Genomic DNA, 247,108 nt, shown 5'->3' on the forward strand with positions numbered 1-247,108 from the left:
ATCTTTGAACCCTGTGGGAGAACGGAGGTGTGCTATTCATCAAAGGTAAGAACTTTTTATCGTGTTTTACTACAGCAAAAGTCAATTTTACACCGGAGTTCTCCTCTACTTCACAACAGAATGACTATCAGTGTTTTTTTGCAGTGTGTTGTACTTAAGCGCATTTCACCAACAGATGGCGGTGGAGCTCTATCTTCAGTGTATGGGTGTTTCCATTGGTTTCGAAGGAAGGTTTTGAATTCAAGGCAGGTGATCAATACGAACCATTTTAACCACCAGTCCAGACGATTAGATGAGTAGACGACACTGTTACAGTCGCCCGTGGTATTTCAGAAACCTCCTATTTTAATCGTAGTTGTTTACTGTGTTATATATATATATGTATATTTTTGCATGCCTCACTTTGGGAGCATTATGTCTCTTTATAAGCTCCACAAACACGCTGGGGGGCTTATTTTATAATTATCTTATTTTCTTTTATTTCATCGGTAAACGTTCTTCAATTTATGTGCAAATGCAGTTAATTGTATGCGTAAATTATCATGTATTTACCGCTCCGGGCTGCGTGCGAACAACCCTCCATATTTTGGCAGCCTTGCCTGTTGTTTAATTTGTTGTGACTAAACGCAGCTAATGACGCCAATTAACCAATCAACGCGTAATTGGTAACCGCGTGCCAATCGGCGCGCTATTCTCAAGCACCGCTCGCACGTGACTTTGCCGGTGGACTGATAGGGTGGCTGTCAATTCTGCCCGGTTACCACAGACCACGCCCACGTGTTGGGCACGCCCATCTCCATTGAGCGTGGTAGAGGGAGGCTGTGGCGTGAGGGAGCCGGGCTGGGAGGCGTGGACGGACGGTGGTCGTTCCGCGGGCGCACACACCCACTTACCTACCCACCTACCTACCTACTCACCAACCTACCGTGCCTACGGTGTGGTGTGTTGTGTTGTGTTGTGGGAGCGCGTGCCACACACATACACAGGGCTTGCTTGTCTCGTGCCTCGTGCGTGGAGACAGTTGTAGCGAGTTGTGTGTGTTTGTGTGTGGATTTTTTTCTTGTTTTCACAACATTCCTCATTTCTCCTCAGAACGGATACTAACGGCACTTTTTAAGTTGCGTTTTTTTAAACGCAAGTTGAGATTAATTGATTAATAGGTGCGGTTAATTGTTTTTTAATGCCAATTAACACCCGCGCGGACCCGAGTTCTCCGTTGTCGCCGGTGGAGGCTAGCCTGAGGGGGGCTATGCCAGCTCGGTCTCTGTAAGCGAGCGGGCAGGTAGGCAGGGAGGGCGGGAGGGAGGCAGGCAGACAGACAGACAGGTCTGTAGGACGGTCTGCTCGGCGGTGGAGCAGCTCGAGCCCTGGGGTTCTACCAGAGAATTGGAAGAGAACCAGAAGCAGGAGGAGAACCAGCATGGCCAACCCAGCCAAGTTCAAAAAGGAGAAGGAGATCCTCACGGAGTATGAGAGCCAAGTGAAAGGTGAGGCTGTAGTGGTCTTCGTTAGCTCTACACACACACACACAGATACATACGCAAGCTATAACGTTACACCTCTGGCCACTACATGTGGTCATACTATGTAATATGCTGTGTATATATATATATGCTTTAGTGTTTTATGCACTGTTAACGTTACACTACAATCAGTAATCAGTGCAAGTGTTCCTAATGTTTTGAGAGCTTCCTCCATACAAGCCTCCATACAAGATACAAGACAAGAGTCTATGGCATGCATAGCAACCCCATTTAACCTCTTAAGCTCTGGCTGTAGTAGGCAGGTGTGTGAAAAGCGTGTGGACGTGAATAGGTGAATCCCAAATGATTTGCCACTCCCTGCTACTTCCTATACGATTTATTAGTTATAGATATGATATATAATCTAGCTATTTATGGAGCTATGTGCAAAGTGAATGGAAAAAATATTTAAGTGTATTAAATGGGGAATGTTGGTTGTAGATTATATATGAATTTGAATATAAGGCAATAATGTAAACAGTAGGTATATGGATGTAGAAAGCTTTGTTTAATTACTTATGTTACTTACTAACAGTGCAGCACATCTATTGGGGATACTGAGCCTACTGAGATTGCCAGTAGTCAGTGTGTGCTCATCCAACTGTGTCTGTCTGTCTGTCTGTCTGTGTTTCAGTCTGTCTGTCTGTCCAATTGAGTGTGTCTTTGGGGAAAAATGTCAAAGCAACATCTCTATGCTGCTTAAGTGTGTATCTGTGCTAGTGTGCCATTTTATGGTTTGTTTTTTTAGTATTTTTAAAATGTGTGCATGTGTGTATCTGTGCCTGGGTTGGAGTGAGTGAGTGTGTGTTTGTGTGTGTGTGTGTGTGTGTGTGTGTGTGTGTGTGTGCTGGTGTGTGTGTGCAGGTTGCTGCAGTAGCCAGCATTCACCATTCTGTCCTACACTGAAAAAATGCTGGTGCACTCATATTGGTGCACACACACATTCACATATACACACATGCACACACTGCTTTGCCATTGTAAGCATATTCATTTCTCTTTTTCACTGCAGTAACAGCGTGAAGTTTTGCATGTGTACAGAGGCGCGCATCTTTATTGATGCAGAGTGAATATGGAGACTCATACCTGCTGTGTCAGCAGCTATTCGTCTGTTCGGCTGTGTCGCCTGAGCAGCGTGTGAGGGTGGGCAGGGTGGTTAGCTCTGGCAGCTATGGATCACCAGCGCTTGGATCCTTTAGATTGCCAATTTTCTTAGTGCATCCTCCCTCAGGTTTGGGTGAGGTTGTAAATTGAGCTCACCTGTAAAATGGTACATATGTGCATGCATGCATTGGTGGAGATGCAGTGCTGCTCTTTACACCTGTGTGTGTGTGTAAGTGTGTGTTTCTGTGTGTAGGGTTGGTGGGCGTGTGGTGCACTGTGGTGATCCTTCCTCTTACTAAACGCTGGCAACAGGCATTTGATGCACTGTATCAGTATCCATGGATACCTGGCCACCAGCCAGACTGTGTGTGTCTGTCTGTCTATAGGGAATGGAAATGGACAGTGGATGTGTGGCTGTGTGTGTTTTATAAATGATAAAAATGTGTGTGTGTGTGTGTGTATGTCTGTGAATGTGTGTATATGTGTGTGTGTGTGTGTGTGTGTGTGTATGTCAGGGTGTACAGAAGGACAGAGGGGCAGGTTCAGGGAATCCTCCTCCTGCTGCAGCAGTGGTAGCACACTGTTTAGTATGGAGCGCACGTAGTGTAGTGGAGTGTGTGTGTATGTATGTATGTGTGTGGGTGTGTGCATGGGCGTGTATGTATGTATGTGTGTGTGTGTGTGTGTGTGTGTGCACCCCTGTTTGAGGCAGCAGTTTAAGTGCGAGCAGGTCTAAGAGATGAGTGATTTATGGTCATAAGGGCACGCTGCGCTATTTTCAGAAACCTCACACACTCTTACTCACACACTCTAAGCACTTACTCAGTGAGCATTACACCACTGCCCCTGGCCCCGCGCTGTACACTCATTTACGGTGTGCTTGTCTGTGGGTAGTACGTGTGTTCATTCGGTGCTTTCGGAGTGGAAGTGGGCTGCTGTGCTGGTGACCTTTTCTTTTGTGTGTTTGCCTCCCACTGTCTGAAAGCGGATTTGTGTGTGTGTGTGTGTGTGTGTGTGTGTGCGCGTGTGTATGATTGTGGGGGGGGGGGGTGAATCCTGCTGGGAGCCCTGAGGTGTCTCCTTAAAGGGAGCTGCTGTCTGTACGTGGATTGCCCAAAAGCTTCCCAGCTCGAAACGCATCAGAACACACACACACACACACTCTGCCATTTGCACACAGTTTTTAAGCCTGTCAGTTCCTGTACAGGAAATAGGTTTAATACAGGGAGGAGGTGGTGGAGAGGAAAGTAAGGAGTGTGACCTCAACACCACCTCCATTCTCTCACACACACACACAGACATTTGCACATTGTCACTGTCCTATCAAAAGCTTTAAATGCCAGTTAAATGAGGGGTGCGGTGATCCACCCAATTGAACATTCGAATTTCAGGATTTTTACAGTATTTTAAGTAGAATTTAAAGGAGAACTCTGATGTAAAATGGACTTTTGGTGTAGTAAAACACAATAAAAAAAGAGGTACATATCTTTAAGGAATAGCACACCTCTGTTTTCCTGCAGCTTTCCGAGATCCAGAAATTTTAACAGTTCATCCGAACACCCTTCAGACTGGGTGAAACGGGGCATAATTTGCCAGATAAAGCTCTTTTTACACCGTTATCCAGCTCAAAGTAGCTACGAGCGCCACCATTACTGAACTGAAAATAATACAGACATATATATATATATACATAGAGTCCGCATAGCAGCCAGAGCCAGGAGGCAGGCTACACATACGTCTATTACTTTCAGTTCAGTGATGGCAGCGCTCGGAGCTGAAGCTCGCAACATTTTATTATTGAGGCAATTTCTGCTGAAAGGGAATCCACCTCAACATGTTATAACATTCACTTACTTTTTCTAGCCTGCTCTTTGGATTAATGTTTAATCACAGTGATCCATAAAGGACATGGAGAGTACACCTGTGTGTTATTGGGTAGGTTAGATGTGGTTAGGTGGGTGTATGTCAATAATTGTGACTTCATTGTGACTTCATTGTGAGTTCATATTTAAGACTAAATCATTTTAGGTCTGTTGCATTTTATATAGTTGTGGCCAACAAATAGCCAAATATTCAGTTAAATAATACTCATAATAGTAAAAAATAGAGCCAATCCATAGTCTTGAATTGAAATTGTATCCTTTATCACATTTATTTTTGGAACAATTAGGCCTGTCACGATAAATACATTATTGACTTACTGTACAATATATTTGCTCAACCTCAAGATTTTTTTTTTTATCGAGGAATGCCCATAAATGGAATGATCAGGAATGTCAACAATAAAACACTGATTTTGTTCGGTTTGATCCTATTTATATAAGATAGAGGCATATCACAATAATTACATTATTAACGTAGTGTTTAATATACAGATTTGTATTCAGTCATTTTTGCTGACTTCAATATCAAATTATATTATGCTTTTCTTAGTGAGAAGAGCACATTAATGTGAATGGCTAGAATGTTCACTTTAAAAACTGATTCATATGTTTCATGTTGGTTTGAATGTGTGAATACTATTAAGAATTAAACGTTTATTACTGTTAAAAATGATGTAATTTATGTTATAGTTATCATGACAGGCCTAGGGACAACGTATCATACAAACAAAATAGTTATTTGCACTGGCTTTATTTGTATTAGTATTATTAGAAGTAATAGTACTTGCTTTTCCTGTTGTAGTAGTAGTAGAAGAGGTGCTAGGGCCAGTGATGCTGATGCTGCCCATAATTTGCATATAAAACTTTTTTTTATATGTGTGAAATTGAGTCAAAGGTTTGAAATTAACTGTGCTCTTTTAGATGCTTTGAATCTCAGTATAGACTCACACTTTTATTCATTAGCATGGTGGTGTTTATGCAAGAAGAAGCCTGGTACACACGGTTTATCAACTCGTAAAACGACTCACTGCTACATTCAGAGGAAATGCGACCTCAAGTGTTTAAGAAATGACTACAGACAATTCCTCATAGAGCTGACTCAAAACTGAGTATCAACTCTAAACTGAGAATTAACTGTGTAAACCAGTGTTACTGAAACCAAAAACCAAGTTTTTACATTAGTTTTGTTCCAAAATTCAACCTAATCTACACCCAATCCCAAAATAACCTTCATTTACATCTTAATCTACCCTTAAACTTAACGTTGACTATGGAAGTGCCATATCGTATCGAACACAATAATATTGCCAACATTTTTGAGTATCATGATGGATACTATTCTCATTTTCCATTATATATTTACTAGAGACAAATTATATCTGTCCAGTATCATTTATTTTACTTTAATCCTGGATATATGGAGATATTTGGAGTTCATTATTAGTAGTATCATGACATTCTGGATCCTTGACTTCTGTTACAAATCTGACCGAATATTGTATTTAATGGTACCAGTGTGCTGGAACGGCCATCCCTGCTAAGCCTAATACTGTATATTCATTCTAAAAACTGGGGTGTCATGTTGCTTTTTGCGTGAGTTCTACTGGCCATGTCACGTGTCTTTATGTACTTACGTCACACGTACAGCTTCGAAAAGAGGATCCGGCTCAGTTTTACTGAACGCGAGCAGCTGGTGGAGCAATGGAGACTGCAGAAGGGGAAACTCACTCATTCATTAATTTGCTCTGAAAGGAGACCGCATCACACCCGCCCAGTTTAAAATGATTCCTCTGCATGCTCGGTGCAATTACCCATTCTCACCAGAGAGGGCTCTAAATCCCCCAAATCCCAAAACTTTAGTTTAATTTAAACCTAACCTTAGTCTACACCTACAGTAAACCTACATCTCCTAATTTGTTTAACAAACCTTAACCATAGTAGAAAGAGAAGTTCTTATTATTTCTCCATTCTGTGTGTTTTTTTTTTTAAATGACCAAATAGTTTGTATTTTTGGACTGTTAACCTTTATGGAAGTTTCTGTTAGTGACAGATTTATTGTACACACACCTAAATAAATAAATACTTTGTGTTCATCCAGTCACACTCGTCTAATCCAATTGCAAATCGTATAACCAGCGTCTTCCTGTTTGGCTGCATTGGAATAATTGAATGAAGCTTATTTTTCTGTCTGCTCTGCTTGATTTTGGCCTGATCCGTGAACCATGTGGATTAGTCAGTCTCTGCTTTAAGCTACACATCAGACGAAAGCATGAAAACAAGAAAACTCCATGTCTCCCTGCTGATGTAACCCAGTCCTGTAAGCCCACCCATAGCGGGGCCTTTCAGTAGCAGACCTATCGCTTGCTGTTAGACGTCTAATCAGTGATGCTCCTTGAAGCAAAATAGATGCCTCTTCAGTTCTCACTGAGAAAATAACTTTTTAGCACTTTTTCCAACACTAGTTTTCAGGTGATTCTCAGCTCTGAAGCAGCTGCAGGAACAGACGCAGCAATCATGCTGGAGCTTCGTCACTCTCAACCAAATGTTTCGGTGTCAAGAAGCTGTCATCACATGGGGTGCGCTGTTAAAAAAAGAAAGAAACTGAAACAGGGTAAAAATTCAGTGTGGAAGTCAGTGAAACAGTCTTATCTCTTTTATACCTGTGACTTGCTGGCTAGCTGCAATATATCGTGTAACTCCTCCCATCTTTTCTAATGTTTCAATCACAAAACAACACATTTTCCCGTTTTATTTTCCTCCTAAACTGTTTTCCATCTTCAGTGTTATTTTTCCCTCCACTGATGTTGGCCCATTTTTTTATTTTATTATACCCTGAGAATATGGTGCCATATCACCCACCCCTAATTATCACATCAGGGTACTACTTTTTTACTGTTTTTAGCAAAAGAAAAATTCACACTGTTCTCATTTCCCATTTTATATATCTACTAGAGACTACTAGATTATATCTGTCCAGTATCATTTACTTTACTTTAATCCTGGATATAAGGAGACATTTGTAGTGCATTATTATTAGTATCATGATATTAGGGGTGTGCCATATCGTATCGTACATGACAATATCGGCAACTTTTTTGAATATCGTGAACGATATTACACCCTAAAATATGGTGCCATATCACACACCCCTAATTATCACATTAGGTTACTACTTTTTTACTGTTTTTAGCAAAAGAAAAATTCACACTGTTCTCATTTCCCATTATATATCTACTAGAGACAGATTATATCTGTCCAGTATCATTTATTTTACTTTAGTTCTGGATATATATAGAGATATTTGGAGTGCATTATTAGTATAACGACATTCTGGATCATTGACTTCTGTTACAAATCTGATAAAATTGTTGTTTTCTCAGTTAGGGGTGTGCCATATCATATTGGATACAATATTAAAATTTAATTTGAATTCTGTTGCAGGAGGGTATTCTTGAAATATTTATGTTTTAATTGAATTTTTGTCATATCGCCAAGAATATCCGTATCGCAAAAACCCCATAAAATATTGTGATATTATTTTAGTGCCATATCGCCCACCCCTACATGATATTCTGGTTCATTGACTTCTGTTACAAATCTGATTGAATTTTTGTATTTTTTAATATCTCAGTTAGGGGTGTGCCATATCATATTGTATTGTATGCATTAATACAATTTAATTTTCATTTTGTTGCTGTAGTGTATACTTAAAATATATATATTTAATTCAGTGTTTTGTCATATCGACACGAAAATACCATGAAATGTTGTGATATTATTGAAAATAATATCGCCCATCCCTATTCCCAACATAATCAGTTTTAAACATGTAATCTGCTAAATTGTAAGAAGGCGGGGTTATGTTTAGGAATGCAGTGACTGACAGTCTTGGCTGGGACAGACAGCGTCTGCACTGCAGGGCTCAGCTGAGTTGTAGTCAAGCTGTCAGACTCTGTACAAAGTTCTTTGCAGATTTTCGAGTATGTCATAACATTAAATGGTTGATGTGATCTAATTAGGAATTAGCCAGCCAGCTAAAATCTTTGACAGTGCTTTCACCAAATGTATTCTTTTATTCTGTTATTTATCACCAGTGTGTGCTGACTCTTGCAGCAGCTTGAAGTTTAACCCATAAGAGCACAGAGCCATTCCTGAATGATATCAAATTTGTGAGAAACTCTTTCATGTTTGTTTCTTATCGTGGACACATGACTTTACATATTTTAAGGTTAAAATCATGATGTAACATAAATGACAGCAACAATTTCCTAACTATTGCTTACATTTTTTCTAGAAATCAGATCAAAAGTAGTTCTATGGAACATAAAGCATTAATTTACACATTTAAAATGTGATAAAAAGTATTTACCTTTGTTGAATAGCCCTCCTGTGCTCTCCTGCAGCTTTCTGAGATCCCGTATTTTGTGCACTTTGCCCAAACATGCTTTAGAATGAGTCAGACGGGGCATATTTTGCCCCTGCAGTTAAATAGATTTTACGTTATTTAGTTATTCATCCGTTTAATCAGTTGTTTAGTCTCAAAGTAGCTTCACACTTCATTGATAGAATTTGGAGAACTGACTCCACCCTCAGCTCAAATTTGAAAAAGGCTAAAAAAATGGGAGGGGTGGTATGGGAAGGTGCACTGAGTCATGTATGGGTTTAGGGGTGGGGCAGGAGGGAGAGCTGATTGGCTGATTGGCTGAGCTGTAGCAGCAGCAGTGTGCCTTTGATAGCGATGAGATGCAGATGGTTGGACATCAGTCAGCAGGGGGGGCGGTATTATTGACTGGTTGATTGACTGATTGATCTGCATATTGTGATGTTGTGTGGATGGTACCAAAGTACACAGACACACATCATCCACACCTTTAGCACAGTTGAACCTGAGAGGGCGCTGCAGAGGCGGAAATGACCATGATAAAAGCTTCTTTTAAAGGTTACAGTATATTTGTAATTTTTTTAAGCAGCACTGGTATGTTTTAGTACTTTAAAAAAGGAACACATTTTAGCTATTAATGGAAAAAAATATATGGTTTAGGGTTTGGTAGCTCTTTTAACTAAAGAGCTAGATCAGTGACTGTTTAAAACATGGACATCTCATTAGGCCGGTCACAATAATTGCAATGTATCGATTTTTCGTACAATAAAAAAACCTGACCTCAATCATTTTTGATAATCATGATATCGAAATATCTTGATTTTATTTGTATGTATGTATGTTTGTTAAAACATATGACAGTGAACAGTATTTTAGCCAGTCATGCTTCAATAACTGTGACTTCATAACATACACACAGTATGAACTAAAGTAGGTGAAGAGTATATAGAATAAATATATAATTCCCAAACTAATTAGAATAAATAATTATTTAAAAAATTGTTGTCTTTAAAAAGTGTATATTTACTTGTTTATGCTATTCTGGTATCATTATGTCAGTGGCATTTAATAAAAAAAAATAAAAAATAAAAAATTACAAAGAATATTGTGTATCGCAATCATTTCTGGGGCAATATATCATCCACAAAAAATCTTATCGTGACAGGCCTACGTCTCATGCTGTCTGTCTGGTGTGCATGTAAACTATTGTAGCTGTTGTAGTGTGAGTATTTCGTGATAAATTGACTAGAAGGTGGATCAGTGGATATTAAATTAGATTTTGATGTAACGATTTTTCTTCCTCTATTCCTCTATTTCAGGGAGGTTCTGTTTTGACGGCGACAAATCTATACATGCTCACAACTGCAAAAAGATGCTGATTCAGGAAGGGTCTGGATTAGGTGCCACAAAAATGCACACCAGCCTTGTGTGTGTGCACAACTGTGTGTGTGTGTGTGTGTGTGTGTGTGTGTCAGTGCAGCTCTGGGTATTAATTATAAAGACACATTTTTGCCCTATCAGCTAGAAGCAGTACAACAGTGTGAAGTGTATTCAGTAAAAGCGAGGACACATGGGAGTTACTTCCACCCCTATTCTGTCCAAGGAAAGTGAGAGAGAGAGAGTCTGTGGGAGTGTGTGTGTGTGTGTGTGTGTGTGTGTGTGTGTGTTTGTGTGTGTGTGTGTGTGTGTGTGTGTGTGTGTGTGTGTGTGTGTGTGTGTGTGTGTGTGTGTGTTTGGTGGGCTTTTTGCCCGAGAGTGGGCATGAGAATCAGACAGACAGAAAGCAGTGCGACAGTGCCTCAGTGCCTCAGTGCTGTTGAAGAGCGTTTGGTTGTAATGAGATTTGATGTTGGGTTGCAGTGTTGGCTGCTGGCCAGCCTGAAAGCCTGTGTTCTGGGGCGACATGCGCAGTTACCCAAGTCCACATATAACACACATGATCACTCCTAGTATTATAGGAGAGGCTTGCAGAGATTTACAGAAAATCGAGACTTTTCCCGTTCAATATTACAAGATTACACACTCTAATATTAGGTTGAACCACCTTTAGATTTGATTGCTGCACACTGCATTCACTGTGGCATTGTTTCAATAAGCTTCTACAATGCCACAAGATTTATTTATTTCAATTCAGTGCTGCTGGATTAATTTTTCACCAAGATCTTGCAGCAGCATTGATGATGGTAGAGTCTGACCACTGCACAAAGCAGCTCTTCTCCATCCAGCACATCCCAAAGATTCTCAATGAGGTTAAGATCTGGACTCTGTGGTGAACTCTCTCTCAATCCATGTGTGAAAATGATGATCTCATGCTCCCTGAACCCTGAACTCTTTCACTATTCCAGCTCCATGAATCCTGACATTGTCATCTTGGAATATGGTCGTGTTCATCAGGGAAGAAAAAATCTATTGATAGAATAATCTGCTCTATATTCAGTATATTTTTGATAGTCCATCACATGAAGCTGCAATATTTTTACTTTTTTTTCCAGTAGGTGTGGAATGTGGACATTTCTTGTTGCACCAGAAAGAGTATAACAGATTACTTTTACATTTATTGTATCTCTGTTTCTATTTAGGGATGCACAATGATATTGGAATTATATCTGTATTGGCTGATTTTCTTTTTTCTTTTTTAAGAATCATCAGAATTTGCTAATATGGCCAATATTTTAAACCAGTACTTGCTTATGTATTTTTTGCAGGCTGGAAAATGTCCAAGCAACACTGGCCTCACTACTACAGTTGGACAATACTGGCCACTCTTTAACGGCTATTTTCTATTTAATTTCAAGGTTTTAAAGTGTAATATTGGCATTAGCAAATATGTGCATAAAATGCATGTCTAGTATCAGCATCAGTGAGAATTAATCTACAGTTACAGTAGATACAGAAATCATCAGCATAACCTGTCGCATCCATACTGCTGCATGGTTGCTGACTTGGTCTGATCAAAAGTAGTGTTTTGTGGCAGCTTTCACACGAGCTGTTTTAATCCAGACTGAACTGAAAAATCTGAAAATCTGGGTAGTCAGCATTTCTACTCCTTCCTGCAGACTTTAGATCCATCCCTGATTTTTCCATACTTGCTGTACTATTTAAGATGGCACAAACATTACTAATAAGAAGCCAGTCTTAGCTCTGTAATTCATTCCACCTGATCTATCTAATTACTAGGGCTGCAACGATTAGTCGATATAATCGACAATGTCGAATATTTAAATTTATCGACTACAAATTTCATTGTATTCAGTGTCTCCAAAAGTGCCCAAACACAACAGATTACATATTAATTCACTAAATATCAGTACTCTCCACGTTTAAACAACATATAGACATTTAAATGCCTTTTAAATCTCATGTTTACATTTTTTTCTGTTGTTTTTAGAGATTTAGAGATATTTGTTGACTAATCGACTAATCGAAAAAATGATCATCCGATTAGTCGACTACCAAAATAATCATTAGTTGCAGCTCTACTAATTGCTGCACTAAGAAGTGCTAGATAGATTAAAAAAGAGGTGTTAGATCTGTGTTTGGCAGTGAGGTGTATTCTGTACTATGGATGTATTCCAGTTAAGAGGGCAGTGTGCACTGAGTTTTATTTCAAGAAACAACAGCCTTCCAAGAACACCCAAAGAGGAGTCCACAAGAGACAAGAAGACACAACAGCAGTAAAACCTGAGAGGAAGTGGATCTCCAATATAAAAGTTGGTGTTCTAAAGAGTACAATACAATCACGCAAGGAATGTTTGTCAGGGAATGTGTTTTTGAAGATTCTGTCCATAACAGCAGCTTATTTTAGACACAGCCTACCACTCAGCGGGGTGGTGGTGCACTGATAAAACAGACATTCATTTACTGGGAGAACCACACGACTAGCCATGTTAGATAACTGAGCTCTGAGAGGCGGACAAGGAACAGACGTGCCAGGCAAATCAGTGTGTGTGTGTGTGTGTGTGTGTGTGTGTTTGTGTCTGGTGAGAGAGAAAGCCACCTAGTATTTATTCTCAGGAAATCACTGTGATCTTCATCTTGTCTGCCAATACGTTTTGTCAGTGATTTGTGTCCTTTATTTCTCTGCTTGTGAGTAAACACTTGATTAATTATGCATTAGAATCAGTAAAAGTTAATTACGATATAAAAATCCTGTAATCCAGATCCAGCTCATCTAAAGAAGCACCCAGAAACTTCCCCACTTCTCTGTTAAGTTTAAGGTATTTCTCTCAATGGGAGTATTTAGGAATATAAAGTTTTTAAAAAAAGTCCACAACTAGTTATTTCAGATGTCTTTAGCTAAAATTCAGAAATCTTTTTTTTTTTTTACCTTTGACCTTGATTTTGGCTGAATGTCATTTATAAATTACTTTGACCCATTAGGGATAAAGATTTTCCAATCATAATTCCATTCAGAAATAATGTTATTTTATTAAGGATAACAAAATAACACCTTAAACATATCATTAAACAATATATTTTTAGATTAAAAGATGAATCAGATTTTTTTGGCAATTTAAAAATGTAGATTAAAAGAATAATAGTTGGATCCACACTTGGATGTAAGAAAAATATTGTAATCTGAACTACTCCTATATTTTCCATCATAGAATCTTTGTCCATGAGATGAAAGAAGATGCACAATACCACTTTCGAAATCTTATCTTTGTGCGGTAGAGGGCAATTAATGAATCAATCAAGTCCATATTACCCCAGACCTACTTGCATCTGACCCTGTAAAAGCTGAAATTGTACCACAATTGTTGTCAAATTTTATCTTCTAATGGTTCATGTTTTTTTTGGTTGAAAATAGTATTTCATTTGATTAAATTATTGTTACAATTAGTAAATACTTTAGTAAACATACTGAACTAAAAGCACAATTTTTTTAAAGGGACCTAATTACAATATTTACCTCAAAATGAACTTACCATTGCATTTATCTACCATGTGGCCCAATACATGGCACTGTCTCACTTACAGGGGTTGAACAATGAAACTGAAACACCTGGTTTTAGACCACAATAATTGATTGTGGTGAGGAACAGTTCTGGTGGAAACAGGAGAGTTAAGGTGCACATTGAATTCTGCCGTGATTTGGGCAGCCGTGGTTTTATGTCTTTTAGATACAATCCGGGTTAGCACCCGAACCTCCCTTTCAGACAGCTTCCTCTTACAGCGTCCACAGTTAATCCTGTTGGATGTGGTTGGTCCTTCTTGGTGGTATGCTGACAATACCCTGGATACCGTGGCTCTTGATGCATCACAAAGACTTGCTGTCTTGGTCACAGATGCTCCAGCAAGATGTGCACCAAAAATTTGTCCTCTATATGTCACCCATAATGTTTTGTGCATTGCAATATTTTGAGCAGAACTGTGCTCTTACCCTGCTAATTGAACCTTCACACTCTGCTCTTACTGGTGCAATAATGTGCATTTAATGAAAACTGGCCACCAGGCTGCTCCAATTTAGCCATGAAACCTCCCACACTAAAATGACAGGTGTTTCAGTTTCATTGTCCAACCCCTGTACTTCCCCTGGATACTAAAAAGTTGGGTCACATGATGAAACTCTTCAACTTTATTGGCTAAAGTAAAAGTCATGTGATAGATTTAAGCAAAATATGGTTGGTTGCAGGTCTATAAATATTTTAAAAATGTTTGAGGGTTAAAGCAATAAGACTACAGCGTATATTTTAAGTATTTTTTACAAGAAGAGGTTTTTCCATCCGTTTTCTAATCAGCTGGACTCATCTCAGGTGGTGAGAGATTTCCAGGTCATGCTTTTACCTGCAAATCAAGGCTGATCCATAAAACTGCACTCACTTTACCAGTGTGAATCCTCCCAACAGTCTCACAGCACAGCTAACAATCAAGAGCTTTTAAAAGCAGGTATAACGAGTACACCAGAGTGAGGATTGGCTCATAAAGGCAGGGTTTTCCTGCAGTTCAGTTTAAGCTAAACAGGCTTAGGGTCTGTTCATCCCACAGTCATTCCAAGAACAGTGGTTATACGCAGCCCAATCCCCTGCAGGCCACACTGCCATAAATAGATTAGCGGATCAATATTTATACTTGATTAATGGATCTATGCAGGGCTCACTTAATACATGCAGACCAATCCAAAGAGCATCTTGTCTGGACTCTGGAGGAGACTAATGCTTTGAGATCTTTGGAAATACTGGTTAAACTAGACATTTATCATCAAACAAATAAAGGTTTTTACTTTATTGTTAATATCTCTGCTTGGTTGTGAAGATTTCTGAATTAGAACTTAATTTGCTTAAATTGTATAAAAGGCCGTTTTCACGCCTGTAGTTGTAAAATAGTTTCTATGGTCCGGATCAGTAGATGAGTTTGTTTACTTGGAATGTTTCTCCCTCTGTTTGGTTTGGTTTCACACAGGCATAAAAATACCTAAATGCACTAAAATGAGCACCAATAAATCAGGCGAGCAGTGTGAAGCTGCTTTTACAAAGAACGCTGAAAATTTGCACTGCGCTTTCAAACGCAGTGTTTTTAACAGGACGTGCAGCACAGATGGGAGCAGTGAACACAGCACATACCGCACTCAGTGTGTAAACAGCATGGAGCAGCAGAGACAGCGTTTGTTCATAGTAGTATATTATCTAGCAGCTATTATATCAGATTAAACTGCACCTTATCAGCAGTTTAACTCAATTAAAAAGGAGTATATTTGATAGCAGGGTCAGCTAGAGACCAAATCACGTTCTCACCACAAGTGAACCACTTAAGAAAAAAATTTGTGTGTTGGTTGGGGGCAGGGTTATGGTGGAAGTTGGGGTAAAACTTGGTGTGTAAGACACTATATTATATTACTAAGTTATATTTCATAACTTAATATTTATTTTTCTTCTAGAATTTAGGTCAGAACTAGTTATGGAATGTGGAATTAAAGCATTTTAATGGTTAAATGGTTGTATTATCTGCTTCTTCAGCTCTGTTCCACTGTTAAAATCAGCTAGTTTTATCTTCAGCACTAACCCAACACTCCTACATTTTGTAAATTAGATAAAATGAACGAACACAGATTCACCCACTATCCTGTATTGATGCTTTCAATATGTTCAGTATGTGTGGTTTAGGAACTTCATGAGTTAAAAGTAAAGTACAGAGTGCTGTATGGAACTTCACACAGATCTTAAAGGGTATATAACACATGAATATGTCACTATGGGTTCTTTTGCGTTTTAAAACTTCTTTTAAAAGTTATTTGGTTTACTTTGCTGTTACAGCTCATGGTAGCCACATAGCAAAGCACACCATTGCTTTCCATAGCATAGCATTGCTTTTAGTGCTGTAACAAGAACATTTAAATTGTGTTTAAATTATTTTACAGGATACTGATGTTGTTCTTATTTAAAAGGTTCTTCATGGGGGCAGCTGTGGTTTTTAAGGCATCACTCCAAGCAACCTTGGTTTGGTGTCTTTATTTTTAAGTGTGTATGAGAATAACGTGATCAGAGGTTTATATTTTTATTACAGAACACGAGGCACAGTTGCACTGGAGCAAGTTCCTGAGAGAGAGAGAGAGAGAGAGAGAGAGACATAAAGAAAGAGAGAGAGACAGATTTTGAAACAGTTGCTGATTAGAAACTGTTACCCAGAGCTTTGTGGTGTGAAACAGAGCTGGAAGCAAGACTAACAACTGAGCCAAACCCACAGAATATAAAGAGGATCCTCTCTCTCTTCCATTCTTCCTTCCTTTCTGTCGTTTTGTGTCTCTCTGTCTAACTTAATGAGCTGAATGTGATTTCCTGCAGTTAACAGCATTTGTGTGATGAGCAGCGGTCTGTATTGTACGCACACACACACACCCACCCACACCCACCCACACCCACACACACTGTAAATGAGTGCATTGAGCAGAACCTCTTTGACGTATGATAATGATTCTCGAGACACGGGCAGAGATGCCAGAACTCCAGTGAGGATTTCAGATGGCAAGTGAAAGAGAGACAGAGGGAAGATTGGGGAGTGTCAGATATAGTGAGAGATTGAGAGGATAAAGGGACGAAAGCTTATGAAGAATGGAAAGGGGGAAACAGAGGGAAGGGCAAATAAAAAGAAAATGGAATGATGATAAATTGATAAGGAGAAAGAATAGAACGTGTGTTTACTGGGTCAGGGTGGAGGGCGGTGCACCATTGCATTAGAGGGAACCTTTGCCTATTTATATGCTGATGATTAGTGTGTGTGTGTGTGTGTGTGTGTGTGTGTGTCTTGAGGTTCCATGCACTTGTAGCTTATTGTCCTGTTAAGTGTGTGTGTGTGTGTATATGTGTGTATTTAAGGTTCCATGCAGTTGCAGTTGTAGCTTGTAGTCCCATTATTAAGCGTGTGTGTGAGTGTGTGTGTTTTGAGGTTCTATGCGGTTGTAGCTTGTAGTCGAGTTATTAAGTGTGTGTGTGTGTGTATGTGTGTTAGAGATGCCGTACAGCATGCCTACACTCCCTCACTCTCAGGTTGAGGAGCGGATGCCTTGTTGCCATGGCGACAGTCTGGGTCGGGCTCATGCTCGAGCTTCGGGGAAACAGACAAGCTTACACGGGTCACAAGTTCAAAGGTCAAATATGAGCAACTTGACAGTGACTCTGAAAAAAGATGAGCATGTTTGATCTGTGTCAGAAAAAAAAATACCATCAGAAATAAGATTTTTTCACAGACAGATTTTTTGGTGTAAAATGGCTTGCATTTACCAGCCTTTCAATATGTAATTTCATTTCTTTTATAACTATTATATTTCTCTTTTAAATTGGGGTCTGGATATACTGTACATACTGAATTGATCTTGTTCGTTTTTTTAGTGTTAATGGGGGATGAGGTGATTTCCAATTGAGTGATGTAGATTTATTTAGTTACATGATTATTATTTCATACAAAAGTAGACTGTGTAATTAAACTGTTTTATAAGTAGTAACGTACAGAGTATTTTTATTTCTACTCAATGTTTGGTATATTTTACTAACTAACACTTTGTTAATATAATTAATAAATATAATTATAGAAAAAAGTGCCTTTACATATTGTGATTTTGTGCCAGGGCCATATCATCCAATTCTCTAAGTAAATGGTAGATAAAATTATTTCTTGTGGACTCCTAGATTAATGTTTTTGCACTTTTTTGTTGCAAGTTGGGTTGGAGAATAGTGCATAGGGCATAGTGGCATAGTGGCCCTCTGGGGGCCTGGGGTTGTGTGTTCAAGCCTTAATCCTCAGGAGATACTATGGTCTATATAAGACCTTTGGTGTATTTTCTCTTTGTCTCTGTGGGTTCCCCAGGTACTCCAGTTTTCCCCAACCATTACGTTGTTGGTGCTTTGCTTTGCTAAGTTGACCTCTAGGTGTGATTGTGTCTAAGTGGATGGGAGTGTGTGTGGTACTCTGGGATGGAATGGCATCCTGTTTTGTAGGTGTTCCTTCCTTGTTCCCTGTGTTTCTGGTTCAGTTTTAGACCACTTGTGACCATAACCAGACTAGAGCAGGTACTGAAGGAAGGTTAATGAATAGAAAGCTAGAGAATGGTTTATGTCTGTAATGTTTAAATCTCATTCTGATTCTGGAACTAGTTTACTCCTTAATGAGCCAAACTTTTTGACATTTTAAACTCCTAAATGAGCGATGAAATATGATGAAACATGAAATAAAGTGCTACATTAAAAGGAAGAGGGAACCGCAACGTGGCTTTCTGCCAAAATCAAACCATTAAATTTGATTCCATTAGTTCTATAAATAGCTGCTTGTGTAAATGTGCTGTGTGAGTGTAAAGAACCTCTAGTTGTACAGGGTTTTAAAACTATATGTCCCAGTCCCAGCACTCAGGGTTCCTCAGTGTAGCGCTGTCGAGTTAGCCGCTAATGCTAATTCTGGAATCTAAAGCTTACTGTAGCTGAACAGAAGCGCTTTACTCACCTAAATAAACAGTTTTCAGGACAGAAATCTGTGTAGATTAACATCCAGTGGTCGTTTAATTGACTTTAAAAGAAAGTCTTTTTTATTATACAGTTTTGTTTACTTAGCTTAGCTTTGCTTAACTTTGTTAGCTAACCCCCACCACCTCATAGCAGTAAGACCTGCTGAATTAGAAAATGCGCCTTATGTATGAAAATAGACCAGAAAATAGACGTTTATTGATTTGTGCACCTTATTGTGTGAAAAAATAAAAAAAATCTCGTTGTGGAAATGAGTAAATGAATAGACTACTGCAGTATGTGGATCAGTAGTTCAGTATTACAGAGCCTCCAGTTCTGAAGTGTGGTTGTATTTGGTGTGTTTTATTTTTAAGTGAGGGGAAGAAGTGTTCCTCTCATTCATCATCACTCGTTTTTAATTCTCATTTCTGTCATTCACTTCATTTATCTGTTCTGCTTTGCTGAAGAGTCACCTTGGTCACAATCCAATTCTCCTCTGAGAACTGCAGACGACCACCATCACAATGCGGAGCGTGAGCACACACACGCATGCGCACACACACTAGGGCTGGGGCGGTATTGATTTTTTATAACCGCGGTAAAAAACTAACGCATCACCGCGATATTGCGGTTAACCGCGAGACCCCAAACCACACCCCCCCCCCCCCCCCCAAAAAAAAAAAAAACACCACAAATTTATTGGTAACAAATCTTTATTCTTCAAACCATACAGCCTACATACAACCTCTACATAAACCATAAATACAGCATAACAAGTGAACATATGCTGCCTGTATAATTCGTCATTGTACAGCTAACCTGTCTTTTTCCGAGCAGACTTTTTGAAGGAGGAGCTTGTCCGCCTCCCCCTTCTCCATCCATAGATCTATTTTAGGGCTGGCCCGAATAGCGGTTTTGAGCTCAGGATATTCGGCAGTAATTGGTAGCGAATATTCTAATATTCGTTTAAAAAAAAAGACGAATTAATCCACAGCAAAATTTTCCACTGACCCCCGGCCCCGAAAAAAATATATTTCTCACCCCTTTCCTCGGGCCGTTCGGGCTCAAGGCTCAAGAAGTCTGTGTTAGGCGTCTGTTTTTTTTTATTCACACTCTTCTTATTTCTCATTAAATATCTACTAGATACAGATTATATCTGTACAGTATCATTTATTTCACTTCCCTCCTGAATATTTGGAGTGCATTATGTCTCCTTATGTTGTGTAGCTATGTAGTTTTCACCCCAGAATTTCTGCTGCCTCACACCAGGCTTCGGCTGCATCGCAGGGCAGGAGCGCAGCTGCGTTACGGCTATTTCGTTTGAATTGTGCAGTGCAGAGTATTACAGATTTTGTATTTTTGCACTTGGGCTATTAGCTCAATATTAAATATTTCGTTTGTTTATAAATTATTTTATATTCTTAAACCATGTTAAATTATATTCGATTGGAGGAAATTAATTCAGACATCATTTCTTTTTTGTCCCGTTACCGTTCCGCAAAAAAATCCTTCTTTTAATCCCGCATCAGCCCGCCACATACACAGTTTTGCCGCACCTGCCCCGCGGTCCTAAATAAATTTAATAAATTACATTTAGTGCTTAAAATAAAATAAAAAATTATTAAAACCGCGCTGAATAGTGCGGTCACGTTTCTTACCACATTACAAAAAAAAAATCGGTGTGTGTGTGCGCGTGTCGGTCCATTCTCCGCTCCTTTTTTGTGCTTAGGGTTTTTTTGTTGCGTGCATGAGAATCACTGCGTGATTATTACAATTTTCTTAACTATTTATTAATGTGCTCCCACATCCTCTGGATTGATTAAACTCCTGTTCCCGCCAATAACAATTCAGTTCTGTCTGTGCCGCAAGATATCCTGACGGGACCCGCGTCATATAATATGTTGATTAAAATGTCGTGACGTTAAGAAATCGGCTCGCAAGAGACAACCGACCAAAAAAAAGACATTAGTTCCATTTTAAAATAATAGAAACCTGTCCTTTATGTTTGACAATTTTTGTTTCACTTTACGTGTCCTTACTCATCTGAAGTTTATTTATCTGAACTGAGTTTTATATGGTTATATTTGTAGCGGTTCTGAACTCAGTTCCGCGTGCTGTGAAAGAGACAAGGCGCAGCGCATTTTACCTCAGACTTGGTCAGATAACAACATTTCAGTAAAGATGGTGGTTATAGTTTTATATCATTGCTTTGCTGTTTGAACTACACTTCAACCAACCTTACTATTTTTACCAAGACTGAGGCGCAATGCCGCGCGTTCTCCGCGGTGCTCACGCAGAACAGCCAGCAGCCAGACAATGAATTAATATATTTTACTTTCTCAAAATGTGACCACGGAACACCTTACATGGCTCTATGGTTTACCTTGAGGTGGGTGAATTAGTTTGATGTGTTGGCGAGAGGTGCAGACACCACTTTCCGGCAAATCTTGCAGATGATTCTCTTCTGTTCTGAGTCTTTTTCTTCCTTTTTTCTCAACTTACTGAGCCTGCCCTGTAGCTTCCATTTCCGAGCCAATATTAGTGCTGCTAATCTTCACTCTCTTCAGCAGCATCAATGGAGACGAAGTGAGCAGGAGACTCCAGAGCTGTTCTGACCTCAATGAGTACCACGCACCGCGTTTTGCTTAACCGATTCGCTGCCACGCCAGTGCAGCGGCAGCACAGATAAATGACAAAAATTTTTATATTCGATATTATGAATTTTGAGATCGTTTGACACCAATATCTATCGCGATCAAAATATATTTGATATATTGCACAGCCCTATAGTGTAGGACTTACACTTGACATATTAATACTGAATTCACCACAGTTGTGCTTATATGGAGCATTTTACTACCGCTCAAAACGCAGTCAATCAGATTTGACAGCCATAAAAAAATGCGGTAATGACGGTAATGAGCTCATCACCGCGGTGACGTCCCATAACCGCGGTATTGCGGTAATAAAATTATCGTCACAGCCCTAACACACACACACACACATTCCGATTAACATGATCACTCTTCAATACTCGCACTCTTACCCACCAACCCACACACACACACTCTCTCTCTCTCTCTCTCTCTCACACACACACTCTCTCACAGAGCATGCAGGCTGCCAGCCATCTCATCTGAGATTCAGCACTGATGGAGACGGGAAGACAGTGTGACATTAAGCAGGTGGTCTGTTGGAGAGAGAGAGAGCGAGAAAGAGAGAGAGATGGGAAATAGATGGAGATGGAGAAAATCAAGATTATAGAAAAGAAAAGGAGTGCAGAAAAAGAGGAGGAGAGGAAGAATCCTGCATGCACGCATGCTCACACACACGCAGACAGACAGACACACACTCTAATCCCCACGGGATACTCCACTACCTGTTGTCTTGGCAACGGCAGCGAGTTGTGATGGCGGTGTGTTGTGGAGGATGAATGTCGGCTGGGCTGGGAGAGGCAGAATCTGTTGATCTGTTGATCTGTTCACTAAGCACAAGACCGCCTCCTTTCACCATTGCTGTGCTGCACTGTACTGTTTGATTGAATACGTCACTGGAGTGTCAGGTATATAAGTCGTTTGGGTGTCACTGTAGCATTGGCTATTATAATGTTCTAATAAAAAAAGTGTGTGCTGCTGCTAACGGTGATGAATTTATGGTTACTATGGGTGGTACATGACTTAGATATGTATTTACAGCTGTGGAAAAAAATAAGAGACCACTTAAAAATTATCGAAAACCTCTGGAATATAATCAGAAGGAAGATGGATGATCACAAGTCATCAAACCAAACTGAACTGCTTGAATTTTTGCACCAGGAGTAAAGCAGCATAAAGTTATCCAAAAGCAGTGTGTAAGACTGGTGGAGGAGAACATGATGCCAGGTGGAGGAGAACATGATGCCAGATGCAGGAATACTGTGATTAAAAACCATGGTTATTCTACCAAATATTGATTTTTGAACTCTTAAAAAAACATATTTTTTGTAGTTTCAGACGTTTTTCATAAGTATATTTGTCAGCTTATCCATGGAGTCAGATGTGACATGGCACTAAAATATTAAAAAATAAATACGTCAATCAGATAAGTAAGGAGGAGATTGGGCAGAAGAAGAGGTTCGGTCTGCTTGTAGTTTTACACTTGTAGTTTTATTTGCTGCCACAGGTTTTACCAGAATGTATTTCTAGTTATGCCTTGTCCTGATATTTCAGCAGCAGACTATTAAATAAACAATACTTTTTTTTACGAATAAGCAAATGTGTTCACATGAGCTTGTGCTCTGAATAACGTGTGAAATATAGCCCTTAATTACAAAAATCTGCAGACATCTTCTCATCCAATGTTGTTAATGAAATCAGATAAGAAAAGATAAGAAGAAAACGAGCTATTAATCAAGCTTATTAATAGGCACTCTGTGCCCCCAGTGCTGCAGCAAGACCATTTGCTGTTTAGGACAGTTATGTGGATTGGTAAAAGAGTAAAAGATCCCAGTAATTCCCTGTAAAAGTGTTTATTTGATGTTTCACACCGTGCATCTAATGCTCTACATCTAATTAGACAGGATTAGGCATGTTGATGATAAAAGGTATATTGTTAAATATTTTCATATTGGCCACCACTACACTACAGCATTAGATTTTGTGGTCAGGTATTGATGCTGGATAATTTGTTCTGGATTAAAACCCAAAATTATAAGTATTATTGGTTGAAGCTCTAATGACAATGACAATGTGCCTTAACAGCAAGATTGGAATTCATGCTAATTTTACATAAAGGAGAAGGAAAAAAGGGGTGTAAGGAGAAGAGAACATAGACAACAGCAGTTTTAGTGGTTTAAGTGGTGGGATAATGAAGCAACTGCTTTATGTTCCTAATAAAATGGTCGAACGTGACCGTAGCAGGTGGCTGCAGCATCATATATATAAAAAAAAAAAAATTTCACACTGATACTCAGTGATAAAACTCTTGCATCCGTAGTGCAATTTAAAAAAAAAACAGGAGGACCTGTGAGTTTTTAGGCTTTCTCGGTCACGTGACATCGTGTTCAGTAGCTCCTCTATTTTCACTCGCTGTTGTGTTTTTTTGGATCTCAGAGGAAATGTGCGCCCAAAATGTAACTACGGTGTGTGGCAGTGGACAAATAACTGTTTTATTAAACGCGAGGAGACAAAACTCAGAGATGTGCGTCCGGACGGGACGAAAATTACCGGAGGACCAGATCATTCAACCTGTGATTTTCTCGGAGGACATCTGAGAAAAACACATACATGATCAGTCTGGACGGGAATTAAATCACAGGGGACCCCCCATAAAAGAGAAAATTACCCCAGGACCCCCTGACAAACTAATCCCGTCCAGATAAGGTTTTCCTTCTTCTGATTCTGGCAAAGCGACGAAACCGATTGCTCTTTTGCACATGTGCATCATTCGCACAATGCAAACAATTGATATTGGTCTCATTGAAATCAGGTTTGTTATGAAAATGTTAAGATTTGGGTCACTTTCTCCTGCTCTGTGGATGTAGCCTAACTCTAGGCATTAGGCGTGGTGACCTGAGGGTGACAAGATGATGTGCATCTCCTCCAGAGCTTCCCATTATACTAGCCGAGATTTTAAACCTGCTGTGCGCTATGGGAGCCTTAGCTGAATTCACTAATTAGCAGAGGTGTCTGGACATTGAGACAGATTTAGGGCAGTTCTATAGAGAGCTTCTAAACAACAGCTAGTGTATGAACTGTATGAATGATAAAGGAGAGAGGAGCTTTTATATATTGTTCAAGATATTCCAAAATGTTAATGATGATATTGCGTATAATACGATATGATATGGCACACCCCTAGTATGCAACCAATCAACTGTCTAGGCTGTGGAACATGCATATGGCCCCAATGATGCGGATGAGACTGTGCATTTTTTATTTTCTTTATTAGTGAATAAAAAAAACTATAATTTGATTGTTAGCATAAAATATTGTCAATAGCCTTAATATTGGATCTAAAATCATCAAAATCTTTTTTTTTTTTCTTGTTCTAATTCCTGATATGTATATTTATATGTGTGTCTGTGCAGAGATCCGCTCTCAGCTGGTGGAGCAGCAGAAATGTCTGGAGCAGCAGACGGAAATGCGGGTGCAGCTGCTGCAGGACCTGCAGGATTTCTTCCGCAAGAAATCAGAGATTGAGAGCGAGTACTCACGAAACCTGGAGAAGCTGGCAGAGCGCTTCATGGCCAAAACACGCAGCACCAAGGACCACCAGCAGTACAAGTGAGCGGGGGGCTGGGATTTGAGTCGAGAGGGGTTATGAGCAGAACGGTGTATGTGAATAAATGAGGGAAGTTACACTTATACTGTGTATTGCCTTTATAGAAACCAAGGCACTTTACAATTGACACGTTTTTTACACACAACCATTTATACTCAGCACTCATCCAAACACTGGTGAGAAACAGCAGCCAATAGCGCACAGCGTACTCTCAACCGGAAACCACCGTCCACCTGGAGGACTGCATCGGGCCCTGCAGCATTTACCCAGGACAGAGTGCCAATCCATATCTGGGCACAGTCATTACATATATTTTTTATACACACAATCATGTACAATACACATACCTATATATATATATATATATATATATATATATATATATATATATATATATATATATATATATATATATATATATATATATATATATATATATTATTTTTTTTTTTTTTTTTTTTTTTTTTTTTTTTATATTTAATAAATATTATATATTTAATATTCTTAAGAGTATCCAATTTACCAGATCTCCTTGTTTTTGGACTGTGAGAGGAAACTGAAGTCCCTGGAGGAAAACCCACACAGACACAGGAAAAAACATGGAAACTTCACCCAGATAGGGACTTGAACCCAAGACCCCAGTGCTGGGATTCGAATGTGCTAACCACTAAGCCACCGTGCCTCCCACATATGCTTAGCGTATTGATGCACTAAACCCCCTGATTTTTATTGATTCCACCCTCAGCTCAAACTTCAAAAAGGCTAAAAATGGGAGGGGTAGTTTTGGAGGGGCACTTGGTTGGTGATGTATGGGTTTAGGGGCAGCTCAAGAGGGAAAGCTGATTGGCTGAGCTGCAGCAGCAGCACTAGTATGCCTCTGATAGGGGTGAGACCCAGATGATTGGACGTCAGTCAGCAGGTGGGGTGGTATTATTGATTGACTGATCTGCATATTGTGATATTGTGTCTGTGTAGCAAAAAACACAGACATATCATCCTCACCTATAGCACAGTTGAACCTGCAGAGGCGCTGCAGAGGCTAAAATTACCACAAAAAAGTGTTTTTTAAAGGTTAGGAAATTTTTATTATTTTAAAGCAACACATTTATGCTATTAATGTAAAAATATGGTTTAGGGTTTAGTGGCTCTTTAAAGTGTTCATCTATTGTTGTACAGGGAGAAAGCTGAATCTCTCTCTCTCTCTCTTTCTCTCTTTTTCTCTCTCTCTTTTTCCCTATCTCTCTCCTCCCGCAATTGGTCATGGTTTGCAGTGAAGGCAAGGGCAACACTGAGAATGTTACACATGATGCCCCTCCCTCTGCGCTTAATGCCTGAAAAAGCAGAATTGGCAGAGAGACACTGGGAGATAACTGCTGCTGCTTTCTTGATGTATTCTGTTCATCATCTCTGTGTAAATGTTTGTGTGTGTGTGTGTTTGCAGTCACTATCTCATTAATGCTGATGGCTTTTCTACAGAAAAGAAGAAAAAGAACAGAGAGAGAGAGAGAAAAGGAAGAGTAAAAGAGACTAGATGACTATTCATTTTCTCTCTCTCTCTCTTTCTTGGTCTTTCTCTCCGTACAGCACAGCTGTTGGCTGCTGCCGTTGTGCAGGTCCTCACAGGGGCTGTCCTGCTGCATGCCTGCTGAGAGCTATGCTATTAGTCAATGACTGCTGTGCATTTCTGCTCCAAAATGGCCTCCCATTGTCTTTCTGCCAGTTTTTCCTAATGTACAAGTCTCCTATCGTTGAAACAAAATGGCATCCAGACATATAACTCTGCAGGTGGTCATATTTGATCAATATTCTCAAAGGAAAAGTCAACCAATCTGGAGAAGAAAGAGAGAAAGTCAATTAGTCATTGTCTTGTTCTCGGTTCTCAGTGAATGAGGAAAAGTGGAATTTTCTTTTAAATGTACCTTTCAGAATTTCATAATTAACAATTTTAGCTTACACATCAGATTTAAGTGAAGAGAAGAACAGAGCTGCATGATATCGGGAACAGAATGACCTAGCAGGATAAATTTATATTTTTTATGTATTCACCAGAATTTAGTAATCCACGATTATGATATGAATTATGCACTCTATGGGCCCTTTATTACACCCTGCGCAAGGCACATTACAATGCACATTGTTGTCTTACACCCTGTCAATAATCTATTTTCATGCCTACTTTCATGCCTGAATTTCTGGTGTATTGCTATCTTGCCAACAGAAAGCACAGGTGCGCCACTGACTCATTAAAACCCTGACAACAGTCAGACGTACATTGCTATCTTGGCAACGCATGCGCTGTACTCGCTCAATACACATATACCTTTGACACGCAGCAGTGCACAAACCCAACTTTTACATTAACAATAAACAGAAAACAAAACAAAAAATAACATTGTGGTTCCCATAAATGAGCTGCTTGCACAATTTCACAGCGTGAATGAGCAGGTCTGGTTCCTCCGCTAAGAAGCACAGAAGCACAGAAGCACTGCGCCTTAAAAATACCAATCTGCCAAAGTCAGAGTGCACCTGGCTCTCAAAAAGAATGGCAAGCGGCACGCTGATTGGTTTGTTTCACGTTATGCCCAAAAACACACCAATGATATGAATTAATAAGAGAATTGGTACATAATAATAAGAGTATTAGTAATTTGTGTACTTTTCCCATCATTACGATAGCAAAGACACACTGACACGTCCTAAATCAAACTGCACAAGTTGAAAGCTTGTCTATAGATTGATAAATAGGTCCCATGTATACAATATTGAAGTGAAATAAACACTATTGGGCAGATATTTGCAAATATTTTGCAACCAAAATGTTATTATAGTTTTGATATTTGGCACATTTTGGCCACAGCAGGAAAGTCCTTTGTTTTATGTTTTGTATGTGTGTTTGAGTGTGTCTAGTGAGGTCACACACATGGTTCCTCTGGGCTGAGATACATTTCCTCAGCTTCCTGCGGTGGCTGTGGAGTTAGTGAGGTTTTCAGGAATGGATATTAGCTTTCTTTTACCCAGAAATAACCCCTCTTTCCTGTTATACGTCATGAGTCAGCGTCATGAAGTCAGAAGCCAGTTAAATGCTGCAAATTTCCTGTGGATATGCAAGAAAATGGGTTCATTAGCTTTTTTTTTTTTTTTTTTTAAAGACTTGCGAGGCAAAACCACAAAACAGCGTCAGAAAATAGCAGACATAAGGGGCCACCCAGCAAGTGTTAAAGCACTGTTTGTGTGGTTACTGAAGAAAATGTTATTATCAAGTTCTTGTAATGCTAACTGCTCAAAGACTCTTTAAAACTAGAGAAAATCTAGCTTATAGGTGAATTTGGAGGGTGGATTTTATACATTCCCTTGTCAAATGTAGTTACACCCTAACTAAATTAGATTTAACAATTAAGAAATTTAAGTATGAGGTCATATTAATGTTCTTGGCTTAATATTTTAGATAAAGAAAACAGCTTGTATCTTATCTGTATCTCAGCTGGTTGTACAGACCCTCTTCCTCCAGGGCTCATATATAATCTGCTGTGTTTTCCACAGGAAGGACCAAAACCTGCTATCTCCTGTAAACTGCTGGTACCTGCTACTGAACCAGGTGAGGAGAGAGAGCAAGGACCACGCCACGCTCAGTGACCTCTACCTCAACAATGTCATCACCCGCATCTCACACGTCAGCGAGGACAACACACGCCTGCTGAAGAAGGTAAGGTCAACCTGGTTAGAAGTTCCTGTAAACGCACTGCTCTACCAGTATGAACAGTGTACAGTATGACGTATAGTGCTGGGAGGTATGCCAGTTCATCCTAACTAATACATAACTAAAGCTAGCCAGTTAGCATAACAAGCTAACATACTGGAGTAATAGTAGCTCAGCTCTGTGGAGTCAAATACTCGTCTCTCTCTGTCCTACTTGGAGAGAAATAAGAAAAGAACTTTATTTGAGGAGCTCCTGTTGCTGTTCCTCACAGTATGAGTGTTTTTATCCAAGTAAAATAGAAAAACAACAGCTAACAGCAATTATGCAATTATTCACTCAGAGAAAAAAAAAGAGGAATGGAATTGTGCAATCAATCCACAGTTTAGAGAAAACTTCTTCTCTCAGAATCAAAATCAATCCTGAGTAGGGAATCATTTATACAGGACATGTGATAAAACTCTGGATACGAGGTGCAAAAAAGCTTCAAGAGCAGTAACTAAAGCCCTGTTTAAATATATAAGTACTGTAGCTTGAAGGATAATATTAATGCACACTTAATATTTATATATTTAAATACTAAAAATATTTAAAAATATTTATTTAAATTTTAAAATATTTAAATACTAAAACATTGAGTGTTTTACGTCCATTTATAGCGTTCATGGAACTATTTTTAAAATGATTAATTTTGAAAAGAATTCCGTTAAAGTTTTTGGTGTATCTATTTTTTTAATATATTGTGTAATTTTGGGGGACAAAGTAAGCCCAATAAGAATCAAAGTTTTAATTTAAAGCCTTACTGTTTATATTATATGTACTCTGTTTTATATTATATGTAATCTTAAGCTCAAAGTAAGTCACAAACCTATATTAAAGCCCAGTCATGCAAAAAATAAAATACAATAAATTAATAAAATTAAAATACAGTGAAATATCACAAAGCCATCAGAATATTGAAAAATACTGTGATATACATTTTTGTTCATTCTGCCCTGCACCAAGAATATGCACAGTAGAGCTTTCTAATACTAAAATACTAATTTGCTATTATTTTTATTAATCTGTGAATGTGTTCCTTGTGATTCTTTGTTATGGTCTGACCTTGATTGTCATATTTTCTTGTTGCAATTTTATTTAATTTACTTAATTTGGATAATTTGTGTCCCAAATAAGATTGCACACCATATATTTCTTACACTCAGTACTTTGTACATATTAATTTAATGCATTCATATAAAACTGAAGATAAATAATAATTTAACACTTTAAATAATAATAACACTTTCACTGCTTTAGAGTTTGGTTTCCACTTGTTTATTCGTCCATAAGTCTGCTGTATAGTCTGCTGCCTGTTATTTTCCTCCAGAAGTAAATACACTGTTTTTCCTTTAACGGTGAGCCTGTGATTTGATGAGCTCTGCTATGATTGGCTGGTTTACAGCACTGCAGGGGCTCACACAGAGTGTTTAACATAGCATAGTGTGTGATAGAACAGCTCCCTGATTCATTGCCTTATAGGAGAGGTTGTGAGCACCGCCACACACCCCCTGCTTTCCTGTGTCTCATTTTTAGTAAACTTATATTTACAGTATATATTTATACTGTAGTTTTAGTGAAACATGTTTCAATAATATATTTAAAGCCTGTTTCGAGGTCTTTTTTTCTGACTGTGTTGCATGGAAGTGTTTGAGGATTAAAGCCAAGTGTATATTTACATTACATACATTGCTGTGGTGTTATTAAATTATGATAATAATAATATTAATGTAAATCTAAGGTTAATTATTTGTGTGAACACTAATATTTTTACTAATATTTAAAAATATATTTAATAAATATAGTTTTAATAAATTTGTGTTCCTTATACAATTACAACATTAGTTCTCTAAAATAGTTTATCTGTACAATAACTGGTCAAAGGTTTTATATATATTTCAAATGAATTGCATTAATAAATATATTTTCTTTTTATCAAATTAATCGATTATTAAAATATTTGTTAGTTGCAGCCCTAGTTAACAGTGTTTAGTATAAAAGTAATGGGATAGCGGTACGTAAATTGATTATAAAGTTTTATCTCAGGGGACAGCTTTGTATTGCCCACACCTGTGTTAGTTGTGAGGTGTTATCTTGTGAATGATGGGTTGAACACTATCCAGTGAATCATACAAACGTGACTGAGGGCTGATGGTGGGTGCCAGATTATTAACATATTAATTTTAATTTAATATTAATTTAGTATTCCACAGTAGTGCTGGGCAATATGGGAAAAATCATATATCATGATATGGAATTTTTTAATATCACGATAACGATATATATCATGATATACCACATTTAAGTATGTTTTCAGTTATTTTTCGAAAATAATATCATTGCTTACTTTTTTCCAACTTTATTTCAAAGTGACATTAAACCAAACTTTTACAAATGAGAATTACTACCTTTTAATGTAGCAAATATATATATATATATATATGTATTACATAAAAATAGATGAGGTAGATGCAGTAGTTTTTTTTTTCAAAAGAACAAATCGTCTCCATTGTTCAGCTCTTATGAGTTTAATAACGTAAAGCAGCATCATGTCGCTAAACCACGTTATAATTTTTTTTTTGCGAAGATTACTTTATTACCACTTATAAACCCAGTTTATGCAAAGTGATCACGCCAATACATTTCATCATAGCCTACTTTATATATTTGCGTGAATAATTGATTAAATTACCGTAGAAACGTTAGGGACGATAGAAGGTAAGTAGCACAATAGACACTTTTTCTATCGTCCCCACGATATTTATCATCATATCGCACAGCACTATTCCACAGTGTCACAAGTGTACTGGAAATACATTACAGAAGGCATTCTCACCCACAGTGGACAGTGCAGTGGGTGGTAATGATTGTGACCGGCAGCATCTGGCTAGAATTGTCCGTGCAAACAAACAAGCGACTCTGACAGAAATCACTTTCACAATTAGTGTAGAAGGCTCCAGATGCATATGCCACATGGGATATGGCAAAATTCATGGGACACAATGCTAGTTTTTGTTTATGATAATTGGCATGTCGCCAGTTTCACTGATATGATAATAATCGTATCTGTAAGTAATAAAAAAAAAGATTATTCTGAATAAAAAATACATGTTGACTGAATGGCAGCAATTTAGCTTTTGTAAAAATGACATTTTATTAGTGATGACGATGAATTTTACTATAAAATGTAATTACTTTCCATTGGCAGGGTTTTACCTGAATATAAATTTCTGTAAAAGTCCTTTTTCACTTTTACTAGACTCTTTTAATATACACAGAAGCAGAGTATGTGTATAAAACTTTCTGCTTCAGTTAAGCAAAAGTGCCCATGAAGCAGATATATTGTTCTTTTGTTTTTTTATAGGTTCTTAGTTTATTATTAATGGGTTCTGCCTGTCTTTGTGCAGAACTTTGCACACTGTTGGTTTATTCATGGAGGGTGAAGGTTCTCTCCTATACTCTGACACTTCAGTTCTCCGTTTGTCGCTAGTAAGGCAGTACCTCATGATGCAGAGCACATGCTATTAATTACAATAAAGCCGTACCAGCCAGAATGAGAATCAGGAGTTTATTAAAAATAGTGAGAGATTCTCCTGATCTGGTAGTGGAAGGTAGTTAGTTAGAGGTGTTAGGAGAGTAAGTGCTCTTTGAAGAGCTCTGTCTTCAGGAGTTTATTAAAGATAGTGAGAGATTCTCCTGATCTGGTAGTAGAAGGTAGTTAGTTAGAGGTGTTAGGAGAGTAAGTGCTCTTTGAAGAGCTCTGTCTTCAGGAGTTTATTAAAGATAGTGAGAGATTCTCCTGATCTGGTAGTAGAAGGTAGTTAGTTAGAGGTGTTAGGAGAGTAATTGCTCTTTGAAGAGCTCTGTCTTCAGGAGTTTATTATTAAAGATAGTGAGAGATTCTCCTGATCTGGTAGTAGAAGGTAGTTAGTTAGAGGTGTTAGGAGAGTAAGTGCTCTTTGAAGAGCTCTGTCTTCAGGAGTTTATTAAAAATAGTGAGAGATTCTCCTGATCTGGTAGTGGAAGGTAGTTTGTTCCACCATTGGGGAACTCTGTATGAGAACAGTCTGGATTGCTTTGTGTGAATGTTTGTTTGGTAAAGCGAGGCGACATTCATTGGAGGAGCGCAGCGGCCGGGAGGTAGCGTAAGCCTTCAGGAGTGATCAGTGCAGGTAGGAAGGAGCTGTTCTGTTCTCACCTTGTAGGCGATGTTAAAAGTTGCTATAAAAGTAGATGTGGATAGATGAGGTTTATAAACGAGACATAAGGCCTTATTTAAGTGATCTATAGAGCACTGGTCAATTGTGAATCACACAGCTGTATTTAGGGCTTATTGGTGTCTGTTTGGTATTGTGAGGGTCGCAAAAAATACACCTTGCGCAGCTCAAAACACGTAAAAGCCATGTGCTAATTCTCTTAATTAATCATGGGTGTGTTTTTTTCTATTGGGGCATAATGTGAAATAAATCAATCAGTGTGTCAGTTGCCTCACATTCTGCCTCACACAACATGTGTTTTAACATGATATTGTTGGCTGATAATGTGTGTAATAATGCATTATATTGAATCACTTGGCTTATTTATTGATTTGTGGGACCTTGTCTTTGCCTGTGTTGCCTATTTGAGACATGGCGTTTCTGCACTGTGTTTATGGGATCCAGCGGCTCCCAGTGGTGTGTAATGACATCGCATTTGGTTTGTATTTGGCTTGTAAGCGCTGCATTGTTGCTAGGTTACCTGTATGTGGTGGAGTAATACATGGAGAGCTTTGGTTACCGGCTGATAATGTCACTCATAAAACACCTCTCAGCCAATCACATTGCAGGGTCGGAATTCACTGTGGTATAATGGTATAATTATTTCTAGACTCGAACGCTATTTTAATGGCGCAGGCTCAAGGGGTGTAAGGTAGCAAAGAGCATTGATGCATGCCTTCTGCAGGGTGTACGATAGGGCCCTATGTATGCATTTTTTTCTGCCTCAGTTTGCTTTAAATACAGAGAAAAAAATTCTTGCTGTTGCTCAGCCATGTTGTGTCTTGCTGCAATCGCTCAGTTGATATCACAGTATTAGATTTCCTGAAGATGTTTTATTTGAATCATTTTTTCCATTCCAATTGAGTTATAGCTAATTCCCAGGGCAGCAGCTCTCCGAGTGGGAAGGTTGCAAACACTACACTGCTGTAAAACATGTTGGTCCCAAATAAATTCCTGAATTTGAGATCATTTAAAACACTGAATGATAACCAAATAATACAAAAAAGGGACACTGATGGAACAAAAACAGAACAATGTGATAGGAATGCCGTATATTTATCAAGAAAGTGTTTAACACCCAGCCCCCTCTTGTGTGAAAAACTGATGGTCCCACACTGTTAATAGCTGCTTGCACACTCTTTAGCAGCAATAAATAAAGTCAACGCTTTTCTGCGATTTTGAATTAAAGTGTGAAAATGCCGTGGAGGACTTTTGACCCACTTCTTTTCACAGAACTGCATCAGTGTCATCTGAGACACCTGAGGCCTTCAAGAATGAGCTGCATGTTTCAGGATATTCCTCAGTGTTTAAATATGGTTTCAGGGATAAACCATTTTAACAGTTGCTTGACTGCTTTAGGTCATTGTCTTGTTGCAAGACCCAACTCCACAGAAGTGGAGGGGGTGTAACTAGCTGATTAAATTTGTTACTATTGGCAGTCACACCTGGTAATTGAGTGTATTTTTTTCCGTAGCACATCAAAAACTTTATAGTTACTTATTATTGTTTTCCACAATAAATCACAGATCCTCACCAGAGAGCGATGATGCTGCAGTTTTTAGAAGCGGTAGGATGTATTTCTAGCTAAATAAATGAGAATATGCACTCGTTAGTCTATGGGAGGTGCCAGTGACCAAGGTAAGATAGATAAACACTTAAGAAATAAGTAGCGCTTTTAGATATTTTGAATAATGTAGATAAATATGTAATAAATGTAAAATGTAAAATCACGATTAGTTCATTACATTTTAAAATCGCATTAAAACTGTAATTCGAATGTGAAAATTGCTCAGCATTAAAATGACTACATAAAAACATTATTAAAATGTAATCTGTGCATGTTTAGTAGTATTCGATAGGGGTGTGACAAGACACTAATAGCACAAGACGAGATAAGACACAATACTGGGTTCACGAGAATGAGACGAGACGAGATTTAAAAATAAGATTTTAAAGAAAATATCAAAAATGAAAAAAAAAAAAATAGAGATTTATTTGACAAAATCATAATGCAAACTTAGCAGACTGGTTTCTATCACACATTTATTTTATAAAAAATAAAAATAAGAATAAAAAAAATAAAATGAAACTTGTCTAGGTCTTATATAGTGCAAACAATAAGTGCAAACCACAGCCAGTCATATTAAGCCTAGGGTTTGTGTTTTTTTCTCCTAAATCTCTTGTAAATTAACTATGCAGAACCATAACCAGTCATATTAAGACTATGCTTGAAGTGAAACAGAGACAGAACATGTTTTTTAATACAGTACAGAGCTAAGGGATTAGTACAACTGCCTATGAAACAGTCACGTGTAGGATTTACTTATAGTATTTATAAATGGTCTGTGTCTTGTTGGTCACTCTGTTACCGTTTATTGTTTCCACTGGAGCCAAAATGCAGCCAGATATACAACTTAAAAGTAGCAGAAACATCTTCTATACAAATACCTGAATTTTCCTCTTCTGCTGAGCGCTGCTCTCACTGCTCAGCCACCACACTCGCTGTTATCGCTACTGTGTTGCCAGATCCCTCTTAAAAAGTCCACGCTACACTGTTTTTTTTCCCCGCGAGACAGGTTTAAGCTTGACGAGAAATCTCGTCACATCCCTAGTATTCGATAAAGGTCAAACTATTAAAAATATGAGGATGTTTCTATTACTGTGTCACTGTGTATAATATATAATATAGTGAAACAATGCCTGTTCACTTGAGGTTACACTTCACATTTAATTTTCAATCTGCTGTCACATGACTTTTGGTGTTTCAATATATAATTTGCATTATTCGTATATATACAGTTTTAATTAAGAACAGTTAATGTGGTGGCTCGGTTAAAAATAGTGTTTTCTGTGGAGGGGGACATTTCTCTTATACAACTTTTGTGATGACACTAGAGGCTATGTTGTGTTTGGATAAGCTGTGTGATCAGTCTTGTGATGACCAATGAATCAGTAATGGTGAGCCTGCATCGCTGATTTGCTGAATTGCCTTGTTTTAAAGTGGCTGCGTGACTGTTCATGACTTCCTACTCACAAATAGCTTCCTCTGCTTCTGTGCTGTTTTTACTCCACGCCTCTATAAATTTGGCTGATGGAAGCAATAGAACTGCATTTAGGAGGGTCGCTCTCTAAATGGCTTTAGATCCATCCGTTCAGTTCAGCTCAGGTGTCACACAGGCCGGCGTTTTATAGTCCATAGCTTTAGATATGAGTTTGACCCGAGTCATGCCCTCTGTATTCTCTTCATTAATGCTCTCTGTTTTTTCCCCTCTCTTTTTCTGTGTAGAGTAAAGAGATCACTTTCCAGCTGCAGGAGGACCTGATGAAGATTCTTAACGAACTCTACACGGTGAGAACATCTCTTGGTCTTATTTGCTCACTTTCTCTCTCTCTCTTCTTCTTCTCTCACCTGAAGAGTTCTTCTCATCATCCTTTCATTGTCTCCTTCGCCTCTTTAAATTACGATTTCATTCCAGCTCTCCTTCTCTCGCTCAGTCTACCTCTCTCATTTTATCATTTCACTTGGTTCTTCGATCACTCTATAACTCGACTCCATCAGCCTCTTCGTTTTTTTTGTTTTTTTTTTCATCTTCTTCATCTTCTCGTTTTGTCAGCCCATGCTTCTGTCATGCTGTCACTCTGCCAGTCCTTGCAAACTTTCATTTGTTTCATTTCAGGGCTTCACATTCATATGTTTAGTCTTACCCTGAGGTTTGAAAGCCTCAGAGAGACATTATATCAGTCCAGGTTTTCATTTCTTATATTCTTGATATTATGGTGCTCCAGTAATTATTACCTCAAGTTAACAGCAAGCCTGTCGAAGAACACTGTCTAAACTTTCTTGTCTCTCTGCAGTTGTATGACAGGATATCATTAAATAAAATTTAAGAGACAAAATTAGGACTAGTTTCATTATAACAAGTGGCAAAAAGCACATAATGCTGTTGTTAAGTATTAGTTTAGTCAGTGTTAACCTATTAATGCACACTACACCAAACCATCCTTACAAAATGTAGAATCGGACACTCCATGTTGACGCACCAACATCTACTAGAGAAGATGCTCCAACCTGTCATCTTTGTGAAGACAGACTTACTATAAAACACATTTTAATGGACTGCAAACCACTGCACTCAGATAGACTGAGGTTTTTTTTTAATGAAAGTGAGATGCCAAATGTGCTTAAAACTGCAGCACCTGGAAAAATGATACATTTTTTGACTTTTTTAAATATAAAACATCTTTTTATAAGGGTTTTGGTATATATATATTTTTTAATGACGCAGTTTGAAGAACTGACTTAAGTACCGCCGTAAAAATGACCCTAGTGTGTCGGCACGGCGTTAAAAACCTACTCATTCATTCATTAATGCACACAATTAATCTGAAAACTTCAATGCAATAACTATTTTTAATATTCTAATAAATTTGAATAAAAATGAACAATTTTAGAAAGTTTGCCCCAACTTTCTTCCTTAACCCCCTTAGAATAACCAGAAATATTGTGATATTATTTTAGGGGAGTCATCAAGGTACAACTTTTTTTTGTAACAAAAGTAATATTCACACTGTTTTTATTTCACATTAAATAATATCTACTAGAGACAGATTATAGCTGCTCAGAATAATTTATTTTACGTCAGTCCTGGAGATATATGGAGAGCATTGATATATTATATTATATTATATATATATTGATATATATATATTTTATTCAAAGTATTGTCATTTTATCAAGAATATATCCTATATATCAAAATATTGTTATATTTATGATTGTAACATTGCTGGTTCGAATCCTGGTCATGCAGCTTGCCCTCAGCTACCGGAGCCCAGAGAGAGCAAGTCCAATTGGGTAGATGGTGCTCTCTCTCCTCATCCAGGAGCCCTAATGAGTGGGTTGGGTAATTGGCCTTGTAAATTAGGGTTCCAATGTGATAAAAGAAAAAAATATATATAGTGATATTGTTTTAGCAGCATGTTGCCCACCCCTAGTAGTTTGTGGCAATTGTGAGAACTTTGGGAGGAGGATTTAAAACATTTTAAGACAAATTTTAAAATATATAATACATAATTGTATATATTTAATTTAGATATACAGATATAAGACTTTGTAAGGATCTGCAGATACACTGCATGAACACTGGGCCTGATTTTGAAGTCATCTGACTGGATGTGAGGCTTTAAAAGCCAGTGGCTCTTAAATAAATAAACCCTATTAAACAGAGACATGCGGTACAGATTAGCTACGGCAGGCGGGCAGGCAGGAAGAGTGTTGTACATTTAAAGAAGAAAACTATTTGTGGTTTGGAAGCAAAGCCCAGACAAAGCCTCACTGCTTTCAACCGCTGACTGATTGTACAGTACTGTCTTTACTTCAGCAGATGGACAGACAAGCTAGCGCACATGCTAACATGCTAACACACATAGACACAGATAACACACTCTGTTATCTGTGAGGAGCTGCATATTTCGAAAGCATTTGCTCTGTTAAATGGGAGGGGGGGTGTTGGACTATGTGTGTGTGTGCTTGTGTGTGTTGGGTTAACATTCTTTATACTCAGCTTACTACAGTGATGTAAGTTTATTGTTAACCCTTTGTTAACCATAGCATTTTCTAGTTTTAGCTACTAGTAATTAAAGCTTTTTGTTTGTACTTGTGCAGTTTCTACTTCTCAGAGATGTACAGCTTTGAAAAAAAGATTTAAAAATGATGAGCTTCTTTGATTTTACCAAATTAAAAACCTTACAGTTTTTACACTATTCAATTTATATTACTACAGTCTGTAATGATATAACACCACCAGTTATCTCACAGTATGTGTTTTGGGTCTATGTTTAATATTAATTATTGTACATAGAGCTCTGGAAAAAAAAAATAAGAGACCACTCAAAAATGATGAGTTTTTGATTTTACCAAATAAAAAAAAAACTCTGAAATATAGTCAAGAAGAAGATGGATGATCACAAGCCATCAAACCAAACTGAACTGCTTGAATTTTTGCACCAGGAGTAAAGCAGCATAAAGTGATCCAAAAGCAGCGTGTAAGACTGGTGGAGGAAAACATACCAAGATGCATAAAAAGTTCTCATTTTCTACAAATAAATGCTGCAAATTACCAATTTTATTTAAGATTTGGTAGAAATGTTGTCCGAGGTTTATAGAATAAGGCAACAATGTTTTTTTTACTCATGTATATAACTATAAATAGCATTTGTTTCCCAGAACTGTATATTCACACAGAGAGAGAGAATAAAAAATAATTAAATTATTTTTTCCATATTTTTATATTTATTCCATACAATTTTGAGCATCCCAAATGTGAGCTATGGTTTATTAAAGGTTGAACATATAACAGTGGAACAACGTTGCCATATCAATGCTAAATTTACTTTTCAGAATCTACACCAAATCCAGCGTTGATTTAACCATAACATCAACATTAATTCAGCGTTAAAATGCCAGCTGCAGCCTAAGGCCAAGTCTGTGCAGGAGTTATTTGCATATGGTATATACTACTGTAATTATCTTCATTTATACATGCTACATGTGTGCACACAATCACACATACACACATGCATAAGTGTGTACCCCTCCTATGCACACATGACAGCCATTAAACACACAGATGGCCTGTGCACGATGGATGTGTCTTAACTGTGTGATTATCTTACTGTGGGCACATGAAAACACTACGGATGTGGGGACGTCTCGCTTCCTTTTGAAATATTCTTCCTCTAGTCAATCACAGATGTGAAAGAAAGAAAGAAAGAAAGAAAGAAAGGAGTTGAAGTAAAGCAGACAGTTGCCCTTGAAGGGATCTTTAACATTGACAGTATGTTAAAGAGCTTAAAATGACTACATTTCCATTGCTTCCAGATCTTCCTATAAAGAGTTATGAGTTATAGGAGTCATCATCAGAAAATAGCTGCATCCAGAAGGAAGTATTGGATTGTAATGCTATACAGATAGAAAATAAAAGTTACCTGGAGTGATTAATTATTAAACATGTCCACTAATATGAGCCAAATGTATTGATATACACAGCTATACAGAAGTGTTGGGCAACAGATATTGTTGGTAATCATCTTAATGCCAGTTCACATGTTCTTATACTACTTGATTGTATGGTCTTTCTTCTGCAGGTAATGAAGACCTACCACATGTACCACACTGAGACCCTGAGTGCAGAGACCAAGCTGAAAGAGGCAGAGCGGCAGGGGGAGAGACAGGGCCGTGGAGGTGAGGTCTTCGGCCTGCGGAACGAGGAGCGCCATCAGCGCCGCAACGCTGCACGCAAAATCCAGAAAATGAAGGAAAAGGTACAAAACAACACTCACCACCTTCTCTTTTCATTTTAGTTGCGTGAAAATCAAGTATACGGCTGCTAGATGCGACTTTATACAGCCACTAGCAATAGATTTTAGTCGTATGGAAAAGCTCAGTGACTTTTAACATGGCATTTTCATAGAATAATAGTTTGGTTTTTTTTTTTGTTGTTTTTTTTCATTGAGCTTGGTTGAATTATTTAAACTCTAAATAACTAGCCATCTTATAGAGTAGTTAAACCTGCTGAAAAAACTAAACATTTTATGTACATTTAAATATGATTAAATATGAAACTAATTAGTAAAACTTTAATAACTAATCATTATTTAAATGTACAGAAAATGTTTAGGTTTTTCAGCAGGTTTAATTTCATACTATTTTATAAGTTTGGCGAGTAAATAATTCAGCAAAGCTCAATGACCAAAAAAAAAAAAAATTTAGTAAAGAATAGGGGTAGGCAATATTATACCGTATACAATATATTGTGACACAGAAATATCATGATAATAAAAATCCATATTGTGATCATCATCATCATCATCATCATCATCATCATCATCATCACATGTTCTGTCTTAAAATTAGTCTATTATTTACTGTGAAGCTTTAAGTGTATTTATTGTATAATTGTTTTAGTTTGCAGTTCATATGCATGCACTAAATATTCTGCTATTTTTTTTGCTGCATTATATTATTTTATGCTATATTATTTATTTTGCCACATTATGATTATTCTGTTATACTATTATACTATATTCCTGAAATTAATGAATTATTTTAGTTTTCCTATATCGCAAGGTATATCGTTATCACAAAAATCTCCTGAAATATCGTTATATTATTTTAGAGCCATATCGCCCACCCCTAGTAAAGAAGCATTTCCAGAAGAGTGGAAACGTATTAATGTATCTGGTTTAAAAATTATGTTCAACAAGCGCAAATTGAACTGATTTTAATTGTACTTTTAAACTGTGGAGGAAAAGAAGGAAAGCAACAGACAACATGAAAATATGACAGAAATAAAAAAGAAAATAAATTAAAGACAAGATTAAACTCATAGAAAAGCTCAGTAGGAAAGTCTAGGGTTTGGTTTTAGGACATCTGGGATATTTCATATTTGTTTTAAATAGTTTGATGGTGATGTTTTTTGTAATTTGTATCTCCCAATTGCCAACTTTACAGGAGAGTTATTATAAGACCTTCGTAATATTTAATATAGAAATATCGTTTTAAGTCATTTTGGAGCATTTCTTTTGGACTGTTCTAATTCAGATCCTGAAAACATTAGAACAATTCAAATTATGTCAATGTCAAAACTGGCAAAAATAAAGATACTATTTTCTTTCAAGACAGTGACAGTACGTAGTATGTATGCGGTGTGTTTTTTTTTTTTTTTGTTTGTTTTTTGTATATGATTTGTTTGTGGGTTAATGTAGTCGTGCTGTTGATTTGAAGGCTTTACTAAATCGCCAGGAGCTGTGACGGGTCCCCAGCTCTTATTTTCTTTTCCCTTTTTTCCATTAGTGGCTATGGCTCCAGCTGAATGGCCTTAATGAAAGCAGCAATTACAAATTGAGCCGAACGTTTTAGCTCAACCAGGCTAAGGCTTGTGCTAATATACTGTACAGCCATTATTCCACCAGCACTGAGAACCAACACACATCTGTGGTTATTATACTGTCATTAGCATTTATCGATATGTTTATCGATAAATGCAATTCATATTTGGTAATAAAGCTGCAGAAGCACTCACTTTACAATTTCCTGTCATTTTCCTTCCTCCTCTCTCTCTCTCTCTCTCTCTCTCTCTCTCTCTCTCTCGCTCTTTCCTCCCCACCCTGTGTTTCTCTCACCTCGTTTTTTTTTACTCTTTTTCTCCACAGCGCCAGGCCAAGTACTCGGAGAACAAGCTGAAGGTTATGAAGGCTCGAAACGAGTATCTGTTGACTCTGGAAGCTGCAAACGCAGCTCTGTTTAAGTACTACATCCAGGACCTGTCTCACTTGATTGACGTGAGTTCCAAACCACCAGCATGGTGCACAATCTGCGCATGTGCCTCTTCCCTCAGCTGCTTCCACCTCACTAAGCAATGGTGAACCGTAGTCCTAATTAATGCTCAGTAATAAGGGTGGTCTCCAATGCTCCCAATTAGAGGCAAATTCTCCGAATAACAGAGAGGAAGGGATGGAGATTAAGACTTTAATTACACACACAGACACACAAATGTAATTACACACACAGACACACAAATGTATGCACATGCGCATCAGTGTGGTTCACACAGGCTGCTGTGTGAAGCGGTGGAGAGCACAGTAGGAGCTGAGGCTGCAGAGAAAGCAAACACACAGTTTGCTCCCTGCCTCCAACACAGCAAACATTTATTATTTTGTGCAGAGCTGTGCTGTATTATCACAGTCATAAAAGAGCCCTAGTATCTCAAAAATGAAATGAAACCATAGGTTACAAATGTAGGAAAAGTTTCACGCTGGCCAGACGCACTTTATTACCATACACACAGTTTATTAATAAAGGGATTAAACATACAGGGGTAGTCAGAGACGGGCAGGGTCAGGATCAGAATAGCAGAAATAGATAACAACATACAAGAACAAGAGCAGGCGAAAAGTGTCATACATGGGATATGCAAACAGGTAGGTAAAAGAGTAGTCAAAAATTACAAAAATGAGGCGATACCAAAGAGCAATATATTTCCCTTAGTAAACACTTTCAAAGGAATCAATAAAGGTCTATTTATCTGTCTATCTAAACAAAAGAAATGCTTGGTAGAAGACCTAGAAACTAAATTCAGTACCTGGCAATGAGAAACAGAAACAGGGGGGAATTTATACAAACAGGATGGGTGTGGGTAATCAGAAGCTCGGCGAGTTAGAATTAGAAGTTGAAGTCTTTAGTCGGTGTATCAGAGTTCATGGCAGGCAGACAACATCAGGACTGACAGATAGACATTCAGAGTCAGTGAAAAATCTATTATTTCTAAGTCATTTTAGAGCATTTCTATTAGTTCATTTATTAGTTAATTTTCCTGAAAGTTAATGTAAAGAACTGCCACATTAAAATTTAATAAAGATTTAATAATAATAAAGAAGAAGAAAAGAAACAGACAACAAAAAATGACAGCAATAAAAGAAGAAAAATTGGGGGTGATTTTAAAAACTTGTATTTCCCAATTGCCAACTTTACAGGAAAATGATAATTTGCCGAAAGATCTAAGTGCCAAAAACTGAGATGCAAGTTTTTCGCAAGACTGTTGTGATTTTATTTATTTGACAAAGACAGTACAGCAACATTGGAACAGCAACATCCAATTCTGCACAAAACCGGATGCACTGTATGTGCTGTTCATAGGAAGTAATAAAAAGTAAAATAAATGAATATATAAACATTAACACTATTGCTGAAGCTCGATGGGTAAACAATTCTAAAATGTTACAATGCAACTGTTAGCATTCATTGAGACTGTGTAACTCTAGTTACTCTTATACAGCACTGTTGAGCCAAACAGGAGCTTGAACATGTATTTAAAACTGAGATTAAAGTTAGAATTAAAGCCTAGATCAGGCCCAACTCTACCCGAGCCTGTTCACATTCTGTCTAAACCCGGCCCATCTCGACCCACTCCTTACACTGCTGTTATAAGCCAGAGCCATATTTAAACCCACATTTTTTTGTAAGTAGAGCGTTAAAAGTTGTGAAGTGGTGATTAGAACATTCTAACTTTTTTATATTCACAATGTGATTTGTTACTTTGCTGTATTGTGATTATTACACCGTATCTTTATACAAAATAAACAATAGACATTTTTCTTGAGCTCAACGGGTCTCTCGGGCAGATATTCTAAACTCCAGTTGGAATAGCTTATATGTTCAGCTTGAAGCAAAACATATCATTCCATGTTTAATGGTAACTAGTTGTCCACTCAACAATTTCTATTCATTTACATTAGCTGCTCTGTTTTTCTCCATATAAAAGACAAGGCTAAAGCTATTTGCTGAAATAGACACTCCTATACCCACACACACAAACACAACCTATGAACAAGCACATGCTCCCGCGCAGTGAGCCGTGTCTCCAGTGTGAGCGGTGTGCTGTGTGCAGTGTTTTCTTCATTAGAGCTAGCAGCAGGCTGAATGTGGTCAGCAGAATTCAGCTGATAGGAGCACAGCGTCTTTCTGACCTTCACAGAGGTCATCCGCGCTCACTCCTGAACTGAAGATAAAGACAGCAGGAGGACGAGTGTGAGCATGTGTGTGCGTGGGTGTATGTGCTTATATATGAGAGAAAGAAAGAGAGAGAGAAACATACTGAGCGAGAGAGAGAGAGGGAGAGATAGATGGGGAGAGAGAGGGAGAGCTTGTGGAAAGCCTTGATGAGAAAAAGCTTTGAATTAACCTTAAAGAGCTTGAGTCGTGAAGGACAGTTTGGAGATAAAGGCTTTAATTTAACCACTTGGCTGATCCCCTATGGAGATAATCAACCTCTTCAATGACAGTCTTGTAGCATATAGCAAACCATTTATCTACACCAGAAATGAGGAAATTCCCTTTGTGAATGTGGAAGCCCTGTCCAGCATTCTTCATACTAACAGTTTTAGATTTACCATATTTTTTGAACTATCAGATGCACTTTAAATCCTTTAATTATCCCAAAAATCAACAGTGTGCTTTTTAATCCAGTGCACATTATATATAAATTCTACCAGTCAGGTATTAAGGAGCAGTAAAAGCCACTCTACTGAATTACAGTGTTATACAGGGAGAGTTTGCAGTGAAGTTTCTCCAGCACTAAGGCTGTGTGCAGCAGCATTAGCTTTAGCCGCTAACCACAACGCTAGCTCTTTCGCCGTTCAGAAGAGAGTATATCAGACTGCATGTTTACCGTGTTAAAACAAGCTACGTGGGACAAACCGCTAGCTAATATTGCCCTGGGTTACAGGAACACTCATGGTTCCTCAGTGTAGCTCTGTCAGGCAGCATTTCTTCCCACTAATGCTGCGGTTAGCGGCTAATCCTAATGATGCTGGATTTAGCCTTAGTGCTGGTGAAACTTCACTGCGAAGTATTCTCATTCATTACTCTGTAGGTAGAAGTATAGATACTAGTGTTTAATAAAATACTTCTGTTGAAATTGAAGTATCACCTCAAGCTTTTTATTCTTTTAGTAAAAGTGTTAACAAAATTCTGCTTTCAAAACTATTTAAAGTATAAAAGTAAAAGTAATGTAAGGGGAAAAATAAAGCCATTAAGAACAAAAGCTTAGGCTGAACCACAGAGTCCTATAGTGCACTGCCTCCATACCCCCTCCCAAAACACATTTTCTAAAAGCCATAATGAATATAATGTTATATTAAAGTGTTAATGATAAATTTAGGCTCCCTGTTTTCTCCCTAAAACAATAATTACTCCAGTAAAGTAAAAAATCCTACTTAAGTAAGGTAACAAAGTATTTGTACTGCGTGATTGACACCTCTGCAAATTACTAATTACTTATTAAATGTTGTTTTTTTTGTTGTTGTCATAAACTAGTGAACTTTTTATTTGAATAACTAGTTGGCTGTATATTGATGTAAACTGTTTGTTTTGTGTGTGTTTTCACCAGTGCTGTGATCTGGGCTATCATGCCAGCCTGAGCCGGGCGTTGCGTACGTACTTGTCAGCAGAATACAGTCTGGAAACGTCTCGGCACGAGGGTCTGGACATCCTGGAGGGGGCGGTAGAAAGCCTGGACCCCCGTAGTGACAGGCAGCGCTTTATGGAGACCCACCCCACTGCTTTCACCCCTCCAGCACGCTTTACCTTCCAGTCACATATGGGGGACCAGGTACGCTGCCACCTGGTGGCCAAAAGACTTAGAACTGCATAGGAATTGTCTCATATTGTCTTGTATTGTATTGCATTTTTTGGGAGGTGTTTTTTTTTGGCATAGGTCATTACTGATGCTAATGTAAGTTGCTGCCCTAAATGTGTGTGTGTGTGTGCGTTTGCATGTGTGTTGGCAGGTGAGTCAGCTCACAGCAGTGCCGCAGGTGCAGGCTGAGCTTCTGCTCCGCTACCAGCAGCTCCAGTCACGTCTCTCCACACTGAAGATAGAAAACGAGGAGGTGAGACACACTCTCACTCTCTCTCTCTCTCTCTCTCTCTCTCTCTCTCTCTCTCTCTCTCTCTCTCTCTCTCTCTCTCTCTTTCTCTTTCTCTCTCTCTCTCACACACACACACACACACACACAGGCACCTGAGCAGCTGCAGGTCCCCCACTGAGAATAAGGAATGAGATGACACACACGCTCTCTCTCCTAATTTCTCCAATCCTCCATACACTCCACCTACACAGACATACACACATAATCTACATTCCATTCTCTCTCTCTCTCTCTCTCTCTCTCTCTCTCTCGCTTTCTCACACTTTCTATCAAAAAGCAATAGTAAATTAGTTTCTTCTCTATTAAATGTAATATTTTTTTACCTGACCAAAGTCACTGCCTGGCCAGACCCATGAATCCTGATACTGTCATATTCTTGGAATATGGCCGTGTTCATCAGGAAAGAATAACCTGGTCTATATTCAGTATATTCAGGAAGTCAGCTGACCTCATTCTTTCAGCACATACTGTTGCTGAACCTAAACCTGCAGACCTACTGCAGCATCAACCAACCAACCCCACATCATTTACTTACTTATATCCAGGTGGAGACTCTGTTAAACCTTTTTAAATAGCTTATTTGACCTATTGACATTGACAAGCTGGTGTCTGTTCTGCGTCAATGCATTGATCACAAAGAAAACAATAAAGATGTACACACCCATGCTTACACGTACAATCTCTTCCTTTCTGTATATCCCTCTCTCTCCCTCTCTCACTTTCTGTCTTTCTCACACGTACACACACACACACCTTTCCTCTACCATATTGGAGTGGAGGATTGTTGTTGCTGGTTGGTGGCGGCCCAGCTGTTTCCTACAGCTCTCCCTCTCTCTCTCTCTCTCTCTCTCTCACACACACACACTTCCCTCTCTCTCTCTCTCTCTCTTGCTGCTAGAAAGCAGTTCTGTTGTTGCTGCTTGGTGGCAGGCCAGCTGTTTCCTATAGCTCTCACCGTATGAAGGGCAGAGCTGAAGTGCTGATGAAGGTTTTATCCCTGCATTGAGTTCCTCACTCCGCCTCACTCACACACTCCCTCCCAGCCTCTTGTCTCCGGGTAGATTCCACAGCATTACAAATTCATTTTCAGCACTCTACATAGAACGTGGTCACGTGAATGTGTATGCGCATATATACACTGACTTATCAGTTAGTTATATCAGTTGGATATAAAAAAAGATCTTATTAAATAAAATAAACAGTAATATATGCTTAAGAACAGCTTATCTTTTTTTTGTTACATGTGCTGTTTAACCCAGCCACAGCACATTTATGTCGTTGGGTCATAAGCACATACAGCTCAAGTCAAACGTTTAGAGAAATTCAATTTTTTTTCATTAGATTAAAATATTAAATTATTTAGTAAACCAAAAAGGTGTTAAACTAGAATATGTTTTATATTTTAGATTCCTCAAAGTAGCAGTTTTTCCACTCTGCTGGATTTTCTCAGTCAGCTTTATGAGGTAGAGTCACCTGGAATTCAGGCTTTCAGTTAACAGCTGTGCTAAACTCAAGAGTTAATTACTTGAATTTCTTGTCTTTTAAAAAAGTGTTTGAGAGCATCAGTAGTGAAGAGGTAGAGTTACAGGTATACAGTGAATAGTGAATATTTGAATAATGTTCTAATCCAAATTATGAGAAGCAAGAACTGCTCAACTAAATAAAGAAAATAAATACTTGAAGAACTTTAAAAGTATCCTCAAGTGCAGTTACCGCAAAGATCATCAAAGGCTTTATAATGATGGAACTGGCTCTTAAAAGGACTGCCCCAGGAAAGGAAGTGCAAGAGTTACGTAAGTAGTTAAGTAAAATATAAAAATAGAAAAAATGTTTTCTGGACAGTAGAGAAAAGTTAATTCTTTAAAAACAGGACAAACTTATTTAGTGTCCTTAAATGCAAAAGAAACAATGAATGAGCAGATGTCCTAATACTTTTGGGTGTATTGTTAAATGTCACAGCTAGTCAAAAAGGTGTGTACTGTGTCTTTTTATAGCTGGATTGTGCAGCCCAGTCTAAAAGAACTGATTGATTTGTTCCTTCTCCATGACTGAAGCCCTGCCCCCACCTATCTCATATTAGATAATGTGTGGAAACATCAGCCTATGCTCTTTTTAAAAGGATAAACAGCTGGGTCTATTAATCTGACCTATTGACATTAACATGCTTTTTTGTGCATCAATGCATTGTTCACATTGAAAACAATGGCAAATCATGTGTATTTATTACTCATAAAAAAATGCCCTGCACGCAGAGTGGCAGCGTTTAGACCACTGGCCCACTATGAACAGGAGGTCGTAGGTTAGAACCCCTGCTCTTGCAGCTTTGCCGTCAAGCTCCTTTTAGGTGGGTAGATGGCACTCTCTGCCCACATCACTAAAGGGTGATGCCGATCAGCACAAGGCTGCGTCTGTGAGCTGAAGTATAGGAACCGAGTCTCTTTGCTTTCCTTCAAGTACGCTGTGATGCTACTCGTCAATGCTACATCAGTAGTTCATGCAGCAGTTTAAAAAGAGGCGGTGGCTGACTTCACATGTATCGGAGGAGGCATGTGCTAGTCTTCACCCTCCTGGTGTGTTGGAGCATCACTAGTGATGGGGGGAGGCCTAGTAAGTGGGTTGGGTTATACACTGTACAAAATTGGGGAGAAAATTGGAAATATTTGAAATAAAATAATATAAAAAACATAAAGCTTCTTTTTTCTCTTCGTCTGTAGGTAAAGAAGACGTCAGAGGCCACTCTGAGCACCATCCAGGACATGCTGAACATGGAGGACTATGACGTGTCTGAGAGCTTCCAGCACAGCCGCTCCACCGAGTCCGTCAAATCCAGCGTGTCCGACACCTACCTCAGCAAACCCAGCCTGGCCAAGCGCAGGGCCAACCAGCAGGAAACCGAGCTCTTCTACTTCACTGTGAGGATCCCTCCCTCTCGCCCTCCCACACGCCAGCTTACCGAATATACCGAATTCACGTTATCTACTTAATAAAGTGTCTAATCTAATGTGTAATTTGTTCCACCCTGGCAGTGGTATCAGCACTATAGGCTTTCCAGTGTCTCACTAAGGGTATAGATCAGAGGCTTAATGTCCACTGCCAAGCTTTCTGCCTGCTCATAGTTTCCAGCAGTAGCAGTATTTACCCAATAACGGACCTGTGAGTGCTAGCCAGGAGTAATTAGATCATTTAATTATTGCTGTGATTACATTAAAATTGACTTTGTGTGTTGCACAGAAACTGCGAGAGTATCTGGAAGGCAGTAACCTCATCTCCAAACTGCAGGCCAAGCACGATCTACTGAAGAGGAGCATAGCTGAAGGTGTGATAATTAATGTACCAACTGTTTAATGATTTAATGTCATTATAAATTTGTTGCATTATCTGTACAAATATCTGTACATGCATTTCAGTTTTTGTAGCTGGTTTAGATTAATGTACTATGCTTTAAAGCAGTGGTTTCCTTTACCCTGGTCTTGGAGGACACCCCCTACCCTGCACCTTTTAGTGTTTTACCTGGTCTTAACACACCTGATCCAGCTAATCAGCTCATTAACATGTCTAAGGTAAAAGATAAAGGGTCAGGGCTGAGAACTATTTAAAAAAAAGATCATTAATAGATAGGTAGAAAAATTAGGAAAACAAAGTACACTACGGGTCAGTGGTCCCTCATTTTTTCTTCTTTATTTTTCCCATTTAATCTCTTCAGATTCAGTTAGGGTCTTTAAGAAAGACACAAACTGGGAAAATGTAGTATTGTAAGCAATGAAAACAAACTAAGATTTGGAAATGATTAAAAAAAATTAAATTCTCAATTTTCAAAGCCTTTGTCTGTAGTAAAGCAGTGCTGAAACAGATGGTGTTAATGCTGTTACTCTCTACTGCAGCATTTACACACTTACACTGATTTACACACTTACACACTGCACATTCACACTTTCATCATAATAACTAGAAAAATATACAGATAAACCACTGAGAACCCTGTAAGCATGGCCATACATTTCTAGAATTTTTTTAAATAATTTTTATTTCTAATTTTTTCCCTTTTTCTCCCCAATTTACACGGCCAATAACCCAACCTGCTCATTAGGACTCCACCTATCACTAGTAATGCCCCAACACACCAGGAGAGTGAAGAGTAGCACATGCCTCCTCCGATACATGTGAAGCCAGCCACCGCTTCTTTTCGAGCTGCTGCTGATGCAGAGAAAAGCGCAGCGACTCGGTTCCGATACATCAGCTCACAGACACCCTGTGTTGTGGACATCACCGTAGGAGTCATGTGGGGAGAGAGCGCCATCTACCCACCCGGAGGGAGCAGAGCCAATTGTGCACCCTCTGAGCGCCAGCAGCTTGATGGCTGCATGAGCTGGGGTTCCAACCTACCTCCCGCTCATAGTGGCAGCGCTTTAGACTGCTGGTCCACTCGGCACCAATTCTAGAAATAATTTTGAGTGTTTTCTTTTAGTGTTTGTTAGCAACATTAGCTTTAGCCTTGTAGCTAAAGTTAAAAAAAAATCTGTGGACACTGTTTACATTTTGTCTGATCCACTGCATTGTTGTGCATATGAACATGAAGAAAAGTTAAATTTTTACCTAATCATTCATCAAATTTCATTCTAATTCTACTATTTTTGAATTTTCATGTGCTCAATGTGTTCTTTTCTGCAATTTTCTTAACTTTTTGTTGGTTTTCTCTGTCTTAAAAGAAAACAAATTTAATTTTTTACATTTTACATTTAACATAGCATTAAGACCTTTAACAAGAATACTTTTCTCCACAGGATATAGAGCAGACATAATGACCACAAGGTAAGCCTCTCTGTCTGTCTACCTTTTTGTTGTGTCTCAGTCTAAACGTTGACCTTGTGCTGTTGTTGTGATGCCTGTGCTGAGCAGAGCAGAGCAGAGTTCGATGTGTTGATTTTTGTCTCTCTCCCGCAGTCGACGCCGGAACTCCCACAGCAGACACCAGGTAGCATCTCTGTGCTTCTATTTGCTGCAGTACTTTTCCTTTACCCTTGACCTGTTGTGAAAGATGAGTGTCTCGTTTGTGTTCAGGATGCTGCCAAGGCCATTCCTTTGATTGTAGAGAGCTGCATCCGCTACATTAACCTTTACGGTGAGCTACGGTTATGAGATTGTGACACACAGCTGATTATGCACAGATTTTGCATTGCAAGAGAATGATCACTGTTACTCAGAGTAACGTGTGTCACTGTGATTGCCTCCTTAGGTTTGCAACACCAGGGTATTTTCAGGGTGTCTGGATCTCAGGTGGAGGTCAACGACATCAAGAACTCTTTTGAGAGAGGTATGTTTATATACACTGCCTGCCCAAAAAAAGTCATCATCATCATCATCAAAAAAAAAAGGTCACACACTCATATTTCATAATTTCTAAGGTCTTGCAGCAGCATTGATGATGGTAGAAAACATACTCCAGCACATCCCAAAGATTCTTAATGAGGTTAAGATCTGGACTTGTATAGACCTACTGAACAGCATGCATCATTATTACACATCAATCATATAAGTCTATTGAAAAGTTACAACTGCATAGTAATAAGCAGTACAAGACCCTTCCACTACCGTGTTTTATAGCAATTTATACAACAGTTAGTTCCGACCTCACAATCTGATTGGTTGAGAAGTGATCTAGCCGTGATGATATATGTGATAACATCACGGCCTTCTCACACTAAACCTGTATCACTCGGCCGACACGTTGCCGAGTAACGGCGTATACACACAGGACAGCTCAGAATCATCAACGGCATCAGCGGCAGTGTTAGCTTAGCACAGGCTAGCGCTCAGCCACGGCATGCTCGCCTGCAGAAAAAAGGGAAAGAAAATCGCTCGGTTAATGCCGTCTGACAACCAGAACGCTAACCAGCCAGGCCAGGCTAAGTTAATGCTGAGCTAAAGCAAGCTACGCTAACCTAACCACAGTCCAGCCAGCTAGCTAAAACAAACACCACCCAGTAAAACAAGCAGAAATGCTCAAAAATGCTGTCATGTTATTCATGATAACACACTGCCTCTCGTGTTCTATTGCTTAAGTATAGGAAAAAATAGGTGATCACTTAAAAATTAGTTTCTTTGATTTTACCAAATTGAAAACATCTGTAATATAATCAAAAGGAAGATGGATGATCACAAGCCGTCATCAAACCAAACTGAACTGCTTGAATTTTTGCACCAGGAGTAAAGCAGCATAAAGTGATCCAAAAGCAGTGTGTAAGACTGGTGGAGGAGAACATGATGCCAAGATGCATGAAAACTGTGATTAAAAAAACAGGGTTAGGTAGCTATAATTGATTGAAGTGTAATAATGATGCTTATAATGGTGTTGTTCAGTAGCCCTTTAATAAATATGATTTAAAAAAATGTTTCTTACATGACCAAAACATGAAACACAAAATGCACCAGCAAAAGAGTATAGCTACATTTAAAGCAGTGTAATGTGAGAATTTGTATTATTTTTTGTTCCTTTGCTTCTCGTACAGTCAGGTAGTGTAATATTGCACTGTGAGACACCGCTGTGTGCTCTACACATGCATTTTGAGACCAGATCAATTTTAAGACGCAGAATTGTCATCTGAAGTGAAAGAAGCATGTAGACTGAGGTGGTAAATTAATATTAAAGGACTTAAATATGTGTAGTTAACACTATGCCAAAGTTACATTTTGTAGTTTGCAGTGTTAGAGATGTTAGTGGAGCATCAAAATGAATTTTGAAGCTCATATTTCAAGGGTAAATGCTACATAATGATGCTTTAAAACAAGACAGTGGTAAAAATAGCATGGAAAATCATTGTTTGTGTCTATTTGATGCATATGCAGTTCAGTAGGCCTATGATCAAATTAGAAATGATGGTCATTAATTACTCGCTCAGAAAATGTTGTGCGTGTTGGGTTAAAATGTATCACAATGACCCAAACATGCCGTTACACGTCTGAAACGCAGTGTCTGGGTTTTTGGGATGCAGTTGCATGCCCACAGAACAGAAGGCAGGATAAAGACGCACGCAGAAAGCATCTGTTGTGCCGGTGTAGCGCTGACGGCTGAAAGCAAATTCACCCTGACCGCAGCACGCCCGGTTTTCTTTAACATGCCTAGTTGCTTTTGGCAGCAGCGCGAGAAACGCCGATTTGTGCAATTACGAGGTTCCTAGCTGTCGTCCTGTCTGTTTCCAAGGCAACGACCCTCTGACGGACGAGGAGAACAACCACGACATCAACTCGGTGGCGGGTGTGTTGAAGATGTACTTCCGTAACCTGGACAACTCGCTCTTCCCCAAAGAGAAGTTCAACGACCTCATCGCCTGTGTCCGTGAGTGTGGCCTCCCCGCAGTGTGTGTGTGTGTGTGTGTTTCTGTGTGTGTCTAGAGGAAGGAAAAGAGAGGTGTATGAAAGAAACAGAGAGGGGGAAAGAAAGGAAAAGCATTCAGGATATGATGGTGCTAAATTCCTATGGAGGATGGACAGCTGGTGAGTGGGTGGGTGAGTGTGTAGAAGATCTAGCTTATATGTGTCCTTGTTTGTTTGTTTATTTATTTATTTATATCACTAAAAAGACAAAGACTATAATACACACTTGTTACAAATAATGCTGCATTCTGTGAATATCTATATACTCAAATGCTCTTCATAAGTACCCAGACCAAGGCCCATTTTCATTTCTAATTTGTACCCCTAATCCTTGTTTTAAAGTGTAACACTTTCCCATTGAACAGGTAGAATAGTTAGAAGAGGAAGGGATAAAATCCTCACCCTAAGAATTGAGACAATAGGAGACCCTTCCAGACTGATGTGAGAGCAGTGGAGCTCTAAAGTTCAGCAGCCTAGCTGCTGCTGGTTAACTTGCTAACTTTAGGGCAGACGTGTCCAAACTACGGCCCGTTTCCTTTTTTGGAGCGGCCCGCGAGGTATTTTAGAAATAGAATGAAAGTTGGCCCGCTGTTAAGCAGGTTTTTACAATGTGAGATTCAAAGTTTGAACGCTAGGTGTCAGAAACGGGTCAAAGAGTCTAAAAGCGGAGAGGGTGCGCATTTCTAGTGCAGAAAAACGGGGTAAAAGAGTCTAAAAGCGGAGAGGGTGCGCATTTCTAGCGCAGAAAAACGGGCCAAAGAGTCTAAAAGCAGAGAGAGTGCGCATTTCTAGCGCAGAAAAACAGGCCAAAGAGTCTAAAAGCAGAGAGAGTGCGCATTTCTAGCGCAGAAAAACGGGGCAAAAGAGTCTAAAAGTGGAGAGGGTACGCATTTCTAGCGCAGAAAAACGGGGTAAAAGAGTCTAAAAGCGGAGAGGGTGCTCATTTCTAGCGCAGAAAAACGGGACAAAGAGTCTAAAAGTGGAGAGAGTGCGCATTTCTAGTGCAGAAAAACGGGGCAAAGAGTCTAAAAGCGGAGAGGGTGCGCATTTCTAGCTAAGATAAACGGGGCAAAGAGTCTAAAAGCGGAGAGAGTGCGCAGTTCTAGCGCAGAAAAACGGGGCAAAAGAGTCTAAAAGCGGAGAGAGTGCGCAGTTCTAGCGCAGAAAAACGGGGCAAAAGAGTCTAAAAGCGGAGAGAGTGCGCAGTTCTAGCGCAGAAAAACGGGGCAAAAGAGTCTAAAAGCGGAGAGAGTGCGCATTTCTAGCGCAGAAAAACGGGCCAAAGAGTCTAAATGCGGAGAGAGTGCGCAGTTCTAGCGCAGAAAAACGGGGCAAAAGAGTCTAAAAGCGGAGAGGGTGTGCATTTCTAGCGCAGAAAAACTGGCAAAAGAGTCTAAAAGTGGAGAGGGTGTGCATTTCTAGCGCAGTAAAATGGGCCAAAGAGTCTAAAAGTTGCCGTAATTAAGGAGTTTAATATTAAGAGACATCATGAAATGAAACATCAATTTGAAAAATCTTAGTTTAAACAACACTGTCAAAGATAAAGATAGTAAAGTAAAATGGTGTGTAAATGAAATAATCAGGAAAATGTATTATTTAAAGTGGTATATTTCATTATTTGTTTTATTACAGAGTCTGTGGCCCGTGACTTCAAATATATTTCTCCTTCTGGCCCCCAACAAAAAAGTTTGGATACCCCTGCTTTAGGGCATCGTATGTCACACTTAAAGGAGAACTCTGGTGTAAAATGGACTTTTGTTGTAGTAAAACATGATAAAGATAACTAAACTTTGTTGTATAGCCCACCTCCGTTCTCCCACAGCTTTCTGACATCCAGTAATTTTGTGGTTTTTGCCCAGCACTCTGTATAACGGCCGTTTCGTGGGAAAATATTTTGTCCTGATAAATCGCTTTTTACATCATTATCCAGCCTCAAAGTAGCTCCACACCTCATTGGTAGAATCTGAAGTGCCCTGACTTTTGAAATGAGGCATTAATAATTTAAAAATGCACAAGAAGCTTATTAAAAAACACAATTTGCAACTCATAGCGCACCCTAATCTCAGGGTGCCATGCATCTTGTGCACTTTTTAAGTTATTAATGCCACATTTTAAATGCCAGATTGTACCAATAAGTGGTGGAGCTACTTTGAGCTGGATAACGGTGGAAAAAGTGATTTATTTGCAGGGGCAAATGGATGCCCTGGGCAAAAAGCACAAAATTACTAGATCTCGGAAAGCTACGGGAGAAAGGAGGTGGCCTATTCAACAAATGTTAGTTTAGACCTTTCCAAATATATTTTTTACACCCTCTCCTCTCCTATAATCATCTCTACACATGGTTTTTATGGAGTCACCCTTTTTAAAGAGTGTGTTTTGTGTAGTGTTTATGCATCAGTTGCCCTTGTAATAAAAAGTGCCTCACAGACGTGTGTCTGTTCTGAAATCTGCACAGGAACTGAGAATCTGTACGAGCGATCGCTGTCTATCCGGAAGATACTGATGTCATCACCGCGGCCCACCCTCGTGATCATGAGATACCTTTTTGCATTCCTCAATCAGTAAGTGCAAAATTACGCTTTATAAATGTTGAATTTAGAAATGTTGTCTGTAGATTATAGAATAACAAAACAATGTGAATTTTACATAAACATCCAGTGTTGTGCCAGTTCACAGCTTTTCTGAACTAGTTCAAGTTCAGTTCATACATGCTCAAAGTGAACAGTTCATGTTCAAAGTTCACAATTTTAATTCTGAACTAGTTCAAAGTTCAGTTCATTTAACTTTTTTCGTGAGTTATATAAATAAATACGTTTTTCACACTACAAGCTAGAAATCACTATACGTTCTTTAAACTGCTCATTGTAGACATTTACTCATGACACTGAAATTGTGATTTTCTTACCAGGTGATGAAAATGTTCATAAGGAGAATCGATGTCTGTCTCCGTGCATCACTTCCACTGGACATTTTTTTTAAATTACAGCGCTTTCTCTCACTCCCGTCATTGGTCTCTCTCTCTCTCTCTCTCTCTCTCTCTCTCTGTATCTCTCTCTCACGCTTTGCGCTCTCCACGTTGTGGCTCCTCTCTCACTCTCTCGCCCTTGCGCTCTCCTCGTTTTTGTTCCGCGCTCTCTGCATCATTGCTCCTCTCTCTCTCTCTCGCCCTCGCGCTCTCTGCGTCATTGCTCCTCTCTCTCTCTCTCGCGCCCTCGTGCTCCGCGCTCTCCGCGTCGTTGCTCCTCTCTCTCTCTCTCGCCCTCGCGCTCTCTGCGTCATTGCTCCTCTCTCTCTCTCTCGCGCCCTCGTGCTCCGCGCTCTCCGCGTCGTTGCTCCTCTCTCTCTCTCTCGCCCTCGCGCTCCGTGCTCTCCGCGTCGTTGCTCCTCTCTCTCTCTTTCTCTCTCTCTCTCGCCCTCGTGCTCCGCGCTCTCCGCGTCGTTGCTCCTCTCTCTCTCTCTCGCCCTCGCGCTCCGTGCTCTCCGCGTCGTTGCTCCTCTCTCTCTCTTTCTCTCTCTCTCGCCCTCGTGCTCCGCGCTCTCTGCGTCATTGCTCCTCTCTCTCTCTCTCTCGCCCTCGCGCTCCGTGCTCTCCGTGTCGTTGCTCCTCTCTCTCTCTTTCTCTTTCTCTCTCTCGCCCTCGTGCTCCGCGCTCTCCGTGTCGTTGCTCCTCTCTCTCTCTATCTCGCCCTCGCGCTGTATGCGTTTTTGCTCTGCGCTCTCTGCATCGTTATTTCTCTCTCTCTCACTCGCCCTCACGCTCCATGCTCTCCACGTTTTTGCTCCACGTTCCGCGCTCTCCTCATCGTTGCTCCTCTCTCTCTCTCTCTCTCTCTCTCTCTTTCTCTCTCACCCTCGCGCTTCGCACTCTCCGCGTCGTTACTCCGCTCTCCGCATCGTTGCCAGTATGTTATTAACCAGCCAACGTTCATTTACAGTGATGTCTGCCGTTCATGACACTGTGAACTAATTCATGTTCAAGTTCTTTATTAAAAAATGTGTTGCGTTCAGTTCAACGTTCATGAAAAAATGAGCGTGTTCAATGAACATGTTTTTCACGCACAACACTGCAAACATATACCTATAAATAGCAAAATCAGAGAAACTGATTCAGAAACTAAAGTGGTCTCTTAATTATTTCCAGAGCTGTAGGTTAAGTGAATTTTATAAATATTGCATAACATAACTGCTGGCTGACTGTTCAGTCCAGAACTGGGTGTTTAAAAACTCCAGCAGCACTGCTGTGTCTGATCCACTCGTACCAGCACAACACACACTAACACCTCATACACCACCAGCACCATGCTAATCAGTGCTAATCACATTGAAGAACAAAGTAAAAAAAAGGATAGTAATAAATTATGCAGAGAAACAGATATTAAAGACTGCAGTCTGTAATTATAAAAGTACAAAGTGCTCCTATACAATCAGTGTGTCTCGCATTGGTTCTTTACATTGTGTCCAGTTTTCATGTTAAACTGACCAATAGAAACACTCCAAAATTATGCACAGCCCTTATCACCACCATCATCATCATCATCATCCTCCTCATCATCATTGGTAGAGGCAACGTCTCTTGAGCAGAGCGATGCAGCTAAAGTAAGTGCCAGCTTTCACACCGGAAATTAAATCCACTGCCTGCTCTGTGCCAAGAGAGACATAGAAACAGAGAGAGAGAATAGAGGCAGTGTGGAAGACAGAGGGAGGGAGCGAGGGGGCGTGTGTGAAAGGATGAGTAGAGGTGAAAAGAGAGAAGGTGCAATTTGCTGCACTGTGATCTCACCATCATCCTGCTTTTCTCTTTTGGAAAATGCACAGGTCTGCTCATTCTGCTCAGCCAGTTCAAACCAGTAACACACTCATGTTTTCATTAATATTTTACTGGATATTTATTGGAAATAAAGTGTGAATATTTTAGTTTATTTGCATATAGAGTACCAGTCAAAAGTTTGGACTCACCTCATCTCATTCTCATTGTGAATTCTATGATGCTTTGCTTGGGAGAGCAGTAAAACATAATGGCTGGGCATGCTGAAAGACATATTTAAAAGACATTTTTAAAGCCAGAGCTAATGATACTGGCTAAATAAAAATATGAAGTAGAAAAATAAAAATGTTGCATGTGTCTTCAACAGAAAACGATGCATTAAAGGGTTTCCTACAGTATATATTTATTGAATTCATAAAATCATTCACAAAATTCATAAAATCTGAGGTGTAAAGTAATGAATTACATTTACTTAAGTTACTGTAATTAAGTAGATTTTATGAGTAATTTGTAATTTTTAAAGTAGTTTTAAAAATAGGTTATTTTACTTTTACTCAAGTACATTTTGACACAAGTAATTTACTTTGCTACATTGGAAAACTCCCAATTACTGAGTAAAAAAAATGCTGGGGGGAAAAAAACTATTGTCTGAATTTAAAAAAAAGGGCACGGATGCTCGCCGCGTGGACAGCTCTGTCCGGCGGGGCACATTTTGTAATACTTCCACATCAAACCTGTGAAAGCATGTGGTGGTAAGTATTTTTATCATTAAACAATCTGCTTAAATGTTAAAAAGAAACATGTAAATAGCAGATAAAGCACAGCAATGGCACGTTAAAAATAATAATAAACTGTAAAACTATAAAATTACAGTTTATAGTCACATATATAAACATAACTTTTTAAAAGTAAAGAAAAAATGGATCATAGAAATCTATGCCACTGGTTTTATGGGCTGGTCTGAACAAACACTGCCTGAAAGGTCCAAATTATTATGTGGAGTAATAGTTCATTAAAAACAATTTATACAATTTAATTTATGTTTTTTTTTTTTACTTTTTTACATCAAATAATTAAAAGTAACTATGTAACTTTTACTCAAAGTACATTTTAAATTGAGTACTTTTTACTTTTACTCGAGTAGATTTTTAGATGGGTACTTTTACTTTTACTTGAGTAGAATTTTAGTAAAGTAAAGGTACTTTTACTTAATTACAAATTTTCAGTACTTTTTCCACCTCTGCATAAAATACATGCAGAGGGGTATTAAGTAAAATCCATGTTAAGCGAGATGAACTGCTACTAACCAAGTTAAGAAACAGAAGGGTTACAAGAAAGAAACACAGTTTTGCAAATGTTATCTTGTGGAAACTAGAAGAAGTGTTTAGTTTGCCCTTATATATCCCTGCCTCTCATATTCACACTGACAGGACCTGTCGTAATGAACCAGACCGTCTCTGAATGAACTTCTTCAAACAGTCGGTCACTTTAATATGACTTAAAGAGCCAATCAGAAATAAGCAAAATGGGTTTTCCTGCTTTGTATTATTTTTTTTACCTTATAAATGTATTACTGATAATTATATTAAAGCTATACAGGAACACATACAGAATTATTCTATAAACAAACAGTGATAAACTAGAATATGTTTTATACTTTAGATTCTTCTAAATAAAGATCACATTTATCTTTGAGGACAGATCTGCAGACTCTTGGTATTTTAATCTCAGTGTCTTCATGAGGGAGAGTCACCTGTGTGTCCCTTAATTGTTTTCATGTCTTTATGATTGATTAACAATGTAATAAATTAATTAAATAAAGAAATAAAGGAAAGTTTATCTGTAGTTTAAGTTGTACTGTAACCTCTCTCTCTCTCTCTCTCTCTCTCTCTCTCTCCAGTTTGTCTCAGTACAGCGACGAGAACATGATGGATCCTGGAAACCTGGCCATCTGTTTTGGGCCGACCCTGATGCCCACACCCGACCTGCTGGACCAGGTCTCCTGCCAGGCCCACGTCAACGAGGTCGTCAAGACCATCATCATCCACCACGAGACCATCTTCCCTGATGCCAAAGAGCTGGAGGGGCCTGTCTATGAGAAGTGCATGAGCAGCACAGAGTACTGGTGAGAGAGAGAGTGTGTGTGTTTGAGATGGGTTGTTAAGCAGCCGTTAATGTTGAGTAGCCATTAATGTCAATTATGTTAAATGATTTGTCTCGTTAAAAATAAAAGCACTCTATATTGTAATCATCATGCAAAACACAGATGTAATTAAATCTACTACAGGAAGCACTGTTGCTGTAAATAATTTATATAAATAGAACTTATTTTTTCGCACAATAAGACGCACTTAAAATCATTTAAATTTCCCAAAAATCATCAATGCATCTTAAAATCTGGGAGAAGTTCTCCAGTAGTGAGGCTGGAGTAGTATTAGCATTAGCTGCTAAGCGCTAGCACTTTTGTCGTTCAGAGGTGAGTATTATCAGCCTGTAGCCTGCTGCTAACCCCGGCTAGCACTGCTGGAGCAGCATTAGCGTTACCCGCTAACAGTGTTAAGTGCTAGCTCTTTCATTGTTCAGAGGTGAGTATTATCCCGCTTACAGTGCTAAGTGCTAGCTCTTTCATTGTTCAGAGGTGAGAATTATCGGCCTGTAGCCTGCTGCTTACCCCGGCTAACACTGCGGGAGCAGCATTAGCATTACCCACTAACAGTGCTAAGTGCTAGCTCTTTCCCCGTTCAGAGGTGAGTATATCGGCCTGTAGCCTGCACGTTTACCATGTTAAAACAAGCTACGTGGGACAAACCACTTACTTACTCAAATTAACAGATTCGTTTTGAGGAGACGAATCTGTTTGAATTTACATCCAGTGCTCAATTGACTTTAAAAGAAAATGTTTAGGTTTTTTGTACTTAACTGCTGAATTAGAAGGAAACATGGCGACACCCCTGTTACTTGCTAGTGTCGCATAATGCGCCTTATAATCATGTGAACCTTGTGTATGAAAATAGACAAAAAAATAGACATTTATTGATAGTGCGCATTATAATCTGTTTGATTAGTCTTTTATTTCAAGAACTGTTACCTGTGGACAAAGTGTGAGTAGGAATGTTTCTGTATATTTAATAGACCATTTTGTAATAGTGTTGCAAAAACATTTCACCTTTTTTTTTTAATTTCACCCTTTTTTGACTTTTTTTCTTTAACAATATCATATCAAATCTCTTTCTCTCTCTCTCTCTCTCTCTCTCTCTCTCTCTCTCTCTTTATCTCTCTCTCTCTTTCCAGTGAGAGTCCCTATAGTGAGCCAGGAGCGTTTGAGGAGGGTGAGCAGGATGGCGGCACAGAGACACAGACCAGTGAAGAGGGTGAATCACATTCAAAGAGTATTTTATTTAAAACCTTAACTCACTCTTTTGTTATGAAATTGCATGTTTGATTAATTCAGCAGTTACTTATTTGGGATTCACTAATGCTGTAGAAAAGTGCTGGCCCAGGAAATGCTAAATCATATCTTTGCATGTTTTCTTCTTGTTCAAATTGTTCATTGTTTTACACATTTGTAAATTAGATCCCTATTGATCTATTGGTCATCTGAAAAAAAATAATTTTGCTCACACAACGACACAACAGAGTGATGTTGCTCATGTTTAACATCACTGATCAGCTTATAGGATCAGTTTAGTTAGAGAAACATCTGATACCAGTGCTTAAATCCTTCGTTTTCTAGTCATATGGCTTGGATGTAACTATATACTCTGTATATTTCCACTGTAACTTATTACATTAAGAATTAGCAGCTGCACAATTAAGCAGTATCCTGTGTTATTTTGGTTAAACTTTGGCAATTTGTGTTTTTATCGCTTCAGGAATTAAGGAGACCAATGTTTTTTTTTGGTTCTTTTTGTTAATTACTGACAGATTTTGTCTGAGAACTTCTTTGTCAATGCCAAAGCCCGTTATTAAGTAAATAAAAAAAAAACATTAAATCTATACACAAAAAAATGCAATTTCTAATATCTTAACAAGCTGCTAACAAATATTAATGTTCTACCAATTTAAAATCTTTTCAGCCAAAATTCTCTTTTGGTTTCAATGACTCCTGAAATCAATTATATACACTAAAATGATATGATTAAAAAAGTGTATCTGCACGTGAAACCATTCTTCTACCCCGTTGCCTGAACTAGCCGATAAAAGAAAATAGACAGTAAAACGAGCGAATCAGGAAAAGCCTCCGGACTGATGTCAACCTGTAAATTAGGATTCATGGTCACGCCCACCTCGGCTTGATACTGCTCACAGCAGAGCCACGAAGGGAAAGTCAAAGTGCTAGTAGCCAGGATATTTGCGTGTCATGAATATTCATAAGTTAGAATTAAAATCCTGTCATTCTTGCACTTACTCTCCTAACACCTCTAACACACTAACTACTTCTAACCTCTTTTCCTTCTCTTTTTGCTAGTCTACATCATAAAAGTCTCCGCTAAATGCTATATAATATAACGTAATGTAATGTAATACTAGTTGGTTTAAACATACTTTTTTGACTTTTTGACAAATTATTACCAACAATAAATTATTTTTATGCCTTTAATTTAATGTAGTCAATGTCATTTTAAAATTTCTTTTTGTTTTGTTTTTGTACAGAGGGTGAGCCGGTGGAAGCCCTTGCTAAGTTTGACTATGTGGGGCGCTCAGGCCGTGAACTGACGTTTAAGAAGGGGGCGACTCTGCTGCTCTTCCAGAGAGCCTCGGAGGACTGGTGGGAGGGACGACATAATGGCACTGACGGACTCATTCCACACCAGTACATCACACTGCAGGAGTAAGTCAATGTCTTAACATCTTAATACACACTAGATTAAAAAGACTAGATAAGAAAAGTATCGTATTTTTTCGCAATATAAGGCACAATTAAACCTTATACACCTTACATACACCTCATGTATGCATTCTACCAGTCAGGTATTAAGGAGCAGTAAAGCCACTCAGCTGAAGTACAGAGTTATAAGTGTGAGTTTTCAGTGAAGTTTCTCCAGCACCAAGGCTGGAGCAGTATTAGCGTTAGCCGCTAACTGCAGCTCTAGCTCTTTCACAGTTCAGAGATCATATCAGACTGCAGTGTGCATGTTTACAGTGTTTAAGGTTTCAGGGTTCCTAGGTGTCACATTGTCAGGCGGAATTTACTAGCGCTAAGCACTGCTAACCTTGGCCAGCACTGCTGCTAACCATGCAGTTGAAACTATTGGAAATCTAAGCTTAGTAAACAAATAAACAAACAAGAGATATCTGTGTAGATTAGCATCTAGCACTCGTTTGACTTAAGAGATATATATATATATATATATATATATATATATATATATATATATATATATATATATATATATATATTATTTTTATTTTTATTTTTTTTTTTTTTTTAAAGAATTATAGTTTTCTTTACTTAGGTGCTTTCCTCAGATTCACCATTAGAAGGGAAATATGGCAACACCCTTGTTTTTCTTACTATTGTTGCTCAAAATGCGCCTTAAGATCTTATAATGCACCTTATGTATAAAAATAGACCAGAAAATAGACGTCCATTGATTAAAGTGTGCCTTATACTGCAAAAATTATGATTATTAATTTGTAGAAAAAAAATATTTTGTTTTATAAGATACAGAAACTGCATTGACTTATTCCCAATAAGAAAAAGGAAACATATCAATTGGCTTTTTTTTTGCTAGAGTATGTTCACTTGATTGCTATGATTTTGTTGATTTTATTGATTATTCTATGGAAGGTTAATTTCTGTTCAGTCAGTAATATCTGGTGAGGGTTCTAATTACAGGAGCGGTTTAGAAATTGATTGAATTGATCTGCTAACTGATTGATTGGCTAGTTAGCTGATGAGTTAATGATGGATGGATGACGGACATGTGGAGAAGTGGTGTAATGGATAGATAAGCTAATGGGGAGGTTGTGCTCTCTCTCAGTGAGGAGGCCATGTCAGACACTCTGAGTCAGAAGGCAGACAGTGAGATCAGCAGCACTCCCTCAGATGAAGTAAGCTCCAGGAGGTCCCTGACCTCCCCCACTGAACCCAGACTGCCAGAAACCTTCATCAGCCGGTGAGTATTCCCACACACTGATGCTCCAGACATTCTTCAGTTGTTTCAATAGAATAAAATGTGCACAAGCGTACACACACACACACGCACAATTGCCTAATTCAGAATGAAGATCAGGAAGAACGTTTTTTTCTGAATAGGGAGAGGGAGTGGACGTCAACACATGTACAATGATTATATCCACTACATGAGTCAAAATCATGAAACACAATGCAAGACATGATTGTGTCAGCCCTTTATTTTCTGTAGATCTTTTTTCAGGAGCATTTTCATGCTGTGAGACTGAATTTTTCTGCTGGATTCAGTTTTGGTGCCTGGGAGGACTACTAAAGAGCACTGAAATAATCATCTTTTTTTTAAAGCCAGTTCCAGAGGAGTTTTTCTTTGTGCAGTTTGTTTAGTGACATGGTGCATTCCATTCTGAAGTAGCTGTTAGAGGATGGATAATCATGGTTAGACATGAAGGGATGCACATGGTCACCAGTGATACTAAAATGCCATTTGATCAATGATGGGTCTAAACAGGCCCAAAGTGCATAAAAAAGTGCATCAAGATTTATCCACACCTTTACTCCACTTCTATCAGTCTGGACTGGTGAACCAAGGCAGGTTGGGTCCATGGATTCATGCTGTTGGTACTCAGCTTTGTCTTTTGTCTAGAGAATACAGAAGAGTAGTCAGAACAAGCAGGGTTAATACCAACAAACAGAGGTCAGGACACAGACAAAGAGGCAAAATAGAGCAGGCCAAAAATCTGAGAAACTTTTTAGGGCAGAAATAATGAGGTTTAAGTGCCTACAACTCAGAATTGTAGTTAAAAAACTCTTTAAAAAAAAGTTTAAAAACTCTAAAAAGGTTTTTACACTGTTTTTTACTTACAAAATAAACGGGGTTTAAATCTGGCTCGGGCTCATAATGACTGTTTATGGAGCAGGCTGGGTTGGGCTCGGATAGAAAGTGTTTAGGTCGAGTCGGGCTGGATTTTTTGGGCCTGATCTAAGCTCTAGTTTAAGTTTTTTTTTTTTTTTCAGACTTCTGCTGTGCTGTTTGGCTTGTAAGCGCTGCATTGTTGCTAGGTTACCTGTATGTGGAGAGCTTCGGTTGCAGTGCATTACTGGCTGATAATGGCACTGAGAATGCCTCTCAGCCAATTCCATTGCAGGGTGGTATAATATAGGTCAACTCCAAACAACCAATTTCAGAAGGAACAGGCTAAAAACAGCTTTCAGACTTGACCGAATCTATAGAAGTTTAAAAACACCAAGTTACTTTAGTCTTGTTAGCTTAAACAGTCTGGTTATTTTCCATCTGCAAAATTGTAGCTAACTGGATGTTTTTCTTTACTAAATGACAGTCACAGAAAGAGGACGGAAGCTCTGCTGCGCCGCGTACCCGGACGCCTCAGCGATGGCCACTGCCACGGTAATGGGCTGGAGCGCAGCTCTCCTCCAGTAACAGTGACAGTGACCGGTCACTTCAGCCCGCGGGAGCTGCTGCGGGGCCACACCGGGCCCCAGGACAGCCCTGAACAGATGCGCCGGCGTGGGGTCCACCCCACCACCACCACACCCACCAACACCACCAACGGCACTCTGACCTCCAGCATCAGCCGCCACGAGTCTCTGCGCAGAGAGAGAGACCGGGAGAGCCCCCCCATCCGCCAGTCCCCATCCGCCCTGCACTGCACCCTGCCCGAGCAGAGGACACGCACCCTCAACCCACTCACCATGGCACAGGTCAGTCACCCGCAGGAGCGGGGTGTGTGTGTGTGTTCACATTTATAGTACATGTGGTTTATACTTCTTTATATCCAGCACCAATCAGATTCACTCTGTCTGGATGAAGAGATTTTTATGGATAGGGTTTTTAGGAACAAAAACAAGGTGGTTTTTAAGGAGTAGAATTTTTTGATAATTGTGTGAAAATGTAAGGAGTAGAAGTAAAAAATCAGCTGAAATATAAATATAGATAACCAGTATTTCTACATGTTCTTCATTACTTGACACCTCTGGTGGCACATACTTTAAATTTATATAATTACATTACATTAGATTACATTAGGCAGATGCTTTTACCCAAATCAACTTACAATATTGATGTATATAATAATAGAATTCAAGGTAAAAAAAAAAAAAAACATTTTTAGACAGGGCCTAAAGGAGGTCAAAGGAAAAGTAAGTAGGTTTAAGGTTTTAGGTTTAAGATTAAGTAGGTAGTGTGTTAGAGGTGTTAGGAGAGTGAGCTCAGTCTTCAGGAGTTTATTATTAAAGATAGTGAGAGATTCTCCTGATCTGGTAGTAGAAGGTAGTTAGTTAGAGGTGTTAGGAGAGTAAGTGCTCTTTGAAGAGCTCTGTCTTCAGGAGTTTATTAAAGATAGTGAGGGACGCTCCTGATCTGGTTGTAGAAGGAAGTTATATGTTATACAGCGCAAAGCAACAGGGTCTAGCATCTGAGGCCACATGGTGTGTGAAGGAGAGCTGGTCATCAACCAGAACACCCAGGTTCCTAGCAACTTTGTTGTGTTGGATATATGATTTCGCTGGTATAACCAGAAGTTCAGTCTTGTAGAGGTTTAGCTGAAGATGATGCTCCTTCATCCATGCGGATATATCATGTCATACCATATGTGTGTTTTGCATTAACAGGACATTGAAGAGACCATGAGCCTGGCCCTGAACGAGCTGCGTGAGCTGGAGCGGCAGAGCGGGAAGCCGGCTGCTCCGGACCTGGTGCTGGACACCCTGGAGCAGGTGAAGAGCAGCCCCTCGCTGCCCTCAGGCTCCACCCCTTCCAGCCTGTCCAGCCCGAGTGACTCCCCGAGCCCCCTGAGCCCTCACAGCCCCCTCCCTCCTCTACCACCACTGCCCGGGCCCTCCTCACGCCGCTGCCCCAACGACGGCCCAGCCTCCTTCCTGCCATCCGCCTCGCCCCGCATGGGCGTGACGCTGCGCCCCCCGGCCCTGCGCCCCAAGCCCCCGGTGCTCCCCAAAGCCAACCCTCCTCCCTCACAGCAGCAGCGGCAGCAGCAGTCCCCCTCCCCACCCCAGAACTATCCCGCCGACAAGTCCGGCACCATGTGAGCCTGGCCCTGCAGCGGCCGAACCCGGAGGAAACAGGGTCCAGACTGAGGAAGGAGGAAAAGCCTGAGGAATGATTTAGTACAGGAGAGGCGTGAGACAGGGTGATTCTGTTAATAAGCGAATACACGGTATGGCCGACAGCTAGCTTAAACGCAAGAGCGGTCAGATAGAGTTAGTCTATGATATATTAATCATTTAATGTGTCGTCAGGGTGACGTGTGCGTGTGTGCATATTCTCTAAAGTGACTAGGACTTCAATTGTGTCTGTGTGTAGATACGTTTATGAGGAACACATTCAGAGACGGCGGAGAGAAAAAGAGAGAAAGAAAGAAAGAAAGAGAGTGAAGGAGTGAGACTGCTTGAGATTTCATGTACAGGAAGTTATGTACTGTGAACCGTTTTTTTGGGAGTCCGTCAATGGGAAACGCAGTTTTTTTGAGTCCTCCTTCGGTGCAATGTAATTTTTTCAGTGCTTTGATTTGTTAGGCCTTATTATCACAGAGGGATGTGTTTTTTTCCTGCCAAAAACAGGGCCATTCTTTTAAAAGAGAAGTTGCTGCTGCTTTTTTTTTGATGTTTTTTAAGTCCTGAAATTACCTGAGTTGTAGGACGTGACACAGGTGCCTCATGGGAAAAGGGTTCTTCACGTTAGGTGTCTTTGATGGTGAATGTAGTTTTTAATGCCACACAGTGCACCTATAGCCTCCCAAGAGAGGGCCAAGGCGATTTAAAGAACACCGAATGTATTAAAGGAGCAGTAAGTAGAAGCGTCTGCTTAAGCATAATGATGTAATAATATAGTGTTTTTTGGTGTGCAATCTTATGTCAGTGACCCAACCATAGGGAAATATGCCTTTCGTTTGTGGAGAGTGGACAGTCCGAATCTGCGGGAAGCTTCATATTCCGATGTCGCTACGAACAGAATAAATATATATATATGAAAAAAAGAAACTACTTATTGCTCCTTTAACTGAATGTTCCACTATGTTTTTTCACTCTGAAACCACACCGAGCCTTTATCACCGGATAAACCTCCCCCTTTACCGTGGTAAACAACCCGAGGCCTGATTGGATGCTGCAGAAACAGGCCAGAGACCAGACATTCTGAGGGCACTTATAGCTTTAATGAGATGTTACGGAAACGGGAGCGCATCCGCCGGATCCCCACCACCCCCCCTCCCCCCTCCGACAAAGAAGAAGGTGACGGCTGAGGAACGGGACAGGCACTTCGGACCCTGGGACAGCATGACCTCAGCCATCAGGCCACGCCCTCCCTCAGGTTGTCAGGTTACGCTTCCATTCTGCCCACTGCTGCTCTGTTAGGGCCCAGTAGTGATGATCGCCATTCTGAGTTTTCAGCCTGTACTTCCAGTATGTATGTATGTGTGTGTATGTATGTGTGTGTGTGTGTGTGTATGTGTGGGAGGCACTCTCTTTTGGAACACACTTTAATACTTCATGTTTGACAGGCTCTCGCGTGTGTTAGCATGCTCTCGCGCTCCGTTTCTCCACCTTGAAGTCGATGCAGTCGGCTGTGCTGGGTTTTAGGGCCCGGTGCTGAGTGCTGAAGAAGCAATGGATAATTCATGCCATGCCAGCGATGAGAGCGAGAAGAGCAGCGAACTGAGCACGTGCAGAATCGCACAGGCTGAATTTCTGTGTGTGAGAAAGAGAGAGTGTGAGAGAGTGTGGAGAATGTGTGTGTGAGTGAACAAAATTGTATTAATAAACAAGACAGACTGACTGTCTGTAAGTATGTTTGTATGTAAATGTAAATGTGTGTGGTTGAGACGTGTTGGAAGGTGAGGAGCGTTCTAAGACAGCGTGAGGCCATGCGTCTACCAAACAGCCATCACTTTTTTATGCACAAGTAGGAAACGCTGATCACTTTCCAGATTGTTCCTCTCTTGAACTTTTCTTTTCTACCTGCAATATTTTATACTTATTTATTGATTCTGTTTTTTACGTGCTGTAGATGTTGTTTTCTTTGTTTTATTTAAAGTTCCTCGTTTCTACTGGTGCTCTCTCGCGTGACGGCGTGTGTATGTGTGTGTGTGTGTGTGTGTGTGTCCGTGTGTGTGTGTCCCTGCCTTCGCTGCCATTCCAAACTTCCTTCCTTTATTCTCTTCCTCATCCTCCTCCTCCTCCTCCTCATTTTCGTTCTTCCCCCGACCACCGACACCCCCCCACCCCCCCCCAACCCCCCAACCCCTCCTCCCACCCACATGCACGCTGTGTGTTCACGCGAAAGTGCCTTTTCGGGACGTGTGTTGAGCGGAGGAGCCTGTTCTGTTAGGGATGCGTGCTCCTGTCTTTCTCTGAAGCGTCGTTCCAAGAATGAAACACTACGACTAGAAGAAGAGCTCTTTCCAAACCGTTAAACCACCTTTGAATGAATCCTAAATGATGTACATTTGAACCCATCGTGATGTTGCACTTTCCACGTATAGGACTGTATTTGGCATGTAGCATTATATCATGTTCCAGTGCATTTTAAAAAGGTGTCAAGAACTGAATGTCTTTGAAATAAAGTAAGTTCATATGTCTCACTGTACCGGGTCCAGTGCTCCTTTCCCATCCGTACCAGTGCGCCCAGTGCTTCACATCCACTTAGTATTCAGCCCTAGTGTCTGTCCTCCCTCCCCTCCCTCCAGTTCAACATTTTCCCTGCATCAACACACCTGTTCCAACTCCACTCAGATAATTACACAAGCCTTAATCATTAGAATCCGGAGCAGGGAAAACAAATATCATCCACAGGGGTGAGTCTTCAATTAGCTTTTATGTACCCAGGTTATAAATTCATGATGAGCTTCCTTTTGAAAAAACATTGATTTGGTTTTAAATATATATTTTATTGACTGGTTTCCATTTATTACGTGTTAGACATCAATAATTTATATATGTTACTTTGGCCCAAACCAGGCCAAACATCTCTGCTCCAAAATATAACAAAATATAATAAGATAAAAAATATATTTGTTGGCCAAGGACAATTTAAGAGAATATTTAACAGAACACTGCACTGAGTTTGGACTTAATAATAAAACACAGTGGATCAACACCAGCAGATGACATGTCTCTCCATTAAACCATCACTGATCATCAGTAAATTTTACATTTCATTTGTAAATCAAGGGATCAGAGTCTGGAGGAAGAGTGGAGAGACACACAGTCCAAACTGCTCGAGGTCTAGTGTGAAGTTTCCACCAATCAGTGATGGTTTGGAGAGACATGTCATCTGCTGGTGTTGATCCACTGTGTTTTATTACAAAGTCTAAAGTCAGTGCAGTTTAGTTTTCCCACAAAATCTTGCTGACAATTTTTATGGAGATGCGGATTTCATTTTTCAGCAGGACTTGGCACACTGCCAAAAGTATCAATTGGTCTTATATAATATAAAAAACATTCTGAGACACTGTTTTTTGGGTTTTCATTGGCTGTAAGCCATTATCATCAACAATAAAATAAAAAAACACTTAAAATAGATCACTCTGTGTTTAACACATCTGTATAATATATGAGTTTCACATTTTGAAATAAATCACTGAAATAAAGTAACATTTTTTATGATATTCTATTTTATTTAAATGCAGTAGTATGGCAAATGTTTCTTTTCTTTGATTTATTTAAAGTGTGTCTTGTACTAGTTGTAGTTTTAGGAAATATGTAACTTTTATTATTATTATTTTTCATCCTGAAGAAAGTGAAATTGTTATTGCAGCAACACATCAGTACCAACACATACTAACCGGTTGGGATGGAAATTACAAAAGTCAAAGATTTACCATGAATATTCATTTAGAAATTAAAAGTTGCTTTTGTCAGTATGGCTTTAAAACATCAATATTATCAATACAGCTCTTAAGAAGTCAGAAAAAAAGGTATAAAAAGGATTATCTGGATAAACTTTGGATTATATCTGTGGGTTTCTGCACTATGGAGTTCGGAAGATAAATATAAAATATTTAAATTCAATATAAGGTCAGTCTTAAGACATGTGAACATTGTCCTGACATAATTAAATCATGAGTTGGTAAAAAAAAAAGTTCCACTCAGAGTCAAAGCTCTGAATTCTCACAGTGTGCAGATCCACTGATAGTGTAAGGCATGTTGTTCCTGCAGAGCCTGTGTTAAAAATGCAAGAAGGCTGAAGATGTATTTAGACCTCACATGGGGTCTACAGCCAGCCGGCACGTGAGTGGAGGGAGCACATGTATAGAACACACAATGCAGGACACAGAACTCGACTCCTGTCTAAATACACTCTGAATTCACCTCCATGAATATCTTGGATGGATAAGACTATGTAAAGGTCTGGTGCATCTTCTCCTAAATATACAGTGTTCAGTTTAATGTACAAAACTTTTTAAAATATAATAATTGCCAAGAGGTACAAGCAGGGTGTTCAATTCCTGTGAGGACAGTGAGTGAACACAGTGTTTAAGAACTCCAGCAGCACTGCTGTCTGCTGTGCCAAAGAGTGAAAACTATTCACAGAGAAACCAAGTCTCCCTGAAGCTGCGGGAGTCTCCCGCATTTCGGTAGCGGCTCCCTGATGCCCGCGAGTCACATATAATCTCCCGGAATTCAGAACGAGCGCCCCAAACCCGCACACAGGCCACAGACTTCTTTTCTCTAGTCGCGTGTGGGAAGGAGAGAGACAAAACAGAGAGGGTTTTTAGTGTGGACGGGATTTGTTCAGTGAGTGAGAGAAAGCAGATCATGGCGGAGGCAATATTAATAATTATTGTAATATGATATGAAATGTTTTTGATGTTGTGCAATTTTTTGTGATATTGTACCTGTCAATTTTTGTCAAATAAAAATGGATTTTTTTTCCCCAAAAAATAAAAAAAGGGAAATCAGAGGCTGGGCTTTCCAAAAAGAAAAAAGACAAAACTCATTTCACCTCTGAAGACTCTAAATTTAATTAGAAAAAAAGTAAAATTAATTAATATAAAAGTAAAGTTTCGTTATCCTTTGGTGTGTGCAACCTCCCTGAAATGAACTTTTGCAACTTGGGATGTCTGTATTCATCACCTTTTTTACTCTGTAGGTAGAAGTATAGATACTAGTGTTTAATAAAATACTTCTGTAGAAGTATCAACTCAAACCTTTTTCTACTTAAGTAAAAGTTAAAAAAAAAAGTACTGGTTTCAAAACTACTTAAAGTATAAAAGTAAAAGTAATTTAAGGAGAAAAAATGCCTATAGTGCACTATCCCCAAACCCCTCCCCAAAACACATTTCTTTAAAAGCCATAATGACTATAATGTTAAAACATGAAAATGATAATGTTGATAATATAATTTGGGATGCACTAGGCTCTCTGTCTGTTTCAGCTGCATATTTGTTCCCATATATGAAAATTAATGTATTTCAGTAGCTACAATGTAAATACATTGAAGTTGAAGCTTAGTTGGACTGGGGTGATGTGTGCAGGTGGGATGTATCACAGTATGAACCAATAGGGAGTCGGAATGGTATATGTTTATACTTCTCTACATTAAATCAGAATCAGATTCACTCTATCTGGATGGAGAGATTTATCTGGATAGGGGTTTTATTTATTGAACGATGAGAAGCCGGAATGAAAACGAGATGAAATAAAAAAAAAATAGGAGTAACAAGTCTGTTTTTAAAAATGTAAGGAGTAGAAAGTTCAGATAATTGTTTAGAAATGTAAGAAATAATAGCTGCTCTGTGGTGGTGAAAGCAGGATTAAAACATATGCAGAGAATCAGATTAGATAGGATGATATTTTGAGAAAAAAGAAAAAGAAGATGATCATAAGTTTTTTATATGTCTGAATATGTATATTTGCTCGGATCTGTGGATTTTCATGTTGTATTAATTTAGTTGGTGTGATTTTTGAAATGCCGCTTCAGTGACTAAAATGCTCGGCATTTTCTATTCAGATCCCAGCAGCAGATGGCTGCGGCACGAAACTGTAAATTTTGCAGTGTCTGCATATGTAGATCTAGAACTGACATGAACGTTGACAGTTAACCTCATTAGTATTCTATTATAATGTGCAGTTCATGTACAGCAGCTCTGGAAAAAATCAACCAGTTTCTCTGATTTTGCTATTTATAGGTTTATGTTTGAGTAAAATGAACTTTGTTGTTTTATTCTATAAACTACAGACAACATTTCTCCCAAATTCCAAATAAAAATATTGTCATTTAGAGCATTTATTTGCAGAAAATGAGAAATGGCTGAAATAACAAAAAAGATGCAGAGCTTTCAGACCTCAAATAATACAAAGAAAACAAGTTCATATTCATAAAGTTTTAAGAGTTCAGAAATCAATATTTGGTTGTATAACCCTGCTTTTTAATCACAGTTTTCATGCATCTTGGCATCATGTTCTCCTCCACCAGTCTTACACACTGCTTTTGGATAACTTTATGCTGCTTTACTACTGGTGCAACAATTCAAGTAGTTCAGCTTGGTGGTTTGATGGTTTGTGATCATCCATCTTCCTCTTGATTATATTCCAGAGGTTTTCTTTTTTTTATCAAAGTGGTCTCTTTTTTATTTCCAGAGCTGTATACATGGTTCTTTTATTCTACAAACTCCGGACAACATTTCTGCAAAATTCCAACTACAAATATTGCCTTTTTAAACATTTATTTGCAGAAAATGAGAAATGGTGAAAATAATGAAAAAAGATGCAGAGCTTTCAGACCTCAAATAATGCCAAGAAACCCAGTTCATATTCATTTACAATTAACAATACTAATGTTTTAACTCAGAAAGAATTCAGAAATCAATATTTGGTGCAATAATCCTGGTTTTCACTGTTTTAATGCATCTTGGCATGTTTCCGTCTCCACCAGTCTTACACACTGCTTTTGAATAACTTTATGCCATTGTAACTTTATATGCAAAAATGTAAGCAGTTCTGCTTGGTTTAATAGGTTTAATGTGGTCATTCATCTTATAATCTTGATTATATTCCAGAGCTGTATTCCGACCAGCACAAGCCTATTGTACAATATAAGCAAATATATAATTGTATTACAGGAGCCTGGGCAGCTCTGATTTGCTGAAATGCTTGATCTTTCTGAAATCACTCATATTATCATCGGCAGTTTTATGCTGATCTACTTACTCAAACCATAACCTGTGATTTTCTGACTCGTTTCCTGAAGTCAGACAAATGAACAGCAATAATCATCAGCTCAGACTCTCAGACACCCTCATGTTCATTAGCAGAGTCATTTTTAGCTATTTTTGGAATCAATGCGTCTTATCGCTGGCAGCAGTTTTAAATATGTATTACCTAGAACTGGAAATAGGGTCATTCTCCACTGCTCCAGACTCAAGCTGTGGAGAAACTGCTGGAGCTCAGTTTTGCAGGGGATGATTTTTTGCTGAGTAAAGTTCAGACCGAGGGAAAAGAATATAAACAAAAATATATATATATTTTTTTTTTTGCTAGAAGGGGCACCCTATTGTGTGCACTTGATTACACAAAAAAAGGCAATGCTTTTAACCATTGGGTCCCCTAATGAAAAAAAATGGATTAAAGTATCCTGAGCATTATTATGCTATAGTGCACTAAATAATAATATATTTTTAAAACATTTTACCAATGTAGTAATTTAATTTACTTTCTTAAAAGTTACGATACATTGTACTTTAAGTAAACTATAGTAACAGTTGTTTTTAACACACTTAAAAATGTACAAAAGCTACAAATGTACAAAAGTATATTTGGAAATAAATATTTTAGGAGTTTATTAAATTACATTAAACAAAAAATGGACTTCATAGTAGTCTATTTTTTTAAATACACTATATTGTACTTTTTAAAAAGTATGTTTACTTTCAAACATTTGATGAAAGTATAATATGAATGCCTCTTAATATATTTTAAGTAAGTACATAAATCTGTTAGTATATTTACAGCATAATTAGTCATTTCTTACTATGTTTTAAATACAATTATGTATATATTTTTTTCACCAGGTTCACTGGGGGTCTCATGCACTACAGCTGCTTACGTACAAAAATATTGCACAGGCAACATTTAATACATATGTTTCTGGTGTGTTTTAGAGACACTAAAAGGCGATGCACTGAGATTGCAAGTGAGAATTCAACTCAAAAAATGTAAATATCATTGAAAAGCGACTTTGTTTCAGTAATTCAGTTTAAAATGTGAAAGTGTGAGTGATCTATTTTAAGCGTTTTAAGTCTTTTATTGTTGATGATTATGGCTTACAGCCAATAAAAACCCAAAACTCAGGAACATTAGTACTTTTGGCAGTGTGGGCAGTGTGCCAAGTCCTGCTGGAAAATGAAATCCACATCTCCATAAAAGTTGTCAGCAGCAGAGGGAAGCATGAAGTGCTGCAAGATTTTGTGGGAAAACAAAACTGCCCTGACTTTAGACTTGATAATAAAACACAGTGGATCAACACCAGCAGATGACACGTCTCTCCAAACCATCACTGATCATCAGTAAATTTTACATTTAATTTGTAAATGAAGGGATCAGAGTCTGGAGGAAGAGTGGAGAGACACACAGTCCAAACTGCTTGAGGTCTAGAGTGAAGTTTCCACCAATCAGTGATGGTTTGGAGAGACATGTTTTCTGATGGTGTTGGTAGGGGTGTCAACCTCCATTTTTTTCCAACCATCACCACTGGAAGTGAGGCATATCTGATGAGACAAACCTAAGCTTCTCTATAAAAGCCGGTCTGGTGCAGTGTTGGTGAAAAAATAAACACCTCGAGTGCTTCAGAGCTTGAGGGAGGAGTTAGAGAGAGATGCACACTGCTGCACGTCTCTACCGCACAGCTAGAGGACTATCAGGCGTATCTGAAAGGGTCAGCTGTGGAGCATCTCCAGCATGATAACCTCCACTGCAGCCCTGAAGCTGTAATAAGTTTGCATGCAGCTAGCTCCTCTACCATGTTTAGCTTGAGGCAGTAAATGAAGAGTATGGTTGTTGTAGCATAGTTCAGGGGAAGGAGCACCACTGACCAAGAGTCTAGGCTCATGAACTGTGCAGTCTGTGATGAGAACAACCAATCAAACCAATCAAACTTTTTTCCCAGTCAAGACCATGCATAGTCCAACAACTTGCTTCTGATCCTGAGCGCCTGTTCTCTGGAGGGAGTATTTAGAATGCGATTGATTAAATATATATTTTATCATCAGGGGACAATGCATGCATCAGGTCAAATTCCCTTGGTTTAAGAGTTTGAAGGCATTCCAATCAACAATTGCCAAACCAGCTGTCTCCTGCATCAAAAGGGGGAGGGGGAGTTGGCGTGTTTGGTGGAGGGGTGTGAGTGTGTGGAGGGTGGTCCTCTAACTGTGATTGTTGACGGGGGTGGGCGGTCTGCACTCTAACTGTAAGTGGACTCAGGGATTATGTCACACGCAGTGCCATGCGCAGTGCCCTAGTGCCTTTTTATGTAATGGTCCAATGAAGATTTAAAAACCAGAACATTTCCTCACTTTTTGAAAAAAAACCCGGGACGCCCGGGACAGGACGTGAAATACGGACATGTCCCGGGAAATACGAACGTTTGGTCACCCTACCATTGCCACCTAATGCGGCACGAGCAGGGATGTCAGATAAGAAGCATGTGGAGGGGGGAAGACACTTGTGGAGGGGATGAAGGATTGCTTGGTATGGGGGTGCCATTAGATGCCATTTACTGCATTTTAACAGATTGCTAAACACCTAAAATTCCCTACAAATATGACCTAATTCAATGACTCTTTTATAGTCAGACACAGCTCCCTTATCAGCAGCTCTAACTCTATGTAACTCACTGAGCTCTCCAGAAACACTGTCCATGTGTTTATGCATTTACACTTATCTAAGCAAACTTTTAACCATATTTTATCTCACTCACCACATCTCCTAGCCCCGCCCACAATCTAGTGCTGGGCGAATATGGCTTAAAAAATAATCTTTGATATTTTCACAAAAAAATGATTTTCAATTATAATCAATTACTTTCCCCCCTACTAAAACTCTAACAACAGATGGCATAGAAATGGTTTAAAACTAGGTTTACCTGTAAAAAACAAACAAAAAAATTGGTGTTTAGATGCTTTGGGTGAATCAATGATTGAAAACATTGTTTCCAAGCCTATGCGTTCATATCACGTGCTGACCTCGTATACACACAGCCGCAGAGAAACTCACACAGTGAGCTCAGGCCCGGGACTGAATGTTTAGAAAATGAGAAGTGTTGTTTTCAGATGTTTTAGATTAAAAAGATAAAAATTTCTGTATGTAAAATTGCAATTACTTCATTTTGAAAATCAAATTAAAACTGTCATTCGAATTAACCGAATTAATCATGAAAATTGTGCAGCACTAAGTCAATCCATTCTAATCAATCAATACTAGTCCTGAGTCCAAGTCCTGATATTTAAAATTACCTGTTGAGGAACTACCAAATCAGGAAGAAACACGATATCACACTTTGAAAATGACAATTTATTTAAACCATTAAAATACATAACTAACAGCAGTACAGAATGAATTGTAAATAAAATCAAACATTGAGCTGTTAAAATGGTTTGTGCATTGCACATTAAAAAAAAAAAAGTATAAGGCAACATGTAATAGACTTCATAGCAGCAGGACAGATCAGTCCAGTCACAGCAAGACTATTAGGAGAAAAGGCAAACTTCATGTGCGAAAGTCCAGTTTAAAAAAAAAAAAGAAAAAAACTTAGTGGAGGAGAGGGCGTTTTTGGTCTGGTTTTAATTGGTCACATCATTTCACAGTATGAGAAAATTATCTGCATGGGTGCTGGACCCCTGGTGTTTAAGAGTTTTAAAAATGATATAAAAAAGTTTCAGCATTAGGCAGAGCGTGACAGAAATTCTATTTTAGGTGGGACAATCCATAAGGGGGTTATTCATTTCTTCAGATCAGTTTAGTTCAGTTTCCAGCTAAATATGGTCATCTTTCTGCTCAAACACACTTTTAAAACCACTATTTTAACTGTGAATAAGAATGAATAAGGGCTAAATCAGGTGTGTGTGATTTACACCAACATAACTTTGGGTTGGTTCCTTGAAAATAGATTAAGCCTACACTGAAAAAAATGTTAATTTAGAGTAAAATTTACTTAAAAAAAAAAGTTTCGCAACGTTTTGCATTTGTTTTTTTTTTAAGTAAATTTAATTTTAACTTTTAATTTAATTTTTAGATTTAACTTCAACTCGGTTTCAAGACTTAAATGTTACATAGAGTAAATAAGTGAACTGAACTTCAGTCAATCCTTTCTTCTACTAAACTTTACTTCATTTATTTTTGCTAAATCAATCCTTTCTTTTAATAAACTTGACATAATTTCTGCATCCAATATTATTTTTAGTATACTAAAAGACTGAATTATATGCCATCCATGTGTGAGACAGTGTAATGTGTGTTTTAACTAAAAATATTTACATTTTAGAAATTATAATTTATTATGTATCATAAATTATTTGAGTAATATTGTATAAATTAAGTAATTAAGTAAAGGGTAATAAAATAAAGGATTTATTCAAAACAAAAATAAATTCAGTAAAGTTTACTAAAAGAAAGGATTGACTGAAGTTCAGTTCACTTATTTACTCTATGTAACATTTAAGTCTTGAAACCGAGTTGAAGTTACTAAAATTGATCTAAAATTAAATTTACTTAAAAAAAGCAAATGCAGAAAATTGTGAAACTTTTTTTCAAGTAAATTTTACTCATCATTTTTTTCAGTGTAGTCCTTGTCCACAAAGCAGTTCTAAGATGCAGTTTTAGTTAGGCATGTTTCCAGGTTTCCAGGCAATTGGGCCACTTCAGGTTTTGGCCATTAGGACCCTTCTGCAGGTGCTGCTACCACCACAGGTAGCACAGTTTTGGGACTGTCTGTTGAACATGCTCTGCTCGACATGGTCAGTTCAGCCTTTAGAACCTGGTTTGAGTGTGCTGAAAGGTTTGTTGTTCCTGAGTGACGTGGAAATCTCCTGCAGGAAAGCCACCACATTAGAGTCCTTCTCCGACTTCCTCCCATCAAAGATCACCACTATAGTAAAGTGGGGTTCTGGTCTGGCCAGGAAATAGGTGCTCTGGACCTTGTCGTCGTAGAAGTGCATGACCTTGTCCAGTGAATTCAGTTCGGCGGCGCGATCGCTCATGATCATGATGACGTTGGGCCAGTGCGTGAGAGGCCTCTCCCCTCCAGGAAGCGACACAACAGCCGGGAACTGGTCCACTCCTTTGGGTGCCTCGCGGTACGAGTGTGGGTGGTGGTAGCCGTGGCCCTGGAAGCTCTCGGAGCCGCGGTTGTCAAAGACCAAAGACACGCTGGAGGCGTCATGCTTGCGGATGAAGGCCGACACTTTGCCGAAGTAGTCTGGCGAGGTGCGGGCGGTCAGGGCCTTCATCTCGGCCGATGGCGCCTGCCGGCTCAGCGCCTCGTGGAAGTAGAAGGTGAATTTAGCCAGAAGTGCTCCTTGCAGACGCTGCAACCACAGGTACAGGTGTGGAGGTTGTGCAGCCCGCTGTGATTGGCCACCGAACAAGTGCTTGCGGGTCTCACGCTGCCGCTCAAAGGCCTGGCCCCATGCTTGCAGCTTGGAGTGAGCACCGTGCAGGTTAAGGAGTGAGGGCAGGAAGTGCCACTCTGAGATCTGGGCCTGGCAACGCAGGAGCTGCGTCAGAACATCCACCTCCACCTGGAAACTACCCTCTAGTCGGCTCAGGATTGGGTGGTGGAACCTGTGGCATAGAGACATAGAGAAATAAAAATTACAGTTACCATTAAAGCAGCATCTCAAGCTTGGAATATGATGATTTTACCTTGTTACTGATGTCGTGGTATGTTTTTCTAAACATAAATTGCTAAAAACAAATACTGCCGTGAAAAGGTTACTACCAGACCGGACGAGATTAGTTTCTGTGAAAAATATTTCACACTTCTATTCAGTGATAAAACTCTTGCATACAGACTGCAAATGAAAAAAGCTTTTTGGCTTTCTCGGTCACATGAGATCACATTCAGTAGCTCCTCCATTTCCACTCGCTGTTGTGTTTACATGGATCTCCGTGGGAACGAGCACCCAAGGTGTAATTCCAAATAGCTATTTTATTAAACGCGAGGTGACAAAACTGATGTGAGATGCGAGTCTAGACGGGTCTAAAATTACTTTTCATGACCACAAAGTTTAGAGAAAAACAGTAGATAATTCAGCCTGTAATTTTCACAGAGGATGTCTGTGGGGGAGAGAGAGAGAAAAAAAAAAAAAAAAAAAAAAGCATACATGGTTGTTCCAGACGGGAATAAAATCACAGAGGACCTCCCATAAAAGAGAAAATTCCCAGGACCCCCTTAGAAACTAATCCAAACCGTACTTGGGTTCTGCAGCAGGATAATGATCTGAATCACACCAGTCCAGAATGGCTTAAAAAAAATAAATGAAGGTTTTGGAGTGGCTATAGTTTGATTATAGTTTGTGTTATAGAACATAAAAAAAATGGCCATTGGTCTAATGTCTACTAAATATAATTAAAGGCATACACACAAAATGCATTTCATATTGCCCATCCCTCCCCAGCAGCAACTAACATCATTCCACATTCATTCCATCAACAAACCAAACTCTGCGCTTCTGTGGTTCCTCTCACTGAGCTCCTGTCAGGGTTCTTTCACTGTGACAAAGCAATTTCCTCTTCTGTTGTGCAATGAAACATGCAACACGGTCCTGCATTAATAGTTATGGGAAACATCTCATCCTAAATTCAGCGTGCTCACTTGCCCTCTTCTCTCTCCTCCCACTGAAAATGTGTGTAACAAAAATAATTCATTTACATCAATGAGTCATTAGCTTCTTCACATGCAACTGGATTGATGATGGTAGAGTCTGACCACTGCACAAAGCAGCTCTTCTCCATCCAGCACATCCCAAAGATTCTCAATGAGGTTAAGATCTGGACTCTGTGGTGAACTCTCTCAATCCATGTGTGAAAATGATGATCTCATGCTTCCTGAACCCTGAACTCTTTCACACTTCCAGCACCATGAATCCTGACATTGTTCATCTTAGAATATGGTCGTGGTCATCAGGGAAGAAAAAATTAATTAATTGATGGCATAACCTGGTCTATATTCAGTATATTTAGGTAGTCAGCTGACCATATTCTTTCTGCACATACTGTTGCTGAACCTAAACCTGCAGACCAACTGCATCAACCAACCAACCCCACATCATTTACTTACTTAAATCCAGCAAATCAACAACAAGTCAACAAGTCTCTACAGCCCCCCCATTATCTATTGTTAAATCAGAAGCAGTTCCCAAAGTACCTGAAATTCACTAAAACTCAATGAGCGAATCTCTCAACCAAAATGAACAGATCTGCTGCACCCAGACATTTTGGATTTCAGCTATCCAACCATGCAGAGTAAACCGCACTGGGCACGGTTTCATTTTCACAGCGTTCCAGACTGGATCCAACTGGGTCCAGACAGGAACGGCCCTGGAACAGTCACTGCTAAGCCCTGCAGTAGAATCGTGGTTAAAATGGCCGTCAAATATCAGCACAAAATGGACGTCGAGAACCATGACTGAGGTGATTTTGGGGGTTCTAACCCAGGAAACGCCATTCCAGCAGATGGCGTGGACAAAATGGCATGTAAATCTAGTCAGCAGCCCCTCGTTCTGCCTAAAATGCATGTGTGAGGTTGAGGTTGTAGTGCCAGCATGCTTCTCTGGGTTCATTAGTGCTGGAGACTGGAGTCATGAATACAGCACTCTTATAGCTCATTACATCACCTCTGTATTCAGCAGCAGCGTGTGAATTTTTCACCCCTGACTGAACATTAATTACACGTCTTAGCGAGAGGGAGAAAGTGAGCGAGGGGGCGCGAGAGCGAGGCGGCAAAGGAGAGAAAAGAAGAAGAAACTAGAATTGGAGAGAATCACGAGAGACACTGAGAGAGAGAGAGAGAGAGAGAGAAACTAATAGCTGTTTTAACCGCACAAGCAGAGCCGGCTTTGTTGTGTCTGCAGGTCAGTGGGGGTTTGATGGAGAAGTCCACTCTCTCCACATTTCAAGGTCACGCTTCTCCAAACAGCCTTCAAACGCCGTCAAACAGCAGAGCTCCCCGCTACCTGATTAACTGATCAGATAACGCGGCAAAGATCAGGTCCCGCTCCCTCCGTCTTCCTCCAGTGATTACTCACGGCTTGGCATCTTTCCTCGCCATCTCTCCCTCCATCATTCTTCCTTTCCTTCCTCTCTCTCTCTCTCTCTCTCTCTCTCTCTCTATCTATCTATCTATCTATCTATCTGGCTCTATCCATTGCTGCCTCCCTTCAGCAGGAGTGCAGAGTTCACCTTGAGCTGGCAGTGGGAGAGCTCAAAGCTGCACAAGCCATTTGTCAGGTAGTGAACTCGTACAGCTGTACCGCAACACACTGTAATGCTGCACACTACAGTGCAGACAGGCTTACGGCCTTCACGCTTTTTCAAGTGCAGGTAATGTGTCCTGTGTCCTGTAGATGAGGTCAGGAAAGCAACAAATAGGTGGTTAAATTGATAAAAGCTCATTGTGATGCTTTACTGACTTGTCCTAAGAAAAAGTGCTCTTTTATTATTGACACAGGACCATGCTCAAATAATCTGTGTAGCACTGCATAGCCATGTTCAGTTATAATCGAGTGAAATCCTATAATATACAGCTCTGAAAAAAACTAAAAGACCACATAAGATTCTGAATCAGTTTATCTGATTTTGTTATAGTAAAATGATCATTGTTGTTTTATTCTATAAACTACAGACAACATTTCTCCCAAATTCCAAATAAAAATATTGTCATTTAGAGCATCTTTCCTTTTCAGAAAATGAAAAATAGCTGAAATAACAAAAAAGATGCTTTTAAGAGCTTTAAAGACCTCAAATAGTGCAAGAAAAAGAGTTCAGAAATCAATATTTGGTGGAATAACCCTGGTTTTTAATCACAGTTTTCATGCATCTTGGCATCATTTTCTCCTCCACCAGTCTTACACACTGCTTTTGGATAACTTGGATAACAAATGCTGCTTTACTCCTGGTGAAAAATTAAAGCAGTTCAGTTTGGTTTGATGGCTTGTGATCATCCATCTTCCTCTTAATTATTTTCCAGAGTTTTTTTTATTTATTTGGTAAAATCAAAGAAACTCATAATTTTAAGTGGTCTCTTATTTTTTCATCAGAGTTGTAGCTTTACTGTAACTCTCCACAAGCTTCAATTACTTCCAATTAGGGCTGGGCAATATTGATCAAAAACTATATCTCGATATCTTTTTCTGAATTGCGATATACAGTATATATCTCAATATTTTTTCATCCTATAAGGTAATATCAAAAAGATACTTTTGAGACAAAGCTACATGTTCCAAATTTTATATTGGTACTTTTATAATTCAGTGCCGTATCCTGTATATTAGAGTAGCCTAGCAGTTCAACAATTCCTCAAATTAAATCTGTTTTTAGCCTAAAGTAGCCTAAAAACAAGGGATATATAAAAAATGACATGGTGTCAGGTCTATTCTCATACAAATGTGAAGGAGCTGATTGGTCAGTTCCCACCTCCAATGACTGTTCTATATCTCTCAGCTTGTCCAGAAATGCAGGTATGCCTGTTGTTATTGAAGGAAGGCTAAAGGCACAGAGATTTCCCAGATAGTAGATGAAGCCCAAGAGCTTGAAATTTCAATTCTCCTGTTATGCAGCAGACTGGACAACAGCAGTTACGAAGTGAAAGCAAAAATATGGCTGGGTGCTCCTATACAACTTTTAACCTTGCCCAATCCTATGTAAGTAAGCTGAGCAAAAACGATAATAGGCATCCATTCACAATTTACAATTTATTTTCTGGGAATTATTTAATACTAGACTACATGAGAGCAAGCCCTCCTTTATTACAGCTTGTTTGTGTTTTTTCAGTGAGAGCTCAGCTGTGTAAAGTAAAGCACCAGTAGACCCAGCAGTGAGCTCCTGTGTTAATTAGTGTGACTGGCAACAACGGCACCCATGCGCAGATTTCTGTGCCTCTTGACTCCAGGCGTGTGTAGAAAATACTCTCTCACAACTCGTGACTGGTGTAAAAAAGCCAGAGCAGAGAGCTCTGCTTCACTGCTGTGCTGTGTGTTTTTTTTTTTTTTAAAGAGACTGATATCACGCAGTAGCTACACCAATGTTTCATTTAATTCTCCCAATGTAAAGATAAAGGCCTGCTCCCTTCAAACTCTTGGTAATATTGTTCAAAAATATTTGTATAAAGTACAGAAACATCAATGCCAATACCATATTTTAATCATATCTTTTTACTTTAAAACAAAAGTCACATTTTAATATTTAAAAAAGCACTCAGAACCATCTCAAGGTCCACACTGAGCCTGAGCCACACTGAGTTAAATGTCTGTGTGCTTTATGACTGAAGAGCCGGGTAACGTACAGAAATTACACATCATATCAAACAGAACTTTGATTACACTATCTGATCAGCACAGTGGCATTAACAGTAACAATCAGCACATATTGCCATTTAGCATCCAGATGTTAGCATTTTGGCTAATGTGCTATTGCAGGCTTCATAATAATACTAACATCTATTAGCCGTGGTACTCAAGCTGAGAATGTGCATCTACACCCTCCTAGTGTTGGGGCATACTAGTATAATGAGAGTTCCTATAAACGGAGATTGGGTTATTAGCCATCCAAATTGATAACTTGAGCAAAAATAGAAATACATTTTTACAAAAAAAAAAAAAAACAGAAATCTATATGATTTAAAGCTGAAGTCTATAAGTTTTGGGATTTGGGGGATTTAGGTCCCTCTCTGGTGAGAATGGGTAATTGCACCGAGCATGCGGAAGAATAATTTTAAACTGGGTGGGTGTGATGCGGTCTCCTCTTCTGAAGTCTCCATTGCTCCACCAGCTGCTCACATTCAGTAAAACTGAGCTGGATCCTCTTTTAAAAGCTGTATGTGTGACATAAGTATGTAAAGAGGCGTGACGTGGCCAGAAGAAGGCCCACAAAAAAAACAACCTAACACCCCAGTTTTTAGAATAAAATATTTGGCTTAGCAGGGATGGTCGTTCCAGCACACTGATACAATTAAACACAATATTTTATCCATATTCTTCTCCACTCAGAAATGCTCCTGTTTTCAGTTTAGAAACAGAATAATATGGACTGCCACTTTCAAATAAGTGAAACTTGCTTACTTGTTACTATTCAGGTACTGCAGGTAAAACACTGGATGTTAATTGAAGGATCTCTATAAATATTTTTTAATTACTAGATATGCAGCTCAGTAGTTTAGAAGTAGTGAAAGAACATTATTATTAAAAAGGCACAGCTTAGTATAATTTCAAACTGTCCAAAAAGGCCACAAGGAAAGATTATTTGATGCTACTTAATTTGTTACAGTTATAGACAAACCATAGAACACCACTTGCCTTAACTTTTTCAAGGAAATTATTAAAATATATAAGTATATTTGCACTGAATCACCATTTAAAATGTATCTACTCACCAATTAACATGAATTAAAACAAATATACTGTTACAGTTTTTTCTAAACAACACATTAATGTTTAATGCTTTCTGAGCCAGGTTATCATCTACAGCACATGATCAAATAGCACAGAAAGCTCAACACTAAAGTCAGAGGAAAGCCTGTGCACCATGACCGCAAGTAGAGAGAGAGGAGAGAAACTCCTCCCATGGGAGGAAGTGATGGATACTGCCAGTGAAAATACAGACCGTCTGCATATCTCTCTGAAACTGCTTTTACTCTCTGTCTTTTTAAGGCTATCTATAACTACAGAGAATTATAATCTTACCATAAGATCACATGCATTCAGACTCTTAAAACAGCTTATATTGTGTGCAATACTGTTCCCTTATTCAATACTGTAAGATACCACAAACAAAGTTCATTAGACATTGGGCACTGACCTTAGTAAGAAGGGATGCACCAAAATGGTCTACTCACATACATCCAATGAAATAAAGCATTTAGTTTTATTTATCATGCTCTGTATCTGAATACAATCTCTTCATAAACAGGCTGATTTCCAGCTGAACGATACAAGCTGCACAGGGCTATGATATTAGTAATGTCCGTTGAGCTAAACTGGCTCTACATTTGTTTGTTTATAAAACAGCAGTGTTGAGGTAAATGAATGACTAAAATAGCACTGCAACGGTAAATTCATAATTACAATAAAACTGTTCAAATAGAATTTATCAAGCAGTCTTTGTTTAATTTAAAAACAGAAGGCAATTTTTATATAGTATTTTTTCATGTCTAGAGATATTCATGTCCTCATAAAAATTACAGCTGTTCAGTATGAGAGACATACACTCAAGGGCCTGAGTTTGAGTTTGAGTGTGATGTAAACAGTGTGCAGAGAGCAGTGTAGGATACCAGATGGAGAGGTAAAGCTCTGTTAGTAAACCCTGAAGTCTTAATTTAGTTGTAAACAGTAAAATATCCTCATCCAAAGAACAGTTTCAAAAAATTACAAAAAGTGATACAGAGTGATTAGGTGAGCTTCATACACACGCACAACAGCCTAGGGTCACTCTTTCCCCAAAGAACACTGTTGTGTACAACATGCATACAGGGCATTTAAAAAATAGTTAATGTTTACCCAGTTGTTCCTTAATAAATTAGGGGAAAAAACACTATATATGAAGCAAAAAATTATAATAATCATTTATTTAAAGACAAGATAAACATTGAATAGATAATAGGAGGGTTAACCAATTCTGACTACTAGTACAGTCACTGATACTAGCCATCTATCTGCTTTCTTTGACAATCAGTAACAGAAGGAAATGGTTAAGAGCCCAGCCTAAGTTAATCTCAACTTTAATCTATTATAAATAAATTAACAGAAGTATATATTCCTAGTTTTTATTTTTAAAAATCCTGAATTTCGTAAGCATACGCCTTTATACATTCAAAAATGACAAGATTTACAACCAAAATAATGGTTACTGTATTTTTAGCACTATAAGGCGTGCCATATTAAAAGGCACATTATTAATAAATTAATATTTCCTGGTCTATTTTCATGCATAAGAAGCACTGGATTAAAAGGCGTATTATGTGACACTAGTAAGGAACAGGGGTCTCGCCATATTTTCCTTCTATTTCTGATTCTATTTCAAATATAATTTAAGTAAACTAAACTGTAATACTTTAAAAGAAAAAAAAGCCAATGAGTGCTCAATGTTAATCTACACAGATTTCTCTCCTAAAAAATGTTTATTTGAGTGAGTAAAGCGCTTTCCTTTATTTACAGTAAGCTTAGATTTCCAATATTTTGTCAAAGGATGAGGGCTGGCCACAGTTAACAAGCACTTAGCCAGCCCCCGGTTAGCAGCTAATGCTACTCAACAGCGCTACACTGAGGAACCCTATGATTCATCCTATGTAGCTTGTTTTAACACAGCAAACACGCAGACAACAATATCTTTACCTCTGAACGGCAAAAGAGTTAGCGAATAATGCTAATGCTGCTCCAGCAGTGCAAGCTGGGGTTCGCAGCAGGCTACATGCCAATAATACTCACCTCTGAACAGCGAAAAAAAGCTAGTGCTTAGCGTGTTTAGCGGCTAATGCTAATACTGCTCTAGTCTTGATGCATCAAGCTAAACTGAAACTCCTGTATAACTCTGTACTTCAGCAGAGTGGCTTTACTGCTCCTTAATACCTAACTGGTAAAATTCATACACAAGGTGCACCGGATTATAAGGCGGACAGAAGGTTTTATGGGAGAATTAAAGGATTTTAAGTGCACCTTATAGTGCAAAAAATACAGTACATAATCCCTTTAACACACACACACAACTACTGACCTGGAACTGTACTTCTGCATGATGCTCTCCAGCGTGCTCACCAGCTCCTCAGAGTTGACAGTTTTCTGGCTGCCGAGAGTGTGCATCTTCTCATAGAGGTCGGCCACCTCCATCCTGGCCTGCGTGAAGTGGCACAGCTGCTCAGACAGATGGGACAGCAGCTCTTCCAGGTACGGACTGGAGCCTCCAGGGGGATGACGACCCATGGATACTACCTTCTTCAGCTCATTGTGTAAAGACGTGTAAATGGTCCTGATGGAATCCTTCCTACTAAAGAATGACTGACCACCTTAAAAAACAATGAGAAAAGAACATGGATAAAGCAATCGGAAGCCTTCCACCTTAAGACTCACAATAGTAATTCAATGAATAAAACACAAGGGATGCTGATAAAGTGATGTTCCGGTGCGTTTTGATCACAGCTCTCTGGCGCCATCTGCTGTACAAAATCACAAAAAAAGCTGTGACTCTCAACAGCTTGAGTTTTCTAAATTTCCTTGTGTCTACTTATGATATTTGTAAATGGTCAAAGAGCTTACTTTTTACTCCACTAGCTACTTTAGCTACATGACATCAGTCATTACTTTTGGCTGTCACTATAATAATAATAATAATAATAATAATAATAATAATAAACTCTAATGTAGGTATAAAGGAAAAATGTCAAGCCTTATTTACTGAAAAAATAAGATATTTTACCTTGTCTATCTGTACTTTAATTTAACTTAAATTAAAAACAAAATTAAATTGTTTTGTGTGCTTCATCCACCCAATGTTATTTGTCACTTTGTAACTATTTAACTCAAATCTGAGTTCAGTGTTGTTACTAAGAAAGGCCTGTTTTGGTCAATCAAAAGAAAAGAAAGTGACATTGGATATTTTGTTTTATTATGATACTGTTGTTGATACTGAGAACATGTACTAGTGTATCTAAAAAAACTAATATCTTTGAAAAGTTATTTTATTTCAGTAATTCAGTTCAAAATGTGGAACTCCTATTATATAGATGTATTACACACAGAGTGATGTATTTTAAGCGTTTGTTTATTTTATTGTTGATTATTATGTCTAAAGAAAACCCAAAAATCAGTGTCTCAAAAAAAGAAAAAAAAAAAAAACAGAACATAATATAAGACCAATTTGTACTTTTGGCACTTTGGCACCAAGTCTCTCTAAAACATCACAGATGGTGGAAACTTCACACTAGACCTCAAGCAGTTTGGACTGTGTCTATCTCTCCACTCTTTCTCCAGACTCTCTGCTCCCTTGATTTACGGATTTTATTTTCCAGCAGCACTTGGCACACTGCACAAACTACCAAAGGTACCAATTGCCTCTACGTCATAATCATAATCATTGTACTGAATTACTGAAATACAGTAACTTGAAAAAAACATACATTCATATGTGGTGGATCTCAGGTTAAATCTTACCCAGTTTCTGCCCGAGGAAGGTCATGTTATGGTAGGCTTTCTCCGCCGCGGCCAGGTGGGCCAGGGCGGCCAGCAGCGAGGCCCAGATCGCCCCGGCGCTCTTGCTGCTGTCCTTCTCCTTCTCTACGTAATCTTTAGCCCTGTCGAAGGAGAACATGCCGAGCTGCGTGAAGAAGCTCTCCAGGATGGCCCTCTCCTTCGGCACGGGCCGAAGCTCCTCGTCGCGCAGGGCCTCGGTCATGCTGTCTGCAGCCTGCGGGCCGCAGTGAGAGATCAGCGGGGCGGCATCAGCCTCCACCGCGGCCTCAGCTCCAGTAAACCCAGCCAGTCAGCTAACCTAGCTAACTAACCCGCTAACATTCAGCATTAACCCTCCGACAGGTTACAGCGCTACTCCAGGACTAGCTAACTAACATGCTTACAGCGAAGCGTTACACAATGATTAAATAAGAGTAATATAAGACATATAAATCAACATTAGCTTCAATTCTGTGATTCCTCCACCATCATTACACTCTCCCATGACAACAGTACGGCGAGAGAAAAGGGACAACGCCAGTCAAACACGTTACGCTTCAACTCCTCAATCGTGCGTGTCTATCGTTTTTTTCTCATTGTTTCAAGACATATTTCAGACAAAAAGTGCAAAAACGCTATCCTTTTTTGCCCAAATTTGATTCTAAAACCGAGCATTTTGAAAGCTCACTCGTTTTATAAGTTTTATAGGCTAGCTAGAGGTGGGTAACCCAGGTCCAGAGAGTAAAAATACATCCCAGGGTTTTGGACTAAAACCCTGGGATGGACTTTTACTTTCTGGACCTGGGTTACCCACCTTCCCTAAAAACTCCAGTTACAGGCATCGGATTTTTTTTTTTTCAGGTCCACAAAATAGTACACATTCTACATCTCTATATGTGTATTTTGGATATATGCGATTTTTTTTACTAGTATTTTAGACAAAAAGTTATTGTAAAAGTGAGCATTTTAAAAGCTCACACTTTAAGTTTTATCGTCTAGTAAAAAGTCCAGTTATGGACATCAGATTTTTTTACATGTGGAAATAGCTATTTCAGAAATAGTTAAAAGTTTTTATGAGTATTTCAAACAAAAAGTGAAAAAGCTATATATTTTGTTTATTCAAATTACATTCTAAAAGCGAACATTTTGTAAACTTACACCTCAACAATATCTCTATTATAATTTTTGGTCTGTAATATTAATCTCACTGCTTTTACGCATTTACTTGTTCATGGTCTAGCTAACTGGTTTATGAGATAATAAAGATGAGTTATTCATACATTTTTGCAAGACACCTCTTTCACAAAACTGTCCAGGCTCATAGAATTCCCACCGATTACCATCTTGATTCTTTGAGGAAGCCACTGAAACAAAGAAAGTTGTCTACAGCCTGACAAGTGTACACTGAAGAAACATTTTAAAGCGCTTGATTAATAATTAAGTGCCACGCCCCGTTATGGCAGATTGAACAGCGCCATCTGTGGTTGCAGAAGTGTATGGAAGCCCATTTCCGCCACCTGAAGAAAAAAAAACGTCCTCAACTAAGTCATAATTATGAGATAGAAAAGTCATAATTATGAGATAGTAAGTCATAATTATGAGATAAAAAGTCATCTCATAATTATGACTTTCTATCTCATAATAATGACTTTCTGTCTCATAATTATGACTTAGTATCTCATAATTATGACTTTCTATCTCATAATTATGACTTAGTATCTCATAATTATGACTTTTTATCTCATAAATATGACTTACTATCTCATAATTATGACTTTTTTATCTCATAATTATGACTTACTATCTCATAATTATGACTTAGTATCTCATAATTATGACTTACTATCTCATAATTATGACTTACTATCCCATAATTATGACTTTTCTATCTCATAATTATGACTTAGTTGAGGACGTTTTTTTTTCTTCAGGTGGCGGAAATGGGCTTCCATACAGAAGTCATATCTTAATGATCTTTTTTTATTATTATTAAAAAAGCAAATAAACAAAATGGCACAATACACATGTTGACATAATAATAGTGGCACCAAGCACAGACAAGTAAATATAATTAACCAAGCATATATTCAACCAATATATATTTCCTTTAAAGAGAGGACATATAAGGACCATTCCTTTTTAGCAGCTCTCGTATATTTACAGAATGTTGGCTACAGCCTGTTAAGTGGACTTTTTTTATTAATGAATCTCAAGCAAATTAACAAAATGGCACAATACACATGTTGACATAATAATAGTGGCACCAAGCACAGACAAGTGGTAAGTGGACATAAAACACCTAATTAGCATTTAATTAAGTGCCACGACCAGTTAAGGCAGAATAAACAGCGCCATCTAAGATGGCAGAAGAAATATTTTATTCAGTGATTTAGACAAAAATATGTACTAGAAAAAAAAATACTTTTAAACTCCGATTAAGGAGAAAAGCATTTGCTAATAATTGGGAAAAAAATATTTTTTCAATATTCTCTGATCTGGTAATCAAGTGCAGCTCCGCTCTACTACAGACTGCAGTGAATGCTTGATTTACAGATCAGATAATATCACATCCGGGAGTTTGGCGTAGGCTCTGCCGACTTCAGCTCTGTTCTGATTGGCCTGTTGTTTCCATGCAACGACAGAGCTGTCGTGAATGAAGCGTTGGTGTTTACCAGCGTTTGCGGCCGTGGGCCGTCTCTTGCCGGTGTTATGTCGATTTGTGCTACCTTGTTATACCGTGCTACCCTAGTGTATACTTAAAGGTGAAAATACCAAAAAATAAATCGCTGTATCAGGGTATAGTTACATAAAGTAATATAGGTTTTTCTTAGATTTTTCTTATATTAATATAGTTTTACACGGCTCGAAGACTCATGCAAACAGTGACAGTGAGCTCTGATTTTATAATAATATAATATATAATCCACAGGACAAAAAAACATTATTATTAAAATTATCAGGAAAAACTGTAAAACATGAAAACTTCAAAAATGAGAGGTTACGCATGCGCAGATTCTCTAAGTAGCACATATCGACGGGTAGCACAACTGAACAGAACACCGGTAAACGGGTGGAATCGTGTGGAAGTGGCCCAGCGGCCGTTGTGCTGTCCGCTGTTGCCCGGCCAGTTCAGCCGCAGCTCCCGGTTACTGCCAGCCCGCTCCCCCCGGCCGCCATGGATCCGAACCGCATCATACAGGCCTTAAAAGGCACCATAGACCCGAACCTGCGGATAGCGGCGGAGAATGAGCTCAACCAGGTGGGGGAACTTCTTTAGCTCGTGTTTCTGTTTCCCATCGAGCAGCTCGGGGTCTTAATTCACTGCCTTTATACCGGTTAACGCTTTTAAACCGAATCAGAAATCAGATAAACACTTCTCTCTGTGTCTAATATTAATATTATTACAGGTTGATAGATTATATAGGTTATTAGTTGCTGCTGTTTTGTCCTGCTTGTGTAATTTGAACGTTGTAGTGTAGCTATCTTCTCAAATTAGCTACATAAACTGATCAATAAGCTAATTTACCTAACCTAGCTACAATAGTGAAGACACAAAATGATAATGTGAAAGTAACGTTTTACATTCAGATTTCCTGAATCTGCTGTTTACTATTGCAGGTTTTAACCTTAAACTGCATCACTGATAGTTAGGTAGATATAGGTTATAAGTTCTGACTAAGGTTTTAACTACTGACCACTCAGAATGCCACCAAATAAAAAAAGGGACGCCCATAAAAATGTGTGTACAGCTCTGAAAAAATTGAGACCACTTCAGTTTTTGAATCAGTTTAGATTTTGCTATTTATAGGTATATGTTTGAGTAAAATAAACATTGTTGTTTTATTCTATAAACTACAAACAACATTTCTCCCAAATTCCAAGTAAAATATAGTCATTTAGAGCATTTATTTGCAGAATATGTGAAATGGCTGAAATGACAAAAAGAGTTTTCAGACCTCAAATAATGCAAGGAAAACAAGTTTACACTCATAAAGTTTTAGGAGTTCAGAAATTAATATTATGTGAAATAACCCTGGTTTTAAATCACAGTTTTAATGCATCTTGGCATGTTCTCCTCCACCAATTCTACACACTGCTTTTGATAACTTTATGCCACTCCTGGTGCAAAAAAAATCAAGCAGTTCAGCTTGGTTTGATGGAGGTTTTCAATTTGTTAAAATAAAAGAAACTCATCATTTTTAAGTGGTGTTATCTGTTCCCAGAATTGTATGTATGTATAAATATGCATGTATTGGTAGTGATTTTGTTAGTTAGCTAATAGCAAATGTGTTGTAGCAACAGTTTAGCAAAGTTTTTAGTGTTTACTGTAGGAGCAGTATCCATACCAGCAGCCACTATGACCTCTTGTTACTGACGCCCACAACTGCAAAACTCAGGGCTTATCTAAAATCCCAGTTTCCCACTGGTAAACACAAGTTTGTGGTGGCGAGTTTGTGCTCTCATCTCGTGAATACGATATTTCCGACACAACTTGAAGGCAGCATGTATTAGATGAATCTCATGAATTTGGACTGGTAAAACTTGAGTTTATTTAGACTGATGAAATTGTTTATTGTCTTCCATAGGTTATGCTTTCTGTTTACACTCAGATATACATGGGCTGTATAATAGAACATAAAAAAACAGTTAAAAAAAAAACATTAAAGTCAGCTGTCTGCTGTTTACAGTCATGTTCCTCTGTCCTTCATAACCAGCTAACCTTAAATTCATGTTGTGCCTGCTATTATTATTTTTTCACTGCCCCCAGTTAAAATAGCATAGACCCTGGCCAAAAATCATTTTACTTGATACATCTCCTCTAAGCATCCTGCTTCCTTTAACAGTGTGTTCAGTAAACTGTGTAAAACCATGAGGATGTGGCAGGTGAACCAGTGTGAGACCACAAGAACTGTTAAGTACAGGTCTCGTCCTTTAAACCATTAACCACAGGGTTGTAGTCTGTTACTCCCAATATGCGTGGCTGGACTCTGTAGGGCTGACAGACCAACATTGACCAACATTGCAGGAAATATTTTTATTTAAAAAATAAAGAAAAATAAATTATGTTCAAGTTGAACTTGCAAGAACAATGATCTTATATCACCATAAAAACCACCTGTTTTTATTGTATTTCTTTTTTTCTTTAAGGTGATGTTTGGGTTAGTTCAGGGGGTTATTCCACAAAGCAAGCTAACTCAGTGTGCTGGCTTTTTATTTTCATTGTGGGAGATTATATTGTCCTCAAAATCATGCTCTAATTCCTCTTTGAGTCAGATGGCCAGATACCTACACACATACAGGGTATGTTCAGAACCCCACAACATGCAAGAACTGCACTGTTATTCTGGTAATAAAACCACCATGGGTTTTTTTTAATTCTACTCTTTAATTAATAATTAATATTACCCACCAGTAAAAAGGCATCAAAAATGAATATGATCCGTCCAGTTCCTCTGTGTGATAAACTTTTCTCCTAATCTGAATCCATCCAAAAGCAGGTGGTGTGTTGTAATGATCAGGCTATATTTAAAAAGATAATCTAGGTCTATGGCAAAATGTGGTTCAGGTCAGTAAGGTAGATGAGTCTTTCTGTTGGATTAGATGCATTTGACATTAAATTAATCATCAATTAATAAATTAATCATGTGTAATACAATGCCTGCATTGTATTGACATATGTGATTGTGTAAAATCAGTCACAGATGCATGCACTGAACAAGTTATGCATAAAATGTTTTATAAGAGGACAAGAGAATTGACGAGATAATCTTTCAACCTAAAAACACTCACACATCTCAATCACCCTCACTCTGCACTTCTTTGAGAACACATTGAGGACACTGTATGCCTACTTAGTCATGCAGTTATCTATTAAGTCAATCCTGTGGCTAGTGGTGTGCTGTATTGTAGTGTACACAATAATATCACCAACATTTTTAAATATCGTAAACGATATTGTACCCTGAAATATTGTGTCATATCACCCACCCCTAATTATCACATCATTGTTCTACTTTTTTTTTTGTGCTTTAGCAAAATAAAAATGTACACTGTTCTCATTTCCCATTATTTATCTACTAGAGACAGTCCAGTATCATTTATTTTACTTTAATCCTGGATATCAATCCTGGATTTCAGTTAGGGGTGTGCCATATCATATGGTGCAATGCAATAATAAAATGTAATTTTTAATTTTGTTGCAGTAATGTATCCTTTAAATGTTTTTTAATTCAATGTTTTGTCATATTGCCAAGAGTATCATTATCTTGAAAATACCATGAAAAATATTGTGATATTATTTTAGGGCCAAATGTGTAACCTGTGTAATCTATGTACACTTGTGTTTTTCAGTCCTACAAGATCATCAACTTCGCTCCAACTCTGCTGCAGATCATCGTGTCGGAGCAGGTGGAGTTTCCTGTGCGGCAGGCAGGTGGGAAATTTAAATTAATTGTATTTAAATTAACTTTAAATTAATGTAGTTTGCAAAGCTACTTTTTTTTTCATTACCAAAGTAAATGCTTCTACGGGATATCTTTAATGGCATCTTTATGCCCACTAGCTGCCATTTACCTGAAGAACATGGTGAGTCAGTACTGGCAGGACAGGGAGCCCACTCTGGGGGAGGTGGTGTTCCCCTTCAACATCCATGAGAACGATCGAGGCCAGATCCGGGAGAACATGGTGGAGGCCATTATTCAGTGTCCGGAGTCCATACGGTCAGTCAGTAATATGCACACGTTTTTTTTTAGTGTACGTATTATTCACATCATATGCTGTGCTATGCAGAATTCTTGAGTTCTGTTTTTTTATGTTCTGTTTATTTATTTGTGATAATAAAGCCCTGAGTGTTTTATCTGGCAGGGCTCAGCTGACTGTCTGCTTGCGTGCCATCATTAAGCACGATTTCCCGGGCCGCTGGACTGGCATTGTGGATAAGATCAGCTTATACCTGCAGTCCCAGAACAGTGGGAGCTGGTATGGAAGTCTGCTCGCACTCTATCAGCTGGTTAAGACCTATGAGTAAGTACCTTGTGAGATTTTATATCAATTAACGCTCTCATAATACCTACACAGTATGTTGCCAAACAACTCAGCAGCATCCATCCATCCATCCATCCATCCATCCATCCATCCATCCATCCATCCATCCATCCATCCATCCATCCATCCATCCATCCATCCATCCATCCATCCATCCATCCATCCATCCATCCATCCATCCATCCATCCATCCATCCATCCATCCATCCATCCATAATACTTAAACTATTCCTGTCTGATTATTCCTGTTAGTTGATTAATTGGTGTGTTCCAAGCTTCTTTTGCTTGTAATCTATATTAGCCTCGGCTGCAGTACAAAATAAAATGTATTTTCTTTGAATATATTGCCATCTCTTTACTGATTAAATATATTACAGTAGAAGCTGTTTCTGTCCACAGTTGACCTGCATGCATTAATGACAGTGTGTAGAATTCTAGTGGCAGTTTCAGTGTAGTGATGCTTTTTTCTTTTTTTAAACAGGTTCAGGAAGGCGGAGGAGAGAGCTCCACTGCTGGCTGCCATGCAGCTGTTTCTGCCCCGTATCCAGCAGCTCATCACCCAGCTCATGCTCGACGCCACAGTCTTCTCTGTGCTCATCCAGAAACAGATCCTCAAGATATTCTATGCCCTTGTGCAGGTCTGCATAAAGCACTTTCATGTACTGCTCATAGGAAATCCTTCCACTAATAGTTTTAGAGTATTGTACCGTGTTTTACAGACTATAAGGCGCACTGAACGTCAATGAACGTCTAGCGCACCGGATTATAAGGTGCGTTATGCGACACTAGTAAGGAACTGGGGTGTCACCATGTTTTCCTTCTAATTCAGCAAGTCTTACTGCTGGGTGACCGACGTGTAAAGCTAAGCTAACTTAAGTAAACAAAACTGAAATTCTTAAAAAAACGTTCTTTTAAAGTCTAATAAGCACTGGATGTTAATCTACACAGATTTCTTTCCTAAAAACCATTTGTTTGCGTGAGTCAAGTGCTTTAGTTTATTTACAGTAAGCTTAGATTTCCAGATTTCCACTAAGGCTGGATGCAGCTAATGCTAATGCTGCTCCAGCAGTGCTAGCCGGGATTTGCAGCAGGCTACAGGCCAATAATACTCACCTCTGAATGGCAAAAGAGCTGGTGCTTAGCACGGTTAGCAGGTAATGCTAATAATGCTCCATTAGTGCTAGCCGGGGTTAGAGATATTGAAACTCTAGTATAACGCTGTACTTCAGCAGGAAAAATGCAAGGATTTTAAGTGTGTGTTCTGTGGTTGTGTTCTCAGTAGTTATGGCTTTGTGTTTGTGTTGTGTGTAGTATTCCCTGCCTCTTCAGCTGCTCAGTAACACAGTTATGACCCAGTGGATGGAGATCCTGAGAGCAGTCGTGGATCGAGATGTTCCTCCAGTAAGTTTTTTTTTTTGTTTGTTTGCATAGCTTTCGGTACAGATTGATGATACAGTTTTATTTATTTTTTCCTGTAAACACTCAAGATCGATTTAGAAAACAAAAGAGGTTTCTTTCTTTGGCTTATAGGAGACTCTGGAGGTGGATGAAGACGATCGGCCGGAGTTGGTTTGGTGGAAGTGCAAGAAGTGGGCTCTACACATCATCACCAGACTGTTTGAGAGGTGACCTCAGAGCCACAGCCTGAAACAAAACCATGCTTGTTTCTCAACATCAGTTCATTCTACTGTGTCGAGTCGACATAATATAGTCTGTAGCTCAACCTGTGCGAGAGCCCTACGCTGCTGTGCATGTTTATACTTCTGCGTTCATGTGTCTACGAACCAGTAGGGGTTAATGTATGGGTGGGAACACAAGGCTCAGCAGACTAATACCAACTGCTGCTGTCTGTGATGCTCGATGCGTGGTTATATTTCTGGGGAGGTGTGTGTCAGGCTATGGCATAGGGTACGGCATAGGAAGTGTAAAATGTCCATATATATATATAAATAAACATTTTCTTTTTTTTAACCAGGTATGGAAGCCCTGGCAATGTGACGAAGGAATACTTTGAGTTTGCTGATTTCTTTCTGAAGACATACGCAGTTGGAATTCAGCAGGTAAGCAATGATTGTGTTTTCAGAATTTCAAAATTTTGCGTATCTTACATATTAAATAAAACTGCAGAGAAATTAAAATAGTTTTTTTCTTCATGATTCAATTATTGAGATATAAATGCAAGTCCCACAGGAACTGGAGATCCCAATACAAATGTCACTACAGATGTCTGCATGTTTTAATAAATAGAAATTGCAGTTAAATCCGGAGCCCCTGCTCTGTAACTTGTGTGGTCTGTCACTTTATTGTTAAGTTGCTGTGGTTACAACCTGTCCTTTAAGAAATTAAAAACACACAAATTCAAATATAAGCTTATATACCCAATAGTGGCAAAAAAATCTATCTACTGTATCTATATGAGGGATATACAGCTGAGTAGCAGCTGAATGGGTTCCTCTTTCCATGTCCTGATCAATTATCACACTGTGTTCCTGCAGGTGCTGTTAAAGGTGGTCGATCAGCACAGGCAGAAGCAGTATGTAAGTCCACGTGTGCTGCAGCAAACTCTGAACTACCTGACGCAGGCCATCTCTCACTCTATCACGTGGAAACAGATGAAGCCTCACATGCAGGTCTGCACAATGCCAGGGAATTAAGGGCTGAATATACACTGTTTTAATGAAGTATGTTTCCTTTTGACTTACCTGTATACCTTCCTCTCTCCCTTTCCCAGACAATAACTCAGGAGGTGGTGTTCCCTCTCATGTGTTATAAGGATGAGGATGAGAAGCTGTGGCAGGAAGATCCATACGAGTACATTCGCATGAAGTTTAGTAAGTGTTCTCTCTTTTTCTCTCACTCTTGTGACTCTTTTTGACAGTGGGATAGTTTGCACAGTGTTACTGGGTGTACATCAGAGTTGCCAGGTTTGCAGTTTTCAAATTGGGCTTGTTTGAAAATCCAGTTGCGGGTTTTTATTTTTTTGGGCTACTTTAAAAAATACTGTGGCCAGTAAAAAAATTTTATTAAAAATTAAATAAGTGTTTTGCCTTGGATGTTGAACATGTAGAAGTCGACACTAAAATCAGTTTTACTTGGAAGATTAATTACAACAATAAGAACCAGGAGAACATAACGACATACGGGAGGACAGAGTGAAAAGGAGAGCAAGAGATGGACAGAGAGAAATCACAAAGTAACCAGAAATCACAAGATGCTAAAAAAATATATATAATAATAATAATAATAATAATAATAATAATAATAATAATAATTTGTTAAAAAGGAGAGAAGAAAGTTTAGGAGGGGCAAAAAAAAAATGTAAGTAAAAGTCTTTTTTTTTTTTTTTAAATAAATTGCTATAAAATGTTCTTGACTGGAATATAAAACTGTTATAAAAGAACTAATAAAACACTAATGTTACAATATTATTAATGACTTTAAGATAAATAGCAATACTGATAATAAATTACTTATAAACCTAATACTAAGTGCCATTTGCTTCAAATGTGTGACAGACATATTTTGGGCTAGTTTAAGCTGGATATTTTTCTTGGACCTGGCAACCCTGGTGTACCTAGATTAGTGTTAGGTACTGTATTCTATATAGTTTGGACACATCTCTTCAATTTATTTTTTTACATTGTAAATTTAATATTGAAGAATATATTAAAGCTTTTTAAATACAGGAACTTTCTACACAAAAAGTGTTAAATAAACCAGAATATGTTTAATACTTTAGATTATTTTAAGCAGCATGTTTATCTTTGAGGACAGATGAGGGAGAGTCACCTGAAATAGTTTTCTCATCGTCTTGAAGGAAGGAGTTCCTGGAGGTGCTGAACAATATAGTTGCTGCTTTTCCTTCATGCTGTGAAGCTCCAGCTCATCCCAATTAAATCCTCTCAAATCACCATCTCAGTTCATCAGGTTAAGATCAGGGGATTCATGTGCAGGACAAACACTTTTATTTACTGTTTACTACATAATTATTAATTATTTTCATGTCTTTAATATTTATCTACAATGTAGAAATTACATTACTTTTGACTGGTACTGTAAGCCTCATAACCCCAGTGCAAAACTAAAAAAGCAACCTTTTAGACACCAAATATGATTTAGCTATATAAATATAATGCTGTTGTTTTGTTGTTGTAGATATGTTTGATGACCATGTGTTCCCCGCTACTGCTGCCCAGACTTTACTGTGCAAAGCTTCCAGGTTGAGGAAAGAAGTGCGTAACACAGCTTTACATTCTTATGTGTATAATAATGTGTATTTATTGAGCTGAGTGGATTACTTTTAAATACATTATATTTTATATTTAAGCGTTGACCTCTTGTCATTTCTACATCAGGTCCTTCCTCAGATGATGGAATTCTGCCATCAGATTTTAATGGACCCCAATGCTGACCCTCGCAGGAAGGATGGAGCACTGCACGTGATTGGTGCCTTAGCTGACCCGTTATTAAAGGTATAGAGACTGGGCTTCAGTCATAGAGCATAATCATATACAGCTCTGGAAAAATAAAGAGAGCACTTCAGTTTCTGAATCAGTTTCTCTGATTTTGCTATTTATAGATTTATGTTTACATAAAATGAACATTGTTGTTTTATTCTATAAACTACGGACAACATTTCTACCAAATTCTAAATAAAAATATTGTCATTTAGAGCATTTATTTGCAGAAAATGAGAAATGGCTGAAATAATAAAAAAGATAATAATCAAATAATACAAAGAAAACAAGTTCATATTCATAAAGTTTAAGAGCTCAGAAATCAATATTTGGTGGAATAACCCTGGTTTTTAATCACAGTTTTCATGCATCTTGGCATCATGTTCTCCTCCACATCATGTTCTCTTACACACTGCTTTTGGATAACTTTATGCCACTCCTTGTGAGAGGTTTTCAGTTTGGTAAATTTAAAGAAACTCATCGTTTTAAAGTGCTCTCTTATTTTTTTTTCCAGAGCTGTTTCTAAACATAATGCTTCTATTTTATTTTTAAATACATAATTAATCTCCTTTTGTCTCTTCATCTCTGTAGAAGCGAATATACAGAGATCAGATGGAACTCATGCTACAGAATTATGTATTTCCTCTGCTCAACTCGAACCTGGGCTACCTGCGGGCCAGGGTGCGTATGAACATGTGTGTGTGATGTATTGATTGCTGATGCTTGTAAGCCTTAAAATTCCATATTAGTAGCCGCTAACCGCAGCGCTAGCAGAATATAAATGCGGCCCGTTAGAGCTAGTGTTTTGGTAACGCAGGGGCTATCAGCCAGCAGTTCGTCCCACATAGCTTGTTTTAACATGGCAAAAACGCAGACCACAGTCCAATATACTCGCCTCTAAACGATGAAAGAGCTAGCGCTGCGGTTAGCGGCTAATGCTAATGCTGCTGCACCCAGTTTTAGTGCTGGAAAAACTTCAGTGAAAACTCTTTATTATAATGCTGTACTTCAGTGGAGTGGCTTTAACTGCTCCTAAATACCTGACTGGTAGAATTCATACATAAGACGCACCATTATATAAGGCTCACTGACTGTTTCTACATGCTTGCTCTGGTTCTAAGACAGTGTTTCTCTGTTTATTTTGTGCGCAGTCTTGCTGGGTTCTGCACTGTTTCAGCCCTCTGAAGTTCCATAATGAGCTGGTCCTAAGAAATGCTGTAGAGTTGGTCAAACAAGATCTCATCGCTGACCAGGAGATGCCTGTAAAAGTGGAGGCAGCCATCGCCCTGCAGACTCTAGTCAGCAACCAGGAGCAAGGTCAGTCCTCCACACTCGCAGCGACATGTTTTAAAATGAGGTCATCATCATTCCTAGCAATTCCTAACATTCCTTCACTGCTGGAACTTTCTTTACTTGGATTTTTTTCTTAGTTCTCTGCATTAAGAGACCTTTTTCCTGTTTTGTGTGTGTGTGTGTGTGTGTGTTTGTTTGTGCAGCAAAGATCTATATCAGACCGTTCATCAGGCCAGTGATGCAGGAGCTGCTGCATGTTATCAAAGAAACAGAGAACGATGATCTCACAAGTGTCATTCAGAAGATGATCTGCGAATATAATCAAGAAGTGGCAGTGATTGCAGTGGACATGACTCAGAACCTGGTACAGAGACTGTCTAAATAATATAAAATATTGACGCTGTCCAATGAAAAATAAGTGTCTCCAAAACAGTGAGGAGAAAAAAAACTTCAAAACTTTCAGTAAAAGAGTTTTTTCAAAGGTCATTTTGAAGTATTTCTATTGGTCCGTTCATCAAGAAACGTAAAGGACAGTGTAAAGGACAGTGTAAAGGACAGTGTAAAGGACAGTTTGTCTGTTCAAATTATGGATTAAACTTAAAATCTACACAAATGGAGATACATGTTTTTCATTGGAGGGTGTTGATATTTTTTTTAATGGTTCTTTTCTTAATATAATTTTAGCATTTTATTTTGAGGTGATTTTGAGCTTTAAACTTATATCTCAGTCTTGATCTCTTAGTGCCACTATGCTGTATATTATATTACCATTTGAATTTTTTCTGCAATGGGATTAATTATCAAATTTTTTAAAACCCTTTTTATGATAAACTGGGAGTGCTGGAGCAGAAAAAGGGAATGGATCACAATATGTACAAAATATAGGAACACAAATCTAGAAATATAACATTACAATGATATTTATAATTTTAATAATATTTATTTATCATCTATAATAAAAAGAATACACAAGAAAAAAACTAAGGTTTGTTTTCAGCATTTCATACACTGCACTGCAGAAAACAATCTGTTCGAACTGCGCAATTGTGATGTTTGTAATGAAACCTGCAGCTTGTCAGATGTCTTAAAGGAGAACTCCAGTGTGAAATTGACTTTTGGTGTAGTTAAACATAATAAAGAGTAGTAATCTTTGTTGAGTAGCCCACCTCCGGTCTCCAACAGCTTTCTGAGATCCAACAATTTTGTGCAGTTTGTCCAAACAGGCTAAAATGAGTTTAAATGGGGCATATTTTGCACCTGCAGATAAATCCCTTTTTACACTGTTATCCAGGTTCAAAGTAGCTCCACATCTTATTGGTAGAATCCAGAGAGCCCTGACATTTAAAGCAAGGCATTTAGAACTTTAATCCTGCAAAAGAAGCTTATTAAAAACCACTGTTTACAACCTAATCGCCATCTTAAAGTAAAGTCATGATAAGCACGTACTAAGCACGTAATGTTATGTCTCCTCTGTTATGTCAGCTGAATCTGTGCACTTTTAAAGTGATCCACGAAAAGCGATTTATCTGCAGGGGCAAAATATGCCCCATTAAAACCCATTCTAGCCTGTTTGGACAAATGTTATAAAATTGCTGGATCTCTAAAAGCTGCAGGAGAATGGATGTGTGCTATTCAACAAAGGTTAGTACTCTTTTTCACACCGGAGTTTTCCTTTAAAACCTAGTTATAGAAAAGTCTGTACACTTGACAGCAGTCATTTTAATACTGCCGGGCGGTTATTTCCTTTCCAGTAACACAAGATCGGGTTCTGATCTCAATGAATACGGACACACCAAAATATATTTAAACCTGTAGATCTAATGACAGTTTCCATTCAAAAAGTATAATGTGATATAATTAATCAAATAAATAACTGTAACCAATTCATTTCACTACATTCCCCAGCCCTTCTCATACTCTCCATTTTAATACAGAGTAATGAGCCCTTGTTGACTTGGCCTCACCATTTTCCATTTAAGAGAATCCTCAGTGCCAACTTAAGAGTCATTTCATTAAGTGAAGTTTATTAGATCAGCCCGTGGAGAGAAAAGGGATCAAGTGAACTTAATATTACAGAATAAATACATCAGTTCAGACTAGTGTTGCAGAATAATAATAATAAAGAATAAAGCGTAGTAGTAGTAGTAGTAGTAGTAGTAGTAGTAATAATATATTGATATAGATTTTTTTTTACAAACATACAGCAAGAAAATGCAACTTTTAAATGAAGTGGACTAAAAATAAAACAAAATATAAAATAGAACATTAAACAGTTTAAATGCACCTAAGTGCAGCTGATTTAAGTAAAATCAGCTCAATTAAACTGGACTTAAAATGGACTATAACTGGAATTAAACTGGACTTAAAATTCAGATTATATATATTAAGATTGTATTGTTTGGACCATAGACTGTATATAAAGATGGTTTGGACTTAAAATATAAAAAAAAATATGGAAGTTGTAAATATACATAGTGGCCAGTGTGTAAACCTATTGGAATTTCATGGTTTTCTGCAATAATTTGTCTAAAATGTGATTTGGTCTTTAAGGGTGAAATCAGTGGTGGTGACGAATATAATGTACCTAAAAAATAACACTTATTTATTTATTTATTTATTTTACCTTTAATTACTCATTCAACACTCAGAGTACTTCATTCCTGGATATATTGAGATATTTAGAGTGCATTATTAATATAATGACATTCTGGATCATTGACTTCTGTTACAACTCAAAAAAATATATATATTTAAAAATACAAAAAATCTCAATAATATCATGTCATACAATAATAACATTTTATTTTTATTTTGTTGCAGTAGCGTATTCTTAAAAAAATAAATTAAAGTGAGTATCGTTATTGCAAAAATACCATAAAATATTGTGATATTAATTTAGGTCCATATCGCCCACCCCTAGTTAAAATTAAGATTGGATTTAGTGTTGAAGAATTATCAAACAGCTTCACACACTGTTTTAATACTTTACTGAGTTAGTTAACGTGTTTAAAATAATGTTTTTTGTTTTTTATTCTATTTTATTGTAAAGGCTACAGAGTCATCATCCACAAAATAGAAATGCAGCACACCTCTGTTCTAAAGCCAGACTTAGGTCCAAACAAACAATAAAACATTATCTTCAGCCTTCCTGAAAATAATCTGCATTACAAAATTGGCTCACTGTGACTGACCTTGCTGGAGGCTAGTGAATTTAAATTAGAAAACAGCGCTCTGTGCGTAGGTGTGCTGCACTTCCGAATCCGAATGCTGAGCTGCTTTTGGCATGTTTATCACATTATTAATTCAATTCAATTCAATTCAATTTTATTTATATAGCGCTTTTTACAACAAGGTGCACTGGATTGGCTGGTGAGCGGAGCAGTGATTTAATTGCAGGATCTTCTCTGTGCAGGCAGAGATCTTCAGCAAGGTTCTGCAGAGTGAGGAGTACGAGGAGAGTGAAGATAAGACCGTGATGGCCCTGGGTATCCTCAGCACCATAGACACCATTCTCACCGTCATGGAGGACCACAAAGAGGTCTACACATGCACACACATGCAGACATGAGTACACTCAAATACAAATACAACGTATATCTGCGTATCTGTAGATATGCAGTCAGATGGTCACAAGAATGCAATATCTCTCTTATATCATAGATCACTCAGCAGCTGGAGGGAATCTGCCTGCAGGTGATTGGTCTTGTGCTCCAGAAGCCCATCATAGGTATGGCAGGTGTGTCTGTGAAGTTGCTTTTGTATATAGCATTGAAAAACCTTTATTCTGCTTATTTTTTTCCTTAAAACATGATAATGAGCACAAATGCCCCTCCAGCATTTAAAACACAACGCTTTTAGCCGATGCTCTAAAAAGGTGTACAATGCTAGAGATAGGGCTGTAGTGTTGCTCATGAACAGAAATGACAAATTTTACACTATTAACTTGCTCAAATTAGCTCCACACTTTATTAGTAGAATTTTAAGGGCCCTGACGAGCATGAATGAATAGATAGGATAGGTGAACGGATTTCAACAAATTGAATTGCGTGGAAATGCATGCATTCCAGCCGTTGCTGAAAATATTTCTAGAATATTTGTGCATTTCAACCAAATTAATTAGTTTGGCATCAGGAATCGTATGTTTCTATGAGCTGCTTGGATGGCTCCCTTGCTGTGACGTCACAATAATCCATAGCATAGAACCCCCCTTGCCCCACCCACTAGAAGAAACGGCCATTAAAGAAAACGCCATTTGGTTATTTTGGTTGAGAACCTCAGACAGTACACAGCGAGTTTAGCCAGCAGAGACTTTGTCTGAGGGAGGGATCTGTACCTACTGTCCGTGGCAAGTCAACAAATTAGGGAGATGTAAGTACTTTCAAATGATGAGTTTTGTGCTTGTATCACAGTTTAGCATGAACTGATTTTTTTTTTTTTTCCTCCATTTAGCACAAGCTAACATTTAAAGACACATTTAAGGTACACGCTCAGCAATAGGCCAACAAAAGCTTATTTGCATAAAAGTAATTCTGAAAGGGACTGAAACTGATCAGTATAAAGCTATATAGTGTTTTGTAGGTTACCATATAAACATTTGGAGGCCCCTGATTGGATGTTTTGTATTATAAAGAAATAAAGAAATAAGAGGCTAAGGAATTTCTTTGATTGCATATGGCTAAACATCTATAAAATCTATAAAACATACAGGAAAAGATCATTACTCATTATTTTCTCAAACATTTCTTTATTTAGACAGACTTTTTATAAACAGGCCACATGATTTTATCTATGTAGTGGCTTGTAACATTGGTATAGCGTGCTAATCAGTGAAGTCCAGCAGTCCACTTTTTTTTCTCACTCTCTGAGGCATAACTCCATACAGCTAATTATAGCAGCTCTACACAGGGTTCAGTACCTTGACCTGAGCTCCCCAAGTGAAGGTCAGCTGAGAGGCGTCTGACCCTGCCAACACAGTTGGAAGCTGGATCTCCAGATGGTACATAAATGAACTTGTGAAACTGCAGAACACCATCTCTTTACACTGTACGTTTTATATTAGGCTGAAGAACATAACAATCTGCTAAATAGAATAGTGGAAGATGTCCTCAGTGTCCTGCATGGTGTGATGACAGGTTAATTTAGAGTGGTTTAGAATTCTGGAAAACATTTTAAATGGTTTTTCATAAAGCATGCACAGAGAGTGCATCAATAGCATAGCAGTGCCGCATATAATAGTGTATCTATATAGTAGTGTCTTCTATCTTCTGTAAAAAAAAAAAAAACCTAGACACTGTGAGTAGGTGTATCTACATGATTGACTGGTACTGTCAGCTTCTATTCTTATACAGCTTAAAAAGAAGTAATGGAAACTGTAGCTTACATATAAAAATATATCATTTTTGAGTGTGAATTTAGACATCATCCTCTCGCTGTGTCCCTGTCCCACCCCCCCTCTCTCAGAGTTTTACGAGGAGATTCTGTCACTGGCGTTTGGACTCACCTGCCAGACCATCTCCCCTCAGATGTGGCAGCTGCTGGGTGTTCTTTATGATGTCTTCCAGCATGACTGTTTCGACTACTTCACGGGTAATACCTCTGTACACTTCAGCCCTACATAAAAACAGCATGACTGACTGTCTTTCCAGGCCAGGAAGTGTCCATCTTCCCCAGGTGCCCTTGGTTCAGAGGACACAGGACACAGGACACAGGTCTTACTGTCAAAATTGGGAGATAAATGTTTTATGTAATATTTTATGTGACCCAGTCTGGTAAACTACTCAAACCTTGTTCTAAGGACTGTAAGATGTAAAACACATACTTGAATAATTTTACCATATACACATTTTATGATGTGGAATGCACATGTTAAACATGGCTTTTAACAAAGCATTGCTGTTAACATGGTATAAAAAATGGTACAACAAATATCTTAATAAATGTAGAAAAATGCATACATAATCGTTAAGCCCTACTCTCATCCAGTACTGAATTTGGAAGAAGGTTAGCAAAGTTAGGCTCTAAATATCTCAAAGTGGCGGATTTGAAAATAGCGAAACAGGTCAGATCGGTGAAGATTAAATTTTACTGATAGCTCATCAAAGCTTAGAAATATAGAATCTATATATGCGTCCCTAAAGCGAGAAATGCCTTGTCTGCACCAGGTACAAGGTTATTTCTATTTCAAAGGTGGGTCAGTGTAGTGTTAGGAGTCTTGCCCAAGGACTCTTATTGGTGTAGCACAGCATTCAGTCACCCAGACTAGGAATTGAACCATAGTCTCCCACATGATGTGGTAGCTCACTTACAGGGGGTGGTGTTCTCCACTGTTCCACACCATCCATGATGATGATGATGAAGATGATGATGCTCATGATGCATTTGCTGTGTGTTTGCCTGCAGATATGATGCCTCTCCTGCACAACTATGTAACTGTGGACACAGACACACTCCTTACCAATCCCAAACACCTGGAGGTCATTTACACCATGTGCAAAAAGGTAAGCTTACACCAGGGGTGTCCAAACTTTTTTTGTTGGGGGCCAGAAGATGAAATATATTTGAAGTCACGGGCCACACTCTGTAATAAAACAAATAGTGAAATATACCACTTTAAATAATACTTTTTCCTGATTATTTCATTTACACACCATTTTACTTGACTTACTATCTTTATCTTTGAAAGTGTTGTGTAAACTAAGATTTTTCAAATTAATGTTTCATTTCATGATGTCTCTTAATATTAAACTCCTTAATTACGGCAACTTTTAGACTCTTTTGCCCGTTTTTCTGCACTAGAACTGCGCCCCCTTTCCGCTTTTAGACCCGTTTCTTTGACCCGTTTCTGACACCCAGTGTTCAAACTTTGAATCTCACATTATAAAAACCTGCTTAACAGCGGGCCAACTTTCATTCTATTTCTAAAATACCTCACAGGCCGCTCCAAAAAAGGAAACGGGCCACAAATGGCCCGCGAGCCGTAGTTTGGACACCCCTGGCTTACACAGTGCGACATTATCTTTTTCTTTGTAAAGAATTCTAAAGCTTGAACTGTTGTGTGACCCAGTTGTTTTCAGTCGTTCTTGACCTTTCTTGTTCACTGACCCTCAGGTCTTAACAAGTGATGCAGGGGAGGATGCAGAGTGCCATGCTGCCAAGCTGCTGGAGGTCATCATCTTGCAGTGCCGGGGCCGGGGCATTGACCAGGTCAGACAGGTGGAGAGTTCTGTGGTGTGGCAGATTGTGGTTTTGGATCTGCTAAGTAGACATAAGTGTCCATTTGTTACCATGAAAGAGTCAATTAAAATGAAAAACGTGTGAAAATTGTGCTTGTGTGTGTGTGTGTGTGTGTGTCCATCTGTCTCTCTCAGTGTATCCCACTGTTTGTGGAAGCGGTGCTGGAGCGTCTGACGCGGGGTGTGAAGTCCACAGAGCTGCGCACCATGTGTCTGCAGGTGGCCATCGCCGCGCTGTACTACAGCCCCTCACTGCTGATGCACACGCTGGAGAACATCCGCTTCCCCCACAGCCCCGAGCCAATCACCGCCCAGTTCATCAACCAGTGGATGAACGACACGGAGTTCTTCCTCGGGTACGCCCACTAACCCTCAGTATACCATCTAATTAACAGCACACATACATCATCTAAACACAGCTGGGACAAATTATAATATACAGCTCTGGAAAAATTAAGAGACTACAGACAACATTTCTCCCAAATTCCAAATAGAAATATTGACATTTAGAGCGTTTATTTGCAGAAAATGAGTAATGGCTCAAATAACAAAAAAAGATGCAGAGCTTTCAGACCTCAGATAATGCAAAAAAAAAAAAAACAAGTTCATATTCATAAAGTTTTAAGAGTTCAGAAATCAATATTTGGTGGAATAACCCTGGTTTTAAATCACAGTTTTCATGCATCTTGGCATCATGTTCTCCTCCACCAGTCTCACACACTGCTTTTGGATAACTTTATGCTGCTTTTACTCCTGGTGCAAAAATTCAAGCAGTTCAGTTTGGTTTGATGGTTTGTGATCATCCATCTTCCTCTTGATTATATTCCAGAGGTTTTTGTATCATTTGAGGTCTGAAAGCTCTACATCTTTTTTGTTATTTCAGCCATTTCTCATTTTTTGCAAATAAATGCTCTAAATGACAATATTTTTATTTGGAATTTGTGAGAAATGTTGTTCGTAGTTTATAGAACAAAACATTACTGTTCATTTCATATTACTTGAATCTGGAAAGTGCTATAGGGAAAAACGGATGAGCTTGTCTAGGAAAAGTGCCAGTGTGCCAGTTTGTTAATATCCATTGATTTGTCTTGTAACTACAATCAATTACAGGGATTATTCGAGCTGTAGGCTATAGCTCTATCACTGTTCAGTTTATTATGGCAGTTCTGCAAATTATAATCATGATTCTAACCTTCAGGGAAATCCTTCTTTTGTCTTGAGAAAGATTTCTTGTAGGTTTTGAAGCATTGCTGCGAGGACTTGCTGTATTCAATGACCAACGTTAGTAAGGTCAGGATATCAGATGGATGGATGATAACTTGCCCAACTCTTCCCAAAAGCAGCATGATTCCAAAAAGCACAGTCCCACTACTTTAATGCTTCATGGCTTTTCCCAAAAATCTTCTGTGCGTCTTATAATCCAGTGTCCAGTATTAAGGAGCAGTAAAGCCACTGTGCTGAAGTAGAGAGTTATACAGGAGTTTCCGTTTAGTTCTCCAACACTAAGACTGGAGCAGTATTAGCATTAGCTAAGCTCTTTTGACGTTCAGGGTTGAGTATTATCTGCGTGTAGCCTGCTGCTAACCCCATCTAGCACTGCTGGAGCAGCATTAGCAACTAAGCCTTAGCTTTTCCACCGTTCATTGGTGAGTATATCGGACTGTAGCCTTCATGTTTACCGTGTTCAAACAAGGTAAGGATTAACCGCAAGCTAATATAGCCCTGGGTTACTGGAACACTCAGGGTTCCCCCGTGTAGCGCTGTCAGGCTGCTGATCATCACTAGCTGCTAACCATAGCTAGCACTGTTAGTGCTATTGCTGCTGCACTCAGCTGTATAGTGGAAATCTGGAAATCTAAGCTTACTGTAAATAAACGGAAGTGCTTTACTCACCCAAATGAAAAGTTTTCAGGAGAGAAATCTTTATAGATTAACATCCAGCACTTGTTTGATTTTTTTTTTTAAGAATTACAGTTTTGTTTACTTAACTTAGTTTTAGCTTTACAAGTCTCACCATCCAGCAGGAAGACCTTCTAAATTAGAAAGGAAAATAGGCCAACACCCTTTTTCCTTACTAGTGTCACATAATGTGCTCTATAATCCGGTGCGCTCTATGTATGAAAATAGACCAGAAAATAGACATTTATTGATTGTGTTCCTTATCATCTGGTGTGCCTTATAGTGCAAAAAATACAGTATAAGTGTTTTGTATCTGGTAAAGTTAGGCCTGGCTGATTCTTTCAGCAGCTCTTGGTTTTACAGTGATCTAGCATATTTTGAGCAGTTATCATAGCCCAGAAATTCACTGTTTTCACTGTTTAACTTTATGTTTGTCGTTATGTTCTGAATAAATCATCTGAATGTGTAAAGTTAGATCACTGTGGTGTGTGTGTGTGTGTGTCTGTATGCAGGCTGCACGACCGCAAGATGTGCATCATAGGCCTTAGTCTGCTCATGGAGCTCTCCAGCAGGCCGGCGGTTCTGGAAGGAGTGGTGGGTCAGATCATCCCATCCATCCTGCTTCTTTTCTTGGGCCTCAAGCACATCTACGCCTCTCGGGTCCTTAACAAACCTGAGGAGCTATCCAGGGCGCAGGGCGCTGAGGAGGACGAGAATGGTAAGAGTTCAGCGTTTTCTTGCTTTGCTGTGCTTTCTATCTTTAGTATAGAGGACTGTGCTGCTCTAGTCCTGCAGGGAAAGTAGTTCTATAGGGCTTTATGATTTCTCAACTGTGCCACACCTGATTCAGCTGAGTTAGGGTCCAGTAAGCTGAAGTGTGGATTGGAAAGCGCTGAACCGTGCCTTGTTTTGACCCTCCAGGGCTAAAACTGAGTGTACAGTAGTGCAGTGCAGGGGTTTTTATATGTTGTTGAGGTTTTTATTTCTGAAATTGCCAATTACTAATTACTCTATCTCCACCGTTTCCAAAGATAGTGCAGTGCTGCTTATTTCCTTTCTCTTTCCAGTCTCAGCCACACAACGTCTGTTGATTTATCATTACCACATGGAAAACCGGAGGCATCAGGCAGCTGACTGAAATAAATTGGAATTAATTACCCTGCGTTTTCCTGCAGCCCCCTCAAGCTCTCTAATGTTCTTGTGTAGTCAAGTGCACAGACTTACATTTAAGGTAGCCACAGATGCATGAATGAGATTTTCCTAGCCAGAATTCTCTTGTTTTTCATCTCATTTATCTGTCCTCCACTACCCCCAGTTCAAATTTCAGCTTCATTGAGTTGCTGTGCACCACTTTTTTTCATGCATGCATTAGTGTTTCAATGTGAATGCTGTAAAAAAAAAAAACACAAATTAGGAAAGAAACAACAGCTCTTTTTTACATCATTTGCACTGATAATACAAACATAGTCAGGAAAAGGAAAAAGAACTACAATTTTACATAAAGAAGTGAGCAGTAATCAGACTAATGCTTCAATCCACAGAAGCAACTGGAATCCAGGCTCAGAAACGTGTAGCTTTCAGGCTCTGCTTAATGCAGAGCTTCTCAATCGTGGTCCTGGAGCTCAACAGCCTCACAGGTTTTAGAGTTTATACTAATTACAGCTCACCGCTGAGTGTACTACAGCAGGAAAACACCAAGGGTGATCAAATCCCATTTGTTCTTGACTAGAAATATGGGCTAAAATAGAGTAGTGTGATCAAGGCATTACCTGCAGTGTTGAATTTATAGTCTTTTTCAAAACTAGGTAAATGGGTTTTAAGAAGTTTTTTTTTCTTTAGAGTGTTGAATAAGAGATGAAGAAGTGTGCCAAATCAAGTATGGCTTCACTTTTTACTTTTTTTTGTTTTTTTATATATATATAAATTTATTTTAGATTTTTCTCATTTTTCCTCTCAATTTGGCCATCCAATTGTCCCACCCCTTTATGCATTCCTGTCATCAGTGGCGCCTGCGACCCTAGAAGGGTGTGGACTAGGGCTGCAACTAATGATTATTTTGGTAGTCGACTTATCTGGTGATCATTTTTTGGATTAGCCAACAATTATTTCTGCCATGTCCTCCATCTCTAAAAACAACAGAAAAACAGCTAAACATGAGATTTTAAAGGCATTTAAATGTCCACATGTTGTTTAAACGTGGAGAGTATTGATATTTTATTAAAAAAAATTGTCACTGTCCAATGAAAAACACTTATCTCCATTTTTGGTTTACTACATAATTTGAACAGACAAACTGTCTCTTACACTGTACCAAAATTTCTTGATGAATAGACCAATGGGAACTCTTCAAAACTCTCTTCAGGAACTCTCCCTTCCCAGAGGGAGAAGACCAGAGCTACATAAACGGGATTCGAACCCATTAACCTCCCATTTATAGTGGCAGCGTATTAGACCGCTGGACCACTATGCGCCCCATATAGCTTTACATATCTACTCAGTTCTTTTGAAATCAGCTATTGATCCGGTGGGCTTTTACGTTGTGTTCAGTGTATAATATTATTACTAAATATGTTTTAAGTATTTATTAGAAGTTTTTTTTTCTTCTTTTCAGAGGAAATTCCAAGTGATGAAGACGAGGTGAGAGAGAAGAGTTCCAGCATGCAGTCAGCGATTGCCTGCACTGGCAACGGCAACGAAGATGACGAAGATGATGACGACGACGACGATGATTACTGGGGGGATGAAGGTCTGGAGGGCACTGCCTTGGAGGAATACAGCACACCGCTGGACTACGACAACGGAGAAGACGAGTATCAGTTCTTTTCTGCCTCTCTTCTTCGTAAGTACCATTCTAATAACATTTTCTACGAATTACAAACCTTACTCCTGTACCAAGCGAAACAGAGAGACGGCTCCTGCTAATTATAAAAGTGATAGTATTGATAGTTTTAGATTTAGACATTTACAGTATTTAGCTGACGCTCTTATCCAGAGTGACTTACAGGACTCATATTAATGGCATATTAGAAGCACAGTCTCCCTCACAATATGCTAGCTCAATGGCAGATAGTGGTGTTATCCACTTCGCCACACCAAACATAGTATTAAATGAATACAATGTTCCTCTTACCACAAAAGAGGTCCACCAGACTGATTATGTTTAGCATTTGAAGTTTGTATCTTGGGTTTTGCACTTAAGCTGTAAGATTAACATTGCGTAAAAAGTGGGGGTGTATGAAAATTATAATATATTAACATATTAGAATATTAGTTTTTGCAATACTGTATTTATTGTTAAAATTTAGCATCAATTTTGGATCATTAAAATGTACAAAAAGAAAAATAGGCATTGGAAAACACCAGGTGCATATATGACTGATATTTTGATTTTTAAAAAATCTGCATTCAAAATGTTCTGTAATTCCAAGACTATGATTTATCCATATATATATATAATTTTTTTTTTTTTTTCAAAGAGAGTTTGAGGTTTACCATAGTTGATTTCCATCTACTGAGGTCTCATTTTTAAACTGTCACATGGTAAATACCATAGTAAAACGTTTTCTAGTCTAGACTAAGAGCATGTTGGTTTAGATATGCAGTTCTCATAATGCTTAGTATTTGAGTATTGCAGCTTCAGTTCAAAACTTTAAAAACAACACCCCAGAAACCAGACTAATGTACTGCATTTATGGAAAATAAAATATTACCCCTGGCTAGATTGTTGTAAATGTAATAATGTGCGGTTAGAAGCTGTGCTACTGTCAGTAACTGTGTGTAAACTGTGTGGAACTGCAGGAGTGCAGAGCTCAGATGCGAGCTGGTACCAGTCTCTGACACAGTCTCTGAGCGATGATCAGAAGAAACAGCTGCAGGAGATCTACAGCCTGGCCCAGCAGAGGAGGAGTGCAGCAGGGAAAGGCCTGTGGTGAGAAGCCCAATCTTTCTGTTCAAGCCTTCAAGGCCACAGCAATAGAAAAAAGAAAATAAAATAAAAAGAGGCTGTTTTAGCTGCTCGTCAGTGCTGTTGTTGCATCTGAAGAATCTGTAATATATTAGATTATGAACATGTACATGTCTTAGTAGAGAAACTTTGGGAATTGATGAATAGTCTAAATGAAATGAGTCACTTCTTAATTAACATGTACTTTTATTATTTAAGTATAATTATTATTTTAGAACAGAGTTACCAGAGGAAAAGATTAAATCCTCCCCCTAAGAATTGGGACAACCCTTCAAGCACCCGATATATCATCAGGCGCGCTAAAGTTCACTAACCTATCTGCTTTTGCTGCTGCTAGTTAACTAGTTAACTTTAGGGTGTATTTTACTGTATGTGTTCAGAAAGGGGGGAAATGGTGCAAAAATGTATTATTTTTTTTTTTTTGTTAATTCCTTAATTCCTCTGTGGTGGGAAGCTGAAATTAGCTTTGATTAGCTTTTATTTCATTTTATTTTTGTTCCACCTTAAATGCTGCAGGCTCTGCAGTCTGTTGCACCATTTAAGGTGGAACGGGAAAGTTAGCTCGCTACTGAGACAAACTACTAGCTATTTGTATATAAAATATTGAAATTACACATTAAACTATGGTCATATAAAAAAAAGTGATAATCGTCACTTTTTACAAGGAAAATACTTTTAATACATTTGTGGGATTCTTTGGTCGCTAGTTCCGCCATCTTATCAGTGATTCTCATACCCCCTCAGTTTGAGGTGCGCACCTGAAAAATCTCGGTATGAAGGACTAACAAACCCTATCCCTTCCCCCTAATCTACCCCTCCAGCCTCACAAGAATTGGGATAAGGGTAAGGGGAAGGGGCAAAGTGTGAAATGGGATTAGGCCTGTATCTTTCCAATACTTCAGCATATTAAAAATAGCCTATTGCAATGTTAATAAAATCATTAGTAATTAATAATAATTAAGTAATTACTGCAGGATGTGAAGAAAAAAGTATATATTTCCCAAACTATGATTTAATAAACATGCCTTGTCATGCTATTCAATTATTAAAATGATTTCTGTGGCATTAAAATGGTCTTGAAATGACAATAATATTGTTTATCGCAATGATTTCTTCAGCGATAAATTGGCAACAAAAACATTTTATCATGATAGTCTTATGTGCTGACGAGGAATCATATCATCTGTAACTTTACATTTAGGTATACAGTTTTCTATATCTAGTATGATATATTTAAATATTCTATGCATGAGCTGCTGCTTTTTATTTTTTTTGACATATGGAAATTCCAACTGCAGAGAGTTATGTAAATGTTCCTCCTCCTGCTGAGTGTAAAGGTTAGCTCTGTTTTAGCTGATTTTATTTTCTCCTCTTTTCTTTAAGAGATCTGCTGGGCTCTGTGTGGGAGGCGCCACAGTGGTTGGATGGAGAAAAGACTGTAAAGACTGTAGGTTTGGATCTGTGATTTGTTTTAACCCTGGAACCAGCCACCATTTTACACAGATGCACCTGAATAAAGAATTGCCACCGGAGAGAGCCATTTCACCCAGGACAAGAGGGGGGTTTCGGGGAGGCAGGGAGAACGAGCCATGACCCAAAGCAGGCTCTCCGGATCCAGAATGGTAGAAGGACCACTGAGACACTTCACTGATTGGACAGAGAGGCCTTGTGTTCCAGTGAGGCTGAAGAGGCTGCTCTGGGTCTACCACAGCCTGACTCTAGAAACACCAGTTATGAATTGGGGTGCGTGAACGAGTGAGCGAGTGAGTGATGGATTGAGCGAGCGAGCAAGAGAGAGAGAAGTGTGTGTGTGTGGGTGTGTGTTTGTGTGACAGTATCAGCTGTGTGTGTGTGTGTGCAGCTAAACCATTTCCTTATTGTTTGCTGATACTCCTCACCTCTTCCTCCTATCCTGAACCAGAGTCCAGAGTGTAATAAGAGCTGCGTAAAGCCCATAGAGACACACACACACACACACAACAGACAACCTGTCTCACAGGCTCAGAGAGTCCTAGATGGACAGACAGACAGATGCAGATAAAGAAGATCTCTGCTGGTTTTGCTGGAAATGTTCTGGGCCTTCAGTGTTTTGTAGGTGTGTTCCTGTCTAGCTCGTGATCTACACACTGGGATGACTGTGCTCTATATTTGTTACATGTTTGTATGTTTGATTTTGTTTTTTTGTAACAGTACATTTTGAGAATTAACTTAAGTCATAAAAATTAGTCCAACACTATTTCCTCTATCGACTCCCTCAGTTTTTCGTGTGCATGCGTGTTTGTGTGTGAGAGAAAAGTTGTTTAATACACTCTGATATTCACTGTGGCATTGTTTCTATAAGCTTCTGCACTGTCACAATATTTATTTCATTCCAGTGTTGCATTAATTCATTAATTTTTCACCAAGATTTTGCAGCAGCATTGATGATGGTAGAGTCTGACCACTGCACAAAGCAGCTCTTCTCCATCCAGCACATCCCAAAGATTCCCAATGAGGTTAAGATCTGGACTCTGTGGTGAACTCTCTCTCAATCCATGTGTAAAAAAATGATGATCTCATGCTTCCTGAACCCTGAACTCTTTCACAATTCCAGCTCCATGAATCCTGACATTGTTCATCTTTAAATATGTCTGTGTTCATCAGGGAAGAAAAAAATCCATTGATTCAGGAATAACCTGGTCTATATTCAGTATATTCAGGTAGTCAGCTGACCTCATTCTTTCAGCACATACTGTTGCTGAACCTAAACCTGCAGACCAACTGCAGCATCAACCAACCCCACATCATTTACTTACTTAAATCCAGGTGGAGATTTTTTTTTCTTGCCAGGCAGTGTATTATGTGTTACTGGTAACATATTACACTCACATGCAAGATATTATAGAACAGGAACAAGTATTGTGTCCCATGACTTTTGCCCTTACTTTTGTCCTATGAAGGCTAAAGGTTGCACTGACCTGTAGGACATGCACGTGGGGCATCCAGCATTACATGTAAACAATCCCACTGTAAGTGGTAATGCTTTTGTAGCTTTCTGTGAATAAGCAAGGCAAGCAAAACATTACCTGATTTAAAAAGAGCTTAGAGATAAATATAAGCGTTAAAAGCATTTCTTTAATAATTTTTGTTTAGCTTTAAGTAATATTTAAGATTAATTTTACCTCCATCCATCCATCTGTTTTAGACTAACAAAAAAATGGATGAGCCTGGATCTAAATTTGGGTTAGTAACACCTCCTTTGCAATGTATTACAGTGTAAAAGCAAATGCTTGCTTCAGCCAGCAAAGATATTTTTTTTCTTGCATGCATTGCTCCTTGTGTACCTGAAAACTTCCAATGTCTCTTGTTGCAAAACAAGCCCAAGGTATCCCTTATCCTTTTATCTGCTAAATTTCCTTGAGTCACTATTTCACTGAAGAACTTTTAAACTTCTTTTTGTTGGTTGGAACTCTGCAAATGGTGCAATTCACACATTCATCCACAGAGGGCCACCAGATGTTTTACCATAAATTGGAGACTTCCAGAAATAAATCCTTTTTAACAAATGAGGATCACCAATTTCAGTAGTGACTAGTTTAGATTAGAAACAGAATCATATGATGAGTGTTTGTTTTCCCTCAACAGAAAAGACAGTGTTTATGGCTGACAATCATCATTTGACAGAGGTCACACTGGAGGCGTTACAATTATTGTGTAAAATATCCTGCTGCTCTTTATTGATTTTATGTCCTAAACAGTGCTGAGGAATCATCACCCCTCTCTCTCTCTCTCTCCATCCTTCCCTATCTGTTCTTAATTTATCTACCTTTTTCTCTTTTCTCTACCTCTCTTTCTCACTCTAAACTTCATTTTCTTCAGTAGTCCCTATAAAGCTTTCTTACATGCCTTTCCTCTCTCATGCCTTCTCTCTTTACTGTTCACCCCTCTGTAACACTTTCGAGCTCCCTGCCTACGTCTCCTTTTCCACCTCTTTTTCTCTATCTCTCTCTGACTCCTATCTTTCTCACTCTATCCCTCCATATCTTTCATCCAAGTTCCTATACACCTTTCTCTCTCACTTTACTCTTCTATCAATCTTTAGCATTCGCTTATACTCTTCCTATTGCTGTAATTCCTTCTCTCCCTCCCTATTTCCCTCTCACACTACCTCTCTTTCTCCCACTCCTTTACTCTCCCTACTTCTCATCACTTTTAAGTCCATCCTCTCTTTACCTTTTTCTCTTTTTCTCCATCTGTCTCAATTATCTCTTACTTTACCTCTCTCCTTCTCCCACACTTCTTCTTTTTCTCCCCTACTTCCTTTTCTCTCCCTACTTCTCCTATCCATTTTCAGACCATCCTGTCTCTTTTCTCTTTCCCTACACCTATTTCTCTTCATCTCTGTTCACATTCTCTCTCTCTCTCTCTCTTTCTTCTGTGAATTTACTCTGACCTTCTATTCCTTGCTTTTCTCATCGACTCTCTCCTCACTTGCTCTTTCTTTTCATTTCTTTCCCAATCCTGAATCAGTTCTCTCTCTCTCTCACACACACACACACACTAACCTTTCCTATTTTTTTCTCTCCCTCCATCTTATTCTTTCACACTACCTCTCTTATCCATTTTCAGTCCATCCTCTCTCTGCCTATTTCTTTTTCTCTCTTTTACCTACTCATCTCTCTCTTTCTCTCTCTCTCTACATCTCAGTCCCTATACAGCATTCTCAATTTCTTCCCTTCTCACTCTTTCTATCTCTCTTTACCCCTATCTCACACTATTTTCTATTGCTGTCATTCCCTCTCTCACACTTCCTCTTTTTTCTCAATCCTTTACTCTCCTCACTTCTCATCCCCTTTCAGACCATCATGTCTCTCTACATTTTTCCATTTTTCTTTGTCTCTTTTCCCTACACCTCTTTCTCTTCATCTCTGTTCACTTTCTCTTTCTTTTATGTGGATTCACCCTGTCCTGCTATTTCTTGCTCTTCTCATTGACTCTCTCCACGCTTGCTCTTTCTTTTTATTTCTCTCTCATTCCTGAATAATTCTCTCTCTCTTTATACACATTTTTCACTTTCTCTCACACTTCCTATTTCTGTCATTCTCTCTCTCTTTTCTTACACTAACTCTTTCTCCCATTTACTATTTTTCATCCATTTTCAGTCCATCCCTTTCTCTCTACATTTTTCGTTTCCCAAACTCATCTCTCTCATCACTCTGCTCTCTCTCTCTCACTCTGTTTTCCCTCTCTCTTTCTCTCTCTCTGTTCTCTCTCTCTCTACATCACTCTGCTCTCTCTCTCTCTATCTGTGTGCGCATGCGCGGGGAGGCGGTTTCTGGTCTTTATCTGCTGTGCTGTAGCTCCGCTGCTCTCAGTGTTCAGAGCTCCTCTCCGCGGCGCTCCTCCTCTGTGTCGACCCCGGACAGAACCGCCATGGCAGAGGCTGCAGGTCCGCTGTCCGCTCGCCTCAGGCCCCGCGCCCGGAGGGTGACATGACCTCCAGCGGCAGGGGGCCGAGGGCGGCGCGGCCGCGCCTCTCAGCGCTGCCCAGGCCGGGCGCCAGGCTGCTGGGGTACGGCGCGCTGCTGGCGGCGTGCGCGCTCTGCTACCGCAACTCCCTGCGCGGAGAGTTCGTGCACGACGACGTGTGGGCCATAGTGAACAACCCGGACGCGCGAGCTGGGTCCAGCCTGTGGAGCATCTTCACCGACGACTTCTGGGGAAAGAGGATGTCCGACAACACGAGCCACAAGTCCTACCGACCGCTCTGCATCCTCACCTTCAAGTAAGTTCACTTCAGACCCTCCAAACACTCCTCACTGACTCAGTATCCCGCCCACTTTCACTTTCTCACACTCACTTATACACACTTACACACACTCATACACTCTCTCACACACTCCCACCTCAGCTCAGAACAGCGTTTAATAAGAGTGTACCTGCCAGGCTGGACCATAAGTGTCCGTTTACATTGTATTAATAATTAACAGAAGTAACGTTATATAGAAATAAATACTAGTGTTTAAAATACTTCTGCAGAAGTTGAAGTAACAACTCAAGCTGTTTACACTTTAAATAAAAGTGTAAAAGTAGTGATTTTTAATCTATTTAACTCAATTTGGCACAGTGTAAAAAAACAAATGTTTCCTTATTACACCATACCATACCTGGCCTTATGTTTTATATGTTTTATATGTTTATTTCTTTTTAATACATTGTTACAAAGTATATATATGCCAATTACAGTGATACATACAAGTAGGACATGCAAAGACATATATTTGGCTGTATATATTCTTACTATATATTTTTTTTGTTTTCTTAATTTCTTAAATTTGGGTAACATTATGCTGGTAGAGACACTCCTGCATGTTTGGAGTGCTTTCTTTCCTCTAAAACATCTGGTTCAAATGATCAGTTTGTTATGCAAAGTCAAAACTAAAAATTATATTTGATATATCCACAGGAACTAAAATATACCAAAAATGATATTTTCTTCCCTAGAAATATAATTGCTGCCATACAGGGTTTAAGAACAAAAGTAAAAGTAATATAAGGAGAGAAAATGCCATTAAGAACAAAAGCTTATGCCAATAGCTGTTGTGCACTACACACCCTCCCAAAAACACATTTATTCTAAAAGTGCGATAATGACTATAATGTAATATTAACATGTTAATGTTAATTAATTTAAGATGCACTAGGCTTCCTGTCTGTTTCAGCTGCATATATGCTTTATATATGAAAATGAATGTGTTTTAGTAAAATGTAAATATATTAAAGAAGCTTAGTTGGAGGTTTGTCTGGAGTTCTCTTGAGTCTCTGCACGGATCATCAGTATATATGGCTGTTTATATTCTTAATATACTTGTACATTCTTGCTGTAAGCTCAATAAAACATGGGCAACAGTATGTAGATCACTTTTGTAAGAGCCATCATGATAAAGCAGGGTTGTTCGATTAATCAGATTGATAATAAAATAAAATAAAAAAATGCTTAAAAATATAATTTATGCCTTTAGAGCAGGGGTCACCAACATGGTGCCCGCGGGCACCAGGTAGCCCGCAAGGACCTTATGAGTAGCCCGCAGGCCTGGTCTAAAAATAGCATTTTTGTTGCTATTCTTTTTTTTTTTAAATCACAGTTGCATTGATGTAATTTTAGATTATATTACATTAATATTAGCTTAGAGATAGCCTATAGTTTATATATTATTATACAATATAATGTAATATAATATGTAATATTATATTAAAATATAATATAAAATGTAAACACTTGCAGAGATTTATAATAATAGTGTTGCCTATTGATATCTGTGTCTTCACATAGATGAATGTCATTAATTATTAATAATAACATATAATTAAAGGTAAATTGAGAAAATTTGTAATTTCACGAGTGTGTATCAAACTGGTAGCCCTTCGCATTAATTGGTACCCAAGAAGTAGCTCTCAGGTTCAAAAAGGTTGGTGACCCCTGCTTTAGAGGGTTAAGTAAGGTGACAAAGTATATGTATTTCATTACGTGACGCCTCTGAACAGCATTAGCAACTGCTAAACTAATAATAACACTGCTAAACTAAAATATCAGTGTGTGCCTGTTATACTCAGGCTGTATTTAGCTTGACTATGCTGCACGTTTGAGCGCACTTGTTTAGTGCAGTAATGAACTGCAGGCTGTGGGAAGTTTGTTAAGGGCTCTTCCCCACTATAGTGGTGCTGTCCGGTTAGTGTTTCCTGTGTGTCCTGAGCTGGAGACTGCGGCTGCGTTTGTGTCTGTTAGCTTCACACTGCTTATGAAAGCTCCACTGGGACTGTGAGCGTCAGTGCAGGGCGTCTCTCTCCTTCCAGCTAAACACTTTCCCTTCCTTCACAACCAGTCCTGCTTTCCAACCGACTCATCAGTCTGAGTAATTAAACTATTTAAATTACTTATTAAAGTCCAAGTTATTAAATTCCAACAATAATGCAGTTATAACACAACATTCCTACATGTAACATTTAGAATTAAAGGCACTTCACTTTACTTTAAGCTCGTTCCAGTGGTAAATAGGACCTTTAATGTTCGAAAACTGTGAATTGAACTTCACATTACTAATAGAGATAAAGTAATATTTATAGCCTAAAGGCTGTTTGATTTAACCTGTTTGACAAAATGACACATTGATCACTGTTTTTTTTACAGTTTATTGAAATGGCCAAAATATATATATTTTTAATGCATTTAAATGTGTTCTCAAACTTATAGTTTAATTATGTGGCCAGTTGGTTGGTTAATATATTTTTAGTTCAACTACATCTTTACAGTGCATGTGTACCTCTAAAATGTTTTATGCCACATTAATGTATACTTGCTAATATTTGTATATAATTGTAGAATATGGTATACTGTACTCTTAAGCCCTATCTGCATTGGATTAGTTTCTCAGGGGGTCCTGGGGTAATTTTCTCTTTTATTGGGGTCCTCTGTGATTTTATTCCCATCCGGAACGACCATGTATGTGTTCTTCCCAGGCGTCCTCTAAGAAAATTACAGGCTGAATTATCTACTGTTCTTCGCTGAACTCCGTGGTCCTCCGGTAATTTTAGTCCTTTATGGGAACAACATCTCTGAGTTTCGTCTCCTCATGTTTAATAAAATAGCTATTTTTCCACTGCCACGCACTGTAATTACACTTTGGGCAGTGAGTGGAAATGGAGGAGCTACTGAACTAAAAACGCACTGGTCTTCCTTCAATTGTTCAATTGTAGTCCAGATGCAAGAGTTTTGTCACTGAATTTTTAACAGATGTCCCCCTGAGAAACTAATCCCATCCAAATAGGGATTTAGACATTTAAAAATGCATACTTTAAAGTATATTTAGATTATAAGCAAAATACATATATAAATATATTTTAATGTGCCAAATACTTAAAAGTAAATGTCCATCATTCTTTTCTAATGAGTTAAAATATGCAATATAGAGGCAGAGTAGTAAAAACCCTGGGGGCTATATTCTTGACTTTGGGATCTTATAATATCCTTTTTAAAAATAAGTTTCTTATACTTACTCATATTACTTTACAGAATAGAGATTATTACTCCATCATTTTTAAGGAGGAATGAAAATGTTAACCACTGAATCAATGTTTTGTGTGTTGCAAAATATACTCTGTACTGTGTTTCACATGGAGGATTTACAGAAATAAAATATAAAAAAAGTATAATGAAGGAAAAATGTTTGCTGACAGACAGCTGCTGACCTTTAGTAGCAGCAGTGGCAGCAGCAGCTCACTGTTTCAGTTCTGTCTTCTTACATTTCATGTAAAGGTTCCTGCAAATAAACGCAGGTTTGTTGCAGCTTTGCAAAACCTATTAATACATTGCTATAAACTGTCACGTGGCACGTGTTAAAATACATTCCCAGAGAAGACAGTTATCTTGAGCCGGTTATGTCAGCGAAAGTTAAACCTGAATCATCCAGGACGGTAAAGCAGATTTCAGGGGTATCTAGCACCACTCTCTGGCCACCCCTCTGGCTGTGCTACTGGCAGTGTGAGCTAATGTGTTAGCCCTGAGCTAATACACACTTATGAGAGTGTAACTCTGTAATATATCTTTTCTCTTGTACTCAGGTCAGATGGAATAGGTGGTCTAAGCTGGTCAACCAGCCTTAGTGTTTTTCAGCAGGGAATCCAGAGCATGGAACTGAACAATAAGAGAGAAGAGCATAAATAAGTGTGATTGCTACATAAGGTAGCTATAGGCTAATGTTAGCTAACAAAACATTTATATTTGCTCAACATTAATGTGGCTTTTAGCTGTAAATTAACAAATGTCATAGAAATGGCTACAGTTACCAAATCCTTCTCCAGTTCAATAGTGCAGCAAACAAACATAGCAGTCTTTATACCAGGCTAACATAATTCCATCCATCACATATTAAAGGCTATAATACAGTTGTATACTCGTAAATTAAACACACATTAATTACTTATAAATAACTTTTATTTAATTAGATTAATTAGAAATAAAACACGCAGAAAACACACTGCTGTTTCTAATTTCTACAGCAGTGAACACTAGGGTTGCATGTAGGGCTGTTGACAACATCCGTTACAAAAATAATTATTACAACAATATTACCTTTTTAACTACACTGCGCTACACAAAGTGTTTGGGATAGAAACACAATGGAGGAGGGTTAAGTGTTGTTCCCTCACTCCGTTCACTTAGCTTGGTCACCAAAAGTGCCCAAACACATCATGTTTTCTCACTAAATATCAGGAAGTGTAATATCTTACCTTTTAATCTCTTTTTGATTATGTAAGGGCATTTAAAATTCACAATTAGTTTCGGTTGCTTTGAAGTGATTGAGAAAGCCAGGAGCAGGAGCTTTACCCAAAAGAAGCAAAGATGGACAGCATGGTGTAAAAAAAGAAAAAAAAGAAAATTGCGTTATATTTTGCAAAAAAGCTTTGTTGTCCCAAGCAGGTTGTGGCATGACATTAATATGATTTAATTTGTCTTATGTGGGTTGACACCTATTTATTTCACAAGTGTGGTGACTAGGCTCAATCTATATATTGTGCAGCCCTAGTAAACATGCACCCACACTCACAAGAGAATGGGGCCAAACCTAGAGTGATGTTTAACCACATTAAAGCCTGTAGAATAACTGGGGGTTACATTCCTTGCACCTCAGCTGGTGACCTTTCGGTCCCACATCCACTTCTCTAAGAGTCTAAAATATTAATTTCAATCCACTGTTGCTGGATTCATTTTTCACCAAGATCTTGCAGCAGCATTGATGATGGAAGAGTCTGACCACTGCACAAAGCAGCTCTTCTCCATCCAGCACATCCCAAAGATTCTCAATGAGGTTAAGATCTGGACTCTGTGGAGAACTCTCTCTCAATCCATGTGTGAAAATGATGATCTCATGCTCTCTGAACTCTGAACTCTTTCACAATTCCAGCCCCATGAATCCTGACATTGTTGGAATATGGTTGTATCATCAGATAAGAAAAAATCAATCCATTGATGGAATAACCTGATCTATATTCAGTATATTCAGGTAGTCAGCTGACCTCATTCTTTCAGCACATACTGTTGCTGAACCTAAACCTGCAGACACCAACTGCAGCATCAACCAACCCCACATCATTTACTTACATTTACTCTATATTAGTGCTGGGCGATAAAACGATATCGATAGTTATCGAGGAAACTATATATCGCGATAAGTCGGGGCGAGAAATTCGATAAACTAAATTTTCTATTTCCCGTTTAAGTAGCGTTGTGAAAAGGCGCAGCACGAGATCAGGCAGCACGCTGAACTGCTGCTCAGCCCAGTACAACCCCTCCCCTCCCCTCTCCACCATCCCCCTCCGCCCCACCCCCCGAGCCCCTCCACTCTGAACTCCTCACATAGCGGCTCCTTCTCTCCCATTTACTGGATAAACTTCATTTATACTATTCAGCGGCGCTACACTGGAAAACTCACCTTTTAAATATGAGGCATGCGTCTCCAAGATATTTAGAGAGGTGAGCTTGTTCAGATTTCTGAAGGCAGGTAAACGCTGCTCTGTTTGCTGCTAGTTAGATTAGCTTGTCTCCAGTTTAAAGTTAGCGATGTTTAGGTGTAAAAGGGATCTGTGCAATCTGTCATCATTAGCTAAGATGCTTTCACTGCTTTTTACATTCTAATAAACTAATGGGTAACGCACGTTAGCCGTGTTAATCCACGTTTCGTGTAAATTGAGGTTAACTTCAGCACGAGTGAGGGGTTAGTATATAAACACACAGAAAGGAAGCACTTTCCATCTTTTTTCCTAACTCTCACTGTTTCTGTTAGAAAACCCTGAGGGCAGCATTCTCCTCTGTCTTTGTGTTTTATAGTTTTTAACAGATAGAGAGTCTGTTATGCTGGATATTTTACTAAATACAGAAGATTATATAATCTGTCTAGCTGTATTTGAACTGAGCTAAACATTGCTGTTACTGAACTGGAGTTTTAAATACACTTAAGTAATGTAAGTCTAGTCTACTGAAAGCCAGTAATGTTAGTATAAATCTGTACTGCAGTAGAAGTGGATCATTTCAGAAACTTGACTTTATTCCTCCCACCTCCATTATAGGCCACTTTTTTTTTTAAATATTTAAATGTTAGCTTAATTTAAATGAAAAAAAAACTAAAGGCTCTTATTTAAAAAAAAACATAAGCAGTAAATTATCTAAAATTACAACAAATAGAAAATAGAAAAACAGTAAAACATATGTAATACATACTTTTTATATGACCAAAATTAAACTAGACTGAAATGTGACTAAAACTAATAATATCCGATAGACTAAAATGTAACTAAAACTATTATACATTTTAGTGAAAAGACTAAGACTGTATCAAAATCACCTGTCAAAATGAACACTGTGATATACTCTTGTATTTTGCTTTATGTAGTTGCCTGCATTCAGGGAGGGGAATGATCTTTTGATTAAATATAATTTTATAAAAATAAATAAAGTGTTATTGCAATTTAAATTAAACAGACATATAATGTAAAGGGTCTTACATATTTTTTAGTTTATATATTTGTCCCCTTTTTAAAATTAATTTAAAAGCTGTACCCACCTGGCAAGATGTTAACATCCTAGTGTCTGTCCACAAGGCTCTGAGCCTGCTAGTGATTTTGTCCATAACTCCCTTATTCTGTCACTTCTGAGTAAAAATAGAAACCTTTAAGTGTAACAGAAAGTGATTTGATTTATATCGTGATACATATCGATATCGGCTGATATGAAAAACTATATCGTAATAAGATTTTTTTCCATATCGCCCAGCCCTACTCTATATATATATATACATATATATATATACACGAAAAGCACTCTGAAGTAACACACTCTGGCTGCACGGTGGTTTGCTTGATCATTAAATGTGCAATTCACAGCTTTATAATAGTCTAATACATATTGTTCACTGTGATAAATTTGTTTGGCTTTGCTCAGTGTAGCGTACATTAGTTATTATGACAGTACCGGTCTCTGCAGTATGATAAAGCAAAACCCAGCCGGGCGTTTAGAACCTGTTTATAATCAGAGGTTTCTGGTTCCGTGAGAGGATACAGGGCACAGCACTCTAAAAGTCTAAAACCTGCCATTTCTATTGCGTGCCATGTGGGAACGCTAAGCCAAGCCAACCTCAGTGCTGCCTCTGATTGTGCTCTGACCTTCTGACAAGTGACAGGTATTCACGCATGCAGCTTGACAGGATGCGCTCAGTTTTTTTTTCCCCTTTTTTTTGTCAGCATGAAGCAGCTCTGTCCTTCAACCGTGTCATGGGGAAAACATCACCTGGTTGCCCTTGAGTTTTCTCGTGTTGCAGTCACGGCATGTGCTCGGATCATAGAAGGCCCTTTTGTCTGCATTGTGCTGCTGCTGTTATTACTTTAGGGAGCATCTTTGTTTTCTAAAATAGAAAAGTAAGAAGATTATCTCGTACTGCGAAATCTGTGTGGGTTTTCTTATCTAACTTTCAGAGAGCATGCAGCACAGCTTTGTGAGCCTGGACTAATATAATCTCTTATTTGAGAGACTTATTGTAATACTCTTTGCTCTTAAAAAAAGCAATAAAGTATTGAACACAATAGGGAAGGGTGATATGACCCTAAACTAATATCAAAATCTTTCAAGGTGCTTCTGCATTATTGGTATTTTAGGCTATGTGACTAACTAAAATAAAAAAAAAAATACATAAAAAAAATAAATGCTAGTTGTAAGTAGTATAGATAAAAAAAAATAGGTTACTAACATGAAGTTGAAACAAAGTAAAAAAAAAAAAAAAAACTGTAAACTTGTAAACTTTTATTAGATAAAAAGTAACTTAAAAATCGATTTCTTTATAAAATAATAATACTGTAATATATAAAATATTTTCTATAAAATTGCATATTGAAGTTTTAGGACATATATACAGACATACATAAACTGCAAACACCTGGGTTTACCCCCTTTTATTTTTTTTTTTAGATTTATTTCTAATTTTCTTCCATTTTTCTCCCCGATTTATCTTGGCCGATTGTCCCACACATTCAGCTGCTACTTCATTGTATATCCCCTATCACTAGTTATGCCACAACACAAGGAGGATGAAGACTAGCACATGCCTCCTCCGATACATATAAAGTCAGACTCCGCCTCTTTTCGAACTGCTGCTGATCCAATATTGCCGAGTAGCATCACAGCGCATTTGGAGAAAAGCGCAGCGACTCGGTTCTGATACATCAGCTCACGGACGCAGCCTGCTGATCGACATCACCCTTTGGAATGATGTGTAGAGAGAGAGAGACCGCCATCTACTGTACCCACCCAGAGAGAGCAAGGCCTATTGTGTGCTCTCAGGGCTCTGGCAGCTGATGGCAAGATGCATGACTGGGATTCGAACCGGCGATAAGCCTATAATCTCCTGATCATAGTGGCATTGCTTAGCCTGTCTGATTACCACTGTTATTGTAATGTAATAGTGCATAAATATAATACAAAAGTGTACTAATATCAGTGTGAAGAATACAGTATGGCACACTCCTAGCACTTCTGGCACATAATAGAATAAAAGAAGTCAGAGAAGGTCCAGTAGGTTCTGTGCATCAGCTGTTCTCCTTATGGCGGTGTGTCTGTGACAGTGTGTGTTTTGTCCTGTCTTCAAGTCTTCCTGCCCTGAAGCGTATCGGTTAATGGCCCGTGTATGTTAGCGTGAGCCAGAGACAAAGAAGTGCCCTTGTAAGTATATAGCAAAGAATGTGTGTGTGTGTGTGTGTGTATATTTTCATGAGTGACTGAAGCCTAAGCTTTGTAGAGAAGAGTGTGTGTGTGTGTGTGTGTGTGTGTGCCTGAGAGAGTCGTGTGTCTCAGATCCTCAGTCTGGCTCTGCTCCTCTGGTCTTTTATCTGGGCTTTGAGACAGGTCTGACTCAGGGCTTGGGGAGGGTTCTCTCTTGTTCCGCACCGTTACTCTGAGAAGGTGAAATCGCAGCTCAACCCGAATTTAAAGGAGCAGGTAGAAACTCCCAACCACTGGCAGTCACGCTCGTCTGCTTGTCCAGGTCAAGTTGGAAACTGGTCCTCACATTCTTTTCAAAAGCGAAATAAAAGATTTGTTATAGCTGGGAATGTTTTACAGGAATAATCCAACATTTTACAGTGCAACAATTTGCACAGAAAACCTGTTGACTTAAAAGAAGTACACTGCCTGTCCAAAAAAAAAGTCTCCACCTGCATTTAAGTAAGTAAATGATGTGGGGTTGGTTGGTTGATGCTGCAGTTGGTCTGCAGGTTTAGGTTCAGCAACAGTATGTGCTGAAAGAATCAAAAGAGGTCAGCTGACTACCTGAATATACTGAATATAGACCAGGTTATTCCATCAATGGATTTATTATTTCTTCCCTGATGATACACACAGACATATTCCAAGATGACAATGTCAGGATTCCTGGGACTGGAGTCCAGATCTTAACCTCATTGAGAATCTTTGGGATGTGCTGGATGGAGAAGAGCTGCTTTGTGCAGAGGTCAGACTCTACCATCATCAATGCTGCTGCAAGATCTTGGTGAAAAATTAATCCAGCAACACTGGACTGAAATAAATCTTGTGACATTGCTGAAGCTTATTAAAACAATGCCACAGGGAATGCGTGCTCCAACCAAATATTAGTGTGTGTGACCATTATTTTGGGCCAGACAGTGTAATGTTTGTAATTGTACGATGCTGTATCATGCTGGGCTCATGGTATTCTGTTATACAGTCTGAGGTTTGCAGTTGATATTTCAGCATGGTGGCTTATGACTGACTGTGTCCTGTAAGCAAAGTTCCAGTGGCCCCCTCGGGATGCAAATTGGGTGCAATACAGTTGCAGGTTTTCATGAGTTCAGCACAACACACCTGTTATAAGATCGAGCCACAAGAGCCTGACTGATTACACAAGTGGAGTCAGGTGTGCTCCAGCTTGAAGGAAGTGAAAACCTCAGGCGCACCAGCCTTTTTAAAATAAGATTAGATGCCTCTGATGTAAACTGAAGAAACATTCTCAATCTTTTAGATGTGAAAGACTTGGTAATAAAGATGATGTAATCTGAAGCACCTCTCATAAAATTCTCTTCTATTCATTTGTATAAGTTATTTTTATTTTGACAAAGACTGTGTCAAATATAGTGCCGCTCAGTGCATTATGGGTCCAACATGTCAAGTCTGGGGGAAGTGATGTGATAAAGTTGAGCCGAGGTGAACTTTATGCAAATGAACCAGTCTAAATCGATGCATCTATCCAATCAGAGAGCCGTTGTTTGCCTGATACGGGTCCTCAGCACAGTGTACTTTTTACATTGTGTTCAGTTTTAGGGTACAATCTACGGGGAAAATTGTAAGGAAGAAAAGGTTGTGAATAATCTAAGAATTAATCAATTAAAATAAATTTCTGCCGTTCTGAAGAAACTTTTAACCCTTTAACCAGGCCAAGAGACATCCACATTGCGTGACGCCACATACTGGAGTGAGAGACTTTTAGTAAAAATTAGGAGTGACTTTAATAAACAGAATCGAACAAACAAACGTAATCAAAGTACAAGCAATGGTAAAAAAAAAAAAAAACTGAGACAAACCGAACAAACATCAGAGCCAAATACACAGTTCAAAAGGGATAAACTGAAGACAACTTGGGTCAGAAACCAGAGCAAAAACACCAAGGTAAACTAGCAAAAGGGGCAACACAAAAACCAGAAACAAAAGCCAAAAATGGGTCAAACACAGAAATGGACAGTCCTAAGAAATAACGCTCAGTATGCAGCTAAAACAACAGGGGCAATACTTTGCGAAAGGCAGAACAAACAAACTTGTATATATACATGGGAAAACAGTTGAAAATAATCAAAACACAGGTGAGGCTGATCTACCAGTCTGGTGCTGATTGGCTGGCTGAGACACATGACTGAGATGTGCATTCTGGGAATTGGTGTTTTTGCAGGTGGAAAAGTCTAAAGAAAATGGATATATTAATGATTTATTAATGTGTCTAGTTTATTATTTTCTCTGTGTTAGTGTGTCTCCTTGAAAGATTTTTTGTGATCTTTTTTTTTTTTTTTTAAGTGAGAGTCTGCCGCTGGTATTTTGAAACGGAACTGTTTTAACTCTTGATTATGTCACCAACACATTATGCTCCATTTCAGTCTGAAATATTGCTCAGGTGAACAGGATATGTATTTTAATGCATAAAGTCAGTGACCTATTCCTTAAATAATGCTAATTTCAGCACACAGCACGTAGCCTGAGGGGTTCATCCTGTGGTCATAGCAGAGCACTGTGTGCACATTAGTTACAAACAGCGAATAGGTTTAGCCTACATTAGCAGGTGGGCTTCCTGTTCCATCAGCAGCATCTGGTTATGCTGTAATCTTCACAGCCTGGCCTGATGCCAGGTCAAACACCAGAAGAGGTCAGTCAGAGGCCTCGCGCTTACTTTTAGGAATCGGAGAGGAAGCGAAAAGCAACACCTACTGGAAAGGAAGTAATCAGATGGATGATATGAAATGTTTCATATTATTGCTAATATGACTGACATTAACCAGTATCGCCCAGCTCTAGTAATAACGATAAAAATGCAATTTTACATCATACTTTACAGCCCTTGTTGGAACAAGCAATAACTGCACACACCAGCAAATGTTAATGTTAATGTTAAAATTAATTCAGTGTTTTGTACATTTGTTCTGCAGAAACTGGAATGTATAGAAAGAGTTGGATATTGTGCTTTACTGTACTGCTGATATTCCCATTGTCCTCAGAAACATTTTGTCTGAGGTTATTAATGTAACAATAAAATATGGGCTTATTTCCCAGTCTTGTGGATTAATAAAACCAGAGAAACATTGTAAAGCCCTGACCTTTTATTAAACCTGTGCAGCACAGCAAATCTGTACGAATGTGTTTACAAACATATGCAGTATTTTCTGTGTGACCTTTCCTCCTTCAGTGTAGTGAAGTACAGATGTAGATAGTGGCTGGAAAAGCTCAGTACGGAGCTGTGCTGTGGATTTTGTTGGCTTTTTGGTGTTCTGTGCCTGAAGCTCTGTTATCTTTCAGTTCAGTTTGTTCAGACAGTGCCGCACGTGTGGCTGATGTTAATTGGGACTGAAAGCTTTTCCGTCGTTTTGTGACCTGCTGTTCTGCTGTTCTTTGCAGAGAGGCAGGGATCAGTAAACATGGCCTGTTTTGCCACACTCTGATGTGGCCGGCGGCTCAGATGTATTCTCCCGTTGTCCTGCAGTGATTGTAATGCATACACTCTCTTCCCTCTATCTATCTCTCTCTCTCTCTCTCTCACATTCTCACACACAGGCCTTGGCTGACCGCTCGCATGCAGATTGGCGTCAGGCATGCCTGCCCGCCAACTCCAACACTGTCTCTGGCCCCAGTTGGAGTGCTGTCATTTGTCGTTCTTTTGCTGGCTTTTGCTCTCTCTCTCTCTCTCTCTCTCTCTCTCTCTCTCTCTCTCTCTCTCTCTGCCTTAAAGGCAATTTAAGGCTAGCATAGAGCTAAATGTCTAATGACAGGTATGCTCTCTGACTCATGCAGTGAAGCGACTGTGCAGTAGGTCTATAACTAAGTGTGTCCTTAACTGTCCCAACTGTGCCATCATTCAGCAAGTTTACTATTTAGAAGTAGTACATATTTGACTTTATTTGGGGAAAAATGCATATAATATTTTCATATAGGGGTTTTCCATATCTTATCTTATCATCACTCAACAATATCGGCAACATTTTGGAATATCGTGAACGATATCATACCCTGAAATATGGTGCCATATCACCCAGTTTTTTGCTGTTTTTAACAAAAGAAAAAAATCAAACTGTTCTCATTTCCCATTATATATCTACTAGAGACAGATTATATCTGTATCATTATTTTTATATATCTGTATTATTTATTTTACTTTAATCCTGGATATATGGAATATTCAGTGTGCAATATTAGTATGATGATTGACTTTACAAATGTAACAAATCTGATAACAATTATTGCATTTTTCTTAATATCTCAGTTAGGGGTGTGTCGTATCATTGTATGCAATAATAAAATTTTAATTCGTTGAATATCGTGATTTATTTTAGGGCCATATCGCCCTATATTTCATATCATACTGCACAGACCTTTTTGGAACAAGCACCATTTGCACATACTAGCAAAACAATTGATTTTGTTTTATTTCATTATTCTGCATTAATTCAATGTTTTGTTCATTGTTCTATAGTCAATGGAATGTTAAGAAACCATTGGTTGTTACTGTACTGCTGATATTCAAAATGTCTTCAGAAAGCATATTTCTGATAATATTAGTCTAAAAATAAAATATTGTCTTATTTACCATTTTATTGTTAATTGATTTTTAATAGACGTGTGTTGAGACTAAAAGTTTTAATATTAAATGTGCCAAATCATTATTTAATTGTGTTTTAGGTTGCTCTTTCGTGTATAAATAGTACGTTTTTGACTTTGGCAAAATATACTCAGATGTCATTTAACCAGCCTATTTACAACCCTGTTATTTTGTATCAGAATGAAACACTCTTTATAGTTTTATCGAATAGGTTTGCTGTCCTGCGTTTAGCAACCAAACTGAGGTGATTGTAGATAGTTAGCTTCAGCCTTCCCCCACTAATTCTCTGAATTTGGCTTTACAACCCTGTTACCTGTTATTTTGAAACATAAACAGAAAGCTCTGCTTTTATTGGCTGGTTTAGAGCACTAGCGACAGCTCCCAGGACCCACACTATCTCATTGTGTCTTCTCAGTTTATATTGTGCATTTTACAAATAAGCTAATAATATTGTAGCTGGTTAGCTTTTAGCCTATTTCCACTTACATTCCTGTGTTTACCTTTGACTCTTAACAGTTAAAAACCTGTGTTGAGCTTTAGTTTGGTCATCAGCTGAGGTAGCCCTGTGTTCTCTGTGTTCTGAGGGAGCGTACAGTGGAGATAAGAGGTTAGTTTTTATGCTAGCTTGGCTCTCAGGTTGCTCACAGCAGTGTTTGAGGTTCATGGTGTGTCAGTTCAGTGTAGTGGAATAATTCTCATTATTTAACTATGCTAAGGAAAATCTATTTTGACCTTTAAAGGTTGGTCAGTAGCTGCTGGTTATGATAATGAGGATGATAATGAGGATGATGATGATGCAGATGATACTCTAGGCTCTGCACATGCACTTTGCATTATATATGCGCACAGCCCTCAGTGTGTCTGCGAGCCAAGGTGACCTGCAGTACCTCATTATCACTCTGTTGCAGTACTCAGTTAGGCTAATTGTTTTTACCTCTTCACTGCTTCTCTCTACCTCTATCCCTGTGCCTGTCTTTTATTTAGCTCTCTCTCTCTCTCTTTCTCTTTTTCTCTCTTTCTTTCTCTTAGTTCAGCAGTGCTTTATTGGCATGAATGTAATAAGCAACACTATTGCCAACGCTTATAACAGAAAACAAACATAAAAACAGAAAAATTAAACATAACATAAAAAAGAAAGAAAAATTACATACATGCAATTATAACAACAGAATTTGAGTTATTTACAGGATTAACAATTACTATTCATGATAATTACAATACAATAAAAAGGAAAATACGAAATAAGTGTGTGGAGACTTTATAAATATCTAATAATAATGAATAAATTAGTAATATCAGAAATTAGTTATAATCAATTATATTATGTGGTTTTGTCAGACTCTCTCTCGTTCTGTTTCTCTCTCTTTATTTTTCTCTCTCTCAGTATTTGTCTCTCGCTCTTTCTCTTTCTTCCTCTGTTTCTCTCTCTCTGTTTCTCTTTATCACTCTGTTTCTTTTTATCTCTCTTTCTCTCTCGTTCTCTCTCTCTCTCTGGGTATTTCTCTCTCTTGTTCTGTTTCTCTCTTTATTTCTCTCTCTCTCTGTTTTTGTCTCTCTCTGTGTTTCTCACTCTTTCTCTTTTTTCCTCTGTTTCTCTCTCTCTGTGTTTCTCTCTGTTTCTCTTTCTCACTGTTCCTTTTTATCACTCTGGTTCTCTCTCATCCTCTCTCTCTCTCTCTGTCTGTGTTTCTCTTTCTCACTGTTTCTCTTCCTTATTGTGTTTCTCTCTCTCTCTCTCTCTCTCTCTCTCTCTGTATTTCTCTCTCGTGATCTGTTTCTCTTATTTTTTCTCCCTCTCTCTTTCTCTCTCATTCTGTTTCTCTCTTTATTTCTCTCTCTCTGTTTTTGTCTCTCTCTCTGTTTCTCACTTCTTTTTTCCTCTGTTTCTTTCTCTGTTTCTCTTTATCACTGTTTCTCTTTATCACTGTTTCTTTTTATCACTCTGTTTCTCTCTCCATTCTCTCTCTCTGTCTGTGTTTCTCTTTCTCACTGTTTCTCTTTCTCACTCTGTTTCTCTTTCTTATGGTGTTTCTCTCTCTCTCTCTCTGTATTTCTCTCTCTCTCGTTCTGTTTCTCTCTCTTTTTCTCCCTCTCTCTGTGTATTTCTCTCTGTTTCTCACTGTTTCTTTTTATCACTCTGTTTCTCTCTCTCTCTCTCTGTCTATAAATGGTCCCTGTGGCCGGTATATCCTGTAGCGTGGGTTAGAATTGAATTTGCTCTCTGAGCAGATGTTAACTAAGTTAAGAGTGTATTAGTGTGTATCAGGCGGTGCTGTTGTGTTTGTGTTTTCTGAGATACAGTTTATGCTGTTTTTACTTTGGTTAGAATAAAGTTGCTCTCTCTTTCTCTGGCTTTATTTGATATTTAATGTGTTTACTACGGGTACACAGTATTGAAAATGTTGCAATGTGCGAAAACACTGTTGATTAGACTGTAAGATAAATCATGTTTTTATTGTTATCATGATTTCAAGTTTTCATGATAAACATGTCCAAAGAGGTACAATAACACTGTGAATAACAGCAAACCTGAATTGTTATACCCACTTGCAACAACAGACAGAGTTCTTCAAGACTGTGATCACAGTGTGATGACATAATGACATAATGGGATTTAGAGCCCTCTCTGGTGATAATGGGTAATTGCACCAAGCATGGGGTAACATCATTTTAAACTGGGCGGGTGTGATGCGGTCTCCTTTCAAAGCGGGTGAATCCGATTCCAGGTTATGTTCAGTTAGACAGAGAAAGAGAGCGCTCAGTTAGAAACTTCACTCCTTTGTTTTTTTGATTTTACTCTGCATGAATGAGCTACTGAGCTCTGAGTTTCCTCTTCTGAAGTCTCCATTGCTCCACCAGACGCTCGCGTTCAGTAAAACTGAGCCGGATCCTCCATACTATCTTTCCTTGTTGATATTAATGAATAACTTAATTTCTCTCTCTTTCTCTTTTTCTGTCTCTCTGCAGGTTGAACATTCTGCTGGGCGGGATGAATCCGTATTATTTTCACGTGGTGAACGTGTGTTTGCACTGCGCAGTGACCGTCCTTCTCATGCACACGTGTGAACGATTCGTGTTCAAGAACAGCCGCCTGGCCTTCCTTACTTCCCTCCTCTTCGCTGTCCACCCCATCCACACAGAAGCAGTGAGTCTTTACACGTCACCACCATCATCCCAAAATCACACATCTCAACACCACAAGAACCACTCTACAGGTTTACTCACACATTATAAACTATAATCAAACTGAAATTTTAACTACAGTATCTGAATATTGGGCAGCTTTCACTGTGCAAACAATGGTACCAAATATCAAACCCACAACCATGATATCATAACCTGATGCTCTAACCATGCAAATTCTCTTTTCTTGCATTATGATTTTATAAATTTGACACTTGGACACATAGGCCCAATCCCATTTCACCCTTTGGCCCTACCACTTATCACTATTCCTTTTTTTTGCATGCATTTTTTGCACACTAAGGGATAGGGGTGCCCTGATTCTTGTTAGGCTGGAGGGGTAGGTTAGGGCAAAGGATATGGCTTGTTAGCCCTTCATACAGAGATTTTTCAGATGCACACTTCAAACTAAGGGGTACGAGAATCACTGGTAAGATGGCGAAACAAACGACCAAAGAAACTTAAGACAAATGTATTAAAAGGATTTTCCTTGTTAAAAGTGACTATTGGCACTATATTACCATAGTTTAATGTGTAGTTTCACTGTTTTATGGCCGAATATTTCATAAAAAGCATAAAAAAGTTTGCTAGTAGTTTGTCTTAGTAGCCAGCAAGCTAAATAAATTTCTTGTTTCACCATAAATGGTGCAACAGACGGCAGTGGCTGCAGCATTTAAGGCGGAACAGAAAAAAAAAAACTAAAATAAACACTAATCAAGCTAATTTCAGCTCCTTATGACTGAGGAATTAAGGAATGGAGAATACTAAATAATTTCTTTTTTTCCCCACTTTCTGAAGATATACAATAAAATACGCTCTAAAGTTAACTAGTTAAACAGCAGCAGCAGATAGGTTACTGAACTTTAGCTCTCCTGATGACGTATCGGTTGCTTGAAGCTTTTCCCAATTCTTATTGTGAGGAGATGGGGTAATGTAAAGTAATTATATGTCAGGATGTTTGTAATATAATGGCAAATTCTCACAGGATAAAAGTCTCAGTATGAGTGAGTGGGATAGGATGAGTAGGTCCTCATTTTATGTAGCATCATCACACTAAAATATAAATCTGAATATTCAAATACAACTGTATTCAAATTGTGGAAACACACACAGTGAGCACACATGCCTGGAGGGGTGGGCATTTTCAGCTTTTACTCTGCCAACAGTTTATCATTTTTCTTGCATTGTGGATTTTATACGTTTCACAGATTTCTGCTTTTTAGTCTGTTGGTAAATTATGCTTTTTCCTCTGGTGAGAGGATGTGAGAGAGAGAAAGAGCGAGAGAGGGGAGAGAGTGAAACCAGAGAGAAGAGTTCTGAACCAGTCCACTGTGTGTTTCGTGCATGAGTGTGTGTATGTGTGTGTGTGTGTGTGTGTGTGTGTGTGTGTGTGTGACGTTTCATGGGTGTGTCAAAGTCTGATCAGCTCTAAGTAAACACCTTACGTCACGAGCACAGAACAGCAGCTGTAACTAATTCCACTCACACTAATGAGAAACACACTCTCGCACACACACTCTCGCACACTCAAGCACTCACTCATGCGCGACAGCAAACTTACAGACTGTATCTTCCTACACTCAGTTTTGATCGATCAGGCAGAAATTTAATTACTGTCTGCACAAACATCTTCAGTCAGAAGATAAACATTTACCTCCAGGGTGCCAGAGTGTGTGTATGTGTGTGTGTGTGTTTGGTGCTCGCTCACAAGTGTATCCAAGTGCGGCATCAGCATAATTTTAAGTGCTGGCTGTAGAATGCTTGTGCAGAAACTTGTGATAAATATTCCACAAGCTGTGAAACATGATATCTCATTACGTTAGGATTTATTGTGGAATGGATCCAAGTTTCCCATCCAAAACCAGCAACCCCCCCCCATTCAATCACACCCTCTCCTTTTAATTAATCCAGATGCACTGCTGGTGTGTCCACACTTGTACTGTCACTGTATTGAAATGTTCTATACAATACTTTTATACTAAAGGTCACTAAAGGTCAAAACTACTGTTGATCCTGCTTTTGTTAAAGTGGCACTAAACCCCCTGATTTTAGCTGACTCTACTCTCTGCTCAAATTTAAAAATGACCCCAAAAAAATGGGAGGGGTAGTTTAGGAGGGCGACTGGGTGATGTATGGGTTTAGAGGTGGGGCAGGAAGGAGTGCTGATTGGCTAAAATTGCATGTTTTCTTTTGGGGGATTTTGTTGCATCTGCAAAAGGAGTTGTAGGAGTGGGACATCACCTGTCTCATCATATCTTCTATTATTCTATTATATAAAATTAGCTGATAAACATACAGACAGTACTAGTCTAGCACCTCGCCTGCAGCGTTACTTAACTTACTAAACTAACAAAAGCATCAGACAACTACAGAATAAATAAAGAGTGCTGTTTTATTTATTTTTGTGTGCATGTCTGTCCCAGGAGAGAGAGCAAGTGGATTAACATTCGCAGATTGATGTATGTCCCTTGGAAAATCTTTTTTTTTTTTTTTTTTTTTTTTTTTACGAATAATACTTGAGGTTTCCACTTTTCCCACAGACTTGTGGTTGATTTGTGCAGAATGTCACCGAGTTATTTTGAACACAGAATTTGCTGCATGCACACGCCTAGTTATTTAGTTTCTAAACTGATAGCAGAAGCATGTCTGAGTGGAGAAGGATATGGATAAAATATAGTGTTTAATGGTACCAGTGTGCTGAAACGACCATCCCTGCTAATCTTAATATATTCATTCTAAAAACTGGGGTGTCTGGTCGCTTTCCGCAGGAGTTCTTCTGCCCACGTCACACGTCTTGACGTACTTACGTCACACGTACAGCCTCTAAAAGAGGATCTGGCTCAGTTTTACTGAACGCGAGCAGCTGGTGGAGCAATGGAGACTTCAGAAGGGGAAACTCAGAGTTCAACCAAAATAAATGAGTAAAACCAAAGAAATGGAAATAAAGGAGTGAATTTTCTGACTGAGAGCGCTCTCTCTCTTTCTGTCTGAACATAACTTGGAATAGGATTCACCCGCTCTGAAAGGAGACCGCATCACAGTGCTGCCACTATGAGCGGGAGGTCGCAGGTTCGAACCCCCACCCATGCAGCTTTGCCATCAAGCTGCCGGCGCTCAGAGGGAGCACAATTAACCTTCTACCCTGCACCCTCCGGGTGAGTAGATGGCGCTCTCTCCCCACATCACTCCTAGGGTGATGTCTGCAGCACAGGGCGTCTGTGAGCTGATGTATCGAAACCGAGTCGCTGCGCTTTCCTCCAAGCGCGCTGTAATGCTACTCGGAAATGCTACAGCATCAGCAGAAGCTTGTAAAGAGGCGGTGGCTGACTTCACATGTATCGGAGGAGGCGTGTGCTAGTCTTCACCCTCCTGGTGTGTTGGGACATTACTAGTGATAGGGGGAGTTCTAATGAGTGAATTGGGTAATTGGATTTATAAATTGGGGAGAAAATGGGAAAAATGAGAAAATAAAATTATTTAAAACCATCCTCACCAGAGAGGGCCCTAAATTCCCCAAATCCCAAAACTTAAAGACAACAGCTTTAAGATGTGTCCAAACTTTTTGACTGGTACTGTATTCACCAGAGGCAGATTATCTAAAAAAAAATCTGTGATTTTAACATATAATTTAATATATAATTTAATATATAACATATATATATTTTTCAATATTGTGCAGCACTCCTGAGCTCTAAAGCTGAGAGTTTAGCAGACAGACACATTAAAGGCTTATCTTCAGATCAGGGGCTGCTGGGTCGTTGCTAAGGGAGTAAAGGCATCACTTTACACATGCGTGGGGTTCCTGAGGCGGCCTGAAAAGCCTCTATTCACCAACACTCGCTCTCCCCTTGGAGAATGCGCTGGCCTCGGCACACAACCCGCTGACCATCTGTCTCACTTCCTCCCCGGCCGCTCCCACCACTGCTGCCAAGCAGCACTCCGCTCCGGCCACTGAGGAGGATGTCACGCCGCCGGCAGAGGAGACGAGACAGTGGTTTTTGTCTTGTCAGTGTTATTTAAATGTGTGAAAATGTATTGATGGCTTAGTGGAGGTGACAGTCCATTAAATTGTTGTAATTATATAGTTAAATGAAAATACACTGCTACAAATATGACATGCAAAAAAATAGAATATTTTAATATTTTATAATGCATTAAATCTAGTTTCTAAAAAATTAAGTCACTGTAAATCGAGTGCTGTTGAAAATGAAAATGCCTTGGTTTGGGTTCAAATATTATCCATGTTTTGCTTAATTTTATCAAGGGAACGTAATAACCCCCTGTTAAAATGACCTGCTCTATTCACACATGGGCTTACACTGACATTACCCGGACATGGCACACGGAGGCTGGCAGGATACTGAAGCCAAGGTACTGAAATTTATGAATAGGGCTGCAACGATTGGTCAAAATAATTAACAATCAAGGAAGAAGCGATAGAGAAAGCTAGGAACAGGACCATGCACATAGGAAGCAGAGTTGGGAGGGCGTTGCACATTGTTGGCTATTCAACAGATTAGTTATCTAAAAATACTGTATAATCTTTAGTTGCAGCCCTACTAAAAACATACATTTGCATTTAACACCTACAGGTAATGTCTGGGTTTGTGTCTAACCATGCTTGTGTAAAAGGGACAAAGCATGAAGGTGAAGCTTGAGTGTGACTGCTGGGTTGCTATGAATTTACGATTAAACTTAACCACAAATCTTCGATAAAAGAGCCTGAAAGAGAGAGAGAGAGAGAGAGAGAGAGAGAGAAATCTGGCAATTTCTTGACCTGAGTAAAGTGTAAGTAGAACTTGGACCAGTGTCTGATATTATATATTATAAGTCCCCCCATGGATCACTGCTCAGCCAGTGGACTTCTCTTTTGTTTTCATGAAGAGGTTTTAAACTGTTCCTCAGGGATCTCCCCATGTTCCAGATACTTGCTCCTATCCAACACACAGAGTAACATTTTTATTACTGAATAAAACTGTGGGCCGTTTGGGGTTCCCTGATGTGACTGAATTGTGTTTGATGTTCCTGCAGCTCCTGATCTGGGTTGGGTTTGTAACTGTATCTCTGTGTCTGTTATAAACCCCGCTTTTGTTCAGCTATTTCACAGATTAATGCCAAGTGCTCTTGTTCTGTGAGTGGAATAAATCCAGTTTTTCCTGATTTTTACCCTACTTACAAACACACACACACTTATACACACACACACACACACACACACGCACTTTGGTGAGTAAAAATCTCTTGCTGCACTGAAACACAGGAATGTCTTTGGCACAGAGAGATTCAAGAGAATATAAACAGCACACAGCGGCTGTGAGAGAGAGTGAGATATGGAGAAAGAAGGAAAGAGAAAAAGAGAGATGATAAAAGGGAAAAAGAAAAGCTGGAGAGAGGAAAAGAGAGATAAAGTGAGGGTTGAAGAAAGAGGGCGATAGAGATGGAAAAAGATGGAGAGAGATATGGAGAAAGGGAGATTAAGAGAGGAAAAGAGAGGGGGAAAGATGGAGAGAGAGAAAGAAAGAGACATGGAGAAGGAGAGAGATGGGAGTGATAGTAGAAGAAAGAAAGAAAAAAGAGACAGGAAAAGAAAGAGAGTGAGATGAGAGAGGAAAAGAGAAAGAAAGATAGATGGAGAAAGGGAAAGATGGAAAGAGAGAAAGAGCAAGAGAGGGATATATGGAGAAAGATGGAAAAAGAAAGAGAGATGGAGAAAGGGGAAGAGAAAAGATGGAAAAAGGGAAAGAGAAAAAGAAAAAAAAAAGAGACAGATGGAGAGAAAGGAAAAGAGAGATAAAGAGAGGGCTGAAGAAAGAGGGCAAGAGAGATGGAGAAAGATGAGGAAAGAGAGATTGAGATATATGGAGAAAGAGGGAGATTGAGAGGTAAAGAAAGGGGAAAGATGGAGAGAGAGAACGAAAGAGACATGGAGAAGTAGAGAGAGCGAGAAATAGAAAGGGAGTGATGGATGAAAAAAGAGAGAAAAAAGAGGCAGGAAAAGAAAGAGAGTGAGATGAGAGGGGAAAAGAGAAAGAGAGAGAGAGAGAGAGAGAGAGAGAGAGAGATGGGAAAACAGATAAAGTAAAACACAAGACCACTGCATTGTCCACATGGGTGTCAGTTTATATACGTTGTGTTAAAAGTGTGTGTGTGTGTGTGTGTGTGCTGTAGACCCTCTGCAGGCAGGACAGGGCTGAGCTGCAGCTGCTGTGGTGGAATTTTTGCAGAATTAGGTAATTGGCTGAAATGAAAAGCTCTGTGGAAAGCACAAGTGGTTCAGATCCCCAGCTCGATATACAATTACCGCTTTACTGTGTGTGTGTGTCTGTTTGTGTGTGTGTGTGTGTGTGTGTGTGTGTGAGAGAGAGGGGGGGTGCACATGCATGCCAGAATAGTCAGAGTGTCTGATGTGGGTGGAGTCAGTGGTATATGGTGTTGTGAACCCCCTTTCACTGTACTGAACCCCACTGTAACTCACTCCTGTCTGAGTAGTGCCTCTATTATTGTGAATCAAGTTTGACTCTAGTGCACAGTCTTGTGCATTTAAAGTTAAAGTCTGCCAACAGTACAGTTAGCACCTTTCTAGCTCACTGGAGAGTGACCTGCTGTATCCAGAAAACAGTGTATAGGTACACTCTGTACATAAAACAAGGTAACTTGTTCTTACAGCCTTCAACACTGGGGCCAGGCAGTTTACCATTATAGATCATTAAAGACATATTTGTATACCTAAGAGAGAGCATGGTGGGGAGTGACTACACACTGATGGGGAGTGAAAGGTCGGGGAGACATGCCCAGTGTGCATGTAGATGTTGCCAGGAGCATTTTTTTTTTTGTTTATCTGACTTTAAAATCATATTAAAAAAAGCAATTTCAAGTTAAAATTTTTATAGTGTGCATAAATGCAGCAGCCCATGTGTATGGGCAGGTCAGATAACATAATGCAGATTAAATTTGACTAATGTTTCTGTTTGAAACACTTGTTAATCTAGAGTGTAAACTGAAGATATACAGCTCTGGGGAAAAAAATGAGACCACCTAAAAAAAAAATGAGTTTCCTTGATTTGACCAAATTGAAAACCTCTGGAATATAATCAAGAGGAAGATGGATGATCACAAACCATCAACTCAAGCTGAGCTGCTTGAATTTTTGCACCAGGAGTAAAGCAGCATAAAGTTATCCAAAAGCAGTGTGTAAGACTGGTGGAGGAGAACATTATGCCAAGATGAATGGAAATTGTGATTAAAAACCAGGGTTATTCCACCAAATATTCATTTCTGAAATAATTGTATTTGGAATACAAATAAATATATATTTTCTTACTATGTGGTTGTCTGTAGTTTATAGAATAAAACACCTTTATTTTACTTAAAAACGTACCTCTAAATAGCAAAATCAGAGAAACTGATTCAGAAACTGATTCAGAAACTATAGTAGTCTCTTAATTTTTTCAACCTAGGGTGTATTTATTGAAGATTTTAGGTGTATCTATGGAAATCTAACATTTGTAGGCTACACCAAGCTTTGTAGCCTTAAATAACCCTATTTATTGTAATTTAATAACCCTGGAATAAAGAAATAAGATTTGGATAACACTGCTGTGTATTTATTTACTGATAAATTACATATGGAAGATCTGGTTAAAATAACAGTTACTTGTTAAATTGGACTTACAGACTAAATTATGCTGTATATTCTAACAAAGCCTCCTCACACTTTGTTACTCACAATAAGATATACAGTATAAACTCCCATTCATCTCTGATAACTAGACTACAGGCCACGCTCTTTGTAACTAAGGCTCAGTTGCAGCGGTACGTGCTGTAAAGAGCTCCACACAAATAAAATTAAATTATAGTGAATAGAGTACGACACTGATCAAGGTTCTCACAGAGCACAGCCCAATTTAAATCTCATAACACTTACTGAGAGCGTTTAGCAGAGCATCAGTATCTAATAAACTCTAAACAAAGAAGTGATTATACTTCTTAGCCACGTGTTCCTACAGTCATGAGTCCTGCTTTTTATACTGATGAATAATATAATACACTGCCTGGACAAGAAAAAAAATAAGTAAATGATGTGGGGTTGGTTGGTTGATTGTTGCTGCAGTTGGTCTGCAGGTTTAGGTTCAGCAACAGTATGTGCTGAAAGAATGAGGTCAGCTGACTACCTGAATATACTGAATATAGACCAGATTATTCCATCAATGAATTTATTATTTCTTCCCTGATGAACACAGACATATTCCAAGATGAACAATGTCAGGATTCATGGGTCTGGAATTGTGAAAGAGTTCAGGGTTCAGGGAGCATGAGATCATCATTTTTACACATGGATTGAGAGACAGTTCACCACAGAGTCCAGATCTTAACCTCATTGAGAATCTTTGGGATGTGCTGGATGGAGAAGAGCTGCTTTGTGCAGTGGTCAGACTCTACCATCATCAATGCTGCTGCAAGATCTTGGTGAAAAAATAATCCAGTAACACTGGATTTAAATAAATCTTAAGACATTGCAGAAGCTTTTTGAAACAATGTCACAGAGATAAAAAGCTAAAGACAGTCCAACCAAATCTTACAGTGTGTGACTTTTTTTTATTTATTTTTTGCCAGGAAATGTCAAATAATCAGTCAATCAAGCCTTATTTTCAATGTAGCTGAGCATAAACAGCAGAAACAGGGAATGACATGAGAAAGAAAATAATAATAGCAAAATTTTTAAATAACAGTAAATAAAATATAAAAATAGGTTAAAAAATAGAATTATAATAAAAAAATTAAAACATAATAATTATAATAAAGCTTGGTTTAATTGATAAGAAATTTAAATTAAAAGAAGATAAGATTAATACAACAAAAATGAGTTAGAATTAAGCAAAAACTAACTTTTATATAATACAATAAAAATAAATAAATAAATAATCAAAAAAATAAAAGCAATAATAATAAAAATAATAATAAAAGAAGAAAATTTAAAATAGGTTAAAAAAGAAAAATTATATAAAAAAATAATAATAATGAAAGAAATAAAAAGGAAATAAAGAACTAAAAAAAACTAAAATAAAAAATAAAAGTTAAGAACAAATAAGATTAAGTAAAACAGAATTGGGTACAGGCTGTCTTTTATTTTTGTTTTTTATAGCTCTATCTATCTATCTATCTATCTATCTAGCTATCTAGCTATCTATCTAGCTATCTATCTAGCTATCTATCTATATATCTATCTATATATTTACCTGTCTATCTAATTAAGGTGGTTAGATATTAAATGTATAAGGAAGGCTTTTTCTTTTTTTGGTTTTGCTATTTTAGTTTCTTTCGTGCCCTTTTTACTCATCATCCCCTTCCTACTCATCAGTTTTTATAGTATAATACACGCTGTGTAAGGCACTCACCTGGGTGCTTTCAAAACCACGCCACACCGCAGATGAGGCTGCGTTTTCTGTTGTGCTTTAGAAGCTAATGACTTTGGACATGACCCGTTCCCTGCAGGCTCCGACGGGCACGCTGAGGAGCACCGCTGTTCCGTGAATGGGCTTTCTTCTAACTTTGAATGGCTTTTATATTCTGAGGTGAGCTGCCAGGAATCAGAACGACCTGCCCTGTGGAAGGGCCGGTAATTGCCTTCTGCTCAGGAAAAATATGTTGCTGAAGGGCAGCGGCAAGTCAAACCTTACAAGGACGCAGAAGCAATTCAGGAAGGTGTGTGAACATTTATTTAAGGGCAGATGTTTTATAGTTCATAATAAAAAGTGGTCAGGGTATGTCTGGTTGCATTGTGATTGAGTGGCGCAAGAAATAAAAACCAGGGTAGACAATCAATCAATCAATAAATGAGAAATAAAGAAAAAGCAATGGCATTCCTTAAACAGCTCTGGGAAAAGAAAAGTCACAGCTTAAAAATTATGAAAAAAATTATGATTTTACCAATTTGAAAACCTCTGGAAGATGGATGATCACAAGCCATCAAACCAAGCTGCTTGATTTTTTGCACCAGGAGTGCAGGTATAAAGTTATCCAAAAGCAGTGTGTAAGATTGGTGGAGGAGAACATGATGCCAAGATGCATGAAAACTGTGATTAAAACCCAGGGTTATTCAACCAAATATATTTGAACTGGTTTCTGAACTTTCAAAACTTTATGAATATGAACTTGTTTTCTTTGCATTATTTGAGGTCTAAAAGCTCTGAATCTTTATCTACATCGTTATTTCAGCCATTTTTCATTTTCTGCAAATAAATGCTCTTAATGACAATATTTCCGTGTGTATTTTGGGAGAAATGTTGTCCGTAGTTTATAGAATAAAACAACAATGTTCATGTTACTCAAACATAAACCTATAAATAGCAAAATCAAAGAAAATGATTTAGAAACTGAAATGTTCCTATATTTTTTTCCTTATTTTATTAAATTCTAAAAACTTCCTAAGGGAACAGTAGTGCTAGAAATCCTCATAGCTGCACATCTGACACCAGTATTACATGTGAGCTGCTGAAGCTGCCAGCCTCTATCTGTGTGATTTTATTGTGATTTCGCTCTGCTGCCAATAATAGCTAATTATTGCATGCTATTAATGGGTGTACAGGTTTTCCTGATTATGTGATCTGATGGGGTACAGTATAAGTTATATTGGAGCCTTAATTCATTCAGGTTTAGATGAACAGTAAACCCATCTACGCAGTTATAATGCTATATGTGCGCTTCATGCTGCTTAAGAGTGGTGTGATCTGGCTCCTGGTGTAGTATTGCTTTAAGGTCATGCGCTGGTGTTGGTGCTGAACAGGGTGATAGCTACATGCAGTGTGTAAGCAGTGGTATGCAGCAGGTCTCTCTCCACAGGGCTGTGTGTGTGTGTGTGTGTGTGTGTGAGAGAGAGATGAGCTGTTGTGGAATCCAGCAGCCTGCAGGGGGGATGGGCTTCAGAGCCCCCAGATGTTGGGAGTGGAGAGAGAGAGTGTGTGTATTTTCAGATCATTTTTAAATGCTTGTCCCTGTGGCAGAGATGAGGATGTGAAATATGGGCAGAGGGAGGATAGAGAGAGAGAGAGAGAGAGAGAGAGAGAGAGAATTTAAGAACATATTGCATATTGGAATCTAAAGAAGGGGAAAGGGAAGATGAAAGGATGTGTGGAGGACAGTAACCAGTCGATGAATCTCCCTTACTCTTGTTCTCAGGCTTCCTCTCTCTGTTTCTATCTGTCTCTCTCTCTCTTTCGGTCTATCTTTCTTTGTCTCTTTCTCTCACTCTCTCTCTCTCTCTCTCTCTCTCTCTCTCTCTCTCTCTCTCTCTCTGTTTCTGTCTTTCTTTCTCACTCTCTATTTGTCTCCCACTTGCTCTCTTTTTCTATCAATCTCTCTGTTTATGTCTGTCTCCCTATTTCTGTCTCTCTCTCTCTTTCACTCTGTTTGTCTCTCTCTGTCTGTTTCTGTCTGTCTCTCTCTTTGTTTCTGTCTGTCTGTCTGTCTTTCGGTCTTTTTTGCTCTGTTTTCTCTTTCTGTTTCTGTCTGTCTCTCTTTGTTTATGACTGTTTCTGTCTTTTGGTCACTCTCTCTCACTCGCTCTCTTTCTTTTTCTGTTTGTTTCTGTTTCTATATGTCTGTCTCTCTCTCTCTGTTTCTCTTTGTCTCTCTCTCTGTCTCTCTCTCTGTTTCTGTCTCTTTCTCGCTCTCTATTTGTCTCTCATTTGCTTTCTTTTTCTATCAATCTCTCTGTTTATGTCTGTCTCTCTTTCTCTCTGTTTGTCTCTCTCTGTCTGTTTTTGTCTGTCTCTCTCTTATTCTGTCTCTCACTTTCACTTAGTCTCTTTCTGATTCTCTCACTCTTTCGGTCTCTCTTGCTTTGTTCCTTTCTCTCTGTTTCTGTCGGTCTCTCTCTTTTTCTGTTTCTGTCTGTCTCTCTCTTTATCTATGACTGTCTCTGTCTTTCGGTCACTCTTTGTTTCTGTCTCTCTCTCTCTCACTCGTTCTCTTTCTTTTTCTGTCTGTTTCTGTTGCTATATGTCTGTTTCTGAAACTCTGTTTCTTTGTCTCTTTCTGTTTCTTTCTCTCTCTCTCTCTCGTGAATGTCAATCAGATGTCTTTTTTAAGTGTAATCCTCGAGGCTCACTGTGGAGAGGAATACACATCCTGCTTCTCTCCTCTTTGACCTCTATCTCAGGCTGTTTAGGCTGGAGGAAGCAGTGAACACTCAGATTTATGACTGATCTTTTACTGCTGTGTTTCCATCCGTCCTTCTGATGTTTTGACTCTCCAGCCTCCTCAGCACATGGTTCTATATCCGGAGGGAAAGCAGATTGTTTAGAGAAGAATGAGCTCAGAGAAGAATGATGAAATGTGACGAGACCTTTCTCTAAAAGAACTGTACTAAATAAACATGATCAGCATTATTGAATGCATGAGCAGTATTGTTATTTCCTTTAGAGGTTCTGATTTTAATAGGCGGCACGGTGGTGCAGCAGGTAGTGTATGTGTTGCTCAGCCCCAGGGACCTGAGGTTTTGGGTTTGGTTACATGGCTGCAATGTAACAAGATTTATTTCAATCCAGTGTTGCTGGATTAATTTTTCACCAAGATCTTGCAGCAGCATTGATGATGGTAGAGTCTGACCTCTGCACAAAGCAGCTCTTCTCCATCCAGCACATCCCAAAGATTCTCAATGAGGTTAAGATCTGGACTCTGTGGTGAACTCTCTCTCAATCCATGTGTGAAAAGGATGATCTCATGCTCCCTGAACTCTGAACTCTTTCACACTTCCAGCCTCATGAATCCTGACTCATCTTTGAGTACATTGATGGAATAACCTGGTCTATATTCAGTATATTCAGGTAGTCAGCTGACCTCATTTTTTCAGCACATACTGTTGCTGAACCTAAACCTGCAGACCCACTGCAGCATCAACCAACCCCACATCATTTACTCACTTAAATCCAGGTGAAGCCAGGCAGTGTAACTAACAATACTGTACCAATACAATATATTGGAGTTAATTGTAGTAATGATGGATGAAAATGACATAGAAAAAAACGAGTGCAGGTCAAAACCACTGTGAATTTGCTCTTGGGAGGCTGACCTAAGACAAGGCAGCGCATCAGAAATAGCTTGTATTGATTGTAGAGTAGAAGTACAGTAGAAAAATGGGCAGTTTTGTACAGCATGCACTGCTGTATACAAGCACACCCCACACAATCAAACCCAACAATCTGGAGCTGGATCAGAGTCAATATTTCAATAACTGTTTGCAGGATGTGCTTTTTTACAGAGTCACAACTAGGGTTGCAACGGTATGAGATTTTCACGGTATGATAACCGTCTCAGAAAATACCGCGGTATCACGGTTATCACGGTATCACAGTTTGTTACATATATTATTAAACTGACCCTTAAAGAAATTACAACAAAGGTTTTTTGTTCAATTAACTATTTATTGTAGAAACCTGGAACAATAATATAGATAATGTCTCCTTAAAAAAATAAGCTGTACACCATTAGGTGAAGGAAACCAGGTTTTTCCACTACTCTTAAGGGCATTAAGGGTGTATATAAAATAATAAAAATAAAAAAAAAATATATATACATACACACACACACGCACGTGTCACACATTACACGTCCTCTAAGAAGTAAAGATCCTGTGTTTAAACTATTCAGTACAATTATTTAAGTTTAAATGATTTAATATCTGATAAACTGAGCCTGGGTCAGTGTCTGATCAACAACTGTTGTAAACGTCCGTTTTACTGCCGAGTTGGTATATAACCAGATACTGCAGAAAGAGGGGATTTATTTCTGACATGATCCTCACAATAGAGATTTCTATTTTAAGGCTTTCACACCGAGTCTGGTTTTAACATATGAAAAACAGGCACGTCAGAATTTAAAAATGAACGCATGTAAATGAATGGCGTCTTTCACATCCAGTCCGGCGAGCACCTTTACACGGACACGTGAATCCATCGTAGCACGCACTTCACGCCTGTACCTGCGTGCCCAAATTTCGGATAACGCTTATCGCATGGGTTGTGCACGACTACAAAGAGGTTTTATTTATGTTCAGATTAAAATTATAAACTAAACACATACTTTGTGTGCGTTCGGCGGGTCTCTGAAATAGTCCCACACTGCTGATTTTAGTTTAGCCTTTTTTTAGGCGGACGGAGATTTGTTTAGTCTGATGCACTTTCTGCTGTTCTCACCGCTGTGTGCTGAGCAGCTGAAGCGGAGCAGAGTTGCGCATGCGCAGGTGAGTTTCTCCGCTGGCTTGCGTTTTACCGGTAATAAGCAAACACACACGGTATGATAACCGTGCATTTTAATACCACGGTATACCGTGAAACCGGTTACCGCTGCAACCCTAGTCACAACACATTACAAAATATACAGGTTGGTCAATGAAACTGAAACACCTGGTTTTAGACAATAGACACAATCATTTATTGTCCTGATAGACAGTTCTGGTGGAAACAGGAGAGTTGAGGTGCACATTGAATTCTGCCGTGATTTGATCAGCCGTGGTTTTATGTTTTTTGAATACAATCCGCGTTAGCACCCGAACCTCCCTTTCAGACAGCTTCCTCTTACACATCCACAGTTAATCCTGTTGGATGTGGTTGGTCCTTCTTGGTGGTATGCTGACGTTACCCTGGATACTGTGGCTCTTGATACATCACAAAGACTTGCTGTCTTGGTCACAGATGCGCCAGCAAGACTTGAACCAACAATTTGTCCTCTTTTGAACTCTGGTATGTCACCAATAATGTTGTGTGCATTGCAATATTTTGAGCAGAACTGTGCTCTTACCCTGCTAATTGAACCTTCACACTCTTACAGCTCTTACTGGTGCAATAATGTGCAATTAATGAAGATTGGCCACTCCAGGCTGCTCCAATTTAACCATGAATTTAACCTCCTACACTAAAATGACAAACGTTTCAGGTCCATTGTCCAACCCCTGTATTATATACATGTTGTATCGCCATTTCTACCTGTATAATTGGCAGAATTGGACAAAACTAAAGACCTCCCTTTTCACTCTTACAAGTAGAAGAAGAAATGTCTTTTTTTCTCTTAGATGTATTTGTGTCTGTGTTTGCTACAGGTGTCTGGCATCGTAGGGAGAGCAGATGTCCTGGCCAGTATGTTGTTCCTCCTGGCCTTTCTCTCCTATATTAGGTAAGAATGTTCTGTCTTCTTATCCGCTCTACTTTCCACCCACATCTCACATGCACTCTGGGTTTGACCTCGCCAACTTTTCCAGACATTTTATGACAAATGGTATAAATATTATGCACCCAGTGCTTGACATAAATATACCCAGCAGCTATATTCTCAAAGTGAGTTAATGTCTGTGTGTGTGTGTGTTCCTTCTTCACAGGAGTGTGTCAGAGTGCAGCATGGTGGACTCGTTCCCCTCGACAGTGTCTCCACGATTTCTAGCACTCTCCCTGTTCCTCGGTACCTGTGCCATGCTGGTTAAAGAGACGGGCATCACTGTCTTTGGAGTGTGTGTCCTGTACGACAGTCTGGTGCTCTGTCGCAAGCCCCTCTTCTCGTAAGTATATTCTGAACGTGTGTTTGTGTGTGTTTGTTGTATAAGCCTACTGTATTTTTTGCAATATAAGGTGCACTTAAAATCCTTAAATTTTCCCCCAAAATCATCAGTGTATCTTATGTATGAATTCTACCAGTCAGATTGTAAGTAGCAGTTTCTATACAGTAAGCTTACATTCACAAACTTACACTTAAGCTGGAGCATTACCATTAGCTAGCGGTTAGCTGCTAATGCCACCCACCAGTGCTACACTGAGGAACCCTGAGTGTGAGTGCGATATTAGCTAGCGGGTTGTCCCACGTAGCTTGGTTTAACATAGAAAACATGCAGGCTACAGGCCGATATACTCGCCTCTGAACAGCAGAAGAGCTAGCGCTGTGGGTACCGGCTAATGCTAATGCTGCTCCAGCAGTGCTAGTCGGGGTTAGCAGCAGGCTACAGGCCGATAATACTCATTGCACATTGAATTCTTCCGTGATTTATGTTTTTTGGATACAATCCGGGCAAGCACCCAAACATCCCTTTCAGAAAGCTTCCTCTTACAGCGTCCACAGTTAATCCTGTTGGATGTGGTTGGTCCTTCTTGGTGTTATGCTGACATTACCCTGGATACCGTGGCTCTTGATGCATCACAAAGACTTGCTGTCTTGGTCACAGATGCGCCAGCAAGACGTGCACCAACAATTTGTCCTCTTTTTAACTCTGGTATGTCCCCCATAATGTTGTGTGCATTGCAATATTCTGAGCAAAACTGTGCTCTTACCCTGCTAATAAACATGCAGGCTACAGAACGATATACTCGCCTCTGAACAGCAGAAGAGCTAGTGCTGTGCTTAGAGGTGGCTAATGCTAATGCTGCTCCAGCAGTGCTAGTCAGGGTTAGCAGCAGGCTACAGGCTGATGATACTCAACTCTGAACAGCAAAAGAGCTAGTGCTGTGGTTAGAGGTGGCTAATGCTAATGCTGCTCCAGCAGTGCTAGTCGGGGTTGAGAGCAGGCTATAGGCCGATAATACTCCAATAATACCATTGAATGGTCAAAGAGCTAGCGCTTAGCACAATTAGCAACTAATGCTAGTACTGCTGGAGAACTAAACTGAAACTCCTGTATAACGCTGCATTTTAGCAGCGAGAAGTTTGCGTAGATTAACATCCAGAGCTCATTTGACTGGTCTTTTTTTATTATTATTATTTTTTTTTTTAAGAAATATTTGTTGTTTTTTTTAAAGAAAAACATGGCGACACCCCTGTTCCTACTACTAGTTACTAGTTTCTAGTGTCGCATAAAATGTGCCTTATAATCCGGTGTGCCTTATAGTGCAAAAAATATGGTGCATGCACATAAATGGCATGAACTGGCATAAATGGGATGACCTGGCAAGGGGCTGCTCTGCTCAAAGAGTGAAGCAGGTGGGTGTTCATGCTCATCAGCAGGTGCCCTGCTAATGCTTCCTGCATCCTCTGCTCTCTTGCTGAGTCAGAGGCTTCCGACAAATCCATTCATCACAGCCAACTGGAATATTTGAGGATATTTTGCCTGAACAGAACCGGCACTGCGGTAGTTATGTGTTATATGTGCCATAATATATGTTAAACAGTACTTGCACCCCCTGTGGTGCCCATGCTACGTAATGCCATGACATGATGCTTCTTTGTACTGAAAGTGCAGAGCTGCTCTATTTATACCAGGGGTGGGCAACCTGTGGCTCTTTGCCTGTTTATGTGCAGCCAAAAGTTTGGACACACCTTCTCTTTTTCAATGCGTTTTTTTATTTTCATGACTATTTACATTGTAGATTCTCACTGAAGCATCAAAACTATGAATAAACACATGTGGAGTTTTATGTACTTAACAAAAAAAGGTGAAATAACTAAAAACATGTTTTATATTCTAGTTTCTTCAAAATAGCCACCCTTTGCTCTGATTACTGCTTTGCACACTCTCGGCATCATTCTCTCAATGAGCTTCTTCAAGAGGTGGCCACCTGAAATGAAAAGTTTTCCAACAGTCTTGAAGGAAGGAGTTCCCAGAGGTGTTTATTAGCACTTGTTGCCCCTTTGTCTTCTTCACTCTGTGCTCCAGCTCACCCCAAACCTCAAATCTGGATTGGGTTCAGGTCCGGTGACTGTGGAGGTTCAGCTCATTTTTTATTAAGTACATAAAACTCCACATGTTCATTCATAGTTTTGATGCTTCAGTGAGAATCTACAAGGTAAATAGTCATGAAAATAAAGAAAAGGCATTAAAAAAGAGAAGGTGTGCCCAAACCTTTGGCCTGTGCTTAAATATTCATTGCACTATATGACTTGTGGTCGGACTGAGCCAAAATCTGTTGCCACGGTGATGCTACACCCCACCCTTTCTACCAGTCCTCCAGCAAGGAGTACATCACAACATCACCATGCACTGATCTGACCCAGCAGCCAGGCTACTAGCTAAACAACCACTAAGTTTTGAGAAAGGAAATGCACAAATGTCCTGCACTGTATGAATGTGTTAAATCGAGGCTGACCAATCAGAGTTCTGTTGTCATGAACGCAGGCTAAACAAATGAGCATCGAGGCATCAGCATAACAGATCATCTTGTCTGAAGCATGAGAGTTATGGAGTTTCTAGACTTGTTTGTGTGAAAAGACATTTAGTTTATAAGAGGAAGCCAATTAGAGACTTTTTTATGATGACTAATATTACAATAACAATATTTCCATACGCAGAAAATAGGGAAACAGGGGATAAAAAAACTATGCTGGGGAATTAATGTAATTGAAATTAGCAGGAACTCCCTCCTGTTGCCTCCTATCAGCACGAGAAGGAACTTAGTAATGCCAGAGAGGAGTCTGCTTAATCCAGAGAAAGTAAACTTTTTTTTTTTTTTTTTTTTTTTTTTTTTTTTGTTGTTGAATACATTCAGATATAAAAGCTAAAATCATCATCTTGCCAAAAAATGTGGATAAACCTTATATAATTACATAAACATATTGTCAGACTATGACTCAAAATATAAAACAAAAAATATTTCACAATTTTTCATGGCAGGAAACGAATGTATTGTATCATTTTTTGGGTGAATATGAATGGTTTAGATTAATCAATGCATTGATAAAATAAGCTATTTTCACCAGGTAATAGATTGCAGGAGTGCCACTGCACATACATTATCCTCTTTGTCTGTGTGGAATGAACTGGACTGGACTGGAATGTTTATGAAGAATTCCTCAGAGAGGCTTAGCAGAGTGATGGGCCATATGCTTTCAATCCGACTCCTGCCTGCGAGAAGCTATGAATTACCACCCGCTCTCCATCAAACTGAACGCCGGACACTAAGCCGGAGTGAGAGAGAGAGAGATAAAGAGAGAGAGGGGGATAGAGTGAGGGAGAGAGAGAAAGGGGAAGAAAAGGTGAAAGTGGGGGAGTTTAACGTTAAAAACAATGAGAGAGTTTATTTTTTGAGGGTCTGAATGTTCACTGTGTCAAAAGAAAACAATCAGATTGGTTACACTCTGGGCCCTTCAGTCGGGCGGGGGGGGTGTTCTTTTATTGCCGAACCAAAACAAATCGGTTTGTTCCCGGATCGCTTTGTTTTGGAAAACGTCTTGGCGCTGTCTCTATCAGTTATATCAGTAATTGATTGATCTACAGACTAAATCGACTGTGAGTCGAGCACTCTGGCTTCAAATAAGTGAAGTCCAGTCAAAAGAAATACCATGAAACTGAACAATAACACACTGAGCAGAACATGTACATAGTACAAAATGCCTTTTTTAAACTCTATAAAACTAATAAAGCATGTGAAAAGAGTAAATATGTTTCAAAATATATATTTTTAATATATTTAATATAATTTTCTAATTAATTATGAGTTCACATTTTAACAGAGAACATATACTAATGCATCATACTAGGGGCAATGGGGTTTTGATGACAAGTTATCAGTTTTCCCCCCACTTTTAATTGACTGCTACCACTAGAAATAACTACACTGGCATGCCAAAAGTCATGGCACAGCAGTATACAGCTCTGGAAAAATTAAAGAAACCACTTTTTTCTGAATCAGTTTCTTTGATTTAGCTATTTAAAGGTACATGTTTGAGTAAAATGAACATTTTTTTTATTCCATAAACTACAGACAACATTTCTCTCAAATTCCAAATAAAAATATTGTCATTTAGAGCATTTATTTGCAGAAAATGAGAAAAAACTGAAATAACAAAAAGATGCAGAGCTTTCAGACCCCAAATAATGCAAAGAAAAGAAGTTCTTATTCATAAAGTTTTCAGAAGTTCAGAAATCAATATTTTGTGGAATGGCATCATGTTCTCCTCCACCAGTCTTACACACTGCTTTTGGATAACTTTATGCTGCTTTACTCGTGGTGCAAAAATAGTTCAAGCAGTTCAGTTTGGTGGTTTGATGGCTTGTGATCATCCATCTTCCTCTTGATTACATTCCAGATGTTTTCAATTTGATAAAATCAAAGAAAGTCATAATTTTTAAGTTGTCTTATTTTTATTTCCAGAGCTGTAATACAGTAAATTCACAATGAAGTGTTATTTCAGGGGATGGCTTGGGAACTTTCACACCTCTATATATTATGAGGTGTTATCTTGTTAGTGAGGTTGAACACTGACCAGCATGCTCATAGCTTGTTGTGACCAACTGTCGCTAAGGATAGCAATAACTATGAAAGAAGCATGTGAACTAACACCACCGAGTAATTATACAGAAATTTAACACAAATATGGCTGACACTGAATTACACAGACTCTTGAAATAAAAATAAAGCTCTAATACAGGGGTGTCCAAACTACGACCCATTTCCTTTTTTGGAGCGGCCCGCGAGGTATTTTAGAAATAGAATGAAAGTTGGCCCGCTGTTAAGCAGGTTTTTATAATGTGAGATTCAAAGTTTGAACGCTAGGTGTCAGAAACGGGCCAAAGAGTCTAAAAGCGGAGAGGGTGCGCATTTCTAGCGCAGAAAAACGGGCCAAAGAGTCTAAAAGCAGAGAGAGTGCGCATTTCTAGCGCTGAAAATCGGGCCAAAGAGTCTAAAAGCAGAGAGAGTGCGCATTTCTAGCGCTGAAAATCGGGCCAAAGAGTCTAAAAGCGGAGAGGGTGCGCATTTCTAGCGCAGAAAAACAGAGTCTAAAAGATGCCGTAATTAAGGAGTTTTATATTAAGAGACATCATGAAATGAAACATCAATTTGAAAAATCTTAGTTTACACAACACTGTCAAAGATAAAGAGAGTAAGTCAAGTAAAATGATGTGTAAATGAAATAATCAGGAAAAAAGTATTATTTAAAGTGGTATATTTCATTATTTGTTTTATTACAGATTGTGGCCCGTGACTTCAAATATATTTCTCCTTCTGGCCCCCAACAAAAAAAGTTTGGACACCCCTGATCTAATATATGCCGAACATGCCATGTTCATGTTTCCTGTGGGAATTCATTAGCTGTAGCCTGTTGTTTTACTTATTTTTTTGCACACAGTATTATCTTCGCTACTTTAAGAAGACTAATAACACGTACAGTAGTCAAAACAAGCAGGTAATGAGGCAATTTCTACCAAAAATGTCTGCGCTGTCCTTAAAGCAAGTCTCATTAGGAGCTTTGATGTTCTCTGGGTTGATTGGTTGGTAGCAGGCAAATTACCACAACAAATGAGGCGGCCAAAGATCAGCAGACAGCTCACTGATAGAGAATGCACAAAGCAATCTCCCAATTACGCCTCGCCTGCTCTCCGCCGCCGCGCCCATAATTGGCAAACAAAGACAGTCAATCAGGCGAAACAAACAAGCACCTCACTCCTTCAGTGCACTCCCTCAGCTCCAGCCATTATCTCTCTCTCTCTCTCTCTCTCTTATTTTCTCTCTTATTCTCTCTTATTCTCTCCTTCTCTCTCTCTGAATCATTTACTTCCATTTCACCCTCAGATACGTAACATGTGACCCGTCTGCAGGCGAGCTCAGGTCCGAGAGAGAGAGAGTGTGAGGTTCAGTAAAGTGTGACGTGTTGATTGGATGGGAGTTCTGTAACAAGAAATTGTTGCTCGAGATGCAGCAAACTATTGTGTTCCAGCAGCTTCTCTCTGCTTGCAAACACTCTTATTTGTATTTCTATTTATATTTCAGTCTGTTTACACTCACAAACACAAAGACCAGTCTGTGGCTACTGTAGTAACAAACACGCCATCATGCATTCTTACTGGCACACAGCGTGCGCTATTGGCGTAGGAACAGAATGGCATGGTGGATGGTGTGAAATTGGAAACAGCTGCATTTGTCCAACCCAAAAAATGAATCTGCAGGGGGAGGGAAAAAAACATAACTTTTATTTTGAAAGGGGTTTTGGCAGCAAATCAGAGAAGAGACATTAAGAATGCATCAAATATTTGGCACCTGAAAATAATTAACTTATTATTAAGTCTTATTGCAGTGTTTTCTTTAGCCTTAGCACTTTTTATTAGTGGCAGCAGACTCGCACTCACTTCCACTTCCCCCAGAGTCAGGGAGTGTGGAAAAGAGCTGAGGAATAGAGTCAAAAAGGGCAGGTTTAAGTTCATTTTTACTACTCACATTAAATAATAGAAATTAAAGCATTCCACATATATCACTTATCACTCTTGGTGCAAGCTCTACAGGGTTAGGGTAGTTATCATCAGCTGCATTAAATTAACCTTATCATTCATTTGTTTTTCAATAGACTGAGTACCTCCCTCTGTGTACATTTCACTCAAATGTTATTTGATTAGCTCAGGTACAGGTACAGGTATGACTAAAATAGCACTCCTGAAATACTTTTTAATTAGAAAAGCACTGCTGAAAAGAATGTATGATTAGAATAGTAATGTTGAAATAAATTTGTAGTAAGATTAGATAAGATTTGAGTAAAATGAACATTGTTGTTTTATTCTACAAACTACGAACAAAATTTCTCCCAAATTCCATATAAAAATATTGTCATTTAGAGCATTTATTTGCAGAAACTGAGAAATGGCTGAAATAACAAAAAAAGATGCAGAGCTTTCAGACCTCAAATAATGCAAAGAAAACAAGTTCATATATATATAAAGTTTTAAGAGTTCAGAAATCAGTATTTGATGCAATAACCCTGGTTTTAATCACAGTTTTCATGCATCTTGGCATCATATTCTCCTCCAACAGTCTTACACACTGCTTTTGGATAACTTTATGCCTTCAAATCAAAGAAACTCATAATTTTATTTTAAATTTATTCATAAATTTAATCTCTTTTTTCCAGAGCTGTATGTACACTGAATTACCACATCTGTGCTTGCTTTATTCTGGTGTTAATTTGTAGCCGTTCCAGCCAATCCAGAGGCATCCATGATTTGTTAACCACTTTGATAACCACTTTAATTAATTGCCTGTTCTCTCCCTCTGGCTTAAGTGCTCACTTACTCTGAAGGCCAGGCTGTTGATTTATAGTGGTTGCTGTTGTGTATACCTTGTTAAATTTCTGAAATCTTGGGTGTCTTGGTGCTCACTGGAGAACAGTCACAAATACCTAGGTTTATTTTCAGATTTTTCCTGGTCACCCCTGGCCTCAATTCAATCACCAGCTAACCTGATTTAATATCATTAAGCACTGGTTCATCAAACCGCTGTTAAATGATAAGTATAAATAATACAGAGATTTTGATATTAGTGTTTTACTGAGTAACTAGTTATTTTTTGTATTTTGTGATAAAATATGGTTTTATTTTGGAGCTGAGTGAGGCATTGCTTTGAAAAAAATACACTAATAAATGCAGAGCTACATCTGAGTAGCACTGAAGCGTCCGTCAATAGATTTTGCCTTTTGCTAAATTTATGGATCCAAATGCTCATCAGCTCTGCCAGGATATTTATTGCAGACAAAATCTGCAGTATTGCTGTGAGTCTCCCTATCTCACCAGAGTACACCCAGACCATCAATATCCTTTCAAAACCCTGAGAGCAGCACAGTCACTCGCTCCAGACGGATGTACTTATCAGTGCATGCAAAATGCATAAGACCACAGAATGCTAATTATGAATGTAACTGCGCAATTGTGGTTTTAGAAGATCTAGATGACCACAGGAATCAATGCACAGTCATTTCTCATCTTCCATGTAAGCGTTTTACTGTCTGCACTGAACATATAGACATATATTTATCTGAATGGCTAGTTTTTCAGCTACCTTAACCATTAAAAACCAAGTTATACCTGGCTATATCTGAAATCTGCTGCCAGCAAGCGCTGATCATGAACTGAATTTACCATATGTTTCAGAATATAAGGCGCACTGTATTATAAGGCACACTATCAAAAAAACATCTATTTTCTGGTTTATTTTCATACATAAGGCACACTGGATTATAAGGCGCATTTTAAGACACACTATAAGGAACTTCTAATTCAGCAGATCTCGCCGCTGGGTGGTAGATAACTATGTTAACTATGGTGGTAGATACTAAGTAAAGCTAAGCTAGGTAAACAAAACTGTAATAAAAAAAGACTTCCTCTTAACGTCAAACGAGCGCTGAATGTTGATCTACACAGATTCCTCCCCTTTAAAATGTTTATTTGGGTGAGTAATGTGTTTCTGTTTATTTACAGTAAGCTTAGATTCCTGATTTTCTCCAGCACTAAGGCTGAAGCATTAGCATTAGTGGGGCTAATACGGCCCGACAGTGATAAACTGAGGAACCCTGAGTGTGCCGGTAAGCCAGGGCACAAATAGGACGGTTCGTCCTATATAACTTGTTTTAACACTGTAAACGTGCAAGCTACAGGCCGATAATACTCACCTCTAAATTGCAAAAGAGCTAGTGCTTAGCACGGCTAGAGGGTAATGCTAATGCTGCTCCAGCAGAGCTAGCCGGACAATAATTGCCCAGGCCAATGATAAGTGCCTCTAAACGGGGAAATAGTGGATAGCGGCTAATGCTTATGCTACTCCAGCCTCTGTGCTGGAGAACTAAACTGAAACTCCTGTATAACTCTGTACTTCAGCGGAGTGGCTTTACTGCTCCTTAATACCTGACTGGTAAAATTCATACAAAAGGTGCACTGGACTAAAAGGCGCACTAACGATTTTAATTGTGCCTTATAGTGCGAAAAATATGATAATTAGCATGAAAATAACAAAGCTATTGGAAAGGCTAAAAGCTAATGCCTTTAACTGTAGCAAGTTGCAATACAGATAGATACCTAGCAAGTGAATGCTTATGTATCCACTGAAAGGCTAAAAGCTAACTCTAAAGCAACCAAATCACTATCATCAATGCTGTTATCCAGAGTACCGATGACTAAAACAAATAGAAAGGCTAAAAGCTAATGCTTTTAACTTTAGCAAGTTGCCATACAGATAGATACCTACCAAGTGAATGCCTACGTATGCACTGAAAGGCTAAAAGCAAACTCTAAACCAACCAAATCACCAACATCATCAATTCTGTTATCCAGAGGACCGATGACTCTGAAACAAATAGAAAGGCTAAAAGCTAATGTTAGCCTGAATGTTACAGAGCTACAGTCAAACCACTTGTTATGACAGTGAGACACATTCCCTTTCTGCCTTGTACCCTTTTAAAAATGTAAAAGTCCACACTGCTCAGCACAGCCCTGAAGAGGAGAACACACGCCCCCGCAGCCGTGTGATTGACCGGGGGGGTAATGGCTGTGGGCTGTAAGTCTTTTTGTGTGGTGAGTTAGATGGAGCAAATCTGATGGGAAGGATTAATATTAAATGATTGGACTGTCTCATGTTCCCCTGCTGTAATTCCACACCGCTGCAATATTAACGAGTGTGTCCTCCGCTCACGCTCGTTACTCCTTACACAGCTGCTCAGCTTAAAAAGTGCTGTGAACTCTGCCACCGTGAAAGTGCCCGAGTGCTGCTGCTGCTGCTGCTTTACTCTCTCTAGTTAATATTGTCTCTACGCTTTGGTTTCTTGAGGTTCAGCAGGCTACTAAAGTGCTAAGCTGGAATGCAGGGAAATGGTTTATGTGATGGAGAGTAGAGTTGGTCAGTAGAGCATTTATTTTAGTTCATTTTTATTTGCAGTGTTTTTGTTTCTAGTGTATTAATGCAAGATTTGGGATTTTAGAATTTTGGTTTTAAGTCAAGTTTAGTTTTTAGTAAGTAAAATTGATTTAAAAAGCATTCACCCTTGGCCCAACATGCTTCTCTAGCGATACATGATAAACTTTTAAATAGAGCTGGGCTATATATTAATATTTCATCGTATGGTGATCAATTTTTTTTTCCGTTGTGTTGACAGTTTGCTTTAGAGAGTGTAAAAAATCTTGTTAAATTTGACTATGTAATAAAAATCACGGTAACACTTTGTAATAACTTTCATTAATATACCATTAACTAATGATTAATAACTGTTATTTTTCACATTTTATGAAATTAAAAGGTTGCTATCACATTTGTAAATACAAATGAACATATTGGCAACATGAACTGCAATTGATAAACATTTGCCTAATTTAAAATTTGTATTTACTAGCGATTTATTAATGTTCAAATTCTGATGAGCTAATCATTTGCTAACAATTATAATATGAATATCCATGCTGAGAAATACATGTCATGTGTGAGCATTTGTTAATAATTCAACTTTGAGCTTTGTTCACATCTACTGATCATTAGTTAAAATATATTAATGAAAGTTATAATAAAATGTTACCAAACTCACTTTACTATGCATGAAACAATATTTGCATATGATTAATTTTGTCTGCGTGTCAAGCATGGTGAAAAATGTGTATTATCTTTAATTATCATGATACAATATTTTTTTACCACATCACTGAACGCATGATTATGTACACCAAGGACAGTAGCTATAATATTGATATTGTATTGTTATTGAATTTATATCGTATTCACTGAAATTAATAAATAAATAATGGCCATATTATGCTGCACTACTTTCAATTTTGTCATTGTAACGTGAAGGATCTTTACTAATTTAGAGGTTTCTTACCCTTTTTTTAAAGCTTGTCTATACAATCTTGAATCTTTTTTTTTTTATTATTTATTTACTTACATTACATCCAATTTTCTCCCGATTTTCTCCCAATTTATCTGGCCAATTGATGCCTCAACACTAGGAGGGTAAAGACTAGCAAATGCCTTCTCCTCTCCAACACATGTGAAGCCAGACTCCGCCTCTTTTTAAACTGCTGCTGATGCAGCATTACAGAGTAGCATCACAGCGCGCAGTGTTTGGAGGAAAGCGCAGCGACTCGGTTCTGATACATCAGCTCACAGATGCAGCCTTGTTCTGATCGACATCACCCTTTGGATTGGTGTGAGTGGAGAGAGCAAGGCCAATTGTGCTCTCTTGGGGCTCCAGCAGCTGGTGGCAAGCTGCATGACATGGATTCGAACTTGCAATCTGCTGATCACCTTAGTCCCCTGGATCACTAGGAGCCCCACAAGCATAAACCTTAGTAAAAAACACATGGAGATCGGTCTGTGGCATCACAAAAAGACAATTTGCCGCATGTTTTATTTTTAAGCATGCAGGTGAAAGCTCAACCATTGTTCCTGAATGCCTAATGGCTTCATCAATGCATTAAAACGCTTGATTGGGAAGAATTGGTTGTGCAAATTGGATCGAACTTCATCACGATTCTCATCTGTGAGGGTCTGAAGGTGAAGGAAGGGCAGTGAGAACAGGAGAGGGAGGGCTGTACGGTATTTTAGTAAATGCTTGTCTTGTCTTCTAGTGCTGTATCTAAATCCCAAGAGTATATAGTGCAAACACACACACACAGACACACACACACTCACATAGTGTGTGCACACTAACAAACACACAGCCATTGGGAAGAGCTCTCTCTCTCTCTCTCTCTCTCTCTCTCTCTCTCTCTCCTCTCTTTAGTGAATCAATCAGCAGAAGTGCTGTGAATTGTGGGAGCGCTCGTCCTGCCCCTCCTCCAAGCACTCCCTCGTTCATCTCACTTCACATCTTCTGTCACAGCTGTCACCCTGTATTAATATTCACTGTAAACGCACACCTCACAAACAAGCATGCGTTTATTCAATATCGCCTTGTCTTTCTGGTGGTGTGGTGTGTTTCTGTGAGTGTGTGAGCGCATCAGCATGTGTGAGCATATGTGTGTGTGTGTGTGTGTGTGTGTGAGAGAGTGTTGGGACCCCTAGCTTCTCCTCTGATTGTGTTGGAAGGGTGTGTAATCTGTGACCGCACTGTGAAACGTGGTTACTGAATTAATGAGAGATGAATAAGCATAAGAATTAAGCATAGGTAACTCCATCACAGTAATTACTGACTGAGGATCTGATGATCTGCGTGTATCTCTCTCTTTCTCACTCTCTATCTCTCTCACACACACACACACACACACACACACACACACGCGGGCTGCTCATTAGCTGATTAAGTCATGGATTCATCAAGTGATTAAGCAGCTGTTTGTGTATTGCTGTGTTTCAGGCACCTGTCACGCTCCAGAGTGAAGGATCTGATCCGAGTCTCTCGGCCGTTCATCAAACGAGCCTGCGTGGTCTCTGTATATGTAAGTGGTAGGGCTGCAATGATTAATCGATATAATATAAGATTATAATGTCTTATTATCTTAGTTTTTGTTTCCAAAAGTGTCCAAATTACATATTTAATCACTAAATATCAGTACTTTCCACATTTAAACAACATCTAGGCATTTAAATTGCTTTTATAGCTTCATTCCGGAAGCTGTAAGACTCTTAAACTCCACCTAACAACACACTGCACTGACACCAAGGACAATTTACTGTTTACAAACACTGTCACTTTAAACCGCACTGAGACACTTTATCTTCTTCTGCTCTAATTCTAATCATGCTGCTATAGCAAAACTTGCACTCTGGACTTCATGTTGCTGCAACCTGTCTACTCTCTCTATTTATTATTTTTTATTTTTTGGGGTATTTATCTTATCTATTTTGTATATTCTATTTTTATTGTGTTCTTTATTTTATCTATATATATATTTTTAATAACAGCTCTTGGGTGTAAACTGGATCGTAAAATCACAATTTCGTTCCACCTCATGTACCACATGTGATGCGAATGACAATAAAATCTCCTTGAATCCTTAAATCCTTTTAAATCTTGTGTTCAGTGGTTATTTCATTTTTAGAGATGGAGGACATGGCAGAAATAATCGTTGACTAATCAATTAATCGAAAAAAAAAAAAAAAAATCAGATTAGTCGACTACCAAAATAATCATTAGTTGCTGCCCTAGTAAGTGGATTTACTGCAATATTGCTTTGCATATTCATATAGACTTGACTTGCTTGCTTTTAAAGCAGTGTGTGTGTGTGTTTCCTGTAGGTACTGTTGATCCTGTCTGCTCGCTTGTGGTTGATGGGCGGCTCCATGCCTCTGTTCTCAGAGCAGGACAATCCAGCCTCCTTTTCACCGTTCCTCCTCACCAGGCACGTCACGTCATCACACTCATATCATCTCATATCTCAACAGCTGGGACTCTTATTTTGACTTTACCTAAAAGGGTTCTAAGAAGGGTTCTTCTTTTTGCTTTTAAAAATATTATGTTCTAATTTTTTTTTTAAGGTTCCTCACCTACTGTTATCTTCTGGCCTTCAACGCCTGGCTGCTGCTGGCTCCTATAGTGCTCTGCTATGACTGGCAGGTAACAGAACACCCTGTAATATGTCCAGTTATCACAGGACAATATACGTTACTCTTTAAATAACATGATGGTGGGTGGGGGGGGCTTCCCTGAAACTCCTGTACAACACTGTACTTCAACAGAGTGGCTTTACTGCTCCTTAATACCTGACTGCTAAAATTCATACATAAGACACACTGGATTATAAGACGCACTGATGTTTTTTGGGAAAATTAAAGGATTTTAAGTGCACCTTATAGAGCGAAAAATAAATTACTACTATATTTTAGAAGTAGCATTTATCATAAAAAGGATCAGCCAGTGGGGCTAATAGGAAGATATAAGAAAGAGCTAAAGGACAAGCTTACATATTAGTATATTAAATATTCTGCAAGAAGTAAACAAAAACTGTTTTGTTATAATAATTATAATTTTATACCACTACTAATAATAAAATAATCAGTTAAAAAGTGTTGCATATTGCTCGGTTAGTTAAAGCTCCACTAGGTAGGATCGAGATTTTGTGCTCGTGGGCTCCCCCTACAGTTGTAGAGTGTAATAAATGTTTCAGGCGGATTAGTTTCTCTTTCTCGTTTTCTAGCTTTCACAGACATATTCGGTCTCTTTCCAGCTTCTGCCAGTGTCTGTATGTTATTTTGTAAAGAATGAACCAGTAGTCCTTGTAGAACTGTTAGAACTAAAGGTCGGAAAGCAGGTCGCAGTTCTCGCGAGCGTTGGTCGGAAAACTTACAGAGTCCGGCTTGAGCTCAGAGGAGCTCCGGCACAGACACAAGTGTCAAGCTGAAATTTTACTTCTTTAAAAAGATAAAAAATCAAGGAAATCCTATCTAATCAATGAATACGGTCATGTGCAAAAAATTACAGTCTGGTGAAATTGCATGTGTTTTTAATTGATGATAAGAGCTCTTAAGCTCTTAAGCTTAATACATATTGCAAAAATCAGTACTGTAAATGTGGAAAAAAATTCACTTTTTGTCAATAGTATATTTGGAAAATTATACTATTATACTACTATAATTATTTTGTGCAGTTTAGGTGTTGTTTTTCTGTCGAGGGTGTGCGTATTTGGGGTAAGAGTAAAAATGCGTGAGACAGTTATTGTGCTGATAGCTGTGATAGCTGTAATAGCTGTGATTGGTGTGATTGCAGGTGGGCAGCATCCCTTTAGTGGAGTCTCTGTGGGACGTACGCAACATCGCTGCCCTGGTGTTGGCCCTGGGCATACTGGCTCTCTGCCTGCACTGTGTTACATCACTACAGGTGAGCAGCACACACATGTACACACAGAGCTGCTGCTTTACACATGTTGAAACAGACATGATTGAGTGGAATGCCTTTGCACTTTTCTCACTATCCCTACTGTAAAAATATTTATCACCTTCCCAGCTCAGTTACTGGAGATTTTCTTAAGAATATCCTCATGAATTATTTCATTTATTTATATAATAAATAAAGAAATTACATGGAAGCTATGCAGTGTGTACAAAATTAAAATAATATAGCTAAAATCAGTTTTTAAGAATTTTTGGTCAGTTTCTAACTGGGGTTAATCATTTATTTTATTTTTTTCAGTGGAAAAAGCTCTATTTAAAATAATGTGTTGTCCAAGACTGGGCCTAATCCCTGTCTGGAAAACTGTCACAAATGATTTACAATTATTAGATTACCGCATTTTTCGCACTATAAGGTGCACCAGATTATAAAGCACATAGGGCGACACTAGTAAGGAACAGGGATGTCGCAATTTTTTCCTTGTAATTCAGAATGTCTCACTGCTAGGTGGCGAGACCAGTAAATCTAAGCTAAGCTAAGCTAAGTAAACAAAACTGTAATTCTTAAAAAAAAAACATTTTCTTCTAAAGTCAAACCAGCGCTGGATGTTAATCTACACAGATTTATCTCCTGAAATTTCTGACCTTTTTTGTATAAAAACACAACTATTGAGAGGAAAAACCAACAAACATCTTCTACAATGTTTTCTTTTCCATTTTTAAAACTGTCAAATCTTCAGTTTCTGTATTGCTTTTGATATCAGTACCAAGGTCTGTCAAATCGAGGGCTACTAATAAAAGTTCTCTCTTAAAAAAAAAAAAAAAGAAAGATTTATCTCCTGAAAACTGTTTATTTCGGTGAGTAAAGCGCTTCCGTTTATTTATAGTAAGCTTAGATTTGCAATTTTTTTACTAAGGCTAGCCGCGGTTAGTGCTAGTAAATGCCGCCCGACAGCACTACACTGAAGCACCCTGAGTGTTCTGGTAAGCCAGGGCGATATTAGCTAGTGGTTTGTCCCGTGTAGCTTGTTTTAACACGGTAAATGTGCAGATTACAGTCTAATATACTCACCTCTGAACGGGGAAAGAGCTAGCACTTAGCATGGTTAGCAGCTAATGCTAATACTGCTTCAGTCTCGGTGCTGGAGAACTAAACTGAAACTCTTGTATAAGTCTGTACTTCAGCAGAGGCTTTACTGCTCGTTAATACATGACTGATAGAATTTAAACATAAGGCACAGTGGTTTGACGATTTTAAAAATCGTCGAAAGTGTCTCTGCGTTAATGAGTTTGTAGAAAATAGCATCAGATCCAATCATTCCACCGCCTTCTGCTTCACACACAAAGTGTGAAAAGAGTTATTACGGCTAGAAGCTGATTAAAAGCCTTGAGACTGAATTCCTCATTTTGCAAGGTCACTAAGAGCGAGAGAGTGATTCTGCCCATCAAAGGAATTATAAAGAGAGTTGTTCTTTATGCTTTTAATAACAATCATTACAAATCTGCTTTAGAGAGATCTGAGTCTGAGCCTCAAGTGAACAAACAGGGGAAACAATAGCAAGAAAATCACCAGTAGTGCGAGAGCAATAAACCAAGAAAGAAAGAATTAAGACTCATTAGATCATTACATCATTTACATTAACAGGCTCTCCTTACTGAGAAAAACATAATGGACAATTTTAAGGTTTGCAAAAATGACTGAGGATATTTAAATAAATGTTACAGTGTATAAGTCAAAACCATAATTATAGTGTTTTAATATCTGCAGAATCCAGACCAACTTCTTAAATTAAACACTTCCCCTAAATAACCTTTTAAATGATGCTTCCTCATTCATTATTGTAGAGAATTGTTATTGTAAATTAGGTGTGCAGGAGTGAAGAACCTACACTTTAGCGTTTTTTATAAAGCATTTCTGCATAATATAAAGGTTTAACACCAGTTAAAGGCTTTTCCCAGAATAGAACAGCACGTCCATGCCAGGAACTGTTTGGAAACCGTTGTTTTAAGACCGTGATGCCACCGTTTTATTTGTCAGATGGGATATAAAAGATTTACCGCAGTCTTCTTCAGCTGTGCTGCTGGAGGGAAACAGCTCTGCACATTTAACCTTTTTATTTCCTCAAAAATTCCTCATTTATGAAAAAGTCTTTATAAGTAGAACTGAGACATTTTGGCCAGATGAAACAAATAAGCCTTACAGGCATGCAGTACTCCATAAATTAATAGTTATGTAAGTCATATGATCAATTTTATTTGTATCATTTGTATCATGGAGCGATTACTGTTTTTACACCTGCTCAATCGAACTGCACTAAGAGTACAAAAGAACCAAAGTCCATTTTAAAACAAAGCAAATAGTGCTGGTGTGAAAACACCCCGATTTAGTATTTTATTTACTGTGTTTCACATCAATTTTAGGACATCCAACAGCTTATCACATCACATGTATGTCCACATAATTGATGGCCAATAATTGATAATATTAATTTATATGTCACATTAAGTAAGCTGTGTAGGTGTGTGTGTGTGTGTTTGTGTCTGTGTGTATCTGTGTGTGTGTTTGTGTCTGTGTGTGTCTTTGTGTGTCTGTGTCTGTGTTTGTGTGTGTTTCTGTATGTGTCTCTGTGTGTGTGTCTCTGTGTGTGTCTGTCTGTGTCTGTGTGTGTCTGTCTGTGTCTGTGTGTCTCTCTGTGTCTGTGTGTCTCTGTGTGTGTCTCTGTGTGTGTCTCTGTGTGTGTCGGTGTGTGTCTGTGTGTGTGTGTCTCTCTGTGTCTGTGTGTCTCTGTGTGTGTCTCTGTGTGTGTCTGTGTGTGTGTCTGTGTGTGTGTCTGTGTGTGTCGGTGTGTGTCTCTCTGTGTCTGTGTGTCTCTCTGTGTCTGTGTGTCTCTGTGTGTGTCTCTGTGTGTGTCTCTGTGTGTGTCTCTGTGTGTGTCTGTGTGTGTGTCTGTGTGTCTCTGTGTGTGTCTCTGTGTGTGTGTCGGTGTGTGTCGGTGTGTGTCTGTGTGTGTCTGTCTGTGTCTGTGTGTCTCTCTGTGTCTGTGTGTCTCTGTGTGTGTGCCTGTGTGTGTGTCTGTGTGTGTGTCTGTGTGTGTCGGTGTGTGTCTCTCTGTGTCTGTGTGTCTCTCTGTGTCTGTGTGTCTCTGTGTGTGTCTCTGTGTGTGTCTCTGTGTGTGTCTGTGTGTGTGTCTGTGTGTCTCTGTGTGTGTCTCTGTGTGTGTGTCGGTGTGTGTCGGTGTGTGTCTGTGTGTGTCTGTCTGTGTCTGTGTGTCTCTCTGTGTCTGTGTGTCTCTGTGTGTGTCTCTGTGTGTGTGTCTGTGTGTGTCTGTGTGTGTCGGTGTGTGTCTGTCTGTGTCTGTCTGTGTCTGTGTGTGTCTCTGTGTGTGTCTCTGTGTGTGTCTCTGTGTGTGTCTCTGTGTGTGTCTCTGTGTGTGTCTGTGTGTGTGTCTGTGTGTCTCTGTGTGTGTGTCGGTGTGTGTCTGTGTGTGTCTGTGTCTGTGTGTCTCTCTGTGTCTGTGTGTCTCTGTGTGTGTCTCTGTGTGTGTGTCTGTGTGTGTCGGTGTGTGTCTGTGTGTGTCTGTCTGTGTCTGTGTGTGTCTCTGTGTGTGTCTCTGTGTGTGTCTCTGTGTGTCTCTGTGTGTCTCTGTGTGTGTCTCTGTGTGTGTCGGTGTGTGTCGGTGTGTCGGTGTGTGTCGGTGTGTGTCGGTGTGTGTCGGTGTGTGTCTGTGTCAGTGTGACATACATTTTAATGCTGGCTGTGGATCTTTTCCCAGAGAAGTGAAGGAAAAGTAGCTGGCCGATGCAAAACTGTCAGCTGTCAGTCATCCTTGAATTCTCAAAACGCAGTGCAGCTGCACTGAAGTGTGTGTGCATGTGTGTGTGTGTGTGTGCGCGTGTGTGTGTGTGCTGGAAGAGCCGTTAGATTTTTAAGTCATGTTTTCTCATCTGGAAGTCCTGAGGGTAAGTGGGTTCTAGCCCACTATCTGTAGTGAGCTGAGGCGTGGAGAAGTGGTGTGTTTGTGGTGTTGGGGGGAGGGGGGGGGGTTTAGTCTCTGATCAGCAGGTCTCATATACCCTGCCTGAATAATTCATACTGTGTGTCTGGCACAAGCTGTCAGACCAGTGTCAGAAAGCTGCCAGTGGTTGTGTGAGTGTCTAACTTGTCACTGCTTGCTTTCATACATGCTTGCGGTATTCCAGCAATGGAAGAATCAGATTTCATATTCCGATCAGGATTTATCTCCTGGCTAATCTCGTCTTTCTGTGGTTTATATGGATCGTTTAGCATGGAATCTGAACTGTGACCTCGTAACCCTAGAAACACATTCAGCTAAAAAAAAATATGCACTTAAAAATGATGAGTTTCTTTGATTTTACCAAATTGAAAACCTCTGAAATATAATCAAGAGGAAGATGGATGATCACAAGCCATGAAACCAAACTGAACTGCTTGAATTTTTGCACCAGGAGTAAAGCAGCATAAAGTTATCCAAAAGCAGTGTGTAAGACTGGTGGAGGAGAACATGATGCCAAGATGCATGAAAACTATGATTAAAAACCAGGGTTGTTCCACTCAATATTAATTTCTGAACTCTTAAAACTTAATGAATATGAACTTGTGTTATTTGCATTATTTTATTTTTTTTCTGAAAGCTCTGCACCTTTTTTGTTATTTCAGCCATTTCTCTGCCATTTTTTGCAAATAAATGCTCTTAAAAACAATATGTTTATTTGGAATTTGGGAGAAATATTGTCAGTAGTTTATAGAATAAAACAACAATTTCATTTTACTCAAACATATAGCTATAAATAGCAAAATCAGAGAAGCTGATTCAGAAACTGAAGTGGTTTCTCATTTTTTCCAGAGCTGTATATGTATGCATACATTGATGAGTCAAAGCATTGTGTACAGTTATATGCATTGCTTCTTATTCATCAGGCAAAAACCTCCTGATAACTACACTGATCACACTCTCTTATATTAATAAGCTTCTGTGATGTCACAAGATTTTTTTTTGTTACTGGATTAATTTTTCACCAAGATCTTGCAGCAGCATTGATGATGGTAGAGTCTGACCACTGCACAAAGCAGCTCTTCTCCATCCAGCACATCCCAAAGATTCTCAATGAGGTTAAGATCTGGACTCTGTGGTGAACTCTCTCTCTCAATCCATGTGTGAAAATGATGATCTCATGCTCCCTGAACTCTGAACTCTTTCACACTTCCAGCACCATCAATCCTGACATTGTTCATCTTGGAATATGGCTGTGCCATCAGTGAAGAAAAAAATATTAAAATTCATTGATGGAATAACCTGGTCTATGTTCAGTATATTCAGGTAGTCAGCTGACCTCATTCTTTCAGCAGCACATACTGTTGCTGAACCTAAACCTGCAGACCAACTGCAGCATCAACCAACCAACCCCACATCATTTACTTACTTAAATCCAGATGGAGACTTTTTTTTGGCCAGGCAATTTATTTCCCAGAAAATTTCTAATACATAAAATATGCTGTGGTTCTTTTACATGCTGCCAAAATAGCTTTGACCCACCAAATCAAATTTTGGGCTTTACAAGATCTCTGGTGTCCTGTGGTTTCTGGCACCAAGACATTCAGATATATCAGTTTGGACTTGTTCCAACACATCCCACAGATGCAGAATTGTATTGTGGTGTGGGAAAGGTGGAGGAGGCAGAGGCAACACCTTCATCAGGTTCCTTTAACAGTGTGCTCAGTGTCGCAGGGGGCTGTTATCCTGCTGACAGAGCCCCGTGCACAGCAGGGTGGGGTGCAGGGTGGGTTGTGACACATGGCTTCTGTAAGCATCATTATGGTAATTTCTATGACTTGTTCCACAGTAACCCTTCTGTCGATTCAGCCCAGATGGGATAGCTTTTGTTGCTTGTGCACATTGATGAGTTTCCAGGTCTCCAGCATGCTGCCACCAGTTTCTAGTTTGTGGTTTCTCCTGCTTTGGTCTGCTATTAGTAGATACCAGGGGTGACAATAAATGCATGTAAATAATTACATCATCATTAATAATATAGGAAATATATATCATTGCTATTGTAAGTGTAAGAATTTTTTTTTTTAATTAACTAAAATAAAAGCATTAGTATGTGTTTTTTAGTTGCTACAGGACTCTTATCTGACTGACAGCTGTTTTAACCAATCAGATTCATGTTTTCACTACGTGGGCAGGGCCATGGCTGTCTAACCCCTTCTCAGCAGCGCTGTGTTGAAGGTGTTACGCGTTGCTTAGTCATAAACGGCGCTCATGCTGGATTAATTCAATAGTTAGCGAACTATAATGGAATTGCGACTGTAACTCAAACATATCAGATCATATCATATTAAAAGGCCTTTTTAAAAGGCTGTCCTTCAATGTGCATTTAAATCACAATAATAGGCCGCCTGACTGGTGAGTTTTTGTGTGTACCTAATGTTTTGGCTGCCGTGGTGTACTGTAGACATACAAATGAGTGATCTTTGTTAAACGGCTGTACTTGTAGGCAAATTAAGCATTGATTGTTGGGTCTATTGTGTACTTTTATAGTTTGTATCTGTAATTTGTGGGCTGTTGATGTGTATTTAGTTAATATAACTAAGTCAAGAGAGAGAATATGTAGTTATTGTAATATTTATCTATGTGTTGGTTGGCCGGCAGCGGGGTGGGGGGGATTGGGGACTGGTAGATACTAGGGCTGCACTATATTGGAAAAATTTTACATTGCAAATGTTTTTTTTTTTTTAAACTATATATATCACCATATTAAACAACGCAAGACCCATGACGTCACCAGCCCCGCCCCCACCTGAGCGCTGTTTCGTGTCAGAACTGCCGAGCTCTCAAAACCCGAGGAAAACAGCAAAAAAACTGTAATCATCCCTTTAATCAGCCATTTAAATGGCTTTTTAAAAGGTAAATAAGAGAGTTTTTCTGGGATTAAAAGCGTGCATTCAGCTGTAACTGGAAATATCTGCGTCTCAAAACTGTGCTGGACTGAGGTGCACAGTTTTCGACACATGCTCATGTTTACAAGCACATGCCCAACCATGTGTATGGAGGCTTTGCGGATACATAGTGTTTACTCATACACCACTCCCCTCGCGCTTCTCAGGCAGCAGCAGCCTGTCACTCACACAGACACAGACAGCGCTGTGTATCTACTTCTTGTGGCAAGAATCAAAACGTTGCAACATGACGTGTTTGATTTAATTGCTTTAAGTGACATTGCACGTCCTGCGATGCGATTATTGAGCATGCGCACATCGCCATGACGATGCTTAAACGATATATCGTGCAGCCCTAAGTAGGTACCTAAATCTGCTGATTGTGAGGAACCCACAAGCCTTGGATTTTGGATAGACCTTGACCTAAAACGTGCCTAAAAAATGTAAAATCTGACTGCGTAATGTCTAATATAGTTTTTTTTTTTTTAAACAAAGCCTCTTATATCAGGGCATCATAATGTTTAGAACATTTGGGTTCATAGGTGTGTAATTAATCTTCCAGGTGTCCTCCATTGCTTCATTGGTGCAGGCATAAGATACTTATACTGAGGCTTGCTTTTTAGCTGTCGAAAACCCTTGGAGTCTATATTTGTCATTGTTTAACATAAAGGCGAGAGCTGTGTTGCTGAAAGTCAAAGACGTAATTATGAGGCAGAAAAACAAGAATAAAACCATTAGAGATATCGATCAAACCTTGGAATTACCAAAATCAACTGTGTGGAATACCATTAAGAAGATATAATGCACTGCTGAGCTCGTTAATTGAAAAAATATGCCTTTGTCCCGGACGTTATGGAGGGCACTGCATGTCCCAAACCATTAAACGCACTCTTGTTATGAGATAACCATCATTATTCTCTTCATCGTTTTGTGTGATTTACCTAAACTTTGCATCATTGGTGTATAATTAGGGTTTTAAAATGCACTGATGCTTTGATATGAGAAGCCTTACTTTAGCGTTGAGGAAAGACTCCTTCAGAGGGAAAGGAATGTAATGTCCAGAGAGAAAGGACCCTGTAATATTAGCATATAAGAGCTAAAATAGTGAACATATAGATAATATTGTCATTTATTTGCAGAAAATGAGAAATGGCTTAAATATCAAAAAAGAAGCAGAGCTTTCAGACCTCAAATAATGCAAAGAAAAGAGTACAGAAATCAATATTTGGTGGAATAACCCTGGTCTTTATTCAGTTTTCATACATCCTGGCATGTTATCCTCCACCAGTCTTACACACTGCTTTTGGATAACTTTATGCTCTTAACTCCTGGTGCAGAAACTCAAGCAGTTCAGTTTGGTTTGATGGTTTGTGATCATCCATCTTCCTCTTGATTATATTTTGGAGGTTTTCAATTTGGTAAAATCCAAGAATCATCATTTTTAAATGGTCTTAATCCATATCTGAGCTATAGTTAAAGAGTATCTAAGGATCCGATAAGGTGGAGTGTCTGGCTTGGCAGCACTTGGACAAAACAGTGGGAACAGGGCATCACAATACATGGGAGAGAGATAGTTAGAAATCAGAAATGTAGGAAAAACAACTTTGTAGAGTTTATACAGCAGGAGAGCCTGATCCAGAGGGTAGGCATGCACCAGCACCCAACTGCGAATGGGCTCACCAGTATCAAACAAATGGTTGCTTTTTTTGTGTTAAGACATGTTAGACCTGTTGATCTGATGTGTGCTAAGCTAGGTTAATGTTGGTAACAGATGCTGGACTGATCTTATATCTGTAAAGAAAAAAAAATGTGGTTTAATCTTAAAAATTACATCATCTAGACCAGGGGTGTCTAAACTACGGCCCGCGGGCCATTTGCGGCCCGTTTCCTTTTTTGGAGCGGCCTGCGAGGTATTTTAGAAATAGAATGAAAGTTGGCCCGCTGTTAAGCAGGTTTTTATAATGTGAGATTCAAAGTTTGAACGGTAGGTGTCAGAAACGGGCCAAAGAGTCTAAAAGCGGAGAGAGTGTGCATTTCTAGCGCAGAAAAACAGGCCAAAGAGTCTAAAAGTGGAGAGAGTGCGCAGTTTTAGCGCAGAAAAACGGGCCAAAGAGTCTAAAAGTTGCCGTAATTAAGGAGTTTAATATTAAGAGGCATCATGAAATGAAAATTTGAAAAATCTTAGTTTACACAACACTGTCAAATATAGATAAAGATAGTAAGTCAAGTAAAATGGTGTGTAAATGAAAGTAATCAGGAAAATGTATTATTTAAAGTGGTATATTTCATTATTTGTTTTATTACAGAGTCTGTGGCCCATGACTTCAAATATATTTCTCCTTCTGGCCCCCCAAAAAAAAAGTTTGGACACCCCTGATCTAGACAATGCTTTGTATTATTTGTATTTAGCATAATAACACATATTGTTCTCAGGTGTAAAAAGCTAAAGAATAGGTGCCTCACTCTTTAGCTCTGTGAAGAAGTAATTATTTTTTGTTGTATTTTTTATTTGTAGAAGATGATCAGCCATATAAAGAAAGCTCAACTTCTTTTATTTACTTTTATTCATGAAGAAAGATGCCAGCACAGAGACATAAGCTCTGTACTGAAACAGAGACACACGCAGGATAAAGAGATCAGGAATTTACAACAGCAATCGATACTGTAGTGTAAGCTCTGTGTCATAGCAGAGCGCCGGGGTTTAGCATGGACACCCTGTAAAGACTAGATCCACAGAGCCTGAAACAGAGCAGTGCTGTGGCTGCTAGAGGGATGCTGGCTTTAGCTTGGCCTGGTGGCATTTTGGGATGGACAGCAGATGACCCCTGTCTGTGCTGCCATGGCAACAGATGGTGTCTGGGCTGGGGTTGAGGGATAAGGCCAACGCTATCATTATCATCATCATCATCATCTGTAATATCCCAGGGCTATGCCTTTAATGGTGGCCATAAAACATCAGGCTTTAAGTACACATGTGAATGTCCGTGTGTGTGTGTAAGTGTGTGTGCTCTTTTCACAGAGATTGATATAGATGGATTATCTTTTTATCTTTTTAAAATCACTTAACATAAAACATCTATTACATCTCCAGTTATGTTATTCACAAGATAGAAAGTTAATTCCAAACATATTTCATTTTAATACATTTTAATCTAAAATGCAAAATTCTGGTCAATCTGTCACGGTGTCACCATGAATATATATATATATATATATCTTATTGCTAAGTGAAAGCACAGCGACTCGGTTCTGATACATCAGCTCACAGATGCAGCCTTGTGCTGATCGACATCACCCTAGGAGTGATGAGGGGAAAGAGCGCCATCTACCCACCCAGAGAGAGCCAGACCGTTTGTGCTCTCTCAGGGCTCCGGCAGCAGATGGCAAGCTGCATGACTGGGATTCGAAGCTGCGATTTAGACCGTTGGATTGTGTACATATACTTTGGAGCACTACGATCTGTGTGCAGAAACACTTTTAAAGTTTCTTCTTCACAATGAGATGAAAAACTTGTGGTTTTCTTTCTGAGAAAAGATTTTCAGCAGTTTTTAGTCATTTCATAAATTCTTGTGCTTGAATCATTGTGCACGACTACCTTTAATAAACTCCTGAAGACAGAGCTCTTCAAAGAGCACCTACTCTCCTAACACCTCTAACAACAAACTGACTACTTCTAACCTCATTTCCTTCTTCCCTTCCTTTTCCTTTTCTATCCTACTAGAAGCCCTGCCTATTTTTTTTTACCTTGAACTTCTTTTGAACCTTGAACTTTATTGCTAAATATACATAATTATTTGTAAGTCACTTTGGATAAAATAGTCTGTCTAATGTAATGTAATGTAATGACTCAACTCAGCGATAAACAGCATGTTTAATAGATTGTTGTGAAACTTGATTGCTGAGTTTAAATGACTCAACATATTTACTGGGTGGAGGTGTTGCCATTTCACAGCCTTCAAAGTGCAGATATGAGTGATTTCAGACATTTTTGTGTCTCACAGAGTAAAAAATATAGAGTTCTTTCACAGATTAAAATTTTAGAGAGCTTCTTCACACAGCCTGGTTGCACATTGTGTTCTATGAGGATGGGAAAATGGCATGAATAGAAACAGTTGGCTCCATCAGGCTGTTTCTTACTGAAATAGAAAAGTGCAGCCAATTTTTGTGAAGATTCCAGTGAAATGAAGGCTAGAATGCTTTAGAATTCTTTGCCTTTTTAAGTCGTGGCATTATATGTGAGCGAGCAGTTCCTATAAGACCTTGTAGGACTGATGTAGCGCCAGATCCAGTCATTATGCATGTTCTGATGTGCTGCTGATTCTTTCATTTATGCATTCTTGTCAGCTACTTTTTTTCTGAAGCAAGCACTTTCGCACTTTGGATGAGTCACACTAGTGCTGAGAAGTCTGCACTTTCTCTTTTCTCTCTCTCTCTCTCTCTCTCTCTCTCTCTCTCTCACGCGCTCTCTCTCTTTCTCTCTATCTCTGCTGCTCCAACACACCTTTTATTTCGTAGTTTAAAAAGAGCAGAGTTCATTAGATCTGCTTATCTGAGGTAGAGAAGTGCTGGAGTAATTAAAGTTAGAATTAAATAGAAGAGTCTTATTGTAGTAAATTTCTATGCATTGTTCATTCTGTTCCTCTCGTCCTTTTCTTTTGTTTTATCTCTCTGTTTCTTTCTTTCTCTCTCTCTGTAGAAGATGGAGGGCAGGGAGGTGCTGGTGGGGATTCTGTTCCTGGTATTTCCTTTCATCCCTGCCACTAATCTGTTCTTCCGTGTGGGATTTGTGGTGGCAGAGAGAGTCCTCTACATGCCCAGGTTTGTTCTTTGTGTGTGTGTGTGTGTGTGTGTGTGTCACTGTAGGTTATGTGATCTGTCACCTAACAATGACTATGAAACCCTGCTCTTTCCTTTTTACCCCGTCTACATTGTTGCCCATGTTTTTTTGTTTAATTACTTTTATACTAGTCTACACAAAAAGGGTAATAATACCAGATATTAATATACCATATAATCTACCCTCTCCATTATTCACTATACTAGTGTGATTTTCTCTGCTTTTCTGGATAAGCTTCTACTTTAAAAAAAAAATATTTATGTAGGCCTGTCACGATAAGATTTTTTTGTGGACGATATATTGTCCCAGAAATTATTGCGATACATGATATTTTTGTAATTTTAAGACTATTAAATGCCACTGACACTGATAATAATAATAGAATAGCATAAAAAGCAAATAAACATTTTTTTTAAAGACAGCAACATTTGAATTAATCATTTATTATAATCAGTTTGGAACTTTTTTTAAATATGAATTTCTTCACTTGTTCACTGTTATATATGTAAACAAACATACAAATAAACACAAAAGACGATAGCACGATTATCAAAAATGATTGAGTCATTTATTGTACGATGTATCGATAATGCAATTATTGTGACAGGCCTATAGGTATGCAATACATCCTTTGCATACAAATGTATTCAACCAAAAATGGCCAAAGCAATTGTTTAAACCAAACAAAACCCAATGACTTATTTATTTTAAGTCATGTTGCTGTTTTTTTTTTAACATTAGGAATTTAAAGCAATAAAAGAAAAGCATGACTTACAATGCTTGGTATCAGGCTCTGAGCCACTAAAGTCCGGAGATCGCCGGTTCGAATCCCGTTTATGTAGCTAGCCATCAGCTGCCGGAGCCCCAAGAGAGCAAAATTGGCCTTGCTCTCCCTGGGTGGATAGCTGGCAGGGTGATGGGGATCAGCACAAGGCTGCGTCTGTGAGCTGATGTATCAGAACCGAGTCGCTGCGCTTTCCTCACAGCGCTGCACTGTGATACTATTCGGTAAGCAGTTTGAAAAGAGGCGGAGTCTGACTTTAAATGTTTCAGAAGAGGCATGTGCTAGTGTTCACCCTCCTGGTGTTGGGGTCCTAATGAGTGGGTTGGGTAATTGGCCTTGTAAATTGGGGAGAAAATTGGATAAAAAGTTTGGTATCAGTTTGCTACCTCTATAAACTGACTGTTTTCCAGCTGAAGGGAATGAGCTGTACAGGACTAGGATAGTAAATCTCACACTAATGTAAGTAGAATAGCACTGCTGAAGTAAATTCAGGATTAGAGTAGCATGACAGAAGCTAATGTATTTTACTTTGTTGTTATGTTTGCTGGAATATTAACAAGTTTATGTATTTAGTAAAAAAAAAAAATTAAATAGCAGTACAAAAATATGTTTAGTCCAGTTTATGTATTCAATGGTGAAAAAAGTGACACAATAATTAAAAACCTCCAAAAATTGATTGGTGTGTTTGGTATTTGGCCTTCAGACAAATTTATAATTTTGTTCAGTCTCAGTTTCGCCCAAAGAATAAAATTCTGGTGCATCTCTATTCTAAAACCACAGTCCATTGTAACATACCACAACTGACCAAACATTCTGTATTTTTGGACAATTTCCAGAACCCTTTTCATGCTGTTCCGTGCTGACAGTTCTTAAGGCTTGCTCTGGAGAACATGTTAAAAAAGCTCTTTAGATGTGTCCTTGCCCGTCTCCTTTACAGCTGTTCTTTGCTCCTCAGGGATTTTTTTTTAGTCCTGCATGAATTCCGGCTTTTGGCTTTAGCACTCATCCTTCTTTCCCCCTCCCAGCCTCCCTCCTTCTATCCGTCCACTGTGGGGATAACACGCTGGTGATAGCAGAGCCTAATCTGGCTCCACTGGACCCTGTTCCTGTGCTTCCCAGGAAAAAAAGAAAAACATGAAGCTTAGTGCAAAAGAAGTCCTCAGCCTCTTCCATTAGTGCAGTGTTAATCTCTCACTGTGTTGTGCTGGTGTAGCCAGCCTCAGTTTCTGAATCAGTTTCTCTGATTTTGCTATTAATAGGTTTATGTTTGAGTAAAATTAATGAATTCTTGTTTCATTCTATAAACTACGGACATTTCTCCCAAATTCCAAATAAAACTATTGTCATTTAGAGCATTTATTTAAGCTTTCAGACCTCAAATAATGCAAAAAAAGTTAATATTCAAGTTTTAAGAGTTCAGAAATTAATATTTGATGGAATAACCCTGTTTTTTAAACACAGTTTTCATGCATCGTGGCATGCTCTCCTCCACCAGTCTTACACACTGCTTTTAGATAACTTTATGCCTTTACTCCTGGTGCAAAAATACATGCAGTTCAGTTTGGTTTGATGGCTTGTGGTCATCAATTTTTCTTTTGATTTATATTCCAGAGGTTTTCTATTTGGTAAAATCAAAGAAACTCATCATTTTTAAGCAAGCTCTTATTTTTTCCACAGCTGTATATGTGAGTAATTGGGGATGAGTGCAACAATTACACGGTCATTTAGAAGCGTGAGCGATGGCTTTTTAATAAAAGGTCATCGGACAGTTTTCTCATTGATTGTGATTGTAGCGATGACCCTGAACCACACACACAGAGTAGCGTGCTCCCAGTGGATATGTTTACTAATGAGGGATTTATGCTCAGGGTATTTTCTGAAAGCCTTTAGTAGGATCAGGCTGCCATTAGTGCAAAAACTGTACTAGGCTTCTTTCATGCAGACGGGTATTAATGCAGAGTTTCAGCAAAACCCAGACAGTTACTGCTGGTTATCCTAGAGATCAGACCAGAGCCATGACCATTTCAACTGAGAGGGCAAATAGCAGTCATACTCACACACTCACACACACACACACACACACACACACACACACACACTCACACTCACATTCCACATTGTAGGCTAAATCAGCAGGCAGCTCTGAGAGGAATGTCAGCCTCTTCACATTCTGCTGCTCTCTCTTTCTCTCTCTTTCTTCTTTATGTGTTCCTCTTTCTACTGCAGTTTATCAAATAGAGTTTTCCAATCTCTATAAAGGACTATAGTATATGGTATGTATATGGTATATATTCAGTTTCCTATTTCATAAATAGATTGAGTCAAGACTGCTACGATTGGAGATTCTGGAATTGTCATGTTTTCCAGCCTTTTTTGCTAATGTTTAGTTTCTTTTAATATTTTAATCCTCTTGATTCTTAGGCTTACCATACCATTACATTTTTCTGTATCAATTTTTACTTGTTTTTGAATTGGAACAAAAATGTACACGTTGACCTCCACTACCCTCATTCCTCAAAAAAAAAAAAAAAAGAAACATGAAGTTGCTGGTTTGCTAGTTAGAAACCATTCCAATTTAATTCCTAATCCCACTTTTGGACACATTTTACGTCATAAGGTCCTTCATTAAATCCAAATGGCAAGAAGAGAGGGACTCAGCAATAAACTTCATGAAATTCAGCCTTTGTTAAGACAGACAATCTACAAGATTGTCCACAACTCAAGACCAAATCAGGGTTAGGGTAATCGATTAGGGTAACCTAATCGTCCATCTTTTTTTACAGTCTCTGGATTGGTTCTTCAAATTCAAATTCAGTTGGTTGGGTAACCAACCATATGGTAACCAACCCCAGGACTTGAACAGATATTTTTGATCCTGTGAAATTTTGTAAGACGTGTTTTGTAAGACGTCCTGGTATGAAAGAAGGAGTTCAGCTCACTTTAAGCACTGATATGACCTTATTTTCAATACAAACCCAGCAATAATAATGTGAGATCTCGAAGAATGTCATTAACCTATTTTTTTTTGCCTACATCCACTCCAAGCTTAGACGTTCCAACCTATTTTTTAAAGTTCTAATATCTTTTAAAGAACAAAACACATTTCAGGCATACTTAATCTAATGTTTCTCCTATCTGATGAACTTGTAAACATGGCATTTGGCTATACATTGCTGATTAGGGCTTTCTGAACTCTTATGTGCTTTTACTAGTGTTACAACTCTAGATTTTCAAAGCCAGTGGTTCACACACTGAATATTAATGAGTTAAGTGTGAAGGCACAGGTGAGAGTTCCCCTCCAAGCTGTCGGAGGAGCATACACAAGTGTTTAAAGTTCATGTTATGTTATTTTCTTGTACCACAGCACTTGTTATTCTTAGAGTCTGAGACAAAAAACACTTTGCAATTGAGTTAAAGCCTCTTTAACCTGCATTAAACCTTTAGACTGTGTGGAGGCTCTTTAAATGTAAACTTTCTTGAAGAACCATCCATTGCAGGTGGTTTTTAGGGGAAGTTTTGGAGTGTATTGTTGCAGCCTGACGTTGTCTTATCTGGAGAACATACAGGAATATGTGTATGTGTGTTTTCCAAAGAGGAGTTAAAATTGGAATGAAAATATTTTTTTTATATGTGTAAATGTTACAATGATATATGTATGTGATTACCTCACTAGAGGATGCACTTAAAATCCTTTAATTTCCCCAAAAATCAACAGTGTGCCTTATAATCTGGTGTGCTTTATGTATGAATTCTACCAGTCAAATGGACTTTGGGTGTATTAAAACATGTTGAAAAATATGTACCTTTGTTGAATCGCCCACCTCCGCTCTCCCGCAGCTTTCAGAGATCCAGTATTTTGTGCACATTGCCCGAACAGGCTTTAGAATGAGTAAGAATGAGATAAATTGGCTTTTCCACTGTTATTTAGGCTCAAAGTAGCTCCACACTTCATTGGTAGAATCTGGAGAGCCCTGACATTTAAAACAAGGCGTTTATAACTTTAAAACTGCACAAGAAGTTTATTAAAAGCCACTGTTAACATCCCTTAGCATAGGTACATTTCTGGGTGCCGCCATCTTAAATTCACAATAAGTCACAATAAGTCAACCGTTGAGTATGAATAGTAAAACTTTTTGAGCAAAGTTTATAAAGTATTTGTTGTTAGTTCTTTGCATTCTAATATCAACAGTAACCACATATTTTTTAGCAACAGCTGGAATTCATGCATTTCCAAGGAATTCATTTTGCAATCTGCTCAACTGTCCTACCTATTCGTTCATGCTCCATAGAGAGACAGACAGAGAGACAGACAGATAGATAGATACTTCATTGATCCCAGAGGGTAATTCTGCACATCCAGTAGCAGCAGGTGTACACAGAACACAGAATTGCCAAAAAAAGGATAAGATAATATGGTACAGATAAAAAATACAGTGAAAATAATAAAATAAGGTGTAAAAGTAGAGCCTTTTTTAGTGTGTGTGTAATGGAGGTAGTGCAATAAATGATGATGTCAGCTGTACAGGATGTGCAAGTATGCAGTTATATAATAATTTAGCAGTGTAAATTGTAAAAATGTAAACATTGTACAATAAATAAGCTATTAGTGCAAAATATGGTATGGTAAATATATAAAAAATACTATAATAGTATATAATACTATTGTGACATTTACTATTTTGAGATTTACCTACGCTATGGGATTTAAACAGTGGCTTTTAATAAACGTATTGTGCAGTTTTAAAGTTCTAAATGCCATGTTTTAAATGTCAAGACTCTCTAGATTCTACCAATGGAGTGTAAAGCTACTTTCAGCCTGAATAACGGTGGAAAAATCATTTATCTGCAGGGGCAAAATATGCCCCATCTCACTCATTCTAAAGCCTGTTAGTGGATACTGGATCTCAGAAAGCTGCGGGAGAATGGAGGTGAGCTATTCAACAAAAAGTAAGTACTGTTTATCACGTTTTAATACACCCAAAATTAATTTTACACAGGACTTCTCCTTTAAGTTTTCCTGGCTGGATTACCCTAACCCTATCTGTGTGGCCACACAGACTGCATCAGGCTCCAATCATACAGTTTCCTGTTTCCTCTTAGGAAATGTTTGCTGTTCCAATTATCTCAACATATCGTACATCTCAAATACACTTCACACAGTGCAGCCTGTGCATTCTGCTTGTTATCAAGGAGGAGATAACAGTGTGAGAACACACACACACACATATCCAAAATATGTACACACACATACTGAAGCTTTTCATAATTTAATGAGTTCTACTTTCACCTTGTGATTTAAACATTTGATGTAGGAGATGATAATGGTGAGAACTCACACGCTTGCATGCTATTTACGGATTATTCTGTTTTTATTCTGTAGCACCCTTTGCCTCTGAAGGCTGCTCTGTTTTGTTGTCAAGAGTCTAATGAGCACATGATCTGAGTCACAGTGTAGTTTTATCTGTGTGTTACTGATTCTCATGTATTTGGTTTATTCAGCTGTGTATAGATGATCAGTTTCATGGAGCAGTTCCAAATAAAGCCCTGCAGGATACAGCACATATAAATAAAAATACTTCCTGGCTGTAATTTATTAAGGTCCGGCAATGAGATCTTAAGTTTTTTATTATCCTTTGACGCTGCAGCCGCGATCTGTAGCTGTGTGTAGCCAATTCATTAGGAACACCACATGGCTGCGACACAAGCCTTCTGATATTATTGGAAGAAACACAGTCCAAATATTTATGAGATCTGTTATCTGTTTTTTATGGCAATTAAGCTGTCAAATCACTGCTACAGTCCATTTTCCTGTCCATTCACGGTCATTTTCTGCTCTCTACCTGTTTTTTTCCCTTCTGTTTGACATAAAAGTCGGATAAATTCTGATCTTGTCCTTATAATAATAATAATAATAATGTTGAGAATCATCACAGCGCATTTGGAGGAAAGCGCAGCGACTCGTATTCCATACATTCAATACATCACCTTGGGAGTGATATGTGTAGAAAGTGGCATCTACCCACTCAGAGAGAGCAAAGCCAACTGTGCTCTCTCGCGTTCTGACTGCTGATGGCAAGCAGCATGACCAGGATTCGAACCAGCGAACTCCACTGCAAGAACTAGAGCCCTAACAGTACAACATTTAGAAAATGTCAGATTCAGAAAATGTTAGTCAATGTCTTTTGTACTGTTTACATATGACATAAAAAAATTACATTTACCTGTATGTGTGCTGTTGCCACGTTAGTAAGTAGAGGCCACAACCTAATCACTTTACTTAAGTCATGATAACCTAACCTAAACCTTACTTAAGTCATGATCACAAGCCATCAAACCAAGCTGAACTGCTTGAATTTCTGCACCAGGAGTAAAGCAGCATAAAGTTATCAAAAAGCAGTGTGTAAGACTGGTGGAGGAGAACATGATGCCAAGATCATAAAAACTCTGATTAAAAACCACCAGGGTTATTCCACCAAATATTGATTTCTGAACTCTTAAATCTTTATGAATATGAACTTTTTTCAGCAAACATTAACCTATAAATAGCAAAATCAGAGAAACTGATTCAGAAACTGAAGTGTTCTCTTAATTGTTTCAAGAGCTGTATATTGTAGATAATACTAAACACAGTAATAAAACATATTTAAGGTGTTTCCAAACTTTTGCCTGTCTCAGGAATGTTTTTTTTTGTTAAGAGTATCATAGCATAATGTGCACTTATGTACCTGTGATTATAATGGTGATCAAAAACAGACATTTCCATATACCTGCTGTTTTATTTATGTAGAAAAAGGAATATTCTAGCACATATAAAAAATATAATGTATCTATTTAAACCCATAAAAGACATTACTTTCTTTTTTTATTTATTTTCTTTCTTTTGCTTCCTTTCATTCTGTTTTTATTACATCTTTTTTATTGTTCTCTCTCTCTCTCTCTCTGTGTCTGCAGTATGGGGTACTGTATCCTGGTGGTGCATGGAGTGAACAGGTTGTGTGCGGTGGTGGGCCGCTGGGGTGCAGCCGCTCTCACCGTCTCCATGCTGCTGCTGCTCCTCCTCTTCTCCTGGAAGACGGTGCAGCAGAATGAAATCTGGCTGTCCCGGGAGGCTCTCTTCAGGTGTGTGTGTGTGTGACTGAAATATAGAGAGTGTGTGTTTGATGTCAGGTGCTTTTTGGGTGTGAAGGTTATTGAAGAACATGAATGAGAGTCTTGTGTTTATGATGGGAGTTTCTGTGCTGGAGGATTTGAGAGAGGGTTTCTGTGTTTTTCAGTGCGTGACCAGGATTTGAATAAAGCTATAATTCTTTCATGCTTTTTTCCCTGTTCTCTCAGGTCTGGGATTCAAACATTACCTCACAATGCTAAAGTTCACTACAACTATGCCAACTTTCTGAAGGACAGAGGACAGAACGAGCAGGCTATGCACCACTACAAAACAGCACTCAGGTGTGTGTAGATATGTGTAGATGTGTGTGTGTGTGTGTGTGTGTGTGTGTGTGTGTGTGTAGGTAGCTGTGTGACAGAGAGAGAGAGAGAGTTGTGTTTCTATTCAGATACATACAGTATGTCCAAATGTTTACTACTTACAGGAATTGGACAATGAAACTGAAACACCTGGTTTTAGACCACAGTAATTTATTGTGGTGACGGACAGTTCTGGTGGAAACAGGAGAGTTGAGGTGCACATTGAATTCTGACGTGATTTGATCAGCCGTGGTTTTTATGGTATTTGGATATAATCCGTCACACCCTGAGATACAAGAAGAAAGTGAAAATATACTGTAGTAAATCTGCAGTAGTGATCTGTGTTACTGACTGTTAAAAAAATGCACTTTTGTGTTTAGGGTATAAGACAAGTGTGTAATTTGGGGAGAACATACGGAGGGCTGGGAGAGAGAGCACGGGGTCTATGTCTCTTTGTGTGTGTGTGTGTGTGTGTGTGTGTGTGTGAGGTGGACAGAGAGGGAGGCTCGCTGTGTGTGTTTGTGTGCGTGTGTGTGTGTGTGTGTATGGGGGAGAGAGTGCATGGTCTTTGTGTGTGTGATGTAAAGAGAGCGCGGGGTCTCTGTGTGTGTGTGTAAGGTGGAGAGAGAGGGAGGCTCGCTGTGTGTGTGTGTGAGGTGGAGAGGGAGGGAGGCTCACTCTGTCTTTGTGTGTGTGTGTATGGTGGAGAGAGTGCGGGTTCTTTGTGTGTGTGTGTTGTAAAGAGAGCGCGGGGTCTCTGTGTGTGTAAGGTGGACAGAGATTGAGGCTCGCTGTGTGTGTGTGTGTGTGTGTGTGTTGTGGAGAGAGAGGGAGGCTCACTCTGTCTGTGTGTGTGTGTTTGTGTGTGTATGGTGGAGAGAGTGCGGGGTCTTTGTGTGTGTGTGTTGTAAAGAGAGCGCGGGGTCTCTGTGTGTGTAAGGTGGAGAGAGAGGGAGGCTCGCTGTGTGTGTGTGTGTGTTGTGGAAAGAGAGGGAGGCTCACTCTGTCTGTGTGTGTGTGTGTTTGTGTGTGTATGGTGGAGAGAGTGCGGGGTCTTTGTGTGTGTGTGTTGTAAAGAGAGCGCGGGGTCTCTGTGTGTGTAAGGTGGAGAGAGAGGGAGGCTCGCTGTGTGTGTGTGTGTGTTTGAGAAAGAGGAGCAGAAGAAGGGAGGCTTTCTGTGTGTGTATGTGTGTAAGGCGGGGAGAGTGTGGGGTTTTTGTGTGTGTGTGGATAGAGCGATGTATGTGTGTGTGTTCGAGAGAGAGAGAGACATGTGCTTAGCTAAACTGCGGAGAAAAGTTGGATAAAATAAAAAAAGGGATAAACGTTATCACGATACAATATAATATCATCATCATATTACCCACCTTTACTTTTAATCCTCAAATTAATCCTCAAAACACGTACAGATCATATCCTCGCTCCTCATTTTAGTCTCGTTTTTTCTGGAGCTGCTTCTCCTGCCAACCTTCGCTCTTTATCTACTTCTAAAGTTTGCATGTTTAAAAGCGCCCTCTTGTCATCTCGGCGAGTGTCAGTGTGGAAGCTGCATTCGTGCGTGCAGTGCAGTGGGTGTGCTCTGTGTGTGTGTGTGTGTGTGTGTGTTGTTTGATGGCTCTAGCGAGCGCTGGCTGACGCTGTCTGGCTCACAGCCTGTAAGCCTGGCGTTCTCTCAGAGCTGAGAGTTCAGCCTAATGAAGTCTCTATAGACCCTCCACTGTGATTCCCACCACTGTCACAGAGACTGAGACACAAACCGTCTGTGCTGCAGAGCTCTGCTATTTACTGGATAGTTCGATTATACATATATATTCTTCCTTCCCCTTCTTCCCTCCTCTTCCTCTCTCCCCCCTTCTCTCCTTCCATCCCCCCTCCCTGTAGACTGTACCCTCGGCATGCCAGCGCGATGAATAACCTGGGCACGTTGACTCACAGCGTCGAGGAGGCAGAACTCTACTACAGGAAAGCTCTCGACATCAACCCCCAACACAACCGAGCTCTCTTCAACCTGGGCAACCTTCTCAAGTAACACACACACACACACCACACACTCCTGTGCATCAGTACAGCTTCTGTTCTGCTCATAATAACTGTATGAAATTGGCCGTGATGAAGATGATGATGATGATGATGATGATGGTGGTGGTGCTGCTCTGCAGGTCTCAGGGGAAGGAGGAAGAGGCTGAGGCAATGCTGAAGGAATCGATACGCTTCGGGCCGCAGTTCGCTGACGCCTACTCAAGCTTAGCCTCGCTCTACGCTGACCAGGTCTCTTTCCATCTCTCTCACTCTTCCTCTCTCTCTCTCCCTCACTCCCGCACTCCCTCCCTCGCTGTCTCTCCCAATATCTGTCTCTCTCACCTTCCCTCCCTCCCTCTCGATCTCTCCCTCTCTCTCTCTCTCTCAAAACCTCTCTCTGTCTCTCTTCACTTTAATTCTTTATTTCTATACATTTCTTTCTCCTATTCTCTTATTTTGCCTCATTGCCTCATTGTTTATCATTTTCTGTCTTTCTATCTCGTTTTCTTCTTTCACTCTCAATTTTTGTCTTTCTGTCTCCAATTCAAAATGATCAGTTTCTCCGATTTCTTTTATGTTTGAGTAAAATGAACATGAACAACTACTGATAATCTCTGAAATTAAATCAAGAGGAAGATGGATGATCACAAGCTTAAATCCTCAAATAAATAAGAACTGCTTGAATGTTTGCACCAGGAGTAGCATAAGGTCACCCAAAAGCAGTGTAAAAGACTGGTGGAGAGCTTTAAAAAAAAAAAAACACGACACATGGAAGATGTGATGAAAATAAACTTTTTGGTTTTATTAGAAGTAATAAAATAAATGCTCTAAGTGACATTAATTTTACTTTGAATTTGGAAGAAATGTTGTCACTAGTTAATGAACTAAAACTATAAAATATTCATTTAGCTCAAATATATACATATAAGTAGTAATATGAGAGAAAAACTGATCTATTTGCAGTCTCTTTTTTTCAGTGCTGTAAGTTTTTGTTATTATTTTCTCTTATTTTCTTTGTTTCCCAGTTTGTTTCTGTTTTCCTTCTTTTTGTCTTTTATTTTCTGTCCTGTCCATTTTTATCTATCTTTTTCTCATTTTCACTTTCTGTCTCATTTTGTCTTTTTGGAACATTTTTTGTCTTTTATTTTGTATTGCATTTTTATCTTTCTGTCTATCCTTATGTCTGTCTCTTGTTCTTTTTGTCTCTCTGAATTTCCATCTTTCTAAACCTTCCATCTTTCTGTCATTATCTATCTCTTTGTATTCTCTGACCAGTTCTATTTGTAGGTCAGTGTTTGTTTTGTGCTGCGGATTGTGAACAGACAGAATGCATTATTATTAGTTCTCTTTTTTCGGCTTGTTTTCCTCTTTTATTCATGCTAAAAGAACTCTAATACTGAACGCATCTCTCCTGAATACATGTGTGAATGTGTGTTTTTTTTATGCAGAAACGCGTTTCAGAGGCAAATGAGATTTACACAAAGGGCATTGAGAACTGCCCAGACAGTTCAGACCTCCACAATAACTACGGCGTGTTCCTGGTGGACACAGGTCAGTAACACATCGCTTACATCATCTCACACTCGGCTACAGTGAAACGGCTTCTGTGCATTTGTTGTGGATTACAGCTCATCATATATTTATATATGGTGTTTTTTTATATTTACGGTAGATAAACAGGTATTGATGGTGAATCATGCTAATCGCTTTCTCTCTCTCTTTCTCTTCCTCTCTCTTTTTCAGGTGATAGCGAGGGAGCTGCTGTTCATTACCAGCATGCCGTGCGTCTGAAGCCGTCTCACTATGTTGCCATGGTGAATCTCGCCCGTCTGCTGCGCTCCTCTAACGGCAGTAAGGAGGCTGAGCTGTGGTATAAGCGGTGAGCTGATGAACTACAGCCCTCTTGGCAATCCGGCAGTTTCATTAATGGTCATGTCTAAAAACAGCATACATCACTGCTGAACTGGAAATTTCTCAGCACGGACCTGTGAATGCAGAATGTGTCCAAATGTTAATGGACACCCTTTCTTTCTTTCTTGCACAGATTGCTGAGACGTGCAGATGTGTACACACAGCCTGACTATACACACAATGCCTATATTGACAATAGAATAAGACTCTTTGGAGCAGATAAATAAATATGAGCCTATTACCAGGGTTGGGTAGATAGAGATGTGGAGCAGTGTTCTCCGGATTGATGGTGCTCAATCCATTCAATCCAGTGCTTTTGGGTTTGGGTTTTGAGTTGGGAATGACAGTTAAGAACGACATGGTGGTGATATACAGCATCCTGCAACACTCTGATTTTTCTCTGATTTTGCTAATTATAGGTATATGTTTGAGTAAAATGAACATTGTTTTATTCTATTAACTATGGACAACATTTCTTCCAAATACAAATACTGTCATTAAGAGCATTAATTTGCAGAAAATGAGAAATGTCTGAAATAACAAAAAAGCTTTTAGATCTTGAATAATGCAAAGAAAACAAGTTCATATTCATAAAGTGTAAAGAGCTTAGAAATCAAGCATTTTGCCATGTTCTCCTTCACCAGTCTTACACACTGCTTTTGGATAATTTTATGCTGCTTTACTCCTGGTGCAAAAATTCAAGCAGTTCAGTTTGGTTTGATGGCTTGTGATCATTTATCTTCCTCTTGATTTTCAATTTGTTAAATTCAACCTCATCATTTTTAAGTTGTCTTGTTTTTCCAGGGCTGTATATAGTATATTATACTATAATATATATACTATATTTTAACACCGTTAATAGCACTGATATCGTGATAAAGGAATAGCATAACAAAACAGATATACAACTAATTTTTATTCATCAGTTTTTTTATAAACACTCCGCGAGTTAAAATAGTTCCATTGCTGCTGTTTGTAGGTGCACTGTTTGGCTTGTCAGCGCTGCATCGTTGCTAGGTTACCTGTATGTGGTGGAGTAATACATGCAGAGCTTCATTTACAGTGCATTACCAGCTGATAATGGCACTAATAAAACACCTATCAGCCAATCGCATTGCAGGGTCGGAACAAACTGTGGTATAATAAGTCTATAATATAATTATTGTAACAGGTCTACTTCACGTTGATGCTTCAATAACTATTAGAAAGCCCTTCATAGGAACTCCACAGAACTTTTGATACACTTGAGTTAGTAAATCTGTTTATGTGTGTTTTTGTGGATGCAGGGCTCTGCAGGTGGTGCGTAAGGTGGATATCCTGACTCCTCTGGGAGCGCTGTATTATAACACAGGCCGATACGAAGAGGCTCTGCAGCTCTACCGAGAAGCCGCCGCCCTGCAGCCGGAGAACTCCGACATCTGGCTGGCCCTGGTGAGAAAAAGCACCGCCTCGTCTCGATACATTCCAGCACTGCACTGCTCAGCACTTTAACGATTTTCTTTTAATAATGCTTTATAAAACATCCCTGTCAGCACGGGAAACAAAGGCGATTTGATTTACATCGATCCTACAAGCTAAAGCTATAAAATGTGTTTTGAAGTTGATGTTGTGGGGTAGGGTGGACGCTGGTGGGGAATTCCTGGAGTGATGTGTTTTTTTGGAGGGAAAACAAACTGGCATCATGGGTAAATATCTGTGTGTGGCTGCAGAGCTGTGTGTTATTTGACGGCTCCAGTGACTCTGAGTCTGTAAGCCTGGCGTTCTCTCAGAGCTCTGAGTTCAGCCTAATGAGTCTCTATAGACCCTCCACTGTGATCCCCACCACTGTCACAGAGACTGAGACCAAAACCGTCTGTTCCTCTCTCAATCTCTCTTTCTCTCTCTCTCTCTCTTTCTCTCTCTCCCTCAATCTCTCTCTCTCCCTCAATCTCTCTCTCTCCCTCAATCTCTCCCTCAATCTCTCTCTCTCCCTCAATCTCTCTCTCTCTTTCTCTCAATCTCTTACTCTCTCCCTCAATCTCTTTCCCTCCATCTGTCTCTCTCCCTCAATCTCTCTTTCTCTCAATCTCTCACTCTCTCCGTCAATCTCTCTCTCTCTCTCAATCTCTCCTCCTCCGTCTGTCTCTGTCCCTCTCTCCCTCAATCTCTCATTCTCACTCCCTCAATCTCTCCCCCTCTCTCTTTCTCCCTGTCTCCCTCAATCTCTCTCTCCCTTCGTCTTTCTCTGTCCCTCTCTCCCTCCAACTCTCTCTCCCTTTCCTTCTCTCTCTCTCTCTCTTTTTCTCTCTCTCTTTCTCCCTTCCTCTCCCTCTGTCTGTCTCTGTCCTCCTCTTTCTCTTTTTCATCTTTTTTTATTCTCTCACACTCTTCCTTCCTCTGTTTCTGTTTTCTACTTTTTCTTACTATCCATATATCTCTCACCCTATTGCTCTCTCCATTTTTATTCTCTCTATCTCTATCCGTTCCTCTCTTTTTTGTCCCTCTCCTTTCTTCCTCTACCTCTCTCTCTCTGCCTCACTTACTACATTACTCTCTGATGCTCTGTCTTACTTTCTATTCTGTCATCCTTTTATATCTCATTTCTCTCTCCTTTCTCTTTCTTTTTCCTCTCTCACCGTCTCTCCTCTCTTTCTGCATTCCTTTCTCTTTGTTTCTCCCTCCTTCACTCTTTTTCTGCCTCACTTTTTCTTACTCTCTTTCTCTGTCCTTTTCTATCTTCGTTTCTCATCCATCTCTTCCCTTCATCCACTTTTTCTTTCCCTCTCCCTCTGTTTTCCTTCCTCTCTCACCTCAACACTTCTTACTTTCTCCATACCTCTCTTTCTCCCTCCCTCACTCTTTTTCTGACTCATTCCTTCTTACTCTCTTCCTTTGGCCTTTTCTATCTCCATTTCTCCCTCCATCCCTTCCATTTATCCACTCTCTCTTTCTCTCCCACTGTCCCACTCCCACTGTCTCCCACTTTCTCCCTCTTTACTCTTTCTCCACCTCCCTGTTTCTCTCCCTTTTTCCCTTCACCACTCTCTTTTTCTCTCCTGTATCCCCTTCCTCCATCCCTCACTTTCTCCCTCCCTTTCTCTTTTTCTGCCTTACCCTCTTTTACTCTCTCACTCCATCCTATTTTCTTTCTCCCTTTCTGCCTCTCTGTCTTCCCCTTCTTCCTCTTTATTCTTCCCTTTCTTTTTCTTTCCTTAATCCTCTCTCTTTTTATTTCTCTCCATTCCTCTCTTTCTCTTTTTCCCTCGTTTCACCCCCCCTACTCTCTCTCTCTGTCTCCAGGCTCAGGTCTTGGCTATGGCAGGCAGCTCTAAGGAAGCAGAGAAAATGACTCTGGGCATCATTTCCAAAAGCAATGGCTGCATAGAGTGTTACCGCCTGCTGTCTGCCATCTACAGCAAACAGGGGAACCACACAGAGGTATGTGTGAGAGCGTGTATATATGTGTGTGTGTGTGTGTGTGTGTGTGTGTGTGTGTGCATGTGTGTGTGTGTGTGTGTGTGTGTGCCAGCCTCATTGTGTATCTTTGGCTGAGCTAAATGGTGCATGCACTCACTCATTTACACACCTTGAATCAATTAATATCCACTTAGTCTTCAGCCGTTTATGTTTCCTGTCATTTAAGAGCAAATTGTGTGAATTAAGCTCTGCTCTGAATGGGGGGCGGAGCTTTCTCTGTCTGCTTCTCTAAAGCAGGAATGAATTACAGCATTACTCCCTTTTTTAATGACTGTGACCATCTTTATATAGACGCATTTAGAAAGAAGAGACCCTTTTAATAATAGCCTGAGGCACAAATGTGGAAATTGTATTGTATTGTATTTTTATTGTGTGTGTGTGTGTGTGTGTGTGTGTGTGTGTGTGTGTGTGTGTGTGTGTGTGTGTGTGTGTGTGTGTGTGTGTGTGTGTGTGTGTGTGTGTTTCAGGCTTTGGAGGCTTTGGATAAGGCTCTGCAGCAAGAGCCAGCAGACCCTGCAGTGAAGGCGGAGCTTTTCTTCTCCATGGGCAACCAGCTCAGAGAGATGAATGAGCTGGACCGAGCCTTTGAGGTGCTCCCACTTTTTTATGGTTTATCTGTTCGCTTTCTTTTTTTTCTTTTCTTTCTTTTTACACATCTAGCTTCAATCTCTTTTTCTCTTTACCGCCATTTTTCACATCATTTTCGTTTCTGGTGTTTTTGGAATCAGTCTTGCTTGCTTTCTTTTGCTGCTACTGTCTTTTACCAGATAATCAAAGTCTGTCTTTGTTGGCCAAAATGAACAGACTGGTTCTGTTGTAGCTGAGGTTGTGAGGCGAACAAAAGAATGAAAAGACTTTATGAAAGAAAATAGGAGCCTTTGCTGAGGAGGTGCTCAAAGCCTGCCTTTAAAAACGTGCACAGAAAAATTCCAATGTAGTCAGGAGTAGATAATGTGTGTGTGTGTGTGTGTGTGCATGCAAAAGTAAGACAGAGACAGAGCATCCACATCAAGCAGACATCCTCTTCTTGATATCTCCTTTATCCCGATAAGCAACACTGAAATAACTACTCTCTGCTCTCTTATCTCCATGCATAAACACCCTCCTCTTAGCAGAGCTCGCTCCAGTAGATGGTTTAATTGTTCTCTGTTTACCTTTTCTCCCCCCCCCCCCCGCCTCCCCACGCTGCTCTGCTCTGCCTGGCCCGATCTGTAATCCCACTTGTTTCCTGTAAATACAGCTCTCTCTCTCCACTGTTCTCTTCGGCTCAGGACAGGCGCCAGCTCTCTCGCTGTTCTGTGTCCTCCAGTTCATGTCTTATTTTGGCCACAGAGCAGCGAGAGAGCTGGTTTCAGGTTCAGCCTTTGACAATTAAGACATATTCATCCTGTTAGGCGTTTCCGGGCTTCAGGACAAAGACTTTAACAATACAGAGTTACAGTGTACTTTGATACCAGCATTGTGAGAGCGTGACATTTGTGAAATGAGGCTCCGGAGGTCATTCTGATCATGAACAGATTATATTTCAAAGCACTTACTGTATAGAGGCACAAACACTCTTTCTTTTAGTGTTGTAACACCAGATTTTATTTTCTCCACAGAACTACAAGCTTGCTGTGGCACTGAAGCCTGACCAATCACAAGCTTGGATGAACATGGGTGGAATTCAGCATATAAAGGTATGAATATGTTAAAAAAGCCTTGCCCTGTTTTTAATGTGCTTCATGTGCTTTCATGCACATTAAAGTACACTACAGCACAGGGAGCACTGTACATCACACTAAGCACAGTAAGTACAGTACAGGATCACAGAATATTAATCAATCAAGCTTGTATGTTAAAGCATACATAAAATGCACAGAATCGTTTTATTTGCACTTATGTATAATGCAATATATTTAATGCCTAAAATAATCTACATCAACACACTCAAACCAGTACCATCAAGTTACGTAATTTGAAATAGACAGATAATAACAAGAGAAGGGCTTTGCAAAAAGAGAGCAAAAACACAAAACGATTCGGTAACAAGAGCAATAAACAAAAGAAACGTCTGGTTGAAAAGCTAGGAACTAGATTCAATACTGGGCAACGAGAAACAGAAACAGGGGGGTATTTATACAAACAGGACAGGTGTGGCTAATCAGAATCTCGGCGAGTTAGAATGCTGTTGCGTCACTTGATTAGCAGAGCCTGTAAGGTCTGGTGTAGGTGCATGCTGGGAGTTGGAGTCTTTGGTGTGTGTAACATAGTTGATTGTATATTGCTATCTTGGCAACGGAAAACACAGGTGCAGCACTAAATGATTAAAACCCTGACAACAGTCAGGCGTTCATCACTTATTACACAGACGCAACTTTTACATCAAAAATAAACATAATAAAAAAATAAAATAACAATGCTGTTTCTGTAAATGACCTTCTCACGCACCTTCTCAAAATGAGCATGCACAGATTATTTTCCTCTGCTGAGAAGAGCAGAAGTGATGCGCCTTCAAAATACCAATCCTCTAAAGTCAGAGCACACCTGGCTCTTATAGGGCCATAAGTCTGAATAAAACTTTATGAATATGAACTTGTTTTCTTTGCATTATTTGAGGTCTGAAAGCTCTGCATCTTTTTTGCTATTTTAGTCATTTATGCAAATAAATGCTCTAAATGACAATATTTTTATTTGGAATTTGGGAGAAATGTTGTCTGTCGTTTATAGAATAAAACAACAATGTTGATTTTACTCAAACATAAACCTATAAATATCTAAATCAGGGAAACTGATTTTTTTAGACCTGTATATATATATATATATATATATATATATATAAACATTGTGACGTATTATTTAAGCAGTTTAAAAGCTTTGGGTTGGTTTAGCAAAGCTACCTCACTTTAAATAAGGACACTTTCCCTCCTCACACAATGGTCATGTGTTTAAACTCTTTTTCAACTCTTTCAGGGAGACTATGCAGCTGCAAGAATGTACTACCAAAGAGCTCTCCTCCTCTCACCCGGCTCCAAACTGCTTAAGGAGAACCTGGCCAAGCTGGACAGACTGGAGAAAAAACTGCAGGGCACTTAAAGGGCAATGAAGGCTCTGAACCACCAGGAGAAGCTACACCACACAGGGATATGTGTTACAGACTGGTGGAGGGTACAGATGGGCCGAGATACCAAACTGTGGAGGCGGCTGCTTTAAAAGCTTCCCTCACAATCAATGGAGCCACAGTATCTGTAAGATGAGATCATGACCCGAGCCGGGAGACCGATCTGAGGGTAACGGTGAGGATCAGCTCTGCTGATGAAGGTCAGCTTCAATACTGCAATACAGGGGGTTGCGTCAGATACCCACCTCACATTCTGTACCACTGACTCGTCTGAAGCTCCGCCCGCCCCAGCCTATCAAAGCTTTATCTGTTCTCTGATGAGGAGTGAAGGAGTTTTAACGAGTGCCCCCTGTTGAGTGGGGCTTGATTAATTGTGGGGAGTTTATGCAGAAGAGCAGATCCCTGAGAGGCTCTTGGCTCTAAAACGCTCTGCACTCGACGGAACTCTAGGAGCTGCACTCCAAACCTCCAGCTCCTCCAGCTTCAGTGACTGGGACTCTCAGAACAGGAGCTACAGGAGAGATGGATGCTCTCCAACTGTGTTCTGTGAACATGGACGCATTTTTCCGTTTGGTGCAGTATGCAGGATCTTTAGGTGGGAAGGTGCTTTTGGATGTTTTGCTTGCTGTGTGTTTGTGTGTGTGTGGGGGGGGGGTTGTTTTTGTATGTGTGACTTTATGAGTGACATACAGGTACATCTAAAAAAAAAATGAGAATATTTTTAAAAAGTTACTTTATTTCAATAATTCAGTTCAAAATGTAAAACTTATATTATTATATAGATGTATTAAACACAGAGTGATCTTTTTTAAGCGTTTATTTATTTTATTGTTAAAAAATTATGATTTACAGCCAATAAAAATCAGCCAATAAAAAATCAGTGTCTCAGAAACTTTTTATATTATATAAGACCAATTGGTAGTGTGGGCAGTGTGCCAAGCAGATGACATGTCTCTCCAAACCATCACTGATCATCAGTAAATGATGAAATTTACATTTCATTTGTAAATCAAGAGATCAGAGTCTGGAGGAAGAGTGGAGAGACACACAGTCCAAACTGCTTGAGGTCTAGTGTGAAGTTTCCACCAATCAGTGATGGTTTAATGGAGAGACATGTGATCTGCTGGTGTTGATCCACTGTGTTATATTGTCAAGTCCAAAGTCAACTTTTATGGAGATGTGGATTTCATTTTCCAGCAGGATTTGGCACACTGCCCAACCATGCCAAAAGTACCAATTGGTCTTATATAATATTCTAATTTTCTAAGACACTGATTTTTGTGTTTTCATTTGCTGTAAGCCATAATCATCAACATGAAAATCAATAAACGCTTAAAATAGATCACTCTGTATGTAATGCATCTATATAATAGATTAGTTTTACATTTTGAACTGAATTACTAAAATAAAGTAACTTCTTAATGATATTCTTTTTTTTTTTTTGATGCACCTGTAAACTTGCTCAGTGAAAATGTAATTATGGTGTCATTTTTCTTCCAGAAGAATGCAACTCCATTCATGCCATTCAGATGGTTTGTTTGTTTTTTTTACTGTAAATGTTCTTCTAGATGTGGAATGTTTAAAGGACTAAAGGCGTAATACAATGGCCTGTGCAATGACTGACATATCAAACAGTTCTTATTCCCCGTGTGCGGGTTCCAGATGAAGATATGAAGATGATTAAAGTGAAGTTAAAAGATGTCCAGATGCTTAAGCTGCACCATCATGATACTCATATTTTATCCGTATGATTATACTTATGATTTGTAATATTCTGCTGTCATTACAGAATATTTACCCAGCTTTCTCATCAGTCCATATCATTACTGAAGCCAATGTGAAATTATGTATCCTTATTTAATAATAAAAAAACATATATACATCCAGTGTGTTCAAACTGAATAATGCCTTTTATTGTAGGTGTTACAGTATATGTGGCTTTATAACTACTGATATATTTGGAGCAATACGTGGGTTTGTGTATTAATACAGTAAATACAGGACTGTGCAAATGTCTTTGGAACCTATGCAGATTTAAAACCATGCATCTCATAAATAAAAAAGAGGAAACCAACAAAAACACTTTAGAACATCTGCAAGTAAATTTAAATGCTTTGATTTAATCCTTTCAGATCCTGTTTCTATTACAATGGACCACAGATATATATATATTTTTTTGTTTGTTTCACATAACAGTAAATGAGGCCTGTTGTCTTTTAGAATAAAAGCACTAGAAAACACAGCAGCACAAACATTAGGGCATGGTGGCTCTAGAGCTGACGAAGCAAAATACGAGGTAATTTTTATAATATATATTGTATATTTTATAATATATTGTATATTTTGCTGTTTAGGTAGGGTATGTGAAATAAAAAGGTCAATGTCAGATATAAAATAGAAATGCTAAACAATGCAATATACATTAAACAGCAATTAAAAATGCAGTTATTTGGGTTTATATTAAAATATTGCAGTCCTGTTTTGTGTCCATCACAGAAAAAAACAGCATTCTTATATGTTCCTATTGCTGGAACATAATTCAGGTCTGAAAGGGTTAATTTATTTGTATTTTGCATATAATTTTATATACATCCATTCCTGCATTTCAGGCCTAAAACACATTCCCAGACAAGTTGGGACTGCATTAATTTAGGCATAATAAGTAAAAAATGATATGATAAAACCACTTTTGGTAACAGATTACAATACAGAGTTAGAATTGAATAGAATAGAATAGAATAGCTTATTGTCGCTGAAAAAATAATGTTAAGGACAATGTTAAAACAATGAAATGTAGTTTAGCGTCCTCTCTCTAAGGCAGCGTTTACAATAACAAACTTAATAAAAATCATTAAAAATATATATATTTATTTAGCACCATATCAATAAGATAATTCAGGACAATATATTAATACTGAGGAAAATATAAAAAGTGCAATAAATAATATTATTTAAAGTGGCGAGTGCAAAGGGGTGGGGGTAGGGGGAGTTACCTGAGAATGTCCATCAAAATAGATAATTGTCTTTAGCTCCTCTGGATTTTCTTCAGAATGGTGAAGGTTTGATAGCTTTCACAGCCTGAGGAAAAAAGCTATGTTTCAATCTGTTCGTCCTTGTTTTAATTGTCTGAATCTCTTTTTGGAAGGAAGGGGTGAAAAACAGAGGGTTTCCCGGGTGAGTAGGATCCACTGAAATGCAGACAGCTTTTTTCCGCAGTCGACAGTTGTAAATGTCATCGAGGGCTCGAGTTTTTGAAATGTGAAATTTTACTGTGCACAATAGAGCTGTTATGTCAACCAAGTCTAGAAATGGTGGAAACTTGAAATATGTATAAAATGAGAATAAAACAAATTCAAACAAAAGAGAGAAATGGGCTTCCAGACTGTTCTCAACAACAGTAAAAAACCCAAGTTTTGTCATGCTTTGAAGATACATCAGTATGTTTCTTTGATGGCAGCATTAATGCAGAAAAGCCTAAAACCACTGTACAGTACTGTATACTGATTTACTAATATCAGTAATAATATAATAATAACCTGTTACTCACTACCAGCAGAATAGATAACTGAGCACAGGCGGATGTTTTGTTTGCTGCTCTATTCATCACAGTTTGAAGTAGTTTAATCTTTCATCACTGAAGAAGATCCATACACCCAAGTGGATGCTTGACAGGACATAGCTAATGTAGTGTCTTCATTAATAATCTTCATCTGTTTAAAGTGATGGAGGCACATAGCACAATATTGTGCTGCCCCACTGTGGCGTGAAGAGGAACTTCTACTACTGGTTTAAAATAAAAAACAAGTAGAGGATAAACGCAGTGGGATATCTTATCATTATTAGTTTATTCTTAAACTTTTTTTTAATAACCTTAATTTTATCCTGCTTTTGTTGGAGTAACTGTCTCTACCATCCAGGAAAAGCCTTTTACTATGGTTTGATTGCATTTAGCCAGTAACAAGAGCAGTAATAGTGAGGTCAGTAGGATGATTAATGCTAATCACCTCGCCTCATCCCCACCTTTTTCTTAACTTATTTTAACTTATTTTAATGCAGTTTTGTGTTAAACTCTTAATTTACATGGTTTCAAGCAAGTAATATATGCTTGTAATGGTAAAAAAAATACATAAAGGAATATTATACACGGGCCCAAAAAAAAAAGATCATCGCCTGGATTTTACTAAGGAATTAACATATTTTTTCCTCACTATAAGGTGCATTTATCCTTTTATTTTCCCAAAAATCGTGTGCTTTAAATTCCACTGTGCCTTATGTATGAATTCTACCAGTCAGGTATTAAGGAGCAGTAAAGCCACTCCACTGAAGTACAGTGTTATACAGGAGTTTCAGTTTAGCTCTCCCGCAGTATTAGCATTAGCCGCTACCCACAGCGCTAAGCGCTAGCTCTTTTGCTATTCAGAGGTGAGTATATTTGACTGTAGTCTGCATGTTTACCGTGTTAAAACAAGCAACGTGGGACAAACCGCTAGCTAATATCACCTTGGCTTACCAGAACACTCAGGGTTCCTCAGTGTAGCTCTGTCGGGCAGCATTAACTGCTAACCGCTAGAACCGCTAAAATAAGAAAAAAAACACATTTATTCTCTACCAGAGTTTGAACCTTTGAGGATTTCAACTCCAAGAACACACAAGTACCAACTGTTATATTAAGCATGGTTGTGGTAGCATCATTTTCTGGGCTGTTTTAAAACTTGTACACTATATCTCGGAACTATTCAATATAATATAATCTAACCCTTTTTAAACTTATCGTAAAGTAAATATATTAAAATGATCCTTTTTTTTACTGTAATATTACCCACTGTGTTCACCTTAGCAGAAATAGCTTATTTTCACAAATAAATTGATAGAGTGTAATTGCATATTATGAAATCAAATGGCAAATGGTCTTTAAATTACTATAGTTTTTACATCAGTTATTTCTGGGACAGTTTCCTACTGAAAAGGAAGTATACTTAAGAGCAATAAAAGTATGTTCAATTAGGTAAAGATTACTAAAAGTACACTTTCTATTTAACATACTTAATGAAAATGCACATTAAATACTGCTTCAAGTAAACTTTAGTGTATTTTTTTGTGTCATTAAGGCGTACATCAATGTGCAAAGTAGTACATTTCCAATATACTTCAGTTGTTTAAAAATTATGTTAAAAAAATATATACTTAAATCTACGTAAGTTCAAAGAACATATGCGAAAAAAGCACTCAAAAGCAAAAATTAATGCTTTTATTTTGTATTTGAATATAGATTAATTTTTAATATTTGAAATATACTTAAGTTGTCATAAGTTGTTCCAAAATAGTACATTTAGTATGTATTTAAGTATGTATTACTTTTTATGCTAATAGTATGCACTTTTTTAGTGTTGAATATGTAAAACAAAAAAACAAACAAAAAAAAACTGGGGTTTCATTCAAACAAATAAAACACTGTAATGTAACTTGTCAGGTCGGCAGCAGAGAATACCGGACTGAGAGAAATGTAGTTGTTGATGTTCTGTGTTTGATGCTGGACGCCCCACACTGCTATTCGATCAGTTTATATGGTTTTTGGCAGACTGAGTGATTTTCTCATCTCACCCCCTGCCCTCTAACACTGACAGAGCTGGAGAACATCCACAGTGATTCTCTGCCATCAGAAATTCTGTGCCAAGACTCTTTATTGTAGCAGTGTCAGACTCTGTCAGACAAACCCTGTGTCAACACCCTCCAACAGAGTTACATCACTGTTTTGGAAGTCAACTGAGATCAGCCTCTACATTATTGGCAGAAAAGAAAATAGGACTGTGAGACACAGAGATGTATTAAGTACTAGAGACCCAGTCTAGAGTAAAAGTATTTTAAGTGCTCTATTATAAAAGTGAGTTAAGTAGAAATTGAAGTGTTCTTTAAGCTCCACACTGGAAGTTGTCAACATTTTTGTAATTAAGTATTGTAATTGAAATTATTGTAAAAGGTAGTAGTGAAGTACTGAAAGTAAAAGTACAGTACTGAGTTATTAGTGTACTTGTTACAGAAAGCAGTGGAAGGTTAGCAGTGCTAAAGGCAGAATGGGAGCAGCGAGGTCTTCTATAAGATCAGCTTGATCTCTTGATAAGACTTCGCAAGTCTCCCCGAAGTTGCGGGAGTCTACTGCATATCAATAACAGCTCCATGATGCCGGCAAGTCAGATAAAATCTCCCGGAATCCAGAACAAGTAGCCTAAGAGAGATTTTTTTCTTAATCATATGTGTGAAAGAGAGAGTTAGGGTGAAAAAAAGGTGCTTCCCTCCTGTGCATATTTATGTAAGTGTTCTAATTGGCCTGTTCTCTGTAAAGCGTCTGTGAGTCAGCCAATCAGTTTTTAGTGAGTGCAGTTTTTTCCCCCTCCTGGACGGGATGCGTTCAGGAGCATCGTGGCTCCCATTAAAACTCATTTCTCCTCTGACTACTCTAAAGTATATCCATGTCTGGAAAAAGTGAAAAACAACAAAACTCTTGCCTGCTGTACAGTTTGTAATATTGATTCAAACATCTCCCATATACCATAGCAACCACTTGGGATGCAATAGCAAATACATTTTTCAAAATGAGCTAAATAAAAGACAATACTTTAAATATGGGTTAAACAATTCATTTCTGTACACATCCTATCTACATGATATTGCTCTTCTGGGATGTACCATGGCTAAAATCAATGGGGCTAAAGCATTAACTCACCTCAACATGCCTATTGTAATCATTTAGTAAGATAAAATCCCTATTACAAACTGTACAGAGGGCAAAACTTTCATTGGTTTTTACTTTTAGAGGTGAAATGAGTTTTGATAGGAGCCATGATGCTCCTGAATGCATCCTGTCCAGGAGGTAAAAAAAAAAAAACACTAACTCACACACTCTTTGCAGAGAACAGGCCAATCAGAACCCTCTCTGTTTTGCATGCTATTCATGAATATGCAAATGAGGGGAGTGCCTTTCTCACCCTCTCCCTCTCTTTCGCACATGAGATTGGGGATAAAAGTCTGTGTCGCCTGTGTGTGCGTTGTTATTGATATGCACTAGACTCCGGCGACTTCTGGGAGATTTGGGAGGTCTGCACTAATTCTGTGATAAAGTTGTGAATAAGCTAAACGCAATATCTATGTGCAATGTTCATATAGTTAGTATAGTAATTTTGTAAACTTTGTTGAAATAAAACAAAAAAATCAATTAAAAAATCTTTCAAGCCTGCAGAACATTATACTGTTTTTCTCACTAATATCCACAGTGCTGAGGCAGCCTGAGCTGGAACTCTGCCATCACTGTTTGCAGAGAGTGAAGAAGATTAATGAGGGGTTTCACTCGGGACAACAGTTCAGGAGCAAGTCCCACCTGTGCTGAAACACAGACAATTCTTCAGCCTGATGCACACTGCAGACAACATGCTGCCAGCGCTAACAGAGCTTAACTAACATTTAAATAAACACAGCCTGATCACATGTGTGTAATGGCAGCTACAGGTTGGTATAATGATGGCTTTATTATTTTTGGGATAAATTACATTATAAAATGTCATGGGACATCTGATAATCAGTACTGTTTTAAGGAAGATCTTTGTATTAAAAACATTTAATTAGTGATTTTAATGAGTTATTACCCTGATAACTCATTATGTAATATATTATGTATATTCTGTAATTTTATAGTATATTCATTTCCACTCATTCATGCTAGAGATGTACTTGCTTTTAACTATCTGTGTACGCACGTGTCATCTGTGGACGTCCAATCTCCCTGAAATATTAACTAAGCAGATTAAGAAATTATTTTTTTTTCCCAATACTTATTCGTATAAACTCCACCTATAGTGCAGTATAGGATCCTGTAGCATGGCCTAAGCTTTTGTCCTTTACGGCATTTTTACCCTTTATATTACTTTTACTTTTATACTTTAAGTAGTTTTGAAACATTTATTTTAAGAGTAAACAGCTTGAGTTGATACTTCACCTTCTACAGAAGTATGTTTTAAACCCTGGTATCTATACTTCTACCCACAGAGTAATGAAAGTAATGAATACTTTTCACACCTATAAAGCTAGGCCTAGACTTGAATGCAGGAGTGACCTTGACCGACCTCTGAGCGTGTGGACGCCACCAGCTGTGTCACAAATCGCCACACCAAGTTAAGAGTTGAAGTTTTATGTTCATGAACTGATTCCTTTGAAATGTTTAAAAGAGTCAAATACTCATGAGGGACTTTGCGTTTGTTTACAAAAACAGACATCTTATAGTTGTGTAGTCACACTATCCACTACTAGGTTTTACCATGTAGTCACTCTTTATTCAGTTTCTTTCACTTTCTTTATTGTTCAACTGAAAAGGGAACAAACAATTTGAGGGGATGTATTCAACTTTCTTCTTTGAACAAACAAATGAGTAATTAATTGATTTTAATTGATCATTTTGCATAGTGTAGCTTTATACGTTTTTCATTAATTGTATTTAAAACATTTTATATTATTCAATAATATACAGCTCGGGAGACCACTTCAGTTTCTGAATCCGTTTCTCTGATTTTGCTATTTATAGGTATATGTTTGAGTAAAATGAACATTGCTGTTTTATTCTATATTCCTCCCAAATTCCAAATAAAAATATGGTCATTTAGAGCATTTATTTGCAGAAAATGAGAAATGCCTGAAATTACAAAAAAGGTCCAGAACGTTCAGTTCAGTTCATAAAGTTTTAAGTGTTCAGAAATCCATATTTGCTGAAATAACCCTGGTTTTAATCACAGTTTTTATGCATCATGGCATCATGTTCTCCTCCACCGGTCTTACACACTGCTTTTGGATTACTTTATGCCACTTCTAGTGCAGTTCAGCTTGATTTGATGGCTTGGGATCATCCATTTTCCTCTTGATTATATTTCAGAGTTTTTTTAATTTGGTAAAATCAAAGAAACTCAATTTTTAGTGGCTTATTTTCCAGAACTGTACTAGATCCGATGCTGAAAAGAACCGATTCAGCAGAAAGAATCAGTCACGAGTCACATAGGTGATTCAAACGTTTTCCTGTATTTTTGCCTGATCTTGTAGCCATATGGATTCAGTGCTGTCCACATTCATCTATTTACCTATCTTTAGAAATCTGATACCAGCTATTTGGAACCAGCTGAAGAAAGATTCGGGATTCGTGTAAGAGCTCAGGCGCAGCTCTACGTAGCACTGAGCTTCTTCATGTGCGCTTTTTATACAGAGAGGCTGTCGACTTCCTATTATTCCCGTTATATCAGTAAACACTGCTCCCCGCTAGAGGGAGCCCGCGAGGGAGACCTCAATCAATGGGGTGAATGGGGCTAAACGGCTAAAAACTCTAATTTAAAGTAGTACTTAACTAATTTCCTCTAAATTGCTTTAATTTTAGGAAGTTTGTTTAACTTTTTAAATGAAAAAGCAAAAAATACACGCCTAATTATTTATTTTCTTCTACATTTATTGGGTTTTATGTAGTAAGGACGCTAGCGTCAATGCTAATGTGGGCTGACTGGTTGGTAAACTTATGCCAGAGCACTGAGTTTAAAAGTTTTATTAGTTGACATTGTGTTGTTCTTTTGTTAAATTATTAAATGTTTCAGTATAAAAATAATTAAACATTTGTAAACTAACATTAATTAACTTTTAGTGAAATATGTGAAATTAACAGCGTCCAGCAGCTTAAATTGTTACAATATTGGGCAGTGTCATGCCAGTTACTTTTTTCATAATTAAAAATATAATTTATTTACCCATTTAGCAGTCTGTATTGGTGATACAAAAGCAATATTCTTAGCTGAAAGTATGAACATAAATCAGGCTTTCTGCTTACCACAACTTTTTTTAAACTTTATGTATATTATGCATTATTATATTATTCAAAAAGCGAGTGTACAAGTAACGTCAGACAAGAAATGTGCATATAATTTGTTTAGATATAATGTATTTTTTACCCATTTAGTGATATTACTTCAATTAAATCAGGTTTTTTCTAACTTGCTACAAAACGCAGATTTTTAACTTTTTTGTACTGTTTTCATAATAAGAATAAGGAAAAAGATACACGTTGGATTTTTTATTATTAATCTCATTTTTTTACTTACCCAAGCAAACAGCATATTCAAAATTACTTATTGTCTAAAAAATAATGACCTACTATCTCTACTATCTCAGCGCATAAAATCAATATATTTGCACGAAGCAACACGTTTTGGGTCCTTCTAATTTGTTGCAATTCCTTAATAACCTTAGTGAAAGTTGCCCTCAAAATTAAACTCAAGAACAGCATGTACAGCTTAAAACTATTGCTAATAACCTCAAATATTTTACCATTTATTGTAAAAGCAGTGTGTGGTGGCGTTCATGTGCTACCATACACGACATGAAGGTAGCATTATTATCTCACAAAATAAAAGAGTAGGATCTCTTTTAAATAATTAACTTAGTATTTCACAATAACGACTTAGTATCTGAACGTATGAAAATGTATCAGGGTTTCTGTTTTTTTAATTACTTTTTATGCATTCAAAAAGCGAGTATACCAGTAAGGTCAGATATGAAATGTGTCTTCTCCTCTGTAGCGATTCTCTGCTGCTTTCGTTTCTCGGGCGGGCCTTCTTCACGCATGTGCTCCATGTGCGGGATAAACCCCGCCCCTCTCTTCCCACTGGCCTTTTCCCCCCTCGCAGCTCAAACTCCCGCTCACGCGCTCAGTTCCTCGGCTCTCCGGGAGAAAAGTGTCGCGCGGTTCCTCGGAATAAAGTCTGGAAACATGGGGGAAGCCCGGACTCCGGCGCGGATGTTTTTGTGGAGCATGGCGGCGGTGTATTTGTTCGCGTTTGCATCCATATACATCCAGATACCAGGTAGGAAGTGACGCTTAGCTAAGCTGAGCTTATTTCACAGGGCGGTAGTTAGTTAGCTGGTGGAGCTTGGGCGCGGCGCTTATAGCCAGCCTTGCATTAAACTTCCCCATAAACACACACAGACTGTCCAGCAGCGCTGCGGAATAACCGCCACCATCCAGCAGCACCATGTGCATCCAGCCCTGCTGACCCAGTTCATCAGCCTGCTGCAGGGGCAGCAGGGTCCGGGCAGGACTGGAGCTCTGCAGCAGCTGAATGCTGAAGCTCGTGCACTTCTTTCTGTTTCTGTCTCGTGGCAGCCGCGCGCGCTCAGCGCTCAAACTGGTGCCATCTGGTAGTTTAGTTAGCTCACTCATTCACACACACACACACACACACACACACTCACTTATAGCCAGACCCTGTGTTGGAGGTGTATTTAGTTAACTAGAAAAACGCACAGCTGTGGCTGCTGACCGAAAGCGATAGTAGTGGTGCTGGAGCAGTTCTTTAGTTAAACAAAAGCAAAGTTGATTCACTACTTCAAATTTCCCTAAAGCAGGGAGTAAACGTAAGGAGGAAAAGAGGGAGGGGGGGAGCTCGAGCTCAGGCTCAGCATCTCCTTCCAGCACGTGCGCGCGCGCGAGTGACCCGTCATCACTCCCCAAGTCCACGTTTATAGCCGAGCCTCCCCCTCCTCCAACTTCCCCATCCACACATACCTCCACACTACACTATACTAAACTGTACTACTCTACACACAAAACTGAGCCTGGGGATCACTAAAGCCCATTATAATAAAATAAATAATATAATAAGGAAATGTTTAAAAAAAATGCAAACAGCATCTTTAAAATGGCTAATTTTCTCAATTTCTCAAATAGTGAGAATGTCTTAAAAATAATGACAATGTTAGAGTACCTCAAAAACAATCACTTCGTATCTCAAAATAATGACGTAGTGTCTCAAATAATAATGTATCACTTTAAAATAATCACTTAGTATTTCACAATATTCACTTAGTATCTTAACATAATGGCTTAGTACCTAAAAATAATCACTTAGAGTCTTAAGTAGATTTAGTATCTCAATCGCTTAGTTTCTGTAAATAGTCACTTATCTTAAAAATAGTGACTTAGTATCTAAATCACTTAGTATCTCAAAATAAATTGTAATATCTCACAAAAAATAATGTATGTCTTCAAAATAATCTTAGTATTTCACAATAAGGACTTAGTATTTTAAAATAATCGCTTAGTATCTAAAAAAAAATCATTAAGTATTTAAAAATAATCGCTTATCTCAAAATACCGGCTCAGTATCTCAAAATAATGATTTAGAATCTCATTCAAAAATAGTAGCGTAGTATCTAAATAGTATTTCCAAAATGAATCACTTATTATTTCACAATAGCAATTTAGTATCTCAAAATAATGACGTTTTGTCTCAAATAGTGTCTTAGTATCTTTAAAAGCACTTAGCATCTCAAAATGACACGAAATATAAATATAGGTAAATATATAACTGGTTTCCTTTTTTGTTCCAGTATGTCATTCTAGGCCATTCATGGCCAAGTTATGGTACTTATATAGCCACAGTCTGTGCCCACATGTAATCTATTAGTTGAATTTTTTGTACAGTAGTTGTTTTGGGTCATAACAGGCCCAACTAAGCCAGTTGTGTCTGACTTCCACTGGAACTCAGGTTTTCCCTTACAGCACATGATTACAGGCAATGCATGAATGAGTTTAGGTTGTTATGGGTAAGATATGGTAACTGCTGCAGCTGACATATTTATGGTTTACAATAGCATTTATATTCTTGACCCATACATTGGGCAGCATTTGCTTTGAGGTTATGCAGACCCAAGTATATTAGCTGAAGCTAATTTCCATTGGAACTTATTGAGGTTATTTTTTTTCTTCTGTAGTTAAAGTTGCCAATTTGGAAATTGGCCCAGCTCTAGCAGCCACAGTTGTGGTTAATGGTGGTATTTGAACTTAAACTTGTACAGTATTTTGGAGGCCATAACTGGCCTAATTATGCCATTGTAAATTTGTCATTGTAGAGCTTGGTCAAGACATGATTTCGGATCATCCATGGCCAAGTTCAGGTGCATATGAGTCACATATGGCAACAGAAAATGTGTTGTGTGCCAATTCTGGCCCAGCTCTGGTAGCCACAATTATGGTTTATAGTGGTATTTGAACTGTGAGCCACATGTGGCCTACATGCAAGCTTTCATGGTCCAAATATGTCAGTTGTGGCTGTGTTCTGGCAGCCAGACCTGGACTAAGATATTGCTGTCTGTCCACGGTAGTATGTGGACCAGACGAAGGTATAAATGTGGGCCATATCTGGGCTATGATTCATTTGCTGTCTGGGTTACATTATATCTATAATCTATGTTTTAAAAAATGGTATATGATATACACTTATCTAGCTGTGGGTTCAGCATGGCTAATCTGAAATAAATGTGTATATAATTATTTTTTTTCGTTCATAAACCTGTAGATTAGGTTAATGTATGCTGGTATTGTATGATCTATAAACAACTGAACAAAGTGTAACAGTGATTTTTATAATTTGCTCCAGAGACTAAACAACAAAGTTATATAAACAATAGACCGTATAAACTCTTTGTTTGTTCCTGCAATGCTGGAATGCTTGTAAAATTGCGCAAGTGGTTTAATAATATTTAAGCCGAACCTTTAAACAATTAAAAAAATGCCTGTACGTTATAATGTTCTTACTTATTATAATGCTTGGTTAAAAAAACTGAACTGGCCTTTTTAATTAATTGCATATGACTTATTTTTGACAATAAATTGCTTAAATAGTTGACAGATACAATATTATTGTCAATAGAAGTGTTTATGGATTTTAATAATATGCATGCAAAATAGTATGAAAGTCTACAGCAGCAGTAAAATTATATTCCACACTATTAACTATAAACTTTGACAGTTAATCCCCAGATCACATGGGGATCATCCACCACCACCACATCATTGCACACACTGCAATTATTTCCTATAGAATAGAATAGATATCACTGTTTGCTCACAGACTTGTCCTTGTCTCTGACAGAGCAGATAAGTTAACACTAACAAAACAATATAGATGTCGGCAAACGTCATTGAGATGATGTCCATGTATCTGTAACAAATACAAAGCTCTGTTTGAGTGTTTGAAATATGAATTTTGCTATGATTACAATGGTTCGCATTATTATATAGTTCAGTTTATATTATTTCCAGCACCTGTCACTTCATTTTTAAAAGTTGTAGGTACACATCTGTTAATTGTGTGTTCCTGGCTGTTTTTGGCATTCATATTTTTCATATTGATAACTAAAATTAAGTAATATATTGTTAGGGATGTTCCATATATTGTATCGTATATACTATTAATATCTATTATACTATTAATATTAATAATATCACCAACATTTTTGACTATTGTGAACAATATTATATCATGCCATATCACCCACCCCTAATTATCCCATAAATTACTACTTTTTTGCTGTTTTTAGCAAAAGAAAAAAATTAAACTGGTCTTATTTCCCATTATATATCTACTAGAGACAGATTATAATCTGTCCAGTATCATTTATTTTACTTTAATCCTGGATATATGGAGATATTTGGAGTGCATTATTAGTGTCATGACAGTCTGGATCATTGACTTCTGTTTAAAATCTGATAAAAAAAAATGTTAATATTTTTTTTTCTATTATTTCTCAATTAGGGGTGTGAAATATCATATTGTATGCAATAATACATTTATTATTACGCATATCAAATATGATGAAATATTATGATTATTATTTAACGTCCATATCGCACACCCGTATATATTGTAATATAAATTTTGTTCATTTTGTCCAGCCTTTGCACTCCAGTGAAACAGGATTAATCATACTTACTATCACAATAAAAGCACATTTTGAATAAAAGTGCAAGAATAAAGTTTTGGCTCCTCTATAAACAGTAGATCATTAGTCGTATATATATTCTCTAAACAATATCTGTGCTTTCTGTTATAGTTCCTTAGTCTTGCACTTTATCTCTAGTAGAGCACAATACAATATTTAATAAAATTAGTATTGCATACATATGAATATTTAATTACATTTAATTATTCTGCACATATACACTTTATTATATATATATATATATATATATATATATATATATATATATATATATATATACACACACCAATTTACACATACACTTTATTTATATATATATATATATATATATATATATATATATATATATATATATATATATATATATATATATATATATATATATATATATATACACCAATTTGGGTTATTTTTTGTGTGGGAGGACTACAAACAACTGAATTCATTTCCATAGCTTAGCCGTGCTTGCCTGGGGCTGGTTGCTGTGAGCGTGCACAAGGATGTAACAGTGACCCAGATTTACAGTACCTCACTCGTACGTTGGGGAGGTTGCCATTCCTGTTTGCTTTACACAGCTTTACATCTTTGTCAGTTGGTTGTTATGAAAAAGGAAATCAAAAAACGAATCTGGATTTACTTGTTTTTAAGAGGAAGTTCAGGGCGGTTTGCGTTAGCTTTGCAGTAAATTATTGAATTTTAATACGTCAGACGTGGTGTAGGACTGATTTATGCTCTTTGAACTTTACACATGCTCACCTGTCAGCTCACCTGTGATCTCTGTGGACAGCCTGGTTCAAATAGTTGTTAGTTCTGGTGTTCTGGGCAGTTTTTTTAATTGTTTATGTGGGTGTTAGGAATAAAATAATGCATCACGAGGCATCAGCTTAAAGCAGGGATGGGCAACTGGCGGCCCGGGGGCCGCACACGGCCCTCGTCATCACTCAGTGCGGCCCGCGAATAGAACAAAAATAATTTCATAATTTCATAATAAAAAAAAATAATAATAAAAAAAATAATGTAATTCTACTTTTGACAAACAATAGCGGGCACGGGCGCTCTGTGGTCTAGTTTTCTGCTATTATTGAATGAGCTATTTGCAATCAGTTTTTAAATCTTTTTTGTTCTTTGTTATAAATAAGTTCAAATGCCTTTTGCACTTTTATAAGCAATTGTTTTGTCTATGTTGCTTATGAAGGACTTGTTATAATGAACTTATTTTACACAGAGGAACTACTGTATTTGCAATCAGTTTTTTAAGCAAACTTTTTGTTCTTTGATATGAAGGACTTCCTTTTTGCACTTTTGTTAAGCAAACGGTTTGTCTTTTGCCGTATTAAAATGCATTAATATGCAGAACATAGTTGTTGATAAATGTTGGCGCTGTAAACATAGATATAAATTCATATAAAATTTGTTCTTATTGAAAATCATTTGTAGCGTTTTTCATATTCAATTATTTGAAGTGCGAGGTCATGTGGCCCTCCAATGGTCATGCTGAAAAAAATGTGGCCCTCTCCATCATGGAAGTTGCCCATCCCTGGCTTAAAGGTAACATTTCAACTGCTTTGGTTTTAGAAATGATGAAATCAATTCTATTTCACATAGTGCCCAAACTTTTGCATTAGACTATAAACTTGCATCAAACAAGCACTTTTGAAAATGATGTAATGAATTTTAAAAAATGTGGTTTAAATCTAATAATTTAACATTACTTATAATTATTATTATTATTATTATTATTACATTGTGAGAAACACATTTTCATTACTTTATTACAAAAAATTACACACACAACGTAGCATGGGTATAATTAGATAAGGGCTGCCAAAATAAATTATATTTTACATTAGTAGGGGTGGGAATCGTTTACTATCTCACGATTCGATTCGATTTCGATTTTGGGGGCCACGATTCGATTCAAAATCGATTTTTGATTCAAAACGATTTGATTTATAAAAATTTCTGCTTCTGGCTTATGAATCTCATTGAAAAAAGCCTCCAAAATATACACTGGTCCTGAAGCAGGTAATGTGTTACAAAAACAATAAAATGTGCAGGAATGTGGGTCCTCAGTGACAGAGGAATCACTGGGATATCACAATGACGTTAATGAACAATAAATAAATAATAAATAACACTGCTTTATTACCAGGCTACTAGCGGTGGTGTGTAGGTGACGCTGCTGGGCTGATGTGATGATAGCAGTGGAGCGCTAAAGTTCAGGAGCAGCTGCTGATTAACTAGTTAATTTAAGGTCGTTGTATTTCTTCAGAAAGGGGGCAGGAGGTGGAGAAATTAATTCATATTGTCCATTCCTTAATTCCTCTGTGATGAGGAGCTGAAATTAGCTCTGATTAGCTTATTGTTATTTTTCCGTTCCGCCTTAAATGCTGCAGCCCGCTGCCACCTGTAGCGTTATTTAAGGTGGAACTGGAAAGTTAGCTAGTTAGCTAGCTAACAGTTACTGAAACTAACTACTAGCGATCTTTTTTATGCTTGTTATGAAGCATTCTGCCATAAAACATTGAAACTACACGTTAATCTAAGGTAGTATAGTGCTTGTTCTGCCATCTTACCGGTGATTCTCAAACACCTACGCTCTGTGTGTGTCTGGAAGATCTCCGTTTGAAAGGACAAGCGCTATCCCCAGGGTTGCCAGGTCCAACAAAAATACCCAGCCCAAAATCAGTCTAAAACCCGCCCCTCAGAATCGATTTTGGGACATTTTAAATCGATTCTGAATCGTAGTAAATGAGAATCAAGATTCTTATGTGAATCGATTTTTTGGCACACCTCTATACATTAGTGCCTTTTACTACATTTAAATAACTACTGGAGTAATCACTTATGGAAATGAATGATGACCCAGTTTGAAATGATTCTTAACATTTTTGTAATTGAAAAATTGTAATTTTAATTGTATTAAATTCGAAGTAGGAGTAAAAATAACTCCAGTAGATACAGATTTTAGCATTTTAGTACTTAAGTTACATTACATTACGTTACATTACATTTGGCAGACAATTTTGTCCAAAGCGACTTACAATAGTGAAGTACAAAAGTAATAGAAGTTAAAAGTAAAACACCATTAGATAGGGCCTAAAGGAGGTCGAAGGAAAATAATGGGATAGAGGAGTGAAGAAGGAAAAGAGATTAGAAGTAGTTAGAAGTGTTAGGAGAGTAAGTGCTCTTTGAAGAGCTCTGTCTTCAGGAGTTTATTAAAGATGGTGAGGGACGCACCTGATCTGGCAGTACAAGGTAGTTAGTTAGAGGTGTTAGAGTAAGTGCTCTTTGAAGAGCTCTCTCTGTCTTCAGGAGTTTATTAAAGATAGCGAGAGATTCTCCTGATCTGGTAGTAGAAGGTAGTTAGTTAGAGGTGTTAGGAGAGTAAGTGCTCTTTGAAGAGCTCTGTCTTCAGGAGTTTATTAAAGATAGCAAGTGACGCTCCTGATCTGGTAGTGGAAGGTAGTTAGTTAGAGGTGTTAGGAGAGTAAGAGCTCTTTGAAGAGCTCTGTCTAAAGGAGTTTATTAAAGATAACGAGAGATTCTCCTGATCTGGTAGTGGAAGGTAGTTTGTTCCACCATTGGGGAACTCTGTATGAGAACATCTGGATTGCTTCGTGTGAATCTTTGTTCATTGGAGGAGCGCAGCGGCCGGGAGGTAGCGTAAGCCTTCAGGAGTGATCAGTGCAGGTAGGAAGGAGCCTGTTCTGTCATCACCTTGTAGACTATTGTAAGAGCTTTGAATTTGATTGCTGGGATGCCAATAAGTACAGTAGTTACTATACATCTCAGTATATTACTATATACAGTATTGTATCTATTATGGATTTTTTTTAAACTATATTATGTGTGTGTAAAGATTGGTGGAAGGTTTGTGGAGTCCAGTGTTGTACGGTTATTAGATCCTACTTTTCTAATTGTATGAAAAGTACAATTTTAATGTGTGCATCATGAGTTTTCCTAAAATTCTATTTGAACAATCTCAATAATATATAGCTTTACAAATAGTATCACGGTATATTGTGAAATGTTGAAGCTGAACCCTTGTATCATATTGCGTATTAAAATAAATCACCAGGTTCCTGCCAGTACACAGCCCTAGTATCGATGGGATTAATATAACCTGTAATATTGCTTTTTGCTTTTGGCCCTGGTGGACTGATTTCTGTCATGCAGCCTGCAGAACAACAGTGCCTGTGTCTTACATTATAGCTTGCTCTCTCTCTCTCTCTCTCTCTCTCATTCTCTCTTTTGTGTATTATTGCATAAATTAATTGTAACATAAAAAAAAACTGTATTTTACACCTCTGATGTGTAATCCTGAAGCTGCTGTGGGAAAAATCATTGCCATCCCAGCAGTCAAGTAGTCTGACCTCTTAATAGAGTTTGAGTATTCCAGTGCATGCTGTACAATTACAGCTACATTCTTCTGAGGGCTGAAAGTCTTCCGCTCTGATTATAATGTAGGTTTCTCTTGCTTGGGCGGAGTAGCTTAAGGCAGAGTGAGATCCTGTGCCAGAGAATGGGGGAGAGGGAGGGAGGGAGAGAATAGGTCTGAGAGAGAGAGAGAGAGAAAGAGAGGGAAGTGAATGAAAATGCCATGACTCACACGTTGGCTTTGGCACAATATACAGCATGTTGGAGCAACAGTACCACGCTACCAAACACACTCGCCATAAAAGGTTCACTCCTGCAGCGGCAGGCTCTGTCGCCAAAATGTGGAGGAATACTTCCTCCCCCTTCTTTTTTTTTTTTTTTTTTAGTGACTTATAACCTGAATCATCACTAGAAATATGCAACCCTCAAAAATATGCTCTGCCATCTGTTTTCATACAACTGACCCCTGATCTCTATGCTGTTATACAGTGCGCACAGTGTGTGATGAGTCCTGTATGTGTGCTTTTTCTCACAGCCTCAGTAAATACACACATGCATCATGTAGTTAATCCTAATACACTGTCTTTGTAATCGGTATACTGAACATGACCGTACTGTTGCTTTAGTTGCTATGCAAATATATGCATTTATTTCCAAAAGGGGTGGGCGATATGGCCCTAAAAAAATATCACAATATTTCAAGCTGATCAAGCTGATACTTGGAGCTGGTCAGATCACATGATCCATATTTTGCAAGCTGCTGCAGTTCCCTGCAAGATCACAAGTTGCTGTAGTTCCTACTTCAACCGCTAGCTTCACTCGGCAGCACAAACTAATTTTCAACACACGCAGGGATTTTTACTCAAGCTCTTTTTAGTCAAACACTTGTTTGTAGAATGTGTAAAATGAGGTCTCCTGGGGTAGGCAGAAAAAAGACTTGCTACAACTAACTGGATACCCCTCTTAAAAGTAGAGTGCAATACTCAGCTCTGTACTCAGAAATCAGGCTCTTCTTTTTTTATATATTTAGTGCTCTGGAAAAAAAATAAGAGACCACTTTAGTTTTTATATCAGTTTCTTTGATTTTGTTTTTAACATGTATATGTTTGAGAAAAATGGACATTGTTGTTTTATTCTATAAATAACAAAAAAGATGCAGACCTTTCAGACCTCAAATAATGTGAAGAAAACAAGTTCATATTCATAAACCCTGGTTTTTAATCACAGTTTTTATGCATCTTGACATGTTCTCCTCCACCAGTCTTGGACACTGCTTTTGAATAACTTTATGCCTTTACTCCTGGCGCAAACATTCAAGCTTGTGATCTTCCATCTTCCTCTTGATTATATTCCAGAGGTTTTCAGTTTGGTAAAATCAAAGAAACTCATCCTTTTTAAGTGGTCTCTTATTTTTTTTCCAGAGCACACATTTTAAACAAAAATGTCAAGGCTTTTCCTTGCTCCTGAAATATCTTCTCTTTTTGATTTTATTACTGTGCACTAGTAGATAGGGAAAAAATATACACATTATAATATAATGTCTGTCCTTCCCATCTGTCCACTCCAATGCTTGTCGGACACTCTCAACCCCCCTTCCTAAAAAGTGTGTTTAGATGACTGTATGGAACTTTTCGGTTAGTGTAATAAGCAGGTGTTTTCGCTGTGTTCAGTGTAATTAAAGCTGTGTTTGTGTGTGTTTGAGTGCAGGTCTGTATGGGGATGAGGGCGTAGTGCCTGTGCGTCTCTCGATGCCCCGTGTGCAGAGTCCTCTGCTGGAGCAGCTGCAGGCCGCCCCGTCCCTTCTCTGGCTGGGTCCCACCCTGGGCCTCGGGCCCCAGCAATGCCTGGAAATCATCTGCCTGCTGGGGGTTCTGCTGAGTCTGGGAGCTGTGCTGATAGGAGCACTCAGAGACAGCGTGGTCTACCTCTGCCTCTGGGCTCTTTATCTTTCCCTCTACACTGTGAGTATCAGTCTGTGTGTTTCCTTGTATTTTATGGTATCAAACCATCAACATTTGAAAATTAGGCAGTAATGCCCTGATAATCAAAGGATACTCAGGATAAAGCCTCACAGCTAACAGCATGACCTCTGTGTCTGTGTCTGTGTCTGTCTGTGTCTGTCTGTGTCTGTCTGTCTGTCTGTCTGTCTGTCTGTGTCTGTCTGTCTGTGTCTGTCTGTCTGTCTGTCTGTGTCTGTCTGTCTGTCTGTCTGTCTGTCTGTGTCTGTCTGTCTGTGTCTGTCTGTCTGTCTGTCTGTGTCTGTCTGTGTATGTGTGTCTGTGTAGCCGCCTCTTTCATATATCCTATCTGTCTTTCTCATATGGTTTGATATAAGTCAAGTCAAGTCATTATCAACCGCTTCATCCATTAAGGGTCGCGGGGGGGTGCTGGAGCCTATCCCAGCCGGCATCGGGCGGAAGGCAGGATACACCCTGGACAGGCCGCCAATCCATCGCAGGGCCGTTTGATATAATTTCATTTTAATTTAGTATATACTGTGTAGTCTGATTTACAGGCTTCTGTGTACCTAACATACTATGTGTTAGGCTTAGGCCTGTCACGATATGATTTTTTTGTTGACTATATATTGTCCCAGAAATAATTACAATACATGATATTTGTTTATAATTTTAAGGTTATTAAATGCAACAAACATAATGATAACAGAATAGCATAAAAGCAATTATACACGTCTTAACGTCAACAAAATTTAAATGAATCATTAATTATTATTAGCTTGGGATTTATATACTTATTTCTTCACCTACTTTAGTCCACACTGTGTGTATGGAGTCATCTGGAGTTATTGAAGCATGATTGGCTTAAATACTGTTTACTGTTATATATGTGAACAAACATACATCACAATTATTATAACAAAAATGATTGAGGTCATGTTCATTTATTGTATGATAAATCGATATTGAAGTTATTGTGACGGTTCTAGTTGAGCTGTGTGATTATTTGTGGAAACACAGATGAGATAAATGCTATGAATTTACAAAATTGGATACAGTAACTTGTTGGTTTAGGGAAAACCTGTGGTCTGTTTCCAGTATTTTCAAAGCACTAAAAATAAAAGATAAAAAAAAAAGCAACTGGAACAAGTACAGTATTTGAACATTTTCTTGGCTTTAGAGATTGGAATCACCTTGTTTTGATGGTGTTTGCAATAGAGTATGCAAAACAGTGACACCAGCTTGTTGTCTGTCACTATTTTTGCTTTTTCCCTCCTCATATATACATATACAGTGCTGCTTGAAAGTTTGTGAACTAGTTGAGTGGTTTAGATTTTTCTTTTGTTTTACCATGATTCTCTTATTTTATCATCACCGGTTTTTGTATATGAAATGTTAGGTTTATGTTTATCGATTCCGTTTACCCATTTTGAGGGAACTGTGTGAGTTGCAAGCAGACTACATGAAACATGAAATCAGAGCATGTGCAAAAGTAAATGAACCACAGCTGCACTGGTAAAGTCAATTAGGTAAAAGACTCAGGTGAAACACATGTGAGTGCTCTAGTAATCAATTAAGCAGACCAATCAAATGAGACATCCTTGGGAAAGGTTTTGAGCCACACTGGTTAAAAGGGAGAGGAAACCAACCAAACCACTGTTGTGTCAAGTTATAAAGAACAGATCGACTATGCCGAGAGGAAAGGAGACATCTGAGGACATCAGAAAGAAGGTGGTGACAGCCCATCAGTCTGGGGAAAGCTACAAGACAATCTCCAAAAGATTCCAGCTTCATCCATCCACTATAAGACAAATCATTTACAAATGGAGGGCACTCAGCATCACCGCAACTCTGCCTAGAAGTGGACGGCCATCCAAACTTACACCAAGAAGCACCAGAAAAATAATAATGCAGGTAAAGGCCAACCCACGCATTACCTCCAGAGAGTTGCAGACCTCTCTGTCAGCATCTGGGATAAATGTACATGCGTCTACAATCAGGCGAAATATCAATAAACATGGCATTCATGGGAGAGTTGCTAGAAGGAAGCCTTTGCTCTCAAAAAAGAACAAAGTTGCCCGTTTAAACTTTGCCAGAGAGCACTTGGACAAACCAGAGGATTTCTGGAAGTCCATTCTCTGGACGGATGAGTCCAAACTTGAATTATTTGGCCACAATCACAGGCGCCATGTTTGGAGAAAAGTCAACACTGCATTTAAAGAGAAGAACCTCCTCCCAACAGTGAAGCATGGTGGTGGAAATGTTAAAGTCTGGGCCTGCTTTTCTGCCTCCGGACCTGGACGACTCCATATTATCCAGGGAACCATCAATTCCCAGGGCTATCAACAAATTCTTGACCAGAATCTTCTGCCATCAGTCAGGGAGTTGAAGCTAGGACGGAAATGGATTATGCAACAACGACCCAAAGCATTCCAGCAAAAATACCAAGGAATGGCTTAAGAGAAAGAAGATTCGCACTCTGGATTGGCCCAGTCAAAGTCCGGACCTCAATCCCATAGAAATGCTGCGGCAAGATCTGAAGCGGGCGGTACATGCCAGATGTCCCTCCAACCTCACTCAACTGGCGGAGTTCTGCAAGGAGGAGTGGACAAAAATTCCAAAAAGCAGATGCGAGACACTCGTTTGTGGTTACAGAAGACGCTTGGTTGAAGTAATGGCTGCAAAAGGAGGTGCAACAAGCTACAAACTAAAAGAGTTCACATACTTTTGCACTTGGCAGATTTTCATTTTTTTGAGAGATAAAATAATTTTGTTGAATAAATAATGAAAATATACATCTTTTTTTCTTTGTGTCCCTTATTTGGAAGGTCTGCTTTACAATTTGGCATTTGGATGTTCATTTCATATGCTTATTATAATTCTTCTTTAGAAAACAATGACCATGTTTGGGTAGTTCACAAACTTTCAAGCAGCACTGTATATGTATATATATGTATATATGTGTGTGTTTAGATTATGTGTCAGTGGTCTTATTTGTAGATCTCTTGTAAAAAATAAATAGATGAATTATTTTTTTTTTTATTGATTTATTTATTTTTGTTTCATATTTTTCTAGGTTGGGGGAGACTTTCTTCATTCTGAATGGTAAGTCCTGTAGTGTTGATCTAGTCCACTTGTGAACTGGTCCCAGTTCATCGGTACATCCAACAGCCAGCTTTTAGAAACCAGTTGTAATGTTGGTAATCCATTTTATTTATTTGCAAGTCAAATAATGAACACCTGCAGCAGTCGGAGGCTGTCTGTCTGTGTGCGTGTGTGTTTGTGTTTGTGTGTGTGCATACAGGTGTATGACAAAAGGTATAACATGTCTGTCTGCACATGCCCCTGACTGTTGAGACTGGTTTCACACAGACCATAAGTGTTTGGTAGATGATATCATTCCTGTGTTGCTTTATTGATTCATTGCATAAGAAAGTGCATGTCATTTCAGGAGTCTAATTAAACTTTGGTAATTTAGATTAAAGAATTTCCCCCCGGGGATCAATAAAGTATCTATCTATCTATCTATCTTAAAATCAACTTTTAGACCAGATCTTTATCTACGATCACACAGTAGGTGAAGTGGCCCAAATCCATATCTGCCAACTGTTTTACTGTTCTGTTTTGGCTGCATTAGTCACTCAGGTTCAGCATCATTAAACTGAAGTTGAACATGCTTTTTTTTAAAGGTGAAATCTAATGTCAAATTGACTTTGGGTGTAATGAAACCTGATGAATCCATACAAACCTTTGTCAGATTGCCCACCACCGTTCACCCCCAGCCTCCCAAAATACAGCCCTTTTAGCCGATGCTCCCAACAGGCTAAAAATGCTAGTGATGGGGGCATCTCTTTACCTATGCAAAGAAATCAATGTTTTTACACCATCAACAAGCTCAAAGTAGCTCCACACTTCATTGGTACACACAGTACCTTCAGCTAGTTTATTAAAAACACTGTTAATTCACACAGTACCTTCAGATTGTTCTCTGGGAGCAAATTTCTCGAAATTTAGTTGCGATAAGTCGACTGACGAGCAGGAACAAGTAGGTAGGATAGGGGAACTAATTGCAAAATCAATCAATAAAGTTTGGAGCTACTTTTAGACAAACTGAAGTAATAAGTAGAGATGGACCGATCAGTGTTTTTGGGGCCGATTCTGATCGCTGACCGTCTTTCATCTCGATTGGCCGATCGCCGATACCGATATTGGGCGGGGCCAAATGCCACATTAATGCCATTAATGACACTCTCTGCCCTCATAAACTGTAATTAAGAGTGCGCATCTGATTTAAGATCCATATTTTTAGTAAGTAACTTACTAAGTAAGAGCTTTTAACTAAATTCACAAATAGTTGGAAAGAACAAAATCTGTTTTAATGATGTTAATAAACAGTACAGCACGGAAAAAGCCTAGTCATAGTTTTATCGCAGCGAGGGACGAGGATGTGAATCACTTATCTAACCAGCCTTTACTGATTTCTGCCCCCAATAACTACTACACAAATAATTTTCTTCAGTAGCCTTCAACAGTCTAACCACTAAACCGCGTAATTCTGAGGTTAGCAGTGCTAACTGACCTATTTTTAATGTAATCCGAGCAGTGACTCCATCACGGCTGCTCTAAACTGCTGCTGTTAGCTGCTTGGGCTGAAAGATGAACTGTAGAGAGCTGTATTATCCAGTTAGTGGGGTTAAAACCTTTTATTTCCTACACAGATGAACTTAAGAAAATTGTAAAAACGCTCCAGACTGGCTCAGCTGAGCTCTGTAGCCCGTGGCTGGGCTGTAGCTCTGACCGAGTGAAGACAGCAGGGCTCATGCTGCTGCTGCAGCTCCTAGTGGTTGGACTAGTGGTTGGATGAGGAACTGCAGCTTCCTGTAAGCGAGCAGTTTCACCAGCCATCCACACACAGATCTGCTTTACTGCTTAACCCTAAACTCCTGAATCAGATAGGCTAAGAGATATATCGATATGATACCGTATATTGGCTGAAAATTGGCCGATACCGATACACTGCCGATCGATCTTTCCATCTCTAGTAACAAGATTTAATTAGTGATGGGTATGCAGGACTGGAATAGTTCTGGAACAGAGCTGAGAAACACTGACCTGTATAAAACACACTAAATAAAGAATGCTTATATATCTCTCTTTCTCTCAGGGACAGTCTGCTTTTGGAGGCGGGGTTTCTGGCCGTCCTGGTAGCCCCCCTCGGCCTCCTCCGAAGATCCTCCAGCGCGGCACATCACGATTCTGTCACCTTCTGGTTGACCCGCTGGCTTCTGTTTAGGCTGGTGTTTTCTACTGGCGTGAGCAAGCTGGCCAGTGGAGACCCGTCCTGGTGGGACCTCACAGGTGTGTATGATATTTTTGTGGTCTTCACTGATGAATATGGACCTTTCACTGCTGTCAGTGAAAAGAGCCAGATTGTTTCTCCTAGCCTGCTCTGAGCTTTAAATCCAGGTAGGAAAGTTTTCATCAAACTACGAACTCTTTCTGTTTCAGCGCTGAGTCGGCATTTTGAGACTCAAGCTAGTCCCACCCCTCTGGCCTGGTACGCCCACCAGCTCCCTGATTGGCTGTCGAGGCTTGGTGCAGTTTGCATAATGGCAGAGGAGATTGCCGTTCCCCTGCTGATGTTCTTCGCTCCAATTCGCGGTTTGAGAATCTCTGCGTTTTATATCCAGGTCAGTTATTCAGTTATTGATTGTGCTAGTATGTGTGAAGTATAAAAATTCTGTATTTTTATTAAATTATTAAGTTGTTAGGGTCTCTAAGCCTAATCCAGCAGTTTTAGGGGTCAGAGAAAAATGTACACTAAATGTATTTAAAACTGTTTATTTGGGTGAGTTAAAGCACTTCCATTTTTTTCTAGTAAGCTTAGAGTGCTAAATTTACACTAAAGCTAGCCGAGTTTAAGGCTAATGCAGCCAGACAGCCCAACACTGAGAAAACCTGATTGTTCCAGTAAGCCAGGGTGATATTAGCTAGCGATTCGTCCCATGTAGCTTGTTTTAACACGATAAACTCACAGACTACAGTCTGATATACTCGCCTCTAAACGGCGAAAGAGCTAGTGCTCAGTGCAGTTAGTGGGTCATGCTAGTGCTGCTCCAGCAGTGCTAGCCGGGGTTAGCAGCAGGCTACAGGCTGTTAATACTTACCTCTGAGCAACGAAAGGGCTAGCACGTAGCGTGGTAGCTTGGTGCTGGAGAACTAAACTGATAGAGTGATGTAAGGCCCATGAATTATAAGACGCGCTGACGATTTTTGGGAAAATTAAAAGATTTTAAGTGCACCTTATAATGCAAATAAACCATAAATTTACCAGAAAATTATACCTCAGGGGTGCCACACTCCGTAATAAAACAAATAATGAAATATACCACTTTAAATAATACTTTTTTCCTGATTATTTCATTTACACACCATTTTACTTGACTTACTTTCTTTATTTTTGACAGAGTTGTGTAAACTAAGATTTTTCAAATTGATGTTTAATTTCATGATGTCTCTTAATATTAAACTCCTTAATTACGGCAACTTTTAAACTCTTTGGCCCGTTTTTCTGTGCTAGAAATGCACACCCTCTCCGCTTTTAGACTCTTTGCCCTGTTTTTCTGCGCTAGAAATGCGCACTCTCTTATAAAAAACCTGCTTAACAGCGGGCCAACTTTCATTCTATTTCTAAAATACCTCACGGGCCGCTCCAAAAAAGGAAACGGGCCACAAATGGCCCGCAGGCTGTAGTTTGGACACCCCTGTTATACCTGATAGTGCGAGTGTAACCCCTAGTTAATAGAATCTTTTATGACATTTAAACTCTAATCTCTACTTGTAATTCAGACACTCCTTATTCTTATTTAAATGATTTATTGGTTCTCCTCCTAGGTGTCTCACCAGCTGTGCCTCATGCTTCTGGGTGGTTCCAGCCTGTTGCACTTGCTGACCATTGCTTTAAGCTTTTCTCTGTTGGATGATGAGCAGTTCAACATCCACAAGAAAAAGACCAAGACAAAGAGTATGAACTTATCTTTCTATGTTTACAAAAAAACGTTGCTGTAAATATAGTCATTTTACGCACAATGATCACTAAACGGACTGTGGTGGTTAGCTGTAATCATGAGTGTGGGTGTAATTTGTTTAATAATACAAAACATTGATAAACCACTGAAAAATTAAATCCTTCTAGACTTCCTAGAGTTATCATAATTTTGTTTTTCCTTTTTTTCCCTTTTTTTCAGCTTGGGGCCAGTTTTTGGGCTCATTTCTGATTTTGCTGGTGAAGCTGGCCGTCTACGCTCTTATTGTAGTTGGTGCCATAATTCTTTTCAAACTGGAGATCAACTGGGAAAAGAAGACTGTGACCTCTAAAACAGGTCAGCTAACATTTATTAATGAATTTACAGTGAATCAGGGAAACACTGGGTGCTGGATTGAGTCTGTGTGCCGTTTTTGGCTTTAACTATACTAAAGGTGTATATGTTGGGAGTGCCACAGCTCTTCACTAATACTTGTAGGAAATCCGGGTTTTATTGTGTTTTGGAAAGTTGAAATTATTCTGAAAATTGTTGAGAATTTTGGAGACATTGTATGTAACTATTTCATTAACGTTGTTTTCTGTGGCAAGTTTTTTTTAAAATAATTCCACACAACACACAAAAAAAGAAAGAACAATGTAGGGAAGATGTTTCAGCATGTGAAAATGGGCCTTTTTTTTTGTTTTGTTTAAATGTCTGAAAAAAATTTACATCAGTGATCCTGAACGCTGCCTGTCTGGACCCTGGGGTCCCTGGTTTGGGCACCACTAATTACGTACTCTATAGATTTTAGATCAATGTTAGGTTAATTATATTATGTTGAGGTTTTATAAGCTTAAAACTAAGTTTTTTTCACACTCAAATATACATTTATTTATTTATTTAATTTTTTTCAAGTTTTGTAGAAGGAAAAATACTTTTATGGGGGCACGTGGTATCCTTTTGGCACATTTAGGATGGGATGGGATGGGATGGGATGGAATGGGGCACACACTAACTATATTTGCTTTTGCTAAACAGTTTAAGTTATTATTATTATTATTATTATTTTGTAAGATTTTAATACTTTCACAACTGCAAATGAATGTAATGTTTGTTTCCACCACCAATCATTAAACTTCTTTCAAACACGTGTAATTCAGCACAGTTCTACAAGCCAGAGGAGCTTTAATACCTAAATAAATACAAACAAACAAGTTTAATAAGGCATTTTGCAACTGTGTTCCACAGCTAACCCTGCTGTGCGAAGGCTGTACTTTAGCCTCGTTGGCTCTGATTGAGAGTAGTGCAGAGGAAAAAACAGAAGTGTCAAGAAATAATAATTTACAAAAATATAAAAGAAAAAATTAAATACTAAAAAAGTAAAATTGAAGTTGTCTGCGAAGTGGTAGAGATATGAATCCTGCAGTAAATGGGAATAAATGTAGTTCCATTTCACCCCACTTTCTGCCCAGTATTAAAACCAGTCACTGCAGATGTGATATGAACTTGCTGATTGTTTTATTGCTTGTTTAATGCATTTACTAATTATATAATCATTTCTGTTTCTCTCTGACAGACTTCAGTCACAAGGCCTTTGATAATTTTCTGAGCCAGATTCAGACTCCGACCATTTGGGTGGGAGTGCTCTCCCTGACGTGGGAAGTGGTAGCTGCTGTGCTCAAGTAAGACCTGTGTGCTTTATTTATTGGTCTGCTTTTCCTCTTTTATTAACTCTTTGTGGGGAGGTTGTTAAGTAAATGTGGCTGTTCTCTGTTGCAGATGTGTGTGTGCCCGAGGCATTCTGAACAAGCTCCTGGCTCTCATTCAGTGGGCCATCTTTACTGCTGCTGCTGTGGGGGTGTTCACACTCAGTCTAGTAAGTAGCTGCACAAAAAGATTCAGCTGTGTCTGACCCACTTTATACAGGAGAGTAGAGCCTGCCTGAGTAGCCTTGTGCAGAGGTTGAGTGCATTTTAGCTCTATCTGGATGGGATTAGTTTCTCAGGGGGGTCCTTGGGTGATTTTCTTCTTTTTGGGGGGGTCCTCTGTGATTTTATTCCTGTACATAACTACCATGTACAGTATGTGTTTTTCTCAGACGTCCTCTGAGAAAATTACGGGCTGAATTATTTTTTTTACCGAACTCCCTGGTCCTCCAGTAATTTTATTCCCGTCCAGATGCACATCTCTGAGTTTCATCACCTCATGTTTAATAAAACATTTGAGCACACTTTGAGCACACGTTTCCACGGGGATCCACGTAAACACAACAGCAAGTGGAAATGGAGGAGCTACTGAACGTGATGTCATGTGTCTGAGAAAGCCAAAAAACTCACTGGTCCTCCTGTTTTTTCAATTGCAGTCAGGATATAAGAGTTTTATCACTGAGTAGAACCCCTAAAAAGGGCAGTGCACTCCTGATCTGTTTTTTTAAGCTCTTTTTTTAAGTCATTTGTGATGAGCTTCCATTATTAATGAGTCCACAACGGCTGGGCTGTACATACGCTTTAACATCTGTCAAAACACAAGCCTTTCTTTAAAGCCGTCTGTGTTTCTTTGTTTTTGCATTTTTATAAAAGAAATGTATAGAAATGAATTTAAAGGAGAACTCTGGTGGGAATTTGACTTGATAGGTGTAGTGAAACATGATAATGAGTACAAAATTTTGGTAAATAGCCCACCTCTGTTTTCCATCAGCATTCGGATATATAGTGCTTTTAGATGATGCTCCCAACATACTTACAATGCTAGTGATGGGGGGGATAGAGTTCCCTATGCAAAGATATTATTTTTTTATTTCATTTAAAAGGCTTGAAATAGCTCCAGACTTCATTGATAGAATCCTGAGGCACTGAGAACTTGCACAACACTGTTTATTCACACAGTACTTTCAACTAGTTCTTACTGGAAATGTACAATTCAAGATTAATGTTTTTTTTTTTTTCTTCTTTTTTTTGTGTGTTTTTTTTTGTGTGTCACTACACTACACTGTAACGTAAACATATGTATTAGTTGGGTAAAAAGGGTAGGCAAAATAAGCCAAAGCCTCAGCCTATACCTTTTCGGTTTGTATTGATTTGTTTAGATGCAAGATATAGGATGTTTTCTTTTTTCTTTTTTTTTCCCTTCCTTTTCTTTATCTATTTTTTTATGTATTTATATTTTGCAAAACCGAAATAAACTAAACTAAATTCCAGCTGTTGCTAAAAATTATATCAATATTTATGCATTTCTACATAGTTCATTTTGCAATCTGGAAATCTACATTAATGTTCTGTTTGAATAAACAGTGTTTTTGTTAATTTTTTAAAACATCTGTGCACTTAAAATAAGGCACTATCGGGACCCTCAGAATTCTACCAATGAGGTGTGGAGCTCATTGTAAGCCTGTTGGAGCATTGGCTAAAAACTCTATTTTAGAATGCTGGAGGCAAACAGAGGTGGACTACTCAATAAAAGTTCCTACTCGTTATTTTGTTTCACTACAACCCAAGTCCATTACACATTAGATTTCTCCTTTAATTCACAAACCGGTACATCTTCTGTATAAACAGTGGTCCATGTTTCATGCGTCTCTTTCTGTGTTTTTCTTCCTTGAGGTTCCATACACGGCTATGGCAGGATTGTCTGGCAAAATCTTACCCGGAGTGAGAAAGGCTTTCAGCACAGTGGAGAATTATCAGCTGGTTGGAGCGTATGGCATCCAGCACAGAATGGTTCCTCCTGCAGGACGGCCTGAGATCATCATTGAAGGCAGCACAGATAAGAAGTCCTGGACGGTGAGAGATTTAGTACTTTTGTATTAGTAATATCAGTAGATAGAAGAAGCTAAAATAAATTCTAAAGCACTTTTAACAGCAGCAGCAGCCACCATGTGCTTTTAAGCTCTCATGCAGAATTGTGTGGGAGGACTTTTATTTTAAAATATTTATAATTGCACCTGTTACACTGTGTAGGTGAGCCCTGGAGGCATCTAAACAAAAGGTACAACAGGTTTTAAATATGAGCTCCTGTAGGATATAGATAAATGCATTATGCAGATGATAAATGCATTCCTATTCATGTTGAAGTCATTACTAAAATTAAATACTGTAATATTGGCTTATCCAAGTATTTTAAGTTATGTTTAGCAAAAGTGTCTGTTCTAAAAACAAAAACGCAGAATACGTTTTTAATTATTAGTTAACATTTTAAATGTGGATTATCATGTACAAACCTTAACCACTAGAGAGCAGTGTTGTACTCTGTGGCCAGGTCCCCCTGTTTCAATTGCTTAACAAGAAATGCAATGATGTAAAACAACATTTCTTAAATATTACAATTTGCAAAATCTCAGTGCATTTTTTTTTTATATTTGTGCAGCATATTATAATACATTGAATGGAAACGCCTGTATTATAATGTGTTTCATTGTCTAGAACCTGGCCATATCAGAAGCATAAGTAGGATGTGTATAATCTGCAGTAGATATTAATGTAAAAGAAACACGTCCGGCTGCATTCCCTGCACTCTTTGATGTGACCAACCCACCACAAGTACATTTCAGTGATGAACAGCACTGAGCAAAAGCAGAGACAAGCTGCATCTCTGCTCCGTGTCTGTGCAATAAGTTCTCTCTTTGTTCTCTCATTAGTAGAAACTATAATAAACAGTAAAAATGTGTGGTGTTCATTAAAGTGAAATGTTAGTAAGAAGAATACAATCAGAACACACTCCATCCACAATGTATTTATTATATAAACTATGTATTTATTTTAATATGCTAGGGATGCTTTCTGTGCAGATAAATAGCTTTGCAGCTGTTTTTAATTATTATTTATTTTAATAAATGGGATTTAATCATATTCACAGTATTTTACAAGTTTGTTTCTAGTAGTGCAAAGTAATGTGTATACAAAGGCTTTACTGAAAATGCTTAATGTTTTGTAATGGCTTATTAGATTTTTTTTTTTGAGGGGGTATTTTACTCAGTATTAATTTTCAAGTCTATCCGAATTTATCCAGCTTATTTATTATATAAACCAATTTTTATTATAATATAGTTAGTAAAATAGTAATAAGTGGTTTTAATTTTTATTAAAAATTTATAATAAAATTATAATTTTAAAAATCCATTTGTTAAAAACAATATTCACATTATTTTACTATTTTGTTTCTTCCAGTGTAAAATAATGGACATGCACAACGTTTTACTAGGAAATGCTTAGTGTTTTGTAATGGTGTATTCGATATTTCTTTTCTTTTTTTTTGGGGTGGTTATTTTCAAATCCATCTATAAAAATATTTTAATTTGCAACTGTTTAATTAATTTATTTTGTACGTTTATACTTTTTTTTATTAATGTTATTCAGTAAAGCTGTCCTATCCTATTGATAAAATAAAGAGGAGACAAAGGTATCTGAAAGCAGAGTACAACATTGCTATCTAGCAGTCAAAGCTCAACACAAAATGAATTGCTGCCTTTACTGTTAATTCAAAATCAATACTGTGTTTTTGAGAATTAATACAGTATTCCCAAACATGCTACTGCAATACTGTGATGCACAAATATTTTGTAAAGCTGTATAGGACACTATTTAGTGCATGTACAACTTTTTATTTAACCATTTTATTTTAACAATTTTGTGGTAGAACACTATTTACCACACTTAACACATTTTTACTATTGCAGGAACTGAGCTTTATGTATAAGCCGGACAGTTTGACCAAGATTCCTCCGGTTGTTGGGCCCCACCAGCCTCGGCTAGACTGGCTTCTGTGGGAGGCTGCTCGTGGGGAGCACGACCAGAACCCCTGGTTTACGGGCTTAGTTAACAGTCTACTGGAGGGCAAAGCTGACGGTAAGATATATATTTAAGCAGTTGTAATATACTAGGAGTGAAAATGCACTTCAATTCATAGTTGAGTATCGGCCTGAAATTGATTATTCAACGACATCCCTTATGGAATCCATTGTAATTAAATAATAGTTAAACATAGATACAGTCTAGGGGGCCATGAGTGGTCCAGTGGACTAAGGTGCTCCCTCTCTGATCAGGAGATCGCTGGTTTGAATCCTGTTCATGTAGATTCCCATCAGCTGCCGGAGCCCTGAGAGAGCACAATTGGCCTTGCTCTCTCTGGGTGGGTACAGTAGATGGTGCTCTTTCCCCTCATCACTCTCAGGGTGATGTCGATCAGTACAAAGGCGTCTGTGAGCTGATGTATCAGAACCGAGTCGCTGCGCTTTCTTACTAGTACGCTGTGATGCTACTCGGTAATGCTGCATCAGCAGCAGTTCAAAAAGAGGCTGAGTCTGACTTTCTATGTGTCTGAAGAGGCATGTGCTAGTCTTCACCCTCCTGGTGTTGGGCATTACTAGTGAGTCCTAATGAGTGGGTTGGGTGATTGACGTTGTAAATTGGAAGAAAATGGGATTAAGAATGGAGAGAGAATTTTTTTTTTCCATAGCATAGTTTCTTTTTTTTCTTTTTTTTATATTGTTTATAAAAGATAAGACTAGAAAGCAAAAAATAAATAAAATGTCACCTCAGAATCCACAAAAAGCATCCAGTAATGTAAACCTCCTCCAGTCTAACAGTCTGATTTGTTGTGATAAAGCTCTCTAACTTTCTCTCTCTCTCTCTCTCTCTCTCTCTCTCTCTCTCTCTCTCTCTCTCTCTCTCTCTCTCTCTCTCTCTCTCTCTCTCTCTCTCTCTCTCTCTCGCTCTCTCTCTTTGATTGATTGTAGTGGTGAATCTGCTGCAGGTGGATGAAGCTCAGTACCCCTTCAGCCAAACTCCTCCCACTTTCATTAGAGCGAGAGTTTACCACTATCACTTCACCCAGACCGCTGAGGATGGGTGAGTTAAACACCACAACACAACTTTATCACCAGCAAACACAGACTTTACTATTTTAGTTTTGTTAATAAATTTTCTTTTTGCATTAATGCTTATCTGTCTGTCTGTCTTTATCTATCTATCTATGTAACTATCTCTATCTAATGATCTATATATTTAAAGATCTAGCAATCTATCTTTGTATTTAACAGTATCTATCTTTCTCTATATCTATCTATCTATCTATCTATCTATCTATCTAATGATCTATCTATCTAATGATTTATCTATCTAATGATTTATCTATCTATCTATCTAATGATTTATCCATCTAACTATCTATCTAACGATTTATCTATCTATCTATCTAACTATCTATCTAACGATTTATCTATCTAACGATCTATCTATCTAATGATCTATTTATCTATCTAATGATCTATCTATCTAATGATCTATTTATCTATCTAATGATTTATCTATCTATCTATCTATCTATCTAATGATTTATCTATCTATCTATCTATCTAATGATTTCTCTATCTAATGATTTCTCTATCTAATGATTTCTCTATCTAATGATTTATCTAATGATCTATTTATCTAATGATCTATCAATCTATCTTTGTATTTAACAATCTGTCTGTCTATCGATTTGTCTATCTCTATCTATCTCTCTATATCTATTTATCGACAAAACCTTCCTGTATTGTGTGTTGTAACATTCCTGTATTGTGTGTTTTGTATATCAGGACTCATCCGCAGGCCTGGTGGAAGAGGCAGTATGTGAGGGAGTTCTTTCCTGTAGTGCAGTTGGGAGACCAGACACTTGAGGGGCTGCTGAAAGAGGCTGGACTGAAGGTAACATCTGCTCATAACAGACTTTATCGTCCTTCTAATCTGATGAGAATTTTCTGTGTTGTTTAAGGAGGGTGTAGGATGTTTGTTTTATTGTTGCCGTCACACCATACCTTTTAAAGTGAAATAAAGCAAATGTATTTATATATCCCTATTTACAACTGATGTTGATCAGAACAAAGAATCAAATAAACTGTTGATGAGGTTACTATGCAGCCAGGTTCAGGTATTTCTCTACATTGTAGATTAATATTAAAGACATGGACACAATTAAGGGATGCATATAAAATTACATAGTAAACAGTAAAAAAAAAAAAAAAAAAAAAAAAAAAAGGAGTGTTAGTCCTCCAAATTAATCCCCTGATCTAAACCTGATGAACTGAGACTCGGATGATGATTTGAGGTGATTTAATTGGGATGAGCTGGAGCTTCAGAGTGAAGGAAAAGCAGCAGCAACTATTGTTCAGCACCTCCAGGAACTCCTTCCTTCAAGACAGTGAGAAAACTATTCCAGGTGACTCTCCCTCATGAAGACACTGAGATTAAACCAAGATACCAAGAGTGTGCAGATCTGTCCTCAAAGATAAATGAGCTATTTAAAAGAATCTAAAGTATAGATAATTATTCAGGATGTGTCCCTTGTATAGCTTTAATACAGTCTTATAATATTACAAAATAATAATAATTAGTTTTTGTTTTACATTGTAAATTTAATATTTTATTATTATTATTATTATTTTTTTATAATATTAAATTTACAAGGTAAAATTCATTTCAAATATTTAGATTTTGATATGTCGTTGACTATGTGTGTCTGTGTGTTAATTTGTCTAGGAGAAATTCCCAGTCCAGCCAATTTCAGACTCGCCTGTAACCCAGGCCCTGAGTGTGCTGCGGGGGCAGGTGAGGGGAATTTGTGGCCCTCTGGTGCTTTTAACCCTGTTTGCCACTGTGGCCACCATCCTCCTCCTGAAATCCCTCTTCTCTCGGACCCACACCTCTAAAGGACCAAAGCCTAGACCGTCCTCCTCTGAGCACAAGAGTAAGAAACCTAAAGAGGCTCCTGAAGCCTCTGAGAAAAACCGTCCTGCTCCCAGTCGAGGGGGGAAGAAGGATCACTCCGAAGAGAGAAAGCTGGACTCGTCGGACAGAAGCCCCCGCAAGAGAAAGTGAGCTCCAGCTGCCACAATCCACCACTCTCTCTTTCTCAGGAAAAAGAAGGCATGAGGGAAGATCTTGCTCTTGTGTATTTGTTTATCTAATGCCACAGTTGCCATCCGGTTTCTGCATTCATTAAAATTATGTTCCTATTGTCCTGTTTGTGATCATCAAGGTGTTACTTTTGTCTGCATCTTTACAACATACTTTCTCTCTCTGTCCGTCAGATTAGATCTGTTTCTCAGTGATCAAATGTGCTAAGGGTCTTAAATAATAATTGCTCATCATCTTTGGATAACTGTTACATGTTTTTGTAATGATTCAGAGAATAGATCATGTCCTTTAACCCTGTTTATCTGACTGTAAGTCACAAGTAACTGCAAAAATAGCTTGAAATCAAGTGTTACTTTTGTAAAAGCACTTTTTTCCTCAAATGTTTTGTGTAACAATTGTCCCATAAATGAATGAACGATGTTGAGATGTATAATTTTGTCCCACATTGTAAACGGTTGACAACTATAAAAGTGTGATTTCATAATCAAGTGTTTTATTGAACATTTACTGCATTTTATTATGTGGAAGTGTGAATTTCTAGGCATCTTACTATTCATTTTGATTATGAATCAGGGGTTTGCGATTATAACGCGATTACACCGCACAACTAATTTTTTGCTTCTTGAACACTGTTAGGTGTTGCTTATAGATTTTTGGGTGCTGATCACGAATATCACATCAAAATTTACGTATCACGTATCATTTAAGAGAAATCTTCATTTTTATAATTTTTGCTTAAATTTATTGTCGAAAGAGGTGGCCACTCTGCAAAAAGTTAGTTCCAGCAAAGCCTGCAAATATATTTTTGCCTCCTCTACACATAAAACTTGGACTCATGAAGAATTTTGTGAAAGCACTGAACAAGGAAGGCGAAGGTTTTCGCTATTTAAGACAGATGTTTCCAAGAATAAGTGACGCGAAGATCAAAGAAGGCATTTTTGTTGGTCCCCAGATCAGACTTGTTATGAGAGATAAGCGGTTTGAAGAGCTGTTAGTTGGCCAGGTAAAAATTGCCTGGATAGCCTTCAAAGACGTTGTTGACATTTTTCTGGGCAATTACAGAGCGCCAAACTACGTTGAAGTCGTAGACAAACTTCTCTGAGCATACTAGAAAATGAAGTGCAACATGTCACTCAAGATTCATTTCCTTCACTCACACTTGGACTTCTTCCCCGTGAATCTCGGTGCTGTCAGTGACGAACACGGTGAGCGGTTTCACCAGGACATTGCTACAATGGAGAAACGATACCAGGGCAACTGGAATCCGTCAATGCTTGCTGACTACTGTTGGACACTGCAACGTGATGCACCAGAAGTTGAATACAAAAGAAAATCAGGAGAAAAACATTTTTAATTCTGTTGAACTTAATGGCTCATGCAGAACATAAACGTGATTAAATAGGTAAACATATACATTTCTTAGAGTTCCTACGTGATGCAGTAAAACAAAAACTATATTTGTGCATGCCCTATAGGTACCTGTCACAATTACCTAAAACTTTTCAGGAAGCAAGACGTTTTAAAAAATTGTTGTGCAGTGTTATTAATGCATCTTTTTCTGTTACATAGGATTTCTTTTTCATAATTTCATGAATACCTGGTACTTTTAAACTAAATTATCCGTAATGATACATAATGACTCCCACAATATAACAGGCTAATCCCAAAATTTACAGAAATCAGCTTTAATGAATAATAATTAGTCACCACTAGATGGCAGTGTGATTGTGGGCTTAAGGGGCTTCTGGCAGTAAAGAAGTAAAGATCTCATCCATGCTCAGTTCTTCTCAGTTACTGATCTTTTTCAGTTTAGATCGTTGCTTTTATTGGATGCAGTTCTATGCAGTAATATTTTTAGCTCTTTAGGTTATTCACAGTCTAATAGGTATATTTTCATAATGTGGTGTTGATTTCAACAGACTATTTGACAATCTGGAATTAGGGTAACTGGAAATATGCAGAACAGGCAATTTATTCTACTGACATATTCTGAAATGCCAAGTTCAGAGGGTCATAATAATAAACTGTACAGTAATCTTTGTAGTTATTAAAGATTTTCACAGTTTAATATGTACATTTTCATAATTTGTGTCAAATTTAACAGACTATTTGAATATGTGGATTTAGGGCATCTAGAAATATGCAGAACAGGCAATTTATTCTCCTTTAATCTTCTCAAATGCCAAGTTCAGAGGCTCATAATAAAAAAAAAGTACATTAAATGTTAAGTTCTTTAGGCTATTCACAGTATACTAGTTATATTTTCATAATGTGGTGTCAAATTCAACAGACTATTTGATAATCTGGAGTTCGGGCAACTGGAAATACCCAGAACAGGCAATGTATTCTCAGTGTAATATGCCCTAAATGCCAAACTCGTTTTGCTCGACTCAACCCTTCTCTCTACTGGCAAATAATTGGTACTTCGACTTTTTAAGGTGGACCGGAAAATCCGAATAAGACACTGGCGAATAAGACGCCAACTTCAGCCTCATGTTCTTTTCACAGTGCAGATACACATTATTCTATAAATCATCCCTGATAAAAAAAAATAAAATAAGAAAAAATTACATTGAGCAGCCATAATATTAAGACCATTTGAAAGGAGAAACTAATTACATGTATTGACTTGTTACAGTGACGCCTGCCAAAAGGTGGAATATGTATTTTAGGCAGCAAGGGAACAGTCTGTTCTTAAAGGTGATGGGTTTGACGCACGAAAAATGATTAGCGTAAGAATTTGATCCACTTGGACGAGAACCGAGTTGTAAAGACTAATCTGAACATCTCTGAACCCTGGTGAAACAAATATATACTTAATTGTACTTAACACATATTGAGAAATGTCTAAGTATGCTGTAAATATACTTAAAGATTTGTGAACTTATTTTAAAATATACTAAAATATATTAATTTGAAATTAAACTTTGATCATAATTTTAAAATGTATAATATAGTGTATTTAAAATTTTTGTAAAACATTTTTTGGTAACACTTTATAATACTGTTCCATAGTTAATAGGTAACTATGCAGGAACTAAGCAGGAACTAATTAATAGTGCTGCATTAACACCTAAATATTATCTATTAACTACCAGGGAGTACTGAATAATTACTCAGTAGATAGTACTGAACTAATGATTATAGTAGTTCACTATTAACTCCACAATAATTACTGAGACTTACATATCTCCCAGAGAACTACTTACTAATTATGTCTCCTTTATAATAACTATTCATTAATTACTGCTCAAATCAACATTAATTACTGAAAACCGTTACATCCCACCTGGGGAACTATAGATCTAAATCAGGCATATTTGAGTTAAATGCATATTAATTGAAGGCATATTTGAATTAAGCAAGTGACACCATTTGTAGTAGTGGTAACCTTAATTACCTTGTGTATTACTCTGCTTAACCATCATTTTTGGAAGAAAAAAACAACATTATAACGTAATATTATTGCATAGAAGACATTGATGAAAGTTCTCCAGAAGGCATCTAAGATTCTAAAAATGACTGTAAGACTGTAATAATGTAACAATCAATGCTTTAATACTAGGTATCAGCCTTATAAAAGTGCATCTTCAGCCTTTGCAGTCTCACCGAGATTTATTTTTACTGCGCACTATTAGGGTAATTACGGTAACTTCACAGCGGACGCAGCTCTCCTGGTCCTTCGTGTAAATTCTCTGCTGCTGCTGCTGCTGCTGCTGCTGCTGCTGGAGGAGGATTAAGAGAAACTCTGCTGCTTTCATATTTCTGTATTTGATTGAAAATAAACTAGTAATCAAGATATTGAGATCTTTTCCAGCTGATTTTACCCCCGGATCAGAGGAGGACTCTTTGTGGGTTGTTAACCAGCTTTAGGATGTGTGTTAGCTAGCTAAGTTAGCTAAGTTGTGTGTGTAGTTAGCGTTAGCCAGCTAAGTTAGCTAGGTTATGTGTGTGTTAGTTAACTGGCTAAGTTAACTAGGTTATGTGTGTGTTAGTTAGCTAGGTTATGTGTGTTCGTTTGCTAGCTAAGTTAACTTTTATGTGTGGGTTAGTTAGCTAGGTTATATGTGTGTTAGCAAGTTAAATGCGTGTGTGTTAGTTAGCTAGGTTAAATGTGTGTTAGTTAGCAAGCTAAGTTAGCTAGTTTAAATGTGTGTGTTAGTTAACTAGGTTAAATGTGTGTTAGTTAGCTAGGTTAAATGTGTGTTGTTATTATTATTATTATTATTATTATTAATGTATATTTCCCTTTATAATACTGTGACATGATCTGCAGTAACTCCTAAAGAACACAGTAACTCCTCAGTAATTAGTAATTAGTTAACATGTTTCTCACTTTATAATACTGTGGTATGATTTGCAGTAACTCCTAAAGAAGAACACAGTCACTCCTCAGTCATTAGTAATGGGTTACCATGTGCTGCTGTTAACTCCCGAAAAAAGAAGACAGGGACCCCTTATTAATTATCTATGAAGAACACAGGGATGCCTAGTCCGTTATCTAACACAAATATTTATTCATTTAAACATGATTCCCCCCAGAATAAGGATGTAGGACACAACCTACAGTAAAGCTGTATGTGAGCCATCACTTCTACTGAGCACATCTCCAGGAGGACTGAAGAAGAGCACAGGTTTAGAATAAACATCTGTAACACACTGACAGAATATTACAAAAATGGGGGTTAAGCAGACTACTGCACATTTCAGTGTGTCTAACATTTGGAAGATATTGAGCATACTAAGGTAAGTAAGGTTAATATATGATAAGTGGTGTCACTGACTTTAATATCACCACTGATAGAATAACCTGCAGCAGCAGATAAACACTCTGGAGGCTAGCGGTCCGGCGCTGTGGCATTACCGTAATTACCCTAATAATGCGCACTAAAAGTCTGTGAGACTGCAAGGCTAAAGATGAACGTTGGTGCTGAAAATTAAAGCAGTGACCATTAAAACAAAATTGAGTATAGTCAGTCTTAGAGTCTTCTGGAGAACATAAATAATGTCTACTATGTAATAATATTACGTTATTTTTTTAAATTTTATTTTAAAAATGGGGGTTAAGCAGATTACGACACACTAGTATTTTACTATATGTTGCTAATATTTGGAAGATAATGATGATAATAAGGTAATTAAGGTTACTACTACTACAAATGGTGTCACTCAAATATGCCTTTAATATCACCACTGATAGAATAATTGTTTGTGTAGACTGATTTAGATCTATAGTTCCCCAGGTGGCATGTAAGGGTTTTCAGTAGTTAATGTTGATTTGAGCAGTAATTAATGAATAGTTATTATAAAGGAGACATAATTGGTAAGTAGTTCTCTGGGAGATATGTAAGTCTCAGTAATTATTGTGGAGTTAATAGTGAACTATTATAATCATTAGTTCAGCACTATCTACTGAGTAATTATTCAGTACTCCCTGGTAGTTAATAGAAAATATTTTGGTGTTAATGCAGCACTATTAATTAGTTACTGCTTAGCTACTGCTTAGTTACCTATTAACTATGGAACAGTATTATAAAGTGTTACCCATTTTTTTAACACAAAGTGTGTTAAAAACAACTGTTACAGTAGTTCACTTAAAGTACAATGTATCAAGTACCTTTTTAGAAAGTAAATTAGATTGCTACATTTATAAAAATTTAGCTACAAGATAGTAGTACAGTATATTAAAATATATGTTTATACCCAAAGAAGTATACTAGAAGTGTGCTACTTACAAAAGACAGGAACAAGAAGCATATTTATACTCTAATGTAAATGTATTTAACATTAATTCTTAGTACATTTCTAATATACCTGGTGTATAATAGTGATACAGTTGTAATACTCAATAATGTATTATAATTTTACTGTAAGCATATTTAAAATATGGGGTTACATACATGACGTAGTTTAAATGTTTAAATGTTACTTAGTTCACTTAGCACAATTTAAGGAGAAAATTTGAACTATTTTTATACAGTTAAAGTATAATAAGTACCCAAAAAAATTAATAATGCTTAGTATACTTTAATCAATTTTTTTCTCTAGACTCTAGATCCAACTATTCTAAAAAAAAATCCTTTCTAAAAAAGGAAGGAGAAATTAATTACATGTGTTATTAACTTGTTACAGTGACGCCTGCAAAGAGGTGGAATATGTATTTTAGGCAAGCGAACAGTCTGTTCTTAAAGGTGATGCATTTGACGCATGAAAAATTATTAGCGTAAGAATTTGATCCACTTGGACAAGAACCAAGTAGTGATGAGTAATCTGAACATCTCTGAACTGTTTTAAATGGCAGGTGGTGTATTCTTGGTATGTAGTTGTGCAGTAATTGCCTACAAAAAGTCAAAAGAAGTACAAGAGGTGAATTAATGACAAGGTCATTAGGTGCTCAAAGGTCACTGAAGCATTTCATGGAGGTCAGAACTATCATCTTGCAGGAGTAAAAGGATCTTCTGCCAACATCTCGGTGTCAGATACCAGAGGACACCTTCAGAGGTCTGCAGAGTCTTTGGCTCAATGAGTCAAAGAGCTGTCCAATAATATAAGACCCACATTTACAGCAACAGCCTGACTAAGGCCTGTAGTTACAGTATCTTTAAGCAGCAGTGAGGTTGTAAATTGCATTGTTTTGCGAGGTGTGAAATGAGTATTTAATGGCACAGGAAACAAAGCTTGTATGTCCTGTATGTCCTCTACACCCAGACTGAAGATGTAAAGAGAAGAGACAGTACAGTGGGTGGTACTGGTACATTATAATTAAGTCACTGTGTGTGTGTGTGGTTTCACCAACCTTTATAAAATGACAGATAAAATGAATTATATGCACAATTAAAGTAAGTTTGCATATACTGAAATAAATACTCAACTAAGGCAGCTTGGTAAATCTGAGAGGAATAAAAATGACCAATGGTTTTAGCTAATATAGCTCTTGTAAAAGAAAAGTGCTTTTAAAGGAGAACTCCGGTGTAAAATGGATTTTTGTCGTAGTAAAACATGATAAAAATTACTTACCTTTTATGAATAGCACACCGCCGTTCTCCCACAGCGTTCCGAGATCCACAAATTTTAACAGTTTTTTTAAACACCCTTTAGACTGACAGAGAGTGACACAGGGCATAATTTGTCCTGATAAATCACTTTTTCCACCGTTATCTGCTGCCATCACTGAACTAAAAATAACATAAAATAACATTTATATATATATATATATATATATATATATATATATATATATATATATATATATATATATATATATACATCGAATCCGCATAGTGTAGCAGCTGGCGCCAGGAGGTATATATATATATATATATATATGTCTGTTATTATCAGTTCAGTGGTGGCGGCGCTCGGAGCTGAAGCGTTATGGGATGTAAACTGTGGTTTTTAATAAGCTTCTTGTGCACTTTTTAAGTTATTAATGCCTCGTTTCAAATGTCAGAGCTCTACGGACTCTAGCAAGGAGGTGTGGAGCTACTTTGAGCTGGATAACAATGGAAAGTAATGTATCAGTGTAAATTATGCTCCGTATCACCCAGTCTGAAGGGTGTTTGGACAAACTGTTAAATTTCTGGATCTCAGAACGCTGTGGGAGAACGGAGGTGTGCTATTCATCAAAGGTACTTTTATCATGTTTTACTACAACAAAAGTCCATTTTACACCAGAGTTCTCCTTTAATTATATTTTTTAAAGTATTCTTAACATGGAAAAGTACATACTTTTAGCATGTGCATTTTAGCCACTATATTTTCTTTTCTATCAACACATTTCATTCAAAGCTTATTGCTTAAAAATACATTTTGTGGAAATACAGAGAAAGTACTGTGTATGTAATGTGTATTTTCATTGAGTATATTAAATTAAAAAAATACTTTTAGATTTCTTTACCTAATTTGAACACACTTTTAATTATATTCTCTTTATTATACTTCCTTTTCACACTGGTGGTCACATTAACATGATACAAGGAGAAATGCATAGAATGTTTTACCAAGGCTCTCTCAAGGCTTACTCATTTTAAGTCATGTTCTCTTATCTGATAGTAAGATAATCTAAAGAAAGCTTTAGACAAAGATAAGTAAAAGCTTTAATCAGATTAGAGACCACTGGCTAGTTCACTTAATGATATGTGACACTGAAAGCAAGGGGAGAATCACGAGCATCAGTAATACCTGACTTTGTACTTCTTATATAGCTCCCATATGAAAAAGAAATATATTTAAGACACATTTACACATACATTTAATTTTTTTTTTTATAATGACTTTTTTGCTCATCTTATCAATGTCTTTATTACTGCACTTCAGCAGTCAGACCTCTAATTCCTCTCTTCATTGTCTAAACTAAGCTGTTGCCATGTGGGTCTGCCAGACGTCTTCCTGTAGCAGTTTTTCCACTTTTTAAAAGTCTTTTTTAAAGAAAAAAAAGACTTCTACCTTTAATAATCTTTAGAAATCTGTGTTTCTGTGTCTTTTTCTAGTTATTATGATGAAAGTGTGAATGTGCTGTGTGTAAGTGTGTAAATGCTACAGTTGAGAGTGCAGTAACTCTGCAAACTGTTCCAGCACTGCTTTACCACAGACTTCGTAAATTGACTTTTTTTCATTTCCAAAGCTCAGTTTATTTCCATTCCATTTCCAAAAACCTTTTTTATACAATATTGTATATAAAGAAATGTATACCCATCTATTTCTTCTCTGTGTGGGATAAAATCTCAGTGTTCACTTTCTTGCTCTTTATAGTCTTTGAAACACATTATCAGTCAGAGAAACTAAGCCTGTGCTGATTTAGATGTAATTCATCTTCTGGCACATTTCCTATTTAGGTCAAGAACAAGAACTAGGGTCAGATTTGTTTAATATTTTATAAGATATTTGGTTTTGAAAATAAAGAACTCGGTATTTCACACAAAAATGTAGCTTAATTCCAAAGCAAACACAGACAGGCCTCTGACGAAAACTTTCTCCACCTTTCTTTTTTTAACCTCTCCACTCCTCACAATCCTCTGTGTACAGGGTTAATGTGCTGCTTCGTGTTTCAGATGTTTTTGTGTTTGTTTAGGAGTTTAGTCACTGGTAATTAGTGTCTTCCAGAATGTACCCTGACCAACCCTGTCATTATAGCAATTTTAATTGTCATTATAAGACCATTTAATGCCAAATAATGACAGTAAATCAATCAATAAACCTTTATTTAAACTCAGAGTACATTGAGGGTGGCCCTCATTTACAGTGTAGCCGAGCCAATACAGATAGTCGGGATTGTCAAAGAAAAAAAGACCCAGCATTTTAATAAGACATATATGATATTATGAAATAAGATGTAAAACAAATAAGATAAAAAATTTTAAGAGTAGGATTCATAAAATGTAAATTAAATGGAAACAACAGATAAATTAATAAAACTAACTTAACACATAAAATAGTAAAAATGAAATTAGACAGAAAAAAACTGCTTATCCTAAATACCTTTGCATAGTTAAGATAAGATAAGAGTTCATTAATTCCACTGTAATGTGGTCTTCTCGCTAAGAAAAAAATAATGGGCTCTTTTATGCTCCGAAAAAATTACCGCGTACAAGTCCATATATAGAAAAAAAAATAATTACCATAAATACCGGCTCATTAGTATTTATGGGTTCTCCTCGATAAATAGCTGAACAAATTGTTGAGTTTTGATCCATATATTGTTTAATAAATCGGTAATGTAAGTATCGTGACAGGTCTAACCCTGACTCATAGAACCGATTCACTGTTCGACACACTGAGTCGAACTCATATGCGAACTCATAAGCGGATCACCATATTCGAGTCTTTGACTCGACAGTTTAAAGAATCGGTTTGTTCAAAAGAATCGAGCCTCCGATCGCTATCAGTCATGTCCATTGACTACTGATACATTTTCGCCCTTTAAATTTTGTTAATTATATATTTAGATTTAACTTTTTTTAGCATATCAAACTTCTGTTTAATCCTTTATAGGCTGTTACATCTTTTAACAACACACCATACCTTATTATTTATTAACATGGCATATATACAGTAAATGTCCAGTAAGTGGTTCAAGAATATGTAAAAAGTATGTTTGTTTTTTTATTCATACTATATTCTCATATTCTTGTTGTAAACTTCCTAAAACATTGTTTTTTATATTCGTTGCACCACTTTGTATATATAATTCATGCCATAGAGTAAAAAAAAAACAATAAAAACCTTTATGCTTTTAGGACTTAATTCAGGGGTGCTTGAGCCACCACAAAAAAAAAGATCAAGCAATACTCCGTCAATCAGTTGATAAAGTAATTATCGTGTCAGGCCTAACCCATGCTCATGTTTTATGCTC

General features: G+C 38.4%; 5 protein-coding genes across 7 annotated transcripts; 4 read left to right on the top strand and 1 right to left on the bottom strand.

Annotated features, from left to right (window-relative positions):
• The first annotated feature begins 485 nt into the window (after window positions 1-485).
• On the top strand, window positions 486-70,094 carry srgap1b (SLIT-ROBO Rho GTPase activating protein 1b). Of its 2 annotated transcripts, none has more exons than XM_049473219.1 (22): window positions 486-1,487; window positions 24,888-25,083; window positions 28,622-28,784; window positions 36,357-36,419; window positions 40,217-40,393; window positions 42,284-42,412; window positions 46,018-46,239; window positions 46,418-46,519; window positions 49,273-49,470; window positions 49,790-49,874; window positions 51,340-51,367; window positions 51,500-51,530; window positions 51,617-51,677; window positions 51,792-51,869; window positions 53,757-53,891; window positions 56,385-56,490; window positions 60,595-60,819; window positions 61,986-62,083; window positions 63,348-63,525; window positions 64,679-64,813; window positions 66,168-66,549; window positions 67,459-70,094. In XM_049473219.1, exons 1-22 carry the CDS (start codon window positions 1,421-1,423, stop codon window positions 67,891-67,893), a joined length of 3,294 nt encoding a protein of 1,097 aa, XP_049329176.1. In that variant the 5' UTR covers window positions 486-1,420; the 3' UTR covers window positions 67,894-70,094. The 2 variants fall into 2 exon arrangements, with proteins under 2 accessions (XP_049329176.1, XP_049329177.1); XM_049473220.1 differs by having other exon boundaries at window positions 61,986-62,065.
• An 8,260-nt stretch (window positions 70,095-78,354) lies between these two features.
• On the bottom strand, window positions 78,355-90,995 carry kics2 (KICSTOR subunit 2). Its single transcript, XM_022671828.2, has 3 exons — window positions 90,213-90,995; window positions 88,780-89,068; window positions 78,355-80,637 (listed from the first exon to the last, which is right to left on the bottom strand). The coding sequence occupies exons 1-3, from the start codon at window positions 90,451-90,453 to the stop codon at window positions 79,818-79,820; spliced, it is 1,350 nt and encodes a 449-aa protein (XP_022527549.2). The 5' UTR covers window positions 90,454-90,995; the 3' UTR covers window positions 78,355-79,817.
• A 1,935-nt stretch (window positions 90,996-92,930) lies between these two features.
• ipo8 (importin 8) lies at window positions 92,931-118,355 on the top strand. Of its 2 annotated transcripts, none has more exons than XM_022671830.2 (25): window positions 92,931-93,489; window positions 96,582-96,663; window positions 96,793-96,949; window positions 97,095-97,253; window positions 97,756-97,912; window positions 98,586-98,675; window positions 98,805-98,899; window positions 99,250-99,334; window positions 99,770-99,904; window positions 100,006-100,105; window positions 101,430-101,506; window positions 101,630-101,746; window positions 102,323-102,412; window positions 102,883-103,048; window positions 103,228-103,388; window positions 106,437-106,562; window positions 106,685-106,760; window positions 108,485-108,610; window positions 109,424-109,521; window positions 110,132-110,227; window positions 110,392-110,612; window positions 112,668-112,873; window positions 114,767-114,994; window positions 115,954-116,083; window positions 117,503-118,355. In XM_022671830.2, coding segments are annotated over exons 1-25 (3,063 nt in total). In that variant the 5' UTR covers window positions 92,931-93,405; the 3' UTR covers window positions 117,504-118,355. The 2 variants fall into 2 exon arrangements, with proteins under 2 accessions (XP_022527551.2, XP_022527552.2); XM_022671831.2 differs by having other exon boundaries at window positions 92,932-93,489; window positions 106,685-106,751.
• Window positions 118,356-121,453: 3,098 nt separating this feature from the next.
• tmtc1 (transmembrane O-mannosyltransferase targeting cadherins 1) lies at window positions 121,454-201,586 on the top strand. Its single transcript, XM_022671832.2, has 20 exons — window positions 121,454-121,883; window positions 138,478-138,655; window positions 153,788-153,861; window positions 154,064-154,240; window positions 166,702-166,783; window positions 167,583-167,686; window positions 167,823-167,901; window positions 169,051-169,161; window positions 180,827-180,948; window positions 188,703-188,870; window positions 189,087-189,200; window positions 191,100-191,243; window positions 191,378-191,486; window positions 192,686-192,788; window positions 192,981-193,116; window positions 194,435-194,579; window positions 196,428-196,565; window positions 197,072-197,194; window positions 198,206-198,283; window positions 199,557-201,586. Exons 1-20 carry the CDS (start codon window positions 121,591-121,593, stop codon window positions 199,677-199,679), a joined length of 2,601 nt encoding a protein of 866 aa, XP_022527553.1. The 5' UTR covers window positions 121,454-121,590; the 3' UTR covers window positions 199,680-201,586.
• An 8,780-nt stretch (window positions 201,587-210,366) lies between these two features.
• lmf2b (lipase maturation factor 2b) lies at window positions 210,367-237,241 on the top strand. Its single transcript, XM_007252360.4, has 14 exons — window positions 210,367-210,584; window positions 220,591-220,844; window positions 223,918-223,946; window positions 226,006-226,199; window positions 226,350-226,531; window positions 227,736-227,865; window positions 228,089-228,223; window positions 229,443-229,548; window positions 229,646-229,742; window positions 231,466-231,645; window positions 233,538-233,706; window positions 234,597-234,708; window positions 235,440-235,548; window positions 236,380-237,241. The coding sequence occupies exons 1-14, from the start codon at window positions 210,491-210,493 to the stop codon at window positions 236,716-236,718; spliced, it is 2,130 nt and encodes a 709-aa protein (XP_007252422.3). The 5' UTR covers window positions 210,367-210,490; the 3' UTR covers window positions 236,719-237,241.
• The last annotated feature ends 9,867 nt before the right edge of the window (window positions 237,242-247,108 follow it).

Source organism: Astyanax mexicanus, chromosome 2, assembly GCF_023375975.1.
Source record: "Astyanax mexicanus isolate ESR-SI-001 chromosome 2, AstMex3_surface, whole genome shotgun sequence".
Taxonomy (NCBI): domain Eukaryota; kingdom Metazoa; phylum Chordata; class Actinopteri; order Characiformes; family Acestrorhamphidae; genus Astyanax; species Astyanax mexicanus.

Excerpts from the sequence above, each read along its gene's own strand:
- srgap1b (XM_049473219.1), top strand. The coding sequence starts at position 1,421 with ATGGCCAACCCAGCCAAGTTCAAAAAGGAGAAGGAGATCCTCACGGAG. Across the intron at positions 1,488-24,887 it reads GTATGAGAGCCAAGTGAAAG|AGATCCGCTCTCAGCTGGTG; the intron begins GTGAGGCTGTAG and ends GTGTCTGTGCAG. Across the intron at positions 56,491-60,594 it reads CTTTTTGCATTCCTCAATCA|TTTGTCTCAGTACAGCGACG; the intron begins GTAAGTGCAAAA and ends CTCTCTCTCCAG.
- lmf2b (XM_007252360.4), top strand. The coding sequence starts at position 210,491 with ATGGGGGAAGCCCGGACTCCGGCGCGGATGTTTTTGTGGAGCATGGCG. Across the intron at positions 226,532-227,735 it reads TCTCTGCGTTTTATATCCAG|GTGTCTCACCAGCTGTGCCT; the intron begins GTCAGTTATTCA and ends TTCTCCTCCTAG. Across the intron at positions 235,549-236,379 it reads TGAAAGAGGCTGGACTGAAG|GAGAAATTCCCAGTCCAGCC; the intron begins GTAACATCTGCT and ends TAATTTGTCTAG.
- ipo8 (XM_022671830.2), top strand. The coding sequence starts at position 93,406 with ATGGATCCGAACCGCATCATACAGGCCTTAAAAGGCACCATAGACCCG. Across the intron at positions 98,676-98,804 it reads TGGATCGAGATGTTCCTCCA|GAGACTCTGGAGGTGGATGA; the intron begins GTAAGTTTTTTT and ends TTTGGCTTATAG. Across the intron at positions 112,874-114,766 it reads CGCTGAGGAGGACGAGAATG|AGGAAATTCCAAGTGATGAA; the intron begins GTAAGAGTTCAG and ends TCTTCTTTTCAG.
- kics2 (XM_022671828.2), bottom strand. The coding sequence starts at position 90,453 with ATGACCGAGGCCCTGCGCGACGAGGAGCTTCGGCCCGTGCCGAAGGAG. Across the intron at positions 89,069-90,212 it reads CTTCCTCGGGCAGAAACTGG|GTGGTCAGTCATTCTTTAGT; the intron begins GTAAGATTTAAC and ends TTGTTTTTTAAG. Across the intron at positions 80,638-88,779 it reads ATGCAGAAGTACAGTTCCAG|GTTCCACCACCCAATCCTGA; the intron begins GTCAGTAGTTGT and ends TCTATGCCACAG.
- tmtc1 (XM_022671832.2), top strand. The coding sequence starts at position 121,591 with ATGACCTCCAGCGGCAGGGGGCCGAGGGCGGCGCGGCCGCGCCTCTCA. Across the intron at positions 166,784-167,582 it reads CCTGCGTGGTCTCTGTATAT|GTACTGTTGATCCTGTCTGC; the intron begins GTAAGTGGTAGG and ends TGTTTCCTGTAG. Across the intron at positions 192,789-192,980 it reads CGTGTTCCTGGTGGACACAG|GTGATAGCGAGGGAGCTGCT; the intron begins GTCAGTAACACA and ends TCTCTTTTTCAG.